We start from the raw sequence: 288358 nt of genomic DNA on the forward strand, positions 1-288358 counted from the left end.
TGGTAGTTGTTATTCTGACTAGAGTAAAATAGCATCTCGTGGTTGTTTTTTTTTTTTAAATTTTATTTATTTATTTATTTATTTATTTATTTATTTATTTATTTGAGAGCGACAGACACAGAGAGAAAGACAGATAGAGGGAGAGAGAGAGAATGGGTGCGCCAGGGCTTCCAGCCTCTGCAAATGAACTCCAGATGCATGCACCCCCTTGTGCATCTGGCTAACGTGGGACCTGGGGAACCGAGCCTCGAACCGGGGTCCTTAGGCTTCACAGGCAAGCGCTTAACCGCTAAGCCATCTCTCCAGCCCTCGTTGTTGTTTTTATTTTCATTTCCTTCCTGAGTAGAGGTATTGCACATCTCTTTACGTGTTTAATGGCCATTTATATTTCTTCCTTTGAGAACTCCCTGTTTAATTTCCTGCCCCCTTTTTTGAGTGGGTGCTTGATTTTTTTATTTAGGTTTTTGAGGTCTTTGTAGAGTCTAGATATCAAGCCTTTGCTGGTGCTATTACTGGTGAAGAAATCCCATTCAGTATGTTGTATATTGAATTTTGCTTATCTGAGCAAAAGCTTTTTATTTTCATGAGGTCGCAGTTGTTCACTGTTTGTCTAATTCTCTGGGCCACTGGAGTCTTCTTCAGAAAGTTTCCATATATATACATTTTGAGAATTCTTTCTACTTTTTTTCCTAGTCAAGCTAGAGTTTCAGGTTTTATAATGAGGTCCTTGACCCATTTGGAGTTGATTTTAGTGCAAAGTGATAGGAGGGAGTCCCAGTTCAGTCTTCTACATATGGCTGTCCAGTTTCTCCAACACCATTTGTTGAAGATGCTGTCTTTGATCCAGTTAGAGCTTTTGACTGATTTTTAAAAGATCAGGTAGCTGTAATTACATGAACTCATACTCAGATCTTCAATTTGATTCCATTGATTGACGTGCTTATTTTTAGGCCAGTACCACACTGTTATTACTATTGCCTTATAGTATAGCTTGAAATCAGGTATGGTAATACCACCAGAGGTATTCCTTTTTCTGAGTACATTTTTTGGCTATCTGAGCCTCTTGTGCTTCCATATAAATTCTGAGAAGTTTTTTCCTAATTCTTTGAAGAATTTTGCTGAGGTTTTGATTGGAAATGCATTGACTCTGTATATTTCTTTTTGTAGGATGGCCAATTTAACAATATTTATTTTTCCAATCCCTGAATATATCTTCCTCCAGTTTTTCCTTTAATGTTTTATGTTTTCATTATATAGGTCTTTTACTTCCATGGTTAGAGAGATTCCAAGGTATTTGATTTTTTTTGTGTGACCATTGTAAAGGGGACAGAAAGCTTCCTTGATTTATTTTTTCATGTTGTTGTCATTGATATATACAAAGGAGATTTTTGTGTGTTGATTTTATAACTTGCCACTTTGATGAATGTATTTATCACTTCTAGGAGTTTTGTGATGGAATTTTTTGGATCTCTTAGGTATGGAATTATGGCATCTGTGAATAGGGCTAGTTTGGCTTCTTCCTTTCCAGTTTCTATCCCTTTTATTTACTTCTCTTGTCTTATTGCTTAAGCTAAGACATCAAGTATTATGTTGAAAAAGCAGTGGTGAGAATGGGCACCCCTGCCTGCTTTCACAGATAGGTTTTTGAATTGATGTAACATACCAGAATGTGGCATCTACTTATGATTTCCTTGATTAATTTATCTGTATCAAGGTACAATAGATTTTTAACATACATGAGACCTTGCTTGCAAAGAGGAAAAGGAAGTGAGACTATATTTGGAGGCTGAATTCTTAAGACAGAGGAAGGAAGGAAAGAAAATGAAATAGGAGTGGGGAAGTTTAAGGTGAACAGGACCCCAAAGGTAAACTAAAATGGACTGAAGGTGAGAAATGTCCTTGAGCCTATAAAGGAGAATCTGTTTTTTGTTTCTTTGATGTCTTTCCACCTAAAGGAGTTGCCTCTTTAGGTGCCTTTTTGGTTCTGAAACCCTGGTCCATCACTAGAATAGTTACCTTTTCTGGAAGACTGAGATTCCTGGAAAGTTTGCCTCTTTTCCTGGCCCATAAAAACCCCCAGTCTGAGTGTCTCTGTGGGCTTCTCCATTTCAAGGAACTCTATTGCTGTGTCCTCTTGGGTAGAGCTCTGTAGTCTTTCCTTCTCTTAAGCTCTATAATCTATATAAAGTCTTTCTAAACTTTACCCTGTGCACAAGAGTGGGTACTCTTGCCCAGTTTAATAGACAGGTTTTTGAGTTAATGTAACATAGCAGAGAGTGGTATCTTTTTGTGATGTTCCCCCATAGATTGGTCTGTCGATCTCATTCTTTGAATTTATATGACAAGAACCTGGAAGCTACTGCCTCTGGAAGTTTTGTATGACTGTAATGTTCTGGCACTCTAACTCCAAGAGCTGAGAAAGGCTCCATAGCTCTCAGAGACATGCCAGAATCCCCATATTATAGGACGATGCAATGTTGTATGAAGGGATTTAGTTTACAGCAGAGAAATTTGACCACATGTGGATTATATTAACTTTTTAATTTCTAGGAAATTGAGTTTTTTGGCTGCATGCAGCTGAAGATAACTATGAATGCAGACCAACACAAAATTTTAATCTTACTTAAAACATTAAGGAATTTTGTAGTTATTTTTGTAACTCAATTGCATGGTTCTAACGCATGAACTTTGCGGAGGGCAACATCCTGTTACAATTTCCAAGGACAGACATGCTGGGAATAGAGAGCTTGTAAGATACAAATTTGGCAGGAAAAAGAGATTTAATTCAGTAGTTAGTGTGATTTTCTTGGCTCTTGAACACACAGCCTGCTGAAGTCTAGGCTGGTACCATGGTGTGACTCATGAACTCTTTGGACAGGCTGGTAACTAGAGTCCAGAGGCTGAAAACACATATTTATACCACAGTACTTGGTGAAAGCATCAAACTGAAGGGAAAAATTTAGCGTTAACAAGATACGAGGTTAGGGACCAGATCCCAATGCAGTGGGGCTCATACATAGGTAGTGTGGGAGCACCTAGAGAACCAGGCAGTTGGTGAAAGAAGGACTTTGACAATAACAGTAAGATTTACATGACATTTACAGGGAAATGGATAAGCCAGACTCAGAAAGGTAAATACCATGTTTTTCTTTTTCCTCATATGGGGAATTTAGAAGTGTGTGTGTGCATTTGTAGGTCATGAAACTAGAGGGAACTGTAAAAAGTGAAGAAGAGGTCTTAAGTGAGGGTAATGTGATACATATGACATGAAAATTTAATGGGGAGGCTATTTGGAGGAAGAAAGGGAACCAGCCAGAGGGGGTAGAAGATACAGGTGTGGGAAGTTGAAGAAGAGGACAAGTTAGAAGGGTGTAATAATAAGTATATATGAAAATGCCACTTTGTATGTTAGCTTTAAAAACTGGTAAAATAAATAGTAAGATTTGTGGCATGTTTTGAAAGCAGGCTCCTGTACAGAGGAATAATATCTAAACCGCAATAGGATGAGAGTTTTGATGCTTTATGTCTTGGCAAGAGCAAAATTTCCATAAGTTTTCTAGGCCAAAGGCAAGAATAGAGTCTTAAAAACATTCTTCAAGCCATTTCTGGTGGTGATGATCTCCCTGCAAGAACATGCCTCTCACCAAGTATCTCCTTCACCCCTCTCCAGAAGAGAAACAAAAGAAGAGCCTGGTGCAGAGCTCCAATTCCTACTTCATGGACGTGAAATGCCCAGGATGCTGTAAAATCATTACAGTCTTCAGCCATGTACAAACAGTAGTTTTGTGTGGCGGCTGCTCCACTGTCCTCTTCTAGCCTACAGGAGGAAAAGCCAGACTTACAGAAGGATGTTCATTCAGGAGGAGGCAGCACTAATGCTAGCCCTGAGGCTACCACCACCTCATGAATGAGACTGGCCAATTTAAATATATTCAGAATATATATGTGCATGTACATGTATATATATATAGTCATATATATATATGTGTGTATATATATATATAGTTATATAGTTATATATATGTTGTTGAAGCCATTGTATGTTTAAAAGCAATGATTTTATAAATGGATTATTTTTATCATCTCTGAGAGGATTTCTTCAAGTCAGAAATGATGCCTCTGTAGGCATTCTGGAAGGCAGTATGGTACTCTTAGAAATTATTTATCCTGTAAGCCTGAAGATAAAAACTCAATAGCACTTTATTGTGAATATGTTTACTCATTGTATTAGGTATCTATAAAGGTGCAGCCTTAAGTGGTTAAAGATAATGCAGATATATTAGCTCACAATGTCAAGGTTGCAGGAGTGTAACTTAACTTGCGTATCTCTGGCTTAAGTTGTTTCATGAGGTTACAGGGTCAATGCCTGCTTAAAACTTGACTGGAAATGAAGGACTCCCTGTGGGGTTGTAGCAGATCTCAGTTTCTTTCTGGCTATGGGCCAGTTTTTTGCCACATGCATGTCTCCTTATGCTACCCCATTGTTCTCATCCATGACAATAACCATCCTCCAGACTGAGCAATCCCGGAAAGTAATCCAGACAGAGGGTGAGAAAGAGCTCTCAAGACATGTGTCATGGGCTTTTGATAACTTGAAAGCTGATATGCCATGACTTTCATTACAGTCTATTTACTAGAAGTTAGTCACAGGTTCTGCCCAAACTCAAGGGAAAGAGATGACACAAGCCTAAGAATACCAGTGTTGGGATCATTGGAGGCCATTTTAGGGGCTTCCTTCCATATTTACTGATACCAAGTGTTATTATATGGATAGTAGGGACTCTGAGTGCTGGGTGGAGAGGTGGATGGATAATAGCCACACAATTTGTGTCAAGAATGCCAGTTATATCTCACCTTGGAAATGAATCCTATGTATACAAACCACTATAGCATCATTATAATTCCAATATTATTATAAATTTGGAGTACCTTGAAATCACAGGAGAAATCAAATTAGAGCCCAAAGCTAACTTGGAGGTCTAAAGTCTCTAACCAAAATAGATTTTTTAAAGGATTCAGAATGTATACAGAATATATATTGTATTTTTGCAAATTACCATGACAATGCATCTTATAAACAGAAGCTGTAAAAATATTTCTTAGAATCTAAACGACTTAAAGTAGAATAGCTTGAATACATACAAAGCACCAATGCCTTATCTTGATGCTAAATGTTAGCAAGGAGAACACTAACTTTAATGATTTTTTGCAAAGGAAGTCTACTTCTAAGGTAAAATCAGCTTTGCAGGTACTTACCATCCTAGGGCCAATATCTTAGGCCCTACACAAAACCAGTGAAGAAAATATTCATGCCTTGTTAATTTAATGTTCAGTGTTGCAAAACAGATTCATCAAGAGCTTAAATTAAATAACCAATAAGGTATACTGGTATTTCATTGTAAGCCAGTAATATTTGGAATAAATGAGGTGAAGGAATACTAAGCCCAAGAAGGTAAAAGCAGCCATAGGTAAGCTTTAGTTTCATTCTAGATTTGTCATGGAAATCCAAGGCTGCGTGATGAATGGAGCAAGACATGCCTTTGGAAATTTGTAGGGAATATTGGCCATGCTGGTGTCAGATATGAAGTTGGGAGACTCTGTGGGGAAAATCAGTAAGTGAGAAAAGACAGGATTCAGTCATATATATGCGTGTGTTTATATATGTATTTTCCCCACTTCTATCTAGTGCAGAATTCCCCCTATTTTTTCATCTAGTACTTTGAGAGGCTCCATGGGCTGCTGAGAAGAATTGTGTATTCTGTAGAATATTAGAGTGGAATGTCTTGTAGATGTATGATAGATCTAATTGATCTATGGTGTTGTGAAGATCTATTATTTTCCTATTGATTTTCTGCTTGGATAATCTGCCTATTGATGATAGTGGGGTACTGAAATCCCCTAATATGATGGTATTGGGATTTATTTCTGGTTTGTTGTCAAGCAGCTTTATAAGCTGTGGTGCACCAATGCTTGGTGAGTATACATTTATAATTGTGATGTCCTTTTGTGTTGTTCCCTTGATAAGTAAAAATTGTACTTTGTGTTTTTTTTTTTTAATATTTATTTATTTATTTGAGAGAGACAGATAGAGGGAGAGATAGAGAATGGGCGCGCCAGGGCTTCCAGCCTCTGCAAACGAACTCCAGACGCGTGCGCCCCCTTGTGCATCTGGCTAACGTGGGACCTGGGGAACCGAGCCTCGAACCGGGGTCCGTAGGCTTCACAGGCAAGCGCTTAACCGCTAAGCCATCTCTCCAGCCCACTTTGTGTTTTTTTATTGTTTTTGGTTTAAAATTATTTTGTCAGATTTATTTATAGCCACACCCATGTTTATTATTTCCATTTGCTTGGAAAGTCATTTTCCTTTCTTCTGTATTAGTTATGTACATACTCAGTGTGTAATCAGCCATGTTGGTACCATAGTTAGCCTCCTCCATGTCCTCCTCCATCAAAAGGGACCCTCCTCATTGGGGAATGTGGGTTGTGCATTGTGGGGGTAGCCATCAGTTATGGGGAAGAGGCAATGTCTCTGTGCATAATGTCCCAGCTTGTGCCTCTAACAATCTTCCTGCCTCCTCTTCCTTGAATTTTCCTGAGCCATGTTGGCTTCATTTTAGGTCTACTTCAGTGATGAGGTCTTGGGAACCTTTGTGTCTCTGGATATCTTGTTTGGTAGGAGTTGAGTGCTCTCTGTGTCCATCTCCTTCACCCTTGTGCTAGTACCAGGTTCACCAAGAAAGCAGCACTCTTTCTCATTTCACCAATTACTCTATGTTTCATGCTGGGTCCTGGTAAGTTGCAATGGGCTAAATCTCTCCTCAGGTTCTGTGTCCATCCGAAAAAGAGAAGCAGGTTCTCCAACAGACAGTGAAGTCAGCCCTGGATAAATGAGATAACCACTATCATTTTAGAGAAAATTAAATAGGTATAGGCCCTCTTGTAGCCCATGATTGGTGGGAGATTGACATTGGAGAGCAGACTTGATTTTTGGATATGGTTCTGACTTGTTTCCCAGTTCCAGCTATGGGTTCCATTCTATGGAGTGGATCAATTAGCCAATTCAAGAGCAGTTGGTTACCCACCATGGCTGTGTGCCACTGTTGCACTTGGGTGAGCATCACATCAGGTTGATTACTGCTGAGTAGCTTAGACCACAAGTTGCTTGGAGAGATATTGGTGATTTTCCTTCAGTTGCTCATGTAGCACTTCTGGCATTAGAGAAACTAACTGTCTGTGTACTGACTTTCTTCCAGATTCCAGCCAGGTCTCTCCATGTTCTGTACCAACAGCATATGGTGTCTTCAGCAGTAGGGCCTTACCATTAACATTTGGTGGATAATCAGGTGCTCTGACAGAAATCTGTCTTCTTTTGGGAGACTTTGTAGGTTTCTCTGATCAACAGCTCATTGTGGATGTTAACTACATCCTGGTAATGGGAGTTATAGGCCAGTGCCAACATAAGGAAGAAAAATATAGGTAATATAAAAGAGAAAGAGAGAAGAGGGAGAGAGAGAGGAGATAAGATTAAGATTAGTCAGGAAGATTCATGTTAGGAACCACAGATGAGTGAGACCATGCAACAATAATTGTGTTTCTGTGACTGGGTGAGTTTGCTGAGAATTATCTGTTCTAGGTTCTATCATTTTTCTTTAAATTTAATTGAGTCATTTTCCCTTACTGCTGTATAGAATTCTATTGTCTAGATATACCACATCTTTGTTTTGCATTCTTCTAATCATGGACATTTGGGTTGATTCCAGTTCTTGCTCTTATGAATTGAGCAGCTATAAACATGGTTGAGCAAATGTCTTTGAACTGAGGTATGGAGCTTTTTAATCACCTTTAAGAATTGAGATGGAGGTTCTCAGGTCTCTTATCTATAGTTTAGTAAGGGAATAACTGGGTCTGTTGGTAACTCTATAGTCAACCTTTTTAGGAGTCTCTATATTGCTTTCCATAGTGGTTGTACCATCTTACATTTCCACCAACAGTGAATGAGAGTTTCCATTTCTCTGCATCCTCACCAGCATTGGTTTTCATTAGATTTTTTAATGTTTCCTATACTTAGTGGGGTAAGGTGGAATCTCATAGTTGTTTTAATTTGCATTTCCTGATGATTAGGGATGTTGAACATTTCCTTAAGTGTGCGTTTTCCGTTTGAATTTCTTCCTCTGAGAACTTCCTGTTCAGTTCTCTGCCGCATTTGGTGAGTGGGTGGTTTGACTTTTTATTGTTTTGGTTTTTGAGTTCTTTGTAGATTCTAGAAATTAGGCCCCTGTCAGTTCTATAGCCAGCAAAAAGTTTCTCCCATCCTGTGGGAAATTTATTGGCTCTGCTTATTGTATTATTGTCTGTGAAAAAACTTTTCAGTTTCATGAGATCCCAATGATTGACAGTTGTTTAATTTCCTGAGCTACTCCTACAAAGTGAAAAGTTCCTCCTATTTTTTCTTCCAGTAGTATCAGAATTTCTGGCTTATATTGAGGTCTGTGATGCATTTGGACTTGATTTTTGTGCATGACAAGATGTATAGATCTAGTTTCATTTTCCTACATATGGTTATCCAGTTGTCTAGGACCATTTGTTGAAGATGCTGTCTTTTTTCCAGTTTACATTATTAGGGCCCTTGTCAAATATCAGTAGTAGTAGTTACTTGGCCCAGAGTCCAGGTCCTTGATTCTGTTCCTTTGGTTTATAATCCTGTTTTTATTCCAATACCATGATGTTTTTGTTATTATGACTTAGTAATATAGCTTTAGATCAGGCATGGTGATGCCTCCAGAGGTATTTCTTTTGCTGAGGATGTGCTTGGATATCTGAGGCATTCTGTCATTCCATATGAATTTGGAGATCATTTTTTCTATCTCTGTGAAGAACAATGTTGGGATTTTTATTGGTATTGCATTAAATCTTTATATGGCATTTAGTAAGATTGCCATTTTCACAATGTTAATTTGCCCTATACAGGAGCATGGAAGGTCTTTCCATTTTCTCAAGTCCTCCTAAATTTCATTATTGAGTGTTTTTTATGTTTTCATTGTATAGGTATTTCACATACTTGGTTAATGTTATTCCAAAGTATTTTATCTATTTTGTTGCTATTGAAAATGGGACAATGTTGCTAATTTCATTCTTTGTATCTTTGTCTTTTGTATATAGAAAGGCACCTGATTTTTGTGATTGATTTTGTATGCTGCCACTTTGCTGAAGGAGTTAATCACCTTTAAGAATTGAGATGGAGGTTCTCAGGTCTCTTATCTATAGAATCATGTCATCTGTGGAAAGGGCTAACTTAACTTCTTCCTTTCCAAGGTTTATTCCTTTTATTTCTTCCTCCTGTCTTATTGCTTAAGCTAAGAATTCCAGTATTACATTGAAGAGCAGAAGTGAGAGTGGACACCCCTGTCTTGTTCCTGATCTCAATGGGAATTTCTTTAGTCTCTCCCCATTAAGTATTTATTGGGCTTTATGAGCTTTATACATAGCGTTTATTATGTTGAGATATAAACTATCCATGCTATTATCTCCAAAGTTTTGATCATGAAGTGATGTATTATGTCAAAGGCATTTTCTGCATTTATTGAAATGATCATGTGGTTTTTGTATTTAAGCTTATTTATATGGTTCATTACATTAACAGATTTCCATACGTTGAACCAACCCTCCATTTTGGGGATGAAGCCTACTTGATCAAGGTGGATCATACTTTTGATGTCTTGTTGAATTCATTTTGCAAGGATTTAGTTCAGGATCTTTGCATCTAAGTTCATCAGGGAAATAGGCTTATAGCTTTCTTTTCTTGTGGCATCTCTGCCTGATTTTGGTATTATGGTGATGCTAGCTTCAGAAAAGGTATTGGGAACTTTTCTTGCTCTCAAATTATGTGGCATAGTTTAATAAAAATTGATTTCATTTCTTCCATGAAGATTTGATAGAATTCAGCTGAGAAGCCATCTGGTCCTGGACTCTTCATTTTGAGAAGGTTTTTGGTTACCTTTTCAATCTTGATGGGTGTGATTAGTTTGTTTAGGAGATTAATCAGCTCAGAATTTAGCTTTGGTAGGTCATATGTATCAAGGAATTCATCCATTTCCTCCAAATTATCCAGTTTCATGGGTAGAGGTTTTTGCAATAAGTCCTGATGATTTTCCCAATTTCATTTGTGTCTGTTGGGATCTCTCCTTTTTCATTTCTGATTTTGTTAATTTGAAGCATCTCTTTTTTTGCTTGATCACATTGGCCAGGGCTTTACCAATCTTGTTTATTTTTTCAAAGAACGAGCTCTTTGTTTCATCATTTTTCTTAATTGCTTTCTTAGTTTCCAATTCATTAATTTCTGCTCTAATCTAAATTATTTCTTTCTGTTTGGAGCTTTTGTGTTGGATTCTTCATGTTTTTCCAGTGTCTTTAGGTAGATGGTTAGGTTATTGATTTGGGATGTCTCTGTTTTTGTTATGACGGCATTTAGTGCTATAAAATTTCCCCGAGGGCCTGCCTTCATTGTGGCCCATAAGTTTTGGTATGATGTTTTCATGTTTCATTCAATTCTAGAAAATTTGCATTTAAAAAAAATTTCATCCACTACCCATTTATTGTTTAAAAGTGTGCTTTTCAGTCTCCAGGATCTGGTCGGATTCTTGGCACATATTTTGTTGTTAATTTTTAGTGATATAGCACTGTGATCTGATATCATGCAGGAAATTATGTCGATCTTCCTAAAAATATTGAGGCAGGCTTTATGACCCAGTATATGTTCTATTTTAGAGAAGGTTCCATAGGCTGCTGAAAAGAAGGTGTAATCTGTGGAATTTGGGTAGAATGTTCTGTAGATGTCTGTTAGGTCTAATTGATCTATGGTGTTATTGAGCTCTTTTACTTTCCTGTTAATTTTATGTTTGGATGATCTGTCTATTGCTGATAGTGGAGTATTAAACACCCCAACTAGGATGGTGTTAGTAGTTATTTCTGTTTTCTTGTCAAGTAGGTTTTGTTTTATAAATTGTGGTCCACTTGTGTTTGGTGCATAAAGATTGATGATTGTGACATCCTCTTCTTGGACCATTCCCTTGATAAGAAGTGGCCTTCCTTGTCTCTTTTGATTACTTTTGGTTTGAAGTCCATTTTTGTCAAATATTAGTAGATCTGTGACTGTTTGTTTCTTATTTCCATTAGGTTGGACTTCATTTCCACCCTTTCACCCTGAGGAGGTGTCTATCTTTAGTGCTGAGGTGGATTTCTTGAAGATAGAAGATTGAGGGGTCTCATTTTTTGATCCACCCTGTTATCTTATGTCTCTTGATGGGTGAATTAAGGCCATTAACACTTAGGGTAATGACTGTGAGGTTTGATTTAATCCTTGCCATGTTGTGGTCCTTTATGTTGTTTGGTGTTTTCTTGGACTTTGTAGTTTTTTGTGCCTTCTCTGAGTTTGGTTATTGTGATCTGCTTCTTTTGCACACTTGAGCTTGGTTATTTGATTCTTCTGTGGAGAATTCCCTGAAGTATTCTCTGTAGGTTTGGCTTTGTGTTTATGTAATTATAAAGCTTAATTTTATCATGGAAAGTTTTTCTTTCACTATCTATTATAAAGGATACTTTTGCTGGGTTGAGTAGCTTGGGTTGGATGTCATAAGTTCTTAGACTTTGCAGTGTTCTGTTCCAGGGCCTCTGGCTTTCAGGTTTTCCATTGAGAAGTCTCAAGTAATTCTGATGGGGTTACCTTTATTTATGTCTTCATTGAGATTATCCAACTGGTTATTGAAGTCCTCATTTTTTTCCCCCTCCTTCAGATCATTTAACTGTCTTTGGCACCCTTCCTGGTTCTTTTCTATTAGGTCCAATTTAGTGAGGACAGCATTCATACAATCATTGGCCCTTTGCTGATTTTCTGCAAGTTGTTTTATTTGCTTGGCAATGGTTGCATAGCTTGTATCTTCATTTTGGGGTTCTGATCCTATTGTCTCTTCTATGTTTTGATTAGAGACATTCATTGTGGGACTGGGCAATCTTGTTGGATTTACTTGCATTTGATTTTTCATGTAATCCCTTTTGTGCTATGGTCTGCCCATCACAGTGTAGGACTCTTATTTAATTTAGGAGGTAGCTGTAGTTTACCCCTGAAGTATCTTCAGTGATGACTCCCTTTTATGTTTTCTTCAATTATGCTTCTGATGGCAATGGGGCCTGTCTTTTCAGAGGGAAGGAGCCCACGAGGCTCTGGTGGGGGCCCAGTGGCCAGATGAAGAGGTTTGTTCATTGGTGGTTGGGGTATGGGACTGCATGGTCAGGTGGTACAAGGGCAAGAATGGAACAAAGTAGACAGGTATTGCCGTTGGGCTGTGGAAGGGGAGAGGGTGGGATTGTGTGGTGGTTCTGTGATGCTTATGGGTGAGGAGGATGGGTGGTGGTCCAGTGGGGTAGGGGGAAGTGGAGTGAGGGGTAAACAATAGCCTACTGCCTTGGGTTTGAGTAGCCTGCAGAAAGTGCATGCAGAGCGTTGGGTGGGAAGGCGGTTGTGCAAGAACACTGAAGAAGGGAGGAAGGGGAACACTAGCCTGCTGGTCTGGGTCTGGGCAGGGAGGAGTGGCAGCTGAGACTGTGTCTGGGACAGCTGCTTGAGGGGACTGGGGGACTTATAGGCTACTGGAGAGTGTGGGAATCAGCGGATTCCTTACTTTGCTCCCCTGTGCCCTCCCACTGGAGGTCTACTAGGATCTAAAAACTAGAAACCTGAAAGAACTCCTAAGATCTTGCCTTTTCTTCCACTTGAGGTGATGGATGGTTAGGTGGACACCACCTTGACCGAAAGTCTCTGGAAAATCATTTTCCATACTTTCACCCTGGGGAGGTGTCTATCCTTTGTGGTGAGGTGGGTTTCTTTTATTAAATTTTTTTTTTATTAATTGGTTTTGTATTTAGCAAATGCAGTCAGTTTGCTACCATTATTAGGCTCATCCATGACCTACCCCCTCCCCTTGGTCCCTCCTTGTTGAGGTATATGGGTCATGCATTGCGGAGTTAGCCCAAGTTATGGGTAGGCTAAATGTCTCTGCATATCATGACCCAACATGTGGCTCTGACATTCTTTCCACCTGTGAGGTGGGTTTCTTGAAGACAGCAGATGGGAGGGACCATTTCTTTTTGATCTACCCTGTTATATTGTATTTCTTGATGGGTGAGTTAATATATTAATATTTTTAACATTTAAAAATATATTTTATTTATTTGAGATAGAGAAAGTAGAAGAGAGAGGGAGAGAATGGGAGCACCAGGGCCTCTGGCCATGGCAAACAAATTCCAGATGTACGTACCCCTTTGTGCATCTGGCTTATGTGGGTCCTACATGGGTTCTGGAGAGTTGAACTGGGATCCTTTGGCTTTGCAGGCAAATACCTTAATCACTAAGCCATTTCTCCAGCTGAGATTATTAATAATTAATGTCATAACTGTGAGGTTTGATTTAATACTTGCGATGTTAGAGGCTTTGTAGGGTTTGGTGTTTTATTCGGCCTTGAACATTTTCATGACTCCCTAGGTTGGTTATTTTGTTATCCTTCTAGTATGCTCTTAAGATTGGTTTTTGACTCTTCTGTGTGGAGTATTCCCTGAAGTATTCTCTGTAGTTTGACTGTACAGTAGTTTGGGTTGAACGCCATTATTATTATTATTTTTTTTAAGACTTTGAAGTTCTCCATGCCAAGCCTTTCTGGTTTTCAGGGTTTTTATTTAAAATCCTGAGGTAATTTTTATGGGATTCTATTTGTATGTAGTGAGTTGTTTCTCTCTTGCTGCTTTTAGCACTGTGTCTTTATATTCATTGTTTAGAGTTTTAGCTATCATGTGCCTTGGAGAGTTGCTTCTTAGGACCAGTTTGTTTGCTGTTCTGTGGGCTTCATGTATTTAATTTAGATGGGCCTCTCATTTGAGAGAGTGGGAAAGTTTCTTTTTGCAATAATTTGGTTGACTATGATCCTCATGCCTTTGGTATGAATTTCTTCCCTTTCTGGTATACTCTTAATCTGGATGTTTGGTCATTTTAGGATATCCCACAATTTTATCATATGCTCTTTGTATGCTGTTTTGAACTATGCAAAGTTTTTGGACTCCTGAAAAACTTTCTTCTGCCTTGTTTTCCATATATGAATTTCTGAATTATGTAAGATATAAGATGAAGATTTCAAAAGTTTTTTGGTAAACATGACCAATCACCTGAAAGAAGAGACATACAAGTAAATTCAATCCAGGACCTGTAGGAGAAAGTTATCAATATAGAGGAAGAAGTCAGCAGCATGGAAGAAAAACTCAGCAAGGAAGTTGATTTTGAAAGATAAAAAGCTAAATAGTAATGCTAGAAATAAGGCTGGAGAGATGGCTTAGCGGTTAAGGCAATTGTCTGCGAAGCTTGAGGACCCAGGTTAAATTCCCCAGACTCCACGTAAGCAGATGCACATGGTTGTGCCTATATCTGGAGTTCATTTGCAGTGGCTAGAGACCCTAGAACACACACACACACAGTCTCTCTCTCCCATAAATAAAATAAAAATAAAAAAGATTAAATAAAATAATTCTAGGAATTAAATCTTCCAGAATAAAATATGAAACAGTGGCAGAAAACATGAATAGACTCAACAAAGCAGAGGAAAGAATATCAGTGATGGAGTACCATGGTCACAACACCAAAAAAACTCTACAATTCATTCAACTAAAGAATTCGTGACATGGATGAAAGGGTTGAGTAAACATTAAAGGTATAGACAGACTATGTAATGAAACTATAGCAGAAAATTTCTTAAATCTAGGGAAAGAAATAGACATTTAAATACAAGAGGTTTTTAGAACTTAAAAAAGATATGACCAGACAAAAACATCTCCATGACACATTATAGACAAGTTGTCAAAAATAAGCAGCAAAAAAGTGGATGGAGAGATGGCTTAGCAGTTAAGGTGCTTGCCTGTGAAGCTTAAGGACTCAGGTTTGATTCCCCAGTACCAATGTATAACAAATGCACATGATTAGTACATGCATTTGGAGTTTGTTTGCAGTGGTTAGAGGCCCATTCCCTCTCTCTCTCTCTCCCTTTCTTGCTCTCTCACTCTCTACATATTTGCCTCTTTCTTTCCCCCTTCAAATAAATAAATGATTATTAATTTTTTTAAATTTAAAAAGCAAAAATAATATTAAAAGTTATTAGTGAAAACTGCCCAATCACCTATAAAAGCAGAAACACAATATCAAATTTCTTGTCAGCAAACTCACAACACCAAGAAAACATGGAATAATATATTTCAAGGCCTGAAAGCAAATAGCTGCCAACTAAGATTGCTACATCCAGGAAGCTGTCTTTTAGAAAGATGAAGTAAGGATATTTTAAGACAAACACACACCAGGGCCCTTCATGACCACCAACCAAGCACAGCAGAATGTACTTGAAGGAATAGTATCCACAAAGGAATAAAAAAGGGTCAAGCAGAAAAATACACGAAAAAGTAACTTTTATGAGAAGAAAGAGATGAACAAAGGAGAGCCAGGAAGGAATCCATCCTGTCCCACACAGCAAATTAGAAAAACTCTGATATTTATATGGGAGAAAGTAAAAGCAAAATGATAATCAAACCAATAGAAAAACAGCCAAAAATATATAGAAATTAGTAAGCATCTCTCAATGGCAACCTTAAATGTAATTGACCTTAACTCACTAATAAAGAGACAAACCCTGTCTGGTTGGAGTAAAAATAACCAACTAGATCCAGCTATTTGTGGTCTCCAAGAATATTAAGAAGACCACTACCTATTAATATATGGAAGAATTTATAAAGAATATACAACTGTAGGGTCTTGGGAGACAGCTCAGCAGGTAAGAGTGCTCTCCATGTAAGCATGAGGGTTTGAGAGGGCCTAATTCACCCTGAGTTCAATTCCCTAGCACCCATGTAAACAGCTGAGTGTGGCCACATACATCTGTAACTTCAATTCTGTGTGGAGCAGAGACGAGAAAGTTACTGTGGCTTGTGAAACATTGGAGTTGGGTTAATTGAGGAACTGTCTCAAGGAAATATATGGATGAGCAATAAAGGTTGACATTCCACATTTTTCCTCTGGCCTCCACATATGCATGCACAGGGTGTGAGCGTCTGCACACATGTATGCATACACCACACCACAAACATAGTATCAATATCCACCTGAATAAATTTACATGGCTAACAATACCAAGCATATTCTTATTCTGAATTTGGAGCAAATAGTATTTTTAAAAAGAAACAGCTCCAGACTGAAAACTATCTAGTTAATAGGATAAAGGAGAGGGTTGAGAGTGTGACCAAACAGCACATACTTGCAAGAACATGGAAGAATGTTTAAACAAACATTATGAAAGAAGTGACACAAACCAGACAAGTCATAGTATGTGAACCCTTTTCTGTAAAGGTGAAGAACATATGATACTGATCTCTTAGGCTTGTTAATTGCAAGGCACATGAGGGAATGATGAAAATATTCTCTACTGTTTTTTCCCACATAGATAGTAGTTATGTGTGTGTGTGTATGTGTGTGTGTGTATACATGTTTATGTGCATATAAACAATTTATTGAGTTATGTTTTGTGCATTGTACTATATGTAAATTAGTCTTCATTAAGATTAAGTAAAAGAGAAATATACTTAGTGAAATAATTGAGTTATTAATGTACTTTATAAAGTGTTCGATAAAGGCTATAAGAATCCTGAACAATTGACATTTAGGATTACATTCATCTTTATTGATTTCAGACATCTGAGTATTGATTTAAAACCATAATTATATATGCTAAGGAACTAACATCAATATCAATTTAGACTTTTAAAGCCAATAATCTAAACTTGTTTTAAGTGAAGAAAAATACAGCTATGATTTTTCCTCTACAAACATTGCCCTCATGTCAGATGCAAACAGAGTATATCACACTGTGGGCAGTGGTTAGGATTCTAAGGAAACAGCAAAATGACCTTCACTTCTGGCTTCAAGAGATAAACAGCTTAACATCCCAAATAAGCTACACAAATTGTTATCTCGAGTAGCTGCAAAAATGCAGCATATTTATAAACCATGCTCTGTATGGTTCATTCCTTTTTAAGGATTTCAAAGTCTGTTATTTTTTTCCTTACTGAATCTCATACTTACCTTTTACTTCTCAATTCTCAGGGTCAAACCATAATTCATGATATGGACTCTATTTGTCAGGGAGAATAATGATGTTCTAATGAGAAAACATATCTACAAAGCATCATTTGATTCTATTTTCAATGATATGATACTCAGATTTTGGGTACATTTGACTGATCCAACTAAGCTCATATTATAACCCATGACAGGAAATCTTTCCCCATATTATCCCTCATCTCCTTTCTATGTATTATTCTTTAGATGGGCCAAAGAGCTAGTCAATACAAGAGCATGGACTCAAAGCCACAGCATCTGGCTCTAGAGTTCACATTATGAACTTCTAGGTGGTGCTTTGGGGTGGTTGTGTGGTAATGTTTGGTCTCATTTCAGTCCTGAGAGAAAGGGCTGGACTTAATCCACTTCTTGGAATTTCTACACTAAAGCATTTCTCTCAGATCATCTCACTTCACATACATTTCAATTCATTAAAATGGTAATAAACAGACTTTTTGCCATTTTTTATGGAAATTCACACTATAACACTTTCAAAAATTTAAAAATGAGTTATACATGCTTATAGGATTCACCATGGTGTTTTGTAAAATTCTTGTAATGTGTGATGATAAAAGTGGAACAATCAATGAATCTATCACCTCAGAAATTTATCATTTCTTTGTGTTGGGAACATTCAAATTCTCTTCTAGTTTTACAAAAATATATGGTAAATCACCACTAATTATAGTTACCCTATCATGGTATAGAACAAACTAAAGTACTCTAGAGTGTTCTTACTAGTTAACTGTATCTTCTCACCCCGTAAACTCCTGCTAGTCTTGGTCTTAAGTAACACCATTTCTACTCTTCACTTGTATGAAACTAAGCTCTTGAATCTATACTTGAGTTAGAATATGTAGTGTTTGATTTTCTGTGTTTATTCTATGTCACTTTATATAATGTACTTCAGTTCCATTGATGTTGCTGTAAATAACAGGATTTCCTCTTCATTGAGTGAATGTTATTTACAATACATATATGCCACATTTTCATTATCCATAAATTCACTCAAAACACTTATTGATTCTATATCTTGACTGTTGTGGACAGTGTTATAATAAGAATGGAATGAAGTTTCTACCTACTGATTCCTTTTTTTGTGGTGTTTGTGTGTATATACCTAGTATTGAATATATTTATGCAGAATAAAAGAAAAAAAGGCAGTGACAATGAGTTGTTTAGAGTGGTTGAAATTAGAAATAAAAACTTTGAACAGAAAGGTAGGAAAATAAAACTACACTGTATCTTCTCCATGTAAGTAACCACAAATTAGCCTGAAAAGTGACCAACACAAACTGTGAAAGTCAGTAACTATATCTTGCAGAAAACACAAAGCTCTTCTAAGAGCATTTTCATGGGTGTTTGGGATGGTCCAGGTAGCAAACCAGCATTTTTAACTCTGAGCTTCTTTTGCATGTATATGTGTGTTTTATGTCATGTGTATGCATATTTGTGTTCGTACGTGCATGCACACGTGTGTGTGTGTATGTGGGGGTGCATGTGGAAGCCAGAGATCAACATCCAGGGTCTTTCTTAGCCTATCTCCACCTTATCTTTGAGACAGGGTCTCATTGTACCTAGTGCTCAGTCATTTGTTCAGATTAGCTGGCCTGTGAGCCCCAGAGATTCCCTGTCTCCACTTCCTTACAGGCATGTGATACCATGCCCAGCATCTTGTATGGGTGCTAGGGATCTGAACTCAGGTCTTCATGCTTGTAGGGCAAGCCTATTATCCATTGAGCCATCTCTGTCATAATTCTTTTGTATTTCTTCTGTGTGTGTGCACGTACATATGCCACAACTCACATATGGAGGTCAAAGGACAACTCTAAGACCTCCATCTTCTCTTTCCACCTTTTTTTGTGAGACAGGGTCTCTCTCTTATTGTTGTATGTGTCAAAACAACTGGCCCACCAGTTTTCATTCTCCTGGCTCCACCTCCCATTGCCATAGGTACATTGGGATTACAGAGACATGTGCCTCTTTGTGTCTAGTTTTATGTGGGTACTAGACAGGACTGCACTTGGGGTTGGAGGCTTGCAAGCAAGCACCTTCACCCACTAAGCTGTCTCTCTAACTCCACTTTAAATAATTTTTGTTTATTTAATTTTTATTTATTTATTTGAGAGCAACAGACACAGAGAGAAAGGCAGATAGAGGGAGAGAGAATGGGCACACAGGGCCTCCAGCCACTGCAAAGGAACTCCAGATGTATGTGCTCCTTGAGCATCTGGATAACGTGGGTCCTGGGGAGTCGAGCCTGGAACCCTGGTCCTTAGGTTTCACAGGCAAGCACTTAACCACTAAGCCATCTCTCCAGCCCTCTAACTCCTCTTTCATACTTCAGTCTTAAAACTTATTTTATTTATTTATTTATTTAAGATTGAGAAAGAGAGAGAGAAGCAGATAGTTAGAAATGGGAGTGCTAGGGTCTCTAGCCACTGTAAATGAACTCCAGGCACATGATATACCTTGTGTATCTGGCTTTACATGGGTCCTAGGGAATCAAACTGGGAGTCCTTTGACTTTACAGGCAAGTGCCTTCATGACTAAGCCATCTCTCTTGCCCTCCTCTTTCATATTTCTTATACATTTTATTCCAAATAACTACTAATGTATAAAGAATATGTACCCATGAAAAGAACATGTTATTTCTTCGGCTAGTCATAAACATTAAATATGGTATTTTTCTGTTCTAATGGATGAGATTCCTTTGACAGTTCACTGATTTGAGAACAGGCATTAATCATTCAATTAGCTAGGGATTCCTGGGGTCAGTATTAGTATGGAGACTCAGCAAGCATGCAACAAGCCATGCCAGCCAAGGACAACTCTCTGGACACAAGTACTGCAGAATTAGTAAACAATAGCTGACATTTATTAAGTGCTCACAGTATTTTCGAATCACTGGTTTTCATTCATTATGCCATTTAATTATAATGCTTACCTTCTCTCAATAAAAGATGAGCAATGAGTGCTTACAACAAGTTCTATGGCTTTTTACTGCAGTAAAATATACTTTTCTTAGTGGGCACTGACCTGTAACTTCCAGTACCAGCAGGTGGCTATCATCTACAATGAGCTTTTGATCAGAGAGACCTACAAGGTTTCCTAAAAGACAGAAATATTTCTGTCCGAGTACTTGATGACCCACTAAAAGTTAGTGGTAAGACCCTACTGCTGAAGACACCTTAGGTGGTCGACACGTAAAATGGAATGGCATGGCTGGAAGCTGGAAGAGATTCAGTCCCCAGACAGTCAGCGCATCTAGTGCCAGAAGGTGCTACATGGGCGACTGGGGGAAATGACCAATATCTGTCCAAGCAACTCATGGTCTAACCTACTTAGCAGCAAATAACCTGTTGTGATGCCCACACAAGTGCAATAGTGGCACACAGCCATGGTGGGGAACCAACTGCTCTTGATTTGGCTAACTGATCCCCTCAGTGGTATGGGACCCATACATAGCTGGAGCTGGGAAACAAGTCAGAACCATATCCACACATAAACCCACTGTCCATTATCAAGCGACCATCAATTGTGGGCTACAAGAGGGCCTACACCTATTAAATTCTCTATAAAAAAGTAAGGGTTATCTCATTTGTCCTGGTGCTAGCTTACTCTCCATTGGAGAACCTGCTTCTCTTTTTCAGATAGATGTAGATCCTAAGGAGAGAGCCACCCCATCGTACCTCAAAAGGGCACTGGCTGAAATTAAGAACAATTGGTGAAACAAGCAAGGGTGTTGTTTTCTTGGTGAAGCGGGTACCAGCACAAGGGTGAAGGAGATCAACGCAGAGAAAAATCAATTCCTTTGAAATCAGAGAGCCAGAGACCCAGAGGCCCCCAACACCTCATCACTGAAGCAGACCAAAATGTACCCAACATGGCTCAGGGAAATTTTGCAGAAGAGAGGGGGTGGAAAGAATGTCAGAGCCACATGTTGGGTCATGATATGCAGAGACATTTATCTTACCCATAACTGTGGGCTAACTCCACAATGCATGACCCATATACCTCAACAAGAGGGGCCAAGGGGCGGGGGTAGGTCATGGATGCACCTAATAATGGTACCAGACTGACTGTATTTGCTGAACACAAAACTAATTAATAAAAAAATAAAAAATTTTAAAAAAGAAAAAAATTAGAAATAAGAATCCCATATGACCCAGTTATGCCACTCCCAGGCATATATTGTGAGGACTCCACAGTCTACCATAGATATATTTGAATCCATATTTACTACTGTTTTATTTACAATAACTAAGAGCTGGAATAGTCTAGATGCTCATCAATAGATGAATGGACCATTAAAATGTGATACATGCACGCAATGTAGTTCCATTCAGCTATGAATATGAACTCATGAAATTTGCAGGTGATGGATGGACCTGAAAGGATTATATAAAGTGAGGTGACCCAAATTACTCAGAAAGCTCAAAACCACATGTTCTGTCTGATATGTGGATCTTAGCATATATATATTCAAATGTTAATAAGCCCCATGAATGTGGATTGGTAAACAAGAGTGAGAATAAAGAGATGAGCAGAAAGAGGGGTTAGAGAAGGGCAAAAACCCACCACTTGTGACATGTAAACAAAAGGAGGGAGGATATTGTATGTGGGGGATGGGGAAGTGCTGTTGGGACTGTTGATCACAGATGACTTCAGTTGACAGACGTGCCTTATACAGCCTTCCCTGCGGAAAGTACATGGCCAAGGTCAGGGTGCTGGCAGTGGGGGGCTGATCCATATGTGACTATACAGACCTGGAAATACTGGTCAGGGATGACTCTGAAATCTCATTTAGCTTCTCAGTTTTCTCCAGCCTGGGTTGGTTTAGTCTATCCCTGGACCTGACAGTAACCTTTCTCTGTTTTCTTCTTTCCCTCCATAGGGGTTATAAAGCTCAACAGAATGTTGTAAGTAATCTCATGAAAGCTACAAGACTCATGAGGCCCCTTTCTGAGATGATATAATCACTAAATAACCCTGGAGGAGAGGAGACTTTGGTGGAGGTGCCTAAAAGTTGTGCAGGTAATTCTAGTGATGAAACCTTCATGTGCTATCACCCGTGTTTGGTGGGCTTTTCCGTAGATGCAATGGCCTGACTCACTCAGTTCTATAAAACCCTTACCTATTCACCTGTAACTCTAATGACTGAATTGATTCACTGAGATATGCTTGAGTGGAATTATTTTTGTCCGTTTTTGGCACTCTATCTGGAGATGAGACATTTGTTCATGTTTCTCCAGAGACAGCCATATGCTACCAGGGAACCCACTCTGTAACATTAGTGCTAACATGATTACAGTACTGTAGGAGACGGGTCATAATGGCCCAACCTGAGCAGTGTCAGACATTGGGAAGGAGCCATTTTCTACACTGGGTAGATTTGCTGTCATGTTGATGTTGTGGATTCTGTAATTAGGATTCACTAGGACCAAGTCTATGTGACTGTAAAAATGATTCAGCCTGTTCCATTCACAGCATATGTGAAGGCATGAGTGAATGAATAAATTAAGAAGTCCATCAATGAATGAATCAATAAGCGAAGCAGATGTGGCAAGTTCATTTATAGTGCCATGAATGGAATGAGTCCAGGAATATGATTCCAATTCTTTGTAGGACTGTAGTAACAAGCCACACACTGGCTATTCTTATTGTCACTTCTGATTCTTCTGCACTTGTATATACAAAGACCATGATGAGAAAGCAGCATGGGGAAGTTTTCAATAAGATATTTATTGTGCTGTAATTGCAAGTTTCATGAATACTAATCAGGGCATTGAGCTACTCTAAATACATACATCTCACTACAGTTCACCACCAGCTGGGGAACATCGACTGATCTTTGCTTCTCATTTTAAGACTCCAGATTTAAAAAAGGTCATGCAGAGTTTCAACCTGACCAGAACCAACTATTATAATGTTAATTTATTTAGTATTTCTTTCTTTCTTTTTTTTTTGAAATCTTGCTTTATATGAACTAGTAAAAAATAAAATAATTTAAAGCAAACAAGATTAGTCCATTGAAACTTTTTCTTATTAGAAATAGAGAGCGTATAAAACCTGGATAATTTTAAATATCATCAGCTCTTTAAATATACTAAGGGCTGGAGAGATGGCTCAATGGTTTGCAAACCCTAATGGGCCTGGTTCAATTTTCAAGTACTCATGTAAAACCAGATGCACAAACTGGTGCATATATCTCAAGTCTGTTTGCAGTGGCAGGAGGCCTTGGTGTGTCCATACTCTCCCCTCTGCCTCAAATAAATAAAAATAATTAAACTGTATTAAGAGAAGATGGCTGAGGGAATAATGTATTTTCTGCATGGTTGCAGGCAGCTTCCCACTTTGAGTGTGCTCATTGCTCAGACATAGTAAATCATTAGGCACTAAATGTATTGATGTCCAAAGATTATTTTTGCTAATATTTTATTCTTATCAAGAAAATTTTAATTAAATCCATCCATATTTATTGATTATTTTATGTGTATCAAATACCACATTCAGAAAGAGAATATGAGGTTATTAAAGAATAAAAGTGGCCAACAATGAGGAAAATAAAAAGAAGGGGTGATAGACAGAAGGGCTCTTGACAGTGTTACTATTTCTGGGGGTCGATGTAGCATAAGGTCCCACAAGCATCAGTTAGGTTTAGTATGCTGGGGAGGAGCATTCACTATTGATGGGTGCTTTCTGTAAAGTAGGGTCTGGGATAGGATAGTTCAGTATCAAGGAAGGCAGTGGTCATCACAGTTCTGAGTTGCTTTAAGGAAACTCAATGGGAAGCAAAGGGAAAATGAAATGACAAGGGAGAGAGGAATGAGAGCAAAGGAAGCAGTGTTTTTATTAGTAATAGTAAAAACATTTTGTATGGATGTCATGTGTTGGTATCCTCTTTTTCCTCATTACTGCCCCAATTTTTTCTGGGGGCCCTGCCTCATGGGGTTGTGGGTTTTCTGTTGTGGGAATAGCAGTCAGGTTTTTGGTTGGGAGGGAATGAGCTGGTCCAGCTTAGGCATGGCAGATAAGTGACATCATGAAATATTTGTCTTTCTGTGATTATGTGAGTTCACTGAGTATGATCTGTTCCAAGTCTGTTGATTTTTCTACAAAGTTCCTTGTATCATTTTATTCTTACCATTGAGTAGAATTCCATTGTGTTAATGTACTACAACTTCGTTATTCATTCATTCAATGATGGGTACCTGGATTGATTCCAGTTTTAGCTACTATGAATTGAGCAGCTATAAATATGATGACCAAGTATCTCTGTAATGAAATATGGAACATTTAGAATAAATTCCCACTAAGGGACTTGCTGGGTCTGTTAGTAGCTCTATATTCATCCTTTTCAGGAGTCTCCATATTGATTTTCATAGTGGTTATAAAAGTTAACATTCCTACCAACAGCGGATGAGGGCTCCTCTTTGCCCACATCCTCACCAACATTTGTTGTTTGATTTTTTTTAATGATTTCCATTGTTATTGGAGTAAGGTGGAATTTCGTGGTCATTTTAATTTGCATTTAAGGATGTTGAACATTTTCTTAAGTGTTTGTTGGCCATCTGTATTACCCCAAGAACTCCCTATTCAGTTCTCTAACCCATTTGTGGAGTGGGTTGTTTGATTTTTTTTTTTTATTGTTTAGTTTTTGAATTCTTTGTAGATTTCAGATGTTAGGCTTCTGTCAATGGCACATCTGGTGAAAATTTACTCCCATTCAGTGGGTAATCTATTGGCTCTGCTTATGGCCTGTTTGTGCAAAAGCTGTTAAGCTTTATGATAGCCCATTGGTTTAGTGATTGTTTAATTTCTTGGGCTACTGGGGTTTTGTTCTGGAAGTCTTTCCCCAGTCCAATGCCATGGATAATTCCTCCTATTTTTTCTTCTAGTGGGAGAAGTGTTTCAGGTTCTGTACTGAGATCTTTAATCCATTTGGACTTGATTTTTTTGGCATGGTGAGATGAGTGGGTATAGTTTTATTTTTCTATATATGGTTATTTGTCCAGCACCACTTGTTGAAGATGCTGTTGTAAGGTTCAGGGGTGACCAATACCACGGAGACCACTCTGAGATAAAAATGGAAGCTTTTATTTGGGAAACACACTAGCTGCCATAACTGACTATCAAGAGTGGGGCAGTCAACTTTTGAGATTACAAATAGTGGGCTATATAGAGTTCTTCAGTTGGGGTAAGGTGAGGAAGGGAAATTGCTAGGGTATGAGACCAGAACAGTGACCTGAGAGATAAGGGGGCAAGATTAAGGGAGCAGGAAACCTAGACCTGGGGTAGTGTTAGGCAAGGAAGGGATAATGGCTGGTGGTTCCTTGAAGAATGTGGATGACCCACTTCCTATGTCTCTGTTGCCATCCTGCTGTGGCTCCATTTTGTCCTGATCTAACATTCCAGCCTTTTGTTAATGATAAGAGATGAAGGCTATTTTTTTTTTTTATTTTGGCCATTAGGGTGATAAGTTCTTATGGGAGAGACTGGATAATGCAGTCCATGGGACTCTCTTCAGAGCAGGTGATAAAGAGGCAGTTTCATGGAAGCTAGAAGTGGCAGAGTGGTGAGATCAATAGCACCAGTGTAGCATGTTGTTATGACTTGGTCTTGAGCAAAACAGAGACTTCTCTCATACCATCCCTGTATTGAGCTGGCTTCAGGGCAGTCACTGACAGACACCTGTTACAGAGAAGGTGAGGGTGATGGGCTCTGTACATTCCGTGAGAAGACAGAAGGGAGAATAAAGGAACTTGTTACTCTTGTCAAAACAGCAGGTATAAAGGGAGGATGAGCATTCAGAGGTGAGAGATAGAGGGCTTGGGGCAAGAGGAGGCAGAGGGGCATTTTGGGATCAGGTGAAGAATAGGAACACAAGAGAGTTTAAGCTTGAGAGTGTCCAGTGGAGTGGCAGTGTACTTATCCCTGGATGAGATAGTGTAAGGGCTAAGGAAGGAGGGGGCCAGAGGAATAGCTCTGATTCTGGTTAAGGCAAATGGGAGGAGCTGAGGTCAGGGTAGGTGAAGTTAATCAGGGACAGGTAGAGGAAGAAGATTTTAGTAAATGTTAGAGTCTAATATTTTAAGTCAGCATAAGACAGGGGAGCCTATTAGTCCAAATTAGTGTTTGTATTGTAGTTATATTTTTCATACTGGGTAAGACCATTCAGGCTGCCAGAATTAACTGTATATTTTGGAGGTCAATAATGGCACTGTATGAGAGACTTTTAGGGATGTGTGAGGAGTTCTATGATTCACAGCATTGTCATCTACTAAGACAAATTAAGGCCATACTGACCAAGTGGCCCTCCCTCTTTTGGGAACCTGGGAGATCTGATTTTCCTCCAATGTGACTCCTCTTTTGAAGACACACTGACTTGCAATTCATTCATGAGTCTCCACATCCTCTCTGATCAAGAAGACAGGTAACTTAACAGAGGCTAGAAGTTCAAGTGTCCCATCATCTCCTGTGGCCTTTTGACCTGGGACCAGGAACCAAAATATTGGTTATCCTTTTAACTCCCATGTTTCCAATTGATTTTGGCTGCTACATATAGCTATTAATCACTCAGAGAGACTGTACATATCTGATTAGCAAAACAGATTAGTTAAAAAGGGTGCAGAACATAGCTGGTTATCAAAGAAGATCTGGTTAGAATGATACAATAGGTTAAAATAATTCTAATTAATATTTAAGTTTAGTTGTTAGGTTGACAGTGTTCCAACTATATCTGGGGCATAGAAAGCATACACATTCTATTTTTTAAGTATCTGTCAGTTATAATTATAGGCAGAACATTTTGGTAGCCCTGAAAACAATATTTTGTCAATTATTTTATAAATAACTTTAAGGCAATTGATTTGATCTAGAAATCATATGCCAGGAAAAGGCAAGAAAGTATAAAAACCTAGCATCCGTGTTTGAAAACAACTTTGGCTAGTCTGTATATCAATGCATGCACCAATATTTTTAGGGTGGGAAACATGTTTTAAGTATCAGTATCTCTGTAAACAAAGAACTTAAGACACCAGAAATAGGACAATTAATTAAGTGAAACCTTGACTGAGACTGATTATATATAGCTCAAGAATAAAATAAAACCTGGTCATTTTTGAGTTAAGCAAGCCTGATTTTAACATACATTAGAGACAATATGACAGATGCAAAGTTATTTATTAAATAAGTACCTTTTACCATTGAACAATTTTAAGGCTTAATATTTCTGACTGTTACATGATGATTAGACAAACTATGTTAATATTGTTTCTATATAGTGTATTTTTCTAAGAAATGGGGAGATTTTTCAGTTTTTCTAAGAACAAAATCACAATAAGGCACTTTTTATAAGACTTAGATTATAACTTCAGTGATAATCATCTAGTAAAAACCAGCGTGAGCAAGACAAGAACCACCTTAAAATTAAAGAGTTTTAGCCAGGTATGATGATGCATGTTCATTGATAGTTAAATATCATAGACTTTGTATAAACAAAATGACAATATTTTGATATCTGGAAAAACCTGATACTAACAGAAAGTAGAGTTTACATATTTAAGGCCCATGAGGCAACAGAGAGTAAACTATGAACAAAAGATATGCTGATAAAATTTAAAATAAACAAGAAATCTATATTATATAATAACATTTTTGGCTTAAATATCGACATGAAAGATTTTATAATTTTAAAAGTTCATCAGAGATGGGATACCTTTATATAATATACACATTTTTTAGAAGATTTAGCACTCTTAAAAGCCAAATAAGATGCCCATCTAATCTAGAAATCAGTTTTTGAAATTAGTTTAGCTTAATTTAATACACCCAAAGAATAGAGGAACTGGATTAAAGTGATATGATGTAGTGAAAAAAGGAAATTAGTCTCATGAAAAAGAAAGGGAACGAGCATGCCAGGGCCACTTGCCACTGCAACCGATTTCCAAAACAATTTTCAAATGTTTCTTCCACTATATGCATCTAGCTTTGCAAATAAGCACCTTTAACTCATGAGCCAAAAGAAATATTTTTAATCTCTTCTAAATCAATTTTATAAAACTATATTGAATTCCAAACATAGACAAAATTTTATGACACACTCTATATAATTATTTGAACCTTAATCAACTCTATCATTCTGCCTGTAATAATTTGGTAAACTTGTTCAGTAATGACATAATTTAAAATTAAAGTATTAAAACATTGTTGGAGGAATTGAAGAATTGTATTACCACAAAGTAAATAGTTTTTAGGTGTGTGAAAGATAAATATTGTTTAGTGTTTCAAATGTGGTCTATTTACCTTACAAAATAGGAAAGAAGAGTAAAGAGTAAATAATTTTTCTGTAAGTTACTTTTTTTTTGAGGTCGGGCTTTAGATATAATAACCTTAGAAGAGAATTAAATATTAATGAGTCAATTTTAACCTTAAGATTTAGTTAAAAGGTTGACAAATAGAAGAACCTAGTTAACTTGGCTGGGTACTCTAAATTCAGTCTTTTATAACCATTATTATGACCAGATTAACATCAATGAGTTAAAGTTAAATTTATACCCTGAATGCCATAGCAACCCGCTATCAGCCAGGGCCACACTTTGTTAGTCTGATGTAAGCCCTAGGCTAATAGTCATTTTATATCTCAAGAAGTCTGTAATCTGATTTTTTTTTCCTCAAAAGGCCTCTTGAAATAACTTTTTTGAAACAGTAGACCAGATTTGACTTATACTATTTACCCAGAATAAACATATAGATTTTGGAACTTTGTTTCTTATTACCTCCTGAAACACATTTTTAAAAGTATGAAAGCAGATTCAAACATTATTAGAAATTTTAGAATTTTTTTTGCAAATTTAATTTCGAGTACTTCTAAATTTAAATATAAATCCTGAGGCTATGGTCTGTTAGTAGTTCCGTAGATGCATGGAAAGATAAAGTAAAAATAACAGTTACAAATTTCTTATAAGAAGTCCCCATCTGTTTATAGCAACTTGCCATTCATTCATCAACATGCTGGGGCCCTGTGCTTGCAGCCCCCTGACTCTGCAAGGCAGGGAAGCTAAGAAAGAGCCATTTTTCTTCTTCCTAAATTCCAGGAAGAGTTTTGGATTTTCCTCAGGGCTATAGGCTGCTTCTCGATTCTTCCATTTTACAAATCTTTTAAGAGTAGGAGAATCTTGTATTTTTGTCTATGATCTTAATTACTTTTAGTGTTTCTTTTGGGGCTCATTCAACAGTAAAAATTGGGTATGCTGTGTAGTACAGTGGGCTTGCTGGAAATCATCCCTACAATGAAGTGACATTGCTCAGAACAGAAATCATTCTGCAGCCTTAGGCTGTGAGCCATGTACAGACTCATATAAACACATTCATTTAAAATGCACTTTTCATCTAGAAAACCATTTCCCCTTCATATATTCATTGATTCATTGATTCATTCAGAAGTTATGCATTCCCATTTAAAATTTCTATTCTATTTACAACTCCAGAGACTGCAATCAAACCTTGTTCCAGGCAGAGTGTCAGGAGAGGCTGAGGGAGGCTAGAGGGGCTGGAGGAGCTGTTGGGGCAAGGTCCTCTGTGGCATCTGGGTCAAAAGCCGAGGGTGAGGACGAATATGAGGGAGAGGTTGAATGAGAGCATATTCCCGAGACCTTGGCTAGAAGGACCTGGTGAGAATAGCAGGTAGAGCAGAGAGAAGGCCTTGCATATTGAGTGAAAAATAGGGTATTTTAGACCATTTGCCTGTACATTGACAGAAGACTTTTTTTTTTTTAATCAGTGAGAATTTGGAAATCAAAAGTATCATTCTCAGGCCATTTGGACCCATTGTCCATCTTATGGATGTGGCCAATCAGACTTGTGGAGAAAGATAAGAGATAAAGAGTCATAGAGGCTTAAAGCTCTTAAGTCCTTAAGGAGACAGGGAAAGAGCAAAACAAGGGTGTGAGAACAATAAACCAGAGCTTAAGCTGGGTTTTCATAGAATACCAATATGACCCTTGGCCTGTTAGTATGAAGAGGGCCTGAACATTCCACATGGGCAGAGACCATACAGGTCATAACTGTCGGCTTTTTAGCCTGTTAGTGGGCGAGGATGGTGACTGTGCTCCCAATGGTGAAATCAGCTGCCTATGGAAGATGAAAGCAGCTGGTGGTGGAAGATGAGAGCTCAGGAGGGAGAGGGAGAGGAAATCTTCCGAGTTGGTAACTGAACCAAATGGTGTCCCTTAGGATATGGTAGACCAGAGAGCAATAGACTCGTGGAGTTGAGAGTGCATCTTTCTGGAGACCTGGTGTTGGGGCCTAGAGGCCAAGCTGTGTAGTCTGGTGTGCCAGCATGGCTTCCACGAGGAGACATGAAACCTGAGAGTAGACCAAACTGAGAGGTATACTTACTGAGAAGGGGGGAACAGAGAAGGGAAGAGTGAGGCCGAACCATGGTGAGTGTGACAGTCTACATCAGATAGAGATGGTCCAAGGGCTTCAGGGAGTCAAATGACAGCTTGGTGGCCTGGTTAGAAGAAAGGAGGTCTGTCCACCCAAGAGAGCAACCAGAAGCCTTCCAATCTGAATCACAGCACCAGATATAAGGTTCAGGAGTGACCAAGACCATGGAGACCACTCTGAGGCAAAGATGGAAGCTTTTATTTGGGAAAAACATGAGCTGCCAGGACTGACTCTCAAGAGTGGAGCAGTCAGCTTTTGAGATTACAGGTAGTGGGCAATATAGGGTTCTTCAGTTGGGGGAAGGTGAAGAAGGGAAATAGCTAGGGTGTGAGGCCAGAACAGTGACCCGGTGGCCTGAGAGAAAAGGGGGCAAGATACGGGGGCAGGAAACCTAGACTTGGGCATTGTTAGGCAAGGAAGGGATAATGGCTGGGTGGTTCCTTGAGGAATGCGGATGACTCACTTAAGTCTCTGCTGTCATACTGCTGTGACTTCATTTTGTCTTGACCTAGCAGCTGTTTATTTTTTTTTTCTCTCCAGTCTATGTTATTGCACCTTTGTCAAAGACCATGTAAGCTGCAGTTACTTGATCTGAGGTCCAGATATTCCATTCTGTTCCATTGGTCTATATTTCTGTTTTTCTGCCAGTACCACTTTTTTCTTTTTGCTATGTTGTTCTTGTTTTTGTTGCTATGGCTTTGTAACATAGCTTTGGATTGGGTATAGTGATACCAACAGGGTGTTTCTTCTGCTGAGGACATGTTTGGATATCTGAGTCCTGCTGCCATTCCATATGAATTTTGAGATAATTTTTTATATCTCTGTGAAGAATTATAGTGGAATTTTTATCGGTATTGCATTAAATCTGTATATTGTTTTTGGTAGAATTTCCATTTTCATAATATTGATTCTACCTGTTGAGGGGCATCAGAGGTCTTTCCATCTTCTCAAAGTCCTCCTTGATTTCTTTTTTGCATTTCCTTTAATGTTTTCATTATATAGGTCTTTTAAATCCTTGTTTAATATTATACCAATGTATTTCAATTTTTTGTTGCCTCACTGATTTCTTTCTCTGTATATTTGTCCTTTGCATATAGAAAGGCTACTGATTTTTGTGTGTTGATTTTGTATCTTGCCACTTTACTGAAGGAATTAATCACCTTTAGAAGTATTTTTTTTTTTATTCAAGGTAGGGTCTCAGTCTAGCCCAGGATGCCCTGGAATTCACTATGTAGTCTCAGGGTGGCTTTGAACTCACAGCTATCCCCCTACCTTTGCCTCTCAAGTGCTGGGATTACAGGCATGCATCACCTTGCTTGGCTACTTTTAGAAGTTTTTTTTTTTTGTTTGTTTGTTTGTTTTGTTTTCTGAGGTAGGGTCTCACTCTAGCTCAGGATGACCTGGAATTCACTTTGTCATCTCAGGGTGGACTTGAACTCACAGCTATCCTCCTACCTCTGCCTTCCAAGTGCTGGAATTAAAGGCATGCGCCACCATGCCTGGCTACTTTTAGAAGTTTTGAGATGCAATCTTTTTGGGTCACTTATGTGTAGGATCATGTCTTCTGCCAATAGGACTAACAGCTTCTTCCTTTCAAATTTGTATCCCTTTTATCTCTTTTTCCCATTGTTGCAGTCAGGTTCACATCGTTGGCAGAAAGCACCCAACAAAGAGCAGCTTATGGGGAATAAAAGAGGTTTAATTTTGCTTACAGGCTTGAGTGGAAAACTCCATGATAGCAGGGAAAATTATGGCATGAGCAGAGGGTGGACATCACTCCTGGCCAGCTTAAGGTGGACAATAGCAATGTGATAGTGTGCCAAACACTGGCAAGGAAAAACTGGCTATAACACCTATAAGCCCACCCCCAACAATATACCACCTCCAGGAGGCTTTACTTTCCAGTTGTCATCAGCTGGGGACCTAGCATCCAGAACACATAAGTTTACTGGGGAAACCTGAATCCAACCACCATCCCCATCTTATTACTTCTAGTACTATATTGAAGAGCAGTGGTGAGAGAGGGCAACCCTGTCTTGTTCCTGACCCCAATGGGAACTCCTTGAGTATTTACCCATTAAGTATTATTGAGCTTTAGGTGCTTTATATATAACTCTTATTGTGTTGAGATATACCCCCCATGCCTATTCTTTCTAGTGTTTTGATCATGAAATGGTGTTGTATTTTGTCAAAAGCCTTCTCTGTATCTATTGAAATTATCATTTGGTTATTGTTATTAAGTTATCTGGTTTATTATATTGACTGATTTCCATATGTGGAATATCCCTGGGATGAAGCCCAGGGATCAAGGTGGATAATGCATTTGATATATTGTTGAATTTGTTTTGCAAGGATTTTGTTCAGGATCTTTGCATCTAAATTCATCAGGGATATAGGCCTATAGTTTTCTTTACTTGTTACATCTCTGTTTGATTTTGGTATTAGGGTGATAATAGCTTCATAAAAGGAATTGGAGAAGATTCTATGGTCTCCAGTTATGTGACACAGTTTGAGAAAAATTTGTTTTAGTTCTTCAATGAAGGTTTGATAGAATTTGGTTGAGAAGGTCCTGTAACTTTCTTTTAGTGAGGTAACTCAGGCCCAGAAAGCCAAACATCACATGTACTCTCTTATATGTGGATCCTAACTACAAATTATTTGACTTCTATGTGAGTATGAAGAAAACTCAGTAGCAGAGGCCAGTAATCTAGAAAGGGAATATAAGGGGAACAGAAAGGGAGGGAGGGGGGACTTAATAGGATGGTATTGTATACATGTAAGTAGAAGAATAGATTAATTGGTGTGAAAAGGCCTAAGTGAGGTCAGTGGAAGAGATTGAGTAAAGGAAAGGTGGAGAGAAGGCTAATCAAAATCTAAGAGGATATAAATATGCCATATGGAAACCAACGTTTTTGGACAATGGAACACTCAGGAGCCATAGATTGTTACTAGAAAAATTTCAGTGACAGGGATAGGATACCCTCTAGTGAGTTGTTGGCCAGGGTGCTCCCTGATGCCTCCAAAACATTACAGGCCATTGCCAAAGCCCTTGGTTTCCCACCAGGAATAGATGGTAAGACCCTATTGTTGAAGACTCCATATAATTGGGCTGCAAGGTTACTGAGAAATCCTGTTAGAGCTGAGTTGAAAACCTCCTCCATGTAGACAAGCTGACAGAAAGCTGGAAAAAACCACACTGCATGCAGTTCAATGGCAGAGAGAGAAATCACCAGTGAAGATATTTAACAATGGACACTGCAAGCCTTATATTTAGCCAGCCAGCCCAAATGAGCCAACAGGTGCACATTTGTTATGGGGGAAACCAACCATCCTCTAAATTGATTGGAGGCCTGATCTCTGGGAGGAAATACATCCCTGATACTGAAAACCTACAACAGGGGTAGTTATGAGCCCTAGGGGTGTAATATCTGCTGGTGTCTGGCAAAATGTATATACTATGCTCACCAAACTACCCAGTAAGCACTTCTACTGATGTTCATATGCATATATTAATGCTACCCTCTCTTTTGGTTGGAGAAATTTCTCTTTTCAGATGGTAGTGACCTTGGGATGACTCTGTTAGTGAGGGGTTCTAGAGAGATTTTAAAATCTCTATTTTATTCTTGTTTTCTGTTGTGTTATTTTGCATTGTGTCCTTTTTTTTTTTGGTACAATTTCAGTTTGAGGTCTGATTTTCTTGATGCTTCCTGGAATTCATTCTTGCATTTAATCAAGTCTTCATTAACTGTTTTCAACTGTTTATTGAGATATTCCACTTGTTGACTCACCTTCAATTCATTTATACCTCTTTTATATCTCTATGGGTTTCTTCAATTAAGTTAAGCCTAGTGACAAAAGCTCTAAGAGAAGTTTCTGCTTAACTTAATCTATAGGATTGCTTTTTTTTTTTTTGAAGGGTTGCCTCCAGTTCAGCAATTCTTTTTATCAGGGTAACATTGGTTGTAGTGTTTTCATTTTCAGATTTAATTTCTGTTGATTTCTCCATTATTTCATTGGAACCTTCCATTGTGGGACTAGGCATCCTGGTGAATATCTCTATTTTTTGATAGTGTTTTCTTTTTTCATTATGGTATCCCCATCTTGGGAAACTGTTTTAATTTATTGTGGGGGAAGCAAGTATTTTTCCTTGTAGGATCTTTAGTGACTGTCCTGTTTTAAATGTGAACTGGATTGGTATAAGATGGGGTTATAGCCACAGACACATAGATTGTGGAGATTTCAAGTACATCAAATGTATCTGGGGAATTTGGAGGTGGGAAACTCAAAGCTCTAGCCCACTCATTCTACTTGCATACACTATTCAGCACATGGGGACCAGAGGGTTGTGAAATCAGGATCTGGGAATCTGGAGAACCAGGGACAAGAGGCCAGCACCTCCAGTGGCCTGTAAACCCTTTGGCTCAGGGGAATGGGGATTTAGGTACTCAGGGGCCAGTCAATCAGGAAACCTGAGCAAAACCCTGTTTCTTCAGCCCATAAGCAGGGACCAAGCTGCCTCAAGCCAGTAGCAAGTGTACTGGGAACAGAGAACTGAGAGGTGGGGAATCAACCAGGAGCTCTGCCCTACTCACTGCATGAATACACCCTCTGGATAAGGGGAACCCAGAAATTGGGGACCCAGGAACCATTCAATCAGGGAAGCAGAGCAAGGGGTCTCCTTCTGCTGCAAGCTCACAGGGTCCAGTCAGCCCCAAGGCAGAAGCAGGGAAACCAGGACTATGGGACTGGGAGGTAGGGTAGTAATCAGGAGCTCTATCCAACTCACTCAATACAGGCACCCTCCAGAGCAAGGGATGTGTGATTTGGGGACACATAGTCCTTTCAACCTGAAAGATGGAGGATGGGGCCTGCTTCTGTAGCAAGCTTGCAAGGTCTAGGCAGCCCCACGCCAGCAGCCTATTTTTTTCTTTCTTTCTTTTTAAGGTGAAAGAGGATTGATTTTGAAAGTGGAAAATGCTGGAAGTAGAGAAAGAAGATGAGATAGATGAAGTAGGTTTCCTCAGGGGATAGCCTGGAATGGGTATTTGAGGACAGCCATCATACCTTCAATAAAGCCAACTGATCAGTCCAGATTGCTGTATGAGACACCTGCATAGGCATGCTCTCTATCATCTTTCCCTGGACAGAATTAGGCATGTGAAATTATTATCCCACTTTTACTATTATCCCAGAGAGAGACACACACACAGAGAGGCATAATGCAGCTGTAGACAAAGTTTAAGGTGGAGAAAGAAATGAATGTGTTTTGTATTAAAGTTGATGAAGAATAAAAACCTGGGCATAGACTGTTTTGAGTGGAAACAGTGTGAAGGATTTGGGAGTAAGAAACCACAGGAGTTCCAGTAACCTAGCCATTCAGTTTTGTCTGTATCCCCAGAGATGTTAGGTGGGCACTAGGCAGTGACAGCCCTCGTGGTCTACCTCTGCACCCGTTAGAATATCCAACAGCATATATAACATCTTGATGTGGTTTTTTCCTCTTATTTATGATTTCTTAGTGATATATCACATGACATGCCTGAGAAAATATCTCAATATTAATAGGTGTTGTTACAACAGGACTGTCAAATCTACTATATTTCAAGATTTTTGAAATTAAAATTTATTTTTTTAATTACTGAAATACTTAGTATGGATTCATCATGTGTTTGTGCCAGTCATTGCTTTGTCCCTGCCCCCATTCTGTGGGGGCCCTCCACAGCAGGTTTGCTTGGTATTCCCCATGGGGCTGTGGGTTATGCAGCAGTCTGATATTGGTGGGGGAGCAATTGCTTCTGGGTATGATGTCCCAATCTATGGCTCTTATACTCTTTGCACCCTCTGTTCTGCAAAATTCCCTGAGCCCTGGTGGGTGTATTTGAAGTGTACTTCAGTGATGAGTTAGCCTGTCCAGTACTGGAAGGCACTACATGAGCTACTGGGGGAAAGTAGCCAGCAATGGTGTGAGCAACCAGAGGTCTAAGCTACTCAGAAGCAAACACCCTGAGAAGATGTATACACCAGTGAAATGGTGGCACACAGTCTTGATGGATAATCAGTAGCTTTCTGATTGGCTAAGAGACCTGCTCAGTGAAAAGGAACTTATATCTGTAATTGGGAACTAGGTCTGCATCCTATGGAGAAAAACATTATGCTCTCCAATGACAAGCTCCCACTAGTCTTTGGCTAATAGAGGGGCTACATCCATCAAATTCTCCCTAAATCGATAATTCTTATCTCATTTAATGTATACTGACTTTATTCTCCCTTGGAGAATCTTTTTCTTTTTCAGAAAGTAGCGAGACCCCAGAAGATGAACCACTCCTTGCACTTCAGCCAAAGCCCAGGTGAAGCCACAGAGGAAATGGGGACACAAGCAAGACTGCTGCCTCCACTGTGAGCCTGACAATCAGTGCCAGGGTGAAGAAGACTGATACTGAGGATACTCAAGCCACACCAAAGCAGAGATCCAGAGGCTTCAAGATTTTTTATAAGAGTCATTTTACATTACACACCTTTGTGGTAAGTTTTATAATCAAGAGAAATTAAATGAAACTTGCCAGGGACCAGCTTCATTCTCTGCATTATTTGTATCTTGGTGCTACACAGTTTTTACATGATGGCACATAGAGGTTCCATCCTCAACATTCCTTGATTTTCCCAATTGCAATAACTATCCTTGCTTTTTCTTTCTCTCATGAATCACATAATGAATCTTTTTCACACAATGTATATTCTGGGACCCCATTAAGCATTGCAGTAACTTAAATCCTTCACTTTTCCCAACCTTTGTGATTCTTCCTACCATACTCACGTTACTATTTTAGCCATTACTAGATGTCGTCCCAACTACAGTCTCACTATATTCCTCCCTCTCTGTGTGTACACATATTTCTGTTTTCTTTGCCTGACAAAAGCTTTTCCAGATTACAAAGATAGTTCAATGTCACTTTCTCTAGAAATGTCTCTCTGACTTTCCTTGTTCATAAGGGTTTTTTTTTTTTTTTTTTTTTTTTTGGTTTTTTGAGGTAGGGTCTCGCTCTGGTCCAGGATGACCTGGAATTAACTCTGTAGTCTCAGGGTGGCCTTAAACTCACGGCGATCCTCCCACCTCTGCCTCCCGAGTGCTGGGATTAAAGGCATGTGCCACCACGCCCGGCACATAAGGATTTTTAATTATACATTTTCCATATGTTCCCTCCTCTGGTACTAGGTCTACTTCCCCATATTCTGCAAAGTAACTGCCATTCTATCGTCTGGTCTCCCACACAGCTGAATATTGAGAGTCTCAAAAGCTATGGTTGCGTTTTTGTTTAATACTTGTATGCATACAACATTATACAGACTTAATGAAAGTAATTGTTTAATAAACTCTTGGTCAATATCATTTTATTTTATAATATGTTTTACTTATATTTATTTATTTCTTTGAAAGAGAGAGAGAGATTGGGCATTTTAGAGCCTCCAGACAGTGCAAATTCCAGACACATGTGCCACCATGTGCATCTGGCTCACGTAAGTACTAGGGAATTGAACCTAGGTCCTAAGGTGTCAAAGGCAAGTGCCTTAACTGCTAAGCAATATCTCCAGCCTCAATTAATTTCTTTTTGATATTCATTAAACACTATTCTTAACCTCAATATTTCCTAAGGGTTTAAAAGTAAAATTCTAAGTACAGATACACATTCATTACATTGAGCCTGGATTAATATGTACTATTTTTAAAAATAATATACACAAGAATTCCAAAGCTTGATGTGGTATAGGCTCTCTCTTGTTAATGATTTTTAAAGTAATGCATCACGTGGCATGCCTCAGAAAGTATCTTATTGTAAATGAGTGATAGAACTGAGCTGATCAAGTCACTGTACTTCAAGAAATTTTTGTCACACTCAGTTTTAGTTTCTGAAGCTTTGTGTTAAGCATCACAGTCATCAGAAATCAAATAACACCTGACAGAAACCTGCTTCATTCTCTGCATTATTTGCATCTTGGTGCTGCTTAAATCTATCTTCAGCTGGGAGAGAGCAAATAAAAATTGTGTTATTTTCTTTTGTAAAGATAGTGACAAGTAGCTATCTTTAAAAGTAAAACTTGGGCTGGAGAGATGGCTTAGCGGTTAAGCGCTTGCCTGTGAAGCCTAAGAACCCTGGTTCAAGGCTCAGTTCCCCAGGTCCCACGTTAGCCAGATGCATAAGGGGGCACATGCGTCTGGAGTTCGTTTGCAGAGGCTGGAAGCCCTGGCGCGCCCATTCTCTCTCTCTCCCTCTATCTGTCTTTCTCTCTGTGTCTGTCGCTCTCAAATAAATAAAAAATTTAAAAATATATTAAAAAAAAAGTAAAACTTGGGCTGGAGAGATGGCTTAGCAGTTAAGCGCTTGCCTGTGAAGCCTAAGGACCACGGTTCGAGGCTCCATTTCCCAGGACCCACGTTAGCCAGATGCACAAGGGGGTGCACGCGTCTGGAGTTCATTTGCAGTGGGTGGAGGCCCTGGCGTGCCCATTCTCTCTCTCACTCTCTCACTCTCTCTCTCTCTCTCTCTCTCTCTCTCTCTGTTACTGTCAAATAATTAAGTAAATAAAAATAAACAAAAAATTAAAAATAAATAAAAGTAAAACTTCACCAACTGAAGAGCAATATAGCATTTGTAAGACAAAAGTATCAGAGGAGGAGTAGCAATCTAATATAAGTATTCATCATTTAATCTTGTCATTTGTGATGAAGCCACCCCACATTCCTCTTTTTCTCTCTGACACAAGTGACAAAATGGAGCATTCCAACACTCTCCTCCAACACATTGCACAGTTCACCTCTTTCAGGAAGCCCAGCTTGACTCATTTTTTTAAAATATTTTTTTGTTTTTATTTTTATTTATTTATTTGAGAGCGACAGACAGAGCGAGCAGAGAAAGACACACAGAGAGTGGGCGCGCCAGGGCCTCCAGCCACTGCAAACAAACTCCAGACGCGTGCGCCCCCTTGTGCATCTGGTTAACGTGGGTCCTGGGGAGTTGAGCCTTGAACCGGAGTCCTTAAGCTTCACAGGCAAGCGCTTTAGCACTAAGCCATTTGATTCTTGAGTTGGTTTAAATCCCTCATTTCTGAGGTTCTGTAGCATGTTATGTACCTCTGAAAGCACCAAGAACCCTATGTTCAGCTGGCTCAAAGCTACTTTAGGTCATATACATGCCTGGTTTGACTTTTCATCTCTCAGTCTTAACAAGTTGTCATAGTAATTACTGAATAAATATGAGTGGGTGAGTGGTTGGGAGGAATGAATGAACAACTCAGAATTACATACCAGACTTTTGTCTCTTCTGACCTTTCAGGCAATGTGTTGAACTAGGGTATTGAGCATGGGAGGTTTCTGGTTAAGAGCGTTTCTCTTTGTCTTGCTGCTACTTGATTTCCAAGATGTAGATATTTCCCATGTATAGTAGAATTCCTACAAAAACTTGATTCCATGCTGCAAAGGATTGTGGAGAGCTCATAGAAAGATGACCCTTTTATTTGAAAAAAAAAAAAACATATATATTATAACAGCTTATACTCCTTTATTTCCTCACCCTTGCTCCTGTTACACTGGAGGTCCTGCTCAGTAGGGTTATGGTACTGACCATGGAGTCATGAAGGCCTCAGTCTGTCCCTGTGGGCTAGAAGGGGTACCACATGCCTCAGGTATTTCTGTCTACCCTGTGGCTTTTACAATCTTTCTGCCCTCTTCTTCTGCAATGTTCCCTGATCCAAGGGAGGCCCGTTGATAGTCTGATGTATGGTTGAGTTCTCTGTAGCCCCTGACGTTCTGCTTTGATGAGTTTTGTCTACCACCATTGCCCTGGAGCTGTTTGTCAGGTTAGTAGTAAGGGTAGTATTTATGTCACAGCTTCTTTTGTCATTCCTCCTGGGCTCTGGCAGCTGTGGTTGAGGTGGCATGACTCACGGCGGGCAGTCAGTTGTCTTTTTGTCTACTGGTAGATCTTGGTTCTCCTCCATTTTCTCTGAAGATGGCTCTTTGATACATGAAAAATTTAATGCTAGTGTCACGTAGCTGCCTGCACGTGTCACTTGAGATGATGCCAGTGGCTTTGTATCTGTCTGGTCCACAGACAACCTAGGTCCATGTTCCAAAGCCCATGTTGATAGCCTGGCCCTCTGTGATTTCAACTGACCTCAGCAGACACACCCTGGCAAAAGAAGAACACTCCTATGACTAACCATGATTGGTGCACCAGGTTGCAGACACAGAGCGAATTTAGAATATAAACACACATGAGTCTCTTTTCAGGTCAAGCTGATCTTGAGCTGGTGACTTTGGTTCTACAAGATTTTCCTTCCTTTCCTGTAAAATAGTGCTGATATAATTGTAAAATGATATCATTGTGAACATATTTATAATAATACTTTAGCATCTTCCTCATTACTATAACTACTTCTGTATTTGAATTTCTAGAAGTATTCCAAGAGCTTTCTATCATTTAAATCTCCCCAAAACTACTCTTGACATCATTATATCTTCTGAATTAAGACTTAGGAAGTTTACATGGCACACTTTTAGTATTTTTATTTATTTACTCATTTTGACAGTGCTAAGAATCAATCTCAGGGCCTTGTGCATGCTAGGCAAACATTGTACCACTGAGGTACAGCTTCAGCCTTAAATGACTTTAAGATAAAAGAGCTACAACATGACCAAGTTGGAAATCGAACATGCTACTACATTCTGTAGGTTGGTGCAGAAATACACTCATGATACAAAGTTTCTTGTTAGACCAGAGGTGTAATATGGCAATTAGCAAAATGGACTCAGCTAGATGTGTTACTCTGAGGAGGCACCTGGAAACTCAAGAATTCATCCTGAAGCTCACCAGTTAAAACTGCTGTCACTTCCTTGTGCCTCAGCAGTAGCTGTCGGTAGTTATGAGCATCCTTCCATCTCTCACCCTGAAAAGTGCACTTGTCAGGCAGTGCACTTTTCAGTGCACTTGTAATTCCCAGGGCAGCAAGGCCTCGGGCATTGTGCAGGTAGCATAAGGCCCTGGGGAGGGTCTGTGTTCTGACTCAAACATAAACAGACTTAGAAACCAGCATTACCATCTTTGACACTCACAAACATTTTATGTCCTATTTTCTTCACCAATAAAATGGAAGCTGGGGGCTAGAGAGATAGCTTAGTGGTTAAGGTACTTGGCTGTGAAGCCTAATGATCCAGGTTCAATTCCTCAGTAGCCATGTAAGCCAGATGCACAAGGTAGCACTTGCATCTGGAGTTAGTTTGCAGTGGCGGAAGGCCCTCGTGTGCCCAGTCTCTCTCTCTCTCTCTCTCTCTCTCTGACTCTTTCTCTCAAATAAATAAAAGAAATATTTTTTAAAATGAAATACATGTAAGCACACATCAATGTCTGTGCTAACCTGATACTGCAAACAGTGACTATGTGACCTACTTTCTTATTGTGCCCAAATACGTGACAAAAGTGACTCTAGAAAGGATTTATTTTGGCTCACAGCTTGAGGTATAGTCCATCATGGCAAAGGAAGTGTGTGTAGAGGTATGAATGTGGATGCTCAACTCTTTCTATTTTTTATTCAGTCTGGGATTCCAGCTCATGGACTGTACTACCCACATTTAGGATGATTCTTCCCTCCTCAGTTAAATCTCTCTGGAAACACCATTAGGCAGACACTAGGTATCCTAGTGTATCCTAGGTAATTCTAAGTCTCACCAAGTTGTCAGTGAAGATTTACCATCACTGTGACTCAGCTCAAAAATTCTCCAAGTAGAGGAGGAAGAGGCCAAGGCATGGGAAACAGTTTTGACCAGACAGAAAGCCTGTAAGAGCACTTACCCATGAAGCCAGCCCACCTTATGATCCAAACTGAGGTGGGACTTTCTTCAAGAAAGGCAGAATAGACAACAAAAGGGGAAAACGCAAGATATGTTGTCACTGGAGAGAGATGATTACAGAGCAGCACTGGTATCTAAATAGCGTGTACTTGAGAAATAACTCTGAGTCAGTTTTCTTTCTTTGCTATTTATCGTTCTTTTTCCTTTGTTGCCACAGCAGTAACTATGAACCCAAATCAGTGCATTGTGCAGTCACACTGGGCCTCAAAGCAGGGAGGAGAGAAGCTTTTGAGGTGGGGACAGACTCCCTGCTCTTGTTTTGAATCAAAGTCTTCAAAGGAGAATCTCAAATTCACACACAGGTTTGCCTACAGGAAAAAAGTGTGCTGTCCAAAAAGGTTTTCACATACTGCTATTCTAGAAGCAGAGTTTTCATGCATTTCAACAGCTTCTCATGTTGCCTCACACAGGAAGAAAAAGTGCTTGTCCTGCATCTTCTGTTGTGGGCACAGTTTATCAGTGGCCAATGCCATTCTTTGTGTATTTTAGAAAGCATGCATGAGTCAGGTTCCCAGGGTCTGACCACCTTGAAGCACTGACCTAATCATGTCTCTGAGGCTTCAAATCAAAGCTCTGTCTGGTGGCATTTTTTCCCACATGCATTGCTTCCCCACACATGTAGGCACAGGACACTCACAGAAAATGCCTGTTCTGGGTGCCATCATCAGAATTTTCATCCAGGACATTATAAAAGAATATGTTCTTTAGAAATGGCACATTTTCCCAAGCTGGGGCATGGACAAAGTGACCTATATTAGTACTTCTTGTCATAGCTTTTATGACCTTGGTCTCACTTCCTGATTCCTCAGATCTGGGTGAAGCAGATAGAGTCCCAGGATTGTAGCAACATTCCATAGGATTAATTTAGTGTAATTCCATAGAATTCATCTGGGTATTTTAGTTTTGGAGAGACAGAGAGAGATTGGAGAGAGAGGAGAGAGTTATGGGTACATCAGGGTCTCTTGCTACTGCAAAGGAACTCTAGACCAATGCTCCACTTTGTGTGTCTGACTTTATGTGGGTACTGGGGAAGTGAACCCAACCTGACAGGCTTTGTAAGCAGGAGCCTTTAACCACTCAGCCATCTCCCCAGGTCACATCTAAATATTAATCTGACTTAATCATTTTCCAGTTCAAGAAATGTGTAGATGCTGAGCATGCTCAGTGCACACATGAACCTGTCACATCTCAGGGCATAAAATGGCCATGTAGATGAAGGAGTGAAGTCTATGAATGCAGCTTTGTATGTATTCCACGTCAGAGGAATACAGATAGAAAATACATTCTTGGAAGCTCAGACACATTTTTTCCTGGAAAAGCTGTCTCTTCATTTTTGAGCTTGCTTCTATCAGACTCTTTGCATTCACTTAAATAAATACATGAGTGAAGAACCTAAACATTTATGAATACTTCTTAAGATAAACAGAGACAGCTTCACACATCCCGTAAACAAACATCCAGAAAAAAAAAAGAGATGGCCATAAACTCCCCCCGCCGCCAAGTTCTTCCTTAGCCACAGGCCCAGAGACCATAGGGAAGGGGGTAGTTTGTCCTTTTCAGGTAGTACTCATGCCACTCCATGATGCTAGTTCCCTTCCTCCCACACTTTCTCTCAGGAATTTGAAATCTTGAACCCTTTTGAGGATATATATCCCATCTGAAGCAAATAATACATAGTTTTCCAACAGGGGCCATCCTTACTGGGTGAGAAAATTTTTCCTCAGCTTCTAAGAGATAAATAGAAGTTATTTATTCTGGAACATTATAGGTGTAACATTCCTCCCTTGGTGTCTGTGAAGGGTTGATGCCAGGACCCCTCAGAGTTACTAAAATCTTCAGACACTCAAGTTACTTGTATAAAATGGCATGATATTTACCAATAATCTATATACCTCCTCTCATATACTTTATTTCTTGATTTGTTATAGCACTTAATACAATATAAATACTATGAATATATTTGGTATAGCTATTTACCCTATCCTATATATTTCAGATCATCTCCAGAATACTTATGGTAACTAAGGCAATTCAAATTCTATGCAAATAATTATTGTGCTATATTGTTTAATGATTAACAATAAAGAGAAATGTTTATGCATTCACTATAGATACATTGTCTCCCAAATAATTTCAAACCTGTGGCTGGTTGAACCTGAAGGTATAGAAGTTGTGGATATAGGGGCTTACCCATACTGTTTGTTGTGTTTGCACAGTAATATTATGCCACACAGCAAGGAGGTTCTTTTTGAAACATTTAGAATAATCCATAAAAATGATAAATCTAGGTCATATTTGTATATTAGAGATATATCTAGAATCATTCATGTGTAGCATGGCTAGCTATATTCAAAAAAATAAAAAATAACTTTAAAAGCATAGAGTATTATGTCATAACCAATTATCATCATCAGCAACTTGGAACAAATCATCATAGGTGGTGGCCTATATTTACGAAAACCTTGTTTATAGCTGAGCATGTTTTTCAGAAACAAATCTGCATGATGAATTTGTTTAAGCACTGGAATCACACCTTCCATGTGCTCAAATAAATGATTTAGAGGGGACAGATGCTTTATCAGCTGCGAAAAGAGAAAGCACTCTTGCTATTTCAAGTAGAACTGAGTTAATAAAAGAAATTATTTATGCAGAAGAAGAAATGGTAAAAATCCAAAAGGAGATGGTGAAGCAGCCTAGAGATTAGTAGTAGCAGGAAGATAGAAGGAGCAGTGACAGACCATAGACAGCAAGGCTGTCAGGAAGGCTCTTGAAAATGAGGTGAGGGAAATTTGAAATTTGCTTGATAAGAGATAATAAAACTTGCCTCCTAAGATCTTAAACCCTGATGAAGATATAACTGGTCCCAGATACCAGAAGAAGCAGAGAGAAGGAGGGAGGAAAGAAATATGGCTTCTTTCTCTTGCCCTCCAAACTTCTAGTCTTGCTACCAGTTACACAAGCTTACCAGAAGATTTGAAGGAAGAGGTCCTAGGTCAAGTGTTCCTCATGAAACACTAAATGTCTCCAGAAGATTCTTATCTCTCCACTATGCCCAGATAAAGCATGGGAGGGGAAGAACTAGAATTCATATACTTCTCAGTGGCGTAGGCACAGTCTGCCCTTACTCTTTGGTCTAGGGCTAGGTAGTTAGCAAGCCTGCTGCAATAGAACTTGCCTGGGTATAATACCACCATTACTTGTGGTTACAAAGGACGTTATATAGTTTTATACCAAAGGACTAAACTACTAAGATTTTCAGTGTGAGTTTCATGACCCTAATGAGTGTCTATGCCTACAGAGACCATTCTACACAGTCTGTTGGGTTTCAGTCTCTCCTTCCCTCCTTCCTTACCTCTTTCACTCACTCACTCACTCTCTTCCTCCGCTCTTCCCACTCTTTCAATCCCCACTCTCTCAGGTCCTTGGACTCCATTAGTCATCTTATGCTGTATTCAAGCCAGCTGGCTGGGACTTGCATTCCTCTTTCATTCTTGCCCAGCTCTGTTTCTCTGGATTCAGCTCTATTTTGAGTATTTCATGGCTCATCTCATAAAGAGATTATCCAGGGCATGTCTCTGACATCCAGTCACCTTTTCTGTCTGTGTTTTGTTCTCCTGACCAAACCTTTGTTTCATTTTCTGAACGTCAAGGTTTTGCCATGTCATATAAATCTTGGCAGCCAATTTTCTTAGCAACAACTATTTCTGCATTCCTACCCTTGGGTGTGCCCCCACACTGCTGCTGATGTCTCCTTTCTGATGTCATCCTGTGTCAGACGGGTTAATAAAACATGGAACAGAGAAAATTGCAGAAATGGTCAAAAGTTGCTCTGAAAAGACAGTTTTCCATTGCCAAATACTCCTTATACAATTAATCACTTAGCATTATTGCACTTTTACCAATATTGTTCCCAACTGTGTCAAATACCAGGGAAGAGACCAAAGATTAGTCACAGAAATGAACTCTAAGGAGTTTAGGATTTAATGTAGTAAATGGGTAAGAGAGTGAGAATGAAGAAGTGGGGCCTTAGTTCCAATCTAAGCTTCTCATGTCCTGTGTACCTTTAATACTTACACAGGTAAAAAACTCAACTTCCCTATACCATACAGAGAAAACCTATCTGTTTGGATTATTGTGAGGTTATAACAGGGTGAAATCAAAAGCACAGAGTCTGGTACATGGTAAAATCTCCCATGTTTTTATACTGCACCAATCTTTGTCCGTGTGCTGAAGCAGAAACCACTTTGAATATTTTCAACAGAAAAGGAAGTGTTCACAGTTAAGTACCTGAGTCCAGAAATCTTACAAAGACCACAAGAGGAAAGGAAAGAGTCTGGAGATTAGCAGCAGCAGGAAGCTCTTGAACCTCATCCATATGTGAATCCTAGTTTTAAATTTTACATATGTATGTGGATATAGGTCATGAGACTTGAAAGGGGACTACTAAAGGGAAAAAGGGGAGAATAGCACATATGTGACATGAAAGTGAAAAAATGGGCTATTATGGTTCAGGGGGATAGGTACAAAGGGAAAGAGAATGAGCACAAATTATGTATGAAAAGGTCATAATGATACCAATTACTCTGTATATTAAGTAAACAAATGGAAGAAATTAGAGTGAGGAGTAGGCAAAATGGAATAAGAAAATTATATTCAATATATAAAACATATGGAATGCTTGGAAACATAAACTGTGGAATGGCCAAACTGGGTTAATTAATAAATGGATTATTTCAAGTGTTTATCATGTTTTCTGTGGTGAGAAAACTTAAAGTCCACTTTGTAGCAATTTTTTTAAATTGTTTATTTATTTGAGAGCGACAGACACAGAGAGAAAGACAGATAGAGGGAGAGAGAGAGAATGGGCGCACCAGGGCTTCCAGCCTCTGCAAATGAACTCCAGACGTGTGCGCCCCTTGGCTAATGTGGGACCTGGGGAACCGAGCCTCGAACTGGGGTCCTTAGACTTCACAGGCAAGCGCTTAACTGCTAAGCCATCTCTCCAGCCCTTTGTAGCAATTTTGAGACATACATTGTATCACGAACTATGTTACCATATTGCACAATAAATATCTTGAAACTATTCTTAATTTTTTTCTTCTTGTCCTTTGAGATATCAAACTCAAGGCCATGCTTGGGTCTCAGTCTCCCATATACTAGGATACCACCATGCTTGCTTGACCTTTTAACTTACTCTTTCTGACTAAAGTTTTGTATCTTTGGACAAAAATCTATCCTTTTAAATACATTTACGTTAATTATTTAAACTGTAACTGATGGCCATTCCCAATAATTCTACTTGCTGGTCTACCTACATTGCACAAAAGTCAAAACCAGACTTTTTCATGGGAATAATAGATGATTGCAATTGAGATATACTTTTCCATGTTTAGCCAGAATTAAAAGATACCTCATTTAGCAAGTATAGAGCAAAATTAATTATCATATTTTAAACTAGTTAGTTATTTATTCTATTTTAGAGAGAGACAGGAAAGAGAACAAAAGAGAGAGGGAGAAAGAGACCTGGTGTGCTAGCATCTCTTGCTACTGCCAATGAACTTCAGATGCATGTGACACTTTGTGTTTGGCTTTACATAGGCACTAGGTAATTGAACAGGGGCTGTTAGCCTTTGTAAGGAATCACCTTTAATAACTATGCCATCTAGCCGGCGTGGTGGCGCACGCCTTTAATCCCAGCACTCGGGAGGCAGAGGTAGGAGGATCACCGAGAGTTCAAGGCCATCCTGAGACTACATAGTGAATTCCAGGTCAGCCTGAGCCAGAGTGAGACCCTACCTCGAAAGACCAAAAAAAAAAAAAAAAAAAAAAAAAAAGAAAAAAAATAACTATGCCATCGCTCCAGCTTTAATGATCATTTTAACTAAAAGATTATTCACAATGTTTTGTACTACTGGCTTGAAAATGTAGCTTCATGTTTTGCTCTTTTTCTTAATGTACTTTTTCTTGAAGTCTCAGTGTTTTATACATGTGGTAAATTGAAATGGCTGATTATGAATCATAAAAATCCATGTTTTCTTTTTTCTAGCTAGGAATTGGTAGTGGTGCAGTCATGCTTAGGAGATTTGGTATCACCCTGTAATGTTCCTTTTTGTCCTGCCTGTTCCTGGGCTGTGAGCTTGTCCAAGCCAGGGTGTGTCTTGCTTGTTTTCTGATGCTGAGAATCTCATACATCTGGTTTCACATAGGTACTGGGGAATGGAACCTAGGTCCTTTGGTCAGGTCCTACATAAGAGGAAGCAAAGATCACCATTGCTTATTTTTGCTGCTTCAGGGAGAGAAGAGGCAGATCTAAATATATTTAAGGGATTAAAACTGAATGAAGTTGAGACTGTCTGGTTTATCAGGCTACCAGATTTTTTCAGTTCCACTAGATTCTAAACAGAGTCTATCTTGTGAATTGTTCTAATCCAACACTGAGAAAGCAGTCACTCAGAAGGCACAGAAACACCAAGATTCAGTTGGAGAAAAAAAAAAATCAAATTCAAGCAAGCTGGGGTACAGGGTGTCTAACCTTGAATCTGTAAATATTACCTGCTAATAATCATGAAGCAAGATAATTATTGAGCTCAGTACCTTATGAAAGTTTCTGCTTTCTTCCTGAAAAAAAAAAAAAAAATCAGCTTGCCCTCCCTGAGTACGCTAGGTGTCGGCGTCCTTGGCTGGCGTCAGAAAAAAAGACTACAAACTTTCTAGTGCATGAGAAGATCTGGTTTGACAAGTTCAAATATGATGATGCAGAAAGGAAATTTTACGAGCAGATGAATGGGCCTGTGGCTGGTACCCCTCGCCAGCTCAAGGTCGCGCTGCCCAGCTCCCCTGAGGCCCTGAGCCAGGCTACCCCTGGGACTAGCTCAGGCCCCGGGGCCTCCAATGGGCCTGGTGGAGATCACAGTGAGCTCATCCTGCGGATTGACAGCCTGGAAGTGGAGAACCAGAACCTGTGAGGCGTGGTGCAGGATCTACAGCAAGCCATCTCCAGGCTAGAGGCCCGGCTGAGCACCCTGGAGAAAAGCTCACCCACCCACCGAGCCACAGCCCCACAGACCCAGCACGTGTCGCCCATGCGCCAAGTGGAGGCTCCAACCAAGAAGGCAGCCACACCAGCAGAAGACGATGAGGACAATGACATTGACCTGTTTGGCAGCGATGAAGAAGAAGAGGACAAAGAGACAGCCCAACTGCGGGAGGAGAGGCTACGGCAGTATGCAGAGAAGAAGGCCAAGAAGCCCTCGCTGGTGGCCAAATCCTCCATCCTCCTAGATGTCAAGCCCTGGGATGATGAAACAGATATGGGCCAATTGGAGGCTTGTGTGCGCTCCATCCAGTTGGATGGGCTAGTCTGGGGGGGCTCCAAGCTAGTGCCCGTGGGCTACGGTATCCGCAAGCTACAGATCCAGTGCGTGGTGGAAGATGACAAAGTGGGCACTGATTTGCTGGTAGAGGAGATCACCAAGTTTGAGGAGCATGTGCAGAGTGTTGACATTGCAGCTTTCAACAAGATCTGAAGCCCAAGCATGTGTTCCATGTGTGTGAGGCTCTGCTGCGATTAAAGATTGAGACTGCAAAAAAAAAAAAAAAACAAAAAAAATCAGCATTGATACAACATCTAAGAAAGTGAATTTGATACATAGATATTTAGGAACATATTTTCATGCAAAATCCATTCATCACAGTGAAGTAACGCTCATATGAACTAATGATTTGTCTAATATCTGAGATATTTACATAATGGTGTATTTCCTCTGTGTGTGTCACAAGCCATATCAAAGTACCTGACTGTAAAGACCAGAAGACAACAGTGGTTATTTATCCTCCTCCCCAAGCAGAAAGCAGTCAAGTATAAAAAGGAAGTGTCTAGACAGGAGCTGAAGTGAAGGTCCAGAGTAACAATCTCTTCATAGGATCATGCCTGAGCTGTTTTCTCTCCTGCACTCTAAACCATGTGCAAGGAAGACAGAACCCTAGAATAGACCCAGGGAGAATGAAAGCAGTCACAGCAAGAAGAGAAGCATGGGATTATAAGAGATTAAGAACACTGCACTGAAGGTAAAGTGGTTTTTAAACTCTTCAGGAAGCTGTAAGTGATGCAAGAAGGCAGGGTTGGATGAGAAAGCATGTGAGTTTCCTTGTATAGCTTCTTGCAGGGACGTGAAAGCAACATTGCAGCTTCTTTACCATCACTTTTGGTCTGTCACTGATGACAAGTGACCATCACCAGACATACCCCCCCGCCCCGCACCAGTCTATAAACCAACAAAGGCCAGCCTTGAATCTTTCTCATCTTGAGCCATACTTTAAACCATCAAGCTAATGCACAGCTGGGAAGGGAATAGATAAGCAAAGCTCAAGATAAGAGATGACAAAATGACAATTTTGTAGAGTTTCTCAAAGCAAGCTGTATTAGCAAATGGGAACTTGAGCTGCTATCAGGTAGGATAGATCACTGAATTCTTCTTTTGCAATAGCCACATAATGGATAGATTGTTAGTTTCATCTAATTTAGTTGGCTTTAGGTGAGGGTAAGATTGAGTTCTGGAAAGAATTTGTATTTAGCCCATATAGTTGTAGAATTACAGAAATCTTAACAATCAAATACACCAACATTTTTATTGTACAGCAAGAAAGAAGGTTAAAAAGGTAGAAAATGACTTAGTCAAGCTCATAAAACTTATTTATTTACTCTTATCTCTTTTCATGGTATATTATGTGGCAAGCATATGCATCAGACAGTGACAGAGCTAGGAGAACTCAGATGTTTTCTGCCATAATGTGGATGTGCTGGATAGACCACAGGGCTCCAAATCCTTCTGAGTGGCTCCTCCATCTTTACAGAAAATGGTTCAGAATATCTCTTTCACCACATAACCAAAAACTTAACTCTGCCACTCTCTTGGACAAGTCAAAGGGAACTTATGTCAGAATGCTTCAATCTACTATACAGTGTCCCCGATACTACCAAATTTTCTCTTTGTCAAGAGTCAATACAGGAATACAGTGACAAAATAGGTGAGGCATGTCAACTTTTTGCAGAGTAGTGAGCCCAGATTAATAACATGACATATAAACCAGGTCCCCAAGCTTCCTGCCTTCCTGGTATTCTTGCAAAAAGTAGATGGAGAAAAAAATTGTGGTGAAGATAATGCATTATGTCAGAGACTTGGGGACCATGACATGCCTGAATATATGTGTTCAATGATGAGGTACACAAATTGAGGGGAAAGTATACAAGAGGTTGAAGGAATTTTAAAAGGTACAAGAGATGTTAGGAGTTGGATTTTATTTTGCCAAATAACAGAAATATCAGTCTATGATTTAAAAAGATCTCTCAACAATATCTAATGTTATTTTAAATAAAATTTACCAATGACTTTCTATAATATACTTAGTAGTTACTATTAGTGGCATATGCAAAAAATGGATTGCACTAAATATAAGGTGAGAAAAAAAGTTTAAAAAAAGATATCTGTGGTGACCAAATGTTAGGGAGCTAAAGAGAAAGATGTTGGTAGTTCTCCTGACCTCTTCCAAACAAACAGAACCTTTGGGATTCAGTTTCAGATTTTTATAATAACGTATACAAAGTTTTTTTTTTTCAGTGTAGCAGTGAATATGTGAAAAGAAGTTCATGGGAAAAAAGATCTTGGTTTAATTTCAAATATTATTCCATTTAATGAATGATAAGTGTATTGTCACAGCAATTGGTAGAGCTGGATTCACTTCATTAGCAAGAAGGGGGTAAAGAAGAAGGGGGTAAAGAGAAGTTTACAATACCACTTATATTAAAAACTCTTCAATAATTAATCCTCTAAGTCATGATTTAAGTTCCTCTGGTATAAAGTTCATATAGGAAAAAACATTTGAAACTGCTTGCCTTATTAGGAAAGTGAGGAAATAGGTAGGCCAAAAGTCTCTCCTGACATTTGGGTAGGACCCAATTCTACTTGAAACCTTAGGAAGACCTGATCATCCACATGGGGTTTTCTGGTAACATTTAGCAATATGCAAGGAGAAATAAGAAGAAAGTAAAATTTTGTTTCCTTAGTAAATTTCATTATTTTTTTCCTATGGCCAGCAGATCAAGATCCTCTTTTGATTTCAGTAGGTGTTAAGGCCTGCATTAAAACTCAGTGAGGTAGTGTGAAATGTAAGCAGGAGTTCAGTGTACCTTTTTAGATGGTGATGAAATACTTGACAAATTAAGACTGGAAAGGACTGATTTGGGCTCCGAGTTTCAGAGGTTCAGTACAGTCCATGATCACTTGACCTCAGGTGCTTGGATAGAACATATGGACGCAGACGTGTATGGCAAAGGATAGATACTCACACCTTTATGGGTAAGAAGCAGAGAGTATGATAGGAAGGGTCCAGGAATAACATACCCTCAACAACCCATCATAATGACCTATTTTATCTAGGTAAGCCCTGTCTCTTAATTTTTTCACAATGTCTCACAACAGTATTGTTGACTTGGGAACAAAGATTCAAAACATGAGGATATAAGCAATAATATTTTATACCCAAACCATCATATATGGTTTCAAAATGGGTAAAGTGATTGCATCCAATGAATGCCCATGAATGTACGGTTGCAAGGTGAGAAGGTAGTATCTGGTGATAGGCCAAATACTGACATCTTTAGTTGACTTGAATTAGAAATTTGGAGTCTGAGAATGATCTGTTCCAGGTTCAAATATTTTTCCTCAAATTTCGTTGTGTCATTTTTTCTTACTGCTGTATAAAATTCCATTGTGTAGATATACCACATCTCAGGGAACTTACCCAATCATAGAAAAAAAAGGTGCCACATAGTCCCACTCATATGTAGCACCTAACCTGAATCTACCCAAGATACCTTACATACCCAGCAAGCATCTTGTGGACTGGACACTGAGATGGGTGGGGAGGGAGGGGAGAGCACCAGAAGGGTGGGAAACACAAATCTAGACCCAAATGGCAATGGTACCATGAAATTCTACTTCCTAAAAGGCAGACCAAATGGCTGAACCTTCACCAGGCCCTTAGAGGGAAGACCTGAATCACAAGACACTGGAGAGGGTATGATGAAGACTAACCTTAATCTTCTACAGCTTCTCACCCTCCCTCTCCCTCTCTCCTCTCTCTAGCTCTTGTATATTAGTTATCTTTTTCCTCCTTTTCTTAGTGGGCACTGACCTATAACTCCTAGTACCAGCATGTGGCTATCATCCACAGTGAGCTTTTGATCAGAGAGACCTACAAGGTTTCCTAAAAGAAAGGCAGGTTTCTGTCCGAGTACTTGATGACCCACCAAAGGTTAGTGGTAAGACCCTACTGCTGAAGACAACTTAGGTGGTCAACATGTAAAATGGAATGGCATGGCTGAAAGTTAGATGAGTCAGTCCCCAGACAGTCAGCATGTCTAGTGCCAGAAGGTGCTACATGGGCGACTTGGGGAAAATGACCAATATCTGTCCAAGCAACTCATGGTCTAACCTACTTAGAGCAAATAACCTGGTGTGATGCCCACACAAGTACAATAGTGGCACACAGCCATGGTGGGAAACCAACTACTCTTGATATGGCTAACTGATCCCCTCAGTGGTATGGGACCCATAGCTGGAACTGGGAAACAAGTCAGAACCATATCCAAACATAAACCCACTCACTGTCCATTATCAAGCTACCATCAATTGTGGGCTACAAGAGGGCCTACACCTATTAAATTCTCTATAAAAAAGTAAGGGTTATCTCATTTGTCCTGGTGCTAACTTACTCTCCATTGGAGAATCTGCTTCTCTTTATCAGATAGATGTAGATCCTAAGGAGAGAGCCACCCCATCATACCTCAAAAGGGCCCTGCTGAAACTAAGAAAAATTGGCGAAACAAGCAAGGGTGCTGTTTTCCTGGTGAACCGGATACCAGCACAATGGTGAAGGAGATCAACACAGAGAAAAATCAATTCCTTTGTAATCAGAGAGCCAGAGACCCAGAGGCCCCCAACATCTCATCACTAAAGCAGACCAAAATGAACCCAACATGGCTCAGGGAAATTTTGCGGAAGAGGGGCCAAAAAGAATGTCAGAGCCACATGTTGGGACATGATATGCAGAGACATTTATCTTACCCATAACTGTGGGCTAACTCCACAATGCATGACCCAAATACCTCAACAAGGAGGGGCCAAGGGGAGGGGGTAGGTCATGGATGAGCCTAATAATGGTACCCAACTGACTGTATTTGCTGAATACAAAACTAATTAATAAAAAAATTAAAAAGAAAGAAATTTGGAGTCTATTTTTTCTTCTTCCTTAGTATGTTTTAATTTTTCCTTCCTTTATGCCCATCTTAACTCCACATCCTTATCATAGAGACAAAGCTTGAGTTCATAAGTAAGCAAATCATGCAGAATGAATGTAACAGTACACATCATTCTGCACTAAGTACAATCCAATCAGAGAACGAAACATAATACAATCATAAGATATTATTAGAAAATAATATTTCTATGACACATGGAAATATTTACCATTTGTGGTTAGGTAAAAAGTGAGACAAATTAGTACCTATAAAATACACTATTTTTGTAAAAGTATAAATTGAAAGGTAAAAATCCAGAAGAACATACACCAAATATTAATACTTATTTTAGAATGGTTTCACCATGATTGCTGTTTTTAGTGTTTTACCTATTCATATTTTATAATATAAACATCTGGTCTATAATATAAAAGGGAAACCATTATGGTACTTATCCTAGATTAGAAAAGCAGTATGTGGCAATATTAATAGACAAGCTCAAGACTCCTGGTGGTTTCTCAAGTCTGATGACCTTAGACAGCACCTTGCCACAAATGCAAAGTATATAGGGATGTTTGCCCCTTTGTTTCTGAGCCAGAGAGCTCATGAGAATCCACTTTAAGGGCCTTAACTCCTTTAACTGTGTAACCAAGTGAAGAAGGCAGCATGAGGACCTGTGGACCAGAAGATAAGAAGTGGGTGGATTGTCCACATTTTAGGGAAAACTGTTTTTCTGAAAGGCTACTAAAATTTTAAGATAAATGAGTGAATGTCACCAAACTTCACTTTGGAAATGGTGGAAAAGAAAGTTGGAGAAACAGGTTTGGAGTCTTGACAAATATTCAAAGAAGGACAATAAATTTCTGGAAGTGAAGAAGATACTGCAAAAAGGGCAGTAGGATTTTCCTCAAAAATAAGGCAGCCTCCTATTTCTCCACTGATTATTTTGAGTCTTTGTCCCAGTGATATTGAACTCTCCAGGACCCCTGAAACTCTCATGCTATCTTTTCTATTAAGGTCATTTTGTCTTGCTAGAATATCACTACCTCTTCTCCTAATTACTAACAAGGTCAGTCTCCTGATGTCACATGCTGTGCTATTGCCTCTATCATTAAAAAATGGAGAGGTAGGAGGATTGCCATGAGTTCAGTGCCACCCTGAGAATGCATAGTGAATTCCAGATCAGCATGAGTTAGAGTGAAACCCTACCTCAAAAAACAAAACAAAACAAAAAAAGTAGTAGGCCAGGCATAGTGGCCTACACCTTTAATCCCAGCACTCAGGAGGCAGGGTAGGAGGATCATTGTGAGTTCAAGGCCACCCTGAGACTACATAAGGGCATTCCAGGTTAGCCTGGGCTAGATTAAGACCCTACCTTGAACCCCCCCTAAAAATGGAGTAGATACCCAGCCTATCCACTTCCATGACTCCTTGTGATTATCGATATCATATATGTACAGCAGTGTATCCACCCTACTCATGAAAAAAACCTCAAGTTTCTGAGAGCTATTGCCATAGACATGGCTCCCATTTTATTCTCAGAGTTTACAACAGTGCCAAACACCAAGGAAAAAGCTTGGAAAACTTTTCATTATGTTTGATTTGTTAGTTGGTATGTAGAGATTCAAGTATCATTCATTTTAGCATTTTCAAACATCATTTGTTTCAGTTAATTCTCCCCTCCTCCTCTCCCCAGACAACCTCTCCTCTCATTCTCCCTCCCTCCAATATCCTTCCCCCTTTTGTTTACATGAATGCAAACATTTTTTTTTGGTTTATTTTTATTTATTTATTTGAGAGCATCAGACAGAGAAAGAGGCAGAGAGAGAGAGAGAGAGAGAATGGGTGCGCCAGGGCCTCCAGCCACAGATGCGTGCGCCCCCTTGTGCATCTGGCTAATGTGGGTCCTGGGGAATCAAGCCTCTAACCGAGGTCCTTAGGCTTCACAGGCAAGCGCTTAACCGCTAAACCATCTCTCCAGCCTGAATGCAAACATTTTTAAAGGAATGAATCAAGGTTCTGAGGAGCTAGCATCACTGGCAAAGTTCTTGCTTTGTAAGCATGAGGACTCAAGTTTGATTCTCAGAATCCATGTAAAAATACTGGGCATGGTGGTATATATTTGTAATCCCCTCTCAAGGAAGGTGGACAGGGGGTCCTTGAGCTGATGCTAACCCCCATCTCATGACAAAGGTGCATAGTGTTCCTGAGGAACTGCATCCAAGGTTTCCTTTGGTCTCAAATGCACACATATGTGTGTTTGCATAAACTCAAACATACCCACACATAAAAAAGTAAAATAGCAGGACATGGTGGCACACACCTTTAATCAGAGCACTTGGGAGGCAGAGGTGGGTGGATTTCTGTGAATTTCAGGCCACCCTGGACTACTTAGTGAATTCCAGGTCAGCCTGGGCCACAGAATAAGACCCTACCTTGAAAAAATAAAATAAAATAAGTTATTGAACAAACAGTGTTGGACTGAGAACAATCTATACTTGAATTTGAGAGAGAAGTGGATCAGAGTTATCCAGACAAAATTAAAGAGCATTTCTCCCAAGCTGAGACAATCCAAATTCTTTGTGTAATTTATATGGGTTTAATTTACTTAAGAGCTGACAACCCTGTCTGTTTCCAGCCTGCAGGAAGGCTCAGTAGTTACCCTGGAGAGCCACTGCAAGAAATGCCATGTCATAAAAATAAACTTTCCACCTTTCTGCTTTCTCTTTGATTGACAGAAACTGGAACACAAAACCATTTTAAATGTATTTCAGGACTATCTCAGTACCATTAAGCTGGGAAAAGAGCAAATTTTTCTATCCATATTTCCCTCCAATTCTCAAGGGCCTACTAGGACAGAATCACAGACTAAAAATAGTTTAGACTAATTTAGGCTCAGTTAAGCAAGCTATTTCTCCTGTTGCACATAGCTGTTTTCTCTTTTCAAAATCTAGTTATTCCATTAATGCCATGAAGACATCTATGTGGTATGAACAAGACTGACAAGACTTCTGTACACAAAGAGGCACTTCTTGGAAGTTGTTCTCAGCATTCAGCTTTTTTTTGGCATATATATATATATATATATATATATATATATATATATATATATATATTTGTACTAATCATACTCTTACGGAACCACATTATAACCTTAAATACTTTATCATCTGTTTAAATAATGACAATGGTTTCCATTCTATAAGCAACCACACTCTACTCTGAACACCTAAACATTTTGATAATGAGTGAAGAAAATGAGATAGTTTCATATATTTTCCTTTCTTTAGCTTCTGGGTTTCATAGATCACATTATATTGAGTATTTCATAGCTTATTTTATATTGAATATTTGCATTCATGTGGTTTTTATCTTCCTTTATATATTTCCCAAGTAAAGATGCTTCATTTTCATCCTTGCAACTATAATCATTAACATTTTATACTTAGGTTTCTTGTTTGTTATACCTTTCAAGTTCTTTCTTTTTAAAAATATTTTTATATATTTATTTATTTAAGAGAGTGAGACAGGGAGAGAGAGAGAATGAAAGACAGAGAGATAAAAGGAAGGAGGCAGATAGGGAAAATGGGCACAACAGGGCCTTTAGCCTCTGCAAACAAACTCCAGACACATGCACCGCCTTGTGCATCTGGCTTCCATGGGTCCTGGGGAATCAAACCTGGGTCCTTTGATTTTGCTGGCATGTGCCTTAACTACTAAGCTATCTTCCCAGCCCATCGAGTTCTTTCTTTAAATTTCTTTTATTTCTCCAAAACATACCTATCTTTAATAGTTGTTTACAAGATTTTTATCACCTTAAATACTGCCTTAACAGAGTGCTAATTGACCACACATTTCTCAGCAACCTTGAACTCCCCCTTCACTTAGTCATCCCACTTACCCCGCCACTGTGTCATGTTTTGGTGCCTTGCATTTTAATAAAGATTGAAGTGATTAAGCCAGTGAGACCCAAGGACTAGTTTTGATATGAAAAAGAATCCTCAACTACTGAACATGTGCCAGACATCCTTCTAGGTTCCAAGGGTTCAGTAGGGAGTCTGAAAATGTCCCTGTATCCATCAATCCAATCAAGATAGATAAGCCAGTTAACACATTATCAGTCAAGTGGTGATATGTGCAATAAAGAATCCTGAGACTAAAAGATAGGGAATGGTGCCTTGACATTCCATTTAAAGGATACACTTTCATGTCAGTCATTCAGGGAAGACTTTTGTGATGAGATGAGCACCACAAGAGACATGAATGAAAGCAAGGAGTCAATGATGCTGATGTCCTCAGGACTTACTGCACATGGAGGGAGCAGAAAGGAGAAAGCCCATCCCACCTCCAGGCAGGAGTGCTCTTGGGATGTGTGAGAAATACAGAGGAGAAAGTGGAAGTGCAGGACCCTATTTGCTTGCTAGTCTCCCTGGGGACTACGATGGCTCACACCTCCCTGACAAGCAAGCCAGACAGTAAACCTCAGAAAGGAAGGTCAGGAAACAAGCTCCTCTCTTTTGTATGTGGCACAGCCACTGCAAGGTCATGCAATTGCTAGGAAGTGCAACTTTCCTAATACCCTAATTATTGGGAAAATAAATGGCTCAAAATCCAGATTGGATAAGACTTAATAAAATGATATACTATTTGCTGGCTCTCCAAGGTGCAATAATTGGTTAATTGTCTTCTGTATAAGGTATCACTTTAAACCAGCTTCTTGCAGGTTGTGTTTGGGTTTCAGCAGTTGACTATGATGTACCTATAGCTCTGTGACAAATTACATTTCTGTAACACTCCATCCAACCTGCAAGGTGTTGCAACTATTCAGTCCGGAAATTACAAAAAATACATAGCCATTTGAGCATGAATGAAAGTGGGATAATTCTTGATTACATCAAGTAAATTTTTCCCTTTTATAACGTACTGAAGGAGAGATCAAAACAGACATTAAGAGGGGTATGTAAATCTTCAGGATCAATCCTGAGTCTTTATGGCTTGTTAGCCACAGGCAGAATTCATGGCAGTTCCTATTTCTGGGAAGTCTGAAAGATTCCTTAAAGAAGACTGCCAGAGTGAGGTGATTCTTAAATTATGTGAATTATCTCTGACAACTCTCTGGCTTGAACTATGCCTGAATGGGCATAGACTCAAAGCAGCACAACTAAATATTAAAAGGATATCACTGAGATTTAGCTGCTGCCCAAGGAAAGTAGTTTGTACCTTAAGTTCAGACAAATGAAGTTCTTTCCAAATAAAAATGTCAGACTTTTCCCAAAAATCTAAAATATGTTATCCACCCTTTCCAAGATATAGTCCAAAATTAATGAACAAATTAAGAACCATAAAATCATGATTTATTTTTAGAGGAAAAGATAACTCAGATCTTGGAATTAATAGACAAGAATTAAAAGGAGTTGTTGGAACTATATCTAATGAAGTAAAATAAAATATTGATAGAAAATATCTAAAGGAAGATATAACTGTAACAAATGTAGAAATGGAAATTAAACACAACATTTATTCTTTCCCTTACTACCATCTTTATCTATAAAAAGTAACCAATGGGAACTATAAATGTAAATAAAATATAGCAATAAAATTGAAAAGGACACTGAGTTGTCTGTAAAGCTAAATTAAGATGACAGAAGATGCAGAATTTATACATAGGCCAAAGAGAAAATATTTAACTTGAAAAACAAGTAAAATGGCTGCTTGAAAGAAAGTAAATTCAGTATCAAGAACCTGTGGGGCAAAACTTAGTAAAATATTTATGTATTTGGAATCCAAGGAAAAGATAAGATGATGGGCTGATAAAAACTCAGATAAACACCTAGCAAAATTTTATCCAGGTTTAATGAGGTATTAGTTTTTAGATTCAAGAATTTCTGTTTGCTCTATATCCAGCAACTCAGCTTCTAAGAATTTAATCTAAGGACTTATCTTGACAATATGAAAATACATAAGTACAAAGCATTCATCTATTATTAGTGAATTATTGATATTCATAGTATTATTAATAGTTAAAAAGTAGTGAACATAGTTCTGCTTATCAACATATTGGATATTGTTGAACAAATTATGATTAAATTTCACAAAAGGACAACAAACTTTTTCTATGGCATTTACCTACCTCTGTGATTGTAACAGAATACCATCTATAAGCAACGAGCAAACAAATATGCATAGGTGTGCCAATAAAACTTCATTTTAAAAAAAGATGGTGGGTCAGATTTTGCCCCTTCATTTACACAGTGAAAAGCTGCATCTATGTTTCAAATCTAAGGAGGAGCTCAATAAACTGATATAGAGTGATTTTCAGAAGTAGATCAAAAGCACCAACTCTAGTACCAATTTGGACACTAACATAAATAATCATGATAATGAATAATAACCTTTTGAATAAAATGCATATATACACAAAGTCATAAACAAATCAATGACGAATGGAAAGGGAAGGTGAGTTCTTTATATTTCAGTCTATTCTAATAGACTTGAAAAATCACCTCATAAAGTGCTTATCAACAATAAAAGGAAAATAACTTCACAGGATGCCATTTTAACCAGGTGATCAAAGTTAAAATTATCAGCAACAGACCAACTGATATAGTGTGCTTCTGACTTGATGCAATGAGGACATGATATGAGTTCTGTGATAGTTCCTACACATAAATAAATGGATAATTGAATAAATACTATGCAAACTCAATTTAAAGGGCATTCTATAGTATATTTGACCTACACTCTTAAAAATGCCAGTATTGTAATGAAGACAAGGTGGAAACTGGCTGCAGATCAAAGGCAAATAAAGAGACATGACAACCAGAGGCAATGCCTGAGCCCACATTGGGTATTGGACCACAAAATAAAAGAGCAAGAAGTAAATTCGTGGATTTTTTTTTTTTTTTTTTTTTTGCATAGCTGGACAGACACTTGGAGATTAGATGATAGTAATACAGTGCTATGTGTAATACAAAGTCTGGTCCTGATGGTTGTAACAATCTTTGTTATTAGGAAATTAACACTAAAGTCTTTCAGGAAAAAAGAAATTGAGATCTTGAAATTACAGAAGAGGTTAGAGAATATATAGCATAATTTGTAAAAATGATGATATAGCATATATGGCACACAAACAAAGAAACAAAAAGACAACCAGAAAATTTGGATGAAGGATATGTTAGTCCTTTTTACTTTCTAGACATTTCTATACATTTTTATTGTAAATTATTAAGAATTTGAAAACAAACATATTGAACACATCCAACTTCTGTTGACTAGATTATCTTGCTCTTACTTATACTTGTCTCCCTCCTGCTAATCTCCTTCCTATTCCCTAATAATCTACATTCTAATTTTATATCTTTTTAAAATCCCAATGTGAGGAAAAATGTTATTTGCCTTTGTATAAAACTGGCTTACTTTTCTTAACATGATGATCTCAACTTCCATTCATTTCTCTTCAAACAATGTGATTTTGTTCTCCTTAGTGGTTGAATGTATCCCACTGAGAACATATGCCACATTTACAACTCTTTGCATCAATGGGTGGGCACCTATCTTATTGCATGAGCTGGCTATTGTGATTAATGCTTAAAAAAAAAAAAAAAAAAAAGGAAAGGATTTGCAGGAATAGCTACTGAATACTGCCTTTGCATCCTGAAGGCATATGCCCAGGAATGGATAGCTGGGTCACATTGTAGTGAAGGGTATATGTTTTGAGGAATGCTTTGCAGGCAAGTGCCTTAACCACTGAGCAATCTCTTCAGCACTTAAGTTAATGGAAATATTTCTGAAATTTTCCCCACAGTAGTTTTCCTTAAAATAGGTCTTCCTTGCCAAGCTAAATTATGTTATTGTTCTTAATTTATTATAATTATTTAAAAATAAGTAATAGATGTTGAATGTTTTTACTGTAGTTCTTGGACCCTGCAGATGGTTACTTTTGAAATTTTAGTTTTTATAAAGGATCTTAGGGTTTGCCTAATTTTCAGGAAATATATTGATTTATGTATATGTGAAAAATTTAAAAAAATTTTAGGAAATATATTGATTTATGTATGTGTGAAAAATTTAGGCTAGGCTTCATTTAAATACATTCAGATGGGAAAATAAAAGATCCCTGGGCTGGAGAAATTGCTTAGCACTTAGAGTACTAGCCTGCAAACCAAAGAACCCAGATTTGATTGTCCAGAACCCACATAAGACAGATGCACAAGGTGATACATGCGTCTGGAGTTCATTTGCAGTGACTAATGGCCCTGGCATGCCCACTCTCTCTCTCAGTCTTTCTATTTCTCTCTCGAATAAATAATCTTAAAATAAATATTTAAAAACAAGAACCTAAAGCATCTCAACCCATTCCTGATGTGCCTTTCTGTACTCATCTCGAGTGATGCTCAGCCATACCCTCTACGGCTCAGCCCCCTGCTCATTTATGATTCTTATGTAGCCCATAGTTTTCAACTTGCTGACACAAGCATATTATACAGTAACCTTAACAAACAGATAATAAAAAAATACCCTAATGATTCCATCAAAAAAAGAAAAAAGAAAGAAAGAAAGAAAGAAAGAAAGTCTAGTCTAACATGAAAGCCAAGTGAAACCATGGAACCACAAGTATTCAGAAAACCCTCATATAATAACTCTGGATGTGTATGTCAACCTTGAATCAAACCAAATGTTAAAATAGATTGTTATTTTCATTTTTCTATGTGTAGGGCCAGCTTTCATAAAGGGGGATTATAGGGTGTTTTTTTCACCTGTAGATTTTGCTTGTATTTGGAATCAAGATTTGGGGTTCCAATTCTTTAAAATATCTAAGTGAATTCATGACTATTCCCTTATCTATAACTGACAAACTAACTTCAGATTGCACTGTCCAGAAAGGATCCTTTGTTCCAGGTTTCTCTGTACAGTATCTCATAAACTGTAGCTGCCCAGTTCTCTGAGTAACTCAATCATTGCCTCTTGAGTCTTTAAGAACCTGGTATTCTTTCTAAATCTCATGTCCATAGTGATTATTTTTATTTATTTTTGAGCCCTGACATTTTTTTAGCCTGACATTTTCTAAGTAACCATCATTATTTTTTAAGGCTTTATATCTTATAAATAGTTTTATTTTTATTTTCATTTTGAGAAAGAGAGAGAAAGCGCAAAAGTGACAAGGAAATAGAGAGAAGAGAAGAAAAGAAAATAGAAAAGAGAATAGTAGTAAAGAGCAGAGAGAGAATGGGCATGCCAAAGACTCTTGCTGCAGTGAAGGAACTCCAGACACATGTGCCACTTTTGTGCATTTGTCTTTTTATATGCAATGGGGAATTAAACCCAGGTCAGCAGACTTGGCAAGCAAGTAACTTAAACTGCTGAGACATCTCCCTAGCCTATGCCTTTTACTTTTTAGCCACCACTGACCTTTAAAAATATCGAGTTATGAGGGCTAGAGAGATGGCTTAGTGGTTAAGGCATTTGCCTGTGAAGCCTAACTACCCAGGTTCGATTCTCCAGGTCCCATGTAAGACAGATGCACAAGGTAGCACATGTGTCTGGAGTTCATTTGCAGTGGCTAGAGGCCCTGGTTCACCCATTCTCACTCACTCTCCATCTCTCCCTCTCTCTCTGTCTCTAATAAATAAATAAAAAATAAAAATGTCTTTAAAGTAAAAATATTGAGTTATAGTAGGAATATTAGTTTTTACAAGTCAATCATAGAGTACAGAAAGAGAGGAAAAGGGAGGCAAAGCTTAGCCCTCAAAGACATCCCTCCCTCCATTCCCAGACATGTAACCCACTTTCACTTTCTCATTTTCAGAATTAACAAACTGTACTTTAAAAAATACTTTATACTTATTTATTTATTTGACAGAGAAAGAGGGAGACAGAGAGAGAATGGGCGCACCAGGACCTCCAGCCACTGCAAACGAACTCCAGATGCATGTGCCCCCTTGGGCATCTGGCTTATGTGGGCCCTGGGGAATCTAACCTGAGTCCTTTGGCTTTGCAGGCAAACACCTTAACCACTAAACCACCCCTCCAGCCCCAAACTGTACTTTTTTTATTCCAATATTGTATACTACATAAATCTTCATAATTTATAATTGAATTAAGATGTCCAACCTTGGGAGAACTACAAATTCTTCACTAACCAACAATTTTTATCTTTTTTGAATGTGCATGTATGTGTGTATATATGTTTGTTCATATGCATGTGGACACAGATGTGCATAGTGGTGTGCATAGATGTGAGTGCACATATGTATGAATACTTGAGGGCAATTTGGGTGTTTTCCATTTTATTTTATTTTTTGAGATAGGGTTACTCAATAAACCCAGAACTCACCAATTTGGTTAGAGTAGCCAGCATGTCCAGTGATCCTCCTGTCTCTGTCACGCTAACACTGGGATGACAGGTATATGTGCCACATCTGGCATTTTGCTTTGGTGTTGGCCTAGCACTAACTGTATTTCAAATAACAGATAAAAGAATGTCTTGTTCTGCCAAATAATAAATTAATGTCTTAGTAAAAATTTAATAACTTTTTTCAGTGTGAAGGTGGTTATGTGTGAATGAAAAACAGTGTCATGAAAATAGGCACAAGCAGCTCAACTAACTATGACAACAACAAAACAAATTCTGCCTCATTTTGTTAAAGTTCAAGACTAACACTTCAATTAGTGCCATGGATGTTTTCTGACTGCATGAACTTACAGAATTTGAACTTAATAGAAAACATTTTAAAAATATTTTACTTATTTATCTGTGTGTGTGTGTGTGTGAGAGAGAGATAGGAGAGAAAGAGAAAGAGAAACAGAGAGAATGGGTGCACCAGGCTCTCCAGCCATTGCAAACAAACTTCAGATGCATGCACCATACTGTGCATCTGGCCTACATGAGCACTGAGGAATTGAATCAGGGTCCTCAGGTTTCACAGGCAAGTGCCTTAACTGCTAAGCCATCTTGTCAGCCCTTAGTAGGAAGTATTTGAGTGTTACACCTCCCACTCCATTGGTTTCCATATTTGGTGTCCCGTAACAGATTACCTGAGCACTATTTAAATGAAGCATTCATTAGCTAATTTATTAAGTGTGAAATCTGTTGAATACAGATAGCAGTTGGTATTAGTCAACAAATTTCAAACAGTGTATCTTTCTGCTGAGTATAAGTATCAAAAAGCAATAAGAATTTGAAATCATGGTTCCACATGTTGAAAGATCAAAAGAAGGCTCTCAAATTAGATACAACCAGCTTCAGAATGATTTAAGTCTGCTTTTCAGTATAAGTGTGCTTTTCATGGTCTAGAACATTTTACTGTTCTTCTACTTCTTCCTCCCATCCATGTATCCACCCATCCATCCATCCATCCATCCATCCATCCATCCATCCATCCATCCATCCATCCAGTTACCCAGCATCCCACCCCTCTGCTGTGTTGGCCAGGCTTCTGTCAGTAAGACAACTTACCTAAGGTAGACAAGGAAAGGAGGAAAGACTCGCTTTAGCTCACCATTTCCCATTTCTGAACATTTGGCCCCATAAGGTGAGAGAAAAGCCACTCCAGAAGCAGAAAAAGAGGCAAGGGGGCAAGCAGTCAAGGGTCCAAGGTGTGCTTCCTGTGGACAACTTCCTTTAAACACACTCCATCACCTCCCAATAATGCCATCAAATGATGAATTCATCAACAGATTCACCCGAGGATCAAATTAGGGCCATCATAATCCAGTCACTACCCCAAAGATTCACTTATGAATACTTCATTGGGTGTCAAGCCTTCAATACATGAATCTTGGGGGGGGGGCATTTAATGTCCAAAGAACATGTATCAGGTACAAAGCTAGGCTGTCGTGATCCATTAGATTCTCCCCTCTCTGAACTAACTTGACTTCTCAGGTGTCAGCAAAGTCCATGCTTTCTAATTTGTGGTCTATTCCCATCCTTCTCCCCAGTTTGATAGATTTTTCTCAGACTTGAAACCTCATTTCATTCTCCATCTCACCCTTGGAAGCAAAGGAGCCTTACTGGATAGGATTTCTGACATCTAGCCTCTTCAATTCATTGCACTGGACTTCGGGTGTTTCCTGGCTGGCTCCTTGCTGAGTATGTCTAAATTCAACCATCACCTCCTTCAGGAGGCTTTTCCTAACCATCTTCTTAGCACCAGATCAACCTGCTCTATTTCTGTCTCTGTGTTTTTATTTGTTAGATTTTCTTTTTCTTTCTCTCTCCTTCCTTCCTTCCTTCCTTCCTTCCTTCCTTCCTTCCTTCCTTCCTTCCTTCCTTCCTTCCTTCCTTCCTTCCTTCCTTCCTTCCTTCCTTTCTTCCTTCCTTTTTTCTACAGGATCTTTGTAGCCCAGTCCAGTCTTGAATTCCCTGCCGGGTTCCTGCCTCAGCGTTCCAAGCGCTGAGATTACAGGTGTGAGTTACTGTGCTTTCCTTGTTGAATTTCCATTTCTCTCCTCCACAAAAGCGCCATGAGGACAGGCAGGGGTCCTTCCTACATTTTTTTTTTTTTTTTTTTTTTTTTGGCCTCTGAATCCTAAAGTATTTTGGCATGCAGGTGGCCTTCACAACATATTGATGAATGAATAAATGTGTCTTTAACTTCTCTTACTTGAACTACTATAAATACCGATCAACCCTTGTTGACAGGTTTTTAACTTCTCACATCAATGCAGGTGAGTCAAAATGTTAAACTATGTCTTATAAACAGTTTGGAATTGGGAAAACTATCTGGCAGAGAATTGCAGCATTCACCGTGATAGAGGTAAGATTTTTCCCTAAAGCAAGCTGGAATTGGGAAACATTTGTCTTTTTTGTTGTTGCTCTGCTCAGGAACTGAGAACATCTGGCGGTGGGAATGTAGAGTGCTGCTCATTTTAAAGTGGAGCCTCTTGCTTGGGAGGTTGGGAGAGGATATGCCCCGGGGGAAAATACAGGCAGTCCGAAGGAAGGGAAGGCTTCCTCTGTCTCCAGTTACTTAAGAGAAACTTCCTAGAAAGTCCACAGCTTGTGTTGTCTCTTAATACTGGATTCTGGAAACAGTAACCCCTGCGCCCACAACATAAAGTGTGTGCGTGGTCGTGTCTGGCTCCGCCTAGTTTAGGTTTATCTTGGGCCTGAAAGTTGTGGCTTCTGGATAGGCTTTTGTCGGATTTCTGGATCGTAGTTTGGCTCCCTTTAAAGGTGGGGATCATGAGGGAGGATGGATGCGGGGGCAGAAGCGGGGAGCTGAGGGCTGGAGAGTCGCGGTTGACATAGTAACTCTTCAGCTCCTTCTCCTGGCTCTGCGCTCAGGCTCTTTGCCACCCGAGGCCCCGCCCGTGCCCTGTGCCCAGGAGCCGGGCCGCTTCCTTGAGAGGTCCCCTCGACTGGAAGTGCTCAGGTCAAGGTCCCCTTTGCAGTTGCCTCCTCCTCCCCCCACCCCAAGTAGTGACTTCTACCAGGGCCAGCTGAGAAGCCACTCGAGGAGCCCAGTCGGCCAGGGGCGCACCCCTGGCCACATCCTGGTCCCCTGGGTATTGGTTTGCTCTAGACCAGTTCAGCAGGTGCCCAGAGGCCCCTCTTCCCCGGGTCGCTGCTGGAGTCTGGAGAGCCATTCCCAGGAGTCCGGAGCAGGCCAGCCAGCGTTCGTGCCATGAGCCAGAGCACCGCGTTCGTGCCCCGCAGAGGCGGCTCTCCCCTGGCTGGGAGCGGAGCCGGCGCGCGGCGCAACGAAAGCCAAGACTATCTGCTGATGGACGCGGAGCCGGGAGACGACGGCTGCCCGCAGCTCCCGCTGCCTCCCTACGGCTACTACCCGGGCTTGTAAGTGCTGGAGGCCGGAGGTTGGGGGGCTGGGGCCGGTCTGCGTGAGTCCCTGCGGCGAGGGTCTCTCCGGGCGCGGGTGCCTGGGTGACCGCGCCAGCTGGGGCTGGGACGCCCGGGGGTGCAGGGCGCACGCGGAGTTGGGGCGGCTCCCACTGAGCCCGCGGGTTCCCACCTCTCTACAGGTGATCAGATGTCGGGTCAATGTCTTCACCCAGAGCAGCTGCCAGGCGACTGTCGCTGCTCAACAGACTTGGTCAGAATCCCTCCTGAGCTCCATCAGATGCACTCCCATGTGGCTCAGTCTATATGGGACAGATGACCAGAACTCCCTGAGTCTCTGGAATAGCCTTGGGGTGTGAAGGCGACAAGGCAGTCTCTGCCCAGGGCAGTCTCTGGACTCGCTTGTCTTTGTGCCCTCTGATTTAGTGAATCGTGTCACCTGGAGCCCAACAGTGGGGAGTTCTCAGGTGTACTTGGCAGAGGCAAGAACAGAATAACCTCCTTACCTTCCTGGAATCGGCTAAGATCAGGGAACACAACCAACGGGCCTTCTGCATGTGGGTCATGGAGTTTTTATGGAAGGTGTGGAGTGGGAGAGAGATTAGCTTGCTAAGGTAGGGGACTCAGCAGGAGACTGGTGGCTGTGTAAGTGAGGGCGTCCAGGGTGGCTTAGAATAGTCTCTGAACAACTGTGAGGCTTTATTTCAGAATCTGGGGTGGTGGTGGCTGAGGGGATGGACATCAAAGTGCTCATTCCCGCAGAGGCGGAGACCACACGTGCAGCTGGTAGATAGCATTTCCGTCTCCATATCCCTTTGCTTGATTGGGCACTGGGGTTTCCTGACCTGTCACATCCATTAGCTTTCCCCAGGAAAGCGACTCTCAGCTGTCAGCATTTGTAGGTGGAGAGAAGGCTTTGCTCCATGGGGCCTTGCAGACCCTCATTGAGAAAGGGGTGCGTCTTTAGGACAATGGTCAGAGTTGCTTCTGGTGAAAGCCTGCTGTGGCTTCTTTTCCCAGTGAGAATTTAGCCCCAGGAAATAGGGCGTCTAATTTTCTTTTCACCAAGATGAAAGAAAAAAGTTGGAACTGGTTCCATTCACTGGTGTGCTGTGCAACTTGAAAGTATTTACTATAATATATCTTCTTTCCCTTTTATAAAATGAACATATAATTCACATACCATAACATCTAGTCACTTATATTGTACAGTGAAGTGTTGTAAGTGTCATATCCATCAAGTTTTGTAGTCATCATCAAATTTTAATTCCAAGACATTTTCATCACAAGCCTTATACTAACTAGATCATTAGACAAATGTTTCTGCATTTCCAGCTACAGGCTTCTCCCACTTTGATGGGCATATGATCACCTGGAGGCTTTCTTAACACTCAGACTGTGGTTGGGTGGGACTTTGTTGCAGCTGGAGATTCTGCAGTCTAATAGTCTCTCAGACAGTGCTGTGGCTGCTAGTTAGTTTGTGGACTACACACCCAACAAGATGATGATATATGAAAGGAAAAATAATAATCAAAAGGAAACTGAGTCAATCCCAAATATTCTGAATACAGCTGCTTTCTAATTTCTGTTGAAGCCAAGTGTAGAGGCACACACCTATATTCTTAGCTAAGTGGGAGGCTGAGGCAGGAAATCACAAGTTTGAGGCCAGCCTGGGCAACCCACTCACACACACACACTTTCTATCTCACAAAAAACGAAGGCATATGTTTAAACCACTCATGAACTATTTTGTCTTAGAATTGAGTTTCACTAAGGGAGAGAGGTGTAATTTTTAAAAAAAGGTTTATTTTTATTTATTTGAGAGCGACAGACAGAGAGAAGAAGGGAGGGGGGGGAGAGGGAGAGAGAGAAAGGTAGGGAGGGAGACAGAGGGAGATAATGGGTGTGCCAGGGCCTCCAGCCACTGAAAGCGACCCATCCATCGCCCCCCTTGTGCATCTGGCTAATGCAGGCCCTGGGGAATGAAACCTGGAACCAGGGTCCTTAGGGCTTCACAGGCAAGCGCTTAACTGCTAAACCATCTCTCCAGTCTGAGGTGTAATTTTGCAAATAATACCTGCTGGCTAAATTAAGTGACTTCAAACACAACAGTTAAAGTACCTTTTCACAAAGTCAGATGGCCTCACTAACAAAACTCCTTCTTTTTTTTATTGCAAAATATTTAAAATTACAACATCTATACTCACTTATTTCTATGTTTGTACAGAGTTATTTGATATAAAAACTTGTGGTTATATATTTGTAGTGAGGCTAAATCAAGTAATAATTCCTAATCTTCCTAAAAACTTTTCTGAATGCTTTCTTCAAGTATGTTTCTGTGCCTAATTAAATGGTGAAGTTGTTTATATTATCTACTTTTTCTGCAAAAGTATTTTTCTACCTTAGTGCAGGAAGCCCAGATTCCTCTTAATGAACAGGCTGAACAGCAGGATGAACAGGAATTTTTTAATGAGCTCCAAGTCATGCTGAGCACCTCTTGCATCATGCTGAAAGTGCTTAGTCAACTTGAGTGCTTCAGAATTAAAGCTTAGGTTTAACTGAATATATCATTTCCTAAAGGGTCTATAGTTATTTTATTTTTGAGTGTGAATATGTTTGTGTGCATGTTTGTATGCGTGCAAGAACATGTGTGTGTGTGTGTGTGTGTGTGTGTGTGTGTGTGTGTGTGTGTGTCTGCATGCTCATGTGTGGAAGCCAGAGGTGAATGTCTGCCTTCCTTAAGTCTCTCTTCACTAAGTCAGCTAGTCTAGCTTGTCCGCTTTCCCTGGAAGTTCACCTGTCTGGCTCCTAAGTGCTGGAATGGGATGACAGGCACACATCACACCTGGCATTTATGTGGGTGCTGAGGATTTGAAATCAGGTCCTCACATTTGGCAAGCAAGCACTTGGCCAACTGAGCTATTTCTCCAGTACCCTTTATTTATTTATTTTTGATCTGCTATTTTCCCTGACAAAATTTTCAGTTATTCCAGTTGAATAATCAAGTAACTGAAAAACTTTTACTAATAAGTAATAATATTTTAACATTGATGATATATGAATAAAAACTAAAAGTTATGTCCCTTTGGTACAGAGTACAGATAAAATATTCTATAGGCATTTAACTTGTAACTTAAGCAATTCCCTGTATTTTTCCAGTGTGGGAGGTGTAGTATTTGTAATAGTGGCAATCACTAGTGTACTTTATGTACTTTATACAGCATTGCCATTTTCTCAAATCAGTGAGATTTTCCTTATAAGGTATTGAATCTTTGTTAGCTGTCATTTCTATGAAGTAAATTTACTTAGAGTTGCTAAAAAGTAGTTTTACATTTCTATTTTTTAAAAAAGTTATGAACATATATATGTACCTTTACTACCAAGAATTGTGGAAAATTCCCTTGCCTGAGAACAACTGAATATTCTCAAGTCTTACCAATGCGTTTGAAAGAAAAGTATTCATATTTTCTTTCTATTTCCAACACTTAATTAGAAATTAAGCAGTTAGGATATCCTGTTGCAATCCTTTTTAACAACAAAGGTCCACATTCTGCCAAGGCCCCAGGAGTTCCTCTATTTAAAGTAAAAATAAATATATATTTAGTGTAGATCTCCAGCTTCTGAAAGTGAGGGAAACATCTCATACAGACAACATACATGTTTAGGGTTTCTACAGCAGCAAGAACAAATTTTTAATTTAACTCAATTAATTATTGAATATTAATCATTGACTTGTTCAAATGATAAGTACAACAGTAAATTGATGGCCAAAGGTGTGGGTTATCTAGTAGAGGAAAATAAATCACAAACAGCAGCAAAAAGAACACAACTTATCACAGCGAACACCTAGTAATAATGGAGAAAACACTTGAGATTTTTGAAGCCTTATTCAGGTTAGTGGGTTGGAAACACAGTTCAGTGGTCATGTATTACTTAGAGAGCTCAGAATTCTGTGCTCAATCACCTGAACCACAAGACAAAACATAAACATACTCAATTTGCAAAAAGTTAAAAGGGATTTCCATGTGCTATGAACAAAAACTTGTGAGTTAGGTCTTGGTTTCAGATAAGGCAGAGAGTTAGAACTGAGATAGATAGCCTTTGCCTGAAACCAGAACTGTCAATCACTGTAAAGTTGGTCTAGACAACTAAGTGCTAAAACAAAGAACAACAAAACAAAATAAAACAACAACAAAAACCCTTCACTAATGTGGGGTTTGATTAAGGTGTCCCCCATAAACTTAGGTGTTCTGAATGCTAAGTCCCCAGCTGATGGAGGTTTGGGAATTGACATCTCTCTGGAAGCAGTGTATTGTTGGGGGTGGGCTTATGGGTGTTATAGCCAGTTTCCCCTTGCCGGTGTTTGCCATACTCTCCTGTTGTTATTGTCCACCTTATGTTGACCAGGGGTGATGTCCACCCTCTGCTCATGCCATCATTTTCCTCTGCCACCATGGAGCCTGTAAGCCCCCCTAAAACTCTTTTCCCACAAGCTGCTCTTAGTTGTGTGATTTCTACCAGCAATGCGAACCTGACTGCAACAACTCATATAAAGCAAAAAACCTTCCCTAGGGAATATCATTCTCTGGGCCTACATGCCATGTGAGTTTATCTTTTATATTATTTAGCTGACCTAGAAATTCTCAAGCCTTGGGGCTTGCAGGAGAGCAAAACACAAAACCACAATGAAACACTAGTGCCAACCTTGTAGACTGCCTAGTATTTTCAAGAAAGAGCAAGCCTTGCTAAAGATAGACTATATATAATCAATGACAATGCACACAGGGAAGGGTGAGCCAATAATACAATCTGTGTGTGAGTGGGCAGCCAATTAGATCCTTAGGATGTATCCTCAGAAGCCCACTTATGACTTTCTGAAGTTCTGACTTAAGACCTATATGCTGACCTAATGTTAGAGACTACACATAAATATCCTGTACCCCCGCAAAAGCCTTCTTTGTTCTAGGTAAAATAAACCCAGTCTTGAAAGATTTTGTTTATTAAATAAAGGAATGGAAAAGCTGGGAAAAGTTTTCTGACTTTAATTGCAGGTAAAGCACACTGCTGCCAAGGAAACAAGACCCAAGTTGCAGAGCGTGGATCCAGACCTGTATACTTACTTATTTGGATATTTCCTTCTCTGCAGCAGACTGTCAGCTTCCAGAGCTGGGACTGTTCTTCATCTCCAGCATTTATTATGCATACTGCCTGGCAAAGAGAAGGCTTGAAATGACTATTTGTCAACAAACACATGTGCCTTCTCTTCTTCAGCACTCATTCAAATAAGGAATAAAGTAATGTTCATTCCTATAATAAGTATCAGATCCTCTCAGGCAAAAAAAAGTCAACATCCATATACATAAAGAGCATGTGTGATGCCATGACAATACATGCATTTCATTGAGAATCCTGATATCTGGTATGTTCTTAGAAATAATATCTGTAACCCTACAAACAAGTCATTGGGATCTTTGGTTAGAACTCATCTATCAATGAAAAATGTAATTTTTACATTTTTGTTTTATTTTTGAGTCAGGGTCTATACCCCAGGCTGACACTAAATTCAATAGATAACCTAGTCTGTCATTGAATGTGTGATTTTCCTGACAGCCTCATGAGCACTGGGATTATTGTGTGTGTATACCACCATGCCTGGCATGCAAGATATAATTCTTGAAGTAAAATAAAACTCAGTGGAAGGATTAAAATGAAATTTAGACACAGATTACTTCATGGTCAAAGACTTGCTGTTTTGAAGCTGCTCCCCAGGGAAGAAACTGGTGTGAAAAATCTCCTTTGACTCTGCTTTCCATTCTTCAGATAAGAGTCAACATCTCCCCCAGCCACTTGGCTTAATGGTGAACCTCATCTTTCTCCACTTTGAAGGTATATATTCTGCATGACAGACATACCTATTTTGTTTTTTGTTTCCAAACTTCCTGTGCCTTGAGGTAATCAACATCCACTAGAAACAAATGATTAGCATAAAACATATTTCTAGGGTGCAACCATTGTGAGCTGAGTGATTGCCAGATATGGTGAAATGTCCACATTTATTCTCCAACACAATGCTTGCTTACCTTTAAGTAGACACAATTTTTTTTCTGCTAGACGGTTAATATTTCTTGAGTTATTTGAAGTAATTTCATAGTGCAGTTTGCCTTCTGAAGAGTAAAATTCATTAAAGGAAAACATTGTGTTGAGTCTACTCTTTTATCTCTCCTTTTCATAAAAATGCTAAATATAATGGGATTCAGTTGGGTAAATTACCATTTGTGATTGCTCTTTGTTTAGAAGTCTTCTGCTGCTTCTGACACATGGAGTTGTCCTCTTTTATAATCCATGTGCGTTGGTTAAACTTAGGTATTTAGAATTTGTATGCTTCTCAATTCCTGGCCATTGGGGCTAACTGAATTATATTTCTTATGGAATGTCTGTGTAAAACAGCACTCAAAATGAGAGTTATAGACACCCACACAGCTTCGATAGTTGTAGCTCAGCCTCAACAAAGAGGAGGAAGGATGTTAACAAGAATTATACACAGTTCAAAGTTAAGCTTCAGTTTCTGAAGATGATAAATCCAAACTATTTATGTGTATTTGGGGTGACTAACATTTTTTGGATACCTACTCTGAAGCAAGCTCTTTTCTAGTTTCTAGACAAATGTAATTGGCTCTCGAAAGTAGCCACTTGACTATGTTTAATGTCTGCTTTACAAATAATGACTCTGAAAATTACAGATGTGAAGCAGAAAATGAAAAAGCTGGTAAGTTGTCCAGTGATCTGAATTAACTCCATCTCAGTGCAGGCTGGGTGATTACATGGAAAGGTCTGGGAAGGTTTGACCCTTTCTGCATCCTGTAGGATTATGCTTTTAACAGATACAGCAAGATACAGGTGGGCTGTGTTCTTGGAAAGCACATTATTCCTTCCTTACCCTTTACTCACTCTTGTCACAGGTATTTTAGAACCACAGTTTGGCTCTGATATAGTGAGCCAAGATTTCTGTATTGTTTTTATTATAGCCAACTTGTGTTGTGGGTAAAGGAGAAGATAGGGACACAGATTATGCATGGCAGTACTAAGTGTACCTAATTCCCCATGTTCTCTATTGAAATTCCCCCTACTCTTTGAAGGTCAAGCTTAATATTCCACTTCTTCACTAATTTATGAACCTATCTATTCACTCATTTCTGTGGGACAGATAAGATTGTGTCCAGTAAGAATGAATTAATGGATTTATTGTGGGCTGCTCTATATAGGCTCTTCTCTTAAGTATTCAATGGATATCAGCTCATTTAATCCTTAAAAACGCTATGAGGTAGGCACTTTTAAAATTCTTTACAGTTATTTTAATTTTTTATTAAATACAAGTGTTCAATTCCTTTTTAAAAGTTTTATCCTTATCAATTTTATTGATAATAAAAAAGCCCAGAGGAAAAGGTGATTTAGTAGGCTGCCTAATGTGGAATGGCTAGTAGAGATGGGAACAAAGGAAGAAAGGAGTAGAGGATTCTGTTTGATCATTTTTCTCTCAATCCACAGTGAAATAAGGTTTTGAAAAGTTGCCTTTTTTTTTTTTTTCACCAAAGGAAGATGACGAGTTACCAAAATAAGCAGCCTGGAGACTACTTGTTAATATCCCCAATGATCCACAAGCTGATCATTAGTCTAAAGATTACAGAACAAAGTGTTCTTTTACTCTCTGTATCTGCTATGTGTACAAAATTGCATCTGTATCACAGTGCAGGCTGTAATAGAGAAACAGACTCGAATGACAGTGTGGAAATGGAGATTTCATTGGAGGATCTGCATCATCTTAAAAAGTGTTTTGTATCTTATTCATCTGAAGGCATATACTGCCAGAAATCAATTACAGTAGATGGTCAAGTCAAGATTGATTGCCTATTCAGTGTGGATTTCATGTTTCTGTGACAGCAGCTCTGATTGTCAGTACAGGGAGCATTTTGTCCTGACACATGGTGGGTCAGCACACCTCACACTGAGCTGGGAGAGAGTCCTCTTCAGAGAAGTTGTTCACAAAAGTATCTTGAGAGTTATCATAAGCATTGGAAATGACATAATTTCTGAGAATTAACAAAGGCAAGTGGTATGATTTTTAAAGGCATTTAAAGATATTCTTTTAAACAGTTAAACTCCCACACATAAAACTCACCTTGGTTATTACTACATTTCGTTTCTTGACATAGAATCAAGGTGGCTGTGAGAGCTGACAAGTGGGACACATATATGTGTTACAGAGTCACTGAGACTCCTCCTTCACATTCAGAAAGAGACTCCTGGCACTGATATTATTGTTTGATAATCCATAGCTTCTAGGAGCTGCCTAAGCATCTGTGTAGGATACTGTTGTAATTACCTTCGTGTTGCTGGGACCAAACATCGACCAAAAGCAACTGATAGGAGGAAAGGATTTATTTTCACTTACTCAAGGGGAACCTTCATGACAACAGGGAAAAGATGGCACAGCAGAGGTTGGACATCACCTCTGCCACAGCAGGTGGAAAAGAGCAGCAAGAGAGTGTGTTGAACTAACATTGGCAAGCTAGGCCTAATAAACTTCGAGGTCCACCCCCAGCAACACACCTCCAGCAAGGCTGTACCTTTCAAGTTGCCATCAACAGTGGTTGTACTGGTGTGTACATCTTGCATAGCTGGTTGATTTGATAGCTTGCAGGGTCCAGTGATTATTTCTGTACTTGGTGACCATTATACTCCAGCAGCTCACACAGAACTTTGCAGCACTATGACAGCTAACCAGCAAGGAGCTGGCTTCCATCTCAGTTCCAGCTTGATTTCTAAATATCCTGCTACTGTAGCCTGTGAGGCCTTCAGAAACAGAGTCTTATCATCTAATTTTGGTGGATCACCAAGGGCTTTGACAATGCGCTGCATCGTTTTGAGAGTCTCATGGGCATCCTTGACCAAAGTTGAATAATAGTAGACCATGATAGACTAATAATTCTGTCACTGGGATTTACCAGCAACAGTTCATGGCTTTAGGGTAAATCTTCCTCAACACCAGCAAGGTACTTCCATCCAAGGTATCCCCCTCTTTATCTCTTTTTCTCTCTCTCTTGAAGAAAGTATATCATTTAGTCAGCTAACAAAAAAAGTAAGTTTATGTAGTACAAATTGATGCTGTCTTTAGTTTCATGTCTCCTTTTTCCTCCTCTATAAACTCAGGATCTTCATTTTTTTCTCACCCAGTCTGTTCCCTGAGCCTGAAAGAATACTGGTATAGAAGCATTTTTTAAAGAAATCAAAGAACTTAATGAATTGATGCTTGGCAATAAAACTGACTTTGCAATTACACAAAGCTATTTTGACCGTCATTTCTAGAATGTTATTTAAAAAAATCCTATCCACCACTATTCCTAATGGACTCCTCTCTATCCCCAACAGACACAAACATGTACACCTTTGTTTTGTATGCTTGAAGACAATAGTATTCACAACTGTTTCCAAGATTTATTTTTAAGCCACTGCCATCCTTTGGAGCTTTTGGATGCCACTGGTTTTTGTGTGTGCATGTGTGGGTGAATGCACACATAGCGCACATGTGGCGGTCTGGATATTCCAGTAAATCTATATTTGCCCTTGTACCTACTTCTAGCAAAGGCTTTAAGCACCGCTCAGATATGGGCACTCTATGTAAAGGCTGCAGGCCTGGAGCAAGGCTTCATAAAGTACACTAGGAACTTTTTAGGAAGCCTAATTATTAGTACTTCCCTAGTCCTTCTGAATCAGAATGTTTGAAGAATTCATGCAGCCTGGTCCAGAGTCAAGTTCACTCATCATTGTAACTGCTGTCTGCCTGCACCGTCTTTATCCTTACTCCACTTTCGTGAGTCTGGTGTTATTATGACGAAGGTTATTTTCTGTTGCTGACACAGCACTGTACAATAGAACTTTGTGAATAATGGAAGTGCCCCAAGGAAGCGTCCAGTATAGCAGTCCATATTTGCTATGGAACACTTGAAACATGGACAATGCAACTAAGAAAGTAAGATTTTAGCTTTAATTCTAGTTAATTTAAATTGTTTTATGTGGCTAGAGAGTACCCCATGGGCTACCCCAGTTCTAACATTTTACAAAGATTAGTTTCTCAGATCCTGCCAGAAGATATATTCATAATGAATACAATATCTCAGGGCCTTCCTAGGCATTTTATATGTACAAAATCATCTGGGTTTCATAGAAGCCCTATGAGGGAGGCTTATTATCTTTATTTTACAGATTGGAAAGAGGAAGCCCAAATGTAAAAAAAAAAAAACTGATTTTTTTAAAATCACAGAGTTAGTTTTTAAGGGTAGCATTTAAAGCCAGGTAGTTTGACTCTGGGTTTCATAACTTTCTTTGTATTCTTAGACACAAGTAAGATAATTCTAACACTCTTCCAATACACTATTCAAAAGAGGTCAGAAATAGGGACAAAGGCTATTTCTCCTTCTATGCTTGACCTTGGGACAGTGGTGAGCTGAGTATGTATTTTATGAAAACTAGAATTTTGGTATAAGATCTGTGGGGCAAAATTTCTGTCACTTGTTCTAAACTTTGAAGCTTAACAGAAATAGGCATTTTCATATAATTTAATAAATAAAATAATAAAGAGAGCACAGAAAAAAATTTTAAGTATAATTTGTAAAGGGGTTTGCCCTGGTGACATTCTGGCACTACGAACAAGGTCATGCACTTTTTGAATTTAAGTACTGTCCAAGTGGATGCACTAAGTATGTAACTGCTCACCCAAATTCCTGCAAGCCCCACTGAAATTGAGCAGTTTTCCCCAGCTTCTCATCTTCTCTCTTCAGTTGCAAGCTTTATTGTTACATGCTCTGTCTCCTTCCGTTTACAAAGTGGTTTATCAGTTTCAGGAAGATTAGAGGAGGAAGAGACAAAATAATTAGAAACATCAAAGTCAAAGCAGGTCTGAATTTTCAGGATGGGCCATTTACCACATGTTCTCCTTACTCACCCAGGCAACCAACCCCATCTTTTTGCAATTGTACAGTGTACCTTAGGTGCACATGAGGTATGCTCCAGGTGCTTTATTCATAGAAATTAAAGAAATAAAACTCTTAAATATCATTTTAAAGTACATTGTATGAGTATTTTATGTCTTTCGATTTATATACACATATAAACATAAATATATACATGCATACATACATGAAGTATTATGTATATATCTTTCTATAGTCTCTATGTATGTGATATATATGTTTTCAGTGGGATTATGCCATGTCTACTCATGCATCTCTAAATTTTGTGGGATTTATACTTGTGCTTAGACTCTTCGGATACTGGCATGTCTTCTCATGCATGTCCTGAGTTGAAGACAAAAGAGTGGCGCTGTGTATAACATCTTTTTCCAGGCACATCATGCTAGAGAAGACTCCCTTTAAGTCTCCTCCAGATTATAGTAGTATAGAATGATGAAAGAGAGCATCACTTGTCTTGAATATGCTTGAGTTGGCATAAAAATATAAAATAAAAATGTGTGTATGCATGGCTTCTATGTAGATGAAAGATTGAGCATTGGGCTCATCTACACAGTTTGCAAGTGCTCATCTTAATCTAAGTCAAAGACTTACTTTATACATTTGAAATAAGTTTATTCCTGGACTTTGTAATGCATCAGAAACAACAGTGAGTAAATAGATATAGTACTGGAGACGTCTTAGTTTTCATTGCTTTCAATTTGTCTAATAGTTTTATATAAAAGATGTGCTGTTCAAATAGAAGGTAATTAGTATAGGTGGAAATGTGTCATAACCCTCAAATCCACTTACAGCCTTGATATTTTATTGACAGCAGGGTACCATGCTTGACATTCACAGTGGAACTTTTGAGTGATCAAAAGAAATGTAAATTGAGCATCATGAATGTAACTTATGAAATAGATGTATGCTATATATTTAGAGACTTACCATACAGTTGACACATGCTCATGCTTTAGGGTACATGGTAACTGGAGTGTTCTCTAAGTGGATCTGCTCAGTGATGATAATCACAGGCCCTTAGGTGGAGACTTTAGTATGCTGGCTCCTACAATTGGATTCCTGTCTTCCTTCTCTTCTATCTTTCCCCAGATCTTTGTGTTTTACAGTAAATGACTGTTGCTTCTGACTGCTGGGCCTTTCCTTCCACTGTTCCCTGGCCTGGGTTACCCTTGATTTGTCCTCTAGAAGGAGCACCCCTTATAGAACCCTTTCCTCAACTGGACAGACTGACCTTGTAATTGTTCATTTGCAAATGTATGTGTGTGTGTGTGTGTGTGTGGTGGGAGACAGGGATGAACTCTAGGGCCTCCTGCCTTTGCAAATGAACACCAGATGCTTGTACCACTTTTTGCACATAGCTTATATGAGTGGCTTAGGAATTGAACTCAGGTTAGCAGACTTTGCAAGCAAGCACTCTTAACTGTTGAGCCATCTTCCCAGCCCTCTGACCCTGTATTGCAATGAATGTTTCTGAGGGAAGGGTCTAGGGGTCTGTATTACATTTGTAAGTTAAAAAGCAATATGTGGGCTGGAGAGATGGCTTAGCAGTTAAGTGACTGCCTGTGGAGCCTCAGGACTCCTGTTCGAGGCTTGATTCCCCAGGACCCACATTAGCCAGATGCACAATGGGGTGCACATGTCTGGAATTTGTTTGCAGTAGCTGGAGGCCCTGGCATGCCCATTCTCTCTCTCTGCTTCTTTCTTTCTCTGTCTGTCACTCTCAAATAAATAAATAAAAATAAACAAAAAATATTTTTTAAAAAAGCACTATGTCACAATAATATTTAAAAAAAATACATGGACAGATGATTCAATGACTCAGTCTTGCTAACTCAAATGCAGAGGCCAATAATAAAAACAAGTAAAATAAGTCTGATGTACAGATTGGAGGGTTGGAGACATAGTTACATTGGAAGGATGCCCTTCATAAAATGACAGTCTCTGTTTGGCTCTGGCCAGTTAATGCTGAGGCACTAGAGTCATGGGTTCCTATATCCTACTATTCTTCAAAGAATAGCCAGGAATAAGATTTTGTAAGGTAAATGTTCTGATTTTTTAAAAATTGTGTTTGTTCATTTTTATTTATTTATTTGAGAGTGACAGAGAGAGAGAGAGAGAGAGAGAGAGAGAATGGATGCGCCAGGGCTTCCAGCCACTGCAAACGAACTCCAGATGCATGCGCCCCCTTGTGCATCTGGCTAACATGGGTCCTGGGGAATCGAGCCTCGAACCAGGGTCCTTAGGCTTCACAGGCAAGCGCTTAACTGCTAAGCCATCTTTCCAGCCCTGTTCTGATTTTTGAATAAGTGATTCAAAAGGAAATAGACCAGATGTAATCCCCAGACTATAATTTTGAAAGATCTAGAAGAGCAACGGGTAACTTTACACAAAACTATAATTTGAAGTGGAACAAATTCTGTGCTCTCAAATGCTAACATAATGAAGCCTACCACTCCATAGATTCACAACCAAGCCTCATTGAGTCATCATGGTGGTGTCAGACAGGTTTCATTTTTATTTCTGATGATGGGCTGACAGATGTCACTTTTTCTACAAAAGAACCAACTGTCACTTTGAAAATGAATTCCATTAAAAAAAACCTGATTAAATTGGTAATAGATACTGGAAAGCCTATGGAGAAATAAACTGTAAAATATCACTGGGGTTAAAACCCTTTCAAGTTGCCAAACATTTTCTGGTTCTCTAGAAAAAAAAAAAAAGTTAGAAGAATGCCCACAACAGATCACAATGAATAAGGGTTCAAGTATTTACTTTGTTCAAGCTTACAATGACAGCTTCATGGAAAACCAAAGCTCATCAAAGAATTGTGAATGAAGTTAAATAAAATTCTCAACATTTTTATCACTGATTTACAAACTAAAAATAACTGCTTTTCATCAAAATCTGTCACATATTCCTGGATGTTTGTTTTATATTAAAAGTTCACATCTTATTTCATAATGAGCCCAATCTAATATGAGAATAAAGTTTTCTAGTGTTCTTCCCAGAGAGATGTAATGTATTTGTCCATAACTTTGCATGTCTGTGTCACCACATGATCAAGGGTATTCATTCTAGGACATGAAGAGCCAATGACTCAGACTGATGACCATAAGCAGAAAATATTAACTACTCACCAAGCTTAGGTCATGAGAAAATACACTGAGACCCCATGACCCTTCCAGACAGGAAAGGAAGTCAGGGCAGCCAAGAGGAAGCCTTTACGAGAAGTGGAATAGGAAGGAGTGCATTGCTAAGTGGTGAAAGACTAGGATGCCATGTGACAAAGTTGAAAAACATTTTGGACGGAAGGAATAATACAGAGCCACTCTATGTTCAATGACCGGTTGACCCCAAACTTGAAGCATCCTGCCTTTGAAGAACAGGTGAAAAGACTGATTTCATCAAAAGGGAGTTAGTTATCTAAACATCTAGTGAAATATATTTGACAAGGCAGAGAGTGAACTTCAAATTTCTGCAATTCCCCTATTGCTGGCTGTCTTTATGGCCTACTGGAGTGTGAGCTCGGGGCTTATTACCTCTTGCTGTGAACACTGAAAATTATCCAAGTAGAAAGATAGGCCCTGAAAAACCTCATAGAGTGGGATCATTATGTATGTTTAAGAATTTGCAACAGAGATTGAGACAGGCTTATGACAACCATGTAAAGAGGGAATCACGAGGTGAGGTGTACATGCCAAGCAAGACAAAGCGTGGCAGGGATATAGGGCTGGGGTTGATAGAGGGAGCCTCTCTTCTGAAAGAACAGCTGTGATCTGCTTCAGCCTGGAGCTACACATTCATCATTAGATTTTACTCGATAAAAAATTCTGTTGTTCTGTTGTCTTCCCCTTTTTTATTTATCATATTATTATTATTATTAACAACATACTTTGAATGGATACATTATGTGTTGGTACCCTCTTTTCCCTTATCCCTGCTCATTCTGTTGGGGACCCTCCTCAGTGGGGTTGCAGGTATTCCCTATGGGGTTGTGGTTGATATGTTGTGGGAGCAGCTGTCAGTTATTTTTGGTGGGAGGGAATGCCTCTGGGCATGATGTCAACAACCTGTGACTCTTACAATTTTTCTGTCCCCTCTTCCACAAAATTCCCTGATCTGTATTGGGAGAGTTTTAAGTCTACTTCAGTGATGAGCTATTAGGAGCCCCTGGATCTCTGCTTTGGTAGGTATTGAATATCCTCAAGGTTGGTCTCCTTCACCCTGACATTGATTATCAGATCCAGCATGGAAGCAATGCTCTTTCTTGTCTCCCCAGTTCCTCTGTGGTTTCAGCTGTGGCTTGGCTGTGTGAGGGGTAGTTCATCTCCTTGGGTCTCGCTACCTTCTGTAAAAGAAGAACAGACTTTCCAATGGAGAGTGAAGTCAGCATGGTTTAAATGGGGCAAGCATTATTAATTTAGGAAGAATTTAACATATGGAACCCCTCTTTTAATGAAAGACTAGTGAGAGCTTGACATTGGAGAACATAATCCTTGTCTCCATTGGATTCTGATCTGGTTTCCAATTCCAGATATGGGTTCCTGTACACTGAGCAGATCTCTGCCAATCAGAAAGCTACTGATTACCCACCAGAGCTGTGTCCCACTATAGCACTGGTGTGTGCATCATATCAGGGTATTTGCTTCTGAGTAGCTTAGACCTCTGGTAGCTCAGGCAGTTGTTGGCCACTTTCCCCCAGGAGCTCATGTAGCACTTTCTAGCACTAATGGACTAACTGTCTAGGGTCTGGCTTTCTTCTGAATTCCAGCCAGGTCTCTCCATGCTCTGTGTCAGCAGCATATGGTGTGTTCAGCAATAGGGTCTTAGCTTTTGCCTCAGGTGGGTAATCAAATGCTTTGACCTATATCAGTTTTGTTTTGGGGACCTTGTAGGTTTCTCTAATCGGTAGCTCATTGTGGGTAGCAACTGATTTCTGGTACTGGGAGTTACAGGCCAGAGACAAAAAAAGAAAATTAAGGTTAGGCATCATCCCACCCTCTCCAGGGCCCTTCTTTTCAGGTGCTCTCCCCTTATTCCCGTTGAGGGATGTATCTTTTAGTCTATCTCCAAGGATAAAGGTTTTTATGGTATCAGTTCATTTTGGATTTAGTTTCATGTTTGTTTTTCCCTACCCTCTTCTCCCCATCTCACAGACCTTCTAATCCTATTGTCTGGACCTTGAGTTGCCTATCAGGTATGTCAGCAACTTGAGCTGGTCCAGGTTAAGAACCCCAGATAAATGGAATATGTGGCATTTGACTTTCTGTGATTGTGTGAGTTTGCTGAGTATGTTCTGTTACAAGTCTGTCCATTTCTCTACAAATTTCCAAGTATCTTTTTTTTTCTTACTGCTCAGTAGAATTCCATTATGTAAATATTCCACAACCTCATTATCCATTCATTCAATCATGGGCACCTCGGCTGATTCCAGTTTCTTAGCTACAGTGAATTGAGCAGCTATAAACATGGCTGAACAAATGTCTCTGTAGTGAAACATGGAGCGTTTAGGATGAACACCTAGTAAGGGAATAACTGGGCATCTTGTTAGCTCTGTATTCATCCTTTCCCGTAATCTCCAAACTGATTTCCATAGTGGTTATACAAGTTAACATTCCCACCAACAGTGGATAAGGGTTCCTTTTTCCCTACATCCTCGCCAACATTTGTTGTTTGATTTTATTTAATGATGGCCATCCTAAATGGAGTAAGGTATAATCTCATAGTTGTTTTAATTTGCATTTCCTTAATGGTTAGTGATGTTGAACATTTTCTTAAGTGTGTGTTAGCCATTTGTATTTTTTCCTCTGAGAACTCCTATTCAGTTTTCTGCCCCATTTTTGAAGTGGCTTGTTTGATTTTTTTATTATTTAGTTTTTTGAGTTCTTTGTAGATTCTAGCCTTTTTTTAGTGATGTGTGTGTATGTGCATGTGTGTATCTAAGTATGCATATGATTGTGTGCGTATATGTGTATGTATGTGTGTATGTATATGTCTATGTGTGTATATGTATGTGTGTGTGCATGTGTGTGTAAGGATGCAGAAAGCAGATGACTACTTTGGATGTTATCCTTAGGAACATTTCTCACCTTTGGTTAATCAGGATCTTTCACTGACTTGGATTTCACCAGTTAGGCTAGACTGAATGGCCTGTGATCCTAAGGAGCCATCTGTGTATTTTCGTTTCCCCCAACACTGGGATTGCACGTGCCTATCACCACACCTGCCATTTTTTACATGGGTTCTGGAGGTTGAACTCTAGACTTCATGTTTAGAAGGCAAGCAATTTACAACTAAGTTATCTCTTTAGACACAATTTTTTTTTGTATTTTTTTCTTTTATTCCCCCCTTATTCTCTGGATAAAGCAGAGAAAAGTTACAGTGAGGCCGCTCACTGAATACTTACTGCTTGGTTCTAAGTGACTGCCATCTGAAACTGGCCAGGGCTCTGAGGGACAGCAGAAGTGGCCACTATCATGCATCATTACCAGGGAAACTTGCCATATTCCCAACTCATATGTTTTACACCTAGATTTCTGTAGTCCTGCCAAACATTAAGGATCCAAGTTAAACCAGGCTTATTCATGATGTACTAGGTTAAATTTCACTGTTGTTCAACTTTGGGATAAGTATAGGCATTTAGCTCTGGTGTGAGGGCTAACATAATGCAAATAGAAGTTAAAAATGTTTATATATAAATTAAAAACTTAAAATTGTGATTCAGCTTCTCTGCAACAATTCCCTTAATAAAAGGCAGAACTGAAAAAAAAAAAAACAAACACAGTTTCACTATTCAGTTCTTGTTGAAATGCCATGGGATATAGTATGCTGGCCCATCCATCCATTCCATTGCATACACCCGTCTGTCTGCCTGAAAGGCTGACTTCTCCTTCCTCTTATGTCTGTAACTCCTTTATATTTGTTCACATGTAGCTAAGACACCATTTCCTTGTGAATTCTGTTCAGCGGTTGGTGTGCCTGTTCTTTATTTCTGTGAGTACACTGTGTGCCTCCACTTTCAGCATCTTCCCACCAAATTATGAACACCTGCAACAGCATCTGACCCAGAGCAGGTACTTGCAGTGGTTCTTCATGTCTACAATCTCATTTGCCTGCGCATGCTTCCTCTGGCTGGCCTGGTATCTGCAGTGTGATAAATTGTAGGTACATTTGCATGAGCACATTTATTCTTCTGAAACTGTGAAGCCAAAAACAGAGTATTCTTTTGTTTGTAAGTATGTGCCACAATACTGCACATTTCTTAGTGGATGTGGTGCAGTGCATATTGAGAACTCAACAGGTGAGCTGGCTGAGGAGGAAGAAAACTGAAAATTCTAAAGTATTTATCTTCAGCCTAATGTTCAAAAGTGTGGGCCAATATTACAGTCTTTAGCATCTAAGAAAGGCTAATCTGATGAATAGGCAAGACAATAGAACTTAATGGATAGTGAAAATGTTGGCTTCAGCCTGTGCTGGTATTTGAAATTTTTATGTATCCATTGTGAAATAGAAAACAGCTTATGACAAAGGTTCAGGGAGAGGATGGCAAAGTCTAGTAGGGAAGAAATAAAAAAGAAAAACACAGAAAGCATGGTTGGCATTGGGGCAGGCTGACTGGGGATTGGTTAAGGAGAGTTTCTGCAGGAGGTTTGTTCCAGTGGTGACCTCCAGTGGTAAAAGCAACTACTCCTCTCAGAAGCCAGTTGAAGGCCTGTCATTAGAGTCAGCCAGGTACAGGAGGGGCTGACTCTGTTTCTTTGTCTGTCCTTCTTTCAGTAGCCTGTCACTTACCTCACAGTACTATCCTACTTCCTGATTTCCTGCAAACCCAGACTTGAAGGAAGCTTTCTTTTCACATGGGCTGAATATAACATATTTTTTCCATTATCTGAGAAACATGATTTCCATGATTTCTGATATTTTCACCTTATCCCTGCCAATTTAAACAGAAAATCACTCTGAATAGTCAGTGCTTGCCATTATCATCCATATTCATGCCATGCCAATTATACTTCTGTTATCTTAGGCCCTACCCTTACCACAGAATTAGACTTGATCTCTATCCATTGGAATAAAGCTTATACTCCATATTGAGAAAAACAACAATGAGAAATTCTAAGGGAAATATGCAGAATTTGAGATATTTGTTACCTGAATTAGGCATAGATTATTTTTTGCTTTGATATGCATATCTGGTGTGTGTATGTGTGTGCGTGTGTGTGTTCATGTGTGTGTGGGAGGGGGTGGAGCCCAGAGGTCAATATCAACTGTCTTCCTCAGTCACTCTGCATCTTATGTTTTGGAGACAGGGTGTCTCATTGAACCTAGAGCTCTGAGATTTTGCTAGACTAGATAGCCAGTAACCTGTAGGGATCTTCCCATCTCTACTTCCCCAACATTTGGATTACAGCTGCGTACCACTATGCTAGATTTTATTTTGTTGTTGGGGATCTGAACCCAGGTCATTATGTTGACTGGGACATCTCCCCAGCTCCAGCTTTCTTTTGTAAATCATACAACTTAATATCTAAGACTATATTTCTTTCAGAATTTGTCATTTGTGTATCAACCAATATTCACCTTTTGATTTGGGGCAGCAAATAAACAAACCTAAATAATGAAAAGAAAAATAAAATCTCAAAAGCGAATCTTGGTTTTTGAGTCACCTTATTTTCTGTTTAGTGATAGAATGGCTGACAAGAGCTTGTTTGGTATAAACCCTTCCCAGACCATATTTTCTTCTTGACATATAAATCAGCTCAGACAGAAGGTGATAGACATATTGAGAGCCAAGTCATTTTGGATGATTATGACAGTCTGCCTCATGTGTTGACATCATTTTTTTCAAATGTAGGGCAATGTGTGTTTAAAAGATGGGCGATGTTGATTCTTCCCATCACCATCTTTCCTGCTTCCTTCCGCTGAGAGGAGGTGATCTGATACACATCAGGAAGCATGCACTGAGTGCTCTGACTTCATTTGGTAAAAGAAAACTGTGACCTTCCAGATCCTGAATAATCTTCTAGATCCTCAATAATAAGTTAAGAATATTGTAATATTGAACTCTGAAGGGACTGAGATTTTCACTGGAAAACACAAGATATCCTGTCACAATTTCATGGAAATGGAAGAAGGCACTGACTTCCTGGTCAAAGATGAACAGGTTTTATTATAGCAATGGCAGCTGTCAGTATAGTTTCATTTTCAAATTGGTTTTCTGTGCCCCAGTTTCATCCAGGAGACACAAAAGGGTGAGATGACATTCATTCTCACAGAGAAGCCCTGGGCTCAGTGAACCTAAATTTGTTATAATAGGAAACAACCTTCGCTAGCCCTCTGCTCTAAAGTGGTCCATTTGGCTTTTCAAGGCTATTTATTATATAAATATTCTTGAAAATGCAGTTTGGTTTAAAGAGTATGACTACTGCTCTGTGCATAGATGTGTAGAAAATCTAATGCCATCTGGGAACAATTGAATCTTAGGAGTGTTTTTTAGGCATAAATTGGTTGAATTGATTTATTGGTGGGAGTTTTAAAAATATGTACAACTCCAGGTAAAATTACAGACTTACAACTTGAGGAAACAATAAAAAGAAACTTACTTTACTTTAATTTAATGTACTGAAAATGGTAAGTTCAATTTTCCCACATGTTATTTCTTAGAATTATTTTCATAAATTACTTGTTGTTTCTAAAATAAGTTATGATGACTTAAAGAAAAATAGTTTAAATGGTCAAAAGTAATATATTTTTGGTTTTCTTCTTGACAAGCCATTATTAAAAATATTTTGTGGGGTTGGAGAGATTGCTCAGTGGTTAAGGTGCTTGCCTGAAAAGTCTAATGACCCGATTTTATTCCTCAGCACCACATAAAGTCAGATGCACAGAGTGGCACATGCATCTGGAGTTGGTCTGCATCACCTGGAGGCCCTTGTGTAACCATTCTGTCTGTCTGTCTCTCTTATCTCCGTATCTCTCTGCTTGCAAATAAATAAATAAAAACATTAAAAATATTTTGTGGTTAAAAGCCTTCCTCAGATTCATCATAAATATGGCTATAAGAGTTGTGTTTGATGAGTGGCAATTTATGACATTCATCTGGTCCTTTTAATTTGGTTGACAGTGTCACTATTTACTGATTCAGTGATAAGTAGTCATTTGCAGGAAGTTTGATATGAACTGCTTATTTATAGAAATATGTAGGCTTGAGACTGTGCTCTTACATGGAGAAGCTATTTTCTGACCACTAACATACTGACACAAACTACACTATAGACTTATTACTATGTTGTACATATTTTTGTAGTCATAGTTTTAATTCCTTTTAATAGAAATTAGTATTTTAACTTTTTAAATTGGCACTAAAATGGTTTCATTACTAAATTACATAATTCAATTTCTTTTAGATATTATAATTTAATAGAAACAGGAATTATCTTTTATTTTAAACAACATTCTCTCTATATATTTATTTATTTAGGAGAGAGATAAAGGAAAAGAAAGAGAGAATAGACATGCCAGAGCCTCTAGCTACTGTAAATGAACTCCATATGCATGTACAACCTTGTGCATCTGGATTTATGTGAGTACTGGGAAATTGAATCTGGGTCCTCTGGCTTTGCTGGCAAGCACCTTAGCTGCTAAGCCATCTCTCTAGCACTAATCTCTTATTTAACAACAATTTTAGGCAGATCCAATAAACATATAAGTAAGCACATAAGCTATTTTTCAATGAAAGAAGAACACCTCAGTGTAAAACACTTCACTTGATTGGAAATATTTCCCCAAATGTGGAGAGGTCTTGTTCTTCATGTCCTGCAGACCATTCACTTAATCCCTACTAGTATTTTAGGATGTATCAGCTTATAAATATCCTAGGAGGCTACCAAATACAAAGAATAATATCATATTCAGTTGCCTTTTGTTCCTATATATTACCTTTTACAGAAGTGTTACATATTTTGCTGTTCAAATTAATTTTCCTTATTCCTTTTTGTTGATGCATAAACTACATTGTTTTAAGTTTTGGAAAATTGTTATTTCCAAATATCTCATAAAAGCATTAACATTGCTAAAATTAATGAAAAAGTACCGATCATCCAAATTCTAATAAAAATTATGTTTTTCTCATTATATTATTGTTGCAGTCAGGTTTGCTGGTAGGAAACACTTGACCAAGAGCAGCTTGTGGGTAAAAGGGTTTATTTTGGTTAATAGACTCTAGAGGAAGCTCCATGATGGAAGGGGGAAATGATGGCATGAGCAGAGAGGGTGGATATCACTTCCTGGCCAACATCAGGAGGAAAACAGCAACAGGAGAGTGTGCTGAACACTGTCAAGAGGAAGCTGGTTATTACACCCATAAGTCTCTTCCTACCTCAGCCTCCTGAGTGAAGAGATTGCAGGTCTGGGCAACCATACCCATCTTGGATTCTTCTTTAAATTATATTATTCAAAAATAATTCCTAAAGAAAAAAAACTTAATATAAATAATTTATGAATCTGGGACTATACTATGAAATTATTTTCCAAAAATGCTGTTATGTTTTCTGTTTCATCAGCAAATTGTGAGGATATAAAGTTACTGCTAACTTTGAATGAGAAAAATAATACTTCATATATTACATGAATTATAATGTCAGGAAATTTGTCCACTTATCTATTAGGGGCATGTTTTTTTCACGCAATTTTAAACACAGTAACTATTTTAATCAACTTTGGGGGGGGCTGGGAGAAAGTGCCTGACCAATACATTAGTTTAAGGGAGGAAATGTTTATTCCACCTTACAGTTCCAGGTTACAGTCCATCATGGCAGGGAAGGCAGCACAGTAACAGGAAGCCAGCATCACTTCATCACATCAGGAGGTGGTAGAGAGACTATCAAGCAGGGCTGGATTATTAAGCCAAGAAGCTTATGCCCTGCGACACACTCTATCAATGTTACACCTCCTATATGTTTTAAAATCTTCCTGAGTAGCACAACCTGCTGAGGATTATGTAGTAAATCAAGCTTGTGGAGGGTCATTTTATATTCAAGACACATATTAAGTAACATTTTGCTATCTTATTTAATATAATATTTTTATCATTGCTGCTTTCTATTGAAATAATTTTAGTGTAGTTATTTAAATACTTCTTTTCATTATGAACTCTTTTAGCACATCACAATCTATAAGAAACAAAGTAAATATTGAATTGTCTTTTTTGCTACTTTCCTGGAAATTTTGCTTAAATAAGTCCAGTATGTGTGAATATTTAATTAACAGATAAGTTTGCTTTCCTGTATGATAAAAAAAATGAGGAGTGGGTATAATTATTATTTCAAATTATTCTCACATAGTTTTAATAAATAATCCTTTATTATATATCCTTTTGAAAAATCAAATTATTGAATAAATCAGGTATATTTCCACATGAGCCCTATTTTCCAGATTACCCACAGAACCACCTGCTGGTGTCTCCTTAGACATCATTTTAGATAGTACTATTAATTTGTAACCCTATATAGCTTTTAGAAAGCAAAATTAGATTATGCCTTCATATTTTCTATACTACGCTTCTCTTGACTTAATAGTATATGCATACTGTACCTTTTTACATATTAGCAACCACAGGTACATTCCATTTTGTCTTATGCCTGCATTGAATTCCCTTGTGTGGAAATAATTTTTAAAAAGTTTTCTTTAGTTATTTTATTTCAGTATTCTTTGATAAATGAGGACAATAATTTATGGGTGTAGCTTCTCTGTACTGGAAAGAATATGAGCTTTATGATCACACAGAATTGAGTTCTTATTTTGGTTAAATGACTTGTCTTGTTATTGGACAGGTACTTCTTTAAACCTACTGTCCTCATCCATCATCTGTGTGTCATACAGAGTTTGTTGGGATGTTTGGATGACCAAGTGAGAAGGAAAATTTCAAGTATTTGACATATAGTAAAAGAAGAGAAAGAAGAGAATATTTCATAATGCCTATTTTGGTGAACTTCTCTTGGATAATAGTTCAATAGAAATCCTATCTTAACTCTATTATTGAACTCTCCATGGCAAGAATTTGACACTTTGAGCAGCCATAAGGAATCTTACAGTAATAGTTGACATGTCCCAGACATAGTCTATGAGTGATTATATTGGAATGTAGCCTACTTAATGACACAACAGTTCTCTTTCAGTGTCAGAATTGTCTAGTAGGCTTAGTTTAGCGGTAAACACTCTGTTAGGTGGTTATGAACATTGGCAGTTCATGAGTAGGAGGAGACTGGCAGAGGCAAGGAGCATGTAGTGCCTGCTGGAGCCCATGTGCATCTGTTCCATTCCCCACTTTGCTTTGTGAGTGGAGTGCTTGGCATTTGGACAGTCTGAGTCCACTTGTCAATGTCATAGACTACTTACAGTGATGAATTATCATCTACAGAATTGTTAAGATAATACACTATCTACACAAAATTTTCAATAACTTACTTCTTTCTAAATCACAGACATGGGAACAAGCATTCACAAGACTGAACTGGAATATAAATTGATGGTCTCAGTTGACATGCTTGATACAACTGGTGAAGCCTGTACCAAACATAGAGCAGCAGTTATCCTTAGTTTGTACAAACAAGATTTGAGAGGTTCTAAATCAGGTGTCATAGTACTATGACATATTATTCACAGCATAGCCTTTGTTCTATGCTGTTCATCTCTTTTTTTTTAATTAGTTATGTATATGGTCATGTTGGTACCATCATTAGCCTCCTCCCTGTCCTTCTTACTCTGCAGGGACCATTCCTATTGGGGATTGTGGGTCATGCATTATGGGGCTAGCCATCAGTTATGGGTAAGAGGCAGTGTCTCTGTGCATAATGACCCAACTTGTGTTTCTAACAATCTTTCTTCCCCCTCTTCTGCAAATTTCTCTGAGTCATGTTGGGTTCATTTTATGTCTACTTCAGTGATGAGGTCTTGGGAACCTCTGTGTCTCTGGATATCTGATATGGTGGGAGTTGAGTGTTCTCTGTGTTTATTTCCTTCATCCTTGTAGTGAAACCAGGTTCACCAAGAAAACAGCACTCTTCCTCATTTCCCCAATTACTCTTGGTTTCAGCTGGAGCCCTGCTGAGGTGCAATGGGCCGATTCTCTCCTCAGGATCTGCAACCATCTGAAAAAAGAGAAGCAAATTCTCCAAGAGAGAGTGAATCAGCACCAGATAAATGGGATTACTATTATTATTTTAGAGAATTTAATAGGTGTGGTGGTTTGATTCAGGTGTTCCCCATAAACTTAGGTGTTCTGAATGCTAGGTTCCCAGCTGATGGATACTTGGGAATTAATGCCTCCTGGAGGGAGTGTATTGTTGGGGGCGGGCTTATGGGTTTTATAGCCAGTTTCCCCATGCCAGTGTTTGGCATACCCTTCTGTTGCTGTGGTCCACCTTATGTTGGCCAGGGGGTGATGTCCACCCTCTGTCATGCCATCATTTTCCCATGCCATTGTGGAGCTTCCCCTTGAGCTTATAAGCCAAAATAAATCTTTTTCCCAGAAGCTGCTCTTGGTTGGGTGATTTCTACCAGCAATGTGAACCAGACTGCAACAGTAAAGTGGTACTGAGGAGTGGGGTTGCTGCTAGACACTTGACTGTGTGGCTTTGGCCTTTTGGAGCTGATTTTCAAGAGGACTGGGGGAGGATTTGAAACCTTGGCCTAAGAGATGCCTTGGAGTGCTGTAAGTACAGCTTGATGGACTATTCTGGTCTGAGCTGCAAGACCTGAATGCAATAAGAACTATGGACTGTGAGGTTTGGCTTATGAGGGTGAGAAAGATCTTTGCTTGAACTGAGATAGCAGTTTGTGTGAGAAGCTTGCTCTTATGCCCATGTCCTGAGAAGGTGTGCAGGGTTTCTTTGCGTAGAAATGAACTGGTGTGTGCACAGGGATATGGCACAGAAAGAAAAATCTTTGGGTGAACTGTTGCCTGTTCAGATGCAACTGAGAGATTACAACCTATGACACTGGGCTAGCTGACCTGTGCTGGGGCAACAAGAAGAATGTAGACTCTTTTGAAAGGGACTGAGTGCTCAAGGAGTGTCCTGTTCTTCAAAGTCTGCTTTATTCCCCCGCCTCCCCGCCCCCGGATTAACAAATTGGCACCCTACCTGGTATTGTGGAGTTTAAGAAATGCTGGAAAGAGGGTCATTGAGTTTGCTACACGGTCTTGTGTTTTGGAAATGGCCATGGGCAGTGTGAAGCGGGTTTGCTGGTTGCCTGCATAGAGACCCCATGGGGCCATGAGGATGAACCGTGGCTTGCAGTGGAGACCCAATGGAGATGCCGGGACCATGAGATGGCTGCCAAGGAGCTGCTGGCCCTGATGAAGTTTCCCAGGACTGTGAGTAGCCTAGCTGGAGGGGAGGAATTGGAATGCCAGAGACTTGTTGCTGGTTAGAATTATCGGACTTGAAGATTTGTCACTGGCTAGAGTTGCTGGACTTGAAGCTACAGAGTTTGATATTTGCCCTGGTTGTTTTAAATCTTGTATTGGTTGAATGTTTCTTTGCTATGCCCAGTGCCATCTTTTGCAGTGTGAATATTAATCTGTGCCATTATGAGTTTTTTGAGGTTATTTTTTGGTATTATGGCTCAGTTAAAAGAACTTGGGGGCTGGAGAGGTGGCTTGGCGGTTGAGCTCTTGCCTGTGAAGCCTAAGGACCCTGGTTCGAGGCTCGGTTCCCCAGGTCCCACGTTAGCCAGATGCACAAGGGGGTGCACGCATCTGGAGTTCGTATGCGGAGGGTGGAAGCTCTGACGCGCCCATTCTCTCTCTCTCCCTCTATCTGTCTTTCTCTCTGTGTCTGTCACTGTCAAATAAAAAAAAAATTAAAAAGAAAAGACTTAAAAAAAAGAACTTGGACTGGGCTGGAGAGATGGCTTAGAGGTTAAGCGCTTGCCTGTGAAGCCTTAGGACCCCTGTTCGATGCTCGATTCCCCAGGACCCACGTTAGCCAGATGTACAAGGGGATGCATGCATCTGGAATTCATCTGCAGTGGCTGGAGGCCCTGGCATGCCTACTCTCTCTCTCCCTCTTTCTCTGTCTGTCACTCTCAAATAAGTAAGTAAAAATAAACCAATAAAAAGCGCCTTAAAAAAAAGATCTTGGACTATGGAGATGTATGAAAATCATTGGGATTGATAAAAACTATGGGGACTTTTAAAGTCAGACTGAATGCGTTATATTTTATATCATGTATGGATATCAGTTTATGGGGGCCAGGGGCGGAATGTGGTGGTTTGATTCAGGTGTTCCCCATAAACTTAGGTGTTCTGAAAGCTAGGTTCCCAGCTGATGGATATTTGGGAATTAATGCCTCCTGGAGGGAGTGTATTGTTGGGGGTGGGCTTATGGGTTTTATAGCCAGTTTCCCCATGCCAGTGTTTGGCACACCCTCCTGTTGCTGTGGGCCACCTTATGTTGGCCAGGGGGTGATGTCCACCCTCTGCTCATGCCATCATTTTCCCCTGCCATTGTGGAGCTTCCCCTTGAGCCTATAAGCCAAAATAAATCTTTTTCCCAGAAGCTGCTCTTTGTTGGGTGATTTCTACCAGCAATGAGAACCGGACTGCAACAATAGGTGTAGGTCCTCTTGTAGCCCATGGTTGGTGGGAGCTGGATAGTGGAGAGCTGGCTTGACTTGTTTTTTGAATATGTTTATGATTTCTTTCCCAGCTCTAGCTATGGGTTTGGTTCCACTGAGCTGATCAATTAGACGAATTAACAGCAGTTGGTTACCTGCCAAGACTGTGTGCCATTATTGCACTTGTGTGAGCATCACATCAGGATGTTTGCTGCTAAGTAGCTTAGACCACACGTTATTGGTTAGTTTCCCTTATTTGCTCATGTAGCACCTTCTAGCACTATATATGCTAACTGTCTGGGGACTGACTCTCTTCCAGGTTCTAGCTAGGTTGTTTCATGTTTCATACCAATAGCATATGGTGTCTTCAGCAGTAGGGTCTTACCACTAACCTTTGGTGAGTCATCAAGTACTCTGACAGAAATATGTCTACTTATGGGAAACCTTGTAGCTTTCTCTGATCAATAGCTCATTGTGGATGTTAGCCACATGCTGGTACTGGGAGTTATAGTATGCAACTCATCTTATGTAACTTTGGAGTACTTGAGGTTTTTTGAGGGAGGTTACTGTTCCTAGATTTAAAAGGAAAATGTTATTGAATTAATATTTATGAACACATGGGAGTCTTAAAACCCAGGTCATTCCTAGGTATGAAGATATTTTGAAGGTGTGGAGAATGCTGGATTTTTAAAGGCTTCAGTGGGTCCTCTTTGGTGTCTTTGCACTTAGAACCATAGACTTGGGTTCTATCTTATCTATTTATTGCTTGGCTTCATTCATTCTTCTTTTATCTCACAATTGTATCACAATGTTTACAATCAGATTCTTGTACTGGGAAACTATATTTGAATAGGATAAGCCTGATCATTGCATAAATAAAACAAGTTAATTTTAAGAGCAATATTTACCCAAATAAAATTGTGCAGTAGAATACGAGGGCAGAATGGAGAGCTCCTTTAGTGAGGCTGTTCCGAGTAGCATTGTCTCCGTAGCAAAGAGCTCCATGATGCACTGAAGCAATATAGGAAGGAGGGTCCTTTCAGATAAAACAGAATCACCTTAAAACAGGGCAGGCGTGGTGTGTTGGAGGACTCACGAAGTGAGAAAGCCACAGTCTCTGGACCATAGCAGATAAGAAGATATTGAGCCATGTGTAATTAAGCTGATCAAACTTGGAGAAATAACTGTATAATTTGATTACTGTGGAAAATGATTTACTACTTTTTACCAAAGTAAAGTTACAATCTGATTTGGAATTTTGAGAAGAAAAATAGACTTCTGCATAGGAGACTAGAATGGATAACAGAGACAGGTTAGGAATCCATTGCTGGTGATCAGAGGTGATGGTAACCTGGATCATGATTTCAAAAGCAGACATACTGCTAAGTTATTGAATTATAGGTGTATTTTGGAATTAGGACCACTGAAATTGTATGATATTTATTATATATGTGTTTGTTTGTTAAATAAATAATAAATAAATATTTATAATAGAAAAAGGAGAAAGAGAGATCAAAGATTGCTCTGAAATAGATGTGGGGAACATGCATTTGCTGAGTTAAAGAAAACTGGGTAACAGGAGAAATGGCATAATTGAGACTAGGATTAGACATTTAAATTGTGATGCTTCTTAGACTTTTATGTAAGCCCTGAACTTAAAAGTCAGCAAGAACTCAGTGTGTGGGTTACTTAAAGCCAGGTACTCGATGGGCTTTTCTACAGAGTGAGTGAAAGTAGACAAGACAGGCTAAGAATGCTGAGGCATTTTAGCAACTCAAGGTCAGGTGCAGAGGGATGTACTGAGAGTAGGGCATTTGGCATCTCACAAGCCTTGAGAAATATATCTTCTTTTTTTTTAAGTTAAAAATTCCTTAATTTTTTATTCCTGAGACCACTACCACAATTTACAGGGCAATATACCTGATGTAATGAAAGAAAAAGAAAGACAAAGCTACAACAGATGAAAGACCTCAGGAATGCACATCTAATTGACACTACATTGCATTTTATCAATAGCTGCACTTTTTGCAAACTGTGGCCATGACAGCTGAACAAGAAGGGTTTCCTGTTTAAGCTGCAGTAAATTTTCTGACTATAGATCATTGCTCCTTCTGGGGCAGATTTTTACAGTTCCTCTAATGCATTTGGGACGACTGTCTCAAAGTAACCTGCAGCTTTCCTGATAACTCCTTGCTCTCTGTCCTGCTAAGAACTGTAGCCCTTTTCTGCTGTTTTTAAAACCTTCTGCTACCATATCCACCACTTCCACCACCAGATCCATAACCACCACCATAGGGACTGCCAGCGCTTCTTCCACCAAAACTGCCCCCCTTCATGGGTCCGTAATTTGACTGCTGTGGTCCACTATAATTTCCGAAATCATTGTAGTTCCCACCTCCACCGTAGTTACCACCACCAAAATTTCCTCCTTCATTGTAACCATCATTTCCTCCTCCTCCACCACCATATCCACCACCTTGGTTGCCATATCCTGGTCCACCACCACCATAGCCTCCTCTACTACTATAACCAGGACCACCCCTCCAAATCCATTATAACCACCATCACCTCCACCATAACTCCCTCTGCTGCCACCACCTCCACCACCATAGCCATCTCTTCCACCAAAGTTTCCACCATGACCAAAATTACCTCCACCACCTCCAAAGTTTCCACCATGACCCATAAAGTTGCCAGATCCACCTCCATGACCTCTCTGTGACCCAGCCGACTGCATCTCTTGCTTAGAAAGGGCCTTTTTCACTTCACAATTATACCCATTAATAATGTGATATTTCTGAACAACAATTTTATCAACTGTATCATGATCATCAAAAGTTACTAAATCAAATCCTCTCTTTTTAGCACTCTGCCTGTCTTCCATCACTTCTATGGTTTCAATTTTGCCATACTTTTCAAAGTAGTCTCTCAGATTATACTCTTCTGTATCTTCTTTAATACCACCAACAAAAATTTTTTTCACTGTCGAATGGGCACCAGGTTTTACAGAATCCTCTCTAGAAACAGCTCTCTCTGGTTCCACTACACGCCCATCAACCTTGTGTGGACCAGCACACATGGCTGCATCCACCTCTTCAACACACGAGTAAGTCACAAAGCCAAAGCTTCTGGAACGCTTTGTTTGGGGGTCTCTCATGACCACACAATCGGTGAGTGTGCCCCATTTCTCAAAATGTTCTCTCAAACTCATCTGTAGTTTCAAAGCTCAGACCACCAATAAATAGCTTCCTCAATGGCTCTGGTTCTTCTGGATCATGGTCCTCCTTCCCCTGGTGGTGGCAGCGGCTGCTGGAATCAGGCCGGCGGAGACCAGGCGGCGGTTTTACCTCCATTTTGAGACCGGACTCGCCTCTTCCAACTTGAGTTCAATATGGGACCGAGAGGAAGAGGCCGAGAAATATATATTCTAAGATGGAAGAAATACTCATTAGTGTCATAAATCCCGAGGCAAAAATCAAAGTGGGAATAGACAAATGGACCATTGAAGTTGCAAGATAGCAATCAATAATAACCTTGACTGAGTGAGCAGTGAAGTGTGCACCAAATGCTGGCCCCATAAATTGAGGAGAGGAAATGGTTAAAAGGTGGAGACAGTGGGTACATATGACAATTTTGAAAATGTTTACTGTGTAGCCCTTCCTATGCCTTTTTCCTAGGATGACCCATTGAACGTGCAGTAAATGCTCTTTAACTTCTGGGATTAGTAGATAACAGCTTAATTGAAGCAAAAAATTATGAAATATGATTTCTCCAAAGCTGGATGCATTAAGTTATAACATAGCAAGTTAAGCCATAAATCAAGATGATTTGACATAGTGTCTGGAGGAGCATGTTGTAAAGAGTCCTACCCTTCCTTTGGCTCTTATATTCTTTCTGAAACCTCTTCCACTATAAACCCTGAGCCTTGGAAGATGTGACAGAGATATTTCAGTGCTGAGCACTCCTTTGTCACTTCTCAGCACCACAGTGCCTTCTAAGGCATCCCAAGGTCACTGCCATCTGAAAAGAGAAGCTTCCCTAGCCAAAAGTGAGAGTAACATTAATATATGGGTATGAACATTAAGAGAAGCACTTACTGGGCAGGTTGGTAAGCATAGTATATACATTTAGCCAGACATCAACAGACATTGTACCCCTGGGGCTCATGACTACCCTTGTTGTAGGTTTTCAGTATCAGAGATGTATTCCCTCTCATGGAGTAGGTCTCTAGTCCAATTAGAAAGCGTTTGGTTTCCCCCATAACAGTCATGCCACTATTGCACCTGTTGGCTCATTTGGTCTGGCTGGCCAAATATAAGGCTTGCAGTGTACACTGTTGAGTATCTCCACTGGTTATTTCTCTCTCCCATTGAGCTACATGCAGTGTAGTTTTTTTCCAGCTTTCTGTCAGCTGGTTTACATGGAGGAAGTTTTCAGCTCAGCTCCTACAGGAGTTCTCAGTGACCTTGCAGCCTAAGTATGTGGAGTCTTCAGAAGTAGGGTCTTACTATCTATTCCTGGTGGGAAACAAAGAGCCTTGGCAATTGCCTGTAATGTTTTAGAAGTATCAGGGACCTTCCTGGCCAATAGCTCACTGGAAGGTGTCCCATCTGTGGCACTGAAAATTTCTACTAACAATCTATGGCTCCTGAGTGTTCCATTGTCCAAAAAAGTATGTTTACATATGACTTATTTATATCCTCTTAGATTTTGATTAGCCCTCCATCCACCTTTCCTTACTCAATCTTTTCCCCTGACCTCACTTAGGCCTTTTCACCCCCATTAATCTGTTCCTCTACTTACATATATACAATACCATCTTATTAAGTCCTCCCCCTCCCTTTCTATTCCCTTTATATCCCCTTTCTAGCTTACTGCTCTATGCTACTGAGTTTTATTCCTACTCACACAGAAGTCCAATCATTTGTAACTAGGATCAAATATGAGAGAGAACATGTGATGTTTGGCTTTCTGAGCCTCACTAAATATAAACCTTTCCATATCCATTCATTTTCCTGCAAATCTCATAATTTCATTTTTCTTTACCACTGAATAGAATAGCACTTTTAATTCAATTGAAAATAAATAAAAATAGAAATTCACATCCTCTGCTGAGATAGCTACATTTCAAATACTCAGTGGCTGTATTTGACTAATATCAATCACATTGAACTTCGGTTTGGAAGCTCAGTTGGCAGCCAGGTTCTTGGGTATATACATAGGAGTAGAATTGTTGGATTTTATGTATACAGAGCTTCAATTTTACTCAATAATGCTAAGGCGATTTTAAAAGCAGTTGTCTAGTTTGTGTTCTACCTAACAGAATCTGAGCATCTCCAGTGCAAACTGTTGTACAACTTCAAAAACACTTGGCATACCAGTTTGTAAGGACTGCTGAAAGTACCACAGACTAGGTGGCTTTAGCAATAGAAATTCCTCATGGTTCAGTACTGGGAGCTAGAGGTCTGAGACAAAGAGTTAGCAGGCTTGATTCTCAGGGGTGTATGGCATAGATCCATTTTAGATGTATGGGTCCAAAATTCATTCATATTCTTCCCCCCCTTCCTATAGGATTAAAGCCCATGTAGTGATTTCATTTTCATTTGGTTACTTCTTCTTTACAAACATTGTCTCCAAATAAAGTCATATTCTATAGAACTTGGGAGTTAGGACTTCAACATGTGAATTTCAAAGGGAGGGACATAATTTAACCCATTACATGTAATATGTCTTGACAGTTATAAATATGACAGAAATGTAATATATCACATTATAATTTTATCTTACTAGATTACTAACAACAATAAACATATTTTACATATAATCATTGTCCATTTTGCAATCTGTTCTTTTAATTCCTAGTGAAGTTTTTATTCATATTAAAAAATTTCTCCCTTTTCTTTTCATGTTATTGAACTTATTACAGTTTGAATATTTGTTTACCATGTGTTCTCCTTCACTGTGGCTTTCCCATTATTCCTTTAAAAATTCAAATATAATCTTAATTCTACCTATCTAATTTAATAAACACTTCCTTTATGATTGGTATTGTGTGTGTGTGTGTGTGTGTGTGTGTGTGTTTGTATGAGTATGTAATTAAGAAATTTTCCCTTTCAGGCTGGGAAGATGGCTTAGTGGTTTAGGTGTTTGCCTGCAAAGCCAAAGGATTCTGGTTCAATTCTCCAGGACCCACGTAAGCCAGATGCACAAGAGGGTGCACACATTTGGAGTTTGTTTGCAGCGGCTGAAGGCTCTGGTCCTCCCATTTTCTCTCTCCCCCCCCTCTCTCTCTCTCTCTTTCAAATAAATAATTTTAAAAAACTAAAACAAAAAAAAAGAAAATTTCTCTTTCCCTAAGGTTATAAACTGTTTTTCTCAATATTGTCTTGCAAAAGCCAGAGAAGTATTCTTTTCTCATCTAGGTAATTTTTATACTTGGGATTATTTTTTGCTTATTAGTACATATAAAATTTTGCTTTTTTTTCAATAAAGAAAACCAATTTTCCCAGCATCATTTATTGAAACTTCAGTTCTTTTTCTAAGTGCTTGTAATAATATCTTTTCTGTACATAAAATGTCCATGAGTTGGTTAATATTACCTCATTTTGTTCTGCGAGCAACCCTTACATCACCATTATACTTTCTTTTTTTAATTTTTTTGTTCATTTTTATTTATTTATTTGAGAGTGACAGAGAGAGAAAGAGGCAGAGGGAGAAAGAGAGAGAATGGGTACACCAGGGCTTCCAGCCACTGCAAACAAACTCCAGATGCATGCACCCCCTTGTGCATCTGGCTAACATGGGTCCTGGGGAAGCGAGCCTTGAACTGGGGTCCTTAGGCTTCACAGGCAAGCGCTTAACTGCTAAGCCATCTCTCCAGCCATATACTTTTTTAATTGCCAAAACACTATAGCAAGTCTTATCTGACAGGCTTAGTCTGACTAACTTATCTTTTCCTTGAGTGTTTCTGAGCTGCTACTAGTTCTTTGCATTTCATGGGTTTTGTAAATAGTTTCCTTTATCAGACTAAGTTCCCTTCTATTCCTGGCTGGAAAAAATTTCTTTAAAAAATATCTTGATAGAAGTTGAATTTTATCAAGCATTTTCCTATAACTATACTCTACTTTTCTGAAAATCTAATGTTTCCCAAGTGACATGATAGATGCTTTATGTATCCTGTGCACACATCATGTATATACCCTCAGTCACTTTACACAATGGTGTTACTATTTTCATCTTGTAAATGAAGGCTAAAGTAGCTTGCAAAAAATTCCAGGTACTAAGTGGAAGAGCTGGGATTCAAACTTGGATTTTTTGGCCACTTCTTCATTCATTTATTAGATTATGTCCATGTTTACTCAATACTTTGCTTGTGAGGAAACTCCATGTTCTCTGAAAACTTTGTCTTTGCTGGCACACTTCCATATTAATTGAGTGTCATCATGAAGACATGTAGAATGGGGTGCTTGATTTGTCACCACTTCAGGTGAACTTAATAGTATATCTTCACCTTTTCCTCTTCTTCATTACCTTATTCACAGAATGAAACAAGTTGGTTACCATAAGAGCCTCAGAGTACATGATGGAGATATCTCATGTAGTGCTGAGCTATCTATAGCCTCTTATTTCCAAGTTTGATGAGCTTTGATCTCCTCAATGTCTACCGTCATCTCCAGGGAGAGTGGATCTTGAAACCCCCCTCAAAAAAAAAAATCAAAGAAACTAATCAATTGCATATAAAAGTGTAGATATATCCTTTTATTAGAAAAAGAATAAGCTAGAAGACTTAAAAACATGTTGCAAGTATATATAGCATGACTACCATAAACTACAAGGAAAAAACATTGATCCATTCTTAGTAACTACAATTAATCTGAGACTAATGGTGTAACATGGGATATGCTAAATGATTACATATGGCATATTTTATCAGCCTTCAGGAATGGTCACACCTACAATGAGGGTTAATTTTCTTTTTTTAAAATTTTTTTATTTATTTGAGAGCAACAGGCACAGAGAGAAAGACAGATAGAGGGAGAGAGAGAGAATGGGTGCGCCAGGGCGAGGGTGAATTTTCTAATCTCAACTAACTTAATGTAGAAACTTCATCACAGATATGTCCAGAGATTTGTCCCCTTGGTGATTCTAGATCCTGGAAAGTTGATAATCCATATTGATTGTCACAGAATCTTAGTAGAATTTCAGTATAAACATACAGGATGGTCTGTTTATGGACTAAAATTCTATTTGAAAGTAGGGCCCAAAACTTAAATTTATGCACAAGTTTAATATCCTAATATGGGGAAGCTCTTGCTGCTATAACTCCTTGAACTGAACTCTTGAGCTCTATTTGAAACTTGAGGTCTGCTACACCCAGTGCCATTGTTCTTCATCCCCACCATTTTCCATATTCTTAGGGCCATTTTTCCAAGTGCTTTCTCTATCCTGATGTTGATTTGTGGCTATTTTTGATTTGTTGAACCAACAGCTATGCAACTCAACCAGAAAATCATGCTGTGTCATATAGACTGTGATCCCAGCATGCCACACTGGCCCTAGAACCATTGCTTTTGGGAGTCTGATTTGCTTTCTCATTCACTTTTGCTGCCATTCTCAACTGTCAGGGAATATGACAGAGATAGCTCCTTCCTCTCTCCCATACACCCAACATGCTGCTGATTAATTTCTTTCTTCTCATCATTGCATCCCTTTTGCAAGCCTAATTTCACTAACTCAGTGATGTTACCTAGTGGTGGAGGGTGGAGGGAAGCTTTATCTAGCTTCCAATTGTTTAGGGGCTTCCTAAACCTACTAGATTGTCTATTTAATCTCACGTTCATTCCTTGGACAATCTTTATGACCAGGTCATGGATGCGTGTGTGTGTGTGTGTGTGTGTGTGTGTCAGTGTATGTGTGTGCATGAACATGGCCATCCATGTTTTGGCTCTTTTCAGGTCATTTGAGATATCCTTGACATTACCTTAGTCTAATACTCAGTAAGCTCTGGAAAATCATTTATCACTGGGAATTTAAGGAAGATTATCTATTTCAGACTCACTAGATGGGTCTGTGTGCATACAGGACTGGCTTTCCACTGTGGCTGAGACAAGATGGAATAGTGGCACAGGCCTAGTTCAGCATTAATAGCTTGAACAGAAGTCTGGAAATCTGTTTCTGGGACATAAGTGAGTATTTTTCCTTTAGGCTTCCTCAGTACTCAGGACCCTAAGCTATAGTTGAGTGGAACTAAAGCCAAAATCCAGGCTTATTTCAGACTCTGCAATGGGACCTGTGGTGTTAAGCCAGCATCTCAGAATATAGTTGGGTATGACACTCAGCAGATTCCTCGATGGGCTAGAGTCAAGATATAGGTTTTTGGGCTGGAGAGATGGCTTAGTGGTTAAAGCTCTTGCCTGCAAAGCCTAAGGACCCATGTTACACTGTCCAGATGCCACAAAAGCCAGACTCACAAAGGTGAGGCAAGTGCAGGGTCTCACATGCTCACTAGGTGGCGTAAGTGTCTTGAGTTGGATTGCAGTAGCTGAGGCCCTGTAGCACCAATTCTTTCTCTTGCTCTCACTCTCTGTAAAAAAATTAAATTAAATTAAATTAAATTAAATTAAATTAAAGATATAGGCTTTTTCTGCCCTCCTGTATGGGTGAGGGACTAAGCCTGTCTTCCAGGGAATGAATAATTGTGATTCCAATTGGGTTCCTGGATGGGCACAACTGCTGTCAGACTGTAGCTAAGGCCTGGAGCTGGTTACTGGGTCATATCAGGGTCTAGTTCTGGGACTGTGGCTGCTAGACCAAAGGCAATGGCACATGTGACTCTCACAATGGCTCTGGTAGCTGCACTGAGCCCAGACAAGTTGTAGCTGGGTCCACTAGGAAGGAAGCCAGCTCTGGTTTGTTTCCTGCACCACTATCAGTAAATATGTCACCTACAAGTAGGTCTAATCTATCCAAACTGCCATCCTCTGTCTCAGGATTCGCCAGCATTTTGTATTCTGCTCTGTGGAGTCCAAGACTCCTAGAAAGGCACTTTGGTCTCTGTATAACTGCCAAATTGTAGTTCTTGTGGGAGATATAAGCCAGGGGAGGGGGGTCCTATCCTGCCATCTTGCTGTCCACCACTGAGTTATTATTGAGAAAATAATGTTTGAAATTGCACTAGCATGTGCATGGTAAATAAAAGCAGGCTTTCCAAGGTCCCTCCTCATTCTGAAATTACTTCTATCAAGCAACCTATTGTGCTCAAGCTTCAGGACTAGTTTACTTGCCTTCAACTGATTCCACATTAGGACAAAACAATTTTAAAACATTGTGTACGTCCCAGCGCTGTGTGGAAAGACAAGTGACACTCTGTGCAAACTCAGGCTTTTATCCAAGCTACTGAAATCACTAAGTGAAGCTGCGACATCCACTTCCCTTAGGAGAGTGCTCTGAAGACAGGTCCTTCCTCCCTGGCCAAGCCTAGATGTCTGCTTCCTGTAGTTCCTTGCAGCCTTACTAGCTACCAGCCTGCATATGCATTATGACATACCTTCCTTAATCCTTTCTGATCATTCTAAGCTTTTAGTGAACTTTGAAGGTTTTCTAATCCTTTGATCAAATCTGGTATTGAAATTACATGAGAGCTTATTATTCCTTATTTTCAACTGGAATTCAGTCCAGTAACTATTAAAAGGAAGAAAAGGATACCTGTCTACCACTCATACTTCTGCTTATTAACATGACTGGGCTCATTAGCTGAAATTTACCATGATACATTACTATAGAAAATCACAAATATTTTCATGATCCCAGATGCCAACTGGCCTGTAATATTTAAAAAAAAATAAAATTATTCCTTTGTATGCACTCTTAGGTCAAGTCAGCCATTCACAAAATATTAAAGATCATTTAGTCTGTCAAAATTCTGTTTGAATGAAAGAATTTTCATTGACACCATTACTTGTGAGTTAGTAACAATGATAATAATGAGATGTTGATAGTAATATTTTCTGAGTGGAAAATGTGCCCAGCAATCAGCAACAAGTTTCCTCACTCACCATTGCAATAGTTGCATTCTAAATATAAACTTTAACCTAAGTATTTCATAATGAAATTGTATTGCATCTACTACTTTGTTTAGGCAGACCACATCCAGTAGACATCTTTCCATGTTTCTCCATTGATCTAACTTGTAATCTTTTCTATCAGAGACTTTACTATTCATATATATAGGTGTACTGGATAAAGATATGGATGTACAAAGAGATAAATAAACATACTTTGTATTCTGGTGCTTTCCAGAAAGTATCCTATTATCATGAGCTTAAACAAAACAAAACAAAAATAAAAAAAATTTAAAGATAAACTAGTTATTTCATCTAAGCTTTTCTGCAAATAAATAATTCCATGTGGTTTATCAGAAAATTTAAATTGTGTACTATTTTCTTAAGTGGAATATCTATGAAAATAATAACATATACACTGACATAAATACCAACTCATAAAGTTGTACAACCCATTGTTAAGCAAATATATTCATGCTCTGTATTGGCAAATATTTTGGTCAAGAATGAAGTACAACGTGATCCTTAAGATTATGATGGTCACGCCTTTAATCCCAGCACTTGGGAGGCAGAGGTAGGAGGATTGCCATGAGTTCAAGGCCACCCTGAGATGACAGAGTGAATTCCAGGTCAGCCTGGACCAGAGTGAGACCCTACCTCGAAAAACCAAAAAAAAAAAAAAAAAAAAAAAAAAAAAAAAGATTATGATGGTGTGTAAAAATTATTTTCTCTTGTTTAGCATGGTGGCACATGCCTTTAATCCCAGCACTTGGGAGGCTGAGGTAGGAGTATTGCTGTGATTTCAAGGCAACACTGAGACTACATAGTGAATTCCAGATAAGCCTGGGCTAGAGTGAGAACCTACGTCAACCTCCCTGCCCCCGAAAAAATTATTCTTTCTTACTGACATGTAAATCAGTACATAGTATAATGTAGTACAACATATTACTCACTACTTTGTGGTCCTGTTGGAAACAGTCCTACTACTTGCTCTCCAGCCCTAAGAGAGGATAGCACAGGCAATTCTACTTTCTCTTGATAATGATTACAAATGCTGTTATTGGTTTATGCTTTTACTGTACTATTTTTCTTAGTGTTCTTTTTTTTTTTTTTATTTTTCAAGGTAGGATCTCATTGTAACCCAGGCTGACCTGGAATTCATTATAGTCTTTTTGAGTTCCCTCCTATTTATATAAAAAGTTTATAATGCTACAGTTAGCTAGAAGGAATTGGTTCTAGTATTCTGATCAAAGTTTTGTGTGATGTATTTACTAATAAACTTGAATTGATCTTATCTAATGTATACATGAATAAAGTTTAGCAATATGCACCATAAATGTGCAAAAATATTCTGTGTCAATCAAAAGTAAAATTCCATATTCTATAGTATGCGGGCAGAAGCCACATTCATCTCATGTTTATTAGGTCATTTGATTATATGAAGAGAACAAGTTGGGTGACTGATGTGTACTATTTAGGATCGTGTGAATAAGTTCTGATTTTTGAAAAATGATGGAATCGTTTACAGTTGTATTTTACAGAACATGTTCCATGTTCCATTGTTCCATGATGCATGGCTGTATATAGTATTGAAACTCTGTCATCTTGATATTACTTTTGAAATCCATATTTCCCCTCAGTATTACATAGCAGCATTTTCTTATCCAATCAAATCATTAAGGGCATGAAATTATCTAGCAAAAGCTTTGTATTATAATATTTTAAGACTCAGAGAGGTATGTATTATAGTTGAATATAGTATATTCAAATGTTTTTCAAACTTGAGAATAATTGTTGAAAATTTATTAAATCAAGACTTAGAGGTAGTAATTCAACAGAGCTTTGCAAAACTGAGAAAAAACCACATTTGAAATTTTCAAAAGCACAAACTTCAGTGGGCTGGAGAGGTTGCTTAGTGGTTAAAGTGCTTATCTGTGAAGCCTAAGGACCCAGGTTCAGTTTTCCAGTGACCACATATGCCATATGCACAAGGTGGCACACGCATCTGAAGTTTGCAGAGCTGGAGGCTCTGGCATGCCCATTCTCTCTCTCTCTCTCTCTCTGCCTCTTTCTCATTCATTCAAATAAATAAATAAAATTTAAAAGGACAAATTTCAAGGGAAGGTAAACATGTTACAATAAATCACAAAAGGAAGAAATCAGTTTTCTTCTTACAAATGGTAAATTATTAAAATTAGTAATAGGTTATGAGCACTTTTCCATCTTCCATGTCAGTCCTATGTTTTCTGAAATACTGCACAGCCTTATACCAAATAGTACCTCCTGAACTTGTGCCTTTTAGTCCACTCAGCATTTTTGTATATACTGAGTAGTCTCACCTTTCAGCAGCATGAATTCTCTATAATTTGGGAACTTAGTCTATTTAGTTAAATAATTATTTCTTAATTAAATTTAATAAGATCTGGAATATATGTATGCACACAATTTTGGAATAACACTCCCTCCCCAAAGTCCACTAAATTAAAAACAACCACCACTATCACCATAATGAAGTAATCATAACTTTACTTAATGGTGTTCAGTTTAAAAGGTGAAGGCAAAACTAAAATATCTTGAAGCTTATTTTTGAAAGTTTCAAATTTCAAATGGTTAAATTTTGAAAGAGTCTTATTTTTTTTGAAAAATGTATCACATATGGACAAAGTATATGTCATGCTTAAGTTAATATTTAGTGTTCAATGAGATTTTACATGAAACAAGCAGTGAAAGTTTTGTGACGATAATAGTGGGACAGTTCCAGGAGTCAGAAGTGCCCATATTATTTCCATGACTAGTCATTGCTCAAAGAACATGCACAGCGGAAGGCAGAAGACTCATTTGTACCCTTTTATTAATGTATATTTGTTGAAAGCTGTCCATGTGTCAGAGATGGTGTAGAGGACTGCAAACAAGGCTCAGGCCTTACCTTGTTGAAAGACATCTCATTGTGTAATCAAAGCACAGCATGATAATCATTCTGTGTCAAGGGTAGTGGTAGAAAGGGCTTTGGAGCATCTAAGAGTAGCCTCTCTAATCCTGTGAAGTCAGGGTAGGAAGCCCAGGTGTGCTGTTTCTCTTCCTACCTACCTAGCTTTGAGCCATAGGCTTCTATCTGGTCATCTTGCCTTTTGTTCCTTACAACCCTGGATATGATTTAGCAGTTTCTAATGTCTCTTATCATTCCCAGAATAAAGTCCATTCTAACCCAAAAATGCTTTCATGACTGGACTATTTTTCTCCCAACTTCCTTTCTGCATTTTGCCACTTAACTCTAAAGGCATTCTGAATCTCATCAGTTCTAAGAACCTATTAGGTTATCACCTACCTTCCTTTTGCCCTTGTATTCTTTCTAGAATATTCTCTTCATTTCACTAGCTGGATTGTACCTCATTTGTCATTCTCAGCTCAGGTCTAGCTATCCCAGCCAGAAATGAGTCAACCTAACTCCCTTCTCACTCATTCCATCACTATATCCTGAAAATTCAAAAGTAACCATCTTTATTTCCTACTTATTAAGACAAACTGCAACATTGATATTCTTTTTAAAATTTATTTATTTATTTATTTATTTATTTTTTTTTTTTTTGAGAGAGAGAATGGGCACACCAGGGCCGCTAGCCATACAAACAAATTCCAGACACATGCACCACTATGTACATCTGGCTTACATGTGTACTGGGGAATCAAACCTGGGTCCTTAGGCCTACCAGGCCAATGTCTTAACTGCTAAGCCATTTTTCCAGCCACAACACTGATATTCTTGATGTTCTTTCACAGGTGGTGACATTAAAACTAAGAGATATTTAATTACCTGCTCCAGATCATATACTTAACAAGTCACAAAGCTAAGATTCAAGCCATATCCTATGAGAACCACACTGCCTTTCCCAGGCAAGGGACACACTAATGATCATTTCATGCTTGTTCAAAGTATCACCATGAGACTTTTAGATTCATTTTGTGTAATTGTTTCTTCCATGGTTATGCTAACATCAGTGGCTAAGAGAATTGGTGCCATACATTTAAGCATTTTCATATCTTCAACAATTCCTCTAAGATTTATACTTAAAGCATTGGCTATTTTAAGTGAGGCAACCAGGCACTTTTTGTATCTAAGGCATGGGATTTAGGGAAAAATAATAGGAAGGAGTGAAATGCTATATCATATTATGTCAAGGAAAATACATTATTTGAAAAATGTTACAGCATGCTGTAGGAAATTCATAACACAAAAACTCCAGCAAAAAGAACATGTGTAGTTATGCAACCCTTAAATAAGCATTGCATCCACTTTTGCTGTCTACTTTTTAATAGATGAAGAATATATGAATAGCCTTGTATATGCATGTATCATACATACAGCTGTCACTCATTGAGAAGTATACAGTACTGAAATGAGTGACCCAGCCTTGAAAATGAAGCTCTTGCAGAGATTGCATTGCATTTGATGTTAGAATTACAGTTGTGACTTAAATACACTCAATCATCAGTGATACAGACGATCCAGAGGAGGTTGAAGTTGTTGTCTTTCCATATGCTGGACAGTTCATCTTAGTGGCTACAATGGGCCTAGCTTGCATGGTGAAAGCTATTGTGAAAATAAAATATGAATGAGAGGCCACTTCTAGGTTGAAGGAGTGCTGACTAACCAATCAGACACAGACAGGCCCACTTGTGAGTATTCTGGAGTTAACTTTTCCAAGGAAAATGCTTGTTCCTTTTAGATAGATGACTCCTATATTCACAGTCATTATAATTTTCAAAACCACAAAAGAATTTAGTGGCAAGTAGAATAACTAAAAAAATACATTTTACTCTAATGTTCTCAGAGAGGCAGAAATTTCACAAGGAATCATCCTATCCATTCTTGATTATTTATGAAGTCAAAGAAAAAAGTAAATGCCTTAATTTTCTATATGTACCTGTCTTAAATGACCAATGCAAGTAAAACCAAATATTTAAATATATGTTGGATTCATTTCATTTTGTTTTCTCTAGGTAGGGTCTCACTACAGCTCAGGCTGACCTGGAATTCACTATGTAGTCTCAGGGTAGCCTCAAACTCATAGTGAGCCTCCTACCTCTGCCTCCTGAGTGCTAGAATTAAAGGCTCATGCCACCACGCCCAGCCTTGGATACATTTTTAACCCTAAATATGAATCCAATGGAATAAATTTTTTCTATTCAATTTTATCCTGTAATATCTAACTATGAAATGAATTACAATCTAAACTGGGAGGAAATCTATCTATCTATCTATCATCTATCTATCTATCTATCTATCTATCTATTTATCTTCCTATTTACTATACTGAAGATTGAAATTGTTTACAATATGACCATCAGAAAGTTAATCTCTAAAGTTTAATGCAGTATGTATTTGACTTTTTACCACAGTTGATTTAAAATGTTCTACAAGAAAGACAAAAGAACAGGAAATTCTAGGTTGCTGATGACCATGAGACCTGCATCATTCCATCTTTTAGTTTATCGTGGAAGCAGTACAGAGCAAGAAAGAAGCCAGCTTTCCAGAGGCCATGCCCTTCACATAACCAGAAGACTAGAAATGACCAAATTTCAAAGTAACTATAAGGAAAGTAAAAATAAATATTGTGTTAAATCTTTCATAGCATCTCCTATCCTCTTGCCTACCCTCCTCCATTCTACCTTGCTTCAGGACAAGTAAAGACAGATCAAGAAAAATGGCTGACCCTAAGTCTGAAAAAGACTAAAACTGGTACTTTGGTAGACTAGAACATGAATTATAGGGAGATGATTTAAGAAACATGCGTGATGTAAATGATCATCCCTCAAAACTTGTGACTTCTGGGAAACAAAGGAAGCACAAAATGAAAGCTGCTCATTGGTTTTTAGGTGGTGAATGAGGAGAGGAGGCAAATGAAAGATGTTCTCGCATGGGTGATGGCTGTGGTGGTTGTTTCATGTATCAGCTTCACTGAGCCTAAGATGTCCACTACCTGGCTCAGTACATTCCTAAGGGAGGCTGTGAGGCTACTTGAGGTTTCATTGGTGGGATGAGTAAAGCAGATTGCCCTCAATGTAATTGGGCCTCATGCACCCCATTGAGGGGTCCACAGACAAGAAGGTAGAAGATGGTGACGTCTTTCATGGTCTGGGTGAAGACATCAATCTCCTCTGAACTTGGCACCACTCTGCTGGCTCTTAGGCTTCTGCACTCACACTGGGACTACTTCATCAGTCTCTCTGAGTCTCCCACTTGAGTAATTTTAGGACTTCTCAGCCTTGTGAATTGGAAAAGCCATTTCCTTACACTAAATCCCTTTGTATTTGTTTCTTTGGAGAGCTATACTCCAAGAGACAGCCAAGAAACTTCAGGACCACACAAAGCCATTTTCCACCACCTAAACAGCTAACAATCTCCCCAAGTTCCTGAACTTTGCAGTGCTGACAGAAGAGGGTGCTATTGAACTATAAATCATGTTTCATGCAAAATGGACCGAGGGAAACAGTTCCAGTTGTCTCAATCCTCACCAAAACATGGTATGATCATTCTTTTTAGGTTTACACATTCTAATCAGTGTGCAGTGGCATTTGCAAGAGGTTAGAGTTCATGTTTCTTTTTTAAAGGCTAATATTTGTCATCCACGTAGTCTCTGATGAATTATATGTTAAACCTGCTCATTTTAAATGAACTTATTTATTTTATTGGGTCCTTCTTTGCTTACCCATGCTTATAGTTCTGGTTGTCAAACCCAGGGCCTTGCACATGTGAGACTCTCCCAGTGTACTACTAAGCTTCACCCCCTTCAGTACTTTTTCTAGCTGGATGTTTATGTTTGTGTTTGGAGAGTTCCTTACAGATTTTATCTGTATGTCTTTTACCATGCATGTGATGTGCTAACATTTTCTTCCCAGCCATGACTTATCATTTAGTTCTCTTAATAGTGTCTTTCAAAGACTAAAAGTTGTTCAATTTGTTGTATTCAACTTAAGCATTGTTTTTTAAAAGTCATGGGTCATGCTTTTTGTTTCATGTCTAAAACTTTTTTGCTAATGGGAATTATTAAATAAATTGCCTTTGTTGTAATCTATTACCTTTTTAACATTTCAGACTTCAATGATATTAACTCTCTCAGTTTTGGTATTGATGATTTAGTTTTCTTGTCTTTTTCTGCTTCTAACCAGTATGATAGATTTATAAAACTCATCTATTTTTTCAAAGAACTCTATTATAATTCTGACACTGAATTTATATATAATGCTTCCTTCTGTGCATTCAGTCCATTTTATTTATGTGCCTGTGTTTGTACATGTAACAGACATTTGCTGTTACTCTATTAGAGGTGGACAGTATTATATGCACTGAGAATGGACTAGTGGGAGTAGAGGTTAGGGAAGACTCACAGCACATATATTGATAAGACAAGTAATGAACAAGAGAAATGAAACAGAGATATTAGTGGTAAGATGGAAAATTAAAGCAATGAATAAAGACTTGGAATGTTAAAGATTAGGGTTTTACTTTTTTCAAATTAAGTAGAAACTTTGTAAGGATATGCCATGTGTTGGTACCATCATTTCCTTCCTCCCTGCCCCCACTCCACTGAAGGCCTTTCCTAGTGAGATTGCTGGTATTCACCATGGACTTGTGGGTTATGAGAGCAACAGTCAGTCATGGTGGGGGTGGGATATTCTGGATATTCCCTCCCACCTCATGGCTCTTACATTCTTTATACCCCATCTTCCACTAAATTCCCTGAGCCTTGGTTGATGGACAATAGGGATAGAAGGGTTTGTGGAGGATGGGAAAGGAAGAGTGGGGGAAATAAGCACAAAACTAAACCCCAAAATGAACCCAAATGGTACCATAGAAACCCTTCTTCTTGAAAAAATATAACCCTCAGCAGGAATATAAAGGGTGTATCTGAAAAGAAGGGCCCTGGAGAGGGTGAGATGAAGCATAACCTTAAAACAAGTCAGGCTCCTTTCAAAGCACTTGATTACCTGCCTGAGGTAAAAGGTAAGAGCCTATTGTTGAAGACACCATATGCTGTCAACACAGAACATGGAGACACCTGGCTGGAATCCAGAAGAGAACCAGTCCCCAGACTATCTAGTGCTGGAACGTACTACATGAGTTATGGGGGGTGGGAGGGGGCAAGTGGCAAACAATGGTGTGAGCAAGCAGGGGTCTAAGCTAATCAGAAGCAACCATCCTGACTAGAAGTACCCACCAGTGCAATGGTGGCACACAGCCTTGGTGGGTAACCAGTGACTTTCTGATAGCTAAGAGATCCACTCAGTGGGAAAGAACCCATAGCTGGAACTGGGAACCAGGTCTGAATCTTATGGAGATAAAGATTATGCTTTCTAATGTCAAGCTCCCACTAGTCTTTGGTTAAAAGAGGGGGTACATCCATCAAAATCTCCCTAAATTAATGACATTTATCCAATTTAACCTATGCTGATTTCACTTTCCATTGGAGAATCTGTTTTTTCTTTTTCAGAAGAATTTTACTTTTAAATAGTATCCAGGGAAACATTCATGAGAAGGTGACTTTTAAGTAATGAGCCCATGAGGGAATAGGAGATGGGAGATGTGTCCTAGGACATCAAAAGAGGAGCCTCTTGGCAGAGGTGAGGAAACAAAAGCAAGGTTGGTTTAAATAAAAAAAAAAAAAGAGGACTGGAGAAATGGTTTAGCAGTTAAGCGCTTGCCTGTGAAGCCTAAGGACCCCGGTTTGGGGCTCAATTCCCCAGGACCCAGGTTAACCAGATGCACAAGGGGCGCAAGCATCTGGAGTTCGCGTTTGCAGTGGCTGGAGGCCCTGGAGCACCCTCCCCCCCCCCCCCGCCTCTCTGCCTCTTTCTCTGTCACTCTCAAATAAATAATTAAATTAAATTAAATGTTAAAAAAAAGAAGGTCAGTATGCTTGGGACAAGGGCCTAAGTGTGACACAGAAGGTTAAAATAATCAGTATGAGGCTAGACTCTTCTAGGCTTCCTAGGCTATGGTATCTACATGGCATGCCTAGGCAAGCGTGGTAGGTAGAACAACTCAGATTTTGAATACACTTTGGGGTACAGCTGAGGATTTCAGAGAACAAGAAGTGGTTGAGGATATAACTCAGAGGTAGAGCTTTTGCCTAGCATGTGTGAGGTCCTGGATTGGACCACAACACCAAGAGCAATGCAAAAATCCATTTATCAAAGCAAAATCACACCACCCACCACCCACAAGAATCGGAAATACAATGAACAAGATGAAAGAAGTACAAGCAGAAAATTCCGATTAAATGGATTTGAAGTGTGAAGGAGAAAGGAAGTCAAAGACTCCACCACAAACTTTTCTCTAATAACTAGAAAATTGGAGTTCCACAACTGACAGAGGAAGCAAGATGGGAGATTTTATACATTGTTTCCCAAAGTTCTCATCTGACTTGTCCTCAAAACTTTTTTTGATGGATATCAATAGACAAATAAAACCAAATATTTTACTAACAATAAAGGTCCTTAAGGAGTAAGCTAGTGCTGGAAAGATAGATGGCTCAGTGGCAAAAAAAACCACTTGCTTGCAAAGCCTGATGGTTCAAGTGTGATTTACTAATACCCATGTAATTCTAGATGCACAAACTAGCATTGGTAGTTTTTTTTGCAGTGGATGAGGCTTTGGTGCACCCATTCTCTCCATCTCTCTCCCTCTCCCCTCTCTCTCTCTGCAAATAAAAAAAAAAACATATTTCTATTTTAAAAAAGCAAGTAAGCTAAAGATCAGGGAGAGTAAATGTTGTTGTGTTAAGTTGAACAGATAGGAATGATCTGATTTACCCAGTTGGCTAGGTCTCACTGTAACATCCCATGAGCAAATATTCTTACAGTTTATATTGGTGTCCTAGAATTCAGTTTAGGGCTGCAGAGGGTAAACTCAAACAACATTTTGATTTGGGCCATTACTGCGGTTATCTGGTTCTAAACTAGATGGGAATAAATTTAACATTAGCTAAAGGACTACCTTGCTCTTAAAATTGATCTTCATTAGACAAACAAACAAACAACTACAACAACAAAAAGCTCTGGATAGGACCAGAAACACATTTACTATAAGTACCATTTACTTTTGCATGTATAGCATCTTCGAATAAAAACTATCAAAGTTCAACCAATGTGCATTATGTTCATACATTAAGGCTTCTAGTATTTTTTTAAGTTGAGGGATACAAGCAGCTGTTTGGCATTGGGCCGGATTTCTCAGGTAGAAACTCAGTATGTAATTAAAATTTCCCTTCCAGGAAAATTTAAGATAGGTACTTTAAAGTGACAGAGTTGAAATAGACAATTTTTAAGTGCCATCCTGTCACTTCTGGTTTGTAATTTTACCATTATTTCTTTGACAGGTAAAGAAGGAATAATGTAGTAATGTATCCAATGCTTATAAAGATTTAAGTAACCAATATTCACTTAGTGATCAATGTCATTAATGAAGAATCATACAGTACAATTCAAGGAAGAAATATGAATTTTAGGCCAAGTTCTTCATTTTAAATTTACTGGCATAACAATGAATAAATAGTGGTCTGAATTATGTTTGTAAGAATTGGAGAAGTTCATCTTTACCATAAAAGAACAAGGGTAAATAAGAGGAACTAGAACCTGTTTTGGTTTTTGGTGTGTGGCCAAAGTATACAGGATTTAGTCAGTTAGGTTGTTTTGTGTTTCACCTAAGGAATGGCTTCACTGATTCAACTGTGTTTCTATTTCCATCTTACTTTAGTGAAGTTTCATATCTGTACATTGAGTAACCTTAAAAATCCCCTCTATTTCCACTGAAAGTAGAATCAAGCTGCAAATGGAAGAAGTCTTAGTCCATCCTCAATGCAATTGGTTGATTTCTAACCACTGGCTGGTCACCTGAATGTTGCTTTCAGCAAAATTCAATGTTTTGCTTTTGCAGAGACAGTTTTAAGGAAAATGCAGACAAAAACAGTTGATGATACATAAAACTGTGGTTAATAACCTCACTCCTAAAGTTGATCTTTTTTGCTTTCTCTGAGATAGGGTCTCACTGTAGTCCCAGGTTGGCCTTGAACTCACAGCAATCCTCCTTACTCTTGTCTCCTGAATGCTGGGATTATAGGTGCATGCTACCACGTTTACCTAGCAAGGAGATGATTTTAGACCTACGATTTTGGGGCTGAGTAGAGAGGAGCCCCACACCTCCCAGGACTGCCTTGTAGTGGGCTTTAGACTGATACACAAGGGCTGGATAGTTCTCAGGTAAGCTGGGTCCCCACAGCAAGCACAAGCCACTCTGCTTATCCCATTTTAGGAGCCTCCCTTTAAAAGAGCACATTTCCTCTGCTTATCTTGCTGTATCCATGCACATTTTTTTTAAAACAACTATAAAAAAAATAGAGAATATTTGACATAAAAGCAAGGTGCTGGCTACATGTTGGGGCTCAAATAGACACCTAATAAATCCTCAAATTTATTAGTGCTCTAATTATTAGGTGGGGAGAGGAGACAAATGTTATTAACTTTATTATTAATTTTGAAATTGTTACTTTCAGCCTGCATCTTTCACAGCAATAAAAATAAAAGTAAAAAGTAAATATGGCATCTGCAAATCTAAGTTTACAATCTTGCTTTTCCATTTATTATTAGGATGAACGTATTATAATTACTAACTACATATTGTATTAGGGCTATGTATGGAATTTTCCAAATGAAAACATTTCCAGAATTGAAGCTTTCTTACCACTCCTGAGATAAGAAGCTGGACAGGTAATAAATGATAAAGCCAGCACTAGAATCTATGTCTGGTAACTTCAGCTGTTGTGATCTGGAGTGGGTGATAAAAAAAAAGTGGAAATAAAAGCAAAGTGTAAAATATCTTACATTATCATGCTAATATAGATGGATATGAAACTCCTTGGGAATTATTTATTATTAATGATACTTCCTTAAACCTTGTCCTATAAATGAAGGTCACCAATCCATTTAAAATAGAAAATTATTATATTATTATATTTATTATTATTATAGAATTTAGCTGTATCAAACAAGTGGGCCAAAATTGGTTTATTTAGTTGTATAACCATTTTTTGTAGTTGATATGATATTATTTTACTGTTTGTTATAGATCTGCGATCTGAAACTGGTGCATTACTAATTCGATTATAATTATTTTCTGGGAAGTGACATGAACATGGTGCAATAACGACTTTTCTTAGGGCCATCACTGAGCTATAGCCCCAGTTCCCAGAGTGGACATCTTTCCTTGACATTCCCAGTGCAGTCGTTTATGGTGTAAATGTTTACTCTGTACCATGATGCATTTTTGATTTTACAGGCTCATAATTAAGAGACCTTGGACTATGGGGATGTTTTAATAGTATCAGATTGAAAAATATATAAGGACTCTTAAAGTTGCACTGAATGTATTACATGTTACATCATGGATGGCCATGAATTTATGGTGGCCAAGAGTGGAATATGGTGGTTTGTTCAGATATCCCCCATAAACTTACATGTTTTGAATGCTTGGACTCCAGCTGTTGACAACTAGGGAGGTGAATGAGGTGTGCTGCTAGGGGTGGACCTTGAAGTTTATTATCCTCTGGCTTGCCAGTGTTGGCCCACTCTCCTGCTGATCTTTCCCACCTGCTGTTACAGAGGTGATGTCCAGCATCTGCTGATGCTGTGCTTTCCCCTGCATTATGAAGCTTTCTCTCAAGGCTGAAAACTAAGATAAACACCTTTCCTCCCATAAGGTGCTTTTGGTCAAGTGCTTTATCACAGAAATATGAAGGTAACTGCAACAATAGGTTTAAAAAGCATTTTTCATCTGATTCTTGGGCTTCGCTTTGGAACTTAAAGATGAGTTTGAGCTTTCAGAACACATGTACACAAGAATAAGAAGGAAATATGGAATGAAGGTTGAAGATAGAAGACTGGAACACATTATAAGAATGATGTCATCAAGACTAAAGCACAGAGATACTGAAGATTGAAAATGAAAGTGCCATTTTGCCTATTTATTACACCAGTGCCTTTTATCTTCTGCTTCTTATTTTATTTTTAATTGAAACATAATAATTTTATATATTTATGGGTAAAGTATACTTCAGTAAATGCATATACAATATATAGTGATCAAGTTGGAATAATTAGCATAGTCATAAACTCAAACCTTTATAATTTCTTTGCAGTGTGATGATTCAAAATCCTCTCTTCCACCTATTTTGAAATATACAATAAATGTTATCACTATAGTCATTCTACACATTTTGCACATCACTAGGACTTATTTTTCTATCCTGACTTTAACATTGCATCCATTAATCAACTCTCCCCATTACCCCTACTTCCGACCTTTGTATCCTCTGGCAATTATCTATTCTACTGTCTAGTTTTTGAGGTGAGCATTTTTAGCTTTGTAGATGAGTGAGAACATGTGGCATTTGTTTTGCTGTGTTTGGCTCATTTAATTTAACATAATGTCTTTCAGTCTCATTCAGTTTTCTACAAATGGCATGATTTTAAAGTTTTATGGCTGAATAGTATTCCATTTTGTATATGTATAATATTTTCATTATCCACTCATGCACTTATGCATACTTAGATTTATTGCATTCATTGATTATTGCCAATAATTCTGCAATAATTACAAGAATGCAGATCCTCTGACATACTGTTCTCATTTCCTTTGGACATATACTATGCTAAATCATATGGTGGCTGCATTTTTATTTTTTGAAAATTCTCACTAGCACTTTCTATGATTCCCATCCCATTAGCAGCATAAGCTTCCTTTCCTCTGCATCCTCCATAAAACTCTTCATCTTTTTAGAAATTGTAACCATTCTAATAGGGAAAAGTTTATATCTCCTTCTGATTTTGATATGGATTTCATTGATGTTAATGGTTAAGCATGTTTTTTCATGTACCACTGGCTGTTTGCATGCCTTCTTTGAGAAATAACTATTCCAATTATTTGACATAAGTTTGAATAGTCATGAGCAAGAAGGATTTGTAGACTTTCATAGGCATGGCATAGAATAAGCTTACATTGAATTCTACAAAACACAGATTTCATAATTAAAATCTCCACCCCATCTACATAATTAAGGAATCTGAAGTGTAGCAGATGATAAGGTAGTAAATTGCAAGGCAATAATTCCTAATCCATCTTATCTTGATTTTCCAAGCACTTCTTGGTTCCCCAAACTTGCACCAAGTCCATATTCCTAAAAACTCAGATCATAATTTACTCAATTTGTTTTTAGGTTATTCTCCACTCAGGACTTGGTATCATATAAGCCCCAAATGACCCAAAACAAAAGCTTTTGGGCTGGCAAACAAATACTTGAGTTGAATTATGAACCTCAGATCTCCTGAAACGCAATCATGGGCTCTCAGGAAATTGCCTAAACCTTTCCATTTCTACCTTGAGATTTCCAACCTAATTGCTAAACCATGACTGTCAATGAAGGTTCAGCATCTAACCTCATGTCTTCATTAATCAGATCCAGGAACTAGAAATCTTTGTGGGATGAAGTGCTTGCATCTTCCTGCATAAAGGATATTTTTTTTTCAGATTTTTCTAGATTACTAATTTATGCAGTAAAATTATTCTTGCTTCTTCTATTTATCCACCCCCTTTGATAACTTTCCATTTTTCTTAGTTGAGTGACATCTTCTCAGAAGGTTCCCATTCTTACAAACCAGTGCCAAACCTGCTTGATACTCTTACATTATATACCACTTCCCCTTTTATAATTCCTGTTACTCTTTAACTTTTAGTTTTTCATTCTCTCCTGCCTTACCCTCTCCCTGTCCCCTATGTGCCTAGCTTAATGCCTGGAATATGCAGGCATACATGCTCAGTAAATATTTCAACTGTTGAATGATTGAGAGGATAAGAAAATGGAATTATTAAGTGTTGTTTAAAACTATGCCTGAAATTTGCAGAAGTGGCCGGGGGCAGGAGTGTGTGGAAAGAGCATAAAAGCAGAAGGGTGAGAGGTGGGGCTGCAGAATGTTGTTTTCTGCAAAAGACAAATCCACTACACTCAGGGATTCACAGTAGAAGGGATTTCCTTTCCGTGACTGAGCCTGACAATACCTCATCATAAATGACAGATGGGTCCACAAAAACCCCACATCCCTCAGAGTAAACAATGGAAACTGATGATTGCTAGGAGAGGGGAAGTCATGTCCTTTTAGGACTGTTGCTACTAGAGGATTGTCGATTCTCCAGTAAATAGCTTCACATTCCTGATTATGCAAGACACCCTAATTTAAATCAGTCAGTCAAAAAATACAGTAAACAAGACCTGAAAGTAGGATGGGAAGTGAGATAGAATGCAGTTGGAAAATTTTAGTGGGATGGGGAGGGAAGGGGACAGGGTGAGTGGAGGGATCAAATTGCACTGTGTATACATGTATAAAATTGGTAAAATCATAAAAAAATAAAAACATACCTGATCAGAAAAGAAAATCATTGTGAAACTTTGACAATCAAAGAAATTTATGTATTGCATGCTTTGGTTTTATCTTTCTCTAGACTGTACTCTCTGGCCCAGGACAGTTTCTTGTAGACTGAAGTATCTGTAGTGGACACTTGAATCCAGCCCTCATAGTGGAGGTGACAACATGCTCCAGACTGGTTATTCATGTGTGCTTTACTAGTACCTCTCTGGAACCAATAGCTGCAGCTTGGCTCTTCATAGCCATTTCCAGCACATCTGTGAATCAGACATCAGACTCCCCTTCTCCTCAGCCTAAGAATCCAAGTTACTCATCCAGAGCTTCACATGAATGTCAGCTTGAAATTCAGAGGATGAATTTAGCTTCTGGCTCATTAAAGAAATGATAATGGAGCTGTCTTAACTTGAATATGGGTGTCTTTCCTGACAGAGTTTATGGAAAGGAAAAATAACTTCAGAAATGTGAAAAGTATTGACACATCATGGACTCCTTGTAAAATTCACCTACTGTTTTCTCAGTGCATATGTCTCTATCAGCATTTTCTGATAACTATCATGACAAAGTCAAGTTCACTATGGAGCTTGTAATGAATGCTGTAAGCTTACATGTCCTGGTCCCGTGGCTCCATCCTTTGCATCCTGTGTTGGGGGACAATATCAAGGTATATTTGTTTGGGCTGCATCAGTGGGCTCATTTGTTCCATGATTCTGGGCTTGTTTCAAACTGTGGGAGGCACCTATGGATGTCAGAGGCCACAAGGAAAGAGTGATTCCTAGATTGCTCCTTGAGTTGCCACTGTTGCCGTATAGTGACCTTGCTTCACTCCTCAAGTCCCTTTATACTTGTGCCTACATTTCATGGTGCCATGTTGGAATTCCCTAGCTCCTGTCCACAAACTTCAAAAGTCCTTTCACTAAAATCTATGAAATTTAAGTACACTCTTTCCTGCCTGCAATCTGTCATATATAGAAATTATTTGTGGAATGGAAAAAATAACATAGGACCATGACAAGTGTTGATAACAGAAGCAAGGAGCCTAAACTTCTCCATTTGTTGAGATAATTTGGACCCATTTTGCTTATATTATACTTAAAAATTTTAATATTCCCAAGAGTCTTCTATTAAAATAGATAAAAAAATAAATGCCTGTGCCCAGAAATCCACTAAAGAGCCTTTCAGAGAAGGGAGACATGACACACGATATAAACTAAACTTCAAACTAGAGGCTAACAAAGAAGGACCTCAATCAGATATAGCTGTTTTATAAAAATATGGGTTTCTGGGCTGGAGAGATGGCTTAGCGGTTAAGCGCTTGCCTGTGTAGCCTAAGGACCCCGGTTCAAGGCTCGGTTCCCCAGGTCCCACGTTAGCCAGATGCACAAGGGGGCGCACGCGTCTGGAGTTCGTTTGCAGAAGCTGGAAGCCCTGGCGCGCCCATTCTCTCTCTCTCTCCCTCTATCTGTCTTTCTCTCTGTGTCTGTTGCTCTCAAATAAATAAATAAATAAATAAAACATTTAAAAAAAATACGGGTTTCTATAACTGCCAGGATTTACTCATGTTTTCATTCTCTTATAGTTGGGTTTTTAATTTATTCAAACAAGAGGTCTGTTGATAAAAAAAAGCAAACAACAAATATTTAAAGTGCACAAGATATTTTTCTAGTTACACTTTTGCTGTTTTTCAATTTAAAGTGACAGACAGCTGAGACTCTGATCATCTTGCCCATGAAGGACAAAGGCAGTGTGACCAGTCAAACAGAAAGTTAGGATTCAGTGAAATGAAAAGACTTCATGGGGAAATCAAAGCCAACTTAAATAAAGAACATCTACCTAGAAATCTATCTAGAAGCTAGAGAAATTCGACAGTGCACTGTGAAGAGCAGTGGTCATGTTCTTAGTGCAATGCCAAGATCAGGCAGAGGGGCTGGAGAGATGGCTCAGTAAAGCCTAATAACCCAGTTCAATTCCCTAGTACACACATATGCTAAATGCACAAATTGGCGTATGCATCAGTGGCTAGAGTCCTTGATGGACCCATACTCTTTCTGTGTCTCTGTGTGTATCTATCTCTATGCTTGCAAATAAATAAATATATTTAAATAAAAAGATCAGGTAGGGGCAGCAGGGCACCTGGGAAGATATGAGTCTGCCCTTAAGCATGAGAAAATCCAAACTGACAGCATTAGAATATATGCCTTTCACATTCATTCCTTTATTTCTGACAGAACTTGTTTAATGGAGATGAACATGAGACACTACATACGTACAGCAGGATGTGCTGTGGCTCAAGCTGTTTTGTTTCTTTGTTGGAGCATTGCACATTGTAGTGATTAGCTTTCGGGTTAATAGGGGACATAGCCACTTAACACCAATTACCCTCACAGTTCTTGGCTTATTTCACAGGTCTTCCATTTGAGTGTTAAGTGGCTATGAACTTTCTTCCTTTGACAGAAGGGATACATGCATTTGGCAGTTATGTACTGAGAGCTATTAGCGTGCTATTGTGCTAAGAGTGGCGAAGTCAGTGGTGAACAAAAGAAAGTAGCACTTGCTCCCATGGGTATGTGGAAAGCCTTAGTTTAATGCTTAGTGCTTCCCCAAACACACGGGGGGGGGGGGGCTAGGGTACATGTCCATAAATTGAATAGACATAATCAAAATAGACGTAGAATTATTTATTAGAATAAAACTACTCCTGTCATTCATCCTGCTTACCTGGTCTTCCAGCTGGCTGTGTGTATGGATTATCAGTCTCTACATATCCAATTTTTACTATGAATAATTGTGCATGCAATAAAATATTGATTCTGGTATTTTCTTTATTTCAATTTTCCTAAAATGAATCTACAGTCTAATCTTGAGGACTTTTATTTATAATTCTTTTGCTTTAGTAGAATTATACTTTAATTCACACACTTGCAAGAATTTTAAAACAAAAATAAGAAGTTGAGCTGAGCACTTAATCTGGGGCTTAGTTTGCATGGTAGCAGCTCCAACTGATAAAAGCGCATCATACTGGAACAGGAAGTAGAGAAAATTACCACACATGCTCTGGGGTTCAGCACACAGTCCATTCTATTCAGCAGCTAATTTGTGTTGCTGGCATTTTCAATAGAGATGAATTATTCCATCTCCCACTATCTGGTGCTACAGGCGCTATTTTGCCAGAGAAAAGACGCAGGGAAATGAGGTATGTTAAAACCTGATTTTTATGACCTAATAGATATTTGAGTGTCACTGGACAAACTTTCTTTGAAATGGTATTTACATATTGTAATGAAATAAATTTTCAAAATGCAACCATGAAAATTTATGTTACTAAACTTTTAAGCAACCTAAATGTAGCTGAGTAAGTGATGATAATTTCTTAATACATATTTTTAAATATAAGAGCTAATTGTGCAAAATTACTCTTTAGCTAAAATGAAAATACCTGTTTTGTTGACATGGTGCTGTGGTCTGAGTTGTTCTTTTTCCAAAAAGGTGATATATCTAGGTTATGCTGGTATTAATGTACAATTCCACAAGCAGCTTCATAAAACCTATTTTCAGAGAGACAGTGGGGTCTACTAATATCTACTTTATTTCCTGAAAGGTCTGATTTATTTGTTATTTTAAAAGTTGTTTTACATATTACAGATTTACATTGAAAGTCAGAACTGAAGCAACACCACTCGTGACAAAAAACACAAAACACAGTCTTTTGTTGCTTCATGAGGCTGCAGTTGAGGAAGAGCTGAGCGCAGCAGAGAATGCATTTTGTCCTAGTAGCAGAGGCAGCTTGCCCTCCACCATGCTCCCATGCAGAGGACTATTCCATTGTGCATGAATTTGTTATTTTAGCAAGCGCACATATCGACATCCTGCATTTGGTGTTTCTATTGATACAATGTTGAGGAAATGGTGGTCTAGGTTTTTTAATAAAACTCTATCTGAATTTATGTCACTACATTAAAAAAATTGTGGCACAACAGTTAAGACAGATGCTTAAAAATGGAATATATTCCCCCCCCCCCCAATGTCTTTGCTGTTCTTTTAGAGAGTCCTAAGTAGGAGAGGCAGCGTTGAGAAAGATAGAGAATGTGTTCTTAGGATTAGTGCCTTGCTGAGATAGAACTTGCTATTTCAAATACATGAACATTAAACTAATAACTTATTATTTTATCAAGTTAAAATAAAGATATCACAATTAATGCTTTTTATAGCTCAATGAAACTTTAGAAGTACCGTATGAAAAAATAAAATTTTGAGAACCAATTAAAAATTGAGATACAACTTGCTGATCATATTGTTTTTCTTTAAAGAGACAGGCCACTTAATACCAATTACCATCACAGCTCTTGACTTTTTTATGGGTCTTTCACTTGAATAGTAATTGAAAGATGGTAAAGACCTAGCATCCTTATTTTTTAAGTGCATATACTATTCCCAAGAGCGTGAAAAACAATGAACTCTGAATTTAAGTGCTTTTCACATTCATAACTTTGACTTACACTGAAAGAAATCCTTTTAGAGAAGATAGAATAATTATTTCTCCTATTCAAATGGATAAAAAGGAACAAAAATCAGCTTGGTTTTTGATTTTTTGGTATTTTGGACTGGACTATGTCACTTTCCTATTATTGTTTTTTTTTTTTAAAGTTACAAGATAACTTCTATTGTAAATTCTCACTCATAGTACTTTTACTGCATTTTTATAAATTATCTGATTCTAGCCCAGTTGTCTCCATTTAAAAAAAAAAAACTTAAAAGATATTATTTACTTATTAGAGAGAAAGAGAGAAAGGGAGAGAGAGAGAGAGAGTGTGTGTGTGTGTATGGGCACACTAGGGCCTCTAGCTACTGCAAACGAACTCCAGATGCATGTGCCACCCTGTGCATCTGACTTCTGTAGGACCTAGAGACTTGAACTTGGGTCCTTAGAGGTTTCACAGGCATGCACCTTAACCACTAAGCCATCTCTCCAGCCCCCAGTTGTCTTTTAATTTTATATTTCTTTTTCAAATCATTCTTACTATTTATTTCAGCTGACACTTTTTCGCTTCCCCAATCATGAATGCCTTTTTGTCTATAGGAGAAATAGTGGAGATTAGTAAGTATAGAAGGGAGGAAGTAAAACTCCAGGGGGTTATTGGAAGCTTAGTAAATGACAGAGAAAGGAAGAGGGTTGAGAAGTTCAAAAGGAAGAAGATGGATAAGTGTTCCTGTGATAAACCTTGGTGGCTCCCCTGTCTGTACTGCCTCACCCATCCTGCTAACTCGAAAATCATGTTACTGTTCCAGCAACATCATTCACACTCAACAGCACCTTTTCTCGCAATTAGCTTGGGAAGTTATGCTTCGTTAAAAGACATAGTCAAGGAAGTAGTTCTTTTAAAAATTTTTTTTGTTGTTTATTTTTATTTGTTTATTTGAGAACGACAGACAGAGATAGAAAGAGGCAGAGAGAGAGGGAGAGAGAGAGAGAAAAAGAGAGAGGGAGAGGATAGTGGGCATGCCAGGGCTTCCAGCCACTGCAAATGAACTCCAGACACATGCACCCCCTTGTGCATCTGGCTAACATGAGTCCTGGGGAATCGAGCCTTGAACCGGGTCCTTAGGCTTCACAGGCAAGCACTTAACCGCTAAGCCATTTCTCCAGCCCAGGAAGTAGTTCTTTAAAAATGGAAAAGACCATCATCTAAGGCTCACTACCCATTTGTGAGACAACTGATAAAATACAGAGCCCAAAACAAATATAAAAAGTAACTTAGGAGTAAGTTGTCTGAACTGTGAGCTGGTTTTATATAACATTAATGTCTCCAGAGAGAGAAAAAACTATACTAAAAAAAGTATTTGAAGAAATTGTTTAAAAAATTCAAAGTATTGTGGCAGAAAAAAATTGAATAGATATATGAGAGAATAAAGTTGAAGAATCTTCCCAGAATAAGATGCAAGTATATATAATTAGAAATTAGAAAGACCACCTGGGGAGATGGCCCAGTCGCTAAGAATGATTGCTGTTTAAATGTGAGAATCTTGGAGGGCCTGAGATCACTGAAATTTGACTCCTTAGAATCTATACAGATATTTATGCATTTCTATAACCCCAATCTGGGTGGGACAGATATAAGAGAATTGCTGAGGCTCACTAAGCAAATATAGTGGCTCTGAGTTGAGAGAAGTACCCTGTCTTTCTGAAGTATGTGGATGAAAAGGGCACATGGAGGTCTCCTCTGTCCTCCACATGCATGTTTACAGTACATGTATCTACATATCCGTGCACATATGCCACAATAATATACCGCACTATGTATCCTATCACACAAATAAAAGAAAGAAGAAAGACAGTGTAATAAAATTAAAGGGCTAATTTGGAATGTCCAAGATTCAAAAATCAGGAGTTTCAGAAATAGAATGCTGAAAAGGGGGAAGTAAAATTACCTAAGAAATAAGTCCAGAATAACAACCCGCAATCCTCTTCCACAGACATTATGTTTAAAGGGTGCTTAGGACTATGGAAGCAAAAAGGACTCCCTCCAAGAAGAAATTATATAATTTTAGAGCAATAGAGACGAAAAAGGGAATCCAAAGTTCACCATAGATCTCAATCGTAGTTATAAAACCTAGAGTCTAACAGATCCAAGACATTTAGAACTATTATCAGCCAAACTATCAATTGAGTTTGGTGATAATATTTATGTTTAGATGTCAATCATCTCAAAAATTTGCCTCCCCTTTGTACTTCCTCAGTCCTCTAGAGGAAGAAGTATTCTATTAGAACAAAGAAGAAACAGAGACTGTGGTAGGAGGCTATAAGGAGAAGAGGACAAAGAGGAGAGAAGGGGAACAAAAAATTGTATGTGAAATGCCATAATAAAACCTGATTATAGCTGTACAATAAACTTTTCAGTTAAAAAACAAACCAGGAAGACCTAGATTACAGAAAACAAGCAATATAAAAGCAAAACATAAAGTATCCCCTGACTGATAGATAGAGAAAGATTCAAAGACAATGTGAATTTATCAACAGTATGCACCACTGGTTCAGATCAGATCATAGCTTGAGTGGGGCCTCAATTACAGTGACAGACATAGTGGTTTGTAAGCAGTCCTGGAGTTAACCTGCCTCAGAAGACACATGTGTGCTTTACTTCAGTTCCTGAGGAGGTTCAGAGCAAGAGCTCTAGGGTTTTGGTTGGGGGATCTGTAGCTTATAGGCAATGGTACCAATATTTAAGCCATGAGATGAAGAGGGAATGGAGAAGGGAGAAAAGAGGAAGTAAAGTTAGAATGATGCATTAGTTACTTTTCTTGTGCTGTTGGCCAAATCCCTGACAAGAGGCAACTTAAGGGAGGGAATGTTAATTTTAGCTTACCATTTAAGAAGGGATACACTGGCTTGGAAGGCATCTCCTGCCACAATGCCATTGAGCACCCTCCTCTTGCCAAGTAGGCCCCCTTTTTTCCCTCTAAATTGAGAACTTGAGGACATGAATGTGCTGTCATTTGATCACGCCCACTATCCTTGTGTTCCCTCTCTTCCACCCACATTCCACTGAGGACCTTCCTCTGCTTTATCTCATTCCTTCTGTCCCCGTCTGCTCTCCATGCCATAATTTTGCTGGGTGCAGCTCTTTTGGGGGTAATGACAACTTCTGTGGGGTCATGAATGCACCAGTCACTTCATGTCCAGAGGTCCAAAACACTCCTTCCCACTCTTATATTTGTTCTTCCCCTCTTTTGCAATGTTCACTGAGTTTTGGAGGGCTAGATAGAAGTTTCTCATTTAGCATTTCACTCTCAAACATCTCTTACTTTCAGTTTTGATGAGTTCCTGAAACTCCTCAGTGTCCGCTACCATCTATAGAAAAGTATTCTTTTTTTTTTTTAATTTTTAGTTATTTGAGAGCGACAGACACAGAGAGAAAGACAAATAGAGGGAGAGAGAGAGAATGGGCGCGCCAGGGCTTCCAGCCTCTGCAAATGAACTCCAGATGCGTGCGCCCCCTTGTGCATCTGGCTAACGTGGGACCTGGGGAACCGAGCCTCGAACCGGGGTCCTTAGGCTTCACAGGCAAGAGCTTAACCGCTAAGCCATCTCTCCAGCCCAGAAAAGTATTCTTAAATCACCTCTTTAACAGATGTCCTAGTTGTTTTCTTTCCCATCAAATTTCTTGATCATGACTTTTCCCAGTATTCAGTGGCTGTTAGGGTGACAGAGATTTAATTGTCTCTGTTACTGAGGTCTGCCATTGGTATGCAGCTGATTCCTCTGGTGGAGAATCTTCCTGTCTACATTCCATCTCAAGCTCACTCTTTTTTTTTTTATGGTGGCACATGCCTTTATTTCTATTTATTTATTTTTTATTTTTTAATTTATTAGTTTTCTTTTCAGCAAATACAGGCAGTTTGGTAGCATTGTTTAGGCTCATCCACGACCTACCCCCTCCCAATGGCCCCTTCTTGTTGATGTAAAGGGGTCGTACATTGTGGAGTTAGCCCACAGTAACTGGTACGATAAATGTCTCTGCATATCATGACCCAACATGTGACTTTGACATTCTTTCCACCCCCTCTTCTGCAAAATTTCCCTAAGCCATGTTGGGTTCATTTTTGGTCTGCTTCAGTGATGAGGTGTTGGGGGCCACTGAGGCTCTGGCTCTCTGGTTTGGTAGGAGTTGATTTTTCTCTGTGTTGGTCTCCTTACCCTTTGTGCTGATATCCGGTTCATCAGGAAAACAGCACCCTTGCTTGTTTCGCCAATTTTCCTTAGTTTCAGTCAGGCCCCCTTTGAGATATGATGGGGCAGCTCTCTCCTTAGGATCTGCATCTATCTGAAAAAGAGAAGCAGATTCTCCAACAGAGAGTAAGTTAGCAACCAGAAAATTGAGATAACACTTTCTTTATAGAGAGTTTAATAGGTGTAGGCCCTCTTGTACCCCATGATTGATGGTAGCTTGATATTGGAGAGTGGGCTTATGTTTGGATACGGTTCTGACTTGTTTTCCAGCTCCAGCTATGGGTCCCGTACCACTGAGGGTATCAGTTAGCCAAATCAAGAGCAGTTGGTTCCCCACCATGGCTGTGTGCCACTATTGCACTTGTGTGGGCATCACACCAGGTTATTTGTGTAAGTAGGTTAGACCATGAGTTGCTTGGACAGATATTGGTCATTTCCCCCAGTCGCCCATGTAGCACCTTCTGGCACTAGACGTGCTGACTCTCTGGGGACTGACTCTCTCCTGGCTTCCAGCCATGCCTTTCCATTTTATGTGTCAGTTGCATATGGAGTCTTCAGCAATAGGGTCTTACCACTGACTTTTGGTGGGTCATCACGTACTTGGACAGAAGTCTATCATTCTTTTAGGAAACCTTGTATGTTTCTCTGATCAAAAGCTCATTGTGGATGATAGCCCCATGCTGGTAGTGGGGGTTACAGGTCAGTGCCCACTAAGAAAATGAGGAAAAATATAACTAATATACAAGAGTTAGAGAGGAGAGAGAGAGAAGGGGGAGGGGGAGAGGGAGTGAGGGGAGATGTAGAAGATTTAGCTTAGACTTTATCCTACCCTCTCCAGTGTCTTGTGGTTCAGGTGTTTCCTGTAAGGGTCTACTGAAGGTTCAGCCATTTGGTCTGCCTTTTAGGAAGTAGAATTTTTCAAGCTCACTCTTACAAACACATATTCTCTTATCTTCCCTCCTGCTTTCAATTTCAACATGCCATTTTCTCTCAAAAGTTGGGTAGATGTCCCACTACAGGCTTATCCCTATAGCTAAACAGCCAATGATGGGAAAATATGCTGGGTTCTCCCTTAAGACTATATGATTTAAAGGACTGATGGTCTGAGGCGATAGCTCAATCAGTAAAGTGCTTGCCATGTAAGCAAGAAGACTCACATCTGATCCCCAGCACCATATAAATGCTGGATGTGGTGGTGCACACTTGTAATCCAGTGCTTAGAAAGGAGACAGGTAAATTTGTGGGGAAAACTGGCTAGCTAGACTAGTCAAATCAGTAAACTTCAGGTTCAGTGAGAGACCCTATCTCAGTAAAGAGGTGGAAAGTAATTGAAGGATACCCAATGTTGACCTCTGGCCTCTGTGCGTGCGCACACACACACACACACACACACACACTTATGCACACACATGCAAACACAAATGTACACACAAATACATGCACATACACCATGTGCCTATGCAAAAAAGGACAGAAAAAATATTTATATATTTTTTTGTCATTGATTTTCCTGGTCTTTAACCTGGCATAGTGAGGAATCAACAAATAGTGAAGATGAGAGAATTTAGTATTGTGTCTGCCTTTTAAAAATGGTTTCGTGGGCTGGAAAGATGGCTTAGCGGTTAAGCGCTTGCCTATGAAGCCTAAGGACCCTGGTACGAGGCTCGGTCCCCCAGGTCCCACGTTAGCCAGATGCACAAGGGGGCGCACGCGTCTGGAGTTCGTTTGCAGAGGCTGGAAGCCCTGGTGTGCCCATTCTCTCTCTCTCCCTCTATCTGTTTTTCTCTCTGTGTCTGTCGCTCTCAAATAAATAAATAATTAATTAATTAAAAAATATATTTAAAAAATTGTTTCATGTTCTTTGTCATGTTAGTTTCAATTATATGTAAGAAAGTTAGTCTTTCTAAACTCTTTACCATCTCCATTTGGAAAATACAAGTAATCTCTATGTAACTGGAACAGAAAAATTGTGGCAATTGGCAGTCTCACCCATAACTGGAATGCCAAGATCTGTGAAATGGTTGGTTTTCTTAAAGGAGAAGTTCTTGGAACTCATTATCAAAAAAAAAAAATCTTCATTTTACAAAATAGTAAGTCTAGAGATGCTGAGACAACATCTAATATACTTGAAGATTGCATTAGATGAATGGTAGGTCATTTGGCATTCATAAGCGCTCTTAATATGATTTCTTCACCATCTTTCTGTTTGATTGCAGCCGGGGCAATGAAAACAGACTGACTCACCGGCGGCAGACAATTCTTCGTGAGAAGGGGAGAAGACTAGCTAATCGAGGACCAGCATACATGTTCAATGACCACTCCACAAGCCTATCTATTGAAGAGGAACGGTTTTTGGATGCAGCTGAATATGGGAACATCCCAGTGGTGCGCAAGATGTTGGAAGAGTGTCTCTCCCTCAATGTTAACTGTGTGGATTACATGGGCCAGAATGCCTTGCAATTGGCAGTAGCCAATGAGCACCTGGAAATTACAGAACTGCTTCTCAAAAAAGAAAATCTGTCTCGGGTTGGGGATGCTTTGCTTCTAGCTATTAGTAAAGGTTATGTTCGGATTGTGGAAGCAATTCTCAACCATCCAGCTTTTGCTGAAGGGAAGAGGTTAGCCACAAGTCCTAGCCAGTCTGAACTACAGCAAGATGATTTTTATGCATATGATGAAGATGGGACACGGTTCTCCCATGATGTGACTCCAATTATCCTGGCTGCCCACTGCCAAGAATATGAGATTGTGCACACTCTTTTGCGGAAGGGAGCTCGCATTGAACGGCCTCATGATTATTTCTGCAAGTGCACTGAATGCAACCAGAAACAAAAGCATGATTCTTTTAGCCACTCCAGATCTAGGATTAATGCCTATAAAGGGCTGGCAAGTCCAGCTTACCTGTCACTTTCTAGTGAAGATCCAGTTATGACGGCCTTAGAACTGAGCAACGAGCTGGCAGTGCTGGCCAACATTGAGAAAGAGTTCAAGGTAGGTTATTGACAGCAGGGACATGGCTAGATGCCGCTGATCGGCACGGCTATAAACCATGTGCTGTAGTAGTTCAGAGAAAGAGACATCTGATTCCCACCAGGCTTCAGCAAAGTTTCCAGGAAGGGCATTTCAGGTGTACATGGAGCAACAAATAGGACTTTGGAAGGCTGGGAAGGAGAGAAAAAATGAATGAGTCCAAGTCCAGGTTGTATTTACAAGTTTCCATGACGTGCTAATGACTGTGGGCACTTGGTATTGTTATGTTTGTTACTTAACAAGCTCCTTATTGTAGTCAAAGTTGTAATTACAACCATTTAGCAATGATGTACTTCCTGCTAGATGTTTTGCATTTATTGTCTAATCTGTATTAGTCAATACAGTTCTCTAGAGGAACAGAAACAAAAACACATTATTTGTATCATAAATGGCATTTACTAAGTAAACCTACAGAATATGGGTTTGAAGTCACACAATAGCTGTCTGCAGGATGGAGTCAGTACCTGCTCTGTCCATAAGGCTGGATGCAGGCTGGAAAGTCAGAGAAGCTGGTAGCCGCTCTGTTCACAAGACTGGATGGTGCAGCAGTCCCAATCTAGTAGTGGAGGTCCAGAGCATTCCTAGAGAGCCACAGGTTTTCAGTCCATGTTGGGAGGCTGGTGAAGCTGAGGTCCAACTCCTGCAAAGGAAAGCATCAACCCCATCATTGTCCACGGGTTTCACTGCATTTGGAGAGGATTGAAGCTTGGAGTCCTACCCGAAGATCAGCTCTCCACACTTCTAAACTCCCTCCAGGGTTGTGCTCATCTTTTTCTGCTATGTACTGCAATTGTTCACAAAACTATCTGTGGCTCAGGATCAGGTTGGGTCCATCTGATTCAGTGTTCTACATAAGCACATAATGATATATTTTCTATGTTCCATGTGCTTCAATAAGCTGGTCTGAAAAATATACACCTTGGGGGATTGCAGTCCCATCTCTCCTGCTCAGCTTCTTGGTGGCACTATCACCAAATGCACAGTGCTGCTCTCCACATGGGAAGTCATGTGCCCAACTGTTATAGGGCCATGTCTCCTGAGAAGGGAGAAGGAAAATACCTCTGTGTGCTTGGCTCCCAGGTTAGAGGCCAAGGCTTTTCCTTCAGCTAGGTGTCAACCAGCACTGTAGGCAGGACAAACACATGGCCCTTTCCCATCCTGTCTCAAATTCCTTTCTGATTTTCTGATTTTGGCATCCTAGGACTCAGAATTTTGCAGATCCCATTTAATATACATTCTTCAAAAATTGGCGAATGTTGCCAGGTGTGGTGGCACATGCCTTTAATCCCAGTACTTGGGAGGCAGAAGTAGGAGGAATGCCATGAACTTGAAGCCACCCTGAGACTACATAGTGAATTCAGGTCTACCTGGGCTAGAGTGAGACTACACAAATAAATAATAAGATCTGATGAATGTTAACTTTTAAATTTGCATTTAATTTTTGTGTAATTTCACTACCTGGGTTTCCAAACTCTCTGTCTCTTCAGTATCTTTGTGTACACATTTCTCTAACCCCTTAAGACTGTTACCTTCTTTACTTGTTCATTCGTTCATTCCTTTTTTGTGTGTGTGTGAGGATACAAATATGGTAAAAAAAAAAAAATCAAAGTCAGTATAAATGTATAATCTAATGAAAGAAAAGACCTGTATGGAATGACTGTCATATTAGGCAAGGCCTCATGGGGTAAGGAAAGGGCAATTGGTTCAAAGGTCGAAAGAAGAGCATTTAGCCCATATGTGAACTTTCTGCTCTTCCTTTATGCACTGAAAAGTGTGGATCATGAGGAATTAGAGATGCAGATATTCCTTTCCTTGTTCATTACACACTTCCTAGTCATGTATACACAGCCCATTTATGCTTTCTCTTCCAGTTACACTGTTCTTAGCACTTGTTCAGAAAGTCAACCAGGGCTATTTCAACTTTTTTCAATTATGACTCCTTTTGATTGAAAAAGTTTTTTATGACCTGGCTATATAGGTTTATAAAATAGTTATTCTAATCAATTATTAACTAGTAATAAATCATAAATTAATTTAAACAATTAGTTGGTATACATATAACTTTTTCATTTATTAAAGTCAAAGGTAGAGGTGGTTAAAGGCACTTGCTTGCAAAGCCCAAAGGCCAATGTTGGATTCTTTAGTACCCATGTAAAACCAGATGCCCAAAGTGGTGCATATATCTGAAGTCCCTTTGCAGTGGCAGGAGACCCTGGCACACCCATACTTGCTCTCTGTCTGCCTCTTTCTTCCTGTCTCTCTCAAATAGATAAATAATTTTTTTTAAAAAAAGACAAAAGCAAACTACATACTAATGAGAGAGGTATGCTTACTTATTTTCACATAAAAATAAAAATTTGGCTTAATATTTGATATTAGAGGATAGAGATCTTCAGTGGTTTTTCTTGGTTGTTATTTCACAATTTAATTGTCGCTCCTGAGACAAACATTTTGCATAAGTACATAGGACAAAAATAGACTAATTTGATACTTACATGTTGAGGACTGTTGGTAGGAAAATATTAAGCTTCTATTTTCCATAATTAAGCCATTATTTTTCTATAAAACCAGAGAATTTTTTTTACTAATAGTAAAAATACTACAGTTGATAACATACAATAGTCTTGAATCTGGGCAAGGTTTATTGGCATTATGTGGTGTGATAGCACATTCAGTGCAAAGTGTGCATGCTGTGTGTTTGAAAGCAGGCCTGCCATGACCTCACATGATGCAACATGGACAAATGCTTCAAGAAACACCTTGAGTTTATTACACATTTAATTTAGAATTCACCTTTGCTCATTGTGTATCCAGATGCCTTTTATTGTTGCCCAGTTTTTCATAACCCTCATGTTCACTTATGTAACTTCACATAGTATAAAACTGGCATCTGAGGCTGGGCAGATGGCTTAATGGGTAAGAGCCCTTGTTGAGTGTGAGGGCCTGAGAGGGCCTGATTTGCCCTGAGGTTGACTCAGCAGCAGTCATGTAGAGAGCCGGGCATGACCACATCTCACACAGCTTACACAGCTGTATAACCCTGTCCCTGACCAGGCTTCTTCTCAGGTCTGTGTCTTCTTTTAAAATAACTCCCCTCTTACTTTGAAATAAAATATAGCCACATTAGAAAATAATATTATAAAAACAAAGAAGAAAATTAAAAATGATTCCTAACTTTGCTCACAAGAAATAGAGACTGACATATATTACACATGGCAAATATCTTGCAACATATCATTCTAGTTTTCTTTTAATAATAATAATCAAGATTCTTAAAGTTTCAGGAAGTAAAAATAATTCTCAGAGACTGGAATTTCAGGTCTGGTCTGCCTCATAAAGACCTGAGAGATTGTATTTGCTGCAAAGAATCTTTCCAGCTCCTTCAAATTAGAAACATTGCAGCTCATTTAAAAATTGATATTGAGGGCTGGAGGGATGGCAAAGCTGTTAAGGCATTTGCCTGCAAAGCCAAAGGACCCCGGTTCAATTCCCTAGGACCCACGTAAGCCAGATGTACAAGTCGGCACATGTGTCCGGAGTCTGTTTGCAGTGTCTGGAGGCCCTGGTGCACCCATTCTCTCTCTCTCTTCCTCTTTCTCAGTCAAATAAATAATTAATAAAATATTTAAAAATTGATATTGAAAAACATTGCTATCGATTTTTTTCCTGTATTTTGTTAAGTATGTTCAAAGGAAGGTTTTGCTTGTGTTCTCTTTTCCATTTTAAAAGATAAATCTTAAATCTGTCCTTCAGATCTATGCAAGGGATTACAGTGCTGTAACGACTTGTTACTTACTATCACCTATTTAAAAAATAAGTATACAGCCTTTTAGTCTCCATACTAGTCATGGCTTTTCTCTTTCTCTTGTAGCTTGGAATTTGTAGTTCTGCTTTAGTTTCCTTCACACATGTGATTCCTAATACAGTAATATTTTAAATTTTAATTAGATTCCTAATATAATAGGTTTTTGTCCTTAGTAGGGTTGTTGGTATTCACTGTTGGCTCATAAATGCCTTAGTCTCTGTTGGGGAGGGGTGGGGTGGATTATGCCTAAGGGCACTCCTGCTCACTGCGTGGCTCCTTCAATCTTTCAGCCCCTCTTCCTCAGTGTTCCCTGTTAGTAGTCTAATGCAGTGTTGATTTCTCTGTAGCCTCTGGATTTCTGCTTTAGTGAGTTTTGACTGACCAGTGTCTGTCACCATTGCCTTAGAGCTGGTTATGACATACAATTATATTAGGATGCATTTTTAGTGATGTTAATAGTTTTTACACTTTTGCTCTCTCTTTTTTTTTTTAAATTATTTATTTATTTATTTGAGAGCGACAGACACAGAGAGAAAGACAGGTAGAGGGAGAGAGAGAGAATGGGCGCGCCAGGGCTTCCAGCCTCTGCAAATGAACTCCAGATGCGTGCGCCCCCTTGTGCATCTGGCTAACGTGGGACCTGGGGAACCGAGCCTCGAACCGGGGTCCTTAGGCTTCACAGGCAAGCGCTTAACCGCTAAGCCATCTCTCCAGCCCCACTTTTGCTCTCTTTTAATGAAAGAAAAAAGTGTGTGTGTATGTGTGTTTGTAGTTTACAACTACTTAGTATGGCAGCCAAGTGAATGTTGTTTATTTTTAGCCTTTGTTAATAAGACATAGACATTATTTAAGATTTTATGAAATAAAATCTAACAGAGAGTGATATGAGTTAAGATAAAAATTTCTTGTCATATTTTTTAAAGAACAGTTTTTTTTTTTTATAAGACATATACACAGTCTCAAAGAAGTCACAGAAAGGCTTTACTCATGGATCATAAGTAACCTGTGAAAATTCTGAGTTCTGGAAACATTTAAAGTCAATATTAAAAGGGCTGACCTCACTAATCTTTTCTGCTGTGCCTATTTGAGATGCTCTTCTTTCTGGCTAATGGTATGTCCAGAAGTTGAATGTTGAGAATATTTTAGGGCATGATAGGGCATAGCTCTAATTAGAAGCTGAAGCAAGAATATTGTAAGGTTGAAAACAGCTTAGGCTAACTAATGAGACTCTGTCTCAAATTCAAAGAAACAAATAAAATTGTCTTTAAGGTACATTTTTTTTTTTTGGCTTTTTTTCAAGGTAAGGTTTCACTGTAGCCCAGGCTGACCTGGAATTCATTATGGAGTCTCAGGGTAGCCTCAAACTCATGGCAGTCCTCCTACCTCTGCCTCCGGAGTGCTGTGATTAAAGGCATGCACCACCACACCCAGGTTAAGGTACTTTTTTATTATTTAAATGTAAGTGATTCAGTTCTAGGTGAAGTCTAGAATCAGCCCTAATCCAAAGCCTGTCATTTGATTACTAAGAACCAAGCTGTGTATTTTTCCTTGTTCATTTCTGAGAGGTAAATTTCATTCTTTATATAGAAAAGAAACAGATTAAAATTATACATTTTACCATTTCTTCAACTATGTAAAATCCAAGGATTTTATGATGATATTTGAAAGGGAAATTTTAACAAGGATGTTGTCACCTTTTTTATAGCCTCTAAACCCTATTCTGTTGTTAGATCACTAACTCTTTTCAGTCTTGAATCAGACAGCACCATTTCTAATTTATTAGTGTGTGGTATAGTGTGTGAACCAAAGACATGTCCTAGATTTAAGTCTACCTATCAACTTTGTTTTTCCTCTCAAGGAACCAAGATCATGGCACCACAGGCTGACTAATGTGCTGCTTTCTCCTATTCATTTTCAGAGTTGACATGTCAATTGGAGAGAACTGAAAAAATAAAAACAGTTATAAATGGACTTATGTTGAATGAACATTTGTTTCTGAAAGGATCTTTTTCTGTCTTCTTTTACAAACTAGGCACTTTTGCTTAGAATGCACTGAAAATTAGCAATGAACTGGGAAAAAACTAGGTTCAGATATTAAATACAGTGGAGGTCCTGATCATGACTTTCATTATACTGAAAAATATTTTGTCACCTTTTAAAGAGCTTTCATATATTTACAAGTGAAGCCGGGGTTATTACATTTTGTTATAACTCATTGGAATGTTGGAATGTCCACAGATGGACTGTCTCTAGCTCTTGCCTTTGACATTTCAAGTAAAATAATTATACTTTATTAAATATTTAATCAATTCTCAGTCCATGCAAATTATTTTGCAGGCATGATCTCTTTAACACCTCTAAATTCTGGCCAAGCCTGTTTTCTCATTTTCAGAAAGAGAATGAAAATAGCACCATCCTCAAACAGTGGTTTTTAACTTCTTTAGCATCATATGGATAATAAAGGGAAGAGCTGGAATTTAATTACAGTACATGCATCTCAAAAAGCCCAGCATCCTAACTATGATACTAGAGTGTACAATATTATAGCTCACCCTAACTGTTTATGAAAGGGGGAAGTTGTTTCCTTCTTACCCTGTTTACATTATCTGATCAAACATCTGTTGAGAAGTAGACTGAGCTGCTCTCAACTAAGTTGTTTGGACTGCAGTTTGCAAGGGTGATGGGCTTAGCAATCATTAAAATGCAGTGAGGGTCAGGTGGCATGTTTTATGAAGGCCTTTACACATATCCAGTTTGAAGCTATACTCCAGAGTGACTTCCCTCAAATACTGACTTATTGACTGACATCCCAAACCACTCATATTTCTCTAGCATTTTCTTCTTTAGATAAGTCTAAGGTTTTTTTTTTTCAATGTATATTACATTATGGGGGGACAACTAATTTTGAATCTGCAAAGCTGGGTTTAGGAGCTGAGGAAATTATTTTTTTGTTAGAAACTTAGATGTAAATAGCACTTATCCTATTGGTCCCCCCATTTATTTCCAAAATCAAAGTAAGAAATCATTCTTGATGAAGAGAATTGTTTCAGGGCAAACAGATTTAGGTTTAAAGTCAACATTTAGTAGCCACATGATTTTGGAAACATGATTTACCCTTGGTGAGATTATCATGAAGATCAGAGATAATGTCAACACAGCAGCTCTAGCTAATAGCTAGTAACATTGAGCTATACATGACCTTATTTATAAGAAAATAATGAGGAAGGAGCCATGAAAAATTCTGAGTGAAGATGAATAGATACTACAGGGAAGGTTGGTACACCTTAATGGTCATTTGAATATGACCTGAAATGAACTCTTCCCAACAGAATGCTGTGTTACTGTAACAATAAAAATACAATGAAAGCATTCTCATTAAACATTTTTGGGGGTTAGGTATCACTATGTATCCAAAACTGAGCTGGAACTCACCTTTTTTTTTTTTTTTTTTTTAGTATTAGGAGTATAGGTGTGCACCATGATGTTTGTCCAAACTTTCATTTCTAAAGAGAAGAATCTCTACTTGTAGAATTTATATGTAGGTCTTATATTTTGACCCTATGCATGGCACATGAAGTTTTTCAATAACAATTTGTTTAAAAGATAATTAATAAACTGGGTATTGTGGTTAGCATCTATAATCTGAGCATCTCAGGTGATGAAGGAGGTTCTAGACTCACATGGGCTACATGAGACAATGTCTAACAAAAACAAACAAACAAAACCACAAAAAATAACCCACAAAAGAAAAGTGCTTGCTTTTCTCTAATACCTTTGTAAATGTTCTAATTCCCATGTATACCAAGTATTCCAAGTATGTCCCAAGCTTATTAAAATCTTTCAAAAATCTAGCAAATATATATTGTGCACCTAGCTGGTGAAATTGCAACTATATAGGAAAAGATGTGTGCAATGCACATGCTTTCACTGTTCAAAAAGATGGTTATGGACAGGTGTGGTGGCACACACCTTTAATCCCAGCACTCAGGAGGCAGAGGTAGGAGGATTGCTGTGAGTTTGAAGCCACCCTGAGACTGAATAGTGAATTCCAGGTCAGCATGGGCTACAGCAAACCCTAATTCAAAAAAAAAAAAAAAAAAAAAAAAGATGATTATGTTTTTCCTGAATCAGCTGGTGAGTTTGGCATAGCTTGATCATTTAAAATATATTTGGCAATGGTTTGGGCAAATTTAAATGTTTTTAAGAGTATGAGGAAAAATATTTTGACAGTAAAATATTCTAGAGGTCAGTAATACAACAGAACTTGAAGCATGTTAAAGAAAAATAGTAAACTAAGCCAGATACTGTTGCTCATACCTGTAATTCCAACACTTGGGATGCTGAGGCAGTCAGACTACAGCTGGTTCAAGACCAGTCTGGGTTACATAATAAAGCTCCAGACCATCTTGGGCTACAGTGTGAGATTTTGTTTGAAACCAAAAACAAAAAAGGGACACTAAAAGGAAAAACAGATTTTTTTTTCTCTTGAAATATGCAATCTCTCAAGTCTTTGAAAAAGTCTGCTCTGAACATGGCCAAGAGAGCAACTTTCTCCTCATCTTTATTTTTCCCTACCCTTCCTAGAATGACTACAAAAAGCTGTCGATGCAGTGCAAAGATTTTGTGGTTGGACTCCTTGATCTGTGCAGAAACACGGAAGAAGTGGAGGCCATCCTGAACGGGGATGTGGAAACACGCCATGCCGGGGACCATGACCGTCCAAATCTCAGCCGGTTAAAACTTGCGATTAAATATGAAGTAAAAAAAGTAAGGTCAGGCATGAAGCCCATTTTCCTCATTTTAGTTCTTAGAAGTGCTCAATAAGGACAGAGATTGCTAATTAGCAGTTTCATCAGGCAGATGTGCAATAAATCCTATGAGAATTTAACCTGTGCTACATGTTAGCCTTTAAAACAGAAGATTATTCATACAAACATCACAGTGTTTGACACATCCCTTAGATGATGTAACAATGGCACTACCTATGACAGTGTTCCAGATGCCATTCTGTTTTCCCATTAGTATTTGTTTTCCAACTTGGAGCCAATGCCTTCGGTTCCTTCTTTAGTACATTTGAATCCCTTCAGCCATGTCTTTGTGGGATAATGTTTAGCTTCTGTCTTAATCCTGTGGCTCCTACTCCTTTGACTGCTTTCTTAGGGATGAAAGCCTTACAAATTATTGAAGGGGCTGGGGAAATGACTCAGTCAGTCAAGTGCTGGCTTAGCACGCCTTGAGGGCTGGAGTTCAAATCCTCAGCACCCATGTAAAAGCCATAAAAAATAAGTGAGTGAGTGAGACAAGCACTCCATGTCAACCTGTGGTACACACACACACACACACACACACACACACACACACACACACACGGGCACAAGTGCACATAGAAAACAATTCAGTAGGTTCCCTTCCCAAAGGTTCATCAGCTTCTCTACATCAACAGTGTATGAGACTTCCATCCACAGTGGATGTTCTCAAGATGAGTCTTGTTTCCATTATCTTTGAAGTGAGGCATTCTCAAGACTCATTTGGAACTCTCTTATGACTTGTCTTTTTCCTATGATTTTATATTAGGGGTGATTGCTTTTGGGCTATTGGCTAGTTTAATTTATATATATATATATGTGTGTGTGTGTGTGTGTGTGTGTGTGTGTGATAGAGAGAGAGAGAGAGAGAGAGAGAGAGAGATAATAGAACCATTTGCAAAAGTGAATATTTTAATATTTTAGAATAAAACATTCTGAAAAATTTTAAATGAAATCTAGAGTTTTTTTCATTGAAAGAGTATTGGCATAAGACTAAATGGAGCTCTCAGCAGAGGAGGATAGGCAGAAGGGAGGCTATACAAGCAGAAATTGAGTGTCTTTTAAAAAGTTTGTACTTAGAATGGGGAAGAAAGGCGTGGATATTTCTTTTCAAAATATTTTGACATCTGGACTAATAGGACCTTCATCTTGCTCTTTCTGGTAAAAAGAAAAGAGTACAAAAATCACAAGAGCACTTGTATAAAATATTGATCTTTTTCTAATAGTAAATTTCAGGTGTTTTGATTTTTTTGTTCATTTTTATTTATTTGAGAGTGACAGAGAGAGAGAGAGAGAGAGAGAAAGAGAGAATGGACGCGCCAGGGCTTCCAGCCACTGCAAACAAACTCCAGATGCGTGCGCCCCTTGTGCATCTGGCTAATGTGGATCCTGGGGAGTCAAGCCTTGAACCAGGGTCATTAGGCTTCACAGGCGAGCACTTAACCGCTAAGCCATCTCTCTAGCCCAGGTGTTTTGATTTTGTAATGTTTAAATTAATTTTTAAAATTAAATTTTAGGAATTTGATTTTGTAATGCATTTAAACAAATTTTGTAATACTAAATAAATTTTGAAACATTACATTTTTTCAGGGCTTTGAAAGAAAACCCATTCATCACAAAGGTAGATAGAAATATTCAAATTCATACATTGTAGATCAGAACCTGTGTCAGAACTATCACGGTTGTACATGGTGCCTGATACTAGATGTCTTATGTCTGTTCTTCAACTGTAACTGCATTCTCCTGGGAAAAGCATGGGACTGAATATTACAACATTGAAAAATAATTGATGCTGGCCATTTCTCTAGTGAGGCTGTTAAGTGTCCTACCATTTTCCTGCTAGTTTGTCGCTCACCCAAACTGCCAGCAACAGCTCCTCTCCATCTGGTACGAGAACCTCTCCGGCTTGAGGCAGCAGACCATGGCGGTCAAGTTTCTCGTGGTCCTGGCTGTGGCCTTCGGGCTTCCCTTCCTGGCTCTCATCTACTGGTGCGCTCCGTGCAGCAAGGTAGGTACCTCTGCGAAGCCTGCATCCCCATCATTTGCTGGCAGTGTTTCCCTCCAGGGAAAGTCCTAGCTCTATGATGCAAAGCTCACCGAAGCTCATGGTTTATATAATCATTACTGTTAATACTGTAAAAATAATGCCTATCTTCTATGAGAAATGAAAAAAATACAAGAGAATATTTACCTGCAATACTGTTTATATGTGCAAGAAAACGGTAGCTATTTTAGTTTATTTCCTTTATTTTTTTCTCTAGGTACATAGATATACATTGGAATGAAGAGCTAGTGTTATCAAGTTGATATTCAAGTGGTATTTTAAGAGATGATAATTATCCCTTCCTTGTTTCTCTGGGAGCCGTACTTGAGATGAGATACGTTTTGTATTCATTTTAAGTTAATGTTACTGGATAAAGTTAACTAAAGGATGGCCATGTAAACATTACTGTAATGCTCATTTCAGTTAGGGATGTTTGCATTAGGGACAAATGCACCACAGCACCACAGCATTGATCACCTCCCTTGTTAGCAAAATCTGTTTGCTGAGCATTTGTTGGAAACCTAGTCTAAACTTTTTGATGAAAGAATACTTTTTTTTAGTAGTTAGAATGGAACCCAAGACTTTGTATACACCTAGCTCATGCTCCACAATTGAGCTATATCCCTAATCCTCTTTTTTATTTTTCATTTTGAAAGTGTCTCACCAAGTTGGAACTCACTGTGTAATCCAGGCAGGCAGGCCTTGAGCTTACAATCCCTCTTGCCTTAGACTCTCAAGGAGCTGGTCTTACATATGTCACACCATGGCAGGCCTGATGAATATTGATTGACCTGCCATTCTGTTAACAATCACAGAAATGTGGTCTGCATTGCTAACAGACTTGTTCTTTATATTTTTAATGCCACTTTTCTAGGCTGGTTAGCTCTCAAATCTGAGAAGCAGATTGGGTTGTCTATTTGTGTGATTAGTAGAACTATCAGAGTGTATTTCCTAGACATGTGCATGAATGATTTCCAACATCTGTAATGGATGGGGCCAACACGTGTGCCATCATTACCAGCATAGTGTCTTCTCATTCCCAAGCAAATTGTTGGCACTTTAGAAACTTAGGGTTCTCTCAAAATGACTCTTGCTGGCAAGTTGGTGTGAGCTTCCTAATTGTTTCTAGCTATGATGAAGGGAACTTCTGGGAATGTGTTATTTTCTCATGAGACTAAAATCCATCATCTTAAATTTTTTTCTCTTAAAAGGTGTAAGATCAAAAATTGATTTCATATAAATATGACATTACTGACAAACCCAAAATGATAATGGTAATATTTATTAGAAATAAAAGTTACAATGCAGATTTTATTCTAGAAAGTTCTAACCCCAGTTTTTATAGGAGTGACAAATTTTATTTTGCAAAAGCTACATCTATGTATGTAGTCCATTCTGCTTCTACTAACATTTCTCAAGTCCTCAGAAAAAGCTGAATTAAAAGTAGGAAGGAGTTTCTAGATTATCCCTGCTATATCATTCTGTGATCAGATAAATTATCATCTCTTTTCTAAACTGAATAATATTCCTGCCCATAACCAGTGAATTCAAAGGTCTGGTGCCATCTGGTGAATGGGGTTTGGTATGGGATGTTTGTGGCACTCTAGATTTTCACATTGCTCAAATTTAATTGAATCCTAATTAATCTGATTTCCTTCACTTATTTCTTCTCTGGCCATGTTTTCTTTTCTTTCCTGGCATATGTTTTCAGTCCTCATTTATAAACATGAAGACAAATAATCAAATTGAATGGGAATCATTCAGGTTTTTTCTCATGTCTAATATCTGCTTTAGTGGCAGTTATTCTTCCCATTAGTGATGGGCATAAACATTATTTACAGATCACAGAATTGATTTGTTTTTTCAGTAGAGGGAGATAGATTTGGCTAAATTTGATACTTTTATTTAAAATTTTAGATTTTTCTATATATCTGTGAAATGATACAGATGAAATTTTAGGAATTACACATTGTTGCAGAGTCCCTGTTTCTACTTAAAGCTGATAATAGGTGAACAAATAAAAATAAAATATTTAAAGGCAAGCATAGCCGGGCGTGGTGGCACACGCCTTTAATCCCAGCACTTGGGAGGCAGAGGTAGGAGGATCGCCATGAGTTCAAGGCCACCCTGAGACTACAGAGTGAATTCCAGGTCAGCCTGGACCAGAGTGAGACCCTACCTCGAAAAACCAAAAAAAAAAAAAAAAATAAAATAAAATAAATAAATAAATAAATAAAGGCAAGCATTTTAATGCTTCCCATCAATAATTAGCTAGGTATACAAAGTAGTCAATCTATTTCATAGCCTGTCTATGTATAGTTATTTTTGAAAAATGTTCTTATGTCCCAGAATATATAAATGGTAAGACTTACTCAAACAACTCATCTTAGTTCCTAATATCCACTGAGAGGTACCCAACTTCCCTTGTTTTGAAGAGAAATATATAGCCAGTTATGGTAGTACATGTCAGTAATTTTAGCACTTAGAATGAGTGAAGAGCATCTCGAGTTCAAAGGCAGCCTAGGCTACATAGCAAGACACTGTCTACAAAAACAAGAAACAAGTTTTCAATTGCCTGCAATAAAATGTAAAGGATACAAGGATTCAAATACACTACTTTACCTTCCTGAAAGCTCATCTTTTTTGATATGGTAGCAGAAGACAAAACATATTTTATTTCATTGCATTTATATTGATTAAAATTCTTAACAAATAAAGTTCATTATTAATAAAAAAAATTAAATCTACTTTTTTTCTCTCATTTACCTGCCTGTTTACTTGCTTTTAAAAAGAAACTCTAATGTTAAAATTAATTTTGTAATTAATGCACAAAATAATAATTTTCATCATGACATTTTCAAACATGTATGCTATTGCACTTCACTCATATTCAGCCCTAAACTTAGTCTTTTTATGTTTGTCTGTTTGAGATAGTTTTACTGTACAGCTTAGGCTTGCTCTTGCCCCAGACTTCTCAGTTAGCTACAGGTGTGTGCCTTCATGCTCATAACTAAACATTAGTACAATTGAGTTAATTTTTTTTAGTATTTTTTCAAAAATACCTTACTCTTGTCCAGGCTGACCTGGAATTCACTCTGTGTCCCTGGGCTCACTTCAAACTAACTGCAATCCTTTTACCTTTGTTTCCCAAGTGCTGGGATTAAAAGGATTTGCCACAATGCCCATTTTACTTTACTTATTTTAATCTTTTCATTAAGTATTATTAGTTATGGACACAGTCAGTGTGTCCATAGCACAAGTTGGTAAGATCATTTCCTTCATCCCTTCCCCTCCCCCAAAGGGATCCTCCTAGTTGGGAATGCAGTTCATTCCCATGGGGATTGTGAATCATGCATTGTGTGGGTAGCCATCAGTTATGGGGAAGAGGCAATGTCGGTGCATAATTTCCCAACTTGTAGTTCTCTCAATCTTTCCACCCCCACTTCCATGAAATTCCCTGAGCCATGTTGGGTTGTTTTAATCTATTTCAGTGACAGGTTCTTAGGATCCTCTGGATCTCTGGTTTGGTAGGTGTCAAGTGTCCTCAGTGTCTATCTCCTTCACCCTTGTGGTGATATCAGATTCACTGAGAATGCAGCATCCTTGCTCATTTCCCAGAATCCTCTATGGTTTCAGCTGAGGCCCTGGTGAAATGTGAAGGGTCATTTCACTCCTCAGGTCCCACTTCTTTTGGGAAAAGAGAAGCAAATGCTTAATTTTTTTTTCAAGGTAGTGTCTCACTCTAGCTCAGGCTGACTTGGAATTCACTATGTAGTTTCAGGGGGACCACAAACTCATGGCAATCCTCCTACCTCTGCCTCCTGAGTGCTGGGATTAGAGGTGTGTGCCACCACACCTGGCTCAGGTTCTTAATATTTTTTAAAAAAATTTGTTTATTTTTGTTTACTTATTTGAGAGTGACAGACAAAGAGAGAAAGAGGCAGATAGAGAATGGGTGCACCAGGGCCTCCAGCCACTGCAAATGAATTCCAGATGCGTGCATCCAGATGTGCATCTGGCTAAGGTGGGTCCTAGGGAATCGAGCCTCAACCCGGGGTCTTCAGGCTTCACAGGCAAGTGCTTAACCACTAAGCCATCTCTCCAGCCCAAGGTTCTTAATATTTAATAAAATCAAACAAAGAATTAGTGTAGCTGAAGGGCAAGTCACCTAATGGAGAAGTTAGAAATGCCAGGTTAGGAGTGCTGCATAATCAGGCACTGCCCTGGATGATAGACATTGGCTTGTACATATGTCTGAGACAGCTAAATTGAGCTACAAGAGTTATTTGACTTGTGGTAAATTCTAATACAAGTATCTTTGTTTTTTAACTTAATTTTATGCCCCAACCTCATTTTTCTTCCTTCATGGCTTTCCTATGTATTTAATCTTAGGTTAAGTTATGCTTACTTGCATGTTGGGATATTTTATCATTGAGAGCTGTGTAGTATTCCTTTTGGAACTACAATAAACATGGACTTCCCTACTGACATCAATTACTCCTAATCCAATTCTTCCCCCCAAAAATCTGATCAATTGAGAATTTAAAACAATTGTTTCAGTTTTACAATTGTGTTTTCCAAGAGGAAGATATTGAATCTGACAATAAATCTTATTTGTTTTACTATAGGATTAAGATAAATCTCACATAAATAATAGAGAATGAAATTGTATACATAGATTACCATGAAAAAAGAAATTAAAAACAAATTAATGTTTATTACTATTGGCCCTTGTTGCAGTCAGGTTTGCATTGCTGGTAGAAATCACCCAACAAAGAACAGCTCATGGGAAAACAGAGGATTTATTTTGGCTTACAGGTTTGAGGGAAACTCCACAATGGCAGGGAAAATGATGGCATGAGCAGAGGGTGGATATCACCCCCTGGCCAACATAAGGTGGACAATAGCAATAGGAGAGTGTGCCAAACACTGGCATGGGGAAACTGGCTATAACACCCAGAAGTCCACCCCCAACAATACACTGACTCCAGGAAGTGTTAATTCCTAGCATTCAGAACACCTAAGTTTATGGGGGACACCTGAATCAAACCACCACAGCCCTCATCTAAGAAAAACAATCTACATATAGTTATTAAGGTTTACTCACCTTAGAGGCTGCCCAGAGGACTTCTAGAGTCTAGATACTCCCTCTGCCTAGGCTGCATTTCAGACAGAAATTAATATTGCACTAATAGAGACATGGTAGCTTTTCTCACCCCACATTTCATATAAAGAATATGATAGTCACATAGTTCAGGAAGTGTACCAACTGAACTTAAAATGTTGAAATTTAAGTACCGAATTCTTCCATCACATTGTTCTGATATGCCTTGTCCTCCCTTCACCAAGACAGCAACATCAACTGAAGCCTGAACTGCATGAGTGCCAATGAAACATATGGGACCAAACAAGGGTCTGTGCATTGCAAAGTAGACTCTGTTTAATATTTTCATTGCTGCTTCCTCAGTACTCCACTAGACTAATTTGCCACATATGGATAATGGCTAATATTATTATAGGTGAAGAAAGTGACCAAAATTTTATAATTACACAAAACTTATTGTCCCACTAATAGTGATATGTATATATACAATTATTTTGGAAGAACACTAAAATATGTATTTTGGAGTTTCTAAAAGATGGCTCAGGGGTTAAAGGCACTTGTTTAAAATATGCACTTTTTATTCTTGCTTGCATGTGTGTGCTTTGTTGGGTGTACAAAACAAAGTCAAGACTTCTTTTGCTGTGTGTTGTGGCAGATGGCGAAGATAATGCGTGGACCATTCATGAAGTTTGTAGCACATGCAGCCTCCTTCACCATTTTTCTGGGGCTGCTCGTCATGAATGCAGCTGACAGATTCGAAGGCACCAAACTCCTTCCTAATGAAACCAGCACAGATAATGCAAAACAGCTGTTCAGGATGAAAACATCCTGCTTCTCATGGATGGAGATGCTCATTATATCCTGGGTAATAGGTAAAGACTGATTTTCTGTCATCATTCCTTTTTGCAGCCTTAGCATTTGGACTGAATGACACTGATTCTCTCACACACCAGTTATACAAATGTAAGCAGCACAATACAATGCACCACACAGCAGATTTTCTTTCTGTTCTTAAAGCACAGTTGTGTGGGTTCATTATCAATGTCATAGTCTCCTCATGTGCCATTGGTATTTGCATTTCAAAAAAACAGGAAGTAAATCAACAGGATACTATTAATCAAACCCCACTAGTGATGAAAATCTGCCATGCATATTTTTGGAAAGCTGTGATTTCAAGCTTGAAAACAACCATGTGATTTTACACTGAGTTGTAATAGAGAAGATAATAGCCACTCATATTGATTTAATATGTATTATGTACTAAGAATTGCACAAAGCACTTCATATCCATCAAGCCACATAATCTTTATGTGCCTCAGATTTCTGAACTGTTATAAATAATAACATCAATTTTATTGAACTTAGTGAAGATTTAAATGGTTTGCTTTCTCTTGTGGTAACTAAAAGAGGAGAAATTCAGTCTTATCACTACACTATTTGTGTTTAGAATCTGGTTATACCTATTACTTGTCATTAAATACAAGAAAGTAATGAAAATTTTCAACTGGATATTTATAAATAAATAAATTCAATAGATAGTAAGTACCACTGTTAGGTAATTAGGATAGTAAATTGAATTTGGTACAGTCTTTGTATTCAAGGAGCTTGGGGGACAAATCAACAAGAAAATCAATAACAGCTACAAATAATTGGACTTCTGTGTGAGTAGGAAGAAAATACAATATCAGAGGCCAGCAAGCTAGAAAGGAAAATCAATAATTAAAGCACAGTTTGACAAATGCTATTATTGGTCAATTGTTAATGTGCTGTGAACAAACTGTTTGGGCATGTAGATATGAGCAAGGTAAGAGAGAAAGGGCAGGAAGCCCACCCTGAATGTTACCTTCAGTCTGAGGCTTTCAGGATTAGGAAATGTTAGCTGGAGCAAGCGTTTCGGGGATAAGGACAATACAAGTCATTAGTTGTTGAAATGTGGAGCTATAACAAAGCTGACACATTTGAGGTCATCTTAACTGGCAGCTGGTTGCTCTGTGGATGTGGATGGAAGGAGATATGGCTGATGCAATAGCCAGAGGATACTTTTCAGTGACTGGTGATGTGTTCAGACCATATTTCTAAAAGGGCTTAGGGGTTAGGAGGAAGAAGGAGATTTAAAGGAAGGGTGAGTCCAGAGGCTGAGACTCAATTAAAGTAATCCTTGTGAGAAAGATGAAGAGTTGAGCTTAGGACATGGGGGAGAAGACTTGAGATATAGTTGAAGGTAAAAAAAAAAAAATGTTGTAACAAGTATACATCAGAAGGAGGAGCTGCAGTTCTGCTTGGCCTTAGCAGGTGGAAGATGTCTCTAAGAGGGAAAAGGTAGAAGGAAGGCCATACTTGGGACCAGGAGAATGAAAAACTGGCTGTAAATCTATGATTGACTTTGGAGAACCGTTGTCTTTATCTTACTGTATTAAGCATATATATTCTGCTAATTTTTAAAATAGTTTATTTATTTATTTGAGACAGAGGGAAAGAGAGAATGGGCATGTCAGGGCCTTTAGCCACTGCAAATGAACTCCAGATGCATGTACCACCTTGTGCATCTGGCTTTATGTGGGTACTAGAAAAACAAACCTGGGTCCTTAGGCTTTGCAGGCAAATGCCTTAACCATTAATCCATTTCTCCAGCCCCCATTTTAATGTTTTTTTTACATATTAGTATAGATAACATGTAAAAATAATATGGTTCTTGGAATGGATTTCAGGTAGTTATTTTAAAAAATTTTAGCAAGCATTTGGCATACATAGGGCTAGTATTTTGTACTTAAGGCATATAGAGAAGAAATGTCTCTTTAAGTGCAAGGCAAATTTTTGAAAAAATTAAATTTATATGTGGGGATGGTAGATCAAGGACATTCATTTCATCTATTATCATAATGCATTTTCCCATAGCAATATAATTTGTATTTATATTTAGATACTTTTTCTTTTTTTACTTAGCAACATGAACCAAGAATATTAAATTAACCTTTAATTTTTGAGCAAAAACATTTACCACAGAAGAACTTTCCTATTATCCTAGGTATTTTACTTCAGAAAATTTTCTCGATGTTTATTTAAAATTGTGAAACAGCTATGCACTTATAATGTGTTAGGCTACTGATTCGGTTTCTGACAGTGGTATTTATTTTCTTTTGTTTTTATTCTTGAAAGAAAGTTGACAAACCTTCTAGAAATATGAATAATGTTACAGGATTTTGAGAGTGGTAAGGCTTCTCTCAGCCCAGATGGGCTGAATTTGAATTGGTAAAACTTCCTAGTTCTGGTTGCATGCCAAAGAATTAAAAAATATGGACCAGGAGGTGAGAAGGGTAAAAGGTGACTTTCTAAGGAAACCTTCTGATAGAGCAGAAGAGTTCCCCTAAGGATAGAGAGAGGGGTTTTCTCAATAAGGAGCTTGGTTCTACTGGCATCCAAAGAGAAGGAAAAGTAAAAGAAAAGTTAATGCTTTTTGAGCTCAGAAAAGCTGGCATGCTCAACACTGAGTGTCTATGAGCAACTACACCAAGGGAAAGGTTTCATTAAGGAATAATTATTCTTCCCACCTCTTTAGAGTGTCTATTGGATAAGAGTTCATCTCTTTTAAAAAATAAGTTTTAATATTTTATTTATTTATTTGAGAGAGAGAGAAGAGAGAGAGCTAGGTGTCGTGGTGCATGTCCTTAATCCCAGCACTCAGGAAGTAGAGGTAGGAGGATCACCAAGAGTTAGAAGCCATCCTGAGACTACATAGTGAATTCCAGGTCAGCCTGGACTAGAGTAAAATCCTACCTTGAAAAAGAGAGAGAGAGAGAAAGAGAGAGAGAGAGAGAGAGAGAGAGAGAGAGAGAGAGAGAGAGAGAACATGTGGGCCTGTAGCCACTGCAAACAAACTCCAGATGTATACACCTCCTTGTGGGTGTATACATCTTATGTGGGTCCTAGGGATTGAACCTGAATCCTTTGGCTTTGCAGGCAAGCTCCTTAACTGCTAAGCCATCTCGCCAGCCTGAGAGGTGATCTCTTGATCAGGCTTCCAGGATCAGAGGTCTTTGCTCCTCTAGTAGGGAGGATGTGTCGCTTTCCTTTACAATTTTACCAGAGGAAGAAGAGGTGGGGTCTTTCCTTCAATTTCACTAAGCCTAACATCTCCCTAACCACATTTCCCCCTTAAGAGTTGAGATCCAAAAATCCTTTAGGGTATGGACAGTGACTAAAAGTTAAAGTAGGGGATAGAAGAGTTCTGAGATGGCATCTTCTGTAATCCTCACTTTAACCTTGTGAGCCAGGTTGGTATGTATATTTTCATAGGTCTGTGTCCCTAAGTGACTACTTGTGAAAGAAAATTACTTTGCTCCTATTTGCTATTACTGAGAAATAACACACTTAGGTAACAGACTGGGTGTGTTATGTTGGCTTATGGAAAAGACACAGATTATTGGTGACATAAAACAAGTTTTTGTAATTTTTAGTTGATGAAATGCTGAAGGACTGATTTAGGAGATCTTGACAAGGCAGCAGGGTTGAGCACAAAAGAATAGCTGTAGTGTGGCAGGATCACAGCTTGAAGGTATCTCATGTGCAGATTCCTAAGGAGCTCTTCTAATTTATCCCTCAGAGCTGGCTGCTGCAAAACAGAAGCATTATGAGTTCACTCTTTATCTGCACAGGAAGATCGCCCCCTAGCGCTGTCGTTATCCACAGACTACAGCTTCAAAACTAGCTGCAGCTTCCTTGTAGTCAACTAGGAGTATGTAGTCCCTCCTTCAAACTGTATCTCAGACAACTAGGGAGACTCTCCTCCAAGGCTGACGGGAAAGGGGGTATCCAATATTGTTCAACAAGTGACCTATTTATTTGGGGTCCCATTTGAAGGAAAGAAGACAGAAGAGATCAAGAAGTGAGCACGGGCAAGTGAAACATCTTCAAATGTGAGATTCATTAGCTTCATGGCAAACCTCTTGTGCTGGAGAAGTCAGTGAGCACACACGCAGGTTGCTATTGGGAGAAATTTAAAGACAGAAGGAACTGACTCATTCTCCGTTGCTCTAGAGGGCATAAATAGACCAGTGCATCCTCTTTGAAGGGATATTCCTGATATTCCACAACAGAACAAGCACCAAGCAGTCAGTCTTTCATCCATTTGTGTTTGAGCAGAGACTGGGTCCCAGCGAGCTCCCCACTTGAGACAAGAGTTGAATTAGATGGGGGTGATATCAAACCCTCCTTAGCAGTTCCCAGGAGTGCTCAGAAGCAGGGCAGGGGCTCTTCCTTCGAGCAGAATAGTTTAAGGCATTTGTTTTAGTTTATAGCTGTAGCAAGATACCATTTATGCCAAGAATTCTACTTCTTTTTTTCTTTTCTTTTCTTTTCTTTTCTTTTCTATTTATTTATTTATTTATTTATTTATTTATTTATTTATTTATTTATTTGAGAGAGACAGACACACAGAGAGAAAGACAGATAGAGGGAGAGAGAGAGAATGGGCGCGCCAGGGCTTCCAGCCTCTGCAAGCGAACTCCAGACGCATGCGCCCCCTTGTGCATCTGGCTAATGTGGGACCTGGGGAACCGAGCCTCGAACCGGGGTCCTTAGGCTTCACAGGCAAGCGCTTAACCACTAAGCCATCTCTCCAGCCCAAGAATTCTACTTCTTAAAGAGAAAGAAAAGACAGAAATGTGGGAGGCAGAAGGAAAAGTATTCAGACATCCCTTTATTCTCTATGCTTGTTACCCTGAGCCATCTGCATATCCCCTGTTAAGATTCTCAGGAACCTAAAAAGAATTTAGATGTCTTCAGCTTTTTCAATCCTATTCACAGCACTTTCTGTGTGAATTTGAGTGTGTGCACTCAAGTGTCCTGTGCAAAATTTTCTGCTATAAATTCATTAGAGCACATTCAAATACAATCCTAGTCTCTTGAAGTAACTCAAAGCAAGTGACAGAGTGGTCATTTCCTTTGACCATAGCCTCTGTGTTGATTTGAGTGTTGGTTTTGAGAAAAGTTCAGGATAAGCTCTTGAAAAGTAGAGACTAACATGGAATTTTCTCCATCCTCACAGGGTTCCTCAGCCAACTATTCAGTGGATTCTGTGACACAAATGAAGGGCAATGTGAGAACTGGGGGGTGGTGCTGAGGGGAAGGAGAGGAAGCTGATTTTACTGTAGGTTCTGAAGGTCTTCTTGGTGGAAATAGGTTTGGATTTACTTTTTAATTTTATTTATTTATTTGAGAGAGAGAGAGAGGCACACCAGGGCTTCTAGTCATTGCAAACAAACTACAGACATATGTGTCACCTTGTGTATCTGGCTTAAGTGGGTACTGGGGAATCAAACCTGGGTCCCCAGACTTCACAGGCAAGCTCCTTAACCTCTAAGCCATCTCTCCAGCCTCTAGGTTTGGATTTATTGCTAGAGTCCATTCTCTCCTGGTGCTAGAAGAAGAGAGGATCCCAGACAGAAGAATATCTTTCACCTCTTTTATTTATTTATTTATATTTATTTAAGAGCAACAGACAGACAGACAGACAGACAGACAGACAGACAGACAGACAGACAGACAGAGAGAATGGGCGCACCAGGGCTTCCAGCCACTGTAAACGAACTCCAGACGTGTGCCCCCTTGTGCATCTGGCTAACGTGGGTCCTGGGGAAACGAGCCTCAAACTGAGGTCCTTAGGCTTCACAGGCATGCGCTTAACCACTAAGCCACCTCTCCAGCCCCACCTCTTTTAATTAATACTCTTCCAATTTAAAAAAATGCCAAGGGATGGAGACATGGCTCAGCAATTAAAATGCTTGCCTGCAAAGCCTAACAATCTTGGTTCAGTTCTCCAGTACCCACATAAAACTGGATGCACAAAGTGGAAAATGATTCTAGAGTTCATTTGCAGTGGCTAAGGCCCTGGCATGCTCATAAACCCCATCACCCCTGTATGTGCAAATAAATAAAATCATTTTTAAAAATACCAATGTGGAATTTATGCCAATTATGGACAATTCAAAGTAGTGAGTGCTCAAATGTATTTGCCATAGCTTTCTTTCCCAACTACTAGGCACTGTATTCTACATCTAAATACATGTTATTTTATTAGTCACACAGCAGTCCTATTAAATAGGAACAAGTTATGATCATCCTCATTTTACAACCAGAACTTGAGAAAGTTTACAGAACTTTCCATGAACTCTAAAAGTAGTTGGCAGAGAAGCAAGATCTCAGAGCCAATTAACACTACATTGAAGTTTTGGAAGAATATTCAATATTATTAATGATCATACTAGACTCTGGTAGCATGGCAGAGCAGTCTAATAATCACACCAGGAAAATTTTAACTATTATAAGTACCACCATACTAATTAATTATTATAATTTCCTTTAGCCTTTCAATGTACTTGCTTTAAATGTGATTTCACAGAATGTATACTTTAAACATGTTTATTTAACTTTATAGTAAAACAATTTTCTAATTTGCATTCTGGCTTTCCAAGATGTAGGTGCAAAGATAAAAGGTACAATAGTTGTACTTTAGGAAATGTAGTTTTTCTAAGAAGAATTTCCTGTGAGAAAAAATGAGGAGAAAGCTCAGTAAGGTTTCCAAAGCTATGAAAATGGGATGCATGTCAAAAACCTTGAGAGTTGGAGAGGGAACAGAGATTTCACCTTGGGTCAGAGGCACCTATATTTCTGTTCAGACTGGGGAAAATTTGCTAAGATCGTCAATAAATCCTTGAGCCAAAGTCCCCATTAGAGTCTCATGTCTCCCAGGAAAGATACCCTCATGTTTGTCTAGGAGCAGCTGTGAGCACTTCTGTTTTGGGTGTGTGGATGTGGTTGTTTCGTGGTCTTAATGTGAGCAGCTTTAACTCTTCAGTCAAGTAAGATGTGTTTCATTTTTACGCCCTTGATGAACATCACCTGATTGTTTTCAGGTACTGAACCAATACTGCTGGACTATGAGCCCTGTAGGAATGTGGGGATTATGGCTGAGGAGGAAGGTTGAGGTACATTATGAAGGTACTTGATATCAGGCCAAGATTTTCCAAATGTATTTTGCTGCATGAAACAGCTAAGGCTGGAATGAAATTCAAATTATATTTTAACCCTTCTCTGATGCAGGCATGATATGGGCTGAATGTAAAGAAATTTGGACTCAAGGACCCAAAGAATACTTATTTGAGCTGTGGAATATGCTTGATTTTGGCATGCTGGCCATCTTTGCAGCATCGTTCATTGCAAGATTCATGGCATTTTGGCATGCTTCTAAAGCTCAGAGCATCATTGATGCAAATGATACTTTGAAGGACTTGACAAAAGTGACACTGGGGGACAATGTGAAATACTACAACCTGGGTGAGTTAATTGCCTGTATAAATTACTAAAAATATAACATTTTATCATAAATGAGACACCAGTAATTACCTGCCTAATTTTCATAAAATTATTAAACAGCATCTGCATTATCTGAAGAATCATGCTTTCTGCCTCCTTCTTTAACTTATTTACTTCTAGAAACATCTCTTAAGCATAAGAATCATCCCCATTTATCCCTTGGGTCAATTTGACCAATTACCAAACTCCATTGAGAATGCCTAGCTTAGATTTATTTTCCTCTTGCCAATTAAAATAATTTTATCTGACAGTGATTCCAACAGTAACTGGAATATCTGAAAGAGAGAATTCCCTAGTCCACCAAGTCCTTTAGTAAAACTCTTTTAATTTGATCATACTCTTGTCTCTGGCATTGTAAGAAATCAGAGATCTTATTGTAGGTTTCCCATCTATTTCACTACCCTGACAATTCTTTTGCTTTTAAACTTTGACGGTGGAACTCATTTAACTGTTCAATGAATGAGTGGATGAGTAAGCCTTATTTGTGATGCTTCTATAGGAGCAGGTTTGAGTAGTAACCGAGGAGCAAATGTAGCATTCTTGGCACAGGCCTGCTATTGATTATTATTTGTTTTGTCCTGAGCACTTAAATAGAATCCTGAATTCGTGGTAGGAGTTGATTTGATAATTGTTGAATTGAATATGTTCAATAACTGTGGAATGTTAAAATGAAGGGAAACATTCACTTTTGAGCTACTTACATACAATGCAATACTACTCATATTTAAACAAGAAGGAAAGCCTTTTATTTGTGATAACATGGATGAACCTGAGTACATTAGAGTAAAATAAGACAGGCATGGGATGATTGCATGATCTCTCATAAGCAATCTAAAAAAAAGTCCCACTCATAGAAGGAGAGAGTAATATGTTTGCAGGAGATGGTGGTCATAGGTAGAAAGCTGAAGTTAGACAGGAGGAACAAGTACTGCTATTCCCATAGTGAACCTCAGAGGGAAAAATTTCTGGGACTAGATTTTAAAAGTTCTTGCCACACATAAAAGGCTGTGAGATGATTGATCTTTAAATAAGCTTGATTGAATCATTATGAGATCTCAACATATATACACACATTACCTTGTACCTATAAGTACATATTATTTTTGGACATTCTTATTGAGTGTTCTTTCCTTTTGAGATATAAAATATTTGAAAGCAGAAGAATTTTTGGGGGCTCTGAGAAGGCTCACAGTAAATAAAACCATTAGTTCCCAAGTAGGCATGAATGAGTTGGGAAATAAAACAAACTGTTTATATGGAGTCCAGATCATTACCTTTAATGTGGATGAAAGGTGGGGTGGATGTCATAGGTCCCAAAGCTAAGAAAAATTATCACTCAGTTTTCAAACAGCAATGGATCAGAACAGTTATCTCAACAAGGGGTCCGGTGATGGTGACAGTAAGTAACTGATTATGTGAGAATCCTGGGTGGAAACCAGAGGAGAATTCTCAGAAGAATATGGCTATTTCCAATACAAACAGACCCCATCAGTTATCACATGCTAACAATCCAATAGTTGCTCTACTTCCATAGAAGAAAAGTGTCAGGGGATGGAACTAGTTTCAGTTATTAGCTAAACAAAAGTACCTCAATGCAGAAACCTATGTTGAGAAAATATTTAATTCCTGTGGGTATTTGAATATTTACCTCATACTCTCTGATAAGAAATGAGTTAACAGTTCAACTGATAACTACAGGGTTTAATGTCTATATGACATCATTATTCCTTTTTATTATGAATTATTAGGATTTATTATAATTTAACAATTTTTACAAATAGTTTTTTTGGGGTGGTTTCAAGGTAGAGTCTTGCTGTAGCCCAAGCTGGCCTAGAATTCACTATGGAGTCTCAAGCTGCCCTTGAACTCATGGTGATCCTCCTATTTCTACCTTCTGAGTGCTAGGACTAAAGGCATGTGCCATCATGCCCAGCTAAAAACAGAATTTTTACACCAAAGATATCTTCTATTTATAGACAATGCTTCTATTAAAAGCAATGTAAAAAGGAAAATGCATTTATTAGTTTCTTGTTATGTTTCCTAGTTACACTTCTTAGAAAATAGGCAAATGTCAACTTACAATTATATTTTTCTCATTACACACTGTTTTGCATTTTTCTTCATAATGGTTTCTTAATTGGGCCATTGATGACCTGCTGTAAAATGCCAGAAAAATTCATTAATGAATTATAGAAAATTTTGTGGTTAAAATAGACTTTCTTGAGTGAATTTAGGTTTCTAGTAAATTTAAATACCTAGAAGAATAAGTCATATATGATATCATGCATTAGTTTAATATTGAGTAATAAATACTACAGCTTAAGTGTCAAGCACTTTTGTAACATAGCACATATGTGAACTTACTGAATTCTCACCACAAATGAGAGACATAGAAACAGTATTATTATATTTTAAGTGATAGAAATAAAATTAAGAGGAGTAATTTGTATAAGTTCTTTCAGTCTGATATATAGCTATTGATACAAACAGTTGATTCATTGATCTACCATCACTTTTATGTGAGAAATGGTTGTGTGTGTTGTGGTGCATGCACATGTGTGTCCGTTCATGTGCCTGGAATGGTGTCGTACTCTGTTGCTATTCTTTCTGCCCATTCTTACCTGAGCCAGAGACTGCTACTGATCCAGGAGCTAAGTCTTTAAATATATATATATAAATTATTGACATATATATAAATTATGTATATGTGTGTATATATATATGTATGTATGTATGTGTGTATATATATATATGTGTATATATATATATATATATATATAAATTATTGACAACTTCTATACCTACAGACAACAAACCAAGATATTTCCCTCCCCTCCCCTCCCTGCCCCCACTTTCCCTTCATAACTCTGTTCTCTGTCATATCCTCTCCCTCTCTCTTTTTAATTTGATGTCATCATCTTTTTCTCCTATTATGAGCATCTTATGTGGGTATTGCTAGGCACTGTGAGGTCTTAGATATCAAGGCCAAATTCTGTCTGGGCAGTTGTATGTAAGGGTACACTTCCTTTGGCTCTTACATTCTTTCCACCACCTCTTCTGCAACGGACCCTGAGCTTTGGAGGGTGTGAGATGTTTCAGTTCTGGACACTCCTCTGTCCCTTCTTCTCCACACTATGTTGCCTTTTGGGTTATTCTAGTGGTCTTTGCCATCTGAAAAGAGAAGGTTCTCTACTGGGAAGTGAGATTAGCATTAATATATGACTATGAACAATAAGTGTAGGGCTTTCAGGGCAATTTGGTGAGAGTAATATATGCATTTATCCAGACAAGAGCAGGCTTTATAATCCTAAGGCTCATAACCTCCCCTGCCATAGGCTTTTGATTAGGTTTTCAGTACCAGGCACATATTTCCTTCCATAAAGTGGGCCTGCAGTCCAATTAGAGAGCAGCTGGTTTCCCCCAGAGCAGACATGCCACTATTACACTTGTTTAATCATTTGGCCTGTCTGGCCAAACTTGAGGTTTCCAGTGTCCAGTGTTTTCACTGCTGATGACTTCTGTCTCTTATAAGACTTCATACAGCACAGCTTTTTCTAGCTTTCAGTTGGCTGGGCTACAGGGATAAGGTTTTCTGCTCAGCACCAACTTGATTTCTCAGTGACTTTGCCATTCAGGCATGTGAAGTCTTTGGCAATAGGGTCTTACTATCTCTTTCTCATTGGGAACGGAGGGCCTTGGCAATATCCTGTAATGTTTTCAAGGCATCAAGGACTTCCCTGGCCAATTAACTCACTGGAAGGTATTCTATCCCAGGCACTGAAAATTTTCTAGTAACAATCTATGGCTTCTGGATGTGCCATTATTTAAGAAAATAGATTTTCATATATCTTATTCAGAATATCTTGAATTTTGATTGACCCTACCACCCGCCCCCACCCCTGGCCCTTCTTTTTTACAATCTCTTTCCCTGAGCTTTCTTAGGCCTTTTCCCTCCCTGTAATCTGTTCTTCTACTTACATATGTTCAATATCATCCTCTTAAGACCTTCCCTCTTTTCTCTTCTTTATAGCCTTTTTCTAGCTTATGGGCCTCTGCTACTGATTTTTGGTTCCAGATCACATACAAGTCTATACATTTGTAGCTGGGATCCACATATAAGAGATAATATGTGACATTTGGCTTTCTGGGCCTGGGTTACCTTACTTAGTATAATCCTTTCCAGATTTCATTGATTGTCCTGCAAATTTCATAATTTCATTTTTCTTTACTGCTGAATAGAACTCTTTTGTGTAGATAAACCACAGGGAGCTAGGTATTTTAAGAGCTGTGGTGACTCTCTGTCTCAGCTTCCCTTTGGACTGGGGTTATAGAGTCATATGGCCATACCCAACTGTCTATGTGGGTACTGGGGACCAAACTCAATTGGACTCTTAGGCTTTCTTAAGCCCTCATACTTGCACAGGAAATGTTTTTAATTTCTGAGCCATCTCTCAGCCCATGCACTCTTAATTATTGTGCTATAGCCTATGGAAAATTGCCAGCAAACAATCTTCTGAATAAATTCAGAGCTCAAATATAGTGGACACTTAAGAATCCTTTTAAGGGGCTGGGGAGATGAATCAGTTAGCAAAATCCCTTTTAGGGTCCAGAGAGATGACTCAGTTGGTAAAATGCTTACCATGCAAGCAAGAGAACAAGTTTTATTCCTAGAATCCTCATGAAAAGCTAGGCATAATGGCTGTACTGGTTTTCAATCCTACCAACAGTGGAGGAAGATACTTCTTTCTCTCATCCTTTCCAGCCTTTGTTTTCTGTTTTCATGATGATAACCATTCTGACTGGGGTAAGATGCTATCTCAGAGTTGTTTTGATTTGTATTTCTGAGGAAACCTGGAATGCCGAACATTTTTAAGTGCTTATTGGTTATTTGTGTCTGTTCTTCTGTGAACTGTCTGTTCATTTCAGTGTTCAGTGGGAGAATGGGATTGGGCAAAGGGACAGGAGGTTTGGGGGGTGGGAGGGATGATGGGGATCGACAAAAACAAATTGTATTTGAAAGTAATATAATGAATGATAACCAAATCTCTGTATCCCAACTAAACATCTCTGTATATCCACAAACTATATATATATATTTTTCTTTTAAAAACACTAGGCATGGTATCATGCACATGTAGTCTTAATACTGGGGAGGTGGAGACAGTAGGGAGGTAAGACTAGGGCTTGCCTTATAAAGTTGAATCAGTGCGCTCCTGGTTCAGTAAGAGACCCTATGGAAAAGGGGATTGCAGAAGAAACACCACATGGGCCTCTGAACTCCACCTGTACCTCCCCACGCACACCACACACACACACACACACACACACACACACCAGGTAAGTCCAACTGTGAACTGAGTTGCTAATGTAATTTATATCTATTTTCAGAAAATAATTTATATAAAAAGTTAAAGCAACTTATCATAATATTTGTGTCTATTTTTTCCTAGCCAGGATAAAGTGGGACCCTTCTGATCCTCAAATTATATCTGAAGGTCTTTATGCCATTGCTGTAGTTTTAAGTTTCTCCAGAATAGCTTATATATTACCAGCAAATGAAAGTTTTGGACCTCTGCAGATATCACTTGGAAGAACAGTAAAAGATATCTTTAAGTTTATGGTCATATTCATCATGGTGTTCGTGGCTTTTATGATTGGAATGTTCAACCTCTATTCCTACTACATTGGAGCAAAGCAAAATGAAGCCTTCACAACGTACGTGACCTCAAAAGTCTTGATGATGGAAATTCAATTTTAGAAAGATTTCTTTTGAAAGTGTTCACTTAGTCCAGGCTTCAAAAAGGCTTTCTCTCTAGTCCCTCTTTAGCAAAAAAAAAAAAAAAAAAAAAAAAAAAAAAAAGATTTGTGGGAAGGAAGAACACTAAAATATAGAAACCTTCCTAATATATTAAATAATAATAGCTACCATTTTTAGAGCCAGATATTATGTCAAATACTCTCATATATAATTTTATTATCAACATTTCCCAAAAGAGGAAACCAAAGTTTGTGAACTATTCCCTCCGGTCCTACCATGTGCAAAAGCCAGGACCTAATAACCCTTTGTTCACTGACCAGCATCCATTTTCCTAAAATCCTATGCCTTTCTGTTTAATGTAGATTCCTAGGACACTGGATATGAGGATAGCCATTTTTACTAGTTCAAGTTCTCAGACCTTATCATTGAAAAGATTTATCAATAACAACAGGAGCTGGGGCATATTTACCATGGGCACATGTGTGTTTTATAAACTGTGATTGGAATGGATTATTTAAATATTAGATCTCCAGCATTTCCACAAGAAATATGAACTGAGCATAAACTATTGTTTTTCATATTCCTCTAAAGTGCAGTTTTTTCATAGAAAATGAAAGCACCTGGGTTAAATATACGGGCTCATTTCTGGTCAATAATTATATCTAATGCATTGACATTCCTATCCACAGAACATCAATGAAGTTGGTGCCCATGTATGTGTTTATATTGCCATGCTCTCCCTGAAGATGCACGTTTCTTATTCTCTATTTACTGCATATGAATAGAAATATAGATTTTCTATAAATATAAAAAGACTCTAACATCTTTTTAAGCAATGCATTTAACCTTTCCATTGCTAAAACAACCAATCATTTAAATATTAACATCTCTGTGATTAAGAAATTATGTGAGCCAGGCGTGGTGGTGCACGCCTTTAATCCCAGCACCCAGGAGGCAGAGGTATGAGGATTGCTGTGAGTTCGAGGCCACCCTGAGACTCCATAGTGAATTCCAGGTCAGCCTGGGCTAGAGTTAGACCCTACCTTGAAAAACCAAAAAAAAAAAAAAAAAAAAAAAAGACAAAAGAAATTATGTGATAGTCTTTGTTGAGTGCCTGCTCAGTACCTGAAGTTAAACTAAATACTTTATATGAACAATGTAACCTCATCCTATGCAATCCTGAAAATAGAGTTATTTTATCCATTTTACCAAAAAGAATTTGGAAATTCAAAGAGTCATAAGCAAGTCATAAGAATATTGAATCAATTAAATTTTACTGTGATGTTATAGTCATACATACATTTTTTCTTTTTCTTTCTTTCTTTCTATTTTTTTCTCTCTTCAGAGTTGAGGAGAGTTTTAAGACACTGTTTTGGGCTATATTTGGACTTTCTGAAGTAAAATCGGTGGTCATCAACTATAATCACAAGTTCATTGAAAACATTGGTTATGTTCTGTATGGAGTCTATAATGTTACAATGGTCATTGTTTTGCTGAACATGTTAATTGCAATGATCAACAGTTCATTCCAAGAAATTGAGGTAAAGTATATATGCATACATAACTATAGTCTGTGTTTTCTCTTTTGACTCTTCCAGGGACCAAATGATTAATGGACTAAAGCTGGATTTCTCACTAGCCAGCCTTTACTCTTCCCTGTCGTATATGCTTGCTTCACTAGTGTCACTTTATAAACCCAGAAAATTTCGACTTTGCTTTTAAACACAATGTTTATGAGATATAGTGGGTCACTGTGGAATAAGGAATGTCTGATTTATTATTGTTTCTAAAAAAACAGAAGTACTATATCAGCATGAATTTTTATTTTTGTCAACCATAAGTGCTTAAAGCCAGGTTTCCTGGCTCATGCCTGTAAATACAGCACTTGGGAAGCTGAGGCAGGCAGATTTCTGTGAGTATTAAGCTAGTCTGGACTGCACTGCAAGACTTTTTCTCAAGCCCTATCCGCCAAAATTAGTGTTTACAAGTTGTATTGTTATCTAGATATTTTTGCCATGTTCAAAACTGACCCTTTCTTAAATTAGGAGCAGCATATTTATTACAGAGGTCTTGTATGTATCCTGAATGAATGAGTGACTTATCACAGGGCAGGTAATAGTAAGTTTTGAGGTCACTAGTAATCCTGATAAAATTTCACACAGACTAGTTAGTATGTGGTTATAGTGTTAACATTTTGGTAAAAACGTGGAGTTTTCAGTCTTGGGTCTGTAAGACCACTTGCAGATATTGTCACTTCTATCTAGCAGCACAGTCTTAGATGCATCTTGTAATTTTGATTGTGTTTCCATACTGAACAGTCATGTCTATTTGCACAGGATGATGCAGATGTGGAGTGGAAATTTGCAAGGGCCAAACTTTGGTTTTCCTACTTTGAGGAGGGAAGAACACTTCCTGTACCCTTCAACCTGGTACCAAGCCCAAAGTCCCTGTTTTATCTCTTACTGAAGTTTAAAAAATGGATTTCTGAGCTGTTCCAGGGTCATAAGAAAGGTTTCCAAGAAGATGCAGAGATGAACAAGGTAACTGGTTTCTTGATAATTTATCATTTTGTTCTTAGTTGCTGTCACCAGAGTAACCATTGAGCTACACCCTTTAGAAAGAAGTGTCTAATCATGGTCCATTCATCCTCTACCTAATATTCACTGTGGGCAGGGCAGTCCTTTGGCTGGTGACTGCCTAACAAGAGCATATTGGGCATTTGGGCATTTTCTACTTAAAATAGTATAAGAAAAATTCATGAAATGTAGCTAAAATGTATCTGAGGTAGAATTGAAATGGTGAATGTTACAAGTTCTTCATGTTTAGCATCAATTTATAGAGCTAGGTAAAACATCAGCAGCTACAAGAACTGTGGCTTACATGTGATATGAGAGACCATTGTCTGCAGGAAGTTGCTTGAGAAAGAAAGGGTGATGGTTCCTAAGTGGAAACAATGATTCCACTAGGCAATGACATCCCAAGAAATCATCAATGAACTATAGTTCTCAGATCGGGAGGGAGGAAGGATCCAGATACACTTTGAATACATGTGAATACTGTGTGTATGTGGGAATTGGAAGATGAGGCTTTCTCTGTTCAGGGATCTCTGAAACAGAACCCCACCCCAGGGCAAGTACTGCAGTACTAGGTTCATCAGTAGAAGGTAAAGTAAAGACAGAGGTAGATTAGTGTGTCACTTGAGGAACTTAAAGAGCTGGTAGTTTTTTATGGGAAAAGAATTTCAAGGGAAAGAGAATCTCAGGGTTATCTAGTTTTGATTAGAGTACACTTCCTTTTCTCTTCAAAAATGGAAAAAGTAATGAGCAAATGTTATAAATAGTTTAATTTTATTTTTTCAAAGGAACAAAGTTGTAATTATAAGGTCAGTGGGCTGTCATAGGAAGTAGAGTGAGTGCTCCTTGTAATTGAGGAGTCAATAAATGCTGGATGAGTAACATTAGGAATGCACAGAAGATCCCCTCACTAGACTGGGTGAAAAATTGGACCAGGTTACTTGAAGATTTCTTTCAATGTTAAAGTCTGTCACTGAATAGAAGGAAAGTTTGTTTTAATTATGCTCTTTTGGGTCCTGTGTGGGGTTCTCAAACCAGTAATAAGCTCTCCAAGTTCTAGTTTCCTCAACACAGCATAAGAATCAAAATTACATCAACATCATAAAAAGTAAATCAAAGAGCTACTTGGAAAGAAGAGAGGGTTCAATGGGAGGGAGACGAAAGAAATGTGAGTCCCCGGATCCTCCGGGCCTGGTGGTGGTTCCCCCCAAGGCGTCCAGGCAACTGTGTTGAACTTGCAAAAGAATCACTTTCTGAGACAGTCTCTGTGCAAAGATTGGTTTAATCAATAGGGATATGGGTTTATAAGCAGTTGAAGGTCCTAAGGGAATTGGATGTACAAGGTTGCTTGATGATGCCTAATCAGCATATGGGACATACATTCCAACACATCAGCAAATGGTAGGGTATGGGGAATGAGCTGTGCAAAGGTTGGTGGCTGATACCAAGTAAGGAGTTTCCGAGCAACTGGCCAATGATCACAGGGCAAAGCCTACATTTAGGTGTGCCGAGCTTGGAGAGGGAGTGGTCTCCTGTAGCCCCAGGGGTCCTTAGCCATGCCTGGCAGCTCAGGCCCTTCTACTGAAGGCTACTGCCAGTGCCTGGCAGTGCCCAACAAAGAAGGTAGTGGGTGATATAATAAAAACATTATTGCCTTTATGAAAATTGTTAATAAAAAGAGCATAAAAGATTAAATAAAATAAATATGTTTAACTGTTTTGAAAATTTGAATGTCCTCTGTAAGTATTATCATTATTATTAGGTGAGGAATTTTATAAAAAAATGGCATTATGGAATTTTTCCACATGTATGACTTATGGGAGTCACTGGGTTGAATGGGAAGAATTGCTCTTACTTTACTTAAACTAATTGTGCAGTTTCAGGTTTGATTAGAACTGCAATCTGGGCCAATTTAGTATCCAAAGAAATGTCCAAGCACTTGCCAAAGGGAAAAGCAAATAGAGTACATTTCTCTCATTAAAACTTGCTTGGGAATTAGACCAACTGGATTTTTAGAATATTGGATGGAAAGTATAAATGGATGTAGAATTGGACTCATTTTACTATCTATCTTTCAAAGAGAAATGAGGAAAAGAAATTTGGAATTTTGGGAAGTCATGAAGACATTTCAAAATTGTCACTTGACACAAAACAGGTAAGATGATATTTGAAAATCTATACCCTTGCCTTTGGTCAAGATCATAATTTCAGTGAAGAAGCCTGGTGTTTGGAAGAGATTTTAAAAAAATAGATAATTGACACATGGGAAAGTTCACAGAATCTGTTACTGAGAGAGGGGAATAAGTTCAGGTCCATTTGCAAACAATAGAAGTATCTGCATATTTAACATGTTAAGCACATACTCAAGGATATGTAAGTGTGGTGGCATATAAGCTGGTGATGTGAGAAAGGCAAATTAAGAGCAAGTTCTGTCGAGGGGCTGAGAGTATTGGCCAGGACTCTGAATTCAGGTGGAGTGCACACATGGCCAGCAGTTTATCATTATTTATCAGGAATCAAGAAGTTGTAGCAAAAGGTTCTGTGGACTTAATGGTTTCCATGGCCAGCATAGCTCATAATAAGCTATGACTCCTAGAGATGAATCAGCCCCTAATTTGGGGGAGCAAAACCTTGGATGAAAGGATATCTGCTCCCTTTCTTGTTGCAGACACATCACAGGATTAAAGTAAATGCTAAAGAGGAGCTAGAAACAATGATCAAGCAGTGCAGTTTATCAGGTGGGAATTGTGTTTATTTGTACATCATAAAACATCTAACTCAAGATGGTGTATTTTCAGTTGTCACTCTCACTTAACTCTCTAGTGTCAAGTAGTGTATAACTATTGCTAGAAGGCACTCTTCTAGGTTGTTTCTGTCCCAGTCAAAAGTAATATGTCAGCTGACCACCTGTCATGCTCACTGATGGAGTATGAAAGGAAAAGGCACCAGTGAGACACACTAGCTGAATCTCAGAAGCACCCAGAAGTCTCTGTTATTAGATCTGATTGGCCAGAATTATGCTGGTTGCACCCCACAGAATGTAAGGAGGGAAGCATTTATGTATTTTAACTGGATATTTGAACTGCTCATAGTACAACATAAATATTCCCAAGTCCTGTTTTATCCAACTCACAGCTTCCTTCCTTACCTTCAAAGTTACAACTCTTAAGTATTTTTCTCTTTAAATCAGAACCTAAAGGAGAGATTTAGAGTAAGGAAAGCCCTGGATCAGAAGCTTTACTAAGCTGAGGAAGGTTATGGGGAAAGATTTTCAAATAATAGAATCACAGGTAGGAAGTATTGAGGTGATGAAGCTGGCATGTGGGTGTGAAGCATGTTGAATAAGAATCTATGAGACCTACTGTGGTCTTGGGCTGAGAATCAAGCAGCCAGACGGTAAATGAAAATAACCACTAGTACCCTTACACAGCTACCTTATAAGGATAAAAATGGGTAGAATCTAGCTATTCAGAGTTTTGTTTTGGTAACTATGAGATACCAATGCAGCTAGATTGCATTTTAAAATGGTTATGGTAGGGGAAACATGCTGTGAAAATAAATGCACACAACACAGCTACAGAGCGTATTTCACTCTAGAGTCTGGTGGGGTAGTAGAGATAAAGGAAGGGGCAGAAAACCAGTCACCAGCCACTTTTGGTCTTTACCTTGCTTTTATTTGCACTGAAAGTTAAGTAGGTTTTTTGTGTTGATGCTGTTGTTCTGGGCATGTGTGTTTTGTTTTCACATTCTAAATAGTTGTGGGAAAAAAATAAGGAAAGAATATGGGTTGTGACTCACAACATCTAAAATATTTACTATCTGGCTCTTTACAGACAAAGCCTTCTACTACTGATCTGATTATGATGGCTGTAATAAGTTGAACACTTAAGAAACACAGAGAAATAAGTTCAAATATTTTATAAATGATCCATTACAAGGCATATCCATGTGTTCTGTTTAGAAATGCTGCCTTACTGACCTTCACTCATCCATGCAATGTAGCCAGTAATTGTGCTGACATCCCAGAGTTGATAGTTCATGCATGTAATTTCTTATAACAATACCTGGCACAGAGTAGTGACAGAACAGTTATCTATTATTTTTATTGTAAGTACAAGAGACAGGAATAACAAATATAGCCAGGCATTTTAGTAGTTATGTGGGGACATGGAAATGAGACCAGACTTAAAAGTCCTAGAGAAAGAACACAAACAGAAAATTAAAGGAGTCCAGTTAAAAAATGCAAATGGGTGCATCTGGAAAAAAATAATTTGAAATAAGTGAATTAGTGAGTGGAAAAAACAGTGTAATGGAAAATTAGAATTTGGAAGCCAGCATACATTTGCAAAATGGCAACAGCATTAGTGGTTTTGAGTATACTTGCTAGCAAAACACACACACACACACACACACACACACACACACACACACACACATACCACCGCCACCACCATCATTATTATGGTCGCCATCTTGATTTTCCATCATTCTTCAGCTAAGAATGGAATAAATTGTATACATTCTCAGACCTTAATTTCCTCAGGTTTCAGTTACTACAGTCTCAAAGGATAAAGTAAATAAAATGAAATACTTTGCAGGGCACACGGTAGGGAGGATGCTTTGTCTGATCTGTCAAGATCTTCTCATTTCTCTTTCTGGTGAACTCATATTGGTCATGGCATGGTAACCAATCCATAGACCACGAAGAGGTGAATAATGGATGAAGGTGTAGACATCTAGACAGTGCAGCTTGTGATAAAATAATGGTATCTGACCTAATTATAGAGTTTGGAGTGAAATGTTGAAAATAATATCAGCTTATCAGTTGAAAGACGCTTTTATGGTGGCAATCCTGGAGAGGAAATGTTCAATTCTTTCATCAAGAAAGCCTGCTGACAACAGTTGTGGTCAACTGATAGCTTTGAGCTACAGAAACTTTGGGATCTCTGTGTCTTTCTTGCAATGACTATGTTATTTAGGACCTGGGTACATACTTCCTTCATTGAACCCTGCTCTGTGCGGCCCTGGTGCTGGAGTTCCCAAATAGACTGGCTGCCTGCATTGTTTATTTTTACTGCCCTGACCAAATACTTAATGAGAAACAAACAAGGAAGCTTGCAGTTTGAGAGGATATAGTCCATCCTAGTGGAGAAGGCATAAGGGCAGGAAAGTCACACAGTCAGGAAGCAGTTAGAGATGAGCGACTATGGTCAGTTCTCCTTTTCCCTTTTATTTAGTCCAGGATGCAAGCACATAAAGGAAATATCTCTTTCTTATTTTTTTAATATTAACATACATGGGTTCGTATATGTAATATTTTTATACATGCATATTATACACTTTGTTCATACTGTCTTTTGTTACTCTCTCTTGTTTCTCCTCCTACTTGCTTCTTTCTTTCTCCCAAATAGTGTTTCTTCTACTTTATGTCACAGATACACACACATACACATCACACAATCTAGATTTCTGCATATGAGAGAACACATGTGATATTTGAATTTTTATGTCCCGCTCATTTTCTTTACCATGATGACCTCCAGTTCCATCCATTGCCTTATTTCTTTTTCTTATTTTTATCAGAGAGAGAGGGAGAGAGAGAATTGGCACACCAGGGTCTCCAGTCACCGTGATTGAACTGCAGACGTGTATGCCATCTTATACACATGTGCAACCTTACATGCTTGTGTCACATCGTGTCTCTGGCTTGTGTGGCCCTAGAGAGTCAAACATGAGTCCTTAGGCTTTGCAGATAAGCATTTTTTTTTTTTTTTTTTTTTTTTTGGTTTTTCAAGGTAGGGTCTCACTCTGGCTCAGGCTGACCTGGAATTCACCATGTAGTCTCAGGGTGGCCTCGAACTCATGGCGATCCTCCTACCTCTGCCTCCCGAGTGCTGGGATTAAAGGCGTGCGCCACCACGCCCGGCAAGATAAGCATTTTAACCACTAAGTCATCTCTCCAGCCCATTGCCTTGCTCTTTGAATCCATTTGATCAAATATGCTTTGAAATCAAACATTTATATTTCAAAATACTTTTGCCAGTGTTACTGAGGTGAGTTTCTACTGGAACATAGTTCATGCTTCCTTCCCCACTTCCCATTGGTTTTGGCTTAATTTTTCATAATTCAAGCTCTAAGATGACACAGTTTCTATTTCACCTAAGGCTTCCCTCTGACTTCTTGAAGGTTACAGTATTTAATTAGTGGCACAAATGCTATTATGTCTGTTCCAGTACACCCTACAAATCAGTTGATGACCATATAAAAATACTTCCCAAAACAAGGCAAGCAGACCTGTTTACCATCTCCCATAAAGCCTTCAATTCTAATACTTACTAGCTTTGGTGGTAGCTAGCATTAGCTTTTCAGATAGTCAGTTTGAAAAAAGAGCATATATTTAAAATCAGTCTGTGTCATTCATTGTTACACACAGGCACCTGAAATGCAGAATGGTTTCTTGGATTACTGCTCCTCTGTAGCTTTGAACAGATCCCCTCAGGGCTGCTGGCTCCATACCAGGTGTTATGCCTGTTGGGTAGGCCTGCTCTTCTCTAGATTGCATGAGAATGTTTTCTATTGTTTATCCATGTATTGTGTTTTTAGCCATCACTTAGGACTGAAGCTATGTTTAAGAAGTCGTCTGGGGCTGCAGAGATGGCTTAGCAGTAAGGCACTTGCCTGCAAAGCCTAATGACCCAGGTCTGATTCCCCAGGACCTACCTAAGCCACATGCACAAGGTAGTACATGCATCTGGAATTCATTTGCAGTGGCTGGGGGCCCTGGCATGCCCATTCTCTTTGTCTCTATCTGCCTCTTCCTCTTTTTCTCCACCCATTCTCAAATAAATAAAAAAAATATTTAAAAAAAAATTATAACCTTGTCTATTTCAGTGTGGGAGGGGTGGGGGGAGGGGGCTTTCCACATGAACTTTTAAAAATTTCCAGTATTCTTCAGCAGCTCTAGTGAGTTAAAATCAGCAGTGGGGCCTGGAAGTGTGTGTGTGTTAGTAAGACCACAGGAGATTACAATGCTTATTTTATTCTGGGGAGCTCTTTTTCATTCTCTGAGTGACTGGGTCATGGACTTGGATACATTAGTCAAAAGCATTATTTGTCAGAATATATCCAGTATACATCAAACATACTTCAAACTTCATAGTAGACTTTATCCTTCTGTACAACACAAAACAGATATTGGCAATGGTAGAATGCTACAGAGTATTATTTTCTGTACTCTGTACCTGAAAATTCTGAACATTTAGAAATGAAATGCCTTGTTTAGATTCCCATTTCAGATAAGTGACAGAATGAAAATTTGATTCCATATGTATTTGCTTCTAGAGCAAAAAGTCTACAAGTACTATAGAGCATGGGTCCATCTCCCTTCTCCATTCCCAAGGACAGGATATGGTGTCCATAACCTTTCAGCTCATTGCTTTATTTCTGGCTCCTGAAAATTCCATACTTCTGGGGCATGAGGGACACAGGAATGTAGAAAGTTTCAAAGAAGTTTATTGATCACGAAATGACTAACAAAATTATTGCTTAGTGCTCCTCACACTGATCCTATAGTAAGCTACAAGGTGAAAAATATGACTAAACTATTTTAGGAAATGACCAAAAAAAGCATCAAGAATTCAGGAAAGGGATAGGAATGGATTTTAGAGCCACTTAACCTGCCCAGAATATGAAAGGCCCCTTGGTTTGACCCCCCCAGCATTACATTAAGTCACTTAACCTGCCCAGAATATGAAAGGCCTGTTGGTTTGATCCCTCAGCATTACATTAAGGAAAAAAAGATTCCAGAAGATGTGGTAGAAGGTATTTTTAAAGGAAATCAATGCCTCCAAAGAGTACATATTTACAGATTAGAACAAGCCTTGCATTCAGTCCTTTCTGCTTCCACTACAAATGCCCAAATCGCTAAAATTTAAATACTATTCACATCACCAGTTGAATTTCCCTGTATGAGCAATTGCAAAAACGTCCCCATTGTGGCATGCCAGATTTTAAACAGTTGAGTAAGCTGGGCATGGAGACAAATGATAAATTAGGATTTTCTGCCACCAAGTGGTAATATTGCTTCTCTGCACATTGGATGCAGTTCCTCGTACATCTTATTTCTCTGTATTATTCAATTCTTAAAATAAGCATTTTTTGAATTTTTATGGTGTGTTCAAGACTGATGAGATTTTTTTTTTGCTGAAATTATGTTAACATTCAAACCTTGATGTTTCAAAATTAAAACAGAACTATCCAAGAAATGATTCAAATGAATGTATAACTCTTCACTCATAAACCAAAAATTAGTGGTTCTTGACTGGATGGAATTTTGCCTCCAACTCTCAATCTAAGGGTGCATTTAATTTGGAGATGTTTTTGGTTGTCACAGCAGGGGAAGGGAGCTGACATGGACACCTGGTGGTGAGAGCCATACTGCCAAGCAATGTATAGAACACTCCCAGAACCAAAGAATTTTCCAGACCAAGAGGTTGATAATGCTACAATTGAAAATAAAATCAAGGAGTGTGGGCAGGGGAATGCAGTGTCATGAGGAGCCCTGTGAACCCAGTGGTCTTTCCATCCCTGGAGCATCAGTCTGCTCACATAATCAGGATGCCCTTCTCTGCTTTTCCTGGAGTTGTTGCTCTTCCTGGGCTATCCCATATGCCCAAGTCTGTCAGGTGTCAGTATCATGCCTTTAGACTACTCCATGTATTTCAGGTGTATTTTTGTGTGTGTTTGAATGTACCTGAGTGTGATTTGTATGCATGTGTATATGTGTGGGATGTGTGACATGTGTGTATGTAGACATGTGCATATGTATGTGCACATGTGATTGGAGACCAGAGGTTAGGGATCTTCCTCAGTCACTGTCTACCTTATTCTTAGAGACAGGGTCATTCACCAAACCTACCAATAAACAATTTGCCTCAACCAGTTAGCTAGTAAGCTCCAAAGATTCCTTGTCCTTTCCTTCCCATTGCTGTGGTTATAGGTGTGCACAGCCAGGCATAACATTTTATGTGGATGCTAGGAATCTGAACTCAGGTTCTCATGCTAGCATGGTAAGCCCTTTCCTCACAGCTCTCGCTGGTGTGTAATTACCATGCAGGTAAATCTGTAGCCAACTGGTTCAGGATCCCAGCTTGTACATGTGTCTACAGAAAATTATCTAGAAACCAAGTGAACTACATTTCTGACCAAAAAGTCACCCTTTTTTCATTCACTGTCCAAAGTAGTCATAGTTGAGCACCTTCCATGCACAAGAACTAGCCCAAGGAGCCATGAGGTGAATTGCTGCAGAGTCCCGAATAGTGTAGGCAGCATGCATGCAGCTGAGTCCGGGAGTACAACTGTGTCCAGTATCGCTATGTGGGAGGAGGAAAACAAAGGGGCTTGATCATGTGTAGTCAAGAAAGCTTGTCTGAGGAGCTTGTGATTTAAGCTAAAATCTGAAGGATGTGTTGGAGCCAATTGGCCAGACCATGAGGCAGGAAACCAAGGTTCTAGAGATTGGGAATGACAAAAGCAAACAAAAGCAGTTCTGTGCGGTTTCACAACATATTAGGTTAAAACAGAAGATTATCTCTGCAAGCCTATGGGACTGTGCTATGGAACTAACTACCTTATTATGTATTATAATTATGGAATTAAGAACCATGTTATCTTCTGAAAGGTTCCAAAGAAGCAGATTTTTAAAACTTTTCTATGACTCTGAGCACCTACATGATGGATGTACAGGTGTCTTCTAATAAAAGAAAGACATCAGATTAATGATTTACTCATATGAGGCTGGAGGTTTTGCAGTAGGTAGCAAATAATTCAAAGGCATGATCCACAAAGATTCCCTTTATTTGGACCTTTTCTCTCTGACTACGAATCGGTCCTGATCCTCCATACCATGTCATAGCGGGGGAAGAGGGTGGAGATGAACTTGAACCTCATCAAATTTAATGAGGTTTTTGGGCATAAATCATAGTTTAAAAGTTAAGGTTCCTATAATATTATAAAATACCGTATTGAGACTTTCTGACACTTCATGAATTCATGCACTAGAAAGGGATGATAAAAATTGAATAGGCTACTCCTTTCCTTATCAGAAGGGAGTATTGCAACCATAAGCATCTCGACTATAGTGAGCATGCAGCAGAGCCACGTTAGAACTTGTCTTCAGGTTCCCAAGTGTTCTATTATAGTACCTTCACTGCAGTTTTTGGTTAATTAAATAATTTTATCTTAATGACTACTAAAATCAACATAAATAAATTTTGCTGACATTTTTAAAGGGGGCATGAGAAAAAGACAGTAATCTATCAAAAATATTAGCTAAATATTATTTTAAAATTTAGAAGTTGATGGTTCTTGTTAGTCTTGCTATGTTAATCTTTTTTAAAAAAATATTTTACTTATTTATTTATTTGACAGAGAGAGAGAGAGAAATTGAATGGGTACGCCAGGGCCTCCAGCCACTGCAGATGAACTCCAGATGTGTGTGCCCCCTTGTGCATCTGGCTAACATGTGTCCTGGGGAATTGAACCTGGGTCCTTTGGCTTTGCAGGCAAATGCAACTGCTAAGCCATCCCTCCAGCCCAATTATTTGATGATAATTCAACTAGACCATAATTGGCTATGTTCTTCCTTGAATATGCAGAGCCTAACAAAACATTTACATGTGAAATAACTTCAACATATGGTATTGAGGAGATAAATGTGTAGGAACAACTGTCTAAATACAGAATGCGGCCACTAAGGCATCAGTGCATTGAAGTTAGAGGAAGGCCTTAGCCAAGTCTTAGTGAACTTTCTTGATTGTACTGTGATGTCATAAGGAAATACAAATCACGAGTCTCTTTGCAGATGGTCTTGGAGCTCCTCTTCCCCTGGAAGACAATTTGTCTCCAAAGACATACAGATTTAGAGAGATTCAAGTTCTCTTATTTATTTTTAAAAGTTTTTTTCCCATCTAGAAAAATGCATTAATCTAGAATAATGTTCTTTCTTAATCATCCTTTTAGCATATTAATGCAAGTTGTTGCTAGATTTATAGCATACTGCCTGCTGCAGTCAGGTTCACATTGGCTTGAAGAGTGCTGCCATGATGGCATTTTATTTGAATAGTGCTCCTGGAACACAAGTGCCCCATTAAGTGGGTCAATTATGCTTTCTTGGCACCTACATTCTGCCTGGTGACAAAGTCTCCCCCTCATGTTTCTTTAGGATCTGGTGAGACTCAAGGGCTGGTGTGGATGTTGTCATTGGCCCCTCACCAGTAAGCTTCTAGAACCAGCCCCATATTATCCCCAGATCATGCCTCCTTCTCCACCATGGCTATACTTTTGGGAAGGCTAGCTAATCATGGATGGTTATACTGGGAGGCTCCTCACACAATCGCTAGCAGTCACTGAGGGTCTGAACACACACCCTGGGGAGTCATTTATTGTCTTGGAAGACAGGCTATTAGCCAAGGCAAAATGGTAGTATACATGTAAATATGCTTATTTACATACATAAGACAATTAGCTCATATAAAACGAATACTCTCCCACATTGTTTAAAAAAATAAAGGGGCTGGAGAGATGGATTAGCGGTTAAGCACTTGCCTGTGAAGCCTAAGAACCCTGGTTCGAGGCTCGGTTCCCCAGGTCCCATGTTAGCCAGATGCACAAGGGGGCACACGCGTCTGGAGTTCATTTGCAGTGGCTAGAAGCCCTGGCGCGCCCATTCTCTCTCTCTCCCTCTATCTGTCCTTCTCTCTGTGTCTGTCGTTCTCAAATAAATAAATAAAAAATTTAAAAAAAATTAAAAAAATAAAGAATTTATAATTCTTTTCAAATTACAGATGTCACACAGTAAACAATTAAGTATAAGGAGCTCTGAAGATTTTCATTTAAATAGTTTCAATAATCCTCCAAGACAGTATCAGGTAAGCATGAATTTTTAAAGAAACGAGGTTCAATGTTTGTAACATTTAGGCTTTTAAACTGTGTGATTCATAACAAATAAATGTTAAATTTTTTCTCAATATCAAACTGATGTGTTCATTGAACACATACTTATTGAGTAACTACCCTGTGTCAGGACTTTCTACCTTCTGGGTACATGAGTAAACATATAGCCTAGAGCTTACAGTCCATTGTAAAATGAGCTAATGTTATAAAAACACAAAAGCAGCAAAATTCATTTCACATCCTACCACTAAGAAATAAAGACTGCTTACCTGTGAGTATTCTATAATATGATATTAATGTATGTTTATGTGTGCAATTGTATATATGCTAATATTCTATAAGTATATGTGTAATGTTGATATAAATTATTTAATGATAAGACAAATAATTCTGTAGGCTGTGCTTTTCACTCTTTGAAACATGTATTCCTACTAGTTTTAGAGGATGTAAAGCATTCTTTTCTATAAATAATTTGTTCATGTAGTTCCTTATTGATAGACACTTAAGGTTTCTTTTTCTGCTATTGTAAGTGGCACTACCAAATCTATACTCATTTACATACCAGATTATATCCTTAAGTGAATCTCTTGACGATATATTATATTATCTTGACAATTATTAATCACCATGTAATTTTGAGTTTATGTAGTAAGATCTGACTAAGTGATATGTTCATCTAGAACTTTCTACATACTTGCCGAGTCTCCTGATAGTCATAAAAACATAGTATAGTACAAACAGCATCTGTATGCTTACAAAACCAGGTACTATACAAACCATATTACATTGAAACTAGCAATTTCTAAATTAATAGAAACTATGAAATCAAAAGTGGCTACAGGGACTGGAGTGATGGCTGAGTGGCTAAGACACTTGTCTCCAAAGCCTAACTACCCAGGTTTCATTCTGCAATGACCAGGTAGAGCCACAAAGCAGCACATGTGTCTGGAGTTCATAAATGTGCAATGGCAAGACGCCCTGGGATGCCCATATTCTCTCTCTCTCTCCCTTTTTCTCTCTGTCTCTTGTTCAGATAACTAACTAAGTAAATAATGTTTTTTTGGAGTCTCACAGGGATCATTTAGTAAATAATTTTTAAAGTAGCAACATTTCTCGTTAGTATGGGTAGGGGGCTTAAAAAAACTGAGCATTATTTCTTTATTTCCATACTTAGCACTACACATATATTTGACCAGTCCCAACAGACTGTGTCTTTCTGCAATACTTTTTAAATTCTACAATCAATGTTTTTTTTTAAAAAAAACTGTTTTGTTCATTTTTTATTTATTTGAGAGTGACAAACAGAGAAAGGCAGAGGGAGAGAGAGAGAGAGATAGAGAGAAATTGGGCGTGCCAGAGCCTCCAGCAACTGCAAACTCCAGACATGTGAGCCCCCTTTTGCATCTGGCTAACCTGGGTCCTGGGAAATCGAGCCTCAAACTGGTGTCCTTAGGCATCACAGTCAAGCACTTAACCACTAAGCCATCTCTCTAGCCCCAAATAATGGGCTTTAAGAATTCAATTGCTTGTTCTATATTTATTCTTTTCTCAAGATTTAACTATTGAGTCATTAGCCCAGATAATGTGAAAGTTGCTTTATAATAAAAAACGAAATGTGAAGATATGTACTCCCCATGAGCTACATCTTATATGAATTTAATTGCTGCCAATTCCAAAGAAAGGTAGTTCATTATCATATCCTAAATGAGAGAGATGTCATAGAGGACAATACTAAGGTAGATTTCTCCTTTCTTTGTCTAGAAAATAATGAAGAGGCTTATAAAAAGATATGTCCTGCAAGCCCAGATAGATAAGGAGAGTGATGAAGTGAACGAAGGTGAGCTGAACACAGGGACATAACCCAACATGTATGTGAACCAGAACCTGGGTCTGAATGCAGAGCTGAGGGTGGGTTGGAAAGGTGTGTGTGTGAAGATGAGCCTGAGGGTGGCCTATAGCACAGGCCATAGGATAGCAGGGAGCAGACCATTTTATCCATAGATGCCAAAAGGCTATGATTCATATGGGAGCTTGGAGGAGCAGGCAGGGAAATGAGGGGCTGCTACCCAATGCTACAATAATCACCACCACTTCTTTTCAATGTTGTTGAGGTAAACCATTAAATTTTGCTGTAATCTCTTCATCCAAGTACTTATCTGAGAAAGTAAAGACCTGCTCAAAATTTAGATGTATGTGATGAGAGGACTGATGTCATCCTAACAATCATGGACTTGTCTACTTAGAGCTGACTTCTTTCCACCCCTTCTTTTCATAGGGGAACTGAAGGAAATTAAGCAAGACATCTCAAGTCTCCGCTATGAACTCCTTGAAGAAAAGTCTCAGAACACAGAAGACTTAGCAGAACTTATTAGAAAACTTGGAGAGAAATTATCTTTGGAACCAAAACAAGAGGAAAGCAACAGATAATGCAAAGACTTCCTTAAAATTTTTCATATTTATTTGTCCACTTGAAGCCATATTATTTTCTGGTTTATTTTTTTAAGTACCAATGATATGGTGACTGAAAACTTGGGTCATCTGGAATACTAATATCAAAATTTTTAGTGATAAAATTTCATTGGAGAGGTTAAAGATTGCAGATTGTGGTGAAACATTTGCTTAATTCTTTGGTGCTTGTTTTATAAACTGCTTTCTTGAGGATAACTGTTGTACTGATGTGAAGGCCATGTCATTTTTTGGGGATGGACCTCAGATATTAGAGAACAGATTCACATAGCTTCCCTTGTGACCTCCCTCCCACAAAATGAGTACAGGTATTTCCCTACCCATGTGGGTTTCCTACTGGTGTATTCTAAAATATGGAGGAAATTAGTCTATGGACATTTGAAGGATGCTGTTTAACCATCACCTACATTCTTAGTCCTCCTATAAAAGTGATCAATACAGCCTATACAAAATGGACTTACAGATGGATGTAAGGGGCACACCTATAATCTAAACACTGGGGAGGTAGAGTTCAAGGCCAGCCTCAGTGTTATAGTGAATTTTAGGTCAGCCTGGGCTACATGAGACCTAGCTTGAATACTAAACACACAAAACAAAATGTTATATTTTTTCCTCAGTTCACCTCTGAAAATATTACACTTAACACTGAGAAAGTGTTGTAAGCATGTGTGTATGGGTATACGGGGGAGTATGCATGTGAACATGTGTATGTGTGTGGGTGGGGAGTATGTTTGTGAACATGTGTGTATGTGTAGCTAGGTGAGTATGTATGTGAACATGTGTGTATGGGTAGACAGGACAGTATTGTGAGAACATGTCTGTACACATACATGAAATGCTTATCATGTTTATTGTTTTTACTAATATAATTACTGAGAAAGTGTTTTGTTATTTTTTTTTTAATTTTTTTTTTTTATTTGAGAGCGACAGACACAGAGAGAAAGACAGATAGAGGGAGAGAGAGAGAATGGGCGCGCCAGGGCTTCCAGCCTCTGCAAACGAACTCCAGACGCGTGCGCCCCCTTGTGCATCTGGCTAACGTGGGACCTGGGGAACCGAGCCTCGAACCGGGGTCCTTAGGCTTCACAGGCAAGCGCTTAACCGCTAAGCCATCTCTCCAGCCCTGTTATTTTTTTATTTTGACTGAAAACTTACTGCTTAAATGAGAACATTTTAATGGAGAAGTATCAATGTTCCAAACACTGTAATTCTTTTCTTCATTATAATGTAATCTCTGAGGGCATTTATAGATGAATACCCACATTTGACTGCGGAGTATGAGGGAAGAAACAGTGATGTGGGAATTTGCAAATGTTTTCCTGTTCTCAGTATGTTCTACTTCTCTCCCCAAATATGCAAAACAAGAACTTTTATCTGCTTGAATTCACCAAGAAGTTGATATTATTTAGTGATGATGTGAGGCAGTATTTTTAGGTACAAAAGAGAAGCAAAGGTTCAAATTTTTTTTATCCACAAACTGTTACTATTCCGATGATGCTGGGCATTAACCAGAAATGCTGCTTTCAATTCAGTAAAGGAAAGTTTCAGATGAAAATCTTTAACCTCATTTTAACAATGAGATAGTAACAGAAATTCTGTGTAACCCCAAGTCTCAATTAATTAAAGAACATTTATGTAAACAGGTCAGCAAATACAGTTGAACATTTATATTCAGTGATTTGGGCTTTGTGGGTGTTTCTCATTGAGAAATTATCTAGTGCTACAACAGATGTCTATCTTCAATGTTGTGTGGCAATATTTAACAATTGTACAACAAATTAGCCTCATACCAAATGCAAATTAAAATATAAGCAAATTAAAATAATGCAACATCCATAATATTTGTGTATTTTGCTGTGTGAGAGATCAGCTTCCATGTCAAGAACCAAGGAACAAGCATGCAGTGACATAGCATGTGGGCTTGGCTCCACATGACATCAGCAAAGATTCTCTTATTCCTGTGTCTCTTACATTGGATTGATTTGACAAGATGGAAGCTTGGGAAAGGCAGTAGGTATGACTGAGTTCTCAGTGAAAGGCAGGCTGTGTTCTCCAAGTGGCTCCAGTTGATTCACAATGAATGTCCTGAGTTCAGCAGATTTTCATCCAAGAGCAGCTGAATTGACACCTCTTCTGATTTCCCTTCAAGTGGAAGATTAAAAGAGGCACTAAAGTGCATTAAGATTTTAATTTTTTTGACAAGAGCTTAATTAAAGCCTTATTGCCAAAGAATGGTCATAAACATGATAGACGTCTTTATATAGTTGGCTTAGAATATTTTATTCACATCACAGTCACACTCCTTCAAGTCAAAATGTACTTAGTTGCTGTCTCTCCTCTGAGATGATGCTTTCAGGAGAAGAATGCAGTGCTGTTTATCATGATGATCACAGGGCTTTTCTCTCTTGCCCAGTCCTGCCCATTCTCACCTCCACACCACAGTATCATTGCCAATGAACAAATCAAAGTCACTGTTTTTCTACTTTCATACCTGCTCTTATTCTCTGCTGGTTTCAATTCACTGAAAGTTAGAAATGGCACAAATTCAATATGATTTTACTGGATGCTATGATTTGAATGTGAAATGTCCCTCAGTTGCTGGCACTCTTTTGGGAGGTTTCACAGACTTTAGGAGGTGGGGCTTAGCTGGAGGAAGCTGATGACTGGGGGCTTCACATATATAGCCTGGTCTCACCTTTCTTCCTCCTGTTTCCTTCCCACTGTGATGTTAGGAGGTGAGAAGTCCAAACCACAGTCTCCTGATGGCCTAGAGCCACTCATCACCATACTTTCCTTGCAATGGTGAAATCGCCTTCTCTCAAACAATGATCCACTTAAACCTTTCCTATCTCAACTTGCTTCCTGTCAATATTTGGTCACATCAGTGAAAAAGGAGATAATACACTAGGCATGTAAAATAAACAACTAGAATATACCACTTGTTCAAAACTACCAATGATTGAAAGCAATAGAAAATGAGTACCTGGGCTGGAGAGATGGCGTAGTGGTTAAGCGCTTGCCTGTGAAGCCTAAGGACCCCGGTTCGAGGCTCGGTTCCCCAGGTCCCACGTTAGCCAGATGCACAAGGGGGCGCACGAGTCTGGAGTTCGTTTGCAGAGGCCGGAAGCCCTGGCGCGCCCATTCTCTCTCTCTCCCTCTACCTATCTTTCTCTCTGTGTCTGTCGCTCTCAAATATATAAATAAATAAAAATTAAAAAAGAAAATGAGTACCTGAACTCAAGTGGAGAAATAGGAGTTCACACAACATAAGACATGTTTACTGAGCTTGAAACATGTGCCAGGCACTAATAAAATACTTTCATCCAATTTATTCCAACCTCCTCATTTTAGAAACAACTGATGCTCTTATAAAAACCTTGCACATAGAAACAGGAATAAAACTTTTACCATTACTTTCGATTGATCATGTTGAAGGTGCTTGTCTCCTTGTGAAGTTTATTTTCATCTCTAGATAAGGAACAATGGATGGAACCTCTCATCCTAGCTTTCCCTGTTTATCCAGTCCAAAGGCACAGAAGCCTCAGGGGAAGACAGAGGTGGGTAAGCATATTTGGTGTCTATTAGGCTGTAGATACAGAAGAAGAAAAGTATCTTTTTCTTACTCATCCCTTGTTCATGGATGAAGTATCTATAAAAATAAAAATGTAAGTTGGACTGGAGGGATGGCTTAGCGGTGAAGCACTAGCCTGTGAAGCCTAAGGACCCTGGTTGGAGGCTCCATTTCCCAGGATCCATGTTAGCCAGATGCACAAGGGGACTCATGCATCTGAAGTTGGTCTGCAGTGGCTGGAGGCCCTGGCACGCCCATTCTCTGTCTCTCTCTATCTGCCTCTTTCTCTTCTGTCTGTCGCTCTCAAATAAATAAATAAAAATAAAACAAAAGCAAATAAAATGTAAGTTAACAAGAGAAAAACATACATATTTACTTCATACTAGTTTCATATGACAGAGGAGCCATCAGAAATAACTTTATACTAAGTTGTATGAAGACTGGACAGTGATGAAGAAATATAACTGATCAAAGGCTATGGTCTGATAATAATGAACTTGAAGCAACTTACAAAGTTCTGTTTACTCTGATTCTTTATGCCTTCAGAGATAAAGATGTTCCTTTCCTGTGGACAGGATACCTCTCTAATAAAAGTTTTTCACCTAGCTTCAGGAAAAAGTCCAAACATCTTTCCTAGAGCAGTGACCAGCTTCCTAGAGTAGTGACCACAGAGAAGGGTTAAGAGAAGTTAACAGTGATGTTTTTCACTTTCTGTTATTTCTTTAGCAATATCCCATATGCCAAGTTTTTATATCCCATGGTAACATTTCCTTAGTCCCCTCATCATTATAGAAGGTAAAAGACTGATATGTTTATTTAGTGGTGGGGACAATACGAGCAGGGTTGAGTCTGAAATCTGATAGCTGTGGGTCAGTGAGAAGGATGGATCATGTCAGGAACAAACGTTTTTACTTTATTATTTTATTTTTATTATTATACAAAATATAGATATATTTTGTATGTAAACATCACATGTGGGTACCATCCTTTTCCTCCTTTATGCCCCTTTTCTGAAGAGGCCTTCCTCGTTGAGGATTGTGGGTCATGCATTATGGTGGCAACAGTTAGTTGTGGGTGAGAGGCAATGTCTCTGTGCAAAATGTCCCAACTTGTGGCTCTAACAATCTTTTCTCCCCCTCTTCTGCAAAATTTCCTGAGCCATACTGGGAGCATTTTAAGTCTACTTCAGTGATGGGTACTTACGAGCATCTGGATCTCTGGTTTGGTAGGTGTGGAGTGTCTTCAGTATCTTTCTCCATAACCCTTGTTCTGATACCAGCTTAACTAAGAGAGCATAAGTCTTGCTTATTTCCCCAATTCCTCTGTGGTTTCAGCTGGGGCTGGGGTGGAATTTTCTGGGTGGTTTATCTCCTTAACTGAAATTCCCATCTGGAAAAGAGAAGCAGATTCTCCAAGACAGAGTGAAGTCAGCACCAGTTAAGTGGATAATCATTATTAGTTTAGAGAGAATTAAAAGGGTATATGAGAGAGAAAAAGAGGCAGACAGAAAGGGATAGAGAAAATGGGTATACCAGGGCCTCTAGCCATTGCAAACAAACTCCAGATGCATGTGCCCTCTTGTGCATTTGGCTTACATGGGATCTGGAGAGTCGAACCAGGATCCTTTAGTTTTACAGGCAAGTGCCTTAACAGTTAAACCATCTCTCCAGCCTGGTTTAGACATTTTTATAGTCTAAGGTTAGTCGGTGCTTGACAATGGAAAGCAGAATCATTATCATGGTGGGTAACCAAGCACTCTTGGATTGGCTAACAGATCCACTCAGTGGAAAGGAAACTATGTCTGGAATTGGGAAACAAGTCAGAATGTTTTGACTTTATTTGGACAATCCAACCCACTCTTTTAGGAAAATTTCTGTATGAAAGTATCATATGGACATGTGACCATATTATCTGATTATTCTTTTGAAGACAAGGAGCTCCATAGATAGTTGATTCTGTTCCAAGAGGTATATTTATAGTGTGTCCCACCTCCACGCTGATTCTACTAATGCAGATGAAGTCTTCTTCTTTCCTCTGGACTCTTCCTCCTTGCTGAGCTCCATGTGGCACTTACCAGGACTATATCAGTCATTCTACCAGTTTTGCTAGATTTTGTATGAGTTCCCACATTTTAGGGCCTCTGCCTGGTATGGTAGGGCATAGCTTTACTAGTGAGCAAGTTAAAGTTTCTGCAGGTAAAGAAAGTTAAATTTAAACTAAAATTTATGACGGTAAAACATTGACTACAAACTGAGTCCTTATTTTTATTTGTGGTGAGCTGAGTGAAGAACACACCAGGAAACAACTATCTTAAAGACTGGGATTATTCATTTTTTTGTGTGTGAATCATTTAAATGGAGGCTTCATTTTTCTCCCTAACTCTGTTTCTGCCTATAGCTATAAGTATTTCCAGAATAAATTAATGATGATGCCTCTGAAAAAATTCTTTAATTTTGTAATCAATTTTACAGAGATTTGTATACAGCTTAGTTTATACTGTCTATCACTCCTCAGTCTTTTGGCTAAGATTAAGTGTATGTTGTCCAACAAAATGATAGTATTTTAATAATTTTGGCATTTTTATGGATAGGTACTTTATTGAGTGTAAGTGGATCTGTATCAGATACTTGAATTGCTGAGAGAAAATACACAGAGCAGCTTGAGGAATAAAAGAGTTTGGTGTGACTCACAGTTTCAGGGGAAGGCCATCATGGTGAAGAAAGCATGGCAGGAGCAGGAGGCAGAGTCCCATTTCTTACATCAGCACAGAGGAAGTAGAGGGAGGTGAATGCTGAATACTCAGCTAGCTTTCTCCATTTTTTAAAATCAGCACAGAAACTCAACCCATGGAATAGTGCTTCCCACAGTAGTGGAAGGGGGGTCCTCCCAATTCACTAATCTAATATACAAACTCCCTCATAGACATGGCCAGAGATTTCCCCCACCCCCCATGGTTATTCCAAATCCTGTCAAGTTGACAAACAGAGATTAACTATCACAAGTCCACCCACTGTCAACTTGACATTCAAATATAACATTTTAAAGCCATTACCTTCCACCCTTTGTACCTATGAATTCATGACTAGATCATAATACAAACTACATTCAGTCCAATTTCAAAATTCTCAATAGTCTTTAACAGTTACAAAGTTGTACAAATGCTTAGTCTCTTCTGAGACTTAGACAAACTCTAAAATGTGAGATCCTCTAACATCACAAAGCAAGTTACATACTTTCAGCATGCACTAACACAAAGTAAACATTCATACTCCAAAAGAATACAGGCAAAACAAAGGATAATCAGACCAAAGCAATACCAAAACCCAACAAAACCCATATCTTACAGTTCTATGTCCAGTATCTGGGCCTTATGATAAAATCCCCTAGGTTCTACAAGGCTTACGTATCCCCTAAGGCTGTCTGTAGTCTCATGAGCAGCAATAAGTCTGAGTCTAAGATGTCTCATGGTTTGGGCATTTCTAATATCCCAAGTATTACTAATTGGGGTTCACCTTCACATCTTTATGCAGTGGCCTGTTAGAAATGAGTCTAGGGTTCAAGAATGACCACACAATAAGAAGCATATTGGTAAGGAAATGTTTACTTCTGCAAAAGGTTGTGTAACCAGAAAAAGTTCAGTTAAGTAAGCACACCAACAGGAATGGAGTTTTTGTTCCCTTATGCAAGTGGTCAGTCCTGTATCTTACACAAGCTGATTGGTCAGCCTCACATTCTTAGCTAAGAAAGTGGTGAGGTTATCAAAGGACAAACTAAAAGAAGGCAGGATGTAGGGACTTCTTGTCAGATGTAAAATGGAGGCTTTGGTATCAAGGCCTGTTTTGGACTCTTTTGGCTGGTTATCTTGTTCTTAACCTTTAAGTTTCAAGGACCATTGACTCAGGTAGGGCTTTCTATCATCTGGTCTCTTCAGAACCGTTTTTTCTTAACCTTTACACAGAAAACATAATATGACTCATTTTCATATTCCTCTTACTCACAGGACCTTCTTACAAGGACTTCAACCCTGCCTCACATTGCTTAGCCTCAGTGTCTTTCTTAACCTGTGTATAAGACTCCAGGACCTCCTCAGTCTTGTACCTTTCATTATAAAACCAGTCTCACATAGGCAATGCTGCCAAGGTCTGCTGTCAGATTGGTATGAAGCCTGTCCTGAGACTCAGTTGTAGCTACTTCCTTTGCTGACCTTGGGGACTCCAGATCACTAACTTCAGCTTTCTTCCTCCAGGCATTTTTTTCAAAATACTTAACAGTCTTACTATTATTATTAGTGTAAGTCTTTAGTGGGTTTGGTCTTGCCTTCAGGGCATCCTTCCTACTGTCCCAGTGTAGAGGATTTGACTTATCTTTGCTGATATTAATCTCTTCAACAATTATAGAACAAGTGGCTACAGTCTCTGGGCCTGAGATTTTAAACTTGTTTACATTTCTTTCTGTGCCAAACCTTATATTTTTTCATAAGTTTTCATTCTGTATTTTGTTCTCATTCACTGTATATTTGGATCAGGGCAGGTAAAAGAAAAATAAAATCACAGATTTGTTACTTTTTTAAAATTGCAATGCTTTCTTGAAATTTCCTCTGCTGAACACATCAGTCCATTACATCTAAATTCAGCCTTGTTCAAGTTCTCAGAACAGAAGAAGAATGTAGTATCACATGAGCTGTCTCTTGCCCTGTTTTTCAGAGAGCCTTTTGCTCCTATGAACCCTCATGAGATGAGCAGTTCCAGCCCACATTTCTCTCAGCCTTCTGGTTTTCCAAACTCCCACCAGAATGGCACATTGAATTCTGTTCATAGCAATGCAAGGTTTCTCTAGTCCAAAGTTCCAAATCCTTCCACATTTCTCTTGCAAATCAGTTCCAAACACCAATGAATCAGTCAGATTTATCATAACAACAGTTCACAATTTTATGCATTGGCCAATTTTTCATTGCTAGGACAAAATACCCTATCAGAAACTAAATTAAAGAAAGGGCTTATTTTTGATTTATGCATACAAAGGTAATTCCCTCATGATGGGGTAAGCATGGCAGGAGCAGGAAACCTGTCTCATATCAGTAGGGAGGAAGTACAGATCATTGAATGAATGGTCAGCTAGATGTCTCCTTTTGATATAGTCCAGGTGATTCCCGTTGACAGAGGTCAACCATCACAGGATCACAGGAATAACAGTTCAAACTCTTTTGAAGATGATGTAATGGGGCCATCTTATTCAAAATCACAAGTAATTATGTCTAGCAAAAGATCAAAATGTTTATAACAACAATAATGCTTCCTAACTAATTAGAAAGATATGTGGGACACTGAAGGAAAGCCAGGAGAAAGATTAGTGTCTTAGTCATTTTAGGCAGCTATAACAATACCTTAGCTAACTGGACATGGTGGTGCATTCCTTTAATCCCAGTACTCAGGAGGCAGAGGAAGAAGGATTGCCATGAGTTCGAGGCCACCCTGATATTCCACAGTGAATTCCAGGTCAGCCTGGGCTAGTGGGTTGGGGTTCACTTTCTGATACATAGATGGTCTCTTCTCACTTTGTCCTCATATGGTTGAAGGGTCAATGAAGTTAAGTGGGGGTTTTCTGGGGTCTCTTTCATAAGATCCTTAATTGCATTCATGAGGACTCCATTCTTGACTTAATACTTCCCAAAGGTCCTACCCCAGACACATCTGCCTTTCTGGTTAGGATTTTATCACATGAATTTGGGGCAGAGGGGCAGACACAAGCATTCAGACCATAAGCACTTGTATATACAGAATCTATGAATTTTTCATCTTTTAATTTCTTTTTCTAATGACCATTGGCAGCCATAGGCTGTTACCTGCTGATAAGCTGTAGTATCAGTACAGTAAGGTGGTTGGACAGACCTGTCCTTTAGAGAATGTTCAGAACATTATGAGTTAGACATGAAACCTTGATGCTGACATTCAGGCAGTGAATCTTGAACTTCACTGTCTTGCATTTTGGTCCTAATTATAATAGGCTTTCATCAGAATAAATTGTTTACTTATTATCATGTCGGGTTAAAAGAGCTATAACAATACTTGCTTTTACCTTAACCTTTTCAGTAGTCTGTTATTCACCATATGACATTTACCCTTCGCTCTTCTTTGGAAGATGGACTTCCATTGGAATATTTGGAAAAGGTCAGATTTTATTTTCTTATATTTTAAAAGTTCACCTGTTTTCACTGTGCTCCTATAATTTTTTAATGTGAAGAAGAATACATACAAGCATGTGCATGTATAATCTATAATAACATGTAATAAGTAACAACATAATAGCTATCTATACATGTATACATGATGAAAGATATTTTCAAAGCACAGAGATCTATGACAGAAAAATATGCTAATTATAGATTTTTATATTCTTACTTATTCTTTCATTTTAATATTTTTTTTCAGTGATTTTTATTCCATTTCTAGTGTCTGTTTGCTCTCTACCTCTTCTGAAGTTTTAAAGCTAGTACTTCAGCATACAATATGCGGAACCCAAATGTGCGGGCTTCAATCCAAGCTATGGCAATTACCAGTTGTGCCTTTTCCACCAACTTTCTTAATGTTTCTGGACCCCATCATCCCAATTATATAGATGAATATATGAATATAATCCTCTACATTGAGGAGGAAATAAATTACTTTAGGTAAAAAAGTATAGCATCTGACATATAATAAGCATTCAGTTAGCAATAGAAATTATAGAAAAAGAATGTGGCTCAAAAATTCCTTTTTTCGTTCTTAAACCAAATGGCCTTTAGCTTTTTTTTTTTTTTTTTCAAGGTAGGGTCTCACTCTAGCCCAGGCTGACCTGGAATTCACAATGGAGTCTCAGGGTGGCCTCGAACTCATGGCAATCCTCCTACCTCTGCCTCCTTAGTGCTGGGATTAAAGGCGTGCGCCACCACACCCAGCAGCCTTTAGCTTTTGAACTTGTGTTTATCTAATCATCTGCTACATAGTGTCTAAAGCGTTAAGAGGGATTATGACCTCAGCTGGAACTCATAGAGTTATGCTTGCCAGGACTTAAGAAGCTGACCTTCATATCACATATAAGTCATGCTTTTAAAAAGATGATTCCCATTTGAACCATATTTGGGAAATGTTCAAGGCACCTTTATTACTTCTCATTATAATAATACATTTTTATATAATGCCATCCACAGATGGTTTAGGACAGGGTCTATATTCAATCTTATTCATAAAAATTTTCTTGGAAACTTGTGACATTTATTGCAATGTTCTGGGTGCTACTTTCAGTAGCAGTCCTAGAAACAGAGCACAGGAAGTTTATTTATAAGCAGTAGATCTCATTAAGCAAAGCTGCTTCTTTGACAGTTTGTTCTAGATAGCTCTTAGTTCTACAATGCTCAAGAGTTTCATCAATATCCTCAGAGTACATGAGGAAGTCTGGACCAGTATCTATTATGGCTAATTTTCCTGATAAAGTTTGTGGTTTCATATACTTCTTAGAGGCCATAGCAGACTTTGTACAAGCATGAGCAACATGAGTCTTCATAGATTTTCATGTCTCTCTTACAAAGAGATGACTCAGTTCACAAACCTCATTCTTTTATTTAGTTAAAAATGTTTTCCTTTAGCTCAAGGATATATAACAGTTAGTTACATGGCATATTTTTCTTATTAATTCACTGATTGTCACCAGTCTGCCTGTTTCACAGCCACAATCCACATCTCTCTCATGATCCACTAAGTGGTTATGGAAAGCCTTGGTTTGAGCCATTTCATTTGACATTAGCCTCACTAATGAGCAACACATACAGACTGTTTCAGTTTGTTACTTCTGCATGATACTGTTCATTCTGGGACATAGTTTTCTTTCCTTACAGTTAGGTGTGACCTTGGGATGTTTTGAATCTTATTTTCTTTTAAGCCATTACCATCTTCCTGGTGGTTAGGGTTCAGTGAGGCCTTATAAAGTAAACATGTATAAGGAGCTGCAAAGATCCTTCATAGCCTTTTGAATATCTCCAACCATAACAGTCCATCAACATTACTTATGTTGGATAAAACTACTAAATATGTCAAAGGATCAGCAGTTTTGTTTTTGAGAAATTTACCCCCTCAGAAGTCTGGCCTGAGGCCGTGGTATTATAAGAACATAATGATGTGCCCCAGGGACTCATGTATGCTAAGTTAGAATCCACAGGGTTAGAATCCACTATGGCTGACTGTCCAGTGAGATAAACTATATCATTCTCAGTTCTTCCTTCTCTAGGCAGACACCAGGATTGAATCCTTATGAAATTTTATACTATTTCACAAAAATTGTGAAATATGTAATCAGAAATTAAAATGATACAGTACTCAATGCATCTTGGCCTGTGCTTTACAAGAAGGGCATCTGATGCCACTTTCATTCCAATTACTGTGAGGCATCTCTAGGTTGAGTATAGCTGCTGGGGGCTCATGCTTAGTAGCGCTCCTGAATAAACCAGTACTCAGTTTATTCCACTGAGGAGGACACCTGGCATTAACCACATATCTCTATACACGTGCACCCTCCCACATGAAAAACAAAATAAGGAAATACAATTTAATGAGAGTTACACCTTAACCAGTTATCAACATTAGCCTGAAAGTTGGCGAATAAATTCACTTGGACATCTAAAGAGTGAAATGCAAAGAATAAAATTCAGATATTATAAATCCATAAAGAAATATATTACACTGTAAGCTAATACACACACACACACACACACACACACACACACACACACACACATACACACAGCTCTAGAGATTGCTCAGCGGTTAAAATTGCTTACTTGCAAAGCCCGAGGGCCTAGGTTTCATTCCCCACTGTCTATGTAAAAGTAGATGCACAAAGTTGCCCATGCATCTGGAGTTTGTTTGCTATGGAAGGAGATAGTGGCATGCCCATTCTCTCTTTCTGTCTGTCTCTTTTTTCTCTGTTTATCTCTAAAATAAATAAAAAATATTTTGTAAAATAACCTTTAAAGAATGATGCCTAGATGTGGTAACTATAGATGATGCCATGTATAAGAAGTGCTAAGATCACTTTATAACAGAATATCACATTGGCTTGAGAAGCATGCAGAGGACAGGAAGCAGCAGATAGCTTCAGGGAATGAAGGAACCCAGAGTCCAAATACTATAATATTGCAAGGAGCACCAGTGACTAATCCTTCTGCAGGTGGCCTTATGCACAGTACACATGTTCCCATTGCCTGCAGGAAAGAAATTCCCTTAGAGACCCCATGCCCCAAGGAGTTATTTCACAAGCACATTCAAAGGACCTGGCACATGACAGTGGGCTCAAAGAATGGTTAATGAATGAGTGCGTTTGTTGAATGAATCCTTTGGTGCCACTTGCAACTCCAGTCTCAGCCTAGGAGGATAAAAAAGGGTGCAGGTTCCTGGAAGAAAAGGTCTGTATTAGGGAGACCATGGAAAATTTTTTTGGTAAAGCGTTTGGTGTATCTCAGTAACCTCGATGCCAGTCCTCAGGAAGTTGCCGTCTGTCTGCTACAGGAGTCCACCTCCAGTCTCCAGACCTGGCTGCATGCACACTCTGTTTCTTTTACACATGGCTGCTGCCAGACTGCATGGTTTGCTATGCAGACTGGGAGGTCATAGTGACACATTTTGGGCTGGCCAGTGACAAGGTTTGGAAGGAAGCAGACAGGAAATGGCTGGGTCTGTTGGTGCAGATGTCATGTGGCAGTGTGGTCAGAGAAATGGATACACTAACAGAGTCCAATCAGTATGGAAACACCATGCTGCCTCAGACTTCCTCCTGGGAGAGTGGGGAAACCGTTGAAGCTTCCTGAGGCCATTTCAGTTAGTTAAAAATGTCTCCCCCAAGGTTGAAGTGAGGATAAACATGAATTACTTGGTCTCTGAGAAGCTTACATTTGAGCATCATTGTCAGAAAATGGGCCTTACTCATCTTCTCAATCCCAACCACCCCAGATGCCAAACCCAATCTTGAGAAGCTGTTCATACCTGTTATATGATATCAGGACAAGACTCATGATGCATGCTTAGGTTAGCAAAGACTGGGAAAAAATATGGGCAGGCCACTCCTGGGGAGATAATAGGGGACACTGGGTAGGAGTTCCAGGTAACCCCAGTCTAGACCTACACAGGGTGATGCACTCATTCTTATTCACAATCATTGATTAACATGGGTCCCAATAGTTTTAGCTTCAAATTTCACCTTGAACTCACCTTCTGTTATGTCTGTTAGGGACACAGTCCCATCCTGGGCTGTACTTTTAATTTTTGACACTTGCAGGGTCTTGATAGCAGGGGAAGAGCCATTGTTTCCCCCAATCTTCTACCTTTTCTTCAAAGCCAGCAAAGTTCCCATTCCACAAGTACTAAACACCCAAGTCCTAGAAGGTTATAGTCCCCACCCTCCCTGGTCACCTGTGAGATCTCTTGTGCTCAGGACTTGAGTCTCTCTGGAGGCATGATGCTCAGAAGAGCAAGTACAAGAGCCACGTTTATGGTACCCAGACGTGCTTTTGAGTCCTATGTGTTTTAGATTCTGTCTGGGTGATGCTAAAAGACAGAGCACTATACCTCCTGGACAATCTGATGGCTAGAAAGGTGAAGACCTACTGTAAGCAACATAAGATGAATAGGCAATGTATTACATGACACTATTTACTATGAGGAAAAAGTAAGAGGTCAGGGATTTTCAGTTTTAAATAAGACCAATAGAAATGCTTAGGGAAGAAAAAGTTGAGAAGGTTCCAGACAAGGAGAACCTGAGCACAAAGACTCTGAGGCAGGAGTCCTGGATGTGTGTAAGTATGTGCATGGGTGTGTGTATTGGGGGACGGGCTAGAGCTGAGGGGCAAAAGGCCTCAGTTAGTTGGCTATCATGGAATAGGGAAAGGCCATAGGGGCTGTGATTTTTACTATAAGTCAGAGAACGATGTTTTTGTTGACAAGTACAGCATGGTTGTGCTGGCCGGAGGCTGATGAGCCCTGCCTTTGCTTACCTTACTAAGGCAACAGCACCTAAATGCATGGTGCTGTGAGGTCAGGAGCATCAGACCTGATTTTCTCATCCACAGTGGGGTCTGTCATGCTCCTGTTCCTCCTGTCTTATCCCATTTCCTTGTTTCATACTTCCTGCCAAATTCTAGTGGTATCTCTGGCCCTCCTTTCTCTCATTCTTTCCTCATAATTTCCTTGACATCATGGGAACTTTTGCCACTAGCATTCCATGAACCCTAAGTGAAGGGCTTTCTAAATAATTATTAACCTGAAGCCAGAGCTGGAGCAGTTAGTGACCAGGTGTTGAATTAGAAGCTTTCATCCCTCCATCTTCTTGCCTATTTCTGTCAGGAAAACAATAAAACCAACACAATGTTTTCCTCAGGATTTGTAAGCTAAGAAAATTGATCTTTAAAAAGATATTTAAAAGTCTCCCTCTCCCTCTCTCCCTCTCCCTCTCCCTCCCTCCCTCCCTCCCCCTCCCCCCCCCCCTCTGTTTTAGTTCTGGAAATTGACTGACTCCAGCCAATATTTCAGACCACACCAAATGTGGTTTGGCTAAAGTAAACCAAGATCATATTGATAAGCCGTATTCCAAGCTACTCTCTCATGCCGCTCTGTGGTAAGGCCGGGGAGATGCATGCAGCTCCATTTGGCTGGCTGGCCTTGATAGAGGAGGGGCAGAAGGCGAGGGTGACCCGCAGAGCCTCAGCGTGTGCTCTGGTAACAGACTGTCAAGCAGACAGGAGCACTGTGACACAGACTGGCTCTATAGCTTTATGAGGTCATCACCAGGCTCTTGCTGCTCATAAACCAGGAATTTGAGATGAGGCCCCAAAGACCATCTGAAAAGCCAATGCAGTTAAGATCTGATTGTGCAAAGGCCAAATACCAAGGCCTTCCCTCTGGTTATTTTCCCCAGCAATGAGTTGAATGGTACTAAGCTGTTTGGGTTTTGCAAGCTCATGTGCTCAGAAATAACATAAAGTACATTTAAAATAGGAAACACTTAAAATATGTTATCTCCATTAAAAAGTCCTAATTAGTTGTAAAATATTTAGCAATAGCTGTCATCTATTAAACATGCATAGTGGGAGATTCTGCATTATTTCATCCATTTTTCACAGCAACCCTATGCTGCACATATTATTTGCTACCAGAGATGGCAGCATTCAAGCTCAGACAGATCAAAATAGCTCCAGCAAAGCCATATAAAGCATGAAGTAGGATCAAGATTTACACACAGGTCTGGTTGAAAAGAACTGAAGTGGAAGGAGTGCAGGTGCTGGAGTGAAGATGCCTTCTCATATGGCTGTGGTTACCTTCGTAGCTGGAGAACAGTTTGTTCATGTTTAATGGTGCTGAATGAGGTCTGTTACAGTGTTGCAAAGCTGGAGGCATATGTTTGCACCTCCATATCCAGTTCCTACCCTGAGAAGAAAGACACTCACCCCCCTCCCCCACCAGATACACTGTCACATCCCCAGGAGAAAAGTGGTAGTCCTGAGGAGGTGACAGCCCAGAGTCTGCAGACACCCCAGCCACAGAGAACACTCTCACCTTGAAAAACCATGTCCAGAGTTAAGAAAGACAATATATTCATTTTCCTTGGATCCATATACCTGAACACATGTGGCTAAAAATTGTATTTGTTCTGGAGAGATTCTTCACTATGATACTGGTCTATTATGAGTTTTCTTGTTCCCTGATCACATAGGTTTAAATCAAACACTCTCTAGGAAGAGCTTGAGGAGCTTTATAACTGACCACAGATGTATACAGAAGGCTCTGATAAGTGTGCAGCACACATGTGGTTTAGTTTTCCTTGACAAACATTTAGGTCAAAAATCACTCTGCCCCTCTCACTATCTTCATTTGTTAGAGTTGCTCTTCTGATGTCTAGAGTAAGGAACAAAACAGATGAGCTATTCTCATACTGAATTAATCTTGTGTCCTGTTCTCTGATGTACTGCATGTTGTATCTTCACACATCTTGTTACTGCTTCCTCACAGCAGTCCCATAAAGAAGCCTAGAGCAAAGAAATAGTAACTATTGTTTTTAAGACCAGAATTGAAATCCCAGTTCTTTTAAGGCAAAGACGAGTACTTTCTGCATGTAAGCATGTAATGGCAAAAGAAGAGTCTCTTTCTAAATGGAAGAGTGTTGAAGTAATCCTCTAGCTCAGGTCAAGTTGCTCCTGTCTATCTGCAGTGAAGTCTGGAAAAGAACAAATTGTCTTCCCGTTTGCCAAGCAAGGGCAGTAGTAAACAGCACTGTGATAAAAGCCTGCCGCTAGAGGGTGACATTGCCCCTCCCTTTGCATGCATTGCAAACCCAAACTGTTCCCCGTCTTCCCTAAAGGCGGAGAACTAGGTGAGGTCCCAGACTTCCACGACCATAAAGCTCTGTGTCTGCTTTGTATGAAATTTAAGAGATAAATAAATGCTTTCCTATAAGCAAACAGGGATATAAACTTTATTACAGATAGTGTGCTAACTTTGCAAAAGTCTTATTAAAAAAGGAATTTTGTTTCTAATTCCTTAAGAAGTAGTTGTTAAAAGCAAAGATAAGTATAAGGGGAAAATAGCTCTAAGATATCAATATTGGAATATATTTTCTCTTACCACTTAAATCTGTGTGCGTGTGTGTGTGTGTGTGTGTGTGTGTGTGTGTGTGTGTGTATACGTGCGCATGCGCATGTGCGCACATACCATAGCTTCTTGAGCCCCTAATTTCCACTTTTAGGAAAATAGCATTAGTTCAATAGTAACAAGCTTTGTCAGGTTTTGCTAGAAGAACTAGAAAGACTTAGCTGCTTTGGAATGATCTCTGACTCTTTTCCCCACCCTCATCCACCACTACCAAGTCTAAATTCTCATCCCAACACCTTGCTGGACCTGGGAGGCAAGTAGTGGGCTGTAGAGTGACTTCTGGCCACAGGGAGCACTAAGTAAGTTAAATAGTAGTTGAATGAATGAGTAGTTAAGTGAAGTGTAAGTAAGGTCCAGCAGCAGCAAGGAGACTTATCTCTCGCTTTTCCTCCCTGTAGCCATTCTGCCATGGCATTGCATAGCCCTGCTTCTAGAAAACATGATAAGCACAGCACAGTGTAAGACGATGTACATAGTTGTTCTTTCCTTGCCACTGGATAGAGATACAACTTTACCTGCATGGTAGACACTTCCCAAACACCTGATGAGCAGAGTCAGCGGCATCTGCCTCTATCTAGGGGGTGTAGATGAAGTGGGGCCACAGCACCAAAAACTGACTCCGGAGCAGTTTAAAGAGGATGAGATCTGCTGGTGTGTGTCACTGCCCTCCTGCAGCTCCAGAGCTGTGCCTTGTCTTAACTAACTTGGGCTGAGAAAGAGTTAGGCTTGGAGGCGTTCCTGCAGGGATGCAGTACCAGGAGGAAGGAGGCAGAGGAAAGCACAGTGGAGATGCCCTAATGGCTTTTCCATATCCAGGTTGATGGTGAGAAAAGAAAGAACAGCTTGTGCTATTCTTGGTAGCACAAGCAGTGTGATTTGTGACAGCTATAGGTCATGCATCTATTTTTCTGTCTGACAAGGACAGGGAGCAGCTGGTGACTAGCAAAAACCCAGATTGGCCTGTTCAAGCTGCTAGTGATGGAGATAGAGCCTTGGTTTTGTTTTGAGCTATAGAAGAGGCAGGGTGTATGCTCATGGCATGTCTGTAAACTTCACTGAAATTAACATTTTTTTCTGCTACAGCTGGAAAAATGAAGATTAATGATTGTAAGAAGTTAACACTGAATTTTCTTCAGAAGATGAAAATAAAGGAGGTTTTACACCTGTTTCACCTCTCCAATCCAACTGTGGTCACCTTCAATTCAATTACATCTAAGAAACAGTGTTTGTGTTCCAATTAATACCTCACTTAAGGGGTTGGGGAGATGGTTCAGTGAGTAAAAGCACTTTCTGTGCAAGCATGAGGACCTGAGTTTGATCTTCAATACCCATGGAAAAATCTAGGCATTGCCACACATGCCTGTAACTAGGCACTGAGTGGGTAGGAGACAGAAGAATCTCAGGAGTTCACTGATCAGGCAGTCTAACTAAAATGTGGTGGATTCTTGTGGCAGGCCTGTTGGCAGTCTGATTTAGTGTTGATCTCTCTGTAGCCTCTGGATTTCTGCTTTGATGGGTTTTGATTGATGACTGTGTCTGTCACCATATCCCTGAAGCTGGTTATCAGGCTCACAGTAAGAGTAGTATTCTTGTCACAGCGTTCTCTGCCTTTTCTCCTGGGTCCAGGCAGATGTGGTACAAGTGGCATCTCTCATGGTGGGCAGTCAGTTACCTTTTTGCCTTATCAATAGATCTTGTTTCTCCTTCATTTTCTCTGCCTTCTCTCCAACCAAGTATAAGAGCAGCTTGGGTTAAAGGGGATATGCAAAGTTATTTGAGAGACTTTTTGGTATGCAAGCCTACTCTTCTCCAGAAAGCAGTGGGAGCTTTTCTCTGAAACCACAGAATTATGACTTGGTTTCCAATACGAGTTATGAGTTCTAGTCCACTGAGTGGGCCTCATGTCCAATTAGAGGACAATTGAGTACACTCAGAGGGGCCACAATGTGGGTAGGAGTACCCAGAAGCACTGCTCTCCTGCTCTCCCCCAGGGACTGACTGAGGCCTTCCTGACCCCACATTGAATACTTTAACCCCACTGAGGAAGGCCCCAGGAAAACAGGAGCAGGGGTGAGGGGATAAAATAGTAAAACATGTTACAATATATATAATGAATTAAATTAAAAATGATGAGCTCAATGTTCAGTGAGACATCCCCATTTTAAGGACTTAAGAGTGATAGAAGACACTGGATGTACTCCATATGCATAAACATGGGTATGTGCATCTACATATGCATACATCACACACATACTAACCCCTCTACACACACATACACTGCATGCACACACATGCCACATGCACAGATACACCAATAAAGAAAGAACTGGGCTCAGGGTTGGGCACTGAGGAAAATGAATGTGACACGCTGCCTGTCCCTCCACAAAATTATCTCAAGGCAGAAGACAGAATAGTAATAGTAGTAGCAGCTCCATGCACAAAAGCTGTGGCATGTGGTACAGATAAGGTAGCAATTTGCTGCATTACAGATGAAAAGGAATCAGAATTAATGAAAATGATATTATAGTAAGGAATACAAAATAATTTCTAGCACACATGCCTAACTTTTCCCATTTGTAAACTGATTTAAAAAGTGTTGATGGGTATAAGAACTACCTAATTTACACAGTAACAGACATGGGTCCCAAATCTACCATGCCAGGTTTGCCTTGTTATTTTGATTTTTCTCCAGGCAACTGGCATATTCCTGCCCCCAACAGAGCACCATCAGCCTCAGTATGACCTTAGGCTCGGAGCACACTAATTCATTTTGTCATTTTTATTATTTATTGCTTTTTAATAAAAAGGTTATACTCTGAGACCCCCTACCTCAATTCTGATGAGGGTCTTCTTTGGTGGGGTTATTGATATTCATTGGTGGGACCAAGAGTCCTCAGTCTCTGAGGGGGGATATGGTGCCTCTCAAGCTATTACCACCCATCCTGAGGCTCTTACAATCTTTCCACTCCCTCTTCTGCAATGTCCCCTGAGCCTTAGCAGGAAAGAGAGGGATCCCATTTAGTGTTACTTACTCTGTAGCCCTGGCTCTCTGTTTTGATGAAGTTTGAGTAAGCATGGTGTCTATCACCATCTCCCTGGAAATAGTTTTCAGACTAGGCGTGAGAGCAGCATTTGTGTCACTGCTTTCTCTGTAATAACTCTAGGCCTGGGTAGACAATGTGGTGACCCATCTCATGGTAGATAGTGGCTTTCTTTTCTTGATGTATTGATGTATGCCAGTTTTTTCCCCAGGATTCTATTCTCCACCACTTGACCAAAAGAAGCACACCCTGAACCAGTGCCTACCTGCCCCACAGGAGCTCACCACCAGGAAGCAGCCGATGTCATTATTTTTTAAAATATTTTTATTTATTTACTTGAAAGAGAGAGAGAAAGAGAGAGAGAGAGAGAGAGAGAGAGAGAGAAGAGTGAGTATGGGCACTCCAGGGCCTTCTACCACTGCAAAATAAATAAATAAATAAATACTCCAGATGTATGCTCCATCCTGTGCATTTGTCTTTTCATGGAAACTAGACAATGAAACCAGGCAGTCAGGCTTTCAGGTTTATTTTTTAATCATCAGTCTGTTTTACACAGAGCAAGCAACCATCATTAACTGCTGGTCCATCTCTCCATCCCCTGTCATTATTACTTTTTTTTAACTTTACAAGGTTTTCTATGACTTTCATAGTATTTCCCTTGAACATGTATAAGACTCTGGAAAATGTAGTCAGCATGCTCTTGTCTTTGGAGATAAATGCCAATGGTTCTCTTGTTAAAATGGTATCATTTAAGTTCCCTGGAGTTGAGCCACAGTTGAATGAGTGCAGTTACACTGGATCCTTTAGAAAGTCAAATATGCAAGATTTCCCTGACTTGCTCTATCTCTTAACATGCTCATTAACTCCGTCCTCATTTTTTCTCTGAATCCATCTTAAGCGTCCTTTACACTAATCTTACTTTACAGACTCTTTCCTAGTCTGTCTGTTGTCCATAACAAAGAAGCTGCTCCATTGTACACCCAGAGAGGGGGCAGAGGAAAGTCCAATGTCTTCTTGCTATAGGAGTGGCCATGTAGTTAGGTTTGGGGGACCTGATGCAGAATGAGCAACATATGGAGAGAAAATTGTACATTTGTGGCCATCTTGTATTCTTGGAATGAATCCATGACCTGAGATCCTCAGTAGAAGGGGGTGATAAATACATAAATGTAAATACACATTGGAGTCAATTCTCAATGTGAAGGAAACGTATGGAAACATTGCACAAAATTGTATGCAATAACTAAAGAGTCCACAATGTGACAGTCATTCCCTTTACATTCCCAGACAGTTCCCTATGGCTAGTCTCATTGAGCTCACCTTGGAGTATTTAAAAATTGAATTATGTTCTACTGTCAAACTGAGCCTCAAGACCCCCTCCAGAGTAATTCCCCAAATTCTCAATCCCTGTATTTGCTGTATTAGCCTAACACTTAATCTTTTCAATTTGGCTTAGGCTGTTTTCTTTGGCTTGCATTTGTTTGCTGATAGAACCCCTAACTCTATAGAGTAATTGCCAAAGATGTCCCCTCAACCACAGTCTAGGTCCTTTTCAGCCCATAACACATACCACTAGTGAATGTATATGGATCTGGAAAAAAGTTGCTGAGTATTGGATGGCAATGTGAAATAGACTGATGATAAACAGCAACTTAGGAGGCCTTCAAACAGAAGGGCCATCTGGGCGCATGGCTTATGGTGTGTCACATAAACAGGAACAGTTTACTTAGCAATAGCTTAGAAGCGTTACTGTTGCCTGAGGAGACAACAGGGACATAATCCAATACTCTCCCTTGCCAAATGAATTCAAACTGTGACCTGCTTTTCTCAGCCACCATGAGCTCTGTATCTGATGGGACCAAACTGAAACTGGAGGAGGGGGAACTAAAATAATTAACTGTGCACCTCACAGCTGTAGCTGGCAGTGTTTGAAAAGTTGAAGTAGGGACTAGAGTTGAACTTCCTATGTTGCCAGAGAAGCATCCAACATTTGAAAACCAAGTTCTTCCCATCTTGAGTGCTGTGACTTCATGACTATCTATGAAGGGAAAACAGGTATCAGTCTATGAGACAGGGAAGGGTTTCTCCACACTGCTCACCACCAGCCCTGAGTTCCGTGTGTCCATCACTGAGAACTTCTGAGTAGAAAGTTATCCTGTACACACACACACACACACACACACACACACACACACACACACACATTTGACTCAGTATTTTATATACTTTCTGGGCCAAGTGGCCATTTTTGTGGAACAATTATTAATCTCAAGTGATCAATTTCCATGATACATGATTTGGGAAAGGCAAAGCCAAAGGAGACACAGCGGCCAAAGAAGGATGCTGAAGAGTGTTTGCAGAGGTCCATTGTAACCTTTCCTTTTTGCCCTGACAGATCCCAGACAGGAAGCAGTTAAGGGATGAAGAGTTTCCCTGGTTGAGAGTACCAGGGTACTGTCCATTGTGGTGGCAAAAGCAGAAACACAAAGCGTCTGGTCACATTCACCCCACAGAGAGTAGTAAGTGCCAGGGCTCAGCTCAGTCTCTTTTTATGCAGGTCAGCATCCTGGCCTGTGGACTGCTACCTTTCACATTCAGGCTGAGTCTTCCCACTTCAGTCTAGAAAGTCCCTCACAGATATGCTCAGAGATTTGTTTCTATGGCGATTCTAAATGCTGTCAGGTCGACAACTGCTATTAGCCATCACAGCCCATAATGTAGAAACTTCCATGAATGCTGTGACAAAAGCAGCCAAGTCAACTAGATGTTATTTATCTTTTACATATGTGCTTCATGTCATCATGTAATATGACAAATACATGTAATTTTACCTGTCAATTTAAAATTAATAAGTATATTTGAAAAAAATCAAATTATTGCTTGCTTAAAGAATAAGCAATGTTTGTCAAAACTAATTACTAATTTTAATTCAAACAGAAAGAGACTGTCTCAGTGGGACTCACTTCTAGATATTTCCCTGAAATCCCAAGGCAGCTCTTCATGTCAAATTGCAAAACTAAGGGCAGAATTGATTCCACAAACCTTATCGGAACCACAGGAGGAGGATTCGCCTAGTGTGGGCTGATTTAGGAACAGGCAGGACTATGGCTCCCTTGTGGGTCATTTGCAACACTTTTAAGGATGAAATTAAAGGGAGGAAGACACTCTTGTGCACAAAGAGACCACACAGGACCATGGTTAACAAGCTGCCTTTTGTTTTCCTAGTCACCAGCTGATTTTGAAACTGATTTGGGATGAGAACCCCCCGTAGAAGCCTCTGACCTTAGGAACCTACACTGGAGCTCACATTCTCCTTCCTTGCTGCAGTCAGTGCTATCATTATTCCCTTGTGGAGGAAGGAGAATAGCCTTGGGGAAAAGATTCTAAGCCCAAGAGTCCAAGAGTAGTTTGGGAACAACAACTCATTACTTTCACTTATTTACTGGAGTTAGGGGAAAATTTCAGGGGAAACATTTACTTAAGTCCTGCAGGATGTGATAACACATGCCTGCTATCTCAGAACTCTGGAGGCTGAGGCAGGAGTTCAAGGTCAGTCTAAAGTATATAGTGAGACCCTGACTGGTGAGAGAGAGAGAGAGAGGAGGAGGAGGAGAAAGGGGAAGGCGGAAGTGGAGAGGAGAAGAGAGGAAGACCAAGTCTTTAATGGACCTTCTAGAGGCTGCACTGTGTTAGTTTGGCCTTCCAAAAGCAGATATCAAGGCACAATTACATGTATGAGAATATTTGAGGAAAATGCCTATAAAGACAAAAAGAGAGAAATCATGAGGGTGGGCAGAGGCAGGCAACTGTGAGGAACGAAAAAGCAGCTCAGTGGGCCTTGCAACTACAGCAAACATCACACAGTTCTAAGGAAGTTACAGCCAGGCTATTGGCAAGTTACCCACTTTGGTTTCAGTCTTCGGCTGAAGCAGTTTCAGAAAGTATGGCTCTTTCACCTTACTATTGGCAGATCTGCTTTGATCCTGTTCATAATGGGCCACTTTATTTGCACCATCATTGAAGTCCCATGGGCAGGTGTTTCATACGAGGATCTCTTTCTGGGAAGATAACTATTCCTCTGCTGTGGAAGCCATGGCCTTGCTACAAATGCCAAGGCCTGAACTGAGACTCTCCAAGTGGGGCTAACTAGGATCTCCACACTGAATCATTTTTCACCATTGCCTGAACATATATCCCACAGAGCCAGGTTGTTTTGCAGAACACTTGCACAGTAGCCTGATGAGAAGTTCTTCCTGCTCCAGGCTTCCCTCAATCCTCTCAGCTTTTTTGTGTCACCTGGTATACTGACTAAGTCAGCACTCTGGCAGTATGGTCAAGGTTCAAGATGGCATGTGCTGTGTCTCAAACTCCAGTATCCTTCCAGATTTCTACTTCCTTCTCTGTGCTAGGAGGTATTAGACACAGTCATTTGTCATGTATTTTGGAAGGTATAGCCCAGCATGTTCCTGGCCTCAAACTCCTAAAATATTCAACAAAATGGCAGGATTTAAATCTCCATGGAGTTTCTCTCTTATGCTCTTAAGTATCTCCAGTGTTGTACCCATCTCTTCCTTCTTTGTCTTTTCAGCCTGTCTCATTGAATCCTGGATCCTAATGACAGTGAAAATTTGTGGTGGATAATATCTTTTTGTGTTGTGTGCATTAGAGCACAACTCTGAAGTGAAATTATGAGCATTGTCCTCTCATTGAGAAGATGAACTGGTTCTACCCTTTTTTAATAATGGGAGTAGACAAAAAATACTCAGAAATAAGTAACTACATATTGTTACCTAAAGCCTGATAAGTCTATTCTATAATGGCACCATGTTTGCCTCAGCAGCTGTGACCAGGACTCCTTTGAGCTGCGCTGGAGGAGGCTCATTAGTCCATCCTCATGCAGAGGCCAAACTGAGAACATACATGGAGATATGATAGGGACTACCATTCCTGCATCTTTTAGGTATTTTATGGTAGAACCACTATTCTTCCCAAGGTAAGATGAAATGTGGCACAAGTCTTGGAATGGAGCAAGAAATAACCTTGGAGTAATTGTCTTCAGCCTTAAATTCTTCCTCTTCCTTTGTTATGTATGTACACACACACACACACACACACACACACACACGAGCTCATTCATGAATGCATGGGCTCATGCATGTGTAGTGGCGCATGTCTGTGTACGGGTACATACGGAGGCCGAAGGACTACCTTGGTGTTTTTCCTTTAGAAGGTTGTTCAACTTTCTTTCTTTTTTTTTTTTTTTTTGGTTTTTCAAGGTAGGGTCTCACTCTGGTCCAGGCTGACCTGGAATTAACTCTGTAGTCTCAGGGTGGCCTTGAACTTATGGTGATCCTCCTACCTCTGCCTCCCGAATGCTGGGATTAAAGGCGTGAGCCACCACGCCCGGCTCAACTTTCATTTTTTCGAAATGGTCTCTTATTTGCTTATAGATCATCAAGTAAGCTAGTCCGGCTGACCAGCAAGCCCTGGGATTTGCTTGTCTCGGTCTCCCCAGCTCTAGGATCATATGTGCATGCCACCACTTCTGGTGTTTTAAAACATTGGCTGTGGAGGCCAAATTTAGGTCCTTACTTGCAAGGTAAGCACTTTGCTAACTGAGTTAACTCCCCAGCTGTCTTTTCTTGTCTGTAGATTTTTATAGCATCCATTCTAGCACCCATCTATTTTATGCCTATGAACCATATCCACAATTGACTAATTGTTTCGATAACCTCTGAAGCTTGCGATCCCTTGGCTGTCCATTCTTTCTCTCATACTGATGATGTGGTCAGTATGGTCTTCTGGCCTTGGTCACTTAGGCACCACCACCTACCTAACCTCTCATGCTTCACAAATTTGACCACCCCATGTATATTCATTCACAATCCCAGCTCTGGACCCAAGAGGAGACACAGCACTAAACTTTCTATTGTTTTAAGTGCATTGCTGATGGCTTGATGGTCTTTGTGAACAGTAGGCTAAGCTAGTTTTTCAGACATCCCATACTGTAGTCATGCTTGCATGCCTATGTCCTGCAGAGTCCTTTTTCTTTCCTCTGCTATTATCCAGGGTAACCAGCATTTATGTTTGATTGAATCTGGGATCTTTCTTTCTCCATACTCTAACTAGCAAGTTGGCCCCAAGTCATGTAATCTTTGCCAGGGTGACAATTAGTGTCATGAGATAATTCCTTAAAATCAATGAATTCTTGCTTATCTACACCTAATATTCTAGAACCCTTGATCAAACATCATCCAAACTCAACACTGGAATAGGCTTTTTAGCTTTTGTAACTTTTCTGGTATATATAACATCTTCCTTCCCTTTTCAGCCTTAGCAATGTTTCAGTTGACTATCAGCCTGGAATCCAGAAGAGAGGCTAGAGGCAGCAGTTGAGTCAAAGCTGCCTTATTTCAACTTTCACCTTGGGCATGATGCTGACATCCACAAGCTCTAAGAATTTTTGGACTGGGATGTGCTTGCAGAGGCAACATTCATTTGGATGTTCCTATCACATTTTTTATGGTCTTGGGTACTTGCAACTTTTTAAAAAAATTATTTTTTCTTTATTAGTTATGTATATACTCAGTGTGTAAACAGCCATGTTGGTACCATTGTTAGCCTTCTCCCTATCCCCCCCTCCTCCAGAGGCTCCCTTCTCATTGGGGATTGTGGGTCATGCATTGTGGAGGTAGCCATCAGTTGTGGTGTAGAGGCAATGTCTTTGTGCATAATGTCCCAACTTGTGGCTCTAACAATATTTATGTGCCCTTTTCCATGAAATTTCCTGAGCTATGTTGTGTTGGTTTTAGGTCTACTTTAGTGATGAGGTCTTGGGAGCCTCTGTGTCTGTGGATCTCTGGTTTGGAGTTGAGTGTTCTCTGTGTTGATCTCCTTTACCCTTGTGCTGGTACCAGGTTCACCAAGAAAGCACCACTCTTGCTCATTTCCCCAGTTACTCTATGGTTTCAGTTGAGGCCTTGGTGAGGAGTGATGGGCTGATTCTCTCCTCAGGTTCTGCATTCATTTCAAAAAGAGAAGCAGATTCTCGAACATAGAGTGAAGTTAGTACCAGATAAATGGGATAACCATTATTATTTCAAAGGGAATTTGATAGCTGTAGGCCCTCTGGTAGCCCAAGATTGGTGGGAGCTTGATAATGGAGAGTGGGCTCTTTTTTTGGCTATGGTTCTGACTTGTTTCCCAGTTCCAACTATGGGTTCTATTCCACTGAGTGGATCAATTAGCCAATTCAAGAGCAGGCGGTTCCCCACCATGGCTGTTTGCCACTATTGCACTTGGGTGAGCATCATGTCAGGTTGTTTGTTGCTGAGTAGCTTAGATCACCAGTTGCTTGGATAGGTGATGAGCATTTTCCCCCATTCACTTAGGCAGCATCTTCTGGCACAAGACAAGCTAACTGTCTGGGGACTGACTCTCTTCCAGATTCCAGTCAGGTCTCCCCATGTTCCCCGCCAACAGCATATGGTGATTTTGGAAGTAAGGACTTACCACTAACCTTTAGTGCTTTTCACAACTTTTATTGATACTTGAATATCATCAATTCTTCCAAGGGAAGAAATAATAAGGATTAGGTAGGGTTGGAGAGATGGCCCAGTGGCTAAGAGCACTTCTTGTATAAGCATAAGGGCCTAGAGAGGCTTGAGAGACCACTTTGAGTTTGATCCCAGGACCCATATATGCAGCTGTGTGTAATCTGTGTCTGTAACCTGAGTCCCATGAAGGAGCAGAGAATTTCTGGATCTCATGGAAACAATGTCATGCTCTGGGATCAGTTAGTCACTCAGGTTCAAATAATAATTGGTGGAAAAGTGATAAAGTGGGTCACTGCAGCTCCTGCAGATGAGTGTACACTGTTGCCTACAAGCACAAGGGGTGACGCATAGGTGCATACACATGCATACATAGGCATATACCACACACACCACATTACACACACACACACACACACACACACACACACACACACACACGTGAAAAATAGGTAATAAGGGTGCTAGACTTCAAACAGTTAAACAATTTTAACAGTTCTAGGGAAGTTGAATCAAAATGAAAGTTCTTGAACATAGTCATGTATTAAGGTCGTCCTTTGTTTTTCAGGAATAAGATTTCATTACATCCCACCATGCTCCTTTGTTCACTGGGAGGAATGAAGAGAAGCACGGTTGGTTCTGTAATCAAACACAGGGGTGTGAACACAGAAGTTCAGCAGCAAGCCCACCAGGCTTCTCTGAAGCAGGAGATAAGATTGACAATTGATATGAATATCACATCTTTGCTGAAATAGGAAACAGGACACTGATGACAAAAGAGCTTCAGGTTGGAAGAGAAAAAGTGAGAACTAAAGCCGAGTAGAGCTGCCTTCCCTGAAACTGGGAAGTAAAATCTAAGAATTGCCCATCGCCATGCCCAGACTGCTCTTAGTAGAATCCATTTCAGAAAATTGTCTTCATACTAGTTATATGGGCTGCATTGGAGATGTGTAGAATTACAGAATGGCAGAGGAATGGACATAGAAAATTAGAACTATCATTTGAACAGATTCACTTAGGTAACTTGTCCCTAGTGGGATGTCTGCACAAACAGCCCACTTTGAGAACAACTACAGCCACCCAAATAGAAAAGTAAGCTGAACAGAGAAGAGAGAAGGAGGCTGTGGTAGAAGGTCCTACATCCTACCATTTTACACTGCAATATTTTGTATAGTTCTCACCCATCATTCAAGCACCCAATTCATGAGTGTTGCATGTGTGCAAGAAAATCCAGTAGGGTAAAACTTCTGAGTGAAAACCACCCAGATGTGAGAGTCATCTGTTAGTATATGATAACTAAAACAACAGGCATGGATCAGAGTTACTTGCAAAAGTTTTTTTTTTTTTTTAAACAATGAGATACTTATGTTGATTAATTTTCATTGTTAGCTGACTGGATTTGGAATCACCTGGTTGACACATCTCTGTTTATGTCAGTGAGAGCATTTCCACAGAGGTTTAACTGAGGAAGGAAGACTTGGTACCATTCACTGGGTCAGTGTGATAGTTAATCTCTGGCACCATGCCTTCCGTGTAATGGACTGGGACCTTTGTAAGCCCAAATAAACTCTCCCATAAGTTGTTTTGGGTCAGGTATGTGGTCATAGCAACAAGAAAGTAACTAATACATTAATGTTCCTAGACTAAATGTGAAGGGGGGAATGTGCTAAGCACCAGCATTCATCCCTTAACTCATTGACTGTAGGCACAACATGACCAGCCACCTCATGCTCCAACTGCTACAGCCGTGGGTCCTCTTGAGTCATGCCTTTGCCACCATGATGGACTGAACTATCACATTGAGCCAAAATAAACCAATCTTTTCTAAGTATTTTCTTTTTTTGGTCAGGTATTTTGTCACATAAATGTGAAAAGCAACTAAGATACCTTGTCAGAACTCTAGCAAACACAATATTGAAATGGTGAATACTAAAAGTACAGCTGACAAGGAAGCTCTATCAAGGGATGAGCAACAAGGAGAGACAAGGGGCTCCATCACTGATAAGAGAAGAGACGGTTCCAAGAAAGGGAAGGAGGGCTGGAGAGATGGCTTAGTGATTAAGCGCTTGCCTGTGAAGCCTAAGGACCCTGGTTCTTCCCCAGGACCCATGTAAGCCAGATGCACAAGGTGGTGCATACATCTGGAGTTTGATTGCAGTGGCTGGAGGCCCTGGCGTGCCCATTCTCTCTATCTATCTATCTTTCTCCCTGTGTCTGTTGCTCTCAAATCAATAAATAAAAATAAACAACAACAAAAAATTTAAAAAAAGAAGAGGAAGGAGTGAAGAGCAAGTAGTGTATGAAGAACTAGGATTTTAAATGATTTCACAATTAGCAATCAGAAATGCATCACTGCAAACCTTCAAACTTACAGCTCCAGTGAAGTTAAGGCACTGAGTCTAAATGACAGAGCAAAGGAGAAGAGTGGCTAAGAGGTGACAGAGAAGTGATAGCAGGTATATGAAGCAAAAATAAGGTACAGGGGGATTGTTATCTTGGAGAAAAGTTATTATTTTTTAAGCCAGGAAACATTTAAAGCATACTGAGATCCTGATGAAAATGAACCAGACATTTGATAGATGAAGGATTACTAAACTAATAAAGCAAGTTACTTTTAAAGATTAATTTACCAAATATGAAATTTCCTGAAGTGCAATACAATTACAAATTAAATCTAAAGAAAAACATAAGAATAAACCAAACTTTTCCATCACTTTGATGAGAAAGAGATTAAAGGGGTCAAGGGAAGGTAATATGGGATACATGTGATAAAAATGTGTGTGTCTGTGAAAATGTCAAGAAAAGTTTTAAAAAATTCTCTAAAATAACTGTTCCAAAAAATTTAAACAAATTTTAAGAAACACTGGCATTGACTATACATAAAATCTAATTATGACTAATAATTCAGTTTGAATTTTAATATCTTGATAAATTAATATTTACATAATTTTAAATAATGTTAACTATTCAATTCAAAAAGCCAGGAAAAAGGGGCTGAAGGGATTTCTCAGTGGTTAAAACATTACCCTGCAAAACCAAAGGACCCAGGTTCAATTCCCCAGGACCCACATAAGCCAGATACACAAAGTGACACATGCATCTGGAGTTCATTTGCAGTGGCTAGAGGCCCTGGAGTGCCCATTCTATCTCTCTCCCTCTAATAAATGAATAAAAATAAATACATAAATAAAATCCAGGAAAGGGATGCGGTGCTGGGAATGGAACCCAAATCTTCATGTGTGCTAAGTGAGCACTCTACCAACCTAGCCATAGCCCCAGGCATCCTCTTTTTATTCAAGGTATGTCTGCAGGGCCCCAGAGTATCCCCAGTGCCCTTCATAAGCCTTGCATCAGTTCACAGGACTGTGCTCCTGGCAAGAAGATGTAGAAAGTGGTGAAGCCATAACAGATAGGCAGGGAAGCCCTTGTCTGTCAAATGGGTTGTCAAGAGACCAGGGTCCAGGAACAGGCCTGAAGACACCAGGTAGTAATGGGAAATACAGAATCAAACAGGAGCAAGTTTTATGCCTTCAGAGAGATCAGAGCCTCAAAAGTGCAGTGATGACCTACTCAGACAGCTTCAAGTGCCTTTGGGAGAGGACGACTACTGAACACAGCCAGCAGCAGTAAAGCCCTGGCTAATGTACTAGCTTTTGGGGCACCATCTCTGTTTGTAGGCCTGGGTTTCTGTCTTGGAAATAGGTGGTCTGCTACATACTTAGGAAGATGTATTTACAAGGACCCAGAACAGAGGCAGTGGGTAAGAGGCAGGTAGAATGCTGAGAAGAGAGTGAACATGGGCCACCCTGCTGCCCTGACCTCACAGACTGACCTACAAGGCCTGGCCCTCTCCTGTAGTTGTCCCATATGCAAAATAACTGCACAGCTTCTGGAGGGAAGGCCCAGTCCACACCCTGTAGACTTCAACAGAGATCTCTGAGCTCAGTGTACTAGTGGGAGAGCCAGCCCCAGGGACAGGCCCTGGTTCAGATAAAAGACTACAGAGGCATCAGGATTATATGTGATGCATGGGCATCCACATGGACTGATTGAAAGAAACCAATGGTCCAGGGCATGCTGAGGCAACTGGACTATGACTGAGCATATTGGATACTAGAGCGGACTAATGATGGATGTGGCTCCAGCATTGTGGTTATATGGGAGCATGTCCCTATTTCTTAGGGATGTATAAAGGAGAGTATGTAATTTACCACACCTTGCTTTCATGGACAAACAACTTAAAAAAAAAAAAAGCCAGAAAAGAGAATCCAAGTGAATTAAGAAATCAGATAAGGAGGAACAATTGTCTGGAGTGAGTAGGCTGAACCAATTTCTGGGTCCTTCCACCTCCGTTTTCAGAGTTCTTTGTGTCGACAGTGTGTGGGCAGGCATGGCAGTCTGCAGTAAGTAGGCCAAACACCTGTATCTTCTCTCCTTTCATATCCCCAGGCTGGATTGCCTGCACTGGTCTGTGTCCTTGAGGACATAACACAGAGTAAACCACCAGAGCCCTGTTCCCTTGCTCCTCCTAGTCCCCTGGTCCTGGTAGGTCACATTATGCCTTGCCTAGGAAGGCTTGGCCCCTGGGTGAGCTGTGGAATCAGGCCTTTGGCTATAGCATCCTGACTGGACACTAGGTCCAATATCCCTGTTCACCTGAGTCAGAGGGTGAATGGGCCAAAGGACACAAACTTGCTTAAGCCAATGAAGGTCAGAAACCTGAGAGATCTCCACCAATGATGCCTAGTCCTATTATGGAAGTCTCCAATGAAATCATAGAGAAATCAACAGAAATTCATTCCCCAAATAAAAGCACAACAACCAATGAGACCCTGATTTAAAAAAAAAAAAATCACTGAACTTGAAGCAAAGTATCAAAGAACCAACAATCATATTAATTAAATACAACAGAATCATCTCCTAGAGTGTTCAGCCTTTGCTAGTAGGCTTAACTTGATTGAAGAAAATATTAGAACCCTCCAAAGATATATGAATAAATTGAAGGTAAGTCAAGAAATTGAAGACTTCAACAGCCAGTTGATTAAGCTTAATGAAAGCTTGATCAAATGCATGAATTAACTACAGGAAGCACCAAGAACATCAGAACTTGAATTGAAGTCATACCTCAAAAAAGATATGGACATGATACAAAATAGCACAACAGAAAACAAAAATCAAATAGAAATTATAAAAAAATCTCTCTAGAACCACTCACCAACAGAGTTGCTTATGTGGGAGACAGAATCACTGATCTGGAAAATAAGACAGAAGAAATTTGTTTGGGAGGCCAACAAATTTGCTAAGTTCAAAAAATCAAGGGAACAGAATATGAGGAACTGTGGGACACACTAAAACAACCAAACATTCAGATCATGGGTATACCAGAAGGAGAGAAAATCCAGACGAAAGGCATAAAGAACATACTCAACAAAATTATTGAAGAAAATTTTCGGAATCTTACAAAAGAGAGGCCCATCCAGATACAGGGAAGCCCACACAACACCAAACTGGCAGAACCAAAGAAGAAACTCTCCAAGGACCATCATAGTTGAAACTCATAGCAATAAAAAGAGAGAGAGAGAGAGCTAAAAGCAGCAAGAGAGAAGCAATTCACAAAATACAAAGGCAATCCCATTAGAATAACATCAGATCTCTCAATGGAAACCCTGAAAGCCAGAAGGGCCTGGAGTGGAACACTTCAAAGTCTGAAAAACTATGGCTTCCAACCCAAGCTACTTTACCCAGCTAAAGTGTCCCTCACAATAGATGGTGAAAGAAAAATGTTCCGTGAAAAATGTCAACTCTATGATTATATGAACACAAAACCAAAGCTACAGAGAATACTTGAGGGAATACTCCACAAAGAGTCAAACAAGCAATCTCAGGAGTCAACCAGAAGAAGATCACAATAACCAAAATAAACCAGGATCAAAATAGTACATAACACAAAAAGGCACCAAACCCCATAAAACAGCTCATCAAGTCAGGGATTAATTCAAACCTCACAGTAATAGCTTTAAATATTAATGGTCTTAACTCACCCATCAAAAGACACAGGTTATCAGGATAGGTCAAAAAACTGGACCCTTCTTTCTGCTGTCTTCAAGAAACCCACGACACCACTAAAGATAGACACCTCCTCAGGGTGAAAGAGTGGAAAATGATATTCCAAGCAAATGTAAATAAAAAACAAGCAGTGTTGTTATGTTAATATCTGATAAAATAGAATTCAAACCAAAAGTAATAAAAAAAGACAAAGAAGGTCACTTCTTACTCACCAAGGGAATGATCCAACATGAGTGTATCACAATCATAAATATATATGTGCCAAACACAGGGCACCACAGTTTATAAAACAAAATCTATACAAAAATAAAACAGAAGTAAACACCAACACCTTTATAGTTGGAGACTTCAATACTCCACTATCATCAATAGACAGATCATCCAAGAAGAAAATCAACAGGGAAATAATAGAGCTCAACAACATCAGAGATCAACTAGTCCTAATGGATATCTACAGAATTTCCCATCCCAGCTCTACAGAATACACATTCTTCTCAGCATCCCATGGAACCTTCTTCAAAATTGACCACATATTAGGCCATATATCATGCCTTCATATAGTCATGAAAATTGAAGTAACTCCCTGTATCATGCCAGATCAAAGTGCTTTAAAGCTAGAAACTAACAAGAGATACAGCAAGAACTCTACCAACACCTAGAGACTAAACAACACACTTTTAAACAATTAAGTGGTCATGGAAGAAATAAAAAAATAAATTGTAAAATTGCTAGTATTGAATGATAATGAAAACACAACATACCAAAACTATTAGGACTCAGTGAAGGCAGTCATAAAGGGAAAATCCATTGCCATAAATGCCTTCATTACAAAGACAGAGGTATCCCAAATCAATAGCCTGGCTATCCACCTAAAGGGACTGGAAAACCAAGAATAACCCAATCCAAAGTGCTCCAGACAGAAAGAAATAATCAAGATTAGAGCAGAAATTAATGAACTGAGAACTAAGAAAACAATTTTAAAAAATCAATGAAATGAAGAGCTGATTATTTGAAAAAAATAAACAAGATTGACAAACCCCTGGCCAAACTGATCAGGAAAAAAAAAAAAAAAGCAGTCTCAAATTAACAAAATCAGAAATGAAAAAGGAGATATGAATATAGACACCAGTGAAATTTGGAGAATCATCAGGACATAGTTCTCAAACTGCTACTCCACAAAATTAAATAATCTGGAAGAAATAGATATATTCCTAGAAACATACCACCTAGCAAAACTAAGCTAAGATCATATTAATCTACTAAACAAACCTATCATATCCAAGGAGATTGAAAATGTAATCAAAACCTCCTCCAAAAGAAAAGTCCTTGACCAGATGGCTCCTCAGCTGAATTCTATCAAACCTTCATAGAAGAACTAAACCCATTTTTTCCTCAAAATATCCTTCAAAATTGGAGACCAGGAAATCCTCTTCAACTCCTTTTATGAAGCTAGAATCACCCTAATGCCAAAACCAGACAGAGATGTCAAAGGAAAGAAAATTATAGGCCTATACCTCTAATGGACTTAGATGCAAAAATCCTGAACAAAATCCTTGTGAACTGAACTCAACAACACATAAAAAGTATTATCTACCTTGATCAAGTAGACTTTCATGCTAGGGATACAGAGATGGTTTAACATAAAAATTGGTCAACGTAATACACCACATAATAATCACATGATCATCTCAATTAATGCAGAGCAGGCCTTTGACAAAATACAATAGTACTTTATGATCAAAACCTTGCAAAGAATAAGTATGGAGTGTTTATATCTCAACATAATAAAGTTTATATATATAAAGCTCCTAAAGCCAAAATACTTAATGGGGAAAAACTCAAGGACTTCCCACTGAGATCAGAAACAAGACAGGGTGTAGTGGTTTGGATAGATGGCCCCTAATATATTCAGTTGTTTATTTGTTTGTAGATTGCATTTATAGTCACCTGGCTGGAGGCAATGTCACTGGGTGGCTCTTAAGGTATGGTGGTGGCTTTCAGATTTAAATCTAAAGATATGCAAAGTGTGCCTAGAGTTCCTGAAGTGTGCTGTGTGGCTTTTGACTTTTTGGCTTGTACTTCTCTCTCTCGGCTTGGACCTATGAAGGCAGGCCAGCTTCTTCTGCCATTTATGGGAACTTCCCCTGGATCTGTAAGCTTCAATAAATATCCCTTCTTCCATAACTGTGCCTGGTCTGGAAGTTCATCTCAGTGAACCTGAAGCTGTCTGCTACAGAACTTGGTACCAAGTAGTGGACTGAGATGTACCTGACCATGTGGATGTTGATGTTTTGGAACCTTTATTTTGGAGGAATGGGCATGGACATGGTGCTTGCAACTGAAGATGCCTTCTGGAGTGGTAAGCCATGTTTTAGAGACTATTCTGATCAGAGTTTGAGAATGCTAAGTGCAGACAGTATTGAACTTCGAGGATTGGCCTATGAGCTTTCTATGGGGAAGGGAAGACTACAGAGGACTTTGTTGGAACTGGGCTACTGGCATAAGGGCTTGCTGTGTCCTGCTGCCCAGGCCCAGAGAGTTTGATCAAGGTTAAATTTGTAATGGACTGATGTGCTTGGCTAAAGATATTGGGCTGAGAGATTTAAGATTTTAAGTTGGAACACCTCAAGCAAATTAAAATTATAGGCACTGATACTGGTTTTAGGTTACTCAAGCTGCTATTGTCAAACACATTAGCAATCTTAAGGAAGATGGTCCAATTGCTTTACCATGGAAAGGATGCCCGAGGAAAGACTATCATAGAAATGCAAATACTTTTGGGAAGAGTTGACTGGAGAAGGAAACTGCTTTTCAAGGTTATGATTTATTTTGTCTGTGAATTAAGAATATGGCTGTGTCCTACACACCTGGTATTGGTTTCAGAAGCGTGAAAAATGCGAAGAGTGGTCGTGAATTGCACATGCTTCCAGGAGCTGCTACTGAGATGCAGCATGAGGTAGGGCCTGATACCCTGATAGGCTGAAAGATCCTTTGGAAGATGGACTGTGGTTTGCATGAAGACCTGAAGATGTTTTGGGTATACCAGGACTGTGCAAGGGCTACTGTTGCAGTCTGGTTCACATTGCTGGTAGAAATCACACAACCAAAAGCAGCTTCTGGGAAAAAGAGATTTATTTTGGTTTACAGGCTTGAGGGGAAGCTCCATGATGGCAGGGGAAAACGATGGCATGAACAGAGGGTGGACATCACCCCTGGCCAACATAAGGTGGGCCACAGCAACAGGAGGGTGTGCCCAACACTGGCATTGGGAAACTGGCTATAATACCCATAAGCCCATCCCCAACAATACACTCCTTCCAAGAGGTGTTAATTCCCAAATCTCCATCAGCTGGGAACCTAGCATTCAGGACACCTGTTTATGGGGGACACCTGAATCAAACCACCACATTCTGCCTCTGGCCCCCATAAACTGATATCCATTCATGATGTAAAATACAATGCATTCAGTCTGACTTTAAAAGTCCCCATAGTTTTTATCAATCCCAATGATGTTCATACATCCCCATAGTCCAAGATCTTTTAACTGAGCCATAATACCAAAAATAACCTCAAAAAACCCATAATGGCACAGAATAAATATTTACACTGCAAAAGATGGCATTGGGCATGGCAAAGAAACATTCAACCAATACAAGATTTAAAACAAACAGGGCAAACATCAAACTCTGTAGCTTCAAGTCCAGCAACTCTAGCCAGTGACAAATCTTCAAGTCCGATAATTCTAACCAGCAACAAGTCTCTGGCATTCCAGTTCCACCCCTCCAGCTAGGCTACTCACAGTCCTGGAAAACTTCATTGTGCCGGCAGCTCCTTGGCAGCCATCTCATGGTCCTGGCATCTCCACTGGGTCTCCACTGCAATCCATGGTTCATCCTCATGGCCCCATGGGGTCTCTATGCAGGCAACCAGAAAACCCACTTCACACTGCCTATGGCCATTTCCAAAACACAAGACCGTGTTGCAAACTCAATGACCCTCTTTCCAGCATTTCTTATACTCCACGATACCAGGTAGGGTGCCAATTTGTTAATCCAGGGGGGAATAAAGCAGACTTTGGAGAACAGGACACTCCTTGAGCACACAGGCCCCTTCAAAAGAGTCTATATTCTTCCTGTTGCCCCAGTGCAGGTCAGCTAGCCCAGTCTCAAAAGTTGTAATCTCTCAGTTGCAGCTAATGGGCAACAGTTCACCCAAAGATTTTTCTTTCTGTGCCATATCCCTTTACTCACACCCGTTCATTTCTATGCAAAGCAACCCTGCACAACTTCTCAGGACATGGGCATAAGAGCAAGCTTCTCACACAAACTGCTAGCCTAGTTCAAGCAAAGCTCTTTCTCACCTTCATAAGCCAAACCTCACAGTCCATAGTTCTGACCAGAATAGTCCATCGAGCTGTACTTACAGCACTGCAAGGCATCTCTTAGGCCAAGCTTTCAACTCCTTCCACTTTCCTCTTGAAAATCAGCTCCAAAAAGGCTGAAGCCACATAGTCAGTTGTTTAGCAGCAACCCCACTCCTTGGAACCACTTTACTGCTGCAGTCCGGTTCACATTGCTGGTAGAAATCACACAACCAAAAGTAGCTTCTGGGAAAAAGAGATTTATTATGGCTTACAGGTTTGAGGGGAAGCTCCATGATGGCAGGGGAAAACGATGGCATGAGCAGAGGGTGGACATCACCCCCTGGCAACATAAGGTGGGCCATAGCAACAGGAGGGTGTGCCCAACACTGGCATTGGGAAACTGGCTATAATACCCATAAGCCAGCCCCATACAATACACTCCCTACAGGAGGTGTTAATTCCCAAATCTCCATCAGCTGGGAACCTAGCATTCAGGACACCTAAGTTTATGGGGGACACCTGAGTCAAACCACCACAGCTACCATGGAGTGCACTCTTGGCCTGACATGGAAGTGTTCCCCGGGTACTGTGCTCAGGTGGAGGAGCGAAATTGGAAAATCTGGAGACTGTCAGTCTCTGGTTATGTTGAACTTGAACTGCAGAAGTTTGATGTTTGTTTGATGGTGATTGAGTTTGCATTGCTTTATTCTCTCCTTGCTATGCCTTATACCAGTTGAAAATGTTTACTCTGTGCCTTTATATGTTAGAAATGTTTAACTTGTTTGATGTTACAGGTCTTAATGTCTTAAATTGGTCAAGACTGTGGGGACCTTTGAATTTGAACTGAGTACGATTTACAATGTGTGATGGTTATAAATCTATTGGGGGCCAGGTGTGGAATGTGGTGGTTTGAATAGATGGCCCCCAATATGTTCATTCATTTATTTGTTTGTAGATTGCATCTGGAGGCAATGTCACTGGGTGGCTCTTATGGTGTGGTGGTGGCTTTCAGATTTAAATCTAAAGATATGCAAAGTGTGCCTAGCTGGAGTTCCTGAAGTGTGCTCTGTGGCTTTTGGCTTTTTGGCTTGTACTTCTCTCTCTCTGCTTGGACCTATGGAGGCAGGCCAGCTCTTCTGCTATTTATGGGAACTTCCCCTGGATCTGTAGGCTTCAATAAATATCCCTTCCTCCATAACTGTGCCTGGTCTGGAAGTTCATCTCAGTGAACCTGAAGCTGTCTGCTACACAGGGGTTCCCACTCTCACCACTGCTCTTCGACATAGAACTAGACGGACTTGCCCAAGCAATAAGATAGGAGAAATAAATAAAATGGATTCAAATTGGAAAGGAAGAAGTCAATTTAGCCCTATTTTTAGATGACATGATCCTATATATAAGTGAACAGAATGTCTTCATCCCAAAACTTCTAAAGGTGATAAATTCCTTTAGCAAAGTGGCAAGATACAAAATCAATTCACAAATATCAGTAGACTTTGCATAGGCAAAGGACAAATACAAAGAGAAATAAATCAGTGAGGCTGTCCCATTTTCAATAGCAACAAAAAAATTTAATACCACGGGATAACACTAACAAAAAGGATGTGAAGGAACTATAATTAAAGCATAAAAACAATCAAGAAAGAAATAGAAGAGACTTGAGAAGATGGAAAGACCTCCCATGCTCCTTGATAGGTAGTATTAATATTATAAAAATGGAAATTCTAACAAAAATTATATATAGATTTAGCACAATACTAATAAAAATACCAGCAACATTCTTCACAGAGATTTAAAAAATGATCTCAAAATTCATATGGAACAGCAGAAGGCCTTGAATATCCAAACATATCCTCAGGATAATAAACACTTCTTCTGATATTTCCATACCTGATCTAAAGCTATATTACAAAGCCATAGTGAAAAAAAACAACATGATACTGGAATAAAAACTGAAACATAGACTGATGGAACAGAGTTGAAGACACAAACCTTAGGGCAAGCAACTACAGGTGCTTGATCTTTGACGAAGGTGCTAATAATGTAGACTGGAGAAAAGGCAGCATCTTCAACAAATGGTGTTGGACAAATTGGATGACCACATGTAGGAAAATGAAATTAGACCTACTCATTTTGCTATACACAAAATCAAGTCCAAATGAATTAAAGACCTCAAGATAAAACCTAAAACTCTTCAAGTATTGGAAGAAAAAATAGGAGGCACTCTCCATGATATAGGAATGGTAAAATACATACTGAACAAAATTCCAGTAACCAAGGAGATTAAACAATCACTCAACCAATGGGATCTAATGAAGATAGAAAGCTTTTGCACAGACAAACAAACCATAAGCAGAGCCAAATGATTACCCACTGAATGGGAAAAAAATATTTGCCAACTATACCACTGACATAAACCAAATATCTAGAATCTACAAAGATCTCAAAAAACTAAAAATTAAAAAATCAAACAACTCACTCCAAAAGTGGGGCAGAGAATTAAATATGGAGTTCTCAGAAGAAGAATTACAAATGGCTAACACACACTTAAGAAAATGTTCAACACCCTTAACCATTAGGGAAATGCAAATTAAAACAACTATGAGAATCCATCTTACCCCATTAAGAATAGCAAACATTAAAAAAATCAAATGAAAACAAATTTTGGCAAAGCTATGGAGAAATAGGAACTCTCATTCTCTGTAGGTGGGAATGTAAGCTGGTACAACCACTGTGAAAATCAAAATGGAGACCCCTGAAAAGAATGAATATAGAGTTACCAGCAGACCCTGCTATTCCCTTACTTGGGCATTTACCCTAAAAGCTCCATATCTCAGTTCAGAAATATTTGCTCAACCATATTTATAGCTGCTCAATTCATAATAGCTAAAAACTGGAATCCACCCAGGTGTCCATTATTGGGTGAATGAACAATGAAGATGTGGTATATCTACATGATGGAATTCTACTCAGCATAAGAAAAAAATGACACATTGAAATCTGTAGAAAAATGGTCAGACTTGGAACAGATAATTTTAAGTGAACTCACACAATTACAGAAACACAATTGTCACATGATCTCACACATCTGCTATTCCTAACCTGGATCAGCCCAAGTTGCTGACATAATCAAGTAGCATCTTGAGATTTGGACAATGGAGGGGTAGGAGCTAGGGGAAGAAAAGGGTGGGTGGGGGTGGGGGGGGTCACACAATTGAACCCAAATTGAACTATTAGCATAGAATCCTATATCCTGAAAAACAGATTAAAAGGTGAAACCCTCAAGGGGACCCTAGAGGAAGCACTTGTATCAACAGGCCCTGGAGAGAGTGAGATGAAACCGAACCTCAAATTTATCCTGTTTCTCTTTCTTCTCTGGCTTTTTCTTTTTTCTTTTACTTTGGTGATGGCCTGTACTTCGCAGTTAAACAAAGTATCTAGAAGGGAATAAACCCATGGAAATGAAATTTGAATAAATCTTGACTCTTGGTTTTAATTAAAAAGGAGGATGTTAGGTGGTGGTGACATCACCAAAGTTCTAAGAACATACATGGTATGGGTGACATTGGAGTGGCCATTTTCCTCAGGGGGAAAAAAAATCCATTATCTTGTAACTTTTTATTTTGAGGTATGGTCTTACTCTATCTAGTCCAGGCTGGTCTGGTGTTTACTCTGTAGTCCCAGGCTTGCCTTAATCTTACAGTGATCTTCCTACCTCTCTGCCTTCTCAGTGCTTGGAATAAAGGTGTGTGTCACCACACCCAGCTTAACTTGAAGTTTTGACTCTAATCACAAGGACTATAAAGAATGCTATCAGTTTGTTCATTTATGATAAAAGCATAAGCCCATATGAATGAATTTAAAATGAATTCTGAGATGTTAAAAGCATATTAGGAGGTGCATGGTGACTAAATACATTAAAAGTCCAGTAGGCTGAGATCCTACCATATGCCATAAATTTCAACCTATAAGCAAACTTTCTAAATATTCAAAATGCTTTAGTATCTTTTTTTTTTTTATAACTGAAAGCCTTCTATGAATAACCCAGACAGTTCCTTGACCCTCCTTGTAAATGTATTGCAACATTTCATTAAAATGATTGGATTTTTAGATAAACTCCCCCTCATTTGAGTTTGAACTTCCTTCCATGTATTTTTGTCTGCATGCATATTTTGCACACACTCATATTCAATATATACTGAATGAATAAAAGCATGAATTCATTTCTCCAAAAGAAAAAGAGATACCCTTAAAACATATGAAAATGGATGAGTTAAAAGTGATAATGTGGGGTGGAGAGATGGCTTAATGGTTAAGCACTTTCCTGTGAAGCCTAAGGACCCTGGTTAGAGGCTCATTCCCCAGGATCCACGTTAGCCAGATGCACAAGGGGCACATTCGTCTGGAGTTCGTTTTCAGTGGCTGGAAGCCCTGGTGTGCTCATTCTCTCTCTCTCTCTCTCTCTCTCTCTCTCTCTCTCTCTCTCTCTCCCTCTTTCTCTGCTGTCACTCTCAAATAAGTAAAAAAAAAAAAAATTAGAAAAAGTGATAATGTAGTTCAAGCATGCTTCTGTTCTTTTGTATTAGTGATTTCATATTTGCTGCCAATTTAAGACTTATTTCTCAAGGTTAATTATTTTATTCAAGACTTCTCAATCTCTGCATTGTTAACATTTTGGGACTGATGATTTTCAGATTTGGCAGTCTTCTCTGTACATTCATTATAGGATGTTTAGAAGCATTCTGGTGTTTACCCATCAGATGCTAGTAGCATCCCACCTTCATTGTGACAGTAAAAAATGTTTCCAAACATTGTTAAATGTTCCCTGGTTGTGTAAAATTTCACAAAAGTGAGCACTACCACTCATATCTGCTTGGGATTTTATAGTACAGGGTGGTTACAAGAATAAAGTGAAGTACTTATCTAAGACATGTCAGTTAGTATTAGAGTTACATGACTCAAAAGTGAGATCCAGAACCAAATCACACATAGGGTACCATGGTATTAAAGCTTAATATAAAGGTTTATTGGAGGGATTACTTGACATACTTCTCAGCACACATCAATTCTTGGGAACACTTGCTGAATCTGAATGCTGAGGAAGATAGCTTTGGAAAGACGTGTGACCTAACCAGTGACATGAGACATTTAGGCTTACTTTAGCTTGTTCAGCTGACCTACTGCAGGATTTTATGAGTCTCTCTTCCAAGACCCTCCCTGGAATCTTTGACATTCCAGTGATTGTAACAATTACCCATGGAGAAAGTCACAGTAGTCCACAGGGTATGTGTTACTTTTCTTGTCATCACAACCAACTATCTGACAGAAACAACTGAAGGGAAGGACTGATTTTGGCTCATGGTTTAGGGAACAGAGTCTATCATATTGGGTTCACAACATCACGAACAGCAGGCACTTCAGGCTGCTTCTCAAATCTCCATGGTCCAGCAAACAGAGAAGGGGCAAGAAGTGAGGCAGCTTCTAAACCACAAAGCTTGCCTACTAGTGACCCATTTTCTCTGGCAAGGTACCATCTCCTCAACATCCTGAAACAACATCACTTGGTGAAAATCAAATGTTAAACACATTAGCCTATGGGTTATTTGTCACATCTACATTGTAACAATCAGAGTACTAAAGTAAGCCTTCTAATATGGGAAGAGATTTTATTGGCAACTGAAGCATGTCATTGTAGATCAAAATGCCTACAGCAATATCACTTCATTAGTATGAATGTTTTTCTTAATTTGACAAAGATCATCACAATAGTTTTCATATTGTTTAATTTCCAAAAGGAGAATTTATTGCTTATACCAAAATGGAACATTGTACATGAAGAAAAATTGAAAAAACGTGACAGTCTATTATTATTTGGGATTTCCTCACTTTATTTCTTTATCTTCTGTTACCAGTGACCCTTATAGGCTCATGTGCTTGAAAACTTAATCAAAATCAAAATAATTACATACTTAATCAACTTAAATAATCAATCAAATACTTAATCAAAATCAGGTGGTACTTTTTGGGAAGCTTGGGGAACCTTTAGGACTGGAGTCTTCCTGAAAGAAGTGGCCCATAGTAGACAGACCTTGAGGTATTATAGTCCAGCTCTCTGCATTTCTCTGTCTCTGCTTCCTTTTTGATTGAGTGACTACAGCTTCATGAGTACTTCCATGCCTTCTCTGTTATGGTGGACTCTGTCCTCTGTAATTGTAAGCCCATTAAAATTTTTTGCCTTCTTTAAGTGGCTTCTGTTCAGATATTTGTTCACAGAAAGAAGAAAATAACTGATACGTAGCCTTTACAGCTTTTAATTGAGTTTGTCACTTTCTCAATTGTTTATATGAGCACTGTTCCTCTAAAATCAATCCTGACATAAATGATGGCTTACTGTTACTGAGGTTACATTTGATAAAATTCATGACACAAACCTAAGCACAGAAAACCTTCTGCAATGTCTTAGCCATCTTTAGTTGGACTTTGACATCAGTAGGAATGAGGAATTGAATCTGATTCTACAAATTTTTAACAAGTCATTGAAGGAATTAAATTGTTAAACAAATTTACACTGCCATTTACAGTTCATCCTTCAAAATATTTTTTTAAATATTATATTTTTATTTGAGAGAGAGAGAGAGGGAAATAGGCAGTAGAGAGATAGAGAGAGAGAGATTGAATGGGCATGCTAGGGCCTCTAGCCACTGCAAATGAACTCCAGATGCATGTAACCCCTTGTGCATCTGGCTTACATGGGTCCTGAGGAATCGAACCTAGATCCTTTGGCTTTGCAGGCAAGTGCCTTAACCACTAAGCCATCTGTCCAGCCCCAAATCTTTTTATATCATTGTCAAATGTTTGCATTAAATTTCCAACAAGTTTAAAAGAAAACCCAAGTACATAATATGACATCTAAATGTCTGAATGCAAAACATTTTCACAAAGTATATATAAAGCTAAATGGGGGCTGGAGAGATGGCTTAGCAGTTAAGCGCTTGCCTGTGAAGCCTAAGGACCCCAGTTCGAGGCTCAGTTCCCCAGGTCCCACGTTAGTCAGATGCACAAGGGGGTGCATGCGTCTGGAGTTCGTTTGCAGAGGCTGGAAGCCCTGGCGCGCCCATTCTCTCTCTCTCCCTGTACCTGTCTTTCTCTCTGTGTCTGTCACTCTCAGATAAAAAAAAAAAAAATGAACAAAAAAATATTAAAAAAAAAAAAGCTAAATGGCATATTCTGCCCCATTTCTTTGCTGGAACTGGAATGGGAAGGGTCATGACATCATAGAGAACAGGTCTACATGGCCGTGTGTATGCTTTCATTTTACTGTGAGAGAAACAGAGGAAAAAAGGATTTGTTTCCCTTGTGATTGGCAAGTCTACAGCATTCCACCTGGTTTTGGGAGCAGCCCAACTGGAGGTATTACCATCATCTGAATTATCTGTTGGGCCAAGAAGCTTTTGAGATTGCATTTAAGACAGGAACTATATTTAAGCCATAAGATAAGTGACCCAGTTCTACACACATCTATTGTAATGTGCAAGCCTTGGTACTCTGTGGTATCCACTCAATATACATCTCCCTTCAAAATTAATATGCTAAAATTCTAGCCAATAAGGTTATGGTATTAGGAGGTACAGCCTTTGAGAAGGGATTAGATTATAAGAGCAGAGATGTGATGTGTATAATAAAAGAAACTCCAGAGAAGTTGCATCTATGAATCAGAAAACCAGCCCCCATCAGACACTTAATCTTAGACTTCCAGCCTCCAAAACGGCGAGGAATGAATTTTTATTGTTCATAGGTCACCCAGTTTATTGCATTTTGTTATCACACCCTGACTGGACTAAGATGCCTCACTACCACACCAGCTATTTTCGCAATCCTTTAGGCTCTGTCTCCGTTCCCTTACCTTGGTGCAGATGCTTTAAAACACTATCACTCCCAGAGCTATCAGATGCTTTAAAACATGGCTCCCACTATCACCCCCAGAGCTATCTGGAGACCTTTCACAGAGCCCTGTTATTTCCAGTCCCCACTGCAGCAGATATAACCTCAGACCTAGTCCCTGCTGTCTGTTAGCTCATGACTACAGCCTCTTGGTTTTCATAGCTACCTTTATCAAAAAGTCTACCACCCTTTTTCTGTACACACAGGGCCAATTGAGGATGGTAGAAGACATACTTGTTTGGAAGATATTGCTTGTAAGAATTTCTGAAAGAATTACCACATGGTGGACCTTGAACACTTATGGGATTCTATTTTCCTAAACAGCCATTGAGAATGTACTGACTTGGTTTTACACAGATCAACAGTAGAAGCTGTATCCACATTGATGCTTAAGGGCAGAGCCAAGTATCAGTCTCACCATGGGATGCAGCTTGAAAGAAAACCAGCTGGTTCTTATGTATGTGACCTCAAGGAACGATAAAGGCACCTGTAGGAAGAGCACTGGAGACTTGGAGTCGTGCTGTTGCCAGCAGCTGCATTGAAGCCTCACCTGCTGGAGGACTGCTTGCTTCCAGGGGAAATGAACTATAAATGAGGGTGAACCTGAAGAGAGACCTGTAAACATACTAGTGATTTCCACAGATGTTTTAGTTTGGGTTTGGAAAGTTCTCCAAAGGCTCATGTGCTAAAGGCTGGTTCTCAGAGTGCTGATATTGGCAGGCGGTGGAACCTTTAAGAGGTGTAGCGTAGTGATAGGTTTTAGGTCACTGAGAGTGGATCCTTGGAAGGAAGAGTGGGAACACAGACTCTTCATCTTCTCTTCTTTCATATTCTGTCAATAAAGTGATTTTGCTATGCCACACACTCCTGGCATGATATGCTGTGTCATGTTACATTTTCTGGAAGGCACCAACGATTTCATTCAAATCTAGCTGAGTACATCAATAGATTTGCTTACAAGAGCATGGGTTAGGGGTTACAGAAGTGTGAGTGACCCCCAAACAGATTTCTTTCCAAAGAGTCTCACCCGCCCAGAGTTGCATAGACCGAAACCTCCTGCAGTTAGCCTCCTACACTCTGTAGACTGTAGCATATCCAGATGACATGAGCTAGAGCAAGATAACATGCAGATGGAGGGGATATAAGAGGGAGTGGCTGGATGTGGTTCCCTACCCGCCCCTTCTATGGGGGAATGTTAATAGACCTGATATTCTGAGGTGCTTGTGAGTGTAGATAATCACAGCAGCTCTGGTTTCAAGAATGACCATGTCATGTGCAGATGAAAGAATTACACAATAGTTGCCTCCCACCCCCGTATAATAGGCCTCAAGAGGCAACTTATCATGCGCGGATACTCCCCAAACAATGAGCCACAGTAAACCTTTCTTTCCTATAAGTTGGCTCTCTCATGTATTTGCTATATAGTAGTTCACAGCTTACAAACACAATAGTAAATGTCTTCCTCAAATCCTCACAGAATTCTTTAAAATAGGTCTAACAATTAGCTTTTTTTCATCCAAAGCATAGCATGATTAAGACATTTGCCAACTGTCAAGTAATTAACAAGCAGGAAAGGTTTTTTTAAAAATATTATTTATTATTTATTTGCAAGCAGAGAGACAGAGGTGGGGAGGATGGGTAGAGAGACAAAAAGAGCTCACCAGGAACTCTTACCACCACAAACTGCAGACACATGTGCCACTTTGTGTATTTGGTTTATGTGATAGTGTGGATTTGAACCTTAACCACTAAGCAATTTTTTAAGCTCAGTAAATTTGATTAGAACAAAAATCTAGTGCTGGAGAGATGGCTTAGTATTGGGGGCACTTGCCTGCAAAGCCTAAGAACTCATGGTGGACTCTGCAGGTCCAGTGTAAGCCAGATGCACACTGACACAAGGGCCCAGTGTTGTATATGTGCACGAGGTGGCACATGTGTCTGGAGCTCGATTGCAGTGGCTGGAGAGCCCTGGCCCACCAATTCTTTCTCTCTCTCTCTCTCTCAAAAAAAAAAAAAAAAAAAAAAGGCCAGAGACTGGCCTTAAAAACAAACAAACCATAAATCTATGTGCAACTCCTCCAATATCTGTTCTCCATTGCTAGGGTCTCTTGTTCTATACGGAAACACTGCAGGAGGTAGCTTCCTGAGTGAGGCATAATCAGAGAAAGGAGTCCTTGGTAATACCAGAAGGCAAAGGAGGTGGTGACTTCTTCCTGGCCTGGACAAAGTTTTCCTCAGGCCTATGTGGGCTGGCTTTACAAGCTTTCTGAGACTAGATACACTGTAAACCAATCAGCACCTCTCACTTTCACTCAAGCCAATAAATCGCACTCAGGATGGGAGGGCTTTCCCATTCAATAAAGGTTTAGTCCCCATGGAAACTGGGATTTTTCCAGCCCTGGAAGACCCCCCCCCCCCACCGCTCCCAGGAGCCTGCTGCATTTCTCCTTTCTTTCCTTCTTTCTCTGAAGTAAACTTTATTCTTTAAAAATACTTTCCTGCCTCTTAATTTCTTAAATAGCAGAAAAAATGAATACAAAGCTCCTAGATAGTAATAATACTATTTAAGCTCCTTAAAATTCCATAGCTACTGTTATAAATTCACTACGTTCTATACACTAGTTATCCCTTGTGATGATTTGAATTAGTTGTCTCATGAAGGTTTTTCTGAATGCTTGATCCCCAGCAGGTAGCAATCTGGTAAGTGGAACCTTGCTGGAGGAGGTGTGTTGCTGGGCACTGGCTTAAGGGTGTTATATTCAGCTCCTCCTTGCTAGAACTTAGCTCACTCTCTGCTGGTTGATACATAGCCTCTGCTCATGCTATTGTTTCCTCCTCCATCATGGAGCTTCCCCTCATGTCTAATGAAGTAAACCCTTTCCTCCCACAAGCTTTTTTTGGCCAGGTGCTTTGTGCCAGCAATAAGAAGGTTACTGCAGCACCCCTTCATCTTGCCTTGCCTAAGTTACTTCACTCACAGGGTATGACATTTACTAGGAGAATAGATTCGAGCATTTTCACACACCCCATGCACACACACAAATTGATAACTGTGTGGCAATGGATATACTAATTAATTTTGGCTTTGGTAATTATTTCACTGTGTATAAAATATCAAATAAACACATTGCATATCTTCTACAATTTTCATTTTACAATTATACCACAGTAAGTTTGGAAAGAAAATAAAAGAGATGAGAGTGCCTGCTTCAGAAGACTATTGTAGAAATGAGAGAGATAATGGATGTGAAAATGAAATACTTAGCTTGTAATATGTGACACCGCTATGAGAAGATGTGGCATTGATTTATGACAATATTGTGGAGTAGCTTCCAAGAGATGACTTTCATAAGCACATTTCAAAGAACATATTTACATCATCATGCCCTGATCTACTTAGCAACTCAACTTGCACTACCTATTGTTTTGTGACAATTTTGAATCTCAAACAAAACACCTTGACCTGGGCCTTACCAAACTGGCTTTATAATTTGTCATGCTGATTCTCAAAGAGGTTGGGACAATACTGGGGAAGTTATACAATAACAACAACTTAGGGTTTTGATCACTTTGTGTTTTCAGAAAGAACTGAAAGTAATGCAATTACATAGTCTTTCAAGTATTGAACACTGACAATTTATGAATGCTGCAATGAGTCTGAAAAACCCAGCCCACACTGGAAACATTGGGCACTAAACACCATGGGAAACAAGACATGGGAAGCAGAGTAGTTGTAGAGTAATGATACTTGAGGACTCAGCCATGTGATCACAATGATCATATATGAGCATGTGAATGGTGCTCCATTGTTATATATGGACAAGGGACCCAGGTTTCCATTGTGTGTTGATTCAGTTTCTTCCATTATTTTCTGAAGTGGAATTTACTTTAAGTCGAACATACCTGGATTTATTTCATAATTTAGTTTTGCCATTTTCTGACTGTTAGCATGTTGTATAAGCATTCTGAATCCATTTATTCCTCAAGATAACAGTAAAGATATTAACCTCCTTGTAGACAATTTATGTAATTCTCCCAATATTCCCCAGCATATGCATGTAGATCTATCTGGATTGCTATATGGGAAGCATGCATATTCTACATCACCCTCTATTTGCTCCAGTGATTAGTCAATTTTAATGACAGGGGACCTGTTGTGGTTGGAATGTGAAAAGATACCATAGCTTCATTTGTTTTATTATCTGGTCTCCAGCTGGTGTCTCTGTTTGGGAATGAGGAACCTTTAGGAGGTGGGGCCTCACTAGAGGAAGTGGTTCATTGTGGGTAGGCCTCATCCACTTGCCCTCTGCTTCCTGACTGTGGCTGCTCTAAGACAAGTCGGCCTCCCACTCCTGCTGCCATCTGATGGACTCTTGTAGGTGTAAGACAGAATAAACCCTTCCCTTCCTTAAGCTGCTTCCTGCTACGGATTTTGTCATAGCAGTGAATAAAGTACCTTGTTCCCTATAATTATTCAATTTATTTATTTTTTATTAATTAACTACTCAACTATTTAAATGTCAGGGTATTCAAAGAAAAAAGCTGGGACTGAACATTACCTTAGGAACAGTGACACCACTTATATCTAAACTCAGCTACCAATGTCCTTTTCCAGTTATTATGTACTCCCAATGTTGAGGGTGTTGTTGGTACCTCTCCCTGTTAGAGGATTAGGTTTAGGGGCCATCAGTATTTGCTGTAGTAAATCACTTTATGTTCATTGTTGTTTATGTCTTTGCACTATAAAGATGATTTGGATAGATTCCTTTCCTTCAAGGAGATTATAGTCTGGAGATGGCATTTTCTTTTTCTTTTGTGAAACAAGGTTTTGTTATATGGCCCAGAAAACCCTCAGACTCATGATCCTCAGGCCTCAGCCCCTGGGTGCTCAGATTACAAGTATGACCACCATCTCTGCTGAGATAACAATTCTTTTCTTTCCTGTCCACATTTTCATTTAAGAAATATTCTTATCCAAATAATGTTCAACATATAGAAAAGTTTCAGAAAGAATATGCAGAATATTTGCAGGGTTTTGGTGAACTATTTGAGACCAGTTGTTAAAATAACCCCTGCAATAGTTCTAATGGGCTGCTTTAACACAATTTCTTAGACTGGGTAATACATAAACAACAAATTTTTGTCATAGGATTGGAAGCTGGGAAATCCAAGAATTGATATCTTTGAAAGGCCTGGACCTTCCACATGGCAGAAAAGCAAAGAAAGTTCTTTAATTTTCTTTCCTAACACTCATCCCAGGGCTGGGAATGTAGCCCAGTAGTAAACCACTTGCAAAGTTAGGTTTGACTGAGATAACAATTTTTAATAATTCCAGTTAAGGGGGCTAGAGAGATGGCTTAGCAGTTAAGGCACTTGCCTGCCAAGTCAAGAGACTTAGGTTTGATTCCCCAGGACCACAGTAATCCACGTGCATAGGTAGAACATGCATCTGGAGTTCGTTTGCAGTGGCTGGAGGCCCTGACATACTCATTGTCTCTCTCCTTCCCCTCTCTCTCTCTCTCAAATAAATAAATAAAACTATTTAAAAACTTCCAGTTCAGGGCTAAAGAAATGGCTCAGCAGTTAAATATGCTTGCTTGCAAAGTCTGATGACCCAGCTTCAATTTCCTTGTACTCATGTAAAGCTACAGGCACAAAGTGGCATATGTATCTGGAATTCATTTGCAGAGGCAAGAAGCCATGGCATGCCCATTCTCTGTTTTACCCTCTATCTCTTTCTCTTTGCAAATGAATAATAAAATATTATTTTAATTCCAGTTCAGTAAGTCTGTACATGTGTCTAGTTTGTTCATTTAGTTTTTATTTTCTAAATAAAATAGTAACATGAGAACATCTGTTCCATCTGATTCTCTCCAATTTGTAAAATCCTGCATGCCACACAGAAAATTCTGGAGCTCTTGGAAGGAGATTGTGCACATGCTTATCAAGAGATGGATGTTCTCATTCCCACTGCTCAAAATACAGCATTGAGGTGGCACCTTTTCAGCTCAAGGCAAGTCTATAAATGTTGGACACAACCTTCCACAGCATGGAGGCTGTGTGAACCTTTCCAGAGAAGAGAGTGACACCAATTATCTCTCAGTAAAGCCCTGTGGTGGTTTGATTCAGGTGTCCCCCATAAACTTAGGTGTTCTGAATGCTAGCTCCCCAGCTGATGGATGTTTGGGAATTAATGCCTCCTGGAGGGAGTGTATTGTTGGGGGTGGGCTTATGGGTTTTATAGCCAGATTCCCCATGCCAGTGTTTGGCACACCCTCCTGTTGCTGTGGTCCACCTTCTGTTGGCCAGGGGGTGATGTCCACCCTCTGCTCATGCCATCGTTTCTCCCTGCCATCGTGAAGCTTCCCCTCGAGTCTGTAAGCCAAAATAAATCTCTTTTTCCCAGAAGCTACTCTTGGTTGGGTGATTTCTACCAGCAATGCGAACCGGACTGCAACAGTAAAGTGGTACCGAGGAGTGGGATTGCTGCTAGACACCTGACTGTGTGGCTTTGGACTTTTGGATCTGATTTTTAAGAGGAAAGTGGAAGGATTTGAAATCTTGGCCTAAGAGATGCCTTGCAGTGCTGTAAGTACAGCCTGATGGACTATTCTGGTCTGAGCTGCAAGACCTGAATGCAGTAAGAACTATGGACTGTGAGGTTTGGCTTATGAGGGTGTGAAAGAGCTTTGCCTGGACTGAGCTAGTAGTTTGTGTGAGAAGCTTGCTCCTATGCCCATATCCTGAGAAGTTGTGCAGGGTTGCTTTGCATAGAAATGAACTGGTGTGTGCAGAGGGATATGGCACAGAAAGAAAAATCTTTGGGTGAACTCTTGCCCATTCAGCTGCAACTGAGAGATTACAACTTTTGAGACTGGGCTAGCTGACCTGTGCTGGGGCAACAAGAAGAATGTAGACTCTTTAGAAGGGGCCTGAGTGCTCAAGGAGTCCTGATCTTCAAAGTCTGCTTTAATCCCCCCTGGATTAACAAATTGGCACCCTACCTGGTATTGTGGAGTATAAGAAATGCTGGAAAGAGGGTCATTGAGTTTGCAACACGGTTTTGTGTTTTGGAAATGGCCATGGGCAGTGTGAAGTGGGTTTTCTGGTTGCCTGCATAGAGACCCCATGGGGCCATGAGGATGAACCGTGGCTTGCAGTGGAGACCCAGTGGAGATGCCGGGACCACGAGATGGCTGCCAAGGAGCTGCTGGCCCCGATGAAGTTTTCCAGGACTAGTAGCCTAGCTGGAGGGGCGGAATTGGAATGCCAGAGACTTGTTGCTGGTTAGAATTATCGGACTTGAAGATTTGTCACTGGCTAGAGTTGTTGGACTTGAAGCTACAGAGTTTGATATTTGCCCTGGTTGTTTAAATCTTGTATTGGTTGAATGTTTCTTTGCTATGCCCAATGCCATCTATTGCAGTGTGAATATTTATTCTGTGCCATTATGGGTTTTTTTGAGGTTGTTTTGGTATTATGGCTCAGTTAAAAGATCTTGGACTATGGGGACGTGTGAACATCATTGGGATTGATAAAAACTATGGGGACTTTTAAAATGAGATGGATGCATTGCATTTTACATCATGTATGACTATCAGTTTATGGAGGCCAGGGGTGGAATGTGGTGGTTTGATTCAGGTGTCCCCCATAAACTTAGGTGTTCTGAATGCTAGCTCCCCAGCTGATGGATGTTTGGGAATTAATGCCTCCTTGAGGGAGTGTATTGTTGGGGGTGGGCTTATGGGTTTTATAGCCAGTTTCCCCATGCCAGTGTTTGGCACACCCTCCTGTTGCTGTGGTCCACCTTATGTTGGCCAGGGGGTGATGTCCACCCTCTGCTCATGCCATCGTTTTCCCCTGCCATCGTGAAGCTTCCCCTCGAGTCTGTAAGCCAAAATAAATCTCTTTTTCCCAGAAGCTACTCTTGGTTGGGTGATTTCTACCAGCAATGCGAACTGGACTGCAACAAGCCCCCACAGTGCCTGTGTTTTAAGAAACTCAATAAGATAGTAATTGCTATAGAAACAGTAGTAGACAAGATACAGACTGCTCTTTAGGTAGCTTTCATGCTGGTGAGAGTGAGAGGCCAAGGAATGGACAAGAAAGTGTTAGAACCCAGGTGTGTTTCCTTTAAAAGACATTTAAATAACCTGGGAACATAGGAGGAAAACTTAATCCTCACTGTAACTGGACTGCAAGGTAGGCCTAGAGGATATTATAACAATCCATAGTTATCTATCTACACTGGTCCCATTAATATCATCTTTATCTCCCCAGATAAAATGGAATACAAAGATGTTCAATTTATGGTTGTTTGGGTTTGGAGAGGGACATGCATCACTAGCATGAACTGCACTAAAGTTTATTTACTTGAGGTTCTACTTAACTTCTAAAGACATTTACAACTTTGGACAATAGTTCAATACCATACAAAATTATAATTCTGTGAAGGTAGAACTACATAAAAGGTAACTTTGATATTGTATATATTCAAATTAACTGAGTCCAATCAAAGATTAAGAAGTACTGATGATTTAAATGATGCAATGATGGCATGTCTGTTATAGGCAACACCAACTGCACTTCTCTCTGATTGGATTTGAGACCTGCTCCGTGGGAAGGAATTTATACCTAGTACTGAAAGTCTAGTCAAAAGCCTGTATGACTGGGGAGGTCATAAGCCCTAGAGGGGAAGGTACTACTGTTGTTTGATTAAATGGATATTTTATGCCTACTAAAATGTCCTCAAATATTTACATTTATGCCACATATTACTGCTATTCTTGCTTTTGGTCAGGGAAGCTTCTCTTTAAAGGTGGCTATAACTGCTAGGGAGACTCAAAGCATATCAAAGTGCTGAGAACACATGACAGTGGAGTGCACAACCTTAAGAGAGACATCTCTATCACACCCTTGAAGACTCAGGGACCATTGAAGAAGAGGTAATAGAAAGAATGTAAAAGCCAAAAGAAGGGGAGGAGTGATTGCAATACTGTCTTCCAGATACAAAGTGGCCTTGATATTCATGACCTCACAGTGACTAATGCTACTTTCACAAGACTTGCATAATATGAGAGCAGAAAAATTGACAATAAAATAGAAGAGGAATTAGATAAAGAAAGGGTCCAGTGGAGCAATAACAGGTGAAAAAATGACAAAAAAAGGGAGATGAGTGGGGATTATGATCAAGGCACATAGGGTATATATATGGAGATTGTCAATATATTTAAAGAAACCTACTTATGGCATTCTTAAGAGCATACCTAAATTTTATACTAATATTTTATTTCCTAGCTATCAAATCAAAATTTATGTATTTTAAAATTTGTATTTACTATTTTTGTCAATCAAACCAAGGGTTTTGCTCATGCTAGTCAAATAAGCTATGCCCTAGCTCAAGTGTTATGTTAAAACATTCATTTGGAATAAAAAGGAATTAATTAAATTATTAAGCTAAAAGTCTTGCTTTGTATTCAGGAATAGTTAGGTATACTTGTGTCCAATGTCAACTTCACTTAGGAAACACCTTTCATCATTAGAATATGTGGGGCATTGATTTTCTCTTTATATGGTCCAATGTAAGTAATCTTTTACCTCTGAGTCTTTTCCTTATTAGTACAATTATGGAGCTGAACTATATATGCAACTGTGAGGATTTCAAAAATGACAAACTTGAAAGATTTATCAGTTAATTGCATAAATTAAATAAAATGCACTACCTAATTCAAATAGACGTGCCTTGATCCAATGCCATGCGTGATATGTTAGTCATGATGTTGGGTGTCTTCCTTTTTCACTCCTCTGCCTTATTTTTCTGAGACAGAATCTCTCACTCAACATTTACATTAGCTATCAGGATACTGAGCAATCCTCCTTTCTCTATCCCCCTTCAGCACTGGGCTTACATGTATGTATGGCCAAGAGTGGCTTTATACATAGCTGGCGATTTAACTCTGATACATGCTTGCACAGCAAGTGCTCTTACCCACTGAACAATCTTGCCAGCCCCATGACTTGCTTCATATATTCTGTTGAAGATTGCCTAACATTTATGGTTGTTTTCACTTCCTGCTCCTCACTGTGGACTGAATATGACCATCTGCCTCCAACTCCCATTACCATGGACTATAGCTGTAAATTGTAACAACTGTAAGCTGAAATAAACCCTTATCCCTTAAGCTGATTTTTGTCAGGTATCTTGTGTCAGCAATGAGAAGATAACCAATATACCCACTTTTAGAGCAATGATAACCATGAGAAGACATCTAGAATGTATAATAATGCTTCCCTTAGTCTATGCATTAATACTAAATAAATTTAGCTTTTCTGAAATAAACCAGTTGAGCATGATGAATTACATGTTAATATACTACCAGATTCTACTTCTGGGAATTTCTGTTATTAAAAATGGTTTTACTTGTGCTAGAGAGATGGTTCAGTATTTAAAGGAGCTTTCTTGCAAAGCCCAACAGCCAGGTTTAACCAGTACCCACATAAAGCTAGATGCATGAAGTGGTGCATGTGTCTGGAGTTTGTCTGCAGTGGCAGGAGGTCCTGGCATACCCATCCTCTCTCTGCCTCTTTTTGTCTCTCTTTCAAATAAACATAATATTTAAAAATGGTTTTATTTACATTTGATTATACATGTAACTTATTAAGACACTAATATATTTTTTTCTTTTGTCCATAATGTGGTTTGGATACAAAATGTCCACAACAAATTCATATGCTTGGACACTTGGTCCCAGCTACTGGCATTGTTTTGGGAAGGTGTGAAACCTTGAGGAGATGAGGTGCAGCTAAAGTAAGTGGGTTGCTGGGGACAGGCCTTGAGGTTCACTTCTTGTCCAGTATCTTCTTACTGCTCCAGCAAGCTAGGAGGAAGCCTGCCACCATGGAGCTGTCTCCTCCATTCCTCTGCAACCATAATGGGCTGTGCCACCTACATGGTGAGCCCAAACAAACCCTTCCTGCTTTAAGGTGCTGCTCATCAGGTATTTATTTAGTCATAGTGTTGAGAAAAGTAACTACAGCAATCCATATTTTATTGAAGTTGTGGTACCCAATTACACATCTCTTCCTTTATGAACCTTTGGTTTTGTAAGGTTTTTAACATTTTACTTCTTTCCAAATGAAAGCTAAAGTAAGGGAAATCAGCCCTATCTTTGAGGTATTAGGATTCCCCAAGGACACAAGGCCAATAGCATAGTATGCAAACATCTTATTAGACATGCAATACCATACAAACTTATGTTTATATCCTAGTGAATATATAGAGGATTAAAGGGCTTGAAAATCCAACCACTAAAGAGTAGAGCCCCAGGTTAGAAACCCCGAGAAGAGAGGGGTATGGTGACAAGTACCTATAATATCAGCAGTTTGGAAGCTGATGCAAGAAGATTGTAGGTTACAAATCAGCCTAAACTGCATAGCAAAACCCACTCTCAAAAACAAAAGCAAGCAAATAAAACACTCAAAACAGGGAGAGTTGATGCTGTAATTCAAGTAGGACGTCAGTTTGCTAGAAGAATTCTTTTCTTTTCAGGAATGCCATCAATTTTCTAGTAAGAACTTCGACTAATTTTACTAGCTCCTCCCTCAATGTTATGATCATTATCTTGCTAATTCAAATTCTACTGAGTTAAATGTTAATCCCAGCTAAAATGGTTTAACAGAAAAATCTATAGTAATGTGACCAGATATCTGGGTTTTGTGGCCTATCCAAATTGTCTTGCAAAATTAATCATCATAGATGATATTTTGGACAGATACAATATTTACTGAAAAAGTAGAGAATAATAATTCAACATATATGGAGAAAAGAGTAAGCTTGTTTTCTTTTCCCCCAGTATGCACTCTCTTCACAACACCACCACCAACAGATAGAATAAACAGAAGAGATGCATGGAGCTGCTTGGGTTGTTGACTTCTTTCTGTATGAGTAGGAGGACTCTGACTTGAGTTCAGCAATGGGCAGTAGTAACATTGGCTAAAAGGTGAGATCCACACAGAGCCCCTTAGCAGGACCTAACTGTCAGTGATATAAAGATCTTACACTACTGGAAATCAGGTTGAAGAATACCACCCTTACTGGCCACAGTCTTAACCAGCAACAAAAATAGGAAAAAGAGATATTCTTAAATTCATAAAGGAACTTGCAATCAATATCAGCACTTTTCTGAATGAGGCATAAAAAGAACTGTAAAAAAGAGCAGTCTGACCCAAGCACAGAAGGTCAAAGGACAATGAGGCATGAGATGACACAAGAGCATTTGGAAAACAGATCACACCAGGCTCCATGAGCCACACTGATGTTTCCACGTTATCTCAGAGAAACAGAAACCCATTAAGCAGTTGTTTTCAGCTTTGATGTAATAGACTGAGTAAAAACAAAAACAAGACAGATGACAGGATTTCCGGTAGATAATAATTTGGAAGGGTTTTCCTTTCCATTATAGTAGACTTTGTAAAACCAAACCAAACTTCCCACTAAAACAACTACAAATGCAAGATAAAATATAAAAACCACCAATTAAATGAATGGACATTTGAAATATTAGCATCAAATTAACATGACTCATATCAGTAAAAGTAATAGAAACTAACAATTGGAGTAACTTCAACCAAACTTGCTAAATTTATACTTTGTGTTTTAAGCTTTTTGATGAAAGCAAAATGAGACATACTGTAAGGCCAACCAAAGTACAAAAACAAGCCATAAGCACCAGGCAGATCCCCCCTTCCCGAACACCAGAACTGACACAAGTGATACTCTCCATAGAAACACAGGGCCTCCTAATCCTATGCTTGCCATTTCATATTTAATTTTTTTCTTGGAAATTTTAATTTTCTGTTTCTTGGATTGATATTGAAACGTGTTTTGTTATCTTGAGTGTAATAAAAATAACTATTTTACTTCTTCTACAGGTATGTTTCACCTAATTTTCATTCCTGCTTGTTTTCATTCATAATCTTAGGCTTAATTATTTATTAAGACATAATCTTACCATATAGCCCAGGATGGCTTCAAACTTACCATCTTCTTGCCTTCCTCCATCCCTTGGTGCTATGAATGCAGGTGAGTTTGTTGACGTCTGATAAAGAGGTAATTTCCTTCTATGTGGACTTCCCCCAGTTTTCTGGCAGTTAGGAGTACTACCTGTATGGGCCACTTTCATTAAAATCACCAGTAATTCCCGCTTACCTAGCCAGTGTGAATTTGAATTACAAATCCATGAGAGTATTATTTCATATTACTTTTCAGGTACATATAACCTTCTGAGGAAAAGAAATTACAAAAGAGTTTTGCATATGGAGAAGATAGAGTAATAAAGTCCAATACAGATCAGCCCAGATTTCCAGGAAATGAAGAGGATAGTTGCAATATTTGAAGCAATACTTAGGAAGAATTTTCTAAATCCCATGAAAGACACCAATTTATAAGTGAACAAGAATGTTCTGGGCTGGAGAGATGGTGTAGCAGTTAAGCGCTTGCCTGTGAAGCCTAAGGACCCCGGTTCGAGGCTCGGTTCCCCAGATCCCACGTTAGCCAGATGCACAAGGGGGCGCACGCGTCTGGAGTTCGTTTGCAGAGGCTGGAAGCCCTGGCATGCCCATTCTCTCTCTCTCCCTCTATCTGTCTTTCTCTCTGTGTCTGTCTCTCTCAAATAAATAAATAAATAATTAAAAAAAATTAAAAAAAAAGAATGTTCAAATTTAAGTTGGGTGAAACCAAGTTATATTTAGACACTCATAATGAATTTAATCATCATTAAGTAATAGTATAAGTTTAATGTGCTAGGTTAATTAAATACCCTGATTTAATCACTACCCAATGTATATATGAATCCAGACTTTACATTTGAACTCATAAATGTATATAAATATTATATAACAATAAAAAATAACACTTTATGGGTTCTGGGAGATGACTCAGATATTAAAAATGCTTGCAAAGCTTAATGACCCAGCATCAGTTCCCCAGGACCCATATAAAGCCACACACACAAAGTGGCACATGCATTTGTAGTTTGTTGGCAAGAGCTCCTGGTGTGCCTATACTCATTCTCTTTCTACTTACCTCTTTCTGATTCTCAAATGAATAAATGAAAATATTTAAAAGATAAGTAGAATGTTAAAGCATAATAAGGTTTACTATGATAGAAACTAATGTATTTTATATGTGAGACAAGCATAAATTTTGGGAGATTGGGCTGGGATTCTGAAGTCTAAATTTATTCCTTCTTCAATTAAAGTGTTACCAATATGACAGTATCAAGGAATAGGGTCTTTCAGTTAAAACCTCAAGAAATGAAAGATTTAGTTTGGTTTATAGTTTCAGAAGTCTCAGACCATTGTCAACTTGCTGTGGGTCTTTGATAAGGAAGGACATCAGGGTGGCAAGAGTTCTCAAAAGATCAAAGTTGCTTATTATCATGTCGGCCAGGAATCAGAGAGAAACTAGATGACTGGGCCAACGCAGGTCCTGCCACAGCATGCATTCAGTGATCTACTTCCTCTTACTAGGTAGGCTCCACCTCTCACGTTGTACCACCTACCAATAGTGAATTTAAATTTTGAATCCATGAATGAATTAAACTATTGTTTAAGTCACAGCCCTCAGTACCTAGTGTTTTGGGAAACTGCCTCATAGATGTATGCAGGAATGTGCTTTACTAATTCCCTTGGTAACTCAATTCAATCATATTAGCAATCAAGATTATCTATGAGCCATATGGGTTCCTGTTACAATTGCAACTAAAGCCTTTATGAAAAGAGGCTTTATGCTGGTGTTCAGGTAGAGTGTTGGCTGTTCTGACTTCTGAGAATTCAGCAAGAAGATCAGCACCAGACAGCAGAACCTGATATCTTGATTATCTTGATCTATTAGTTCACAGCCTTCCAAACTCTGGGAAATAGATAGTTACTGTTAAAAACAGGTAGAACAAAGAACTGAACATCAAAAATAATATAACATATGAAGCTATGCTTTTTCAAATAAAATAGATTGATAATTGGCAACACTACCAACACAATAAAAGTGAAATAGAAAATAATGTTTCCCATGTGTTGAAAGAATTCACAATCTAAAATATTCTAACAGATTATTTGAGTAATTGCAAATCAGCTTGATGAAGATCAATAATTCTTCAAAAGTACAACTAAGGGCTGGAGATATTGCTCAGCAGTTAAGGTGCTTGCCTGCAAAGCCAAAGGACCCAGGTTTGATTCTCCAGGCCCACATAAGACAGATACACAAGGTGGAGCATGAGTCTGAAGCTTTTTTGCAGTGGCTGGAGGCCCTGGTGTGCCCATTCTCATTCTCTCTCTCTCAAATAAATAAAAACTTAAAAACACCTCAAAAAGCTGAGTGAAATCCTTTTGAAGTTACCAAATATCTACTGAAGATGAAGGAATTAAGGAGGAGCCATGGATCAAGAAGTAAACTTGACATCTGTTGCCCCTTACTCCCACAGGCATTTCCTGTCTTAGAAGCAGAGACTGAAAGACTGAGAAACTGAACAGAGCTTTCAGAAGTCTCATAAAACTGGGAGAGTGGGTAGAGAATAGGGCTAAAGGAAGATGAAATCTAGAAATCAGACTGTCAGTGAAACTCACAAGAGGCTATACGCTAATAATAGCAGTGAATTAGAAATAAATATAAATCCTGAAATCTATCTTCAAAGTGACTATGTTCTCTCATTAAATTGTAATGATTCATCCCAAATTTAACTGGTGACAGAACAAAAATCAAAAATCAATCATCATAGGCTCATGTGTTAGCTTACTTGTTCCTAGATGTTTGAGGGATTGTTGAACCTTTGAGGAAGTGGAACTTGGCTGCAGGAAATGGTTCATGGGGAGAGATGGCCTGAAGTGTTATAGCCCAGCTTGACTTCTGGCTTCCGCCTCTGTGCTTCTTGAGCCACTGAGATGTGAACAAACTGCCTTGCGTCCCCACTGCCAGGCAGCTGCTCTTCAACATCTTCCCTGTCATGATTGATTAAACCACTAGAGCTGTAAGCCAAATATAAATGCATCGTCCCTTAAAGTGGCTTATCATAGCAATAGAAAAAGGAACTAATGCAGTCATATATTAACAAAATAATTTTGAAAACTTCTACACAGTGAACATATCTTTCAAAACTTAGGGCAAAATAAAGACCTTTGAACAAACAAAAATTCCCTACTTCACTTAGAAGGAAACATACTAAATGGAATGTCAGAAGAAAGAAGGAATAACAAATAAGTTGATAATTATATACATAGATGTAAGCTAATATTGACTGCATACAACAATTGAAACATTATGAACAATTTAAAAAGAGGAAATGAAAGCACATCAAATAATGAGGCATAATTTGGGAGTCTAAATGGCACTAACATGTTTAGAGTTCTTGAATAGTTTAGGGAACAAGAAGGACAATTGACTGATTTTAAGTTTTAAAAAGTTAAGAGGTATACAGTAATTTTTAGCCTTTTCTTACTAGGACAAAAAGTTTAACTTCTAAATTATCAGACAGAGAAAAATAGGAGACAGATATACTAATCAATCCAAAGGAAAAGTAGTGGAGAAAATATAATAAAGAACAAAAAAAATGAAAAGCAAAATATTATGGGCATATAACCCAGAATGCATTAGCAGTCAGAATAAATATGAATAATTTAAATCCTGCAGTTTCATGACAAACAAAGCAGATTAAACAATATTTTTAAAGTTTAGGGATAATCTCAATACAAAAATTATATTTAAGTGGTAAGACTGGGCTGAAGAGATTGCTTAGTGGTTAAGGTGCTTTTATGCAAAGCCAAAGGACCCAGGTTCGATTCCCCAGGACCCACATTAGCCAGTCGCACATGTGTCTGGAGTTCCTTTGCAGTGGCTGGAGGCCCTGGCATTCCTACTTATTCTCTCTCTCTCTCCCTCTTTCTCTGTCAAATAAATAAATAAAAATAAAAATATTTTTTAAAAATAATAATTTTTTAAATAGATTTAAAAATGGTAAGACTAAAGACAGGTTAGAAAAAAAATAAAAATAATATTTTATTTGCATATAAATCAAAGGAAAGTTATTAATGTTATTTAATTACAAGATAAAATGGATTTTAATACTTTATTTACATATTAATCAAGGGAAAGTTATTAAACTTATTTAATTAGCAGATAAAATGGATTTGTACACGTTATTAAAACAAATAAGAAATTTATATAAATTCTAACATAAACAACATAATGTAGAAGAATTTGATGTTTTTAAAATGTAGTTACTTAAAATACTAGAAAAGTTTTAACACATATCATTATTTCTAATTATGTTGTAAATGTGAATTTTTCTTTTCTCTTTATTTAGGGTATGATTGTTTATTTGCTAAGTAATAGATAAAGCAGTATGTTAGTCACTGTTTTTATTACTGTGACAAGTTTATCTCAGAAAAGCAAGTTGAAATGTGTAGAAATTATTTGGGCATCTCATAGATTCAGTACATGGTTGGTTGGTTCTGCTGCTCTGGATCTGTGATAAGCCAACATATCAGCACAAAAGGCTTGCTGAGGTAGAAACACACACACACACACACACACACACACATCTTGTCTCAAACAAAACATAAAAAAGTTTTATAAGCAAAGAAGAATATCTAATATTTATTGAGCTAAGAAGAACTCATTGTTAGAAGTTAGAAAAATGATTATAAAATAAACTCAGCAAACAATAGGAAGGGAGAATATTAGCCATGAGTGATGAGGAACTAAGTGAAGTCCAAAGAAACATCCAATTGGAAGAAGCTCTCTAGTGGTATCGCAGATGAAGAACAATGATTATTTCCAGAAATAATATTAAGCAGAGAAACAAATTTCTATGACTTGATTGATATTGGAGAGGGAAGGGAGATTGTCAAGTGAGTGCAAATTCTCATTCACTAGGATACGATGAATAATGTGGCTGAGTATAGGAAATGCAAATAAGCAGAGCTCTCATTTCTTGAAAACAAATACAACACCCTTTCTTGAAAAATCAGCATGGTATCATTCTACACATAGGATTGCATTACTTCTCACAGTAGCCTTTTAAGCATTTTTTTTATTGATATTCTCACTTGAGCTAGGCATCTGATCCATTAACTAGTCAAATTTTCAAAATCTTTATTTTAATTTTTATTTATTTATTTATTTATTTGAGAGAGAAAGAGGCAGGGAGAAAAGAGGAAGAGAATGGGCATTCCAAGACCTCCAACCATTGCAAGTGAACTCCAGAGGCACCATGTGCATCTGTCTTATGTGGTCCTGGGGAACTGAACCTGGGTTCTTAGGTTTTACAGGCATGTGCCTTAGCCACCAAGCCAATCCTCCAGTCCAAGATTTTAAATTCTTGCATTCAGAAGTTCATCTTCCTTTTAGATTTTGTTTCAGACATAATAAATTTGAATTGTCATAAACACTAAACAAATCTGGGGAAAATATACATGATCTAACTATAAAAAGAAAGACAATTTATTTCAAACTGCAATGTCATGAATTGGATAATAATTTTTAATGCTTCACTTTATTGTTCATTAAAATATAGGTATATTTCCATGCCTAACAATAATATGAAGCAAGTAAAAAGCAATACATTGGAAAATACTATTCCTACACTATGCAGATCTTTGTTTAGATGGGTTCTGTTTGTTGTGTTTTGAATCAAATGTAGTCTTGTTTACAACTTCATGGAAGCTGACCTAAGTTAATTAAATTCAAATCTAATGGTTTTAGAAGTCCCTTATACCAAAAAATGGGCCAGTAGACTTTGGATCAGCACATCAATTCTTTCTTCATTGGAAGCACAACAGAATGGTATCCATCCACTTAACAAAATAATATTGAAATATAACTCTTTTCAGAAGAGAAAAACAGGGTGGATTTAGGGGGATTTCCAATGAGTGCAAACTTTATATGAATAACTGTTTTTGTTTTTTTTACATGAAGCCTTTCATATGTGTCTAAACATACACAATGAAGAAATAAGTCAAAAAATGCATTATTCTTCCATGTTCATTTTGGACAGCTGAATTGCCAACTTTATACTGAAGAAAATTCATCTACACATGACTGCTTTTTTTCTGGTGAAAGCACAAATGTTGTTAGAATAAAAAGAAAACAGCAAAAAAACTGAAGAGGAAGATGAGTTTGAAAATAGTCATTTCTAGAACAAGAAGTCAACTTTTAGGATATTGTATTTAGTCACAGAGATGTAACATCTCACAGTAAGCTCTCATTCATTTGTGCATAAAAATATAGCCAGGTTCCATTACAAGATGATGTCACTTCTGTCCACTAAAAGCAGAGTTTCAGGTATTTCTCATAAACTTATGTGTTTTGAATGGTTGGTTTCCAGCTGATGGCAATTGGAACTTTCTTGGAGATGCGTTGTTTGGGGTTGGGAATATGGGTTTTCTAGCCAGTTTTCCCTTACCAGTGCTTGGCACACTGTCCTGCTGTTGATTTCCACCTGATGTTGGCCAAGAGGTGATGTCCAGCCTCTGCTCATGAAATCCTTTCCTAGTGCCATCATGGAGCTTCCCCTTTAGTCTGTAAACCAAAATAAACCCTTTCTTCCCACAAGCTCCTTTTGGCCTGGTGCTCTATGCTAGCAACGAGGAGGTAACTGCAACAGTATTGGAGACCATATAAGAAGGCAAAAAAGAAGTTAGTCTTATTTTTACATATAAAGGTGTAAGTGATGTAAAACTTTCATGCATGACAACGCAATGGAAGGAATTATAGGGACACAGAATGAGAATGGACAACTTGCTGGAACAATGAGGACAAGAGGTGCCAACATTCTCAATGTATAATATCCCACGTCTCTTTTTATTGCATTATTGGTAAAGACTTATACCACCAGGATATAGTTATAGTCTTACAGAGATATTACTGGGGTCAGCACTTTAGCCTTACAAGCAAGGCCAACACGGTAATTTTTAAGGTAGTTATGCCATCTGTGTTTGTACATTATTATAGTCTGATTTTGAAATGTCTTCTCAAGGCCTGTGTGTTAAGGGTTTGATCCCATGGGGCCATTATTGGAAGATGGCTGAACATTTTAGAAGTAGGGCTGTCCTTAGGTCATTAGAATTGTGGGACTGTAGCCTCTTCCTTAACTTCCTGGACAATGAGGTGAGCTGTTTGCTACATCATGTTCATCTCCAAAACTGTGAGACAAAATGAACCTGTGGTTTTTATGAGTTAATAATTCTCTGTGTTTCATTATAGTGACAGAAACACATATGCTTCTTGTTTTAAAGTCCATGATATCTATGTAAATATTACCTCTTTATATAGTGAAATGTAATTGCTCAGTCTGAATTCAATAACTGTGCTGATTAATTCATTTGTATTTATAAAGCTTTTGCTATAGGACAAGTGATGGGCTTTTTCACAAATACTTACATCCCTTCATGGACTCAAGACATTGAGTAATATCACTGTGAACTTTAACTTTTTCCTATTCATTTTTATAAACAATTGTGACTTTTATTTATTTATTTATTTGACAGAGAGAGAGAGAGAAAGAATAGAAATGCCAGGGCCTCCAGCCATTGCAAATGAGCTCCAGACACATGCGCCACCTTGTGCATCTGGCTTATGGGGGTCCTGGGGAATCAAACTGAGGTTCCTTTGGCTTTGCAGGCAAGCGCTTTAACTGCTAAGCCATATGTCCATTTCAGTGCTGATTTTTATTGTTATTCTGTCAAAAGGGACAATATCTACCTTTGAAATGGAAATTTTAGAATGCTTACATGTATAGCATAATTTGTATGTTTTTATTTCTGCTTTAATTACTTTGCTTACATCTTACCATTTATCAACAACCTTCAGCCTCAGATCTTGGGGGAGGTGCATTCTGGATCAGGAAATTGTTATAGTAAAAATATGGTGCTGGAGTGATGGCTCAGCAGTTCAGGTGGCTGCATGCAAAGCCTGAGGACCAGAATTGATTCTCTAGAACCCCCATAAAGCCATATGTACAAGGTAGAACATGCATCGGGAGTTTGTTTGCAACGGCCTTGGTGTGCCCATTTTCTCTCTATCTTTCTCTCTCTAATAAATAAATAATTTTTTAAAGAATATGTATTTATTTCTCCTTGCAGCCAAAGAGACCATGTGCCTTGGGGAACTATGAGTAATCTTGGTGATGAGATATTGTGTGATTTAAGTTTTTAGGTTCTGGGGTGTATTCTGGTGGTAGAAAGCTAACATACCCTACCCAGCTTACCTAGGCCCTGGATGCACAGTCAGCAATTCAAAAACAAAACACATATACAATTAAACACTAAAGATATATGGGATTTGGACTCATATTTTATGATTTAGAGGAGGGTTCACAAGGCTATCAGCTACTAATTCTATGGCTTATTATTTTAATAAATCTATTGGCAGTAGAGATTATAAGACTGAAGTTAAAAGTAATTTAATAAAAGGAAACACTCGTTCATAGCAACTAGGACAGTTATCTCTTTACTTGTGTGTTGGATAATCTTCATGTTTTTGTCTGTGTTCAAATGTGGTCACAAAGCAGTTTTGATCTATTATTGTTATAGAATGGCTTTGTCTAAACCATTAGTGGCAAGCAAGGAGTTTAACTACTGAGCAACTTTTTTTCTATTTTTCTTATTCCATTTTCTTTATCTCTAATGTGGTAAAAATTAAACAGGCTAATCTAATTCTTTTAGTGCTTACACATCAAATTTTACCATGATTTTTTTTTTTTTTTTTTTTTTTTTTTTTTTTTTAGAGAGAGAGAGAATTGGCGCCAGGGCCTCAGCCACTGTAATCGTATGCCAGACACTTGCACCACCTAGTTGGTATGTGCGACCTTGCTCTTGCCTCACCTTTATGCATCTGGCTTACTGGAATCTGCAGAGTGATCAAACATGGATCCTTAAGCTTCACAGGCAAGCACCCTAACCGCTGAGCAATCTCTCCAGCCCCATGAATTCATTAAAATGTTACTCAACCATTATAACTCTCTTAAACAGTATATAGAATTAATGCTATATTTCTAAGATTGGAGTTCTCAACTTTAATTTTCTGTTTTTAGCTTTTTATGTTTGATCTTATGAATTGAATTCTGGAAGTCTAACTTTACTATATAGTATTTATATTTACTAATTTAGCTGTGTCTTATATCCTTCTTCCAGGGCCATACTCCCACCTTTTATAAAAAAATAGCATTTTTAAATTGAACTTCTTTTAACATAGCATTCAAAAGTTTGAAGTGTATATTTTATTAGTTTCATTACATTTACAACAGTGGGTAGCTACGAACAGTTAATATATCTCCCTGTCCCCTCCATGCCAGATATTCACTCATATATTCTTATGTCCATGCTAGATGTCTCAAATGAGTAGAATAATACTTATGATCTTTTGTGTCAGGCACCTATCATTTAGGATAATGATGATTTCAAAGAGCATCTATGTTGTAACACTGTGACAGTATCTTAATTTTATTTGTGGTGGGATAATAATGCGTTTAATATCTATATCTGTTCTTTTATGTATCTGTTATGTATATATCACATTTGGTTTATATGTTCCTCAACTGATGAGCCAGGAAAGGCTCAGCCTAGACCCTAGTCCAGGCCCAGCCCAGAAAGCTCCCGTAGCCCTTACTCTCTTCATGGGCTCTTTGTCTCCTCCAGCTCTCCACATGGCAGGAGCTCCTTGAACTTTCTTTTTTCTTTCCATGCTTTTCCCCCACAGATCCATATCTGGTCACATGACTCCTAAGCTACAAGTGGCCCACATGGGCTTTTGGGCTCCATGTGATATACTTCTCCCCACTTTATCTCCACTTACCTCTAAGCCTTCCCCTTTCTGTACTCCTTTGTGGTATTTTAAAAATCATCCCCTTGAATATGGAATTGCCAATTCTTTGGTCAGTTTGCAGATATTAACTCAGGGTTAGGGGTTCCAGGAAGCACCCCAGAACCCCAATTTCCCCATTACAGCATTACTCCAACTCATGCTCAGTCTGCCTGATTCTTGAGACAGTTCAATTCTATTCACTGTTCTGTAGATGTTATTTTTATTAACAGTTCCTACTAACATAAATCGTAATAGGAACAATAGATAGATAGGAGTAGACCACCATAACCAATATTGTGTTATATATTTTTATGATAATAAGCCACAACTTTGCATTAAAGTGATTCTTTTCATCTGGTTTTTAAAAGTGTTTTTAAAGTAATGCAAGCAGTATTATTTTGAATTTAATTTTGTCAGTTAAAAGCCTTTTGAATGTTTTGTGTCACACTAGAGAGCTGTATTCAGGTCATTCTTTTTTGCTCCACAGATGAGTGAAAAGAATAAAGGAGTCATTTTTTCCAAAGGCACAGAAGAGACAATGTGAGCATCAACACCCATGACCCCACCAACTCACTCTGGAAGCACATAAGTCTTTTTTTTTTTCTTTTTTTCCAAAGGTAGGGTCTCACTCTAGCTCAGGCTGACCTGAAATTCACTATGTAGTCTCAGGGTGGCCTTGAACTCTTGGTGATCCTTCTACTTCTGCTTCCTGAGTGCTAGGATTAAAAGCATGGACCACAATGCGTGGCACATAAGTCCACTTCTGATATGCTACTAAACAATGTAGTAGTGGAGACCAGGAGGCCCTCAAAGCTTTATGTGTTCACATTTTCTTCCTTGGCAGTAATGAAAAAGCTCTTCGCCTTTCTCCACACTGAAAAAACTATTGCTCTGAAACAGTTAAAGTTATTATAAAATACTTGCTAGGAAACAAACATTTTCCAGGTTGTCCTTTTTTTCTAACAAGTGCTTGAATTTAAGAAGGAAGTTTGTCTTTCATTTTTTTTTAAAAATTCACATAAATGATTTAGTTTCAAAATTAAAAAAAATAGAATGTCCAAGAGCTATTTTCATCATTTAAAAAATAAAGTAGGAAAAAATCTTCCAGCAACACGAAGATTGTGCCTGATGCCGTTACTTAAATATGGAATGGTATTTTCTGGTAGTATAAATGAGACACACCATAAGTAAAAAGACCTAATGAATGAATATTAGTTACTGTTGACCTATTCTTCTCATGGTCCTTTAACAACATAGTGGAACAGAATAATCTATGGACTGAGATTCAAAGAATCTGAAGTTAATTTCTAATCTGTCACTCACTAGCTATGTGATGTTCAGTCTAAGTTCTCTGAGTTTCAGTTTAGTCATATTTTAAATGAGTGGTTTAAGCTGAAGTAAACATACAAGATTATTTTGGGTTTTAAAACTCAAAAAAACATGTACTCTGAACACCACCCCATCCCTTACTCAAAATGTGTACACACATTCTATTGTTCTTATTGAGAAACCTCACACGGTTGGGTAAACGGCTGCTTTGAGAAACCACTCTCCCACCTGAAGTCAAAGTGACCATTTCATAACACAAGGTTGTTGTTCATGCCATTCCCTACATGAAAACATCAACATTCAACAGCAAACATTTAAGGAGTGCTTACAATGCTGCAGGGACTGTTTTGCATGCTTTATGAGATTTTAGATATTCAAAGTGTTCAACAACCAAGAGCATCATACCACCAAATCCACCTAAATTTGGTAGTATCTTATGCTTCCTTTTATCATTCCAATTTTACAAATAAAGAAACTGAGACTCACAGTTCACAATCCAGAATGCATTTTCCTGCTGCTTCTCATAGGATTGTTGAAAAAGCATTGTGTCCATTGCCCATGGAATACAATTTGATTCCTAAACTATTGCAGAGCCCTTTGTGAAGTGAATGCACTCTAAGGAGACTCCTGGTCCTTTTCTTTCCAGCACTTACTCTGGTACAGTTGTATTGAACTCAACCCAGAGTTGAAGATGATAGGGATGGCCGCTATCTCTTCTGTCCCTGCTACTCCTCGGCTTGCCTTCGGTATCACAGGTCAAGGTTTGCTTCTTCCAAGAAGAGATAAAGTAAAGCTAGGTATCCCTTTCTTGTATTCCTGTATGTTCTATCAGACCACTATTGGAGTACACTTTCTAGGATATTAAAATTGTTTACTTTCATACTTACTGCTGGGAGTTCTTTCAACAAAGGTGACTATGCCTTTCTAGAGCCATGTGCTTGCCCATACTCTTAAAAATAAGTTGCTTGAGTACAAAGAAGGAAGCATGGCTTTCTTTTTCCTGGTTAGATTCCATTCTCCCAACATAATCATTTCGCTTTTGAGAAAACCTAGTGTATACCATATCTAATAGGCCCCATATCCACTGCCTTTTTCTCACTAAAATCCATTCTATGATCTTTTCTATGAGTCTTGATCTACTTGCACATTTGTCCAGCATGTTTCACATTTCCCTACCAGTTTCTGAAAAGACTGACAACAGTTTATCTTGACATGAAATATTTCTGGTTGAATCATTTCAAAGGACCTGCCTGCTTTAGCAATTTCAAAAGCCCCTGGTACAGCTACACACTTGACTTTTAGGAATGTTCTGGATAATCACTGATGCTCCCTGCATAGTGTAGGAATATATCCCTGATTCACAGAAACTTTAGAGTAATAGTTGCATTTGCCTTACATTTCTGATGATTGTTAGAAACCACTTCTGGGGTTATAATTGTTCTTATTGTTAAGGTCCAAGCTCTAAACCTGTGTTTTATAAAGACTTGACTTTGACAATTCCATTTGCAGGCACTTCAACATTGATTTTATTTAAAAAGGTTTAATTGTTTTTCTCCATAAAAGAAAGTATGAAACATGATGGAAAAGTTCTTCATGTCTATAGTGGTTTGTCTAAAATGTCCCAATCCCATATATGGGCTCATGTGTGTGAACATTTGGTCCCTAGCTAGTGGTGTACTTAACTAAGTCATCTCCCCAGGCCCATGGTGGTGTGCTATTGAAAACCTATGGAACTTTTAGGAGATGGAGATGGCCTGGAGGAAGTGGGTCACTGTGATGGGCTTTGAGGTTTTACTTCCCAGCCCAAGATCCTATTCTCTTTCTCTGCTTCCTGACTGTGGATGTAATGACCAGTCACCTCCTACTCCTGTTGCTGTGTCTTCCCCTCTGATAGACTTTAGTTCATGTAACTCTAGGCCAAAACAAACCTCTCCCCCTTTAAATTTCTTCTTGTTAGGACTTGTCCACAGCAATGAGAATAGTAATAATGCATCATCAACAAGTATCTACACCCACTTAAAACCCAGGAGCTTCCCCACACTTCACACCTCCACTGTTGACCATCTTCTGTATTTCCTTGGACTTAAGACTGGAGATTTCTGAATTATAAACACATGAGTGGGACAGAATTTGACTGGAATAGCCAACACCATTTTTAGTGTAAGTTTGAAGTGTTCAAGTATTGTTTTAACCCTTCAAAAACCTTTTACATTAAACTAAAAGAAACAGGTTACCACGAGGGAGTAGGAAGAGGCTCACCCTTAGTGTAGAAAATCTTTCTGTTGACTGTTCTTGGGATGGAGTGATCCTGTCAGTGAGTCCACATAAACATGGAAGCATTAAATCAGCTTCTGAGGTTCCTAGACTGAGAAACTGTAACTTACACTTTTTTTTTTTTTAAATTCTCTCAATATGGTTAAGCTATGGTTTCTCTATGGAGTTTCTCTCTTCAAGACTCTTAAAACCCCACAGATATTAAAGAAGCTGCTGAGGAGCAGTGAACTTACTTTGAGGAACAGGTAAGAGTCACCTAGAGAACTGAGGGGAAGGAAAGATCTTGACAAATGAAAGAAGATATTACAACCTACATGTAATTTAAAAGTTTGCAGTCAGGAACTTGTGAGGCTGATGTATAAATAGTTTAGAGTTATGGAATTCTGTAGCGCATTTTTAAAATTCAAGACATTCTATTTGAAAGCAAAATAGAAATATGTGCAACTTTTCTAAATTTAGAGTGAATTTTCTATTAAGATCTTCTTAAATTTTTTTTTAAAATTTTTATTAACATTTTCCATGATTATAAAATATATCCCATGGTAATTCCCTCCCTCCCCACCCCCACACTCTCCCATTTGAAATTCCATTCTCAATCATATTACCTCCCCATTACAATCATTGTAATTACATATATACAATATCAACCTATTAAGTATCCTCCTCCCTTCCTTTCTCCACCCTTTATGTCTCCTTTTCAACTTACTGGCCTCTGCTACTAAGTATTTTCATTCTCACACAGAAGCCCAGTCATCTGTAGCTAGGATCCCCATAAGAGAGAGAACATGTGGCGCTTGGCTTTCTGGGCCTGGGTTACCTGACTTAGTATAATACTTTCCAGGTCCATCCATTTTTCTGCAAATTTCATAACTTCATTTTTCTTTACCGCTGAGTAGAACTCCATTGTATAAATGTACCACATCTTCATTATCCACTCATCTGTTGACGGACATCTAGGCTGGTTCCATTTCCTAGCTATTATAAATTGAGCAGCAATAAACATGGTTGAGCATGTACTTCTAAGGAAATGAGATGAGTCCTTTGGATATATGCCTAGGAGTGCTATAGCTGGGTCATATGGTAGATCAATCTCTAGCTGTTTTAGGAACCTCCACACGGTTTTCCACAATGGCTGGACCAGATTGCATTCCCACCAGCAGTGCAGAAGGGTTCCTTTTTTTCCACATCCCCGCCAACATTTATGATCATTTGTTTTCATGATGGTGGCCAATCTGACAGGAGTGAGATGGAATCTCAATGTAGTTTTAATCTGCATTTCCCTGATGACTAGTGACGTAGAACATTTTTTTAGGTGCTTATATGCCATTCGTATTTCTTCCTTTGAGAACTCTCTATTTAGCTCCTTAGCCCATTTTTTGATTGGCTTGTTTGATTCCTTATTGGTTAACTTTTTGAGTTCTTTGTATATCCTAGATATTAATCCTCTATCAGATATATAGCTGGCGAAGATTTTTTCCCATTCTGTAGGTTGCCTCTTTGCTTTTTTCACTGTGTCCTTTGCGGTGCAAAATCTTTGTAATTTCATTAGGTCCCAGTGGTTAATCTGTGGTTTTATTGCCTGAGCAATTGGGGTTGTATTCAGAAAGTCTTTGCCAAGACCAATATGTTGAAGGGTTTCCCCTACTTTTTCCTCTAGCAGTTTCAAAGTTTCCGGTCTGATGTTAAGGTCTTTAATCCATTTGGACTTAATTCTTGTGCATGGCGAGAGAGAAGAATCTATTTTCATCCTTCTGCAGATATTTATCCAGTTTTCAAAACACCATTTGCTGAAGAGGCTGTCTCTTCTCCAATGAGTATTTTTGGCATTTTTATCGAATATCAGGTGGCTATAGCTACTTGGGCTTACATCTGGGTCCTCTATTCTGTTCCACTGATCTACATGTCTGTTTTTGTGCCAGTACCATGCTGTTTTTGTTACTATGGCTCTGTAGTATAGGTTAAAATCAGGTATGGTGATACCACCAGCCTCTTTTTTGTTGCTCAGTATTATTTTAGATATTCGAGGTTTTTTGTGATTCCAAATGAATTTTTGGATTGTTTTTTCTATTTCCATGAAGAAAGCCTTTGGAATTTTGATAGGGATTGCATTAAATGTGTAGATTGCTTTAGGTAAGATTGCCATTTCCACGATATTGATTCTTCCAAGCCAGGAACAGGGGATGTTTCTCCACTTTCTAGTGTCTTCTGCAATTTCTCGCTTGAGTGTTTTAAAGTTCTCATTGTATAGATTCTTTACTTCCTTGGTTAGGTTTATTCCAAGGTATTTTATTTTTTTTGATGCAATTGTGAATGGGAGTGATTCTCTGATTTCATCCTCTGTGTGTTTGTTGTTAGCATATACGAAGGCTACTGATTTCTGTGTATTTATTTTGTATCCTGCTACATTGCAGTAGGTTTTGATCAGCTCTAACAACTTGCTAGTAGAGTCTTTAGGGTCCTTTATGTATAGAATCATGTCATCTGCAAATAATGATAACTTGATTTCTTCCTTTCCAATTTGTATCCCTTTTATGTGTGTCTCTTGCCTTATTGCTATGGCTAAGACTTCCAAAACTATATTAAATAGAAGTGGAGACAGTGGACACCCTTGTCTTGTTCCTGATTTTAGTGGAAAAGCTTCCAGTTTTTCCCCATTTAGTAATATGTTGGCTGTAGGCTTGTCATAAATAGCCTTTATTATATTGAGATATGTTCCTTCTATTCCCAGTCTCTGTAGGACTTTTATCATGAAGGGATGTTGGATTTTGTCAAATGCTTTCTCTGCATCTAATGAGATGATCATGTGATTTTTGTCCTTCAACCCATTTATGTAATGTATTACATTTATAGATTTGCGTATGTTGAACCATCCCTGCATCTCTGGGATAAAGCCTACTTGGTCAGGGTGAATGATCTTTTTGATATACTCTTGTATTCTGTTTGCCAATATTTTGTTGAGAATTTTTGCATCTATGTTCATGAGGGAGATTGGTCTGTAATTTTCTTTTTTTGTTCTATCTTTGCCTGGTTTTGGTATCAGGGTGATGCTGGCCTCATAGAAGGAGTTTGGTAGGATTCCTTCTTTTTCTATTTCCTGGAAAAGCTTAAGAAGCCATGGTGTTAGCTCTTCCTTAAAAGTCTGGTAAAATTCAGCAGTGAATCCATCCGGGCCTGGGCTTTTTTTAGTTGGGAGATTATTGATAACTGCTCGGATCTCCATGTTTGTTATAGGTCTATTTAAGTGATTAATCTCATTTTGATTTAATTTAGGTAGGTCATATAGATCAAGGAAATCATCCATTTCTTTCAGATTTTCATACTTTGTGGAGTATATGCTTTTATAGTATGTCCCTATAATTTTTTGAATTTCTCTGGAATCTGTTGTGATGTTACCTTGTTCATCTCTGATTTTATTAATTTGTGTCTCTTCTCTCTTTCTTTTGGTCAGATTTGCTAAGGGTTTATCAATCTTGTTTATCCTTTCAAAGAACCAACTCTTTGTTTCATTAATTCTTTGGATTGTTCTTTTTGTTTCTATTTCATTAATTTCTGCCCTAATCTTTATTATTTCTTCCCGTCTACTACTTTTTGGTTTGCCTTGTTCTTCTTTTTCCAAGGCTTTAAGGCGAAGCATTAGGTCGTTTACTTGCGACCTTTCTAATTTCTTAATATAGGCACTTAAGGCTATAAATTTACCTCTTAGAACTGCCTTCATTGTGTCCCAGAGATTTTGGTATGTTGTGTTCTCATTATCATTTGACTCTATAAATTTTTTGATTTCCTTTTTGATTTCTTCATTGACCCACTCATCATTTAGTAGTGTATTGTTTAGTTTCCATGATTTTGTGTATGCTCTATAGCCTTTCTTGCTACTGATTTGTAGTTTAATTCCATTGTGGTCAGATAGAATGCAAGGAATTATTTCAATTTTCCTGAATTTGTTAAGATTTGCTTTGTGTCCTAACATATGGTCTATTTTAGAGAATGTTCCATGTGCTGCTGAAAAGAATGTATATTCTGCAGCCTTTGGATGAAATGTCCTGTATATATCTGTTAGGTCCATTCCTTCTATGACCTCATTTAGTCCAGATGCCTCTCTGTTTATTCTTTCCCTGGATGACCTGTCAATTGATGAGAGTGGGGTGTTAAAGTCACCCACCACCACTGTGTTTGGTGTTATCTGTGACCTTAGTTCTAATAGTGTTTGTTTGACGAATTTGGGAGCCCCCATGTTAGGTGCATATATGTTTAGGATTGTAATGTCCTCCTGTTGGAGTGTGCCCTTAATCAATATAAAGTGACCTTCCTTATCTTTTTTGACTAACGTCGGACTAAAGTCTACCCTGTCTGATATTAGGATAGCAACCCCTGCTTGTTTTCTAGGCCCATTTGCTTGAAACACCGTCTTCCAACCTTTCACCCTAAGATAATGTCTATCCTTTGTAGAAAGGTGAGTTTCTTGGAGACAACAAATTGTAGGGTCCTGCTTTTTAACCCAGTCTGCAAATCTATGTCTTTTCGTTGGGGCATTGAGACCGTTGATATTAAGAGATATTATTGAAAGGTGTGTATTTATGTTTGCCATTTGTGTGTGTGTGTGTGTGTTACTTGTTCTACCTGTGCTCTCTTCTGTTAACTGGTATTTGAGTATAGCTGGTTTTTTCTAGGTTCCTTATATGTGTGCTTTTCCTTTTGTTCAGCATGGAGGATTCTATCAAGTATTTTCTGTAGAGCTGGTTTTGTCTTCAAATACTCCTTTAACCTGCTTTTGTCATGGAATGTCTTTATTTCTCCATCTATTTGGATGGATAACTTTGCAGGATAAAGTAACCTTGGTTGACAGTTGTTATCTTTCAGAACTTGGAATATATCACTCCAAGCCCTTCTGGCTTTAAAAGTTTGTGTTGAATAATCTGCTGTAATCCTGATGGGCTTGCTTTTGTAGGTAACTTGATTTTTCTCTCTAACTGCTTTCAATATTTTTTCTTTGGTTTGTGTGTTTGGAAGTTTGAGTATAATGTGGCGAGGAGAGTTTCTTTCTGGGTTTTGTCTGGCTGGGGTTCTAAAGGCTTCCTGTATCTGTATTGGCACCTCTTTCCCAATCTGGGGAAAATTTTCCTCTATGATTTTGTTGAAGATGCCTACTATGCCTCTGGAGTGGAATTCTTCTCCTTCTACTATGCCCTGAATTCTTATATTGGATCTTTTCATAGTGTCCCGAATATCTTGAAATTCCCACTCATACTTTTCTATAAGTTTGTCTTTCTCTTTGTTGGACTACATTAGGTCTGCCACCTGATCTTCTAGCTTAGATATTCTGTCCTCTCCCTCATCCATCCTACTGGTGAGATTTTCTACAGAGTTTTTTATTTCATTAACTGTGTTCTTCATTGCTAGTAATTCTGACTGGTTTTTCTTTATTATTTCTATTTCCCTATTTATGTCTTGTATTGCCTTCTTTATTTCATTAAATTGGTGTCCTGCCTCTTCTTTGATTCCTTTGATTTCCTCTTTGATTTCCTCTTTGATTTCTTCTTTGATTGTTTTCATGTGTTCTTTGACCTCTTTGAACATATTTATAATTATTCTTTTGAACTCTTTCTCAGGCATTTCCTCTAACTCTTTCTCACTGGAGGACATTTCTGATGCATTAATACTTTTAGGTGGATTTATATCGTCTTGCTTGTTAGTGTTTCTTGTGTTATAATGTATATATTTTTGCATCTTGGATTAAGTTAATGCTTGGATTTTCTAGCTAGCTGTGTATTCTTAGCTGTATCAATTGATTTGATGTAATATATTTTCAGGGTAGGACCTTAAGGTATTAGGTGTGGCTCTTAAGACTCTCAAAGTATCTACAAAGATGTTCTTAGGGGTTGAGTTTCCCTGCTATAGGAGTATTCAAGCAGGCTGAGTGGAATAAAATACAGGTAGATTCTAAAATTTAACTAAACACTGTACACATTCAATCAAAAACAGCCCCGAGTATGTATGCAAGAGTAGTTATTATAATGACCAGATCCTCTATCAACAAAGAGGTTTAGATTTCTGGTCTGTTGAGGTATCCAAGTCAGCTTGTGACCAAGTGAGACCCTTCCCGGGTGCAATCCCAGTTACCTTGGGTGATTGTGGTCTCAGTCAAGTTGCTGCCTGGGTCGTCGGGCTGCTGTTCTGATTTCTGGAGCTGGGCACTTGCTTTTCCTATGGGGCAAACTGAGCCGCTGCTGATGCCTCTGCTGCTGCTGTAGCTGCCACTGATGAAGCCACCACTGCTGCTGAAGCTCCTTCTGCTGTGTCCACTGCCGCTGCTCCCCCTGAAGCTGCTGCTGCGGGATCTGCCGCTACTGCTGCTCCTGGGTCTGCTGCTGCTGGGGCCGCTGGTACCGGTGCTGGAGCCGCTGATGTTGCTCCCGAACTCTGTTCCTGCTTGGGTCCCGTTGTCAGCCCAAGTTGGCGTGGCTGGGTCCTGGGCCGCTGCTCTGTTTTATTGGTATTGATTTAAATACACACATTGCTTTTAGTAGAATTGCCATTTTCACAATATTAATTCTACCTATCCAGGAGCATGGAAGGTCTTTCCATCTTCTAAAGTCCTCCTCTAATTCTTTCTTGGGTGTTTTTATGTGTTCATTATATAGGTCTTTCACATCCTTGGTTAGTGTTATTCCAAAGTATTTAATTTTTTTGTTGCTATTAAAAATTGGACAGGATGCCGGGTGTGGTGGTGCATGCCTTTAATCCCAGCACTTGGGAGGCAGAGGTAGGAGGATTTCTGTGAGTTCGAGGCCACCCTGAGACTACATAGTGAATTCCAGGTCAGCCTGGGCTAGAGTGAGACCCTATCTCGAAAAACAAAAAACAAAAAAAAAAATTGGACAGCTTCAATGATTTGTTTCTCTGTATATTTGTCTTGTGCATATACAAAAGCTACTGATATTTGTGAATTGATTTTGTATCCTGCCAATTTGCTGAAGGAATTAATCACGTTTACAAGTTTTGAGATGGAGACATTCAGGTCACTTATGTATAGGATCATGTCATCTGCAAACAGGGCTGAACTTGACTTCTTCCTTTTCAATTTGAATACCTTTTATTGCTTCCTCTTGGGCTAGTACTTCTAGTACTATGTTGAAGAGCAGAGGTGAGAGTGAGCAACCCTGTATTGTTTGCAATCTCAATGGGAACACCCTGAGTTTTCCCCATTATGTATTATTTGGGTTTTAGGAGCTTTATATATAGTCTTTATTGTGTTGTGATATACCCTGTAAGCCTATTCTTTCCAGGGTTTTGATCATAAAGTGATGTTGTATTTTGTCAAAGTCCTTCACTGCATCAATTGAGAAGATCATATGGTTTTTATGGTTATTTATGTGGTATATTACATTGACCAATTTCCGAATGTAAAACCATCCCTGCATTCCTGAAATGAAGCCTACTTGATCAAGGTGGATAATGCTTTTGACGTGTTGTTGGATTTGGCTTGCAAGGGTTTTGTTTGGAATCTTTGCATTTAAGTTCCACAGGGATATAGGCCTATAATTTTCTTTCCTTGTTGCATTTATGTCTGGTTTGTTATTAGGATGATGCTAGCATCATAAAAGGCATCAGGGGGGATTCCCTGGTCTCCTTTTTATGCAGGACAGTTTGAGAAAGATTGGTTTCAGTTCTTCAAAGAAGATTTGATAGAATTCAGCTGAGAACCCACCCAGTCTTGGACCTTTCTTTTAGGGAAGGTTTTTGATTACCTTTTTAATTTCCATGGATGTGATAGATTTTTTTAAGGAGATTAATCTTCTCTGAGTTTAACTTTGCTAGGTGGTATGTGTCTAGGAATTCATCCATTTCTTCCATATTATTCAATTTTCTGTAGTAGAGGTTTTGGATGTGTGCCCTGATTATTCTTCCAATTTCATTGGTATGTGTTGTGAGCTCTTCTTTTTCATTTCTGAATTTGTTAATTTGAGACTTCTCTTTTATTTTTTGCTTAATCAATTTTTGCCAGGTTTTTGTCAATCTTGTTTAGTTTTTTGAAGAACTAGCTTTTGATTCATTGATTTTAAAAATTGTTTGCTTAGTTTCTCAATTCATTAATTTCTGCTCTAATCTTGATTACTTCTTTCCATCTGGAGCTCTTTGGGTTGGATTCTTCTTGTTTTTCCAGCAAGCACCTTTAAGTGGACAGTCTGGTTATTGATTTGGGATCTTTACATCTTTGTAAAGAAGGCACTTATGACAATGAATTTTCCTTTTATGACTGCCTTCATTGTGTCTCATAAGTTTTGGTAGGTTGCATTTTCATTATCATTCAATTCTATGAAATTTATAATTTCTTTTTTTTTTTTTTCTTCCATGACCCATTCATTGTTTAAAAGTGTGTTGTTTAGTCTCCAAGAGCTGGTGAAGCTCTTGATGTGTCTATTATTGTTAATTTCTAGCTTTAAAGCATTGTGATCTGACATGATGGAAGAAATTACTTCAATTTTAGTAACTTCATGAAGGCGGGCTTTACTGCCTAATATGTGGTCAGGTTCCATGGGATGCTGAGAAGAATGTGTATTCTATGCAGTTGGGGTGGAAAGTTCTGTAGATATACATTAGGTCTAGTTGACCTATGAATTTTTTGAGCTCCTTTTTGGCTCAAGTCTATGAAAAACAGCTCCTAAACTCATACGAATGTAAGCCAACAAACACCTGCAAGGAGTTAGGCCAACAGAAGCAAAGGCATGTTTTTGAGAATCTGTTCTAGTTCTTTCTATAGTACAAAACATTTTCCTATGATCTTGTAGTTCTCTGAATGCCTAAAGTGTCTAACCAAATCACATGTAATCTTAGGGAATACTCTTATACTTTTTACATGTGGATTTTAACTTTCCAAGAGCAGAAATTGTGAATGTGTGTGCTCTCATCACTGCTCTAATCTCTAGTGTATATTACACTGCACACATTTTTAGCTGGTATAATGCATAGTAAGGAGAGACTAGAACAGAGCAAATTCAACCAGCATCAAACTAATATCAAACTTCTGCAGTTCAAGTTCAATATAACCAGTGACTTACAGTCTCCAGATTTTCAATTTCCTCCCCTCCAGCTGGGCAGATTTACCAGGAAACACTTTTATCCAAGGCCAACAGTACAATCCATGGTAGTCCTTGCATAGTCCTGGTATATCCAAATCATCTTCAGGTCTTCATGAAAACCACAGTCCATCTTCCAAAGGCTCATTTAGTATATCAGGTCATCAGGCCGTGCCTCATGCCACATCGCAGCAGTGGCATCTGGAATTGTACGCAATTCATGACCACTCCTGGCATTTTTCATGCTTCTGAAACCAATACCAGGTATGCAGGACACAGCTATATTCTTAATTCAGGGATTAAATAAAGCAGGTTTCTTCTCCAGTCAATTCTTTCTAAAAAATTTGCATTTCCATGGTAGTCTTTCCTCAGACATCCTTTCCATTGTTTTAATGTAAAGCAGTGGGGCCATCTTCCTTAGGATTGCTAGTGTGTTTGACAATAGCAGGTTCAGTAACCTAAGACCAGTCTCAGGGCCTGTAATTTTAACTTCCTTGAGATATTTCAGTTTAAAAATCTTAAATCTCTCAGTCCAGTTATCTTTAGCCAAGCACATCAGTCCATTACAAATTGTACCTTGATCAAACTCTCTGGATCTGAGCAGCAGGATGCAGCCAACCCTTATGCCAGTAGCTCAGTTCCAGTAAAGTCCACTGAAGTCTTTCTTTCCCCTTATAAAGCTCACAAGCCAAATCTTGAAGTCCAATACTGTCTGCACTTAGCATTCTCAAACTCTCATAAGAATTGTCTATAAAACTTGGCTTACCACTCCAAAAGGCATCTTCAGTTGTAATCACTAAGTCCATAACCATTCCTCCCAAACAAAAGTTTCAAAAGACTAACATCCACATGGTCAGGTTCATCACAGTCCACTCCTCAGTATTGACTTCTGTAGCAGACAGCTTCAGGTTTGCTGAGATGAATTTCCAGACCAGACACAGTTATGGAGGAAGGGTTTGATTGAAGCTGACAGATCAAGGTGGAAATTCCATAGTGGCAGAAGAAGCTGCCTCTTTTCACAGAACCAAACACACAGAGAGAAGCATAAGCCTAAAAAACCAAAAACCATACAGCACAGCACACTTTAGTAACTCTTGCTAGGCACACTTTGCATATCTTTATATTGAAATCTCAAACCCACCACCACACCTTAAGATCTGCCCAGTGACACCTCCTCCAGCCAGGTGGCTGTAGATGCAAACTACAAATGAATAAAACACTGAATATATTGAGGGCCTTCTATTCAAACTACCACACTTGGTTTTGTTTAAAAGCCTGACATTTGAGGAAAACTCTCAGCCTAGAGAAAATGGAGAGGACTGGCTACTCTCCTGCATGCTTTCATGGCTAGATAAACTTGTGAAAGCCATGCCATCTAAAATAACATATGAGACACTCTGCTGGGCACTTGATAAACATTAATAATATTTATCCTGATTTTCCTTCTTAGATACTAACTATCATCCTCTCAAAAGAGATTTTTTTCTCAGACTATTCCCCCAAATCTTCTAAATCTACCCTCATGACTGAAATTATCTTGAAGAATCTTTTATCTGGCAAGAAATAAATTCCTTGTCGTTAAAATCTGACTCACAGAGATGCTAAAGTGACCAATGAGCAGGGCAGTTCAGAAGTAAGAGGAGAGCATAGTGACCCAGCAAGTCCCTGTGAAGGTCACGAAAGTCTCACAAACATCAAAGTGAAGAGAGGCAATTTCCATTAGTTATTACTAAGTGACTGCATCTTGCAGCCCTTCTTTGATGCAGCAGAACAGGCAGTTCCATTCTTTTGTTTTGTTTTATGTCCTAGAGGTGTGGTCATAAAATCTGTAGAAGGTATTCTTCATTAGTTCATGATTTTATAATAACTTATTTGATCAAGGTTCTCCTTTACTATGTGCTTCAAGTAATGCAATGCATACATATTGTACTAAAAGTATAAGAGTATATAAACAGCTTTTAAGTACAGCTTCTACTCTAAACTCTTCCCAATCATCTCCTTCCCTAGGAAACTGCTATAAGTGGCTTAGTGTCCTTCTTGGGTTTTTCTTATGAAGTTCAGGCACATATAAACAATCATGTAATATTTTCAGGAATAAGATTGTTCTCCACTTTTTTGTACTTTGTTTCTCTGAGAACTTTCTGTCATTAATATAGATTAACCATATTATTTTAATATCTTCATGATATGCCATCACAAAGATTAATAAATTTATTTTCTCATTGGCATATATTCAGTTTGCTTCTAAATGTTTATTGTCAGAGTATTAGTGCTACAACAAGTGGTTTGTATATTTCATCATTGTGTTAAATAAAAAGTATGCAGATTTTGAGGTAGGAGGATTGCTGTGAGTCTGAGTCCAACCCGAAACTACAGAATGAGTTCCAGGTCAGATAGGGCTAGAGTGAGACCTCAAAAAAAAAAGTAGTTTTTATTCCTGTTACTTTTTTGAAGGGAAATTTGATGGCAATTGGGAACACCTAGTTTGCCTTTTTCCTATATATCCTAGATATAATGCATCTTTTAAAATTTTCTAATCAGGCAGGGAAAATACGTCATGATGTTTGCGACAGCTGATTTCAGTTGTCAACTTGACAAGATGTAGAATCACCTAGGAGACAAGTCTCTGGTCATGTCTTTAAGGGATTATCTAGGTTAGGCTAATTAAGTTGGGAAGATCCATTCTAAATGAGTATAGCAACATTTCATGGACAAGATGATCCAGACTGAATAAATAAGAGAAAGTGAACTGACTGAGCACCAATATTCATCTCTCTGCTTTCTGACCGTGAATGCCATGTAATCAGCTGCCTCATGCTCCTGCCTGCATGCCCCCCCCCCACTACAACGGAAGAAAGAGACCTCTAAGCTGTGTGCTAAAACAAATCCTCCCTCCTCCCCTCCTTCCTCCCCTTCTCTTCCTTCCTTCCTTCCTTTGTTACTTTTGTGAGGTATTTTGTCACAGCAATGAGACCAAGCAACTAGTAAGCTGCCATTTTAATGTTATTTGACCAGTTAAATACATTTCACTAACTAAATCAACAGCTGTTTAAGTGCTGGTGATATAATACCAAATAAGAGTCGTGATCCATACATTTGTGGAACCTATGTTCTGGGCCACATGAATAGACAATATGATAAATGAACATGCATTTCAGGTTTATAAATTCAGTGAATGTAATGTGAGGGCATTCCATTGGATACAAAGTGGATATGAAAGGTATCTTTGACCAGGGGGCAGTAAAACAGACCTGATGTGAAATGAAGGTACACAATTGCCAGGATTTCAGCAGAAGGAAAATGAAGGTACACAATTGCCAGGATTCCAACAGAAGGAAAAGTTAGGGGGAAACTACTAGGCAGAAACATGGGTGACATGTTCGACTTTCTTGGCCATTAGTTATTGCTTCTATAAGCTCTTCACTCCTATGCTTTCCTATGCTCCTGCTGAATATTAGTTTTTATTATAAATAAACAAGAACCCAGTAGTTATGAATAGTTAGCACAGTCATTTTAAAACATTTTTGTTACAGGATTTTTGCAATTTTACAGGAATTCGATTTATTATGGTTTTTTTTGTGTGTGTGTGAAGAAGACTTTCAAAGGTTTCTTGGGTTAAGGAGGTTTTATTAGAAGATTCAGGTAGTTTTTTTCTTGTGAAAATAGTGACCACCATCATTCCAGATAAATTACTCTCAGCTATCTTGGTTCTGACTGATTCCTTATTATTCTGGTATTCCTGAGGGAGCTCTTGAACTTACAGCAATGTCTCAGGAAGCTGTTTGACTTACCAGCAGCTCTTACCCCTTGTAGGACCTAGTTCTGCTGTAGCAACCCCTCACAGCTCGATACTGGAAGCAAAGTGATTGTCCTTCATATAATGGAAGATGAAATTTGGAAGGATTCACTGGGGCTCAGAGATGATCTCAGAGTGTATGTATTTCTGGGCTAGCCTTTGAGTAGATTTGACTAGTTTAGTGACTGGGCTAGTTTAAAAACTGTTCACTCCTCATGCACAGTGAAGACTCAGTGGACTCCTATAGCATATTGATGAAGTATATGTTCAGGGAATGATTCCTAAAATATGTATTAGACAGTCAGAAACTTGGATGAACCTACAGTTTACTGGTGCATGGCCTACATATGGCATAGATCTGCTTTGGAATAAATTCCTATGGCCTGGTTCTTAGGTCTAAGTATCAGAAACAGCTGTATAGTTTTCTGAAAATATAATTGTTGAACTAAATAATCTTAATACAGAAGATTTTGGGAAGCCCTAAAATATTATTTTGCTTTTATTTGTTTTATTCTTTTATTGTATGTGTGTATGTGTGTGCATGCAGCATATGGAACTCAGAGGACCACAAGATCTCTTGGTTAACACTCCAGTTCCCCAGCTTAGCTAGCCTGGAAATTCTGGGGACTTATGCTGCTTCTCTTCATAGGTGTGACGGGATTACAGATGGTCACCACAGCATCTGCCTTAACCTGGGTTCTGAAGATCCAAATTCAAGTATTGACACTTGCTGCCAAACATTTTATCCACTGATTCATTTTCCCCAGCCCTGGAAAGAGTGTTTGTTGAGGTAGGATCTCGCTGTAGCCCAGGCTGACCTGGAATTCACTATGTAGCTTCAGAGAGGCCTTGAACTCACAGCAATCCTCCTACCTCTACCTCCTGAGACTGGGATTAAAGGCATGCACCACCATGCCCCATAGGAAACAATATTTTTAAATCCATGTTTGGGAAGCGTGAACACAAGCATCAAGTTCACATAACAGCTCATTTCACTAGTTGCCTACATGCATCCAGCACTCTGATTTCTTTTCACAATGACTTCAGAGTACTTGAGTATCATGAGTCATTTACTTGTCTGTTATAAGGACTCTGACTGGCAAATGTATATAAATATCAAGTGGATGTCTCATTAGTCATTCAGTGTGTCCTTTAAAGAATCAAGGGTCTCTTGTAGTCATCCATCTGTACTTTGCCAAGTGTCTGTAACATTTGTGACTGTTTTTGAATATGAAACATTTAACTTGTTTTTGTTCTATATTTTCCCACTAACTTTTCTCAATTACTTTTTTCCCACTAATTTTCTCAGAAGTGAGAATCACTTCTACATTCCCATCATACCCAACAGCATCAAAGACAATATTGAAAGTATGACAGTGGTTTAAAAACCTATACCATCTGACCTCATGCTCAGAAAATCCTGAAACTTAATAAATCACTGTTTCTTTGTGAGAGTTGGTTTTCTCAAAAGCAAAATTAGGTTCTCAATGTACTATTCATAAAAGTAGATATCTTACAATTAAGAATTATTGCACAAAGGATACTAACTCTAAAGAAAAATAAAGGTTATCCTTATAGTGTATACAATCTAAAATTATCAAGAGGACCTGAAAGTAGTATGTTTAGGAAAAATATATATGAAAATGTAAATACTATGCAAACACAAATAAGTGGTTTATTTCTAAAAGATCAGGTTTGACATGATTGGGTAAGTACAGGAGACGTGCAGAGGACATAGTTCCAGGCAGTTTCTCTATTTTTATGACCCTACAAAATCATTGTAGGAGTATGTCATTCCAATCCAATCACAAGACAGAAAAATATTCTCCCTTGACCTAGCCTCTAGACAACTGCAAAAGCAAGTTTATGATTCTTTCAGGAATCCATGATTCACTTTGGACAAATGAGAAGCCAAGACAAACTGTCAAGACTCTGGAGCCAGCCTGAAACAGAGCAGCCCGCATCTGTAGACCTCCATCTGAGAAACTGATTTATTGGACGTGGCCTGAGGACAGAGGGCTGCTTGTCTCCCTTCCCAACACTAAGTTTCCTTCTTGCATCTTCAGTCTTGAGTCCTTTTCAGATCTCTCCTCCATCCACACACATTCTACACTATGCAATATTAACAGAAATACCTCAGCACAAACCACATTTTCTTCCCCTCTTAGCTTTTTAGGAGGCTGTATTTGGATGACTTAGCTCTGGAGGATATTGAGTGGTGAAAATAATGGAGACAAAGGAAAGGAAGGGCTGGCATTATTTATGAACTAGGAGGTTATGCTCCCAACATTGGGCATTTTTCAGTGACTGGCAGCTCTGGCTCTCAAATATGAAGTCCTTTCCCTTTGGAACAGACATCTCTGTGTTTTATGCATGAAGCCAAGGTTGATTTTCACCCAAACTTTTTTTTTTTTTTGCACAGCAATATCTGTTGTTATCTTGCTTTTCCTCTACAGGTTATTCCTGAAGAACAGTTGTTGAATGAGGCACTTGTACCCTAATTACTGCCTCAGGCTCTACTTCTAAGGAATCCAAAGAAGCATAATGTTTTCAAGACTTTTGGGAATTCTGGTACATGCCATGTGGCTGGCTATAGTTCCCAGCTTCCCTGGCATTAGTATTTTATTGCATATACTATATTACTAAGAAAGACAACTTTTAGGGCAAAAGCAAGAAGTCACAGATTCTTCATATTGCAGTGTCCTCTGAGTTCCTCACCTTTTCTCATTTCCCGATCTTATATACTGTGTCCTGTAGGAGTCTAGGACAGTTTTCACCTATAATCAATTCTAAAGTTCCAACTGTGATCCACTCTCGGTTGAGTTCCTTTAAGAGATTCTCCAAAATCTCTACCACCCTGACCTCCTAACCTGCATTAGATGTCTTTTATTTTTTGCAAGTGTGCCTGTAAAGTACATGTTGTGTGTTGTGTTATGTGTGTTGTATGCCTGTGTACATAGATACATGTGACATGCATATGCATGTGGAGGCCAGAGGGAAACTTTGAGTGCCCTTCTTTATTGCTCAACCACATATTTCCTTGAGAAGGGGTATTTTTTTTCAACTTTATCAACAAACTCCCCACCTCCCCAAAAGTACTGGAGTTACAGATATTTGTGACCATACCCACCTTTTTAATATGGGTTCTGAGAAATTGAACTCATGTACTCTTAGACCCTTTCAAGCTGTCATGCTTAAGCAGTAAGCATGCTTAACCACTGAGCAACCTCCACAGCTCTGCAGGAGATGTCTTTCAGGTAACCTCACAACATACTCTACATCCTTTAGTAAAAGATTCTAATTTCAGGCAGAATATGGAGTATATTTTGGTCACTTTTGTATTCCCAGAATATAGTATTCTACTTGATGCATACTAGGGACATAATTTTCAATTGAAAATGAATGGATGTGTACAAATGTTAAAAAACCAGAAGACACATCAGGTGGTATTCTTTATGATGTGATACCCTGAAAGGATTTGGCAAAATACAGGCTTGAGAGTAACTTTTATTAACAGGTAGATAACTGCTCTCTGTTGCTAGAGTCCTCCTAGTTGTTCTCTGACAGCTTTCCAAATTAATTTTGGTGTGGGTGTGTGCTCATATTGCATTTGAAAAATCTTGTGTTGTGATCACAAGGTTGCATGTTGCTCAGAGCAACCTTCTATGTCACGTTCATCTCCTTACTCCAAGAGGAATGATACTCAAGTAATGGGAAAAAATAGCCTAATACCATTTTTATTAAGAGTAGAGGTTGGAATATGATTTTTCCTACCTACACTCTTGTATGTGTTAATTCTCAATACACTGCTTACCTTCCTTGATTCGACTGACTCCCTTCTATTGAGAACCTTATCTTTATGCCTCCAATCTGAGATGTTCCCTGACCTAAAATACCTTACTTGTGTCCACCATGCACCCTATCCCACAGTGCACTGGAGCCTTCAGTTGATTCAGGAAGCTTTCCCAGACTCTCCCAGCACTTGTTGACATTCTTCTTTGGATTTCACAAAACTTAAAAACCGCAGAAATGTTGTCATCTCCTTTGGGGCAGAAATTCTGTCTTAGACACTGGGAATGTAGAGATAAGTGGCACAGTGCCTAGAGCATAATTGACATTCAATAAATGCTCCTGGACTTTTTAATAAGTCAGTTCCCTGCAATGGGAGTGAGCCAAAAAAAAAAAAAAAGTTTTTCATTACTCCTTGTGACCGCATTTGAGACTAGAGAACAGCATTTTGGGCCTGGGGCCATTCATGGGCAGTTAATGGAAAGAAATTTGCAAATGTATTCAATTCAGTGAGAAGGATAAGACTTGTTAACACAGTCACTGTATCTCAATACAGTGTGTCAACATTGTATTGATGTTAATAATATCAATTTTTCACAAAGGATTGGTGGGAATTTCAGAGAGAAAATGATTTATATTGTGATGAAATATGTTTGCGTTTTGAAAAATGGCAGGAATGAATAGTTGTAGTATAAGGTGGAAGCCTTATAACTCTTTCATGGTCTTATAAAACTCAATATTGCTCCTCAAAATAGCAAGAACTGTCCATAAACTATCCTCTCTGCAAAATAAGTCATATATTTCAGTCATCTAAAGGCATGGCATTTTCTGAACCTAAAGGGGTTCATAGCATACATGTGATGAGGACCAGGGCATTCTGAGAAAGGTAAGTCAGGAAGGAAGACATATGGGAAGGTTGAAGAGAGTACATCCTTGGTCTGTGTGAAAGCAGTCTGGCCACGTGGAGCAGCTCTGTAACTACATGTCAGGAGATTACAATTCAAAGACATCTAGGAGGCAGAGATGCTAGAGTCTCTTCCAATCAAGGAAGGCTTGAATTAGACATGTAACTTGAAAATAGCTAACTCTGAACACAAGGAAGTTGGGCAAGACAATAACTGGAGTCAGAACAGGGAACCTCTGCACATAGATCACAATGGCCAACCAACCATTGTCAAGTGATGAGAAATAGCCACCTGACAGAGAAAGACACAAAGATAAACAAATATGATTTTCCTTCTATCAGATAGTGTGGTGGTTTGATTCAGTTGACCCCTATAAATTTAGCTGTTCTGAATGTTAGGTTCTCAGCTGATGATGGAGATTTGGGAATTAATGCCTCCTGGAGGTGAGTGTATTGTTGGGGGTAGGCTTATGGGTGTTATAGCCAGTTTCCCCTTTCCAGTGTTTGGCATACTGTCCTGTTCCTGTTGTCCATCTGTTGTTGGGCAGGGAGTGATGTCCTCCCTCTGCTCATGCCACCATTTCCCCCTGCCATCATGGAGCATCCCTTCAAGTCTGTATGTCAAAATAAACCTTCTTTTCTCCCATAATCTGCTCTTGGTCAGGTGATTTTTGCCAGCAATGCAAACCTGACTGCAACAGTAAAGTTGGTATCGAGAGTGGGGTTGCTGATAGACACCTGACTGCATGGTTTTAGACTTTTGGAGCTGATTTTCAAGAGGAATGTGAAAGGATTTGAAACATTGGCCTAAGAGATGCCTTGCAGTGCTGTAAGTACAGCTTGATGGAATCTTCTGGTTAGAGGTGGAAGACCTGAATGGAGTAAGAACTGTTGACTATGAGGTTTGGCTTGTGAGGGTGAGAAAGAACTTGGCCTGGAATGGACTAGAAGGGGGTTTTGTGAGAAGCTTTCTGTTATGCCCATGTCCTGAGAAGCCATGTAGGGTTGCATTGCATAAAAAATGGACTGGTGTGAGCAGAGGGATATGGCACAGAAAAAAAAAAAGAAATATTTGGGTGAAACTACTGCTACTTCAGCTTCAATTATATGAGCGATTACAATCTTTTGAAGTGGTCTGAATGCTTAAGGACTGTACTTTCCTTCAAAGTATGCTTTATTCCCCCTTTGGATTAAAAAATTGGCATGCTGCCTAGTATTATGCAGTATGCGAAATGCAGGAAAGAGAGGGTCATTGAATTTGCAACACAGTCTTGTGTTTGTCTTGGAAATAGCCATGGGCAGTGTGAAGCAGGTTTGCCAGATGCCTATATGGAGGTATGAGGATGGACCATGGGTTGCAATGGAGACCCAGTGGAGATGCTGGGACCATGAGATGGCTGCTATGGAGAGTTTCTGCCCCCAGATGAAGTTTTCTAGGACTGGGAATAGCCTAGCTGGAGGGGTGGAATTGGAAATCCAGACTTGTTGCTCATTAGAATTATTGGACTTGGAGACTTGTCACTGACTAGAGTTGTTGGACTTGGAGCTACAAAGTTTGATGTTTGCCCTATTTAAATCTTGTATTGATTGAATATTTCTTTGCTATACCTAATGCCATCTTTTGCAGTGTGAATGTTTATTCTGTGCCATTAGGTTTTGTTGTAGGGGTGGATTTTTTTGGTATTATGCTTAAGTTAAAAGACCTTGGTTTATAGGGATATTTGAAGATCATTAGGTTTGATAAAAACTATGGGTACTTTTAAAGTTGGACTGAATGCATTGTATTTTTATATCATGTATGGATATCAGTTTATAGGGGCCAGGGGTGGAATGCAGTGGTTTGATTCAGGTGTCCCCCATAAACTTAAGTGTTCTGAACTCTAGGTTCCTAGTTGATGGAGATTTAGGAATTAATGCTCCCTGGAGGCAGTGTATTGTTGGGGGCAGGCTTATGGGTATTACAGCCACTTTCCCCTTGCCAGTGTTTGGCACACTTTCCTGTTCCTGTTGTCCATTTGATGTTATCCAGGGAGTGATGTCTACCCTCTATTCATACCATTATTTTTCCCTGCCATCGTGGAGCTTCCCCTCAAATCTGTAAGCCAAAACAAACTCCCTCCCCCACACAAGCTTCTCTTGGCAGGGTGATTTCTGACAGCAATGTGAACCTGACTACAATGGGTGGTTTATTTAAACATGATGTCCTCAACATGTGAGTCCATATGTCAGGCAATATAAAGTAGCTGTGTGCCTTTGGGCAATTCATTGAATTCCTCTTGACCTTAACTTTTCTGCTGAAATATAAACATTTGGATTCAGAGCACTTTCATATTTTGTTAAAACTTAAAAATTAACAGTTTTCAGAATTTTTAGTTACAGTAAAATTGTTTCTAATAAATGTAAAATGACAGTAATGGCTTTCAGTATATACTGTTAAGGGTATAAAGTATACTAAGCCATTTGTCTTCTTAATATTATTATATTCTCTGAGTTAAGCAACTCTCACACAAGGACTTCTTTCTTTACTGTGCTCATGAGAAAAACTGGGAATGTCACTGTCACTCAACCATGACTATTCAATACCCTTGGACATGTGACTAAAATATTATTTTTCTAAATAAGAGGAAAATTGTGTTGTAGGGTATTTTTATTCTCCATGAACATTATACCTAGGGATAATGATTTCCTTTTTAAGTGTTATTAATAACAACAAAAAATGCTTAATCTTACAGAGTACTGGCTATGAGGTTAGACTAGGATAGAATGCTTAAAGATTTAATCTTCACATCATCATGTTAGGACAATTACTAGGAGCATTATTCTTTTACAGCTAAGGAAACTGATGCACAAGCAGGTTCTGTAACTTACTGAAAGTCATGTTGCTAGTTTGTTGTAGAGTCATCATTCAGGCAAGTCAACCTGACTTTTCTAAGTGACTTTTGGTATGCAATCCATCATGTCCAGACTTTATGTTAGTTGAGAACTAAATTTAAGTCTTCTACTACTGTTTTCTGTGCTTTTGCAAATGCCTCAATATTTGTCCCATTCCACAAGACTGTTAAATAAGTGAAGTGTTCTTTTTTGTTTTGTTACTTTTTATTATTTATTTATTTATTTATTTATTTATTTATTTTTTTTTTTTTGAGGCAGGGAGTCACTTCATCCCAGGCTGACCTGGAAGTCATTCTATATCTCCAGGTTAGCCTTAAACTCATGGCAATTCTCCTACCTTTGCTTCCCAAGTGCTGGGATTAGAGGCATGCCACCCTAGGCCCAACATGAAGTGCTTTATTATTCACTATCTGCATTTGACTATAATCACTTTACCTGTTACCATATAAGATAGTTGCTGAAGATTGAAGCAACATATGAGAGAGGAATTTGCCACTCTGTCCAACTGTGTTTGTCAACTCAGATATGAGTTTACTCTTCCCTTATTGTCAATCCCAAACATGTTTACAAGTCTTTCATGTTCACTAGAAATTTTACTAAGCTTCAGTTCCTTCTGGTCTTTGTCATCGCTTTTGTTTTTAGTATCTCTTTGTTGCCTCTGATCATACATCAAATAATCACTGAACTTCTGTTGGGTGCTTGTCATTATTATAGGTTTTGAGAGATTAAAAAATAAAAATAGCACCACCCTTACCATTAAGGGGCTTGCAATTAGTAATAGAAAAAAAGGTAAATTAGAAAATGTCAGTTGAGACCACAGATAGCTTTCTAGTCTATACAGTAAAAAGAAACCCTTTTGTCCTCGAGTCCTCACTTCCTACATCCTGACACTTTTCTTAAGAAGGAATGGCATCCCTATTTCTCTCTTCAGGCTCTTCTTTCCAAAGTAAGATGACAAAATGTTAAGAGGAATTAACTCTCAGAAAGGTTTTACAGAAGGGTTTTACTTTTTTCTTTATAATGCTTCAAGCATTTATTTTAGCAATGTACACAAGTACTTTAAAATGCCTCAATATTTTAAGTTTGTACTAGACAAGCGAACATGTCTCTCTTCCTGATGCATGTGACATCAGGAGGATGGCTTTCTCAGAGACATAAATTTGTGCAAAAGGCCAAAGTCCTGCTGTTCAAGTTTTTCATGTCATGAAGAGATTTTTCCCCATTTTCTAGAGTTTGTTCTGTTCACTTGTGGACATCCTTCTATTAGGTCATTTTGTCTCATAATGTTCATATTTGTCCACATATTTTTGAGCACAGTTTATACTTGCTTTTTTAAATAGAATAGTCTATGCTTTTTTTTTTTCCCCCAGGAGCCAATCTGAGGACCTTGTACATGCTAGGCAAGCACTCTATTATTTCTAGCCTAGATTATGAGTTTTCTATTATGGATATCAATGACATAATCAATATTTTCCACTTGCATTCCTTTTTGTCTTATAACAATGATACAGTGTTAGTAAAAGGAAGCCAACTAGTGTATTTAAATTGTCCTTTGCACCTTTGTTAAGTGGTGTTTCCTTGTGGGGTTTTTTATTTAGTAAGAACATATTTTGTATAGATACATCATGTGTTGGTACCATGTTTTCCCTACTCCCTGCCTCCATTCCACAGGGGGTGTGCTCCTCAGTGGGGTTTGTTTGTATTCCCAATGAGGTTGTGGCTCATGTCTTGTGGAAGCAGCAGTTAGTTACTGCGGGGAGGCAATGCCTCTGTACATGACATTCCAACCTGTGGCTCTTACAATCCTTCTGGCCCCTTTTCTGCAAAATATCCTGAGCCTTGGTGGGTGTGTTTTAAGTCTAATTCAGTGATGATCTCTGCTTTGGTAGGTGTTGAGTGTCCTCAGCCTCTGTCTCATTCATCCTGTGTTGATTGTCAGGCTCACCATGGAAGCAGCACTCTCGCTCATCTCCCCAGTTTCTGTATGGTTTCACTTAGGTCTTGGCCAAGATGTTGAGGGGTGATTTATTTCCTCATGTCTCACTACCTTCTAAAAAAGACAAACATATTCTCCAACAGAGAGTGAAGTCAGCACAGGTTAAACTGGATAGGTGTTATTAATTTAGGGGGAGTTTGGTGGGTAAAGCCCCTCTTTTAGACAAACTAGTAGGAGCTTCTCACTGGAGTCTATAATCTTTGTTTTTATTGGATTCAGACCTAGTTCCAAGCTTCAGATATGGGTTTCTTTATACTAAGCAGATCTCTTAACCAATTAGAAAGCCACTGGTAACCCACAAAGGCTGTGTGCCACCATAGCACTGGTGTGTCCTTTTTGCCAGCCTGGTTGCTTCTAAGTAGCTTAGACCCTTGTTTGCCCATGCCCCCTTATTGGCCACTTTCCCCCAGTAGCTCATGTAGTGCTTTCCAGCACTAGAGGGGTTAAATGTCTGGGGACTGGCTCTCTTCCTGAGTCCATCCAGGTCTGTGTTCTGTGTCAGCAGTATATGATGTCTTCAGCAATAGGGTCTTATCTTTTACCACCAGCAGGTAAACAGGTCCTTTGACAGAAGTCTTGTTTTAGAGACTTCATAGGTCTCTCCAATCAACAGCTCAACGTGGGTAGCTCCAGTTACTGGTAATGGAAGTTACAGGTCAGAGCCAACATTTTTTAACATTAGGATTTATCCCACCCTCTCCAGGGTTCTTCTTTATAGGCAGTTTCCTATACTCCCGTGGAAGGTTATATCTTTTAGTCTACCTTCAAGGAGAAAAGCCTCTATGGCACCAGTTCACTTTGGGATTAGTTTTGTGTTTATTTACTCCCAACTTTCCCTTCCCCTTCCCACCAAGACCCTTTCAACACTATTGTCTGGGCTGCAACTTGCCTACCATATGTGCCAGCAATTCAAGCTGATCCAGGATAGTAGGTACAGATGAGTGAGAACATGCAGTGTTTGTGGAGTATGATCTGTTCTAAGTCCATCAATCTTCCTACAAATTTCATTATATCATTTTTTCTTATTACTCAGTATAATTCTATCATGTGTATGTACCAAATGTCATTATCCATTCGTGCAATGATGGACACTTGAGTTGATCCCAATTCCTAGCTATTATGAATTGAGTAGCTATTAACATGGTTAAACAAATATCTCTATAATGAAGCATGGAGCATTTAGGGTAAACACCCGGTAAGGGAATAACTGGGTCTGCTGTTAGTTCTATATTCATCTTTTCCAAGAATCTCCATACTTATTTCCATAGTGGTTGTACAAGTTTCCATTCCCACAAACAGTGAGTGAGGGTTCCCTTTCCCCACATCCTCACCAACATTTGATGCCATTTGATTTTTTAATGATTACCATCCTTACTAGAGTAAGGTAGAATCTCATAGTTATTTTAATTTGCATTTCCCCAGTGGTTAGGGATGTTGATCATTTGCTTAAATTTGTATTATTGATTTGTAATTCTTATTATGAGAACTCCCTATTCAGTTCTCTGCCCTTTTTTTTTGAGTGGGTTTTTTGATTTTTTTATTATGTAGCTTTTTGTGTTTGTAGATTCTAGGTCTTAGGACTTTGTCAGTGGTATGGCTGTCAATTTTTTTCCCATTTTGTGGGTCATCTATTGGCTATGCTTATAGTATGTTTGTCTATGCAAAAGCTTATTAGCTTCATGAGATCACATTTTTTAAAGAATGTAATTAAATAGAACTCTCAATTTTCTCTTTTTTAATCATTATTTATTTATTTGAGAGTAATAGACAGAGAGAGAAAGAGGCAGATAGAGAGGGAAAGAATGGGTGTGCCAGGGCCTCCAACCACTGCAAATGAACTCCAGACGCATGCACCCCCTTGTGCATCTGGCTAACGTGGGTCCTGGTGAATTGAGCCTTGAACCAGGGTCCATAGGCTTCACAGACAACCGCTTTAACCTCTAAGCCATCTCTCCAGCCCATGAGATCACATTTTTGAGAGTTTGTTTAATGTCCTGGACATCTAGGGAATTGTTCAGGAAGTACTTCCCCACTCCATTTGGAGTTGGATTTTGTATATGGTGAGATGAGTGGATCTAGTTTCATTTTTTTACAAGTGTTTATGCAATTTGTCAAGCACCATTTGTTGAAAATGTTGTCTTTTCTCCAGTCTATGTTATTGGCAACTTCTTCAAAGATCAAGTAGGCATAGCTACTTGCCCTAAGGTCCCGGTCTTCAATACTGTTTCATTGATCTATATGTCTGGTTTTATGCCATTACCATGCTGTTTTGTTGCTATGGCTTTGTAGTATATCTTTTGATTGTGTATGGTGATACCTCCAGAGGTGTTTCTTTCTGAGGATATGTTTTCATATCTGATGTCTGTTGCCATTCCACATGAATTTAGATATAATTTTTCCTATCTTTGTGAAGAATGAATTTAATTAAATTGGGCCAATGTTTATCAAGCTTTTTTATAGAACTAGATCTTTATTTCATCAAGTTTAATTGTTTCCTTAATTTCAAATTCATTACTTTCTGCTCTGATCTTGATTATTTCTTTCTGTCTGGATCTCGTAGGATTGGAATCTTGTTGCTTTTCCACTGCCTTTAGGTAGATGGTTGTTATTAATTTGGGATCTCTCTGTCTTGGTTACAAAGGCATTTAGCACTATGAATTTACCACTGAAGACTGCCTTCATGTTGTCCTATAAGTTTTGGTAAGTTGTATTTTCATTATCATTCACTTCTAGAAATTTTTCAGTTTCTTTTTTGATTTCTTCCACAACAAATTCATTGTTTCAAAGTGTATTTCTAAGTGTCTAGGAGTTGGTGGAATTTCTGATGTGTATCTTATTAATTTCTAGTATTAAAGCATTGTGATCTGTACTATGCAGGAAGTTTTGTCAATTTTCCTGGATTTGTGGAGGCATGCTTTATGGCTTAATATATGATCTATTTTGGAGAAGCCTCTGTGGCCTGCTGAGAAGAATGTGTATTCTATAGACTTGGGGTGGTGTTGTTTAGCTCTATTATTTCCCTGTGGATTTTCTGCTTTGATGATCTATTGATAATAATGTAGTATTAAAGTACACAACTATGATGGTGTTGGTGTTTATTTCTGCTTTGCTGTCAAGTAGGTTTTATTTTATAAACAGTGGTCACTTGTGTTTGCCACATATAGATTTATGATTGTGATATCCTCATGTTAATTCCCTTGATGAGTAAGAAATGGTCTTCTTTGTCCTTTTGGATTACTTATGGTTTGAAGTATATGTTATCAGATATTAATATAGCAACATTTGCTTGTTTCTTATTTCCATTTGCTTGGAATATCATTTTCCATCCTTTTACTCTGAGGAAGTGTCTGTCTTTAGTGCTAAAGTGGGTTTCTGTAAGGCAACAGATAGAAGGATCCATTTTTCTGGTCCACCTGGTGAATTTGTAACTTTTGATGAGTTATTTAAGACTGTTAATATTTAAGGTTATAACTGTGAGGTTCAATTTAATCCCTGCAATGATAAAATGCTGCGTTTGGTGCTTTCTTGGCTTTGTAACTTTTTTAGTCTGTTCTGAAAGTCTTGGTTATTGTTATGTTCTTTATGTAGGCTCTTGAGATTGGTTGTTTGATTCTTCTGTGTAGAACATTCCCTGAACTCCCCCCCCCCCCCCGCCCGGCCCCACTCCAACTGTGTGTTTGGTTTTATGATCGTGTAATAATCATAGTGCTAACTTTTTTTCATTAAAGGTTTTCCTTGCACAATCTATTACAAGGGATGCTTTTACTGGTAGAGTAGCTTGGCTTAGAAGCCATAGTTTTTAGACTTTAAAGTCTTTCATTCCAGGCAGTTATTGCTTTCAGGGCTTCCATTAAGAAATCTGAGGTAATTATGATGGGATTGTCTTTGAGTGAGTTGTTTCTTTCTTGCTGTTTTTAGCACTCTCCCTGTTTTTATTGTTAAGAGTTTTAACTATGATGTGCCTCAGAGAGCCTTTTCTTTGTTCCTGTTTGATGTTCTGTGAACTTCTTGTAGCTGGATGGGCCTCTGTTTTGGAAGATTGGTAAAATTTTCTTCAATAATTTTGTTGAATATGTTCTCTATGCCTCTGGTCTGAATTTCTTCCCCTTCTGGTATACTCATAATCCATATGTTTGGTCATTTTAGTGTATACCACAGTTCTCTTATATTTAGTTTGCATGATTTTTTGATCCTAGCCAAGTTTTTGACTCACAATTAATTTATTCTATCTTTCTTCTCCTCCCTCAGGGTATTGTCCTACAGATGAGTAACTCTGTTACTCTAAAGATATTTTTTAAATTTATTTGTTTATTTTAATTTGAGACAAAGAGAGATAATGAGAGAGAGAGAGAGAGAGAGAGAGAGAGAGAGAGAGAGAGAGAGAGAGAGAATGGATATGCCAGGGTCTCTAGCCATTGCAAATGAACTCCCTACACAAACTCCACCTTGTGCATCTGGCTTATGTGGGACCTGGAGAATCAAGCCTAGGTCCTTAGGCTCTGCTGACAAGTGCCATAACTACTAAGCTACCTCTCCTGACCTCTAGAGAGTTTTTAAAAGCTCTTATTTATTTTTATTTTCTGTTGTGGTTTTTTTTTTTTATTTTTCTGCATTGTGTCCACTTTATTTGAGGTTCAATGTCAGTTTGAGTTCTGATTTTCTTGATACTTAGAATTCATTCTTGCATTTTGTCATTAATTAAGCTTACTAAACTGGTTATTGAGCTATATGATTTGTTGACTCACCTTCAATTCCTTTATCTCTCTTTTGAGGACTCTGATTTTCTTCAATTACGTTAAGTCTATGTACAAAGTTATATGCTCTAAAAGATGATTCTTCTCAATTTCTTTAATGTGATTGTTGGTTTTTTGATGACTTGTTTCCAGTTTAGCAATTATTTTGATCATGGTCACACAACTTGTTGTATTTTCATTGTGGGATTCAGTTTCTTTTTTTCTTTCTATGCTTTCATGGAGGCTTCCATTGTGGGACTAGGAATCCTTGGTAGAGATCTCTCAGTTTTCTGGCTTCAGAATTTTTTTTTTTTTTTTTTGCAGTGTGGTTCTACCCACCTCAGGGTAAAAGTGTTATTTTATTGAGGAGGAAGCAAATGTTTGTCCTTGTAAGATTTTCAATGAGTATTCTGTTTTGAATTTGGACCGGATTAGAATAGAATGGTTTTGTAACCACAGTTGTGTGGATTTTGTAGGTTGCAAGTGCAACAAGAGTGCCTGGGAAACCAGGAGGTGGAGAGCAGGGAGCTCAGACCTACTCACTCCATTTGTACACTCTTTAGCACAGGAGATATAGGAGTTGGGGAAACAGGAGCTGGGAAGCTGGGGATCCAGAAGCAAGTGACCAGCTCCTAAGGTTGCCCATGCACCCTCTGGTTCAGGGGAACAGGGAGTTGGAACAAAGGAGCAGGTCATTCAGGAAGAGAGTACAAAAGGCATGCTTCTGCAGCAAGTATGCAGGGATGCAGGGTCTAGGCCACCCCAAGCCAGAAACAGGGGTATAGGGATCACAGAACTGGGAGGTGGGGAAGGAACTGGGAGCTCAAGCCTACTCACTCCATGGCAGGCTGCAGGGCAGGAGATCCAGAAGTGGGAGACCAAGGGTCAGATCTATCAGGAAGGCAAATAAAAATGCCTGCTTCTGCAGCATGCTTGCAGGGCCCAGGCAGTCCTAAACCAGGGGCAGGGGTACTGGGTCCAGGTGACCAGGAGATGGGGAATGAACTGTGAGCTGTGGTCTGTTCACTCCATGAATTCACCCTCTGTTCAGGGAGGGGAGTTATGAGTTTTGTATGTACTTTTTACTATTATCTAAAATCTCTAGTACATAACAAATAGAGCATGGGATACAACTCTATAATCCCAGCACTTGGGAGATGCAAGCAATAGGATCAGGATTTCAAGGCCATTCTCAGCAAGATGATGAGCTAGAGACCAGATTCAGTATAAGGAAAGAGGAAGGAAATGTATTTTGAATTTCTGTTGAGTGTTGGGGACATGGGTCTGTGATTAAAGATGCTTGCTTGCAAAGCATGCCATCCCAGGTTAATTTCCTCAGTACCCATTTAAATCTTAATGCACAAAGTGGTGCATGCATCTTGAGTTTGTTTTCAAATTATAAGGGGCTCTGATGTACCCATTCTCATGCATTCTCTCTGCCTCTTTCTCTCTCTTCTTGAAAAGTAATAAAATACATTAAAATTCTGTTGAAATATTATAGCCTCAGAACATAAGCAACCAACTACCCAGTTATAAAGATAATGCAATTTGACAACTATAAATGTTGGTCATTGCACCATTTAACTTAAAACACTTTCCTCAGAACCAAAAATATTTTTTTTCTAATGCAGGTAGCTATATAAAGTCTATGGTATTGTAACTCTACCTTTGTGGAATCCATGATTACATTAGTATTTCTAAGTATTATATTTATTTATCTCTATATTGGAGTCTGAACAAAGCAACACAAATTTAATAAGTGAATATCAAATGGCTTCCACATTTATATAATTTTCTGAGTTTGCTTCTGATTGAAGGCTCACAAATCCAGATATCTAATTATCATCCCCATAAGATAGGATAGGAACTTTAAATGCACAGTAGGTACAATATTGTTTATGTTTCTTCTCCTTACCCTAACAAACTTTCTTTGCCCATGTTCTATAATCTGGTTCATCACCTAACTAGTGAAGACAGAGAACTTAGACATTCTTCCTGAGCATCTCTTCTCTTCTTCAGACAACATCTATTCCATCTCCAAGTCTGATCTAGTAAATTCCTGAGACATTTCTTAAACCCATCCATCTCTAGGTATTGTGACATCATCTCTTTCCTGGAGTAGGACAGTGTCCTCTTCACTGATTTATCACCCATTCTGGCTGGAACCTCTTCAGGTTCCTTCTTCAGACACTAATCTGAAATATCCACCAAAATTATGTGTTTCATGAAAACACTGTCTTGCCTAAGACCATTGTACAAATTCTCATTGTTCTGACAAAATTTTAAGTATTTCCTATGTCTTTTCAGTCCCTGAACACATTCCCTGCCCTCATTATAGCACTCTCTGACCCTTAATTATATATGAATAAGATGATGACAATAATAATACACACCCTGTAAGATCATCAAAAATCAATGAATTAATATTTGTAAAGCACTTATGACACAGAGTAAGTGTTATACATGTTTACTACACAAGCCAATTGGTAAATTTCATCCTGAACTATTATTCCTCCTTTCCTTGATATTCTTGAGCAAATGCTTTCCTTTCTAATGCCCAATTACTTCAAGCTATTCCTACTTTCTCTACCCAAGATCATTTTACTACCAGGAAGTCTCATATCCCAATATATCTTTCTTTCTATTCATTCTTTTGTATGTATTTTAAAAGAAAATTTCCATGGTTACTTTACTCTCCAGATTAATTTATACCTCACATATATACCTTTACCGTTTCTTTATAGGATTAACACAAGTCTGATAACTTCTGTGATTTCTTGCTTAATATTCATGTGTCTGTTAATGTTAGAAGTCCTGAGAGGTCAGAATTAAGACTAAAATTGTTATGTTCTTTCAATATCTGACATGTTTCTAATAATCATCTGGTAAATGAACAAATGAATGGGAAATCATGTCACAATTTTCCACCTATGCACAGTATGCTATCCTTCTTGGGTTTCATGGGGTCCATGGTGAACAATGGCCGTGGAGAGTTGTCAGGTTATGCAAGACAAATGTGCCAAAATGTAGCTTTGGGCACTTAGTTGAGTGGCTTTGTCCAGTGTTCTTGTCTGTCCAAAGTTATCTTGATGTGAAGGCTTACACTCAGAATGTAGTTATTCTCCTTGAAGTTCTGTCTCAGAGGAAAAAAGTAATGCCCAGTGATACTAATTCTTATTATAAACAATGAGTTCAAATAAGGCCATTCTGCTTCTGACACTTTTGGAACAATTGACAAAGACTTGCAAAATCTTCCTAAAGAAGCAGGTTTGCTGAAGGGTCTTCAAAGCTCCTTTTTCCAGATGTGGGACCTGAAAACATCAAACAAAGTCATTCCTGTGGCTCCCAACTGCCAGGTCTGTGTAAAATGTAGTAGTATATGCCACAAAGAGCAAGTTTTAATTACAGCCTCACAGAGTGGTGAGCAAAGTTTATACTTTCCTTTCACCACTTTAGAAAATATGAAAAGGCACTGTTTCCAAGGAAACAGTGCAGTCAAATCACAACGGATGAGGGAGCTAAAAAAAAAACAACTCCCAACCACCTTCTTTTTTTTAAAAAAAGCACCTATTCATTTGTACACTTGCTTGTAGTTTATGAACCATCTTAGCCTTGGATTGTGTGATTTATGAAGGGATCAGCTTGACTGTTAGCCAAGTACTCTCCTTGTAGCAAGCCCAGGATATAACCGCTTTTACGGCAGCAGGGTGTCTTGACATTATGAGCTAAATTATCTCTTTTTGGATACCAAGTGGTACCAGGAAAAAGTAATTTACCTTCTTCAGGTTACATGCGCACAGAGGATAAAGCACTCACCTAGATGAGCAAATTGCTTTTCCTTATCATTATGAAATGCCATCCTGACACTGTGTTCTCTGCCCTGGTCCATCACAGGGCTGGCTTTTATCATTCATTTTTATGCTCTTCTCTCTTTCAGTGTACTGAAAAGAAAGACCTCACTAACAAAAAGGGTCCTGCTTCCGCTGAAAATCCAAGAAGACAACTTAGTGCAGGAACACTGCCTGTTACTCCTCCAATTTCTGTCCCTAAGACAGAAGCTGCATCTACATCAGAGGGAAGGGAGCATTTACAAAACCAAGGTTACAACCTTGGTTAGTAGGGCTGTTCTGCAGATGCCAATGAACAATCTGAGGGTAAACATTCAGAACGGCATTTCTTACAACTTACTACAAGGGCTTTTCTAAATTTTGTGGCACTACCCTAGAGATGGATTTGGCACTAGCTCTGTGTGCCTGTAGTGGAAACAGGAGATGCCATCTTCCAGGAGGTCCATGAGTTCATTCACTCATTTCACTAAAGAGGGCTCATCATGTTACTTCCTCAAAACTCAGTTTCATAAATTATCCTCCATGTCTCCCAAGGGTTAATGTAACCATCCTCCTCCCAAATGACTCACTGTCTTTTCATCTGTAGACAGGTGTGCCAAAGATTTGATTGCATCGAAAATAAGCACTCAGTCAGGGTAGAATGTTTACGGAATTAAAGGGAGGAGAACATATTAGACCTGTATCAAGATGGGCAGGTATAAAAATACACAAGGGTGTCCTGACCCATTACAGTTTTCATGGAAGAATTAACTTTAAAAAGACCATGCCTTTTTGTGTGGTTTGTTTTATTTTGTTTTCTGGGAACACTACTATATTAATTGAAAGAAATAAAGAATAGAGCAGAAGGCTTTGCATGTGTAATTATTAGTTGTCATATAATTTTACCTCTGTGCTTTATTTATTTTTTTATTTTGGAACATTTCATTTTTGTTAAACTAGAAAGCTGCAAGATTGTTGATTTCTTTCTCCTGGAGCAGACTGACTGCACTGTCACCTCCTTCCAGCATGAGCTCTCTCTCTCTGAGTTCTGGTTCACTATGATCTGACTTCTGATTTCTTTCTTTTACTTCACAACATCTTCTTTAGTGTCATATTCAATGAGTTTTGAGTCATGGGAAATTAGTATTTAAAAAATAAAAAAACAGTGTTTAATTTCTTGTAAACTGGTAACATCTTAAGTAAAATCAGTTTTGGGGAGGAATACCAAATCAAGAAAAAAAAAAGTAAAAATTATGCTGCAAAAAATAGCACATAATAAATGAAAGAGAACCTTCACTGTAATTCAGAGGACTGCTATTTCCTTTGGCTTGCTCTAATAATGAGATGTTTGAGGCTAAGATGAACCTGAGAAATTATCTTGTACAATTTTCCAATGTGGTATCATTGCTCTTGTTACATTTATCTTCAATCTGCATGATCTCTAAAAACTTTGTCAACAAAATGAACTTATACTCCTTAAATATAGCATAGGTTACATCAGACCTGCTAATGGAGAAGGAGGTGAAGGCAAGGAGAGAGGGAGGTAAGGAGGAATGATGATAGAGAAAATGGGGGAAAGCAGAGGAAGAAAGAGTTAGAGAGGCATGAAAAGGATGAACTTGAAGGTGCATCAGCTTCTCTCCCCTTGGATTCACAGTGGTAAAAAGATTAACCTGTCAAACAACAGTGTGCTCTGTTCCTTTTGGGCAGGCTTATCTTGCTTCTTTTCGTATAAACAAGCACTCATAATATATGTCTTTCTCATGTTTTCTTGCTGTATTCCTTTTATTTATTTGTCACCCCTTATAAATCTCTTTCACCTAGTATGCCTGGGATTTAATATATTTCTTTATTTACTCAATCAAACATATACAGAGTGAGGATTATTTGCTTGAAAGTGGATTATACAGTAGGGCAGCACATTGGAGAAGATAGAGGCATTTTATCCAATATATAAAATACCTAGAGATAGAATTAGGTTGTGGATATATAAATCATCATAGAGAAAATAAGGAGGAAACTTTTGTAAATTTTTTTGGAAGATATTTGAAAGCATTTATGCCAAATGTTCAAGTTTATATGTTCTTTAAAATTCTATTTTAGCAATTTGATATGTGTATACAATATATTTTGATTATATTCATCCATTAACCTCTGTTATCCCCTCTCATGCCTAATAATCTATCTCTTTTTCCCAACAAGAACTAGTTATTTGAAAAAGTATGTCAAATCAATCTAAAGAAAGAGAAAAGAGTACCTAAATTAATAACAAGAGAGATGAAAAGGGAAACATTATAATAGAAATCAGTGAAATCCAGAAAAATCTTAAGAATATGTCCTAAAAACCTCTATTGTACTAAAATTTCAAATCTAACAGAAATAAATAATTTTGTTTTTAAAAATAGTTTTATTTATTTATGAGAGATAAAGAGAGAGAGAGAGACAGAATAGGCATGCCATGGCCTCCAGGCACTACAAATGAACTCCAGATATATGGGCCACTTTATACATCTGGCTTAAGTGGGTCCTGGAGAATTGAGCCCAGGTCATTTGGCTTTGCAAGCAAGCACCTTAACTGCAAAGCCATCTTTCCAGTCCAAAATAATTTTCTAGGTCCATATGACCTACAAATGTTAAGCTAAGATGAAATAAATATATTTAAACCTTCTATAGCAGGCAATGAAATCAAAGTAGTAGTAATAGAAAAAAAAAATAATCTGCTGATTTAAAAATAGCCAGGTCCAGATGGATTCACTGGAGAATTCTGCCAAATCCTTAAAGAAAAACTAAAACCAATGCTTCTCAATGATTTCATAAATTAGAAAAGGAAAGAACAATTCCAAACTCTTTTTATAATGGTAGTATTGTGCTGATTGCAAAACCAGATAAAACGTAACAGTAAGAAGAAACTGTAGACCAATATCCTTGATGCATGTAGATACAAAAATTCTCAGCAAAATATTTTCAAACTTAATGTAGGAACAATCAAACCACAATCAAGTTGGCTTCATACCAGAAGTACAGAAATAGTTAAACATTTGTATATAAATACATGTGATTCGTCACCTAAATGGACTCAAGGAAAGAACTTGAAATATATTATTCCAAGTCCTTTGGCTTTTAAAGTTGCTGTTGAGAAGTGAACTGTTTTTTTTTTGTTTGTTTGTTTTGTTTTGTTTTTTGTTTTTTATTGGTCTGTCCTTATAAGTCACTCTATGTTTCTCTTTTTCTACTTTCAATAC

The 288358-nt window shown here is 38.8% G+C and overlaps 1 protein-coding gene and 3 pseudogenes across 2 annotated transcripts; 3 read left to right on the top strand and 1 right to left on the bottom strand.

The window, feature by feature from the left end:
* Positions 1–3633: 3633 nt before the first annotated feature.
* LOC123459393 lies at positions 3634–3876 on the top strand (annotated as a pseudogene).
* Positions 3877–30293: 26417 nt separating this feature from the next.
* LOC123459463 lies at positions 30294–50148 on the top strand (annotated as a pseudogene).
* A 17783-nt stretch (positions 50149–67931) lies between these two features.
* Positions 67932–182283, top strand: Trpc6 (transient receptor potential cation channel subfamily C member 6). 2 transcript variants are annotated; one of them, XM_004661912.3, is made up of 13 exons: positions 67932–68641; positions 133758–134532; positions 142961–143143; positions 145025–145189; positions 150985–151201; positions 158427–158660; positions 164150–164414; positions 165803–165998; positions 166794–166997; positions 169111–169185; positions 178874–178957; positions 180744–180819; positions 181258–182283. In XM_004661912.3, exons 1-13 carry the CDS (start codon positions 68472–68474, stop codon positions 181407–181409), a joined length of 2796 nt encoding a protein of 931 aa, XP_004661969.1. In that variant the 5' UTR covers positions 67932–68471; the 3' UTR covers positions 181410–182283. The 2 variants fall into 2 exon arrangements, with proteins under 2 accessions (XP_004661969.1, XP_045002229.1); XM_045146294.1 differs by lacking the exon at positions 67932–68641 and adding an exon at positions 125882–126009.
* LOC105944277 lies at positions 98370–99641 on the bottom strand (annotated as a pseudogene).
* Positions 182284–288358: the final 106075 nt, after the last annotated feature.

The sequence above is a fragment of the Jaculus jaculus genome, chromosome 3, assembly GCF_020740685.1.
Source record: "Jaculus jaculus isolate mJacJac1 chromosome 3, mJacJac1.mat.Y.cur, whole genome shotgun sequence".
NCBI classification, from domain to species: domain Eukaryota; kingdom Metazoa; phylum Chordata; class Mammalia; order Rodentia; family Dipodidae; genus Jaculus; species Jaculus jaculus.

Bases quoted from the DNA above. Each gene is read 5' to 3' on its own strand.
- Trpc6 (XM_004661912.3), top strand. From the start codon at position 68,472: ATGAGCCAGAGCACCGCGTTCGTGCCCCGCAGAGGCGGCTCTCCCCTG. The intron at 158,661-164,149 runs GTGAGTTAATTG...ATTTTTTCCTAG, and splicing joins TGTGAAATACTACAACCTGG to CCAGGATAAAGTGGGACCCT. The intron at 180,820-181,257 runs GTGAGCTGAACA...TTCTTTTCATAG, and splicing joins GAGTGATGAAGTGAACGAAG to GGGAACTGAAGGAAATTAAG.